Source organism: Peromyscus maniculatus, chromosome 1 (genome assembly GCF_049852395.1).
Source record: "Peromyscus maniculatus bairdii isolate BWxNUB_F1_BW_parent chromosome 1, HU_Pman_BW_mat_3.1, whole genome shotgun sequence".
In the NCBI taxonomy this organism is placed as follows: Eukaryota; Metazoa; Chordata; class Mammalia; order Rodentia; family Cricetidae; genus Peromyscus; species Peromyscus maniculatus.
In genome coordinates this window covers 12928157-13206504 of record NC_134852.1, presented here as the reverse complement: position 1 = coordinate 13206504, position 278348 = coordinate 12928157, and the positions used below count along the sequence as shown (strand labels likewise).

General features: G+C 50.9%; 17 protein-coding genes, 2 long non-coding RNA genes and 1 pseudogene across 62 annotated transcripts; 8 read left to right on the top strand and 12 right to left on the bottom strand.

Annotated features, from left to right (window-relative positions):
- Window positions 1-9353: 9353 nt before the first annotated feature.
- Window positions 9354-17443, bottom strand: LOC102914271 (leukocyte immunoglobulin-like receptor subfamily A member 6). The gene is made up of 9 exons (XM_015985567.3): window positions 17336-17443; window positions 17138-17173; window positions 16674-16958; window positions 16251-16556; window positions 15267-15563; window positions 14720-15022; window positions 14371-14421; window positions 11052-11184; window positions 9354-9863 (listed from the first exon to the last, which is right to left on the bottom strand). Exons 1-9 carry the CDS (start codon window positions 17367-17369, stop codon window positions 9767-9769), a joined length of 1542 nt encoding a protein of 513 aa, XP_015841053.3. The 5' UTR covers window positions 17370-17443; the 3' UTR covers window positions 9354-9766.
- A 4605-nt stretch (window positions 17444-22048) lies between these two features.
- Window positions 22049-23271, top strand: LOC102902850 (antizyme inhibitor 1 pseudogene; annotated as a pseudogene).
- A 44104-nt stretch (window positions 23272-67375) lies between these two features.
- On the top strand, window positions 67376-72749 carry LOC102903150 (ret finger protein-like 4A). Its single transcript, XM_006991918.2, has 2 exons — window positions 67376-67661; window positions 71969-72749. Exons 1-2 carry the CDS (start codon window positions 67376-67378, stop codon window positions 72538-72540), a joined length of 858 nt encoding a protein of 285 aa, XP_006991980.1. The 3' UTR covers window positions 72541-72749.
- An 11998-nt stretch (window positions 72750-84747) lies between these two features.
- Epn1 (epsin 1) lies at window positions 84748-102872 on the bottom strand. 12 transcript variants are annotated; one of them, XM_042270809.2, is made up of 12 exons: window positions 102607-102870; window positions 100986-101089; window positions 99215-99544; window positions 93444-93693; window positions 90625-90749; window positions 90216-90290; window positions 89603-89686; window positions 87640-87943; window positions 87173-87283; window positions 86979-87062; window positions 85512-85769; window positions 84748-85337 (listed from the first exon to the last, which is right to left on the bottom strand). In XM_042270809.2, the coding sequence occupies exons 3-12, from the start codon at window positions 99440-99442 to the stop codon at window positions 85129-85131; spliced, it is 1728 nt and encodes a 575-aa protein (XP_042126743.1). In that variant the 5' UTR covers window positions 99443-99544; window positions 100986-101089; window positions 102607-102870; the 3' UTR covers window positions 84748-85128. The 12 variants fall into 12 exon arrangements, with proteins under 12 accessions (XP_042126743.1, XP_015841030.1, XP_006991981.1 ...); XM_015985544.3 differs by having other exon boundaries at window positions 86979-87065; window positions 99215-99561; window positions 102607-102869; XM_006991919.4 differs by having other exon boundaries at window positions 86979-87065; window positions 102607-102869.
- A 283-nt stretch (window positions 102873-103155) lies between these two features.
- U2af2 (U2 small nuclear RNA auxiliary factor 2) lies at window positions 103156-121189 on the bottom strand. Of its 10 annotated transcripts, XM_076570164.1 has the most exons (13): window positions 120990-121154; window positions 116871-116990; window positions 116517-116652; window positions 115789-115833; window positions 115414-115517; window positions 114916-115067; window positions 113571-113687; window positions 112591-112729; window positions 108842-108921; window positions 108645-108767; window positions 108283-108381; window positions 107804-108052; window positions 103156-103908 (listed from the first exon to the last, which is right to left on the bottom strand). In XM_076570164.1, exons 5-13 carry the CDS (start codon window positions 115433-115435, stop codon window positions 103774-103776), a joined length of 1116 nt encoding a protein of 371 aa, XP_076426279.1. In that variant the 5' UTR covers window positions 115436-115517; window positions 115789-115833; window positions 116517-116652; window positions 116871-116990; window positions 120990-121154; the 3' UTR covers window positions 103156-103773. The 10 variants fall into 10 exon arrangements, with proteins under 10 accessions (XP_076426279.1, XP_076426249.1, XP_076426247.1 ...); XM_076570134.1 differs by lacking the exon at window positions 116871-116990 and having other exon boundaries at window positions 108295-108381; window positions 120990-121189; XM_076570132.1 differs by lacking the exon at window positions 116871-116990 and having other exon boundaries at window positions 120990-121179.
- Window positions 121190-122791: 1602 nt separating this feature from the next.
- Window positions 122792-125615, bottom strand: Ccdc106 (coiled-coil domain containing 106). Of its 2 annotated transcripts, XM_015985541.3 has the most exons (5): window positions 125475-125615; window positions 125235-125339; window positions 124976-125152; window positions 123654-123866; window positions 122792-123108 (listed from the first exon to the last, which is right to left on the bottom strand). In XM_015985541.3, the coding sequence occupies exons 1-5, from the start codon at window positions 125503-125505 to the stop codon at window positions 122792-122794; spliced, it is 843 nt and encodes a 280-aa protein (XP_015841027.1). In that variant the 5' UTR covers window positions 125506-125615. The 2 variants fall into 2 exon arrangements, with proteins under 2 accessions (XP_015841027.1, XP_042126765.1); XM_042270831.2 differs by lacking the exon at window positions 125235-125339 and having other exon boundaries at window positions 125475-125613.
- A 21-nt stretch (window positions 125616-125636) lies between these two features.
- Window positions 125637-151857, top strand: Znf784 (zinc finger protein 784). Of its 3 annotated transcripts, none has more exons than XM_076570188.1 (2): window positions 125637-126402; window positions 150054-151857. In XM_076570188.1, the coding sequence occupies exons 1-2, from the start codon at window positions 126028-126030 to the stop codon at window positions 150948-150950; spliced, it is 1272 nt and encodes a 423-aa protein (XP_076426303.1). In that variant the 5' UTR covers window positions 125637-126027; the 3' UTR covers window positions 150951-151857. The 3 variants fall into 3 exon arrangements, with proteins under 3 accessions (XP_076426303.1, XP_006991988.1, XP_076426311.1); XM_006991926.4 differs by lacking the exon at window positions 125637-126402 and adding an exon at window positions 148229-148383; XM_076570196.1 differs by lacking the exon at window positions 125637-126402 and adding an exon at window positions 148572-149193.
- Window positions 128122-129641, bottom strand: LOC107399357 (uncharacterized). The gene is given in 6 exon segments (XM_076549885.1): window positions 128122-128310; window positions 128313-128519; window positions 128522-128549; window positions 128925-128992; window positions 129131-129307; window positions 129599-129641. Coding segments are annotated over 6 exon segments (702 nt in total). The 3' UTR covers window positions 128122-128131.
- Window positions 129484-131761, bottom strand: LOC102905006 (zinc finger protein 580). Of its 2 annotated transcripts, none has more exons than XM_006991925.4 (2): window positions 131534-131761; window positions 129484-130425 (listed from the first exon to the last, which is right to left on the bottom strand). In XM_006991925.4, the coding sequence occupies exon 2, from the start codon at window positions 130411-130413 to the stop codon at window positions 129895-129897; it is 519 nt and encodes a 172-aa protein (XP_006991987.1). In that variant the 5' UTR covers window positions 130414-130425; window positions 131534-131761; the 3' UTR covers window positions 129484-129894. The 2 variants fall into 2 exon arrangements, with proteins under 2 accessions (XP_006991987.1, XP_042126776.1); XM_042270842.2 differs by lacking the exon at window positions 131534-131761 and adding an exon at window positions 131250-131521.
- Window positions 151858-153544: 1687 nt separating the features above from the next.
- Window positions 153545-164915, bottom strand: Znf865 (zinc finger protein 865). 2 transcript variants are annotated; one of them, XR_013050592.1, is made up of 2 exons: window positions 153879-164787; window positions 153545-153787 (listed from the first exon to the last, which is right to left on the bottom strand). XR_013050592.1 is itself a non-coding variant. In XM_006991927.4 (2 exons), the coding sequence occupies exon 2, from the start codon at window positions 157674-157676 to the stop codon at window positions 154503-154505; it is 3174 nt and encodes a 1057-aa protein (XP_006991989.1). In that variant the 5' UTR covers window positions 157677-157703; window positions 164796-164915; the 3' UTR covers window positions 153545-154502. The 2 variants fall into 2 exon arrangements, 1 of the variants encoding a protein (XP_006991989.1); XM_006991927.4 differs by adding an exon at window positions 164796-164915 and having other exon boundaries at window positions 153545-157703.
- A 1725-nt stretch (window positions 164916-166640) lies between these two features.
- Znf524 (zinc finger protein 524) lies at window positions 166641-171226 on the bottom strand. Of its 4 annotated transcripts, none has more exons than XM_006991928.4 (2): window positions 170944-171226; window positions 166641-167691 (listed from the first exon to the last, which is right to left on the bottom strand). In XM_006991928.4, the coding sequence occupies exon 2, from the start codon at window positions 167651-167653 to the stop codon at window positions 166688-166690; it is 966 nt and encodes a 321-aa protein (XP_006991990.1). In that variant the 5' UTR covers window positions 167654-167691; window positions 170944-171226; the 3' UTR covers window positions 166641-166687. The 4 variants fall into 4 exon arrangements, with proteins under 4 accessions (XP_006991990.1, XP_076426158.1, XP_042126818.1 ...); XM_076570043.1 differs by lacking the exon at window positions 170944-171226 and adding an exon at window positions 170534-170679; XM_042270884.2 differs by lacking the exon at window positions 170944-171226 and adding an exon at window positions 170016-170151.
- On the top strand, window positions 169367-178730 carry Fiz1 (FLT3 interacting zinc finger 1). Of its 3 annotated transcripts, none has more exons than XM_042270877.2 (3): window positions 169367-169463; window positions 173085-173429; window positions 176570-178730. In XM_042270877.2, the coding sequence occupies exons 2-3, from the start codon at window positions 173118-173120 to the stop codon at window positions 177767-177769; spliced, it is 1512 nt and encodes a 503-aa protein (XP_042126811.1). In that variant the 5' UTR covers window positions 169367-169463; window positions 173085-173117; the 3' UTR covers window positions 177770-178730. The 3 variants fall into 3 exon arrangements, with proteins under 3 accessions (XP_042126811.1, XP_015841022.1, XP_006991991.1); XM_015985536.3 differs by lacking the exon at window positions 169367-169463 and adding an exon at window positions 170747-170939; XM_006991929.4 differs by lacking the exon at window positions 169367-169463 and adding an exon at window positions 171392-171531.
- A 9667-nt stretch (window positions 178731-188397) lies between these two features.
- Window positions 188398-191637, top strand: Znf579 (zinc finger protein 579). Its single transcript, XM_006991930.4, has 2 exons — window positions 188398-188554; window positions 189586-191637. The coding sequence occupies exon 2, from the start codon at window positions 189588-189590 to the stop codon at window positions 191259-191261; it is 1674 nt and encodes a 557-aa protein (XP_006991992.3). The 5' UTR covers window positions 188398-188554; window positions 189586-189587; the 3' UTR covers window positions 191262-191637.
- A 15282-nt stretch (window positions 191638-206919) lies between these two features.
- Window positions 206920-208397, top strand: LOC143272927 (uncharacterized). The gene is made up of 3 exons (XR_013050589.1): window positions 206920-207615; window positions 207962-207991; window positions 208026-208397. It is a non-coding gene; the product is annotated as an uncharacterized LOC143272927 (long non-coding RNA).
- Window positions 208398-209303: 906 nt separating this feature from the next.
- LOC121827175 (uncharacterized) lies at window positions 209304-218106 on the bottom strand. 3 transcript variants are annotated; one of them, XR_013050588.1, is made up of 5 exons: window positions 217942-218106; window positions 217466-217681; window positions 216910-217084; window positions 215314-215442; window positions 209304-214995 (listed from the first exon to the last, which is right to left on the bottom strand). It is a non-coding gene; the product is annotated as an uncharacterized LOC121827175 (long non-coding RNA). The 3 variants fall into 3 exon arrangements; XR_013050586.1 differs by having other exon boundaries at window positions 217466-218106; XR_013050587.1 differs by lacking the exon at window positions 216910-217084 and having other exon boundaries at window positions 217466-218106.
- Window positions 212022-216927, top strand: Sbk3 (SH3 domain binding kinase family member 3). The gene is made up of 4 exons (XM_006991957.4): window positions 212022-212141; window positions 212630-212780; window positions 213226-213428; window positions 214871-216927. The coding sequence occupies exons 1-4, from the start codon at window positions 212097-212099 to the stop codon at window positions 215555-215557; spliced, it is 1086 nt and encodes a 361-aa protein (XP_006992019.1). The 5' UTR covers window positions 212022-212096; the 3' UTR covers window positions 215558-216927.
- Window positions 218107-218231: 125 nt separating the features above from the next.
- On the top strand, window positions 218232-228373 carry Sbk2 (SH3 domain binding kinase family member 2). Of its 7 annotated transcripts, none has more exons than XM_042270915.2 (5): window positions 218249-218392; window positions 218480-218546; window positions 219440-219694; window positions 226135-226337; window positions 227235-228373. In XM_042270915.2, exons 3-5 carry the CDS (start codon window positions 219442-219444, stop codon window positions 227820-227822), a joined length of 1044 nt encoding a protein of 347 aa, XP_042126849.1. In that variant the 5' UTR covers window positions 218249-218392; window positions 218480-218546; window positions 219440-219441; the 3' UTR covers window positions 227823-228373. The 7 variants fall into 7 exon arrangements, with proteins under 7 accessions (XP_015841063.1, XP_042126849.1, XP_076426077.1 ...); XM_076569962.1 differs by having other exon boundaries at window positions 218480-218583; XM_015985577.3 differs by having other exon boundaries at window positions 218232-218546.
- Window positions 228374-239602: 11229 nt separating this feature from the next.
- Window positions 239603-260057, bottom strand: Ssc5d (scavenger receptor cysteine rich family member with 5 domains). Of its 2 annotated transcripts, XM_076569872.1 has the most exons (14): window positions 259977-260057; window positions 259450-259476; window positions 258886-259194; window positions 258256-258369; window positions 257919-258032; window positions 257329-257637; window positions 256541-256858; window positions 255946-256107; window positions 253569-253886; window positions 249733-250296; window positions 249327-249641; window positions 248986-249153; window positions 242898-243071; window positions 239603-241263 (listed from the first exon to the last, which is right to left on the bottom strand). In XM_076569872.1, exons 1-14 carry the CDS (start codon window positions 259999-260001, stop codon window positions 239672-239674), a joined length of 4509 nt encoding a protein of 1502 aa, XP_076425987.1. In that variant the 5' UTR covers window positions 260002-260057; the 3' UTR covers window positions 239603-239671. The 2 variants fall into 2 exon arrangements, with proteins under 2 accessions (XP_076425987.1, XP_076425976.1); XM_076569861.1 differs by having other exon boundaries at window positions 258886-259476; window positions 259977-260016.
- Window positions 260058-261001: 944 nt separating this feature from the next.
- Nat14 (N-acetyltransferase 14 (putative)) lies at window positions 261002-270370 on the bottom strand. 4 transcript variants are annotated; one of them, XM_076569932.1, is made up of 3 exons: window positions 270237-270370; window positions 262659-262782; window positions 261002-262081 (listed from the first exon to the last, which is right to left on the bottom strand). In XM_076569932.1, the coding sequence occupies exons 2-3, from the start codon at window positions 262728-262730 to the stop codon at window positions 261533-261535; spliced, it is 621 nt and encodes a 206-aa protein (XP_076426047.1). In that variant the 5' UTR covers window positions 262731-262782; window positions 270237-270370; the 3' UTR covers window positions 261002-261532. The 4 variants fall into 4 exon arrangements, with proteins under 4 accessions (XP_076426047.1, XP_076426028.1, XP_076426037.1 ...); XM_076569913.1 differs by lacking the exon at window positions 270237-270370 and adding an exon at window positions 263337-263477; XM_076569922.1 differs by lacking the exon at window positions 270237-270370 and adding an exon at window positions 263077-263281 and having other exon boundaries at window positions 262659-262779.
- Window positions 263990-270368, bottom strand: Znf628 (zinc finger protein 628). 2 transcript variants are annotated; one of them, XM_042270940.2, is made up of 2 exons: window positions 270237-270368; window positions 263990-267253 (listed from the first exon to the last, which is right to left on the bottom strand). In XM_042270940.2, the coding sequence occupies exon 2, from the start codon at window positions 267246-267248 to the stop codon at window positions 264132-264134; it is 3117 nt and encodes a 1038-aa protein (XP_042126874.1). In that variant the 5' UTR covers window positions 267249-267253; window positions 270237-270368; the 3' UTR covers window positions 263990-264131. The 2 variants fall into 2 exon arrangements, with proteins under 2 accessions (XP_042126874.1, XP_042126877.1); XM_042270943.2 differs by lacking the exon at window positions 270237-270368 and adding an exon at window positions 269054-270200.
- Window positions 270371-278348: the final 7978 nt, after the last annotated feature.

Genomic DNA, 278348 nt, shown 5'->3' with positions numbered 1-278348 from the left:
TCTCTTATAGAACATTGCTGGTTGACTCTCCTAGAGAAAATAAGGATAAAAACCAAAGGGATCTTTGGCTTTTCTCTTTTGTTTTGGGAGTTGATAAATCCCTCCCCACTCAATTGGCTATGACTAAAGAGAGACTTCCCCAAGGGGTTCCTGATTGCTTACCCCAGGGCAAATACAATCATTCATGGAAGTCTGTTGGTCTTGTTACAGGGTATCCAAGTTGCCTTATGTTTTTTCTAATAAAATTATTGTTTATTTCCCTAAGGATGTCCAAAATAAAATTTATGAATGGTCTGTTTCTAGTCCTACTCATGATTATACACAATATCTGACTACCAATAAACAAAGATTTCCTCAATGGGACAAACAATTTTTAGTAGCAGGGCAACCTGTTCCTCATTGGTTTTCACCTGTTTTGGGTCAAACTTTCGCCTCATTTATACAATTTATTTGCAGCCACTAATTATACTTACATTAAAAGACCTCTGCAGTCCTTCACAATCATGAGTAGCCTTTGGGTCTACCTTGCTGCTCCTTTTGCTGTACTGACAGGTGGAGATTTGGGGTCTTTACATATTACAAAATCAAATTCTACTTAAAACAATATTTCCTGTACTGTGTTATCGCTAACTGTATTATTGATCATACTTTTCCTCCACATAATTCCTGATTGTTAGACAATCTCCTTTTGTTTTGCTGCCTGTAAACTTACCTTTGCCTTGGTTTGATGATCCTGGTATTTATGCCTTGGAGACTGTTTCCCAAGCTCTTCTCATCCAAGTGATTTGTTGCAGCTTTGATGTTTGGGTATTACTGTCCTGATGTCTATTGTAGCTTCTGTGGTGGCATCTACCACAGTTCTGGTACAGCATGTACATACATCAGGCTAAAAATGTATCCAAAAATGTTTATCTGGCACTTATTACACAAGAAAACATAAAGGGTTAGTGGATTGGGTTGATGTTTTAGAAGAGGCTATATTATATATGGGCACTCAAATTCAGAATATGAAAGTCAAACTCATGGTGTCTTCTCATGCACCTTATAAACGTATATGTGATGTGTTACCCCTTTGCCTTATAATAATGACTCTGGTTTTACTTGGAAGCAGATTCAGATACAGGTTAAAAAACTAAAATGTAGCTAGAGTTTTCCTGGTCCTGCCTGGTCCACGGTCAGGACAAATCTCTCTCACCCACCAGTCCCAGACCCCATTCGCTCAGACCCAACCGAGTAAACACACAGAGACTTATGTTGATTACAAACTGTATGGCCACAGCAGGCTTCTTGTTGTCTAGTTCTTATATCTTAAATTAACCCATTTCTATTAATCTATAAGTTGCCACGTGGCTCGTGACTTACCAGTATCTTAACATCTGCTTCTCATCCTGGCAGCTGGCAGTCTCTCTCTGCCTCAGACTTCCACTTCCCAGAATTCTCCTCTCTCTGTCCCGCCTATACTTCCTGCCTGGCTACTGGCCAATCAGCATTTTATTTATCAATCAATCATAGCAACATATATTCACAGTATACAGGACATCCCACAGCAGAGCAGGATGTGTCTGTCTCAATATTTAGTTAAGGCTGCAAAAATGCTGAACTCTATGTCTAGAATAAGGTCATGCAGGGGGTAGAAAAGTGTACTTGGGGAACCATAAAGGGGAACTGCTGTGGGATGTCACATTGCTCTGATTGGTCAATAAATAAAACACTGATTGGCCAGTGGCCAGGCAGGAAGTAGGTGGCACAAGGAGAGAGGAGAATTCTGGGAAGCAGAAGGCTGAGGCAGAGAAACACTGCCAGCCACCACCATGACAAGCTGCATGTGAAGACACCGGTAAGCCACAAGCCACATGGCAAGGTATAGATTTATGGAAATGGATTAATTTAAGCTATAAGAACAGTTAGCAAGAAGCCTGCCATGGCCATACAGTTTGTAACCAATATAAGTCTCTGTGTTTACTTGGTTGGGTCTGAGTGGCTGTAGGACTGGAGGGTGACAAAGATTTGTCCTGACTGTGGGCACAGCAGGAAAACTCTAGCTACAGGGAACAATGGGGACTTTCATGATGATTGTGATGTATTTCTTAAAATGTGATGTATTTCTTAAAAGCCAAAAATAGGAGCCAATAATAAAGCTGTTCATACAACTCTGGTAAGAGAAACTCTATTTAAGCATAAATAAAGACAGCCTGAGCTATTTGGGGCCACGTGAGAGTAGTCCACTTGGTGATCAGAAGTTTTCCCTGTGCAGATGCCCCTTCCCTGTCTCAGGACCTGTACCCAAGCCGAGGCTAGACCCCAGCAGGTATCAGTGTATAGGGATAATAGAAAGGTTCTAGGGTCAGCACTCTGAGGAATTACACCCAGGACTTCACCACAGTCCCTGTTTTCTGTCCTTACCTTGTGCTTCATTGAAAGAAATATAGTCTGAGGACAGTGTGGGAGCTTGATAATTGAGTGAGGTGCTGTAGAATGTCTTTTTGTATGTTGTGAATGTGTGTTGCTCTGATTGGTTGATAAATAAAGCTGTTTGGCCAATGGTGAGGCAGAATAAAGTTAGGCAGGATATTCCAACTAGAGAGAGAGGAAGGAGAAGGGCAGAGCAGAGGAGACGCTGCTAGCCGCCGCCAGGAGAAGCAAGATGTAAAGATACTGGTAAGCCACAAGCCACGTGGCAAGGTATAGACTTATAGAAATGGGTTGATTGCTGATATAAGAGCTAGCTAGCAAGAAGCCTGCTATGGCCATAGTTTAAAAATAATATAAGCCTCTGTGTGTTTATTTGGGTCTGAGCAGCTGTGGGACTGGGCAGGACACAGTGAAACTTCCAGCTACAGTGAGGTCCCTGCCCCCATCATCAGTGCTAAGAACCAGGGCCCCTATTTAGTCCAGAGGGCCTTCTTTGTTCTACCTCTCTAGACCCTCAGGAAGATCCACAGCTGACCCCTCCCTTCTGCAAATACCTGCCTCCTGTGTGCTCTGGTCTCATTCTACCCTGGTTTTCTTGGACTCACATGTCTCCTCCCTCCTCTTCCTGTTCTGGCTCCTTGGCATCTGTCTGGTTGTTAACATGCTCCTAGGATTTCAGATCATGTGACTAAATGAGCCCTGATGCTCCCAATAACTCCACCCATTCACCAACTTGTCACAAGAGACACCTTCTTGACCAGGCTCCCAGCAGTGGTTAAATTTAGAGCAGAGGGCAAACTCCTTAGCCCAGCTGAGACAATATGCTAATAAATGCAGTATGTGTGTGGTGCAAAATGTTTGGAAAAAACAGAGTGGAGTAAGGGCATTGAGTGTGTGGGCCAGAGAGGGCCAGTGTGGATTACAAGGGTGGACACTGAAAGGTGTCTTCCTAGGGGAAGCCTGGATAGAGAGGTCCACAGAGATATCTAGGAGACCAGCAGCTGTAGGCAGAAGACACAGCAGAGGCAAAGAATTGGAGCAGGAAGGCAGGTTGTGTGATTGGAGACAAGACAACAAGGATCAGAATGTCAGGATAGCAGGTCATATGGTGGGGATCCCCAATAGCCAATGAGAAAAGCAGGGAATAGCCATGTAAGCGGGTCAGGGTCCTCGACTGTAGATGCCACCCCACCCCTTCCCTTCTGCAGCCATGTTTACTTCCCCCCTCTCCCCATTCCAGTTTTTTAGCATTCTACAGTAAAGTACCCAATTAGAACATAAGTTACCCTATATGAAGGACCAAGAAGCCAGAGAGGTGTAAAAGGTTTTGTTCTAGATATTCTGCTGTCTGACTTTGAGGGGAAAAAACCCACATAGTGTGCTAGCACACGATACAGACCACTTCATGCAAAAGAGCCTCATGGCTAGGGAATTGACTTCCTCAAAGTGCAGACAAGAAACTGAGAAGGCCTAATTAACAACAAGAAGAAGGACCTATAATGTTGCTAGAAAGGCTGAAGGGTCATATGAAAAAGTGGTTGGGATTAGACATTAGTAAAGAGATGCCAGAATTACACTGTGTAACTATCAGTGGCCAGACATAGTAAAAATGTTTCAAAGAACTGAGTGACAAAAGGGTAAGGACTTAAAAAATCTATGGAGAGAGGTGCAACATGTCTATTTAGGAAGAAACTATGAAAAACAGAAGCCAAAGGCTGACTGTGAACTATGGCAATCCACACTAATAACGGTGGACATGGACACGTGTCTGGGAAATCAAGGTCCAAATATAAGGAAAACAAATGTTATCAATATAAGGAAAAGGAAGTTTTCTCTCTTAAAACTGAAGCAGAAATGATAGTCCTCATGACTTTCAGTGAGGATGAAGGGTCACTGAACGGTGTCTTTTGTCTCTCCTTGGTGGATCACAGTCCTTTTGACAATGTGCCACACATCTTGTTAGGAGGTAAACTTTTTTCTAACCATATGGAGAGAGAAAGAACAGAGATGTGACATTCCAAGTGGAAAAAAAAGATTTACTACAAAAAAAAAGAAAAAATCTTGTGTTGGGAGGGAAGCTAGAGAGTTCAGAGGACATTTATCCTTACAGAGGTCTCAGGTTTCAATTCCCAGACCATAAATCTTGATGCATAAACATCCATACTTCCAGTTCCAGGAGATATGGTGCTGTCTTCTGCACATATGAACAAGCAGGTAAAACACTCACACATAAAATAAAATGAATAAATCTAATTATGTGTGTATATTATGGCTTCGAGTTTATTGTTTAAGATTTATTTATTTATTATGCAGTGTTCTGCCTGCATGTATGTCTGCACACCAGAAGAGGGCGCCAGATCTCATTACAGATGGTTGTGAACGACCACGTGGTTGCTGGGAATTGAACTCAGGATCTCTGGAAGAGCAGCCAGTGCTCTTAACCTCTGAGCCATCTCTCCAGCCCCGAGTTATTGTTTTTGTGGGATTCCTGAGTGTTCAAATGAGTGAGTCTCTTATTCTTGTGCCTTCTTTGAGGCTCTTTTCCTTCTGTTTCTTAGTCCACCCGACTTTGATGTGATCTTTTTCTTTTAATCTCATTATATTTCATTTTGTTATATTTTGATAATGTCTCTTAGAATTCCATCCTTTTTTAATGAGATAGAGAAGGGAGTGGATCCAGATGGAAGGGGAAGGAGACAGGTTCTCTGAGGAAGTGAGAAGAGGAAACCATAACCAGGATATACTATGTGGGAAAACAATATTTTTCAATAAAAGGCCTCTGTGTTGGATTTCTAGTCTAGCTCTCTTTCACAGACTATCCTCATATTTGCCATTAGTTTAGATCAGAGTCTTCTTCCATGTTATTCCAGACACCTTCTTCATCATGCATGAGGTCTGAGCTGTACTTGATAAATGCAAGATGAGGATCTGGTCGCCTTGGCAACATGCTCCACCCATGATAGTCTAAAAACCTGGATGCTCCCAGGGAATATGGGACCAGTGAGTGGACAGAGCTGTCATCAGAGGACTATGAGCTGGACTATTTCACAGGTAACATGGACCATATCCCCGTGAATTCCCTGCTAAAAGACACAACTTAGAAAAAATGTATGCAGAGTGGACACAGATGAAGAAAACCACATCAAGAGTTGAGTGTTTATTCATTATGGGACATGCTCAGTGAGTGCCTGTAAAGTGTCCTTTTCTAACGAATCTGACTTGTGCTGATGTGTGAAGTGGAAATAAAGTGTTCTAAGGAAAGGAACTCAGTGCTGAGTCACTCTGACTTGTTCTGAAGCAGGTTGAGGCAAAAGCAAGTCCAGATGCTTCCACACTCAGAACCTCCTCTGACCCAAGCGTCCCCTTCCCTGATCTGATGGGGACTCAATATCCCCAGGGTAGGAGAGGTAGTTGCTCCTTCTCTCTCAGAATCTCTGCATGTCTGTCCTTAATTTCTTCAACCTGTCCATTTAGGCGGCACTTGGCTTCATGCTCTTATGACAACTAGTCATCCTCTTGGCCTTGACGATGCTTTTGTAAAGATACAGGCTGATGCTTTCCCGGGGCTTGTAAAGCCATGGGGACACACTGAGCACATGCCTACAGTTCATGTGAAGACAAACCCTTCCTTCAAAACCTCTATGAAGTGAAAAAATTGCTCCTTCCTTCTGACACACATGCCATTATTAACCACTGAGAACACGTCACATCCACTTAGTCCCAGGCCAGAGAGTGCCTGGTGTCACCAACTGGTTCCTTCCTGAGACTGAGAAGACATATTTGCCAAGGTGCCAGTGATGGGTAAATTAGTGGCTGCTTTCTACACACGAAGGAGCTCCATAGAAGGAGAGTGAGGTCTCCCTAACAGTGGGAGTCAAGTGAGTCAAGGGTTGAGGCTACATTGAAGATGGGTGGGGTCCAGCCCTGACGAGAGTGTAAGACCCACTTAGGAGTGCTTAGCCATCAAGGAGGACCATCAGCTATTCTGAAATGTGAAACTCTGACAGAGTGCTGTGACTCCATCTCTTGTGCAATGGATACTATCTGTGCTTTCCTCTTTCAATAATGGAAACGTTTAAGCAAAGGAAAATGACTTGCTGTTCTAGGGAGTCAACTGTTATGAAAAGCTGAAGGAACCTACTTGCACTAAATTGTGATAAATCTCCACTAGTAATCTGAACCCAGACAATGTGTCCATCATTGTAGTAAGTTGTATGTGAGTTTCCAGTGTGCCCCTAACAAGGACCTGAGCTCATTAATATATGTCCATTCAATGGGTCAACATAAGCACATTTCTTTGCCAGTATCAGTGTTCAGAGGCTTCAGTGGTATTTCCTAGTTTCTGATTGTCCAAAGAAAGCAAGTGTGAGAGGTACAGGAATTTTAGTGCAAGAAGGGTCTATTGCGCTCTATCTATCTGTCTATCTATCTATCTATCTATCTATCTATCTATCTATCTATCTTTCTCTCTCTCTTTTGTGTGTGCATGCATGCACGCACTCACTTGCTCTGTGTGTGTGTGTGTGTGTGTGTGTGTGTGTGTGTGTGTGTGTGTGTGTGTGTGTGTAAGATGCATCTTATGTCCTCAGTTGAATTTGCCTTGTGGGAAGAATGTGTTTGCTGGGGAGAAATTAGTTCTGCTGACTGTGAACATCAAGATGGGCTTCTGAGATATTTGCAGGAAGGCGATGCCTTAGGAAGGATTTGGCATGGAGGAGGGTGAGGACCAGAGTAGAATGATTGAAGATGAGCAGAACTGTTTAAAGGATTAGATGAAGTGGGGTCAGGAGCCTGGAATGCTGCTGAAGGTGGATGGATCAAGAAGACGATATACAGATGTCTTGAGTCTTCACTGCACTTGAGGTGTGCTGATGTCCCAGGGACAGTGACAGAAACAGCTGAGATTGGGACTGAGGTTAGAATCAGAATGAGAAGGGAAGGATGTAGAAACTGAATAAGGCTCTTCAGTCCTGAGACTGATTGCATCATTAACCAAGGTCATCACAGATTAGTGACAGAGCAGGTTTAGAAAGAGTTATGCAAGCCCCAAGCTTCCCTCCTTGCCTGGGCTTGTGGTTTGTAACTGGCAATTTCATTCCTCGGGCTTTTTCATTTCTGCCACAGGAAGCCCCTCCTACTCCCCTCTCGGCTTCCAAACCTCCTCACTGTGTTTTTTCACTGTGTTCCTTTTCTGTCAGGACCCCAGTTCCTGGTATCACACTGCAGACCCTGTCTCAATTCCCTCAGCACTAATGCTCAAGGATCACACAATCTGGCTGCTATAAAGGTACGAGAATATAATTTGCCAAATTTCAAATAGATGCTAGTAATAATCTCCCCCTGCCCTTCCTTTGGGTACAATGAGGGCAATGACCTCTCTTTCAAGGTTACTGTGAGAATCAACTAGTTCAAATGACATGGGAGGGTTCAAATGTGGCTTCTTATTCCTGAGAATATGAATTGGGGTGGGAGAGTGTATTGGTTAGTTTTGTCATCTTGACGTAGACTAAAGTCACTTGGGAAATAGGGAACCTTAACAAAGGAGGTGGTTTGATTACATTAGACTGTAGTTGTGTCTGTAGGGCACTTTCTTGAATTATGGTGCTAAGGGACATCAGAACCAGCTGCTACCCCTCACAGAGGACAATACAGGGAGCAAAGTTTGGGACTCCTGATGCGGCACTTTCATTCCCTGATGCCAGCATGTAGTTTGCTGACTTAGGTATAGGAGGAGGAGGGTCTGTAACTTCACAGATACTGGGCATCTTTGCAGGATCCATCCAGCCCTTTCTCTTCTGGTTCACATTGGTGTTACTCATTCCTTTTCCCACAGCTTCATGCAGAAGTGTCTGAAGTGTTACTAAGTATTGGTAATGGCTGAAGTTCAATAAACCATTTGTCCCCTGAGGCAGGGGCAATAGTTTCTGCTCATGCTCCTGTTCCCTACACCATGTTGCATGACTTCCTGTGAACTAGTGTTGTACACAGAGTGGAAAGGACCTTAGAGCATCTGGGCTGGGTGGTGTCATGTGGCATCCTGTACCCCTTCCAGTGACCTTCAATGTAGTAACTATCAGAGTATCAGTTTCTAGATTTCCCTCTAGGCATCATGGGTCAGGACCAAGACATATCTCCTCCCTCCATGGGCCTACCAGAATCAGACAAAAGTATGACAGGACTAGGTAATGTTTCCTATGAGGACAGAGTGAGGTGGTGGTGTACTGATGGTGCGGACAACTGTAGTCTCAGGCCTGCTCAGCTGCTACCTGTGGAGACACATTCCTTTAAATCCAACACTTCAGAAGCAGGGGGAGGTGGATATCTGTGAGTTCAAGACTAGGCAGGTCTATCTACTTAATGAGTTCCAGGAGTGCCAGAGCTCTGTAGAGAGACCTTGTCTCAAAGAAAACAAAGCAATACAAAACAAAAAGATCTGCTCAGGTAGAGGGAGAAATTGAGTACAGGCTACCCAAATAACTGGACACTCGGGTCTAGAGAATGGGACATGTAACCTAAGCCATACTATAAGACCAGCATCACCAAACTGAGAATCAAGACAAAGAAATTAGATGAAACAAATTATAGACTACAACCTCCCATGAACACAGCTGCAAAATGTTTTTAAAAAATATCATTCATGCATCATGTAAAAACAGTCTTGAAGAGCAAGTCATCTATGATATCATATTCATGAGACTCTACTAGGTATTTTATGATGTTAACACCATGAAAAACATTTATTAAATGTGAATTCTTCAGAACATATCCAATTTTTAGCCATGAGAATGTATTATAAAATAAAAGAACACCTCATGAAAAAACATAGAATTTACCCAGTCATATAATTCCCAATCAAGATTCAAAACCATTTGTTATTGATGATAGTAACAAGGTTAAAATTTAAAACATACATAATGGAGACATTTTTTTCATTTTTCTTTATTAAGAAATTTTCTACTCACTCCACATACTATCCACAGATCCCCCCTTCTCCCTCCTCCCACTCCCCAGCCATCTTTCCAAGCCACCCCACATCCCCACATCCCCCAAATCGAGGTCTCCCATGGGGAGTCAGCAGAGCCCAGCACACTGAGCCTAGGCAGGTCCAAGCCCCTTCCCACTGCACCAAGGCTGTGCAAGGTGTCACACCACAAGCACCAGGTTCCAGAAGCCTGCCCATGCACCAGGGACAAATCCCAATCCCCCTGCCTGGGTGCTCCCCAAACAGTTCGAGCCAAACAACTGTCTTCTGTATCCAGAGGGCCTAGTCCAGTCCCATGGGGGCTCCACAGCCACCAGTCCACAGTTCATGGGCTTCCACTAGTGTGGCCAGTCATCTCTGCGTGTCCTCCCATCATGATCTCGACGTCCCCCACATGCAGAATCCCTCCTCTCTCTCATCAATTGGATTCCTGGAGCTCAGCCTGGTGCCTGGCCATGGATCTCTGCATCTGCCAATGGAGACAGTTTTTGATGAAGAGTTAGCATTTAGCAGTGTCCTACAGTCATTAATCATGAATACTCCCTGGAAACTAGGAACAGAGAACCTCCACAGTCAGAATAAATTCACGTACCAAAAGAACAAAATTAGCATCACACTGAATGGAGAAAAAGCAGAAATTTTGCATTAAATTCTGAAGAAGTCAACAGACTCTCCTCTCTTCACATGGTTTTCAGCTTTGTACTTGAAGACTTAGCTAATACAGAAACAGAATTAAATAAAAGAGCATTCCAGGTGTTGGTAAAAAGAGAGAGAGAAGATAACATGACTGTCTATGTAGAAATTACAAGTCATTGTAAGTCATCCTAGCAATGTGATTCTGGGATGACTGATTTGCAAGCCAATTGCTTTTGCATATATGAGAAATAGCGAAAATGTAATGAAAGGTCACATCAGTTTCATGCAACAGTCCCCATCCTCACACCTGTGATGTTACATGGCTGTTGTGATGGTGTCTTTGGTGGGGATGTTTACAGTGATCATCAGCAAATGCTCCAAATCAGGACTTTGTGTTAAGAAAACACTGTCAAAGTCCTGCCCACACTGTCTTGCCAGATGGTCCTTATTCCACCAGTGTGGTAACACTGGCTTTATATTTCAAGAGAAACCCCATGAAGAACATGTGTTGAAGACTGAAAGGATGGAGGGTCACAAGGAGAGATTTGAGACATCATAGGCAGAGTGACTTTGAATTCTGGGCTCTGACTTCACTCATCCTTTTTGTTATTGAGGTACCTTCTTTGTTTCTAGGGCAACAGACAGCCTCCTGCTGTGGAGAATGTGTCAATTTTTGAAAATGGAAAATGACACATGAGAGGAAGGGGGAAAATGTACAGAAATGAGCACCCAAGCCAGATTGATGGGACAGCATTTCCCCCCAATTTATAGATTCAGAAGTGTTGGTCCAGTCAGCAGATGCCCACAGTAGGTGGAAGGATGTAAATTCATTTGCTGAGGAAGCATCTCATCACACCACTCACACCTCCCTCTGCACCCAGTGAACATTTACTCCCTGGACGTTCTCTGACAATGGTTCCTCGGCATAAGAAATGGATTTTCTTACAGAAATCTTGGATCATCCCATTTATTTCCCAGACTCTGGAACCTTGAAAGGTTTACTTCTTTCTCTTCTGATTACCTCTCAGCTGCATGGTGGATCTGTCTCTGGCTGCCCCAAGCCTCAAAGACCAGAATCCCAAGGACTATGAGGATCATGACAGCCATCCCCATCCTGATGATGTTCTCCACTGTGTGATCCTGGTTCTCTGAGGCTGTGGTTGTGGACAAAGAAGTTACAGAGGTTAGTGATGTTCAAAATTCCCTCAAGATAACTAAATGTCTACCCAGGGCCCTCTATCAAGTTCCCTGGATAGAACTTGACCCCTCTATTTTTAGTGCTATGACTTTGTCCAACTGTCTTGAGTTTGGGTGTATTCTAGGATGGACTGAAAGTCTCAAATGATCCTGAGAATGGAAGGAGAGAAATTGGATGTGTGCCTGTGTAAGAGAGCTGGGTGTTTCTTCTGAGTTCTACATTCTCATTTACTGTAAACACCCATCATTCTCATCCTATAACCTCATGAAGTTCTGGGATGGATCTTTCCACTGGCATAGCTGGGTTCCCTCTCTTATTCTTTTTTAAAATACATTCATTCATTCATTCATTCACTTGCTTGCTTACTTACTTACTTACTTATTTAGTTTTCATCCCAGCCACAGGTTCCCCTCCCTCGTCTCCTCCCAGTAACCCCTCCCCACCTCCCTCTGTTCCCACTCATGAATCCACTCCTTCTCCATTTCTGTTTAGCAAAGGGCAGGTCTCCCATGAGTATCAGCAAAACATGGTATACAAAGTTGCAGTAAGACTAAGCACCTCCCCATGTATTAAGGCTGGACAAGGAGACCCAATATGGGGAGTAGGGTCCCGAAAGCCAGTAAAAGAGTGGGAGACAGCCCCTGTTCCCACTAGGAGTTCTTATTAGACACTTGAGCACCAACCACTCTGGAAACAGTAGAATAAATTGGAAAGACATTCTAGGAATGGATCCCTGAGTCACTGCACTGAGCAGCCACAGCGCCATTCTGAGTGTGGCATCTCTGGTGTTCAGACTTAGGTTCTCAGTTTGGGGTGATTTCCTAAAGGAGTTTTTGCTGCGTGTTTGTTCTCTTGTCCCACTTAGACCTCCCTTCTCTCCTGTGATCTGTTCTGAGTAACCAGGGACCACCTAGTGGTGGTCAAGGAGAAACTAACTTATAGTCTCTCAGAAATGAGATATGGTTTCTGCTAAGACTGAGAACCTGTGTCTTGTTGATAAACTTTCCCTGATGTTCCTCCCCACATCAGACCAAGAAACTTCTCCATGTCCAGTTCAGGTAGGAGCACATCCTTCTGATGTAGATTTCCTACATCTCTTTTCTTTCATATATCATGTGGGAAATGCAGGACCAAGGTGTGGGGCAGAGTGTTTGCAGTCCTGGCCCTCAAAATAAGATGTGAGGTGAGAGAGAGAGAGAGAGAGAGAGAGAGAGAGAGAGAGAGAGAGAGAGAGAGAGAGAGAAACAGAGAGAGAGAAACAGAGAGAGAGAAACAGAGAGAGAGAAACAGAGAGAGAGAAACAGAGAGAGAAACAGAGAGAGAAACAGAGAGAGAGAGAGGGGGTACCAGGAAAGAGAGTAGATGGTAAGTCACTGAGCTTTCACCTAATAGTTCCCCCAAAGGCATGTCCAGCTCACACTAAGCATAGATCAAGAGGGACATATCTAACTCTTAATTGTGTCCTCTTTACAAATACTAGTTATCGAGACAAACAGAACAGCTATATTGTGAGAAGAGAGTGGTTTAGGTCTCTCATCACTTTAGGAGTCTCAGGGGCCAATGGCGGATTGTCCCTGGAGGTCCTGTCCCTAAACCTTCTCTTTCAGATGAGCACATCAAAGGCAGGCAGAAGTCATTCTTAGCTGTCACCCCTCAAAAGAGGCTGAACCCATTCATTCTCAGTTCCTCAATTTCACCCTAAAGTGAAATGTTGCAAACTTCACAAAGCAATAGATTTTGATTGGGACTGCTGGATTTTATTTTGCTTAACATGATCATTGTTATGTTCAGATTCTCATGACAAATTCTGTCTGGTAGGAATGAGCTATGGATGTGGGTCTGTTCTGAACAGAGGGAGAGCATAGTAGGCTTTGTAATTATTACAGCAAGGCCGCCTCCTCCCATGGATTCACTGAGAGCAAAGGTCTGAGAATACTGATAAGTGGAGAGTGACAAGCAGAGGTTGTCACTGGGGACCGGTTTCTGCTTAGTATCCTATATCTGTCTGTGGTCTCCCCAGTATGCTCTTTTGAACTACATGAAACCCTTCTCAGTTCCCTTAGAAGGGACTGTAGTGAGCATTCCTAGAAATATCCATGTTGGCCTCCACCATCATGAGGGTGAATATTCATCTGATTGAACTTCAGCAGCATTTGTAACCCCATCCTAGACAATAATTGCTGTAAATGGAGAGTGCTAAGAAACCACTTCAGCTCAAAGAGATCTGGATCATCTCACCTGGGACCACGATGTCCACAAGGCCACTGGCACATGACAACAGATAAAGAGATGAGTTGATGTCTCCATAGCACCTATAGATGCCTCTGAGAGTGGAGGTCACAGAACTCAAAGAGAATACTCGAACTATGCTCCATGATCTAGACAGAAGAAACCTGAATTCCCTGCCATGGCCCTGTGCCTCATCCTTGCACATGGAACTACCACTGTGAGGCAGATCCACTTCAGAATCAGGTTCTGGAGGATTCTTCTGCCAGAAGAAGTCACAGCCAAGGCCAACATTGAAAGAAACTTAAAGGTGTGGGCCACACTTCTCCCTTTTATATGAAGATTATCGGCAGTCCAGAAACAGAAGGATTCGTCCAAGTCAGCATCTCCAGAAGCAGCTGTATGAAGTCCATAATTAGCTGTTGTCCACCCGAACACCACATTCCAATAGGGACTTTACATAGACCTCTAGGGCCTGAATCATGCAGCTGAGAAGTGTGTTCTCAGGACCTTAGTGGCCGGATGGGGAAGTGAGTGTCTGGGTTTCCCTCTAGGGCCTGAATCACGCAGCTGAGAAGTGTGTTCTCAGGACGTTAGCGGCAGGATAGAGAAGTGAGTGTCTGGGTTTCCTGTTCTCCACCTCACTCACTTGGCCCATCCTCCAGGCTAAGCCTAAACATCTCTCTCTCTCTCTCTCTCTCTCTCTCTCTCTCTCTCTCTCTCTCTCTCTCTCTCTCTGCCACCTTCTGTAGCACAAACTAAACCCTGGGCTTCTTGGGTCTCTGTTTGGAATCTCTGTTTGCCTCCAACACTCACAAGCTGAAGTGACTGAGATATGAGGACTTTTCTGGCCTAAGAGCTGTGAGACAGCCTGGGGATGGAGCATACTCCCTGCACTGAGGTGCCTGATACTCACCAGCTGTTGGCATAGGTCTTGAGGGAGGTGTGCTTGAGGCTCTAATGGATCCTAGGAAAAGGAAGAGTAGGAGGGTGAGGATTAGATGCTAACTCAATGCCCTGCCTCTGCATGCTCTTCTACATATTCCTTGAAACCTCCCCAAGATGCTCATGCTATCTGACTCAATCCTAGACTGCAATAGAGGATGGAGTGCACATTACTGGAAGGACCGCTGCTGACATCCACTTCCCTGTCAGGGAAATCGCCTTCTGACTAACCTTCCTATGGTCCCCTTAATCCCACCCAAGTCAAGGGCTCTCCTAGGGTTTGGACTGTAAGTCGCCCTGAGAATTCAGGGTCACCTTACCTGAGACCGTGAGCTCCACGGGGCCACTGCCATGTGACAAGAGGTAGGGAGATGAGTCCCAAGAACCATAGCACCTGTAGATGCCTGAGAGGTCAGAGGTCACAGCACTCATGGAGAATTCTGCCTGGAAATCCCAGACATGGAACTTTGCTTTTAGTCGCTGGGGTTGGTGAGCTGCTCCCTCCTTGGACAGAATGAAAGTGTCCACTTTGTATGGCGACTGACACAGCAGGGTCACGATGTCCACAGAGTGTACTGTGGAGTTAGGCTTCACTGAGAGGGAAGGACTGAAGGAACGCTGTCCTAAAGAGAAGAGGGATGGTGAGAGGCTGCCTTCATTGTTCTGAGCTGATATCTCATCCGGGTCTGCCCTGAGCACCTGGGACTCTGTCTCTTTTCTCTGACTTAGCCCCTCTCCTGTTCTCCTGTCTCTGCATCTCTTCCCGAATAAGATCCCTGTCCCTCATCCCAGCCATCACCTCCTTAACTCCCCCATGAGAACCCATGAAGAGGTTAAGTACCTGGGGGAATCTATTTAGTTCCTCACCTGTGATCAGGATGTCCAGGGGGTCACTGGAGGCTGACCACACAGAGGAGAGGTTGTGTGCACCATAGCATCTGTATTGACCTCCAGTAGAGCTGCTCACAGGGCCCAGTGTGAAGTTGGCCAAGGAGAGGCCACTCTGGGTCCATTGGCCATCATTCTGGGTGAAGACAGCTCCCCCTAACTTGTACAGAGCAAATCTGTCATAGTTGATGTCAGAGCAACACTGCAGGGTGAGGCTCTTCCCAGGGTCCAGGATCTGGCCTTGGTGAGTCAGCAAGGAGGGCTTCTTGGACAGGCCTAGAGGGAAGGTGACAGGCTAGTGATTGAGGAGCTGGTTTTTACCAAATACCCATACCCTCCCTTCCTGCCCTCTTTATGCAGAACACATATTTCTGCATCCAGGGTCCCCTGACACCAGATGGTCACAGCACTTCTGGAAGCACCCACAGAGCCTGGCTCAGCCTTGATGATGGCTTTGTGGAGGTTACCTGCAAGGAAGTAGGAGAGAAGGAGGTGGGTCTGTCTGAGAGTGTCCCAGAGAAGGTCACTGTAGTGAAAATTCTAATTGGTCTTAATAATAAAAACCTAGAGTCAGATATTGGGGTAAATGCTGAAAGATGAGAGAGACAAAGGAGCCAGCCATAGCCACCCCTCACCTCACCAACTCCTCAGCCTGAAAGGGGCCAAACTCCTGTCTCCGCCCATCTTATATTCCTCTCTCTGCGGAGCTGTATCACTTCCTATCTCCACCTCCGTAGTGCTGCGATCAAAGGCATGAGATCCCAAGTGCTGGGATTAAAAGTGTGTGCCACCACTGCCTGGCCTGTGTGGTTAACTAGTGGCTAGCTCCGCACTCTGATCTCCAGGCAAGCTTTACTTGTTAGAGCACAAACAAATAACCCAGTGTATGGTAGAGAGTGGGACACACCAACGACTCCCTGGCATCTGTATCATTTCAGCATCATTATAGGGAACGTTCCTCACCTGAGACCAGGAGCTCCAGGGGGTCACTAGGTTCTGACCACACCAGTGGTCTGTTCCTGTTAAAGCTGTAACATCTGAATGTCCACCTTTGGCTGGAGGTCACAGGGTCCACAAAGAGCAGGTCCTGGAACTGTCCAGTATAGGGGTTATACTGTGTGTCCAGTGTCCAGTAGAGCTTCTGAGGTCCTTCCTTCATCATAACAAAACTGTGATATCCCTGCCCTGAGACACACTGGAGGATGACATTCCCTCCTTCAGTCACCACAGGGCTGGGATGGGCTGAAAGAATGGGTTTACTGTAGACTCCTAGAAGAGAAGGGGGAATCAGTTAAATGTATCAGGCCTCCTTATCCTCTATGGCTGTGAACAGACCCACCTCTTGACAGTCAAGCCTGAGGCTGGGGAGCCTGTGTGTCCTCTCACCTGTCACCACCAGCTCCAGGGAGTCACTGTACTCTGACCATCCATCACGGGTCCGATATTGACAGCGATATTGTCCTGCATGGTAACGGTCTATTTTTGAGATTGAGAATTCTGCCTTGTTCTTAGGATTTTGTAGAAACTCTATGCGCTTTAGTTTTTGGTTTTCCTCTTTATAGAGTCTGTATGCTTTGGCTTCTGTGGTCCCCTCACACACAAAGGTCACTGTAGTCTGCTTGTAGACCACAGAGTCTGGCTGTACCCTGAGGACAGGCTTAGGGAGGGCCCCTGCAAGGAAAAGAGCATCTAGGACCCAGGGCAGCCAGCCTCAGGTTGCAGCTCCAACCCCAAACCTCCAGGCATCCCCAGGTTCAGCACACATGTGTTGTTCTCCATCCTCACTGCCCAGGCATGGCTGCAGGAATGATGAGAAGTGATGGTCAGGACATCTGCAGACACTCACTCACCTGCCAGCACTGGGGTCCTGAGGCCCAGAGTCAGTCCTGGAAGAGAGTTCCCTGTAAGAGGTTTGTCCCAGAAGTTAAGCAGGTCCTCCCCTCTGCAGAACCTCCTGAGACCCTGGGGTTTCCTGATGGACCAGTGCTGGGCTGTGGGGCAGCATCAGCCCTAGACCACAGTATCCCCTCCCCATCTCCACATCTCACCCAGACAGAGCAGAGCTATGAAGGTGAAGGTCATGGCATCTCCTCCTGGAGGCTGCAACTGTGCTCATGGGCAGAGCTACAGAGACTGTCTGGAGGGACAGGAGACACAGGGTGTGGTCTCTGGAGGCTGGGCATTCCCTGTGACATGGTTATACTTCAGCAGCCCCACAGGAAGGGGAAGTGCCCTCCTCAGGCATCAGGCTCTGACTTCTCCAAGGCTGTGGCAACGTCAGGTCATAGACTCTGCAATCAATTCTTTGATGGGTGACATTTCCATAACCCCATCAATGTCTGTCTCATCTATCCTCATCATTGCCAGGACCAAGTGATATCAGACATGTCTGAATATTACACATAAGAAATACAAACTCATGCCGGGCGGTGGTGGCGCACGCCTTTAATCCCAGCACTCGGGAGGCAGAGCCAGGTGGATCTCTGTGAGTTCGAGGCCAGCCTGGGCTATCAAGTGAATTCCAAAAAAGGCACAAATCAGGAAAGGCGCAAAGCTACACAGAGAAACCCTGTCTCGAAAAAACCAAAAAAAAAAAAAAAAAAAAAAAAAAAAAGGCACAAATCTACACAGAGAAACCCTGTCTCGAAAAAAACCAAAAAAAAAAAAAAAAAAGAAAGAAAGAAATACAAACTCACATGTGGGTTTGCTTGATTCCTTTTCGCAATTTTTATGTGAAATATTTCTTTATATCCAAAATGTTTGCAGATTTCTGTGAAGGGTTCACTGTGTACACCTGCATGGAATAAAATCTATAATCCTCTTCCTCATAGTCTCAAGTGCTGGGTTATAAATGTGCACCACTATTTCTGGTTGTTTGTTCTTTTTTGATGTGTGTACTTTCCATTACAACTTTAAATTACACTTGTTTATTTATACTTATTCCTTTAAATCACACTTATTTAATAATAATAAATTACCCTTATTTTTTTCTTTATGTATGTACATTCACATGTGCCACAGTGAAAGGACCAAGCAGACGCCATAACAGGCTGCTCAGTCTTCTCTCAGAGATCAGGCCTCAATTTCAGTTTCCTGAGACTTGAGCAGCAGTTTCTGGGAGGGCCATGAACAAAAGACATAGTCCTTGCAGTAGCTCCCTTCCTGCACGTACTCTGACTGATCAAGGTTTAGCCAATTGTTTACTGTCTGGGACACTTGACCAACTTAGAGCTGTGTGCATGAGTCAAGAACAGAGCCTGGGCCACTGAGTCAGCCCCTACAGTAAGTACATGCTAGGCCAGCCAGCCTCCATGGCAGTTCAAGGACAAAGCCTGTAACTTGTCCAGGGCTGCCCCAAAATGAATAACTGTAACCCCAACTAACCCTAGCCAGTTAAAAATTACTAATATGATTGCCACTTGCACAAACCAATCCTGAGTCTGTTCCTATGTAGTCTGAAGACCCCACCCACCCCCCACCCACCCCCACCTTGCTTTACCTCCTATAAAAACCCTGCCTCATTGCTACTGGGGTCTCTCCTGCTCTGCTGCTGCATCAGATGGACAAAGAGTCCCGAGCTAACTAGTAACAATACAAAGACTCTGTTTTTGCTTCAGATTCGGTCTCTTGGTGGTCTTTGAGATACTCTGGGTACAACATTTGGAGGTTCCACTGAGATCCCCAATCCCACCACAACCACCCTCTGTTGAGTCTTACGGCACCTATTATCATAGGTAACTTTTGGATTTGCCTGGCAAGCTTTTTTGGTTTCTGGTTTCTGTTTCTGGCCATTTGTGGCAATGGGAACTCTGTCTATGAAGCCCCCATAAGATCTGTGGGTGGATGCACTGGTGGATGGTGGGTTAGGGTCTTGGGAGATGTCCCAGGGCTCTTCTGGGGTGGGGGTCAGGAGACCCTTCTGTTGGGGATTGGATTCCTCTGGTTCCTCTGAAGAGGTAGAGTGGGTCACTGAGTGGGTCATGCCAGCAAACTGATGTCTTTGTCTTTGTCTTGGTCTCTGTTCTGACTGTTATTTTGTTACTGTTCTGCTCCATGTGTTTCAGGGGACTGGGTCCCCCTGACTGAACCCAGATAATCAGGTAGCTCCTGCCAGGTGGGGCTTATATACTGCAAGAGAGGCCATCCGCTAGCCAGGGCTGGCTAATCGCAAGGGAGGCCATCATCTCAATGCTGATGTACCAGTACTTGGATTGTCTGTGTAAATGTTATTTGTTTCTGTCTACTAACCTCCCTCATTTTCCTGGAAGAATGGAGAGAGAGGCCCAGCAAGGGCCACCTCCCTCCCTCCGTAGCTCCCTTGATATCAGGCCTGCAGCATGAGAGGGGCTGGTCTCAGTCTGCAGGAGAGGTCTGCAGCCAGCCAGCCAGTGGCTCTCACAGAGGGTGGGGGTGCACGCTCTCTGTACAGGCAGACAGAGACCCAGAGACCGGAGCTCTGGGCAGGGGATGGGGCCTGCCTGCAATTGACAAACACTGTGTGAACGCTGAACAGAGAATCTGACTTTAGTCAGAGGAGTTAACAAAACTTTTTTTTTTTTTTTCAGGAACACTGACATCCAAGAACACACCCTGGGCCCACATCCCCCTTCCTTCCTTCCTAAGCCAAGTTCTTCTTCACTGTGGTAACCTCAAGGTCTCTTCTTCCAGGTAGCAACTCTCCGTCCTTAATCCTTCTCTGTCCTGATACTGCTTGAAAAGAAGTGTTGAATTGCCAGATAAAGATACATTAGATTTGGGTAAAATTATACTTTTGTTTCCACAAGTAAAGAAAAATACATGGATTTTGGCCATTTGAGTTCAATGGGTTACAAATTCTTGCCACCATTTAAGAGAATTGGTTACAAATTATTATTGTTTAAAATAAGAAAAAAAACTGTATCAAATTCCAAGTAGAGGATAGCTCGATGAATTAAATAGAAAAAAAAGATGTTTCAGGATGTGATGTTTTTATAAGAATATAAGGGCTTGAGACATGAGGATGAAAGTCTGAATAAATGATTTTTTTGGTTTGAGGAAGCAGTTTAAGATATAAAAATGTAAAGGCTTAAGTATGCCATGAGGGTTTGAGTACGCGCTGTCTTGGGTCTGAGGAAGTAGTTTGGGGTACAAAAATGTGGAACTTTAACAAGTCGTGAGTAAAGTACAGTTTATGTGGGATCGAAGATGTAAAGGCTTTAGGTGTGGGAATATAAAAAGATTGTTTTGGGAAGAAGGAAAGTAGCTTAAGACGTGAAATGCAGGTTATCGGGATGTGTAAAAGCAGGTTATGAAGGGCTGAGGATGAAAAGGCTTAAATAGTAATAAAAGAAAATGATTTAAGATGTATAAAAAAAGAAACATGTTCCCGATTTCTTTCTCTTGCTATTCTGCTGTTACATTGAGACTCCAAAGGTTCATAGCTTTTAAAAATGTCTGTCTACTCTGTAGGTGTGGATGAAAATGTGGCCACATGCATGTTTGGTTTTGAATGTCTGAGTTTGCATGTCCTCTGTGTTAGGGAATACAAGCTAATACTAGTCGCTGGCTATCCAGATACTAGTTTAAAGCATAAACTGTTAACTCTTGTTTAATTATAAGCTATTTAAAGAAGAAAAAAACAGAACCTGAGAGATCCATTTGACTAATATATCTACAGGATAACAAATTAGCCCGGTTATTGTTACCAGACTTAAAGATGTTTTCAAGATTAGGCCTAGATTTGTTTAGCCCAGATATAGTAATTAATAGATAATGGTCCTCAAACCCGCCAAAGATCTGATGAATATGGCGTTTACATTAGTCGATAAAGCCCGCACTCTGGCTCAAGTCTCGGCGCCTGCTCTGCGATCCTCCTCTTCCTCACTCTGCTGCTCTGCGGTGTGAGGAGGCTGAATCCTCTCTGCACTCAGTTGGTGCCTTTCCTCTCTCTCCAGCCGCTCCATTTCTCTGGTTTGGCTGCTGCTGCTCAGCTCCTGTGGGTGCCTCGCCTTTCCCCCACGGCATCCCCCCAGCCTATGGTATTTCTGCTCAAGGTAACAACATTCCTCTTTTTTTTCATTTTTTTAAGAAAATTTCTATTCACTTTACATACCAACCACAGACCCCACCTCTTCCCTCTTCCCACCCCCCAGCCTTCCCTCCCAAGCCACCCCCGACCCCAAAATTTTCCAAATCAAGGTCTCCCGTGGGGAGTCAGCAGAGCCATGCACACTCAGCTGAGGCAGGTCCAAGCCCCTCCCCGCTGCACCAAGGCTGTGCAAGGTGTCACACCGTAGGCCCTGGGCTCCAAAAAGTCCGCCCATGCACCAGGGACGGATCCCGATCCTTCTGCCTGGGTGTCCCCCAAACAGTTCGAGCTAAACACCTGTCTCCCGTATCCAGAGGGCCTAGTCTAGTCCTATGGGGGCTCCACAGCCACTAGTCTACAGTTCATGGGTTTCCACTAGTGTGGCTGGTCATCTCTGCACGTTTTCCCATCATGATCTTGACTTCCCCTGCCCACAGAATCCCTCCTCTCTCTCATTGATTGGATTCCGGAGCTCAGCCTGGCACCTGGCCGAACCACATCCCTCTTTAAAAATGCGGCTGAAAAAGAGAAAAGTCTTTGCCTGACTCTTGGGGCCGTTAACTCACCACGAACTTTCTGACTGAGTATACAAGTACCCAGAAGGCCTGGGAGAAGAGCTGTATAGAGAGCAGCTTGACTTCATCACTGAGCCACCTTGGGAACCCAGCTGATGAGGGATAGGGGCGTCCCGTCTCCTAACTTGTCCATTTTGTTGCATATTCTAAGGCCCCAGACATAGGCTTGGTGGCCCGTCTCTTGTTTTTCCTGGTTTATGACTTTCGGCTTTGTGGAGTACGGCTGAGATGAAAGGATTTATTGGCGATGCAAACTATTCTGTGGGCCTGTTGGATGAAGGAACAAACCTTGGAAATGTTATTGATACCTGACAGGAGAAAACGCTTTCTTTGTGGGGGATCTTGGGAAGATCGCGAAGAGGCACAGCCAGCGGCAGACCGTGGCGGCTCAGATAAAGCCCTTTTCCCCAGGGAAGTGCAACTCCACCCCAACTGTGCTTGGGATCCTGGAAGCTCTCAGAACTGGATTTGCTTGTTCCAGCAAAAATGAAATGGCTCTAGTGTAAAAATTGGGTGTGTCTCCAGAAAACATCATTTGCGCCAGTCCTTGTACACAGGTGTCTCAGATAAAGTATGCAGCAAAAGTTGGAAGAAATATCTTGACATGTGACACTGAAAATGGAGAAAATTGCAAGGAATCACCCAAATGCCAAGGTCTTACTACACATTGCAACCGAGGATAACATTGGATGTGAAATGGTAACATGGAGTTCGGCACTACACTGAAGAACTGTAGGCATCGTTTGGAATGTGCCGAGGAACCTGATGTCCAGATAACTGGGGTTACATTCCATGTTGCAAGTGCTTGCAAAGGATATCAAGTATATGTGCATGCTCTGTCTGATGACTGGTGTGTGCTTGACATGGCAGGAGAGTCTGGCTTTACAATGAACATGTTAGACATTGATGGAGGCTTCATAGGAACTGAAAGTCAGTTGGAAGAGGTTCATCATGTTATCAGTCCTCTGTTGAACATTTCCTTCCCTGAAGGATCTGGCATTCAGACAATTTCAGAACCTGGAAGCTACTATGTATCTTCTACTTTTACACTTGCGGTTAATATTATTGTTAAGAGCGTTGTTGAAAATGATAAATTGTCCTCTGGAGTAGAAAAAACAATGGGAGTGGTGAACCAGCCTTTGTGTGTTACATGAGTGATAGTGTTTTTATGGTTCCTTTGCTTGTAAACTTTGAGGACTTAAATACCATTCCAGGGGTTCACAAGAAATACAAGGAAGATGAGCCTCTGTTTACAAGCAGCCTTTGGGGTCCATCCTGTGATGAGCTTGATCAAATTATGGAAAGTGCCTTTTTCCCAAGCTGAATGTGGGAGATTGGCTTATCTTTGATAACAGGGGAACAGAGTCTTTCCACAAACCATCTGCTTTTGATGATTTTCAGAGGCCAGCTATTTATTACACGATGTCATTCAGTGATTGGTATGAGATACAAGATGCTGGAATTACTTCAGACGCAACAGTGAAAAACTTCTTTGCATTCTCTTGTATTCAGCTGAGCCAAGAAGACAGCCTTTCCACTGAAGCTTAAATGGGCATTAATGCGTCTTTAGGTCTGAATTTGCAGGTTAAGCTTGTCTGGTCTACATTTCAGTGTGGGGAAAAAATTCAATCAATCTTTACTCTGTTAACTACCTTGGAAACAAATTCATAGTAATATCTATTTGGAGAACAAACAAAAATCAGCTTTCATCTATAATTCATTGGGGATAATGGATTTAGATAATGTATCCAGATTTAAACAAACCAGTTTGACCCACCCCTTAAGCATTTAAAATAAAATATGCAACAAAATGGATGACTTAGTGGAGATGGAAGCCCATTAAGTGGGTTCCCCATCAAATCATTTACATACAAGTACACAGTTTTTATAATAAGGGTTCCTGTTAAAAGTCTTGTAAAGTTGATGTCTTTCATCCAGATATATCACATGTGAGTGGAAGATCAGTGTGACTTTATTAGATACATTTAGTGTATTTAGAATGTGTAAATTTGTGCTTTGAACTGTAGTTTAATAAATGTAAAATTGCATCATAGTATTTGTCGTATTTGACCTAATGTAACCCTTATATGATTGCAATAAAACTTTGTGTAGATTTCATTGTTTTTTCAGGCTAAAACTTTGGGAAGAGGGATAGCTAGCAAAGGGAGTTTTGAAGTAGTTGTGTGTATGGTCTCTCTTGAGGGTTAGTTTTCTTTATAGCCCATTTAAGTTTGGTTTGGCTCAAAACACTTTTAGTTATTTAATTAGTAATTTCAATAAAAGTGTTTGGTAAGCCATTGTGAAGTTGAGATTTATTATGGAGAGTTGATGTGCAGTAAGCATGATGTTTAACAATTTTAACACCAAAAATGTTAATCCTGCATAAAGCAATTGTAATAATGGTAGGTGTTTCTGTATAGATAGGATGTGTAGAGTACTTTAGTAGACCTTTGAGTCACAAATCTTTTGGCTGATAGAGATTTTATTAAACACTGAAAACTTGGTGGGGAGGGGAATGAGACTGCAGAGGACTACAGAACCCCGACCTTAAAGAAGGGCTATGTCTACTTCCAGAGTCCCGAGGCCCAGGCCCCTCGCACAGACAGTGACATGCAGAGGCTTTGGGGAGGTGAGGCACACTCTCTTCAGTTGCCCCTGTAATGGCATCCAATCAGAGGGGTTTTGTTGTTGCTTTGAACCTGTTATTATTTCCCTTTTGTTCAGCTTAGTAGTTCTTTCCGTACTGAAGCATGTGGTGGGGAGGGGGTCAGTGTCACTAACCTGACACCCTGGCCAGGAATTTGCTTTGTTCACTACTAGTGTGTTAATCCTAGGTCTCAGAATCACAGTAGGAATGAGACAACTCACAGGGGTCATGTTTCCTCACTCTGTGTTCACAAGTGGAATTTCTGTCCCCAAGAGGAAATATGACTTCACTTTGGTGCCGACGGACAGAAAACTCTACCTGTGCTACATGGGAGCAGTTTGGGATGCACTTAAAAAGCTGGTTTTACACCTTGATTCAAGGTGGAAAGAAATTGATCATGAATCTCTAATTTCTTTTCTTTTTATTAAGAAATTTTTTTCATTCATTTTACACACCAAAGATCACCCTCTTCCCTCCTCCTGCTCCCCCAGCCTCCCCCTCCAAACCTTCCCCCTACTCCCCTTCCCCACAAGAAGGCAAGGGCCTCTCATGGGCATATCCAGTAGAGGCAGGTCCTAGCCCTTCCCCCTGCCTCAAGGCTGCACAAAGTGTCCCATCATAGGTAGTGGGCTCCAAAACGCCCGCTCATGCACCAGGGATGGAATGAATCTCTAATTTCAATCTCAAACCAGTAGGTGCTTAATATTTTTGATTTGACTGTTGCCCACTTGAATATCATGGGTTATATTAATTAGAAAAAGAACTGAGAGCCCCAGTCCATTGTCATCTAGCTGCCCTTGGACTTGTTTCCAAGGTGTGGTAAGGGGTTTTAGTCAAAATTCCAAGCTACCGTGTAACTTTGAACTAACGAGGGGGAGGAATTGTTCCTTACCTCCTTCGTATTATGCATTGTTGTGGTCCAGAAACACCAAAACTTTAAAAGGATGGTACAACTTGAGTCCTTGGCTTGACTGTGCAGGTTTGAGCTTTGTGGCATATCAATTTTGCCATCTGCATGGGAGAGTGGTTATATGAAAAACAGCCCAAAGCTGCAAATCTCACCTGTGAATGATAGGTAAACTTAAGAGTGTCTGTATTGTATTTGAAGACTGTTTGCCATAAATCTAAGTTAAATCTACGCATTTCAATCTGGAATGCTTAAGAATAATTAATGTAAAATATTTTTATATAATATTGTAATCTCAGTTCAAAATTTAATTGAAATTATAAAACCCAAATTATTTCTATATATAGTAAATTGAACTGTAAAGGTTAAAAAAAATATTTGATAAAAAAGCTTTCTATAACAAACAGAGACTTCCAACTCCTAGTAATGACTCCCAAGGTCTCCAAAGAAGATATGGAATGACATGAGGATGCCACCTGAATTGTTGACAACACTGACCACTGGGCAAGATGCCCCAAGTCAATACCTGCTGCCAGGGATCCGGCCCAAAATAGACAATGTTATGGGCCCAGCAGCCAAGACTGATGCTGTCCTGACATCTGTCCTGCCAACGCTGTGAAGACTATAGGAGCCTGGAATGATGGCGGTCTGGGTAATGGATAGTCTCTGTTGTTTTTTAAATAATTTGAAAGTCTGCACTCAGATAAAATTTATCCTTCTGAGATCTCTGATGGCACTGATGACTGGGCTAGCTATGGCTTTGTCATCTTAGTAACATCAGTCAACCAGAGACTTCCACAAGGTTGCAGTCACCTTGTTAATTAATTCATCAATGAATTAATTAATTAAAGCTATGGGCCAAAGACATTTCAGTCCAATCTACACCTGGCTCTCTAGATGAAAGGAATGTACATGGTTTTAACCCAAATTTGTAACTTTTGCTAGGACTCAAAAATATGAGTCTACTCCTGTTGTTTTACAGATACCCGTTACTTGCTTTTTCTACAGTATGGATTTCAATGCAAATTGATAGTACTACAATTACTGAGACTATGGGTCTGAAAGCTCCAAATAAATTCATAAATTTTAGTTCCTAGTTTATATCTGTCTTAACAGGTTTCCACTTGGCTGACAGACACATCCAAGCATCATTTGCTGGTGACAATCTACCCCAAATGACTGTGAGCCCCGAACGTGCTAAAGCTGATATGGACCAATCCAGCCAATATACATATCATCTCTTCAGCTGGTCAATAAAATGTTCCCTCCTTGCCTTTGACTAACATTCTGGCTCTCCAGGGCCATGACAACAATGCCCCAACATCTACAGGAAGTAATTACAGAAGAGAAAAAAATCGCCCTTGTTTCCCTCCCTGGAATGTTAGATCAAAAGGGAATTTCTTATCATACAGAACCTGAGATAAAGTAATAACTGGTCCCCATTCTCATTTCCAAGTTCCTTCACGATAAGGAACTCTGTCAGCCATCACAGGGCTTTTGGCCCTTCTGCTTCTGCTAATTACTGTTGGCTGTTATGTCATCCATGCCTTAACTAAATGATAACTCCTGTCTGGGTACCACTAAACTGAGGATGCTAGAATCCCAAAGTCAGCTCCTGAACCAAACCCATGACACACTTATAGACGGCAACAACTGAATAAGGGGAGGCTCACTTTGCTGTTGATGATGGAAACCTCTTACATCCTGGTCTGATTAGTCTTTAAAATAATCTACTACCCTGATGATAAAGTCTTTTACCAAAAAGAAACAGCTCCAAGATGGGAGATGATATACAACTCAAGGGAGAAATGAACGGACCAAGCAGATGCCATAACAGGTTGTCAGTCTTCTCTCAGAGATCAGGCCTCAACTTCAGTTTCCTGAGACTTGAGCAAGCAGTTTCTGGGAGGGGCATGAACAACAACAAAAAGAAAACAAAAAACATAAGTCCTTGCAGTAGCTCCCTTTCTGCACATACTATGACCACTCCAGGATCAGCCAATTGTTTACTGTCTGGGACGCCTCACCAACTTAGAGCTACGTGCATGGGTAATGTGAATGTGCGAGGCCAGCCAGCCTCCATGGCAGCTCAAGGACAAAGCCTGGACAAGTTCAAAAATGGATAACTGTAACCCCCAACTAACCCTAGCCAATTAAAAATTACCAGTGTGATTGCCATTCACATAAACCAATCCTGAGTCTGTTCCTATGTAGTCAATAGACCCCAAACTCCCCTTGCTTCACCCCCTTCCTCTGCTCCCTACACCTGCCCCATTGCTACTGGGGTCTCTCCTGCTCTGCTGCTGCATCAGATGGACGGAGAGTCCCGAGTTAACTCGTAACAATACAAAGACTCTTGGCTTTTGCATCGGATTTGGTCTCTTGGTGGTCTTTGGGGGACTCTGGGTACAACGACAGCACATGCATGGCAGTCAGAGGACACCTACAGAAGGCAGATTTCTCTTTGCATAATGTGGGTCAGAGTCAGGGCTGAAGGTTGGCAGCAGCACTCATACACTGGTCCATGTCACTAATCCAATCTTAGCATCATCACTTTCCTTAGTCCTTCTGCTTCATGCAAAAAAGAAATGCATTGATTACCGCGGGTCCTGGGCCAAACAAGGTCCCAGCATTATTTGACTATCTTAGGGCACAGGTTGTTGGTGTGGCCATCCTTTTTCTTGAGGCAATTGACCACACAGGGTTGCAGATGTGGGCAGCACTTGTGGGCAGCAGTGCATGGACTTGTCAGAGTTGTGTTTCTGAAGAGACTAGCAAAGGGATGGCTTTTTAGGCCACCACACAGGCACAGCACCAGGTGAAGTGTGGGACTCTTTTTGGACCTTGCTGTTGGCAAGGGTGCAGCTACCCTCCATCTGCTGGCAGCAAATACCGGCTACTGCTGGTCAGGTGGGATCCCTTCCTTGTCTTTGATCTTGGTCTTGACATCCTCCGTGGAGTTGCTGGGCTATACCTTGCGGGTGAAGGTCTTGCCCTTCAGGACATTGCCAAATCTGTATATGTTGGTGTCTGCATGGCCACCTAGTTGAAGAGACAGAGAGCTCAGTAAAAGTGTTTTGTTTCCTTTCATTTTGGGTGCTAGGGATTGATGGCAGGGCCTCCAGTGTTCTACTGCCCTTGAGCCATACTCCACCCCGAGCCACACCCACATTATCCTGTAATTGTAAATTTCTTATGCTTATGGGTTTCGTTATTTTTGTTGTTGACTTGAGACAGGCTCTCTGTGGAGCCCTGGCTGTCCTGGAGCTGGTTATGTAGGCCAGGCTGAGCTGGAACTCACAGAAATCCTCCTGTCTTTGCCTCACAAGTATTTGGATTAAAGGTGTGGGCCACCTCACCCAGCCATGGGTTTAATTGTTTAATTGTTTGAAAATATCATATCAGTATGTATTGTGTTTTGATTGGATACATCCTCCCACCCCTCCCTTTCTCCCTCACCCTCTCTTGCTGGTTCCTTATTCACTGACCTGATTTTCTTTTTGATTCCTTCTGTGACATGCTAGTTGTAGAAAATCCACTGCCCTTTCCTACACACCTGACTTTCTATTCTCTTCCTCTCATGGAGCTCAATTTGTGTTTCCCATATTCTTGGGCATATTACCAAGGGTCACACCATTACAGAAAACTGACTCTCCCTCTCCCAGTAGGTATCAGATGCCAATAGCTCTTCATCAGTGAGCGGGACTTTATGCCCATCTCCCATCCCTGTACTGAATTTGTTCTGCAGGAGCTGACATGGGGCTTGTAGATGTCATCACAACCACTCACTGTGAGCTCAGATGTTCGACTGTTTGCAGTGTCCAGAAAAGAGATAATTGTCATCATCCACCATGTCTGAGTCTTAAAATTTTTCAGCCTCCTCTTCAGTAATGTCCCCATGCTAGGAATGTGTCACATGAGGAAAATTCTCTGACTCAGCATCTCCTCAAGGGATGGCCCAGGACTCACATCTCCTGTTTGTCACATGGAGAATGAGACAGAGGTCATTGTGTATTTCCCCCTTTTGTTGCTGAACCCAAAAGACATTCTTAATTTCCTCTTTGTATCAATGTCAGTATGAATAATTACCATCTTGTAAGTCTGTCTGTGTATGCCCTTTACTAAATCAGAAAAAATACTCAGGAGAGTACCTGTGTAATATCCTTAAACGTCTGGGTTTGATCCCCAATACTACATAAATCTGATGTTGTGGCTCAAATCTTTGACTTCAGCATTCACAAGGTAAAGAGTATGAGAAGTGATGCATAAGTCTAATTAATCTTAACAATAAAAACCAGGAGTCAGATATCAGGGTAAAAACCTAAAAGATCAGAGAAGCAGGGGAGCAGCCACCAGTGACTTCCTACCTCTTCCATTCCTCTGACCAAAAGGGCTGAAATCATTTCTCAGCCCCACCTTACCACTTCCTGTATCCTCTCTCTATAGTCCTCCAAACCTCTATGGTTGACTAGTGGCTAGCTCTGCCCTCTGACTCCAAACTAGCTTTGTCAAAACACAGACAAAAAATTATACAACATTTCCCTCTTTGTCTAAATAAAAAGCAAAGGTTTTTAAATAACATAGAAAAACTAAGTACATTAACTATATACAAATATACACAGGCAATAATTACATTAACAATGTCTAGTCCATAGCATTTGACATATTCAGAGAAAATACTCCATTATCTATACTATCTTGGTGAGTCCAAAGTGATGTACCTAAATCACTTTCTATCCTAACTTGCATTACCAACCCAAAACTACCTTTTTATGTCTTTCAATCATTTACACTTTACACTGCTGTAGTGAGGTTCTTTTCTGAATTTGTTAACAAGGAAAATTATAACTATAACTATCTAGTCTTCAACTCCATCAGAGATCTGAGAAGGATATAATATTATTTGAGTAAACAGGAAGTGTAGAGCAAACAACTTCCAAAACTAAGAAATGACAGAAAAAGCTGGCTGCCTGGACAGTCACCCAAGGTTCCTCTGTAATGCTGGTTCATCCATCTCCATCCTGCAGGCCTAGAATATCTGACAGACTCATCTGTGAAGCAGGATTTTTGTAAGACTGTCCCACTTTGTCTTGGCAAAGTTTGGCAGTCACTTTCTTTTGTGTCCTGCTTGTCCAATTTGGACAGCATACTGTCAGCAGTCAAGGCAAGGTCACTTTCTTACCCAGTAGCTAACTTTTGCCACAAAGAAAGTAAACTCCATATGGGGTTTCTTCAATGCCCATCATCTTCTCTGAAGTAGATCAGTGCTGCTAGGAGCTGACCTCCTTTTGGAGACTTCAAAGGTCACTGTTAGGCATAGTCATGGTTCAATGCAGAAAACTTAAACATTTTAAATGTCATATGCAGCAGATCTCAAAGAGGTTAAAGGACTAATTTGGTATGCACATGCAGAGTACAAAAACTTAATTCCTATTTACCTGATAGAGACTCAAATCTGAATTCATGTACAAGAAGCTAGATAAAGCCTTTTTTAGAATTAGTACTCTATATGACCATTAATATCACGACAAAAAGTTTAAAATATATATATTAATTTTATAAATTTTGAGATAATATTTATACATTAAGAAAATTTTTTAAAGAGTCAAAATAAAACCAATGGATTTTGAGACTAGTGGCAATAGAATAGTCCCTTAATTTTGGCTTTTCTTCTGTCCCATATTAGGTGACTCTTCTGCCATAATACAGAGATTTTGGGTTTTCCTTTTAACAAGCATGTTTGGGTTTAGAGAAGGAGAGAGCCATGTTCCAACTCCAAAATCACCTTTAATTTTTAATTGAATTGGGACTACAAAAAAAGTTGCATTATGTGTCTATAGAGAACAGCAGAAACAAACATTTGGGAATATTTATGAAAATTTATCCTTTTGGAAATGTGATATACCAATAGGCCAATTTACTCTTTTTCTTGGGACATTTTCTCTGGATGATTCATCCTTTTTCTTCAGATGCCTCATTTGTCCAGTGGTCTTCAGATTTCTTAGCTGGATAACTTCATTCTCCTGGAAAGACAAAAACATAACTCTGCCCCAACCCTAACTTTAGGGAGTTTTCCCTTTGGCAAGTTATATCTGATCAAATGAGAAGCATTTATTAGTCTTATAAGTTAGTTTAGATTGAATGGTCATGCTAGTTGATGAACTATCACCTCTTCTAATTAAGAGGTCTCTCCTGTTCAAATAAAACATATAAAAATTATCAATTTTGGTGGTATCCATAGCTTTTTTTTCTCCTGTGAAAACAAAAGCAAAACCTCTTCCCCAACATAACACATATCCTGGTTTCCATTCTGAGTTCAGCACATCTTTAAAGTACACAGGCTGGTTTAATTCTGTAGTTTTTTTCTACTATCCAATGTCTCTCTGCATTATTCTATTATCCAATCTCTCTCATTAGCATTGAGAAAATTCAAAGTTAGTAAAATATTATATAATCTATTTCTGGGGGGTTTTCTTACCCCTTTCTGTTTATTTAGCATATCCTTTAAGAGTTCTATTTGATCTTTCCATAATTGTTTGACCTGTAGGATTGTGTGGTTTACCTGTAATGTGCTTTATGTTGTAATAAGCAAAAACCGTTTCATTTTACTAGAGACATATGCTGGAGCACTGTCAGTATTAATTTGTACAGGTATCCTCATGATGGCCCTAACTTCTAACAAATGTGTGATTACAGAATCAGTCTCTTCAGAACTCAAAGCAATTGCCCATTGAAATCCTGAATATGTATCTATGGTATAGTGTACATATTTTAGTTTTCCAAACTCTGAAAAATGAAACATGTCTATTTGCCAAATTTCATTTCTTTGAGTACCCTTGGGTTACTTCATGCAGGTAGTGAAGTTTGGTTATAAAAGGAACAAGTAGGACATTTTCTTGTAATTTCCTTGGCTTGTGGCCAAGTGATGAAAAAAATCCTTTTTCAAACCCTTGCTATTGACATGGTAGGGTTTTTTTTATGAAATTCTGCAGCTTCTAGCACATTTCCTACCAATAGTTGATCAATTTCTTCATTACCATGTACTAGAGGACCTGATAGACCCATATGGGAGCTAATGTGTGTTATATATAAGGGATGATTTCTATTTCTGATTATTTATTGAAATGTAATAAATAACAAAGTCAATTTCAATATGTAAAACAACTCTATCTGCATACTGAGAGTCAGTGACTATATTAAGAGGTCCTGGGAAATCTAATAATACTATGAGAATAGCATGTAATTCTGACTTTTTAACGGAATCATAAGGGTTTTGAGCCACTTTATTCAAATTTCCTGATTTATAACCTGCCTTTTCTGATTTCTTTGCATCAGTATAGAATGTAGGGGCTCCAGAAATTGGTGTTCCCCTTACAATGAGAGGAAGGATCCAGTTAGTTCTCTTTATAAACTGAATTTTCTTGCTTTGAGGATATTTCTTGCTAATCTCTCCAAAAAATATTACTGCAAGCACTTTGCCAATGTTCATTTTTCTGCCCATAAAAAGGAAATTTCAGCATTAGTAAAAGGTACTACAATTTCTACTGGGTATGTTCCTGCTAATTGACAATCTTAATTTTCCTTTTAGAATCAACTCAGAAATCTTTTCTACATAGGTCTCTATTTTTTTTACTCTGTGTGGTAAAATATCCATTCTAAGATATTATTTTCTCTCTGAATTAAAATTCCTATAGTGTAATGCATAGAAAGTAAAATAACCAGAATGCAATCAAGCTATGGATCCAAAAGATCCATATGTGCATCCTGCAATTTCTTTTTTACCAAAGCCAATTCTCTCTCAGCTTCATCTGATAATTTTCTTGGACAATTTAAGTCGTTGTTACATTTTAAGGTTTGAATCAAGTTACTCAGTTCTTGAGTTGTTACTTCAATAGTGAGCAATAGATAGATAATGTCTCCCAGCAATTTTTGAAAGTCATTAAGAGTTCTCAATTGATCTCTCCTGATTTGTACCATTTGGGGCTGAATATTTTGTAAACCTATTTTGTATCCTAGATAATTAATAGAATCTCCTCTTTATATTTTTTCAGGAGCAATTTGTAATCCCCAACAAGGAAAATTTTTATTTACTTCCTCAAACACTTTCTCTAAAGTATCTCCATTTGAATCAGCTAATAAGTTATCATCCATATAATGGTAAATTATAGATTGAGGAAACTGTACATGAATCATTTCCAAAGGCTATCATACAAGATATTGACACAGGGTGGGGATGTTAATAAAAATATCAATTCTTCAATTGATATCTCTTAAAAGGCTGAAAATTATTATAAGTAGGCACTGTGAAGGCAAATTTTTCTCTATCCTTTTCTTGTAAAGGTATAGTGAAGAAACAGTCTCTTAAATCAATACGTATAATAAACCATCCTTTAGGTAATAGAGAAGGCAGGGGAATTCCAGACTGTAAAGACCCCATTGGCTGAGTCACCTTATTAATAGCTCTTATATCTGCTACCATTACCCATTTTGCAGATTTCTTTTTAATAACAAATACAGGAGAATTCCAAGGACTGGGCAATTCTTAAATGTGTTGAGCATTTAGATGTTCCTGTACCAGCTGTTCTAAGGCCTGTAGTTTTTCTGATGTCAAAGGCCATTGTTCCACCCAGACAGATTCGTCAGTGAGCCATTTTAAAAGTAGGGCTGTTGGTACCTTTGAAAGATCAGCAGTTGTTGTGCCCTGTTTTTGTATAAACTGAATGGTCAGTAACAGTTCTTTTACTATTTCTCCCAGAACCATATATTAGTTTATAGTTTGTTTCTGAGATTAGAGGAATGTTAATCTTTGTATTCCATTGCTGTAACAAATCCTGTCCCCATAAATTCATTGCTATATTAGCCACATATGGCTTTAATTTTCCTCTCTGTCCTCTGGCCCTATACATTTGACCCATCTTGTGTTTTGTTTTACCTAAGATAAAGTTCCAACCCCTAAAAGCTGAGCATTTATGTCCTGAAGAGGCCAATTTGGATGCCAGGATTCTGGTGTAATTATTGTTGTATCTGCCCCTGTGTCTACAAGACCCTCAATTACAATGTCATTTATTTGTATTTTTAGCTTAGGTCTTTGACCATTTATAGAAGTTTGCCAAAATATTTGCATTATGGTTTATCCTGAAATTTTTGTTTTATCTGTCCTATCATCCAGGGCAGTATGATTTTTTACAATAGGCATTAGGTTCTTTAATTGCTCTAGGCATGAGTTTCCTCCATGTGACAGGGAACAACTGAACCAAATTTGAGCACTTTGCATATCACCTTCCAAGACTGTGAAATCTGGATGTGCCACATGACTTTTTTTAATTTTTATTTATTTTTTAAATTACACTCATGATTTTCATTACTTACACTCATGATATTAATTACATTTGTGGTATTCATAGATTACATTCACAGTATTCATTCAAATATATATATATTTTTTTAAATGTCGAATGTCATTTCTTGAAGAGGGTAGGAGGTCTTAATTACAGGCTTACAGCACAATGGGAGGACCCCGGAGGGCAGAAGTTCGCTACTAATGTTTTACAGTCTTGCATCTAAGCTGTTAACGCCCATTATTCAGGATACACAGACAAGGAACTTCACTTAAGCATTCAGGAGGGTGGAATCTGGCAGGGAATTAGCATTGGGAGGATATCAAGGTCAAGGTCTGCAAGCAAGGCAACAGTTACCCAAAATGGGGGCCAGGGCCCTGCAGGTCCCCCTTTTATTAAAAAATGAGCTTCTAACTTGGGTTGCGTGGGACATCAGCAGGTCACCTTACCCGTCATAGAGACGCCTGCCCAGGCCACACAGGTGATCTGTCTTAGGTGCCACATGACTTTTTTAGCCTCCTTTCTTATGCCACCTATGGATATATGAGTGGTATATAAATCTTCAAGGTAAGTGCCAGTTTGATTTCTCCATGTTCTGTGAGTCCAGTATGTGGTGTCTTCAGTCACTAAGTTTTAGAGAGATGCCAGCAATATTTATTGGTAATGGCTGGTGATACTTGAGGGCCTATGGTAGTTGATTAGAAAGCAACTGAAAAAGAAATAAACCTGTCCTGGAATTGGGACTTACATTATTAAGCATGAGAAGTCTACTTGGGCTACTGTCCACCTAGTATAGTGTAACTTCATTAAAACTCTTTTGAAATATGCATGTGTAAAGATTATAGGATGCTCCTATACTAGTATATATCTGTACTGTTTTTCAAAAGACACTTAGGGTTAGTTATCCCTTATATTCTCTCCTACACACACCTAAATTTAACTCTTCATGTCCCATTACTCTTCTTTAATCCTTTATATCACTGTATTCTATCTCCTATCCCTTCATAATCCCATGATCCTTATTAAATTCCTGACTTTAAAGGTTATTCCACATGAAAAACACATATCTAGCTTCCCCTCCCTCCCTGGAGTGTAAATTGCAATTGGGATGTAATATATGAGAGAAGATTTTAAAAACATCAAAAAAGGATATCACAAAAATATTTTAAAGCCAGGCAGCAGTAGCATACACCTTTAATCCCAGCACTCGGGAGGCAGAGCCAGACAGATCTCTGTGATTTCGAAGCCAGCCTGGTCTACAGAGTGAGATCCAGGACAGGAACCAAAACTACATGGAGAAACCCCAAGTCAAAAAACAAAAAAAAATTTAAAGCAGTAGTGCCTGGCACAGTAGACACTGGTGTAGCATTGAGGTGACACAGAATCTAGTCTCTGTCACTCCTTAGCCTTGTGAATGTGCTCAAGTGTCTTCATTTCATTCAACCTCAGTGCATTCATCTTCAAAATAACAATAACAATGGAATCATAGAATATTTTATTATGAATGCATATACTCAAATAAACAGGATTTCCCACAAGACAAGGAAAAATTCTATATTTGTTGGTATTCAAAAAATCTCCACCTATCTAAATATTCATTTGTGAGGCTAATATCCCATGTGTAATTGTCAATTGGCCAATGTAAATTTTATAGTTGAAAGCAGAAGTATATGTGCTTTTCCTAGACCAGCATAAGGTACCAGAGCAATAAAGGATATATTATTCTCCCTTTTGTGTCTTATTTCCACATATATTCATTCTAAATGCTGGCATGTTCACTAGGAACCATATTGTGCAGTGATAACTTTCTTCTTACACATCCAAATAAATGTTCCTTGACTGTGCCTAAGACAATCTTGCTGCAAGTCCAGATATTAATAAAGGTTTAGAAGAATCAATTATTGGATTTATCAGATGAGTTTTTACTTTTCATCATTGAAAAAGCAAAACTAAGTCTCTAGTTTTCTATTAAACCTAGAGCAGCAATGAATGTGGTTGGATCTATTTACTTCTTAGTGGTTGCTCAACTCATATCTTTGCCTGTATGTCCAGGACTGCTGCTTTCCACAGAAGATTCTCCAGATACTAGCACAGTCTATTAGGCCTCTGATCAGGATTCATGAGTGTCTCAGAAAACAAGTCATGATCTACCTGAAAACAAGTGGAGTAACCCCAGGACTCAGGAGGGAAACACTGGCTTCAGTTAATAGATTTGTCAGACTTAAATGTACTGGGACACATGGGAAAATATGTAATGAAATAACTTCCCGGAGAATAACAGACTCCAAATGAAATGCTGGTGATTTTCTGGAAGGACTTGTTGTCAGCATAATCTTGCAAGAGTAAAATAATATAAAGTACTCCCTGGAAATACACACAACAAATCCCTTGATCTACCCTTGAGTGCAGCAATTCACATCTGACTACAAGACCAATTCAGAACTTAAATTCTCCCAAAGGAAACATGGAAAACTTTTTCTAATTTCTGCTCATCTACTCATTAAGATCTAACAAACTCCTAGACATCATCTTTTATCACCAGAAGGTAAAAAAGGAGATTTGCTCTGGGGGAAATGAGTTTTCCTTCATTGGAGATATCCCAAAGTTTCCATGCAGACAATCTCACAGACACCACAGATGACACAGTAATGAGCTCTCTGCGAGATGTCACATCCAGGTATGCTGTTATTTTATAATCACTGGAAACTTGGACTCTTCTGGGTCCCCTTCACAGCATTGCCTGGAAAATAAGGAACAGTTAAGTTCCTTGTGTTCTTTCTCAGGCCAAGACCTACACAGAGAAGGTCTTCAATGGGCAAGGCACTCTGAGATATACTACAACAGGAATTATGCTCGGGAGCTGGCCTGTTGTTGTTGGGGTTTTTTTCTCTCTTTTGGGGAGCCTGCCACCCTGCTCCCAAATAAAGCACACACAGAGGCTTATTCTTAGTTATGAATACCAGTCTTAGCTTTGCTTATTTCTAGCCAGCTTTTCTTAGCTTTAAATTATCCCATCTACCTTTTGCCTCTGGGATTTTCCTGTTCTCTTCTCTGTAGATATTTTTTTTCTGGTTTTTCGAGACAGGGTTTCTCTGTGTAGCTTTGCACCTTTCCTGGAACTCGCTTTGGAGACTAGGCTGGCCTCGAACTCACAAAGATCCGCCTGGCTCTGCCTCCCAAGTGCTGGGATTAAAGGCGTGTGCCACCACCGCCCAGCTCAGCCATAGACTTCTTAAAATTCTCTTTTCCCTTCTTCACTGAACATTCTCTTCTGAAGCCAACATGACTCATTGTATCCTCTGGAAGTCTGCAGTCTAATTCAAATGGGTCTAAGTTTTGTTTTAATCACAAAGAAATATTTGTTTCACAGATTAGTATTCAGCTGAAAACAGCACTCAGTGACCTCTTGGGCTTTTAACTCTTTATTTGGCTCTGTGTTTCTTATTTAATAAGACTGTTTAAAATTACATCTACACAGTGTGACATCTGTATGTAGAATGGTAGGTTTTAGCTGATGCATGGAGGTTTTCCTATGGAAAACATACAACCAAGTAAGATGCAGACCAAGCATTGGCTTCCAAAGGGTATAATTGTGATTGTGTAGTGATTTTAAATGTGACTGAGGGGAGCTGGAAATGGTGCAGTTTCTGGGACCTGACTGCTTAGAATGACAATTAAGATAGTTAAAATTGTGAATACATGGGGCTCATTAGCAAATGGGTTTTTTTTCTCATATAGAGGATACACAGATAAACCTAGATTCACCTGTGTGATCAGAACACTAGTGGCTTTGTCAGAAACAGTTGGTATTCTGTTATGTAGATGAGTAGTATAAAATTTTCTCAAAAGCCAACAAGTTGATTTCCCACTACTTAATTCAGTTACACAACTTTATTGGTAGCATATAAGCATTTATATTTAACACATTACTATAACATAAGGAAGTCGTAGTGAATAATGATGAGGAATTGTGTGCTCACGCCAGCCACTTTCCTGTATTCCAAAGCACGTAGTGTGTTAAAATGTGTATCTTTGTGGTTTTGATCAATAATGATAGAAATGCAGGATCCATACAACTTTCATCTCAAGAGATCATTTTTTTCATACAATCTGCTGACGGATGGTACTTCTATGTCTTTCAGACATCAACTAAAACATTAAAGTAAATATTTAAAATCCATGTATCACTAATAAAGCCTACACATGAGAGTACTATATTCAAATAGATACCAAGTGGGAAAAAGCTGAAAGTTTTTCTCTAAAGTTGGGAATGAGGTAAGTTTGCCCAATCTCTTACCTCTTACTTAATATAATATACTTGATTGTGTGGCTATGATAATAATGAAAGAGGGGAAAAAATGAACAGAAACAAATAAAAAAGGAAGAAGGTAAAGTATCCATAATAAATATAATGTGGTCCTATATATCAAAGACTCGAACGATTACTAGGAAATCCTTAGATCTGACCAGAACTTTAAGCAAACAAACAGCATCATGTGACATGAACAAGGACTACTCTGCAGATAAGGCACCAATGAGAGGCTAAAGGAATTGTTGTGCCAAGTTTTTAGATTTTTAAGTCAATGCACTTCCTGGATTTGCTTCCTGGAGCATGGGTGATTGACAGACAGTCAAATCACCAAAGGCTTCAACCACAGCATGGAGATGACTCATGAAAGTGGCATCTCTGGAGCTCCCTGTACACCTTCCAAGCAGGTCACCTGAGAAACTCTTCCCCTGCAAATGGTCACTGTGTCTATAACCCTGGGATGAGGCCTTGTAGAACTTGTCACTTTTTTGAATTTCCAGGGATTAAAAGTTTCATGAGCTTCCAGAGCCTTAATTCTTGTTACTTTCCTGAGTCTTAGGAGCCTGCCTTCCCCCTCCAGGAAAATGCGTTACAATCTGAAGGAAATAATTACATAAGTTATATACAAACTCAAATGACAAAAGCAAATATATTTCTACATACTTGTAGTGAGTATGTTGAGGAGGAAGCTAAGAAAAAATCCCTTTCAAAATAGCTTCCCAAATGCCTGGAGGAGCTGGAGCAATGGCTCGGTGGTTAAGATTGCTTGCTGCTCTATCAGAGGACTTGTGTTCAGATCCCAAGACCCACATCAGGCCGCTTACAAACACCTGTTGCTCCAGCTCCAAGGGATCCAATGACTCCTGACCTCCATAGGCTCCTATGTACATAATGGTACAGGCATATACATGAACACACACACAAATAAAATATTTTTCAATGCCTATAAATACTTAAGAAGATAAATCTACAACAAAAACCTTAAGAACATTGGCAAAATAAATTGAAGACCACAGACTATGCAAAGATGCCCAATGGGTAGAATTATGTGAAAATCATTATAATTTCAAAGTAGTCTCCCTTAAACTCCATTGACTTTTTTCACATAAAAATAATCCTAAAATTTCATCTTCCTTCCACTCAGAAGTACAAAAGATCCACCAAAGTCAATGTAAGCCAGAAGAAAAAGAAGCAGTATTAGAAATTCCACAATATCTGATTTCAAATTATACGACAGAGTCGTAATAACAAACAGCGTGGTACTGTCACCAAAAATTCAGACATGGAGGTTGATGGAAGAGAACACAAGACCTGGAAATACACCTCCCTAAGACCATTGACCTTTTTCTTTTCTAGATGCACTTATTTTATTTTTGTGTTTATGAGTGTTTTGCCCGTATGTGTGTATATGTGACACATGGATACCTGGTGCCTACAGAGATCAGAAGAAGGCATTAGAGCCACTGGAACTGGAGTTACAGATGGTTAGGAACACTGTGTAGGGAGTGGGAGTTAAACCTGGGTCCTCTCTGAGGGCAATAAGCACTCTTAATCACTGAGCCATCCCTCCAAGCCCTAGCTGTCTGCCTTTTGACAATCATTCCAAAAACGTGTTAGAGAAGAGGTAGCATCTTCAGCAAAGAGTTCTGGGAAAACTGGAAATCCACAAAATGAATGAAACTGCATCCCCACTTCCCATTCTGTGTGAAAATTAGATCAATACAGAACTCATCCCTTAATGTAAGGTCTAAATTGTATAAATGTCCAGCCAAAAACTAAGTGGCCATGAGGAGGACCATAGGGCACCTGCACACCCAGCAGGTCAGAGGTCAGTATCCCTATCCATCCAGGACCCCAGCGCCCTGCAGCCATGAAACCACAGAGCGTACATCCATTAAAGAAGGCAGAGGCACAATCCTGTGATACCACACCCAACCTTAGCACTACCACATATGCCAAAGACGCTGCTTTCCCAGTACCCCAATCCCTGATAGACACAAAACTTCAAGGAGCCTACCTCCAACTGAAGTCAAAGATTGACATCTTTGCTGACCCTGACACCCACCCCCGGCCTCTGCAGAACCACTCAGATAGCCCAAACACTAGTCAGGTCAGGAGCTAGCCCCTCTGCTGACCCCAGTACATACCACCACCAACCACACATAACGTTTCCCTGGACCTAAGGCCAGAGACAATGCTAAAGCCAACCTTAGAAGCGCACTACCCGAAAGCTGCAGAGCCATGGAGAGTGACTGCCTGCAGCTGAGGTAAGAGGCTGGCACCCCTCTGAACCACGCAAACTTTCAAGTGCCTGCACAGCACTGCATGGAGCAGCTGCCCACTCCCGAGATCAGAGTGTTGTGTTCCTAATAAATGAGACACCCCTTTTCCGTCACAGGACTACACAAAGCACCCACTCATTCCTGAAATCAGAGGGTTAGCACCTAGAAGATATAAACAGCTCAAAAAAACTGGATGTCGAGAAAACAAATAACCCAATTTAAAAACGGGACATGTATTTAAACAGAGAGTCCTCAAAAGATGAACTGTGAATGTATGAGAAATGCTTTTTAAAACGTACAACATCCTTAGTTATCAAAAAAGACAAATTAAAATCACTTGGAGATTCCATCTTCCTGAAGCAAGAATTGCCAAGGCTAATAAAACAGATGACAGAAGACGCTGATGAGAATTCAGAAAAGGGGGACGTTTATCCATTGCTGGAGGAAGGGCAAACTGGTAGAGCCACTATGTAAGTCTGTGTGGAGGCTTCTCAAAACTCTGAAAGTAGATCTACCCCAAGATCCAGCTAACTGCTGGAAGATTCCACATCTTATTACAGAGACACTTGCTCACCCATCGCTGATCTATTCACAATAGCCAGAAATTTGAAACAGCCTAGGTATCTATTTACTGATGCGTGGATAATGAAGATGGGGTACATTTATACAATGGAATCTTATTCATCTGTCGAGAAAAATGAAATTTGCAGGTAAATGGATAGATTGAGAAAAACTTATCCTCAATGAGGTAGCCCAGTTCCAGGAAGACAAACACTGCATGTTTTCTCTCATATATGGATGCTTTTATGCTTTATATATGTTTGATTTAGAATACCCATGGAGTACAGGTCAAAGGAACCATGAAGAAAAGGGGATCATCCAGGAAAGGAAAAATAGGAAATGATGTTATAAAGGGATAAACTAGAACAGGAGGACTAAGTGGGAAGAGTGAGGGGAGGGCAGGATAAAGGAGGAAATGTGGGGAGGGACAAGGGACACTGAAAGCCTTTAGAAAAGCCATGTGGAAATTGTGGAAACCTACTTCAGAAGCATCCTACAATATATACAGGCATAAAAGGAATTTAAGTGAAATTGCCATGTAATGGGGGTTTGCAAAATCCTAACTATACATCATATGCTACCAAATAAAATCCCAGTACCAAGAATGTGTTACATCTTTTTTAATTGTTTGCCAATGGTGTCTCATACACACACTCCCAAACATTACAGTCAATGCTATTGGTTATTCTCCACAACTTGACAGCAAGATCCTATTGCTGTATATACCCGTGGTGGTGTGAATGAAGATGGCCCTCATATGCTTAAATATTTAAATGCTTAGAGAGTGGCACTATTTTGAAAGGGTTAGGAAGTGTGGTTTTGTTGGAATCGGTGTAGCCTTGTTGGAGGAAATGTTCACTGTGGGAACAGGCATTAGGGTTTCAAAAGCCAATCCCATCTCTTCCTGCTGCCTGTGAATCCAGACGTAGAGCTCTCAGCTACTGCTCCAGCACCATGTCTGCCTGTGTGCCACCATGCTTCCTGCCATGATGACAATAGATTACACTTCTGAAATTGGAAGCAAGCCCCAATTAAATGCTTTCCTTTATAAGAGTTGCCATGGTCAAGCCTAGCAGTGGTGGCACATGCCTTTAATCCCAGCACTCTGGGAGGCAGAGCCAGGTGGATCTCTGTGAGCTCGAGGCCAGCCTGAGCTACAGAGTGAGTTCCAGGAAAGGCACAAAGCTACACAGAGAAACCCTGTCTTGAAAAACCAAAAACACCAAGAGTTGCCATGGTCATGGTGTCTTTTCATATCAATAGAACAGTTACTAAGACAACACTACATAATTATATTATAGAACATGGAGATGTATAGTTGTTTCTCAACCAGAAGCTTCGCCTTACTGGATAGCATTCTTAGGGCTGAAAGGCCCTATATATACTAGCAAAGGAGAAAAGTAGTCATCAGTCTCACCCAGGTACAAACCTTGTGAGCTATAGTTAAATGTACCCACTGGTGCAGCAGTGGTACAAACGTTATGGGAGTAACAAAGCGCCTTTATTATTAGATTTAGGTCCTGCTCCACAAATGGATACCTAACACTGATAATGAAACCTAAGAACCCGATGCTAGATAGGTCATGGCCCTAGAGGAAACACTGCTAGTACTCTTCTGCTAAATGAACATAGCACTAAAATGAATCTAATGACATGTTGCTATACCCACAGATCAGAGCATCACTCCACCCTCATCAGAGAAGCCTCATCTCATAGCAAATGTCAGTGAACCCCCAACTGGACAGTGTGCATTAAAAATTCTGAATTTAGACTCCTAGACCTTAAATGGAATGTCTGTATCACTCCTGTCCACTCAAGGCTCTGGGGTCTATGCAGATGGGGGATGGAAGGATTGTAAGAAACAAAAGTAATGGATAACTTCAAGGAAATGGCATTTTTCAGACACAACAGGGTAGATGCTCATGTGAACTCAAAGAGACTATGACAGCATGCATGGGACCTCTACACATTCAAATCAGACAAAAATCCCAGCATGGAGGAGGGGAAGTGGGCATGAAGTCCCACCCCTAAACAGGAAGCTACTTACAATTGATAGCTGCTGTGAGGGGAAATCAGTTTTCTTCAATGAGGTGACACTAGATATACCAACCACACTTCCAGGGCTGACTCCATTATCAGGTGTAGTCAACCAACACAAATTGGTCTCTATAGTTTTGGGGTTTTATTAAGAGAAAGATGAAGTTGGGTGGGTAAGGAGGTGTGGAAGATCTGAGAGGAGTTTGGAGAAGGAAAAAAAGATGATCAAACTATACTGTATGAAATTCTCAAAGAATAAATAAAAACATTATCCAAGAAAAGAGTGAATGCAAACGTTAATAAAATTCAAAGACAGCATTAATAAAAATGGAATCACTTTAGAAAGGATGGAAACCAGCAGCTCACATTTCAAGAGAACACGCACAAAGAAAGAGGTGAATAAAGTGAGGATATCAACTTTTATTATGAAGAGAGAGTTCAATAATGAGATAGAAAATCCAAACTGAAATGAAGCAGAAAATGAAAAAAATGTCACTGGTGAAAGCAAATGCTCAGCGGAAGGCCTCACCAACAGAATGGGCCATGTAAAGATAGAATGGTGGGCCTTGAAGACAAAATAAAGGTATTGGATTACCTACTCAAAAAAAGAGTTTAAACAAACTCATGAATGAAACATGAAAGACCTTTAGGAGACCTTAAAAGAGCAAATCTATGGGGAGAGAGAGAGAGAGAGAGAGAGAGAGAGAGAGAGAGAGAGAGAGAGAGAGAGAGAGAGAGAGAGAGAGAATTTCAAGTCAAATGCACAGGAAATATTTTCAATAAAATCATAGAAGAAAAATCCCCAGGTCCTGAGAAAGAGGTGTCCAATAGGTACAAAAGGCACATAGATCACACAAATAGTTGGAAATTCTCAAAGAATAAATAAAAACATTATCCAAATATGGCATTTCTCGTCCTCTTTTCTTCCTGATTGTGTAGGCAGTGTGACCAGGTGTTCAAGCTCCTGTTCCCTTAAGTTCCCACCTTGAACTATGAGCCAAAAGCAAAACTACCCTTCCTTCCTCCCTCCCTCCCTTCCTTCCTTCTTCCCTTCCTTCCATTGACATGTTGGTCTCCAACCATCCATAATTCTAGTTCCCCCCGAGATCTGATGTCCTCTTCTGACCTCTATGGGCACCAAGCATTCATGTGGTCCACTCTTCTTTGGAAGTCCTGGTAGAATTCTTCACTAAAATCATCTGGCCCTTTGGGAGACTCTTAATAACTGCTTCTATTTCATTAGTGGTTATAGGTCTAATTTACGTTTTTTGTCTTGGTAAGTGGTCACTGTTGAGAAAATTATCCATTTCTTTTAGATTTTCTAATTTGATGGAATACAGGATTTTAAAGTATGTCCTTAGGATCCTCTGGATTTCCTCGGTGTCTGTTGTTATGTCCTCCTTTATGTTTCTAATTTTATTAATTTGGATGTTCTTTCTCTCCACCTTTTCATTATTTTGAATAAGGGCTTGTCTATCTTGTTGATTTTCTCAAAGAACCAATTCTGTGTTTCATTGATTCTTTGTATTGTTCTCTTTGTTTCTATTTTATTGATTTCAGCTCTGAGTTTGATCATTTCTTGCTGTCCACTCCTGTTAGATGTGCTTACTAATTTTCTTAAATTTTTCATTTCCAAAATTCTCTGTTTGTGTTTTCTTTATGGCTTCTGTTTCCATTTGCAGGTCCTAAACAGTTTTCTTCATTCTATTCAACTATTTCTTGTATTTTCTTAACTTTCTTCAAGGAATTTATTCATTTCCTCCCATTGTTTGTGTTTTCCTGGATTTCTTTAAAGGACTTATTCATTTTTAAGGACCTCTATCATCTCCATATAGTTGGTTTTAAGGTCTTTTTCTCAGGCTTCAGCTATGTTGCAATATTCAGGGCCTGCTGTGGTAGGATAGCTGGGATCCGGTGGAGACATATTACCCTGGCTATTATTGACTATGTTCTTATACTGGTATCTATGCATCTGGGTTTGGGGTGATTATAGGTCTAGGTGTTGATTTCTAGGTTTCTATTTGTTGGTTGGGTGATTTGTTCCTTGGTTTCTGTTTCCTCTCTGGACTTCCAGAGCATGTTGCCTCTTTCACTGGCATGGTTTGGTGTGTTCATAGGGACTACTTGCTGGTGTTGGACGCTGGGAGAAGGGGAGGCCAGGGGGGAGATGTCTCTTTTAGCACTAAGGGTGACCCTGAGAATTGGGTCTGGGGAACAGAGAGAGTGGAGAAGGTCTGGTGGCAGACTGCCTGATCATTTGGCAGGTGTGGCCTGTGGTTAAGCAGGGGGTGTCCACCTGAGTTGGGGGGTAGGGCACAGCAATGAGTCAGGGATGGAAGCCCAGGGAGGGATGGCCTGTGGGATCCACAGGAGGCATGGACAGAGGAGAGGAGAGGGGATGCTGTACCTGTTGCAGCACTAGGGATGACCCTGAGAATTGGGATAAATATCATTTAATTTTTTTTTTTTTTTTTTGGTTTTTCGAGACAGGGTTTCTCTGTGTAGCTTTGTGCTTTTCCTGGAACTCACTTGGTAGCCCAGGCTGGCCTCGAACTCACAGAGATCTGCCTGCCTCTGCCTCCCAAGTGCTGGGATTAAAGGCTTGCGCCGCCGCCGCCGCCGCCGCCGCCGCCGCCGCCGCCACCTGGCTTAATTTTTATACATAGAATTAAGATAGGATTATGAAGATTGAAATGTTTTAACTAGATTTATATAAAGAACTCATGTCTCAATGTTTCATGAAAGGCATATGGTATCTACCCAGGAAGCATTCTCTTACCTAGTATTGTAAAACAAAACCCCTGGAATAAAATCCTCTGTTGAGGGACTGGAGGGGGGCCTCCATGATTAAGAGTTCTTGCTGCTTTTACAGAGGACCTGAGTTCAGTTCCCAGCACCTATGTTAGCTGGCTCACAGACACCTGTAACTCCAATTTCAGGAAATCTGGTGCCCTCTTCTGGCTTCCATGGGTGCTGCACTCTTGTGCACAAACCCAAAGACATAAAAATAAACATAATTAAAAAGTAAATTTTGTGCTCTTCTAAGGCCTGAGGTACGGCTCACACCCTGTCACGTCTATCCTCGATGTGCCCTTCCAGTCACCAACATGAGTGACACAGTGACACCGTGGAAGAAGTCCCAACACGCTCCTGGTGCAAAGGAAAGGGAGGGAACTCTCGGTGTACTCCAGGGCAGGAAGAGGAGACTCTAAAGGAAGAATCAATGAAAACATGGTGGAAATGAGACGAAAGATGTTCTCTATACCCGGGAAGCCTGCACAGCCTCACCAGCCCCAAGTTCCATGGGTTGTAAGCATCACAGAAACAAGTTCGATTCTTCTCTTCACTCTATAAAATGTCCAAAGTAGGGCGGGAGCCATGATGCAGCAGTCAAGAGCAAGTGCTGCTCATGCAGGGAACCTGAGTTTGGTTCCCAGAACCACGATGATGGGCTGCTTATCTGTAACGTCACTGTAACTTCAACTCCAGGGGCTCCATGCTCCCTTCCAGCCTCTTTGGGCATTGCGCTCACAGGCACAAGCCCACACACATCTAACATAATGAAAAATTAAAATTAAAAATCGTTTCTAAGATAAAAAAAAAGTAAATTTTGTTTCGTTACTTCTACAAGCTTTATGTTACCATTGCCCTAGCATGTTTGAAGATTGTAGACCAAAGGGGTTTTTTTGGCTGGGTTGGTATTTACATTTCTCTTTTAATAGCCTGCAGAGTACCTTCCCTCATCAAAGAGACTAGAAAGTAGAGGTGGAGATTCTACATAGGCACTAGCTCACCCTCTTCATGTTCTATGAGTTGTGTGGGTGTTTTCTTCAGCAAGAAGGTCTTTCTGTCAGTTTGCAGAGAGCAACCTATTGTCTGGGCAACAACTTAGGTTGTTTAGGGATTCCCATAGGACCCATTTGTCCAACAACTCAATTGGATGCAAACCAGTCCTGGTACTGGAAGTGTCTTCATTGGGTGACAAGAGATGGACAGTTGGGACTCTGTCTCCCTCATTATTTGAAAATATCATTAGGGTCACCTTCACGTATTTTAGGAAGTTTCCACTGCACTAGGTTTCCATACCACTCCTAAGGCCCACTCCATAAGATGGAACCCATACTCAACACTACTTAGGCAACCAAGAACCAGAGACTGAATAACGCAGAGACCTAGGGCAAAACCTAAAGTATTAGTGGTCTAAAAAATATGAAGCAGCAATAAAATGGGTCATAGTAACATCCTGCTACACTCGTAGATCAGTGCCTGACTCAGCCATCAGCAGTAAGCTGACTCTGCAGCAGATGGGAACAGATGCAAAGACCCACAGCCAGACATTAGGCAGAGAGTGAGCCCTGGGAACACAACTCTAGATGGAATGCCTCCTTCCAATTCCTCCCCTCCGAGCTCAAGGAACCCTGTGGAAGGGGAGGCAGGACAGGTGTATGAGCCAGAGGGGGTGGAGGATACGAGGACAACAAGGCCTTCTAAACATGATCGAGGCTCGTGCGACCTACGAGACTGAAGCAGCATGGGCAGGGCCTGCACGGGTCTCCACCGGGCCCCTACATATATATTATAGCTTCCAGTTTAGTACTTAGATGTGACTCCTGAGTGTGTGAGCAAGTGGGTCTCTGATTCTTGTTGCTTCTGTTGGGGATTTTTGGTTTGGTTTGGTTTGGTGTTTTGTTTTGTTTTGGTTTGGTTTTTGGTTTTTCGAGACAGGGTTTCTCTGTGTAGCTTTGCGCCTTTCCTGGAACTCACTTGGTAGCCCAGGCTGGCCTCGAACTCACAAAGATCCGCCTGCCTCTGCCTTCCGAGTGCTGGGCAGGTAGTTTGGTTTTTTAAGACAAGGTTTCTCTGTGTATCCGACTGTCCTGGAACTCGCTCTGTAGAACTTGAGGCTGGCCTTGAACACACAGAGATCTGCCTTCCCTGCCTCCCAAATGCTGGGATTAAAGGCGTGCGCCGCCCAAAAGGTCTCTGATTCTTATGACTTTTCTTGGGGCTCTTTACTACCCATTGATTTGCCTTGTCCAATTTCCCCGTTGTGATGGTTTTTGTTTTATCTTATTGTATCTTATTTTGCTGGGTTTGTTCTTCCCTAATGAGAGACAGAAACAGAGGGAATCAAGACGAGAGATGAGGTGGGGAGGAACTGGCAGGAGTAGAGGACTCGGAAACTGTCATCAGGTTATGTTTACCAAATTGCTTTTAAGTTCTGTGCTGACTAGAGTTAAGAGAGTGAAAACCGGTAAAGGTCACCATTAGAAAACACTTCACATGAAATGCCTCTTTCTCTCTCACCTGATCACACTTCAGGCATGCACAAGGAAAATGTCCCTCATAGAATCTAACAAAACAGAAGCAATTTAAGTAATGTGCTGTATATTTCAAAAGATACAAGAAAGAAATTTTAACACCTTTCCTATAGGTGAATAGGGTTATAAGAAGCAAAATCTGATTTAAACATTGTATGTCTATGTGCATATGATATTATGTGGTACACCTACTTACATGTGCTACCTTTATTTTTGTGTATTCATTAAACTAAATTTAAACTTATTTTTCCTAAAAACAAAAAATGGAGCCTGGAAAGATGGCCAGCAGGTTAAGAGCACTGGCTGTTCTTCCAGAGGAACCAGGTTCAATTCCTACCACCATAGTATGACTCACAACCTCAACATTTCTATTCATCTATTTTGTACATTTCTATGTATTTATTATTGTGTGTGTGCGTGCACCTGTGTGCTGTGTGCACATGTGTGTGATGAGGCCAGAGGTCAGCTTTCAGGAATTTGTCTTTTCCTTCCACCATGCATATTCTAGGAACCAACTCAGCTCATCCTGCATGCACGAGTGAGCACTTTGGCCATCTCCCTGACTCCTAGTCCCCTGATTTGGTAATGTTCACAGGGCCAGATCTACACCAACAAAAATCTGTAAGTACACAGGGTGGCTCCGAGATCTTAGGTCTACACTTCTATAAGGCTAAGGGGGATATAGCTGTTCTTTGTTCCATCTGGCAAAAATGTGGTTAACAGTGAATCAAGCCAATGTTTCTTGAAAGCAGAAGGAGCCCCCCAAATTATGTAACTCTCCATAAACATCACTGATATTAACGGATGTGAACTGATAGGGAAAGATCAGGAAGACTCAAAATGCACTCCATCTGATCTTCTGCTGTCTCCTCACATGGACACCACTTGCACAAGTGTGAATACTAAGAATCACTCCCAGCTGCTGACCATCAGTTATCATGGTACTCCCAACCACTCGGAGAAAGACTAGACAGTATTAATTTGGGTCAGAAGCTATACTGAATCTACAGACTAACTGTGGATTCATTGTAACCTCGATGTGAGAAAAGCATATCTGCCAGTTTCAGAATAAGTTTGATTATGCCTAGGCCAGTGGAGAAGAGGAGCATTAGACAATTCCAAGAAAGGTCCTGTCTTATCCGTGGTGACAGCTTGTATACCTCACACATTATCATGCAGTTCTAGGAGAAGCTCAGACCCCAGAGTATGCTCTGGCAGAGGTTTATTTGTAATCTTTATTGTGCAATCTCCCAATTTTATTCAGCTATTGAATAAAATTTCCTCCATAGTCCTTGCCTTGTTATTTGTCAACAGTACTGAACGGGTACGTTTGTACTGTTGGCAAAGCGTTTCAGTAACTCCTACAGGCAAGATAAACAAAGTGGCTAAAACAAATGTCTTATCAAAGGCAGCCAAGTTCATATCTTAGAAGATAGAAGGATTATAACTGAAAACAATAAATGACATTAATAAAAGATCCATGGATTGTAGGAAATCCAACACTATATAGAATATGCATGCATGCAATGAAATATCATTCAACCTCTTAAAAATGAGAAAAATCTTCCTGACTCCTTCAACATGATGAACAAAGGATACAAAAACAAGTGAAAAAAACCCAGTCATACATTGAGGATGCTGTGCTTTTCCACTTATATAACACTACATAAATAGGCAAATTCATAGAATTAAACAGTAGAAAGGGTAGGCAAGGGATAGAGAAACAGAGGCACTGCCCATTTGGTACAGTGTTCCAGATACGAAAGGTTAAAAAATATCTAGGAGTACACTGGGCAACAAATAGATACTACAGTGATTTAAGCTTAAATTTTTATTATTAAGGCAGATTTCATGTAATGTAGATTTCTCCACAAGGAAATTCATCAGAAGGAACCTTTCCACTGTCTTCTTGTCCATAGATAAAGGCATGCTCTATGAAGGCTCACTATTAATAACTGTACCTCAATAGCACACGTGTACTGGCATGCATATAGTGGTATATATCCTTACTTATGCATGTTTATGTGTGCTTACCTGATCTGAGGTAGATCCGTAGAATCATATCATTTCTCACCAAAAATTCATCCCGAGCAAAAGACAAAGATCGCAAAAACATCTTCATCCCCTCAAATGAGAAGCCTTCAATCATCTTGACACAGTCACTTGCTTCAAGGAAATTTCCAGATTGACCAAGTTCAGGTCCCTTAACTTGAATGTAATGGTTCCTGAAGATGGACAGAATAGAATACCAAATATCCCAATTAACGAAAAAGAGCGAAGTATAGAAGGAGGAGGACTAACTCAAACATAGAAGATACGGTGGGTAGAACTTGGGAGCAATTCATGACTTTGACCTACACACTTTGACATCCAGACCAGTAAAATGATAGGTCACAAAAAAGAGCAACTGAGTGAGCAGGTTCTGTGTTTCTGAGTGCAAGAATGAGATGTAGTGGGTAGCCATTCCAGCTTTGATCTGGAAGTTCCAATCCCCACTGAGGCTTCGGTAACTGTCACGACTACAAGGCAGGGGGGGCCAAGGGAGGACTCTGAAGACCTGAGATCTGGATGCATGCCTCTCTTGGTTCCTGGACCCTGGATGCTAGAGGTAGACTGAGCAGAGTTTTCCAGAGAACACCGCTGGACTGTGCTACGTCTTTCCCAGACCCTGCAACCTACCTATCCCTTCATTTGTAAGTTACGCCACTAAATAAACCTCCCTTTTAACTACGTGGAGTGGCCTTAATAATTTCACCAGTAATGAGAGGATAAACGCTCTGAGATAAACCACGGGGTACCTACACGGGTCAATGCCACTGTCAGAGTCACTGCCTCCTTTTCTCTCATGTCACTGCATCCTTGCCTTCTTTCTTATTAATACATTTTGTTATTTGACAATCTCATATATTTATATAACATATGCCAGCTAGTCTCCCTTCTTACCCCATCCTCTTTCTCATCTTTCTTTTTGTATATTCATGTATACTTTTGTATATTCATGTCTTCCTTGAGTTGTCTAAACATGGCTTACAATCATTCTTTGGAATTCTTTGGAAGTTCTTTGAGGGTGGTGGTGGTTGTTGTTGTTGTTTCTTTGGTTGGTTGGTTTGGTCTGGTTTTTTGAGACAGGGTTTCTCTGTGTAGTCCTAGCTGTCCTGGAACTCGCTCTGTAGACCAGGTTGGCCTTGAACTCACAGAGATCCATCTCCCTCTGCATCCCAACTACTGGGATTAAAGATGTGTACCACCCACAGCCTGGCTCTTTGAGGTCATTTTTATCTTTGGCCATTATTATGAGATTATTTAACTGTGAACTGTCGTGGATGGTGGTCAATAAACGCTTCATCATGACATTCTCTATACTAGGTAATGCAATGGATTGACACTTTTGAGGTGGTAAGAACTCTGTGAAGGGAGTAAGCACTCTTCTAGTCCAGAGCAGCCTGAGACTCCGGATATAGTGCAAATGAAGGAAAGTTCTCCATTTATCAAGGCGTCAGGCAAAAATCATAAATCCAGAGAGACTTCTTATGGAACATGAATATTGCCCTAGCTTGTTCTGTATCATTGTAAAAAATAAAAAATAAAAACACCATGACTGTAAGCAACTTGGGAGGAAAGGGTTTTGTACCAGGCTTTTTCTTTGGGGCCACCAACCAGCTCCCAAATTATGACACAGAGACTTACTAATTTTGAATGCTCAGCCTAGCTTAAGCTCTTTTAACTTAAATTAACCTGTTTCTCTTTACCTACCTTTTGCCTTGGGGCTTATTATCTTTCTTACTTCTGTATACCTTCCTTTCACTGCTTCTCATGTCTGTTGGCTGGCGTCTGCCTGGCTTCTGGCTCTGGGTGTCTCCCCTGTTCTCTCGTCTCCTCCTCCTCCTCCTTCCCCCTCCCCCTTCCTCTTCCCTCCCCCTCTTCTTCTTTTATTCCTTTTTTTGAGCCTAGATTTCTCCTGTTTATTCTCTCTGCCCACCAGCCCCACCTATCCTTTCTCCTGCCTACCTATTGGCCATTTAGCTCTTTATTAGACCAATTATGTGTCTTATGCAGGCAAGGTGAAACAAATGCAACACATCTTTACATAATTAAATGCAGCATAAACAAAGGTAACATATCTTTGCCCAGTTAAAATAATATTCCACAACAGGGCTTCTTTGGCATATACATCCCAAATCATAGCCCATTACTCAGGGAAGCCAGGGCAGGAAGCTGAAGGCAGGAAGTGATGCAGAGGCCATGGAGGAATGCTGCTGTGTGGCTTGCTCCCTGTGGCTTGCTCAGCCTGCTTTATTATACCACCTGCTCAGTGGTTACACTGCCCCCAAGTGGGCTGGGTACCCCCACATCAATCATGAATCAAGAAAATGCCCCACACTTGCCTTCAGGCTAATCTGATGGAGGCATTTGCTTAATCAAGATTCCCTCTTCCCAAATGACTCCAGCTTGTGTCAGGTTGACAAAACAAAACAAAACAAAAAAACCTAATCAACACAAACCAGACATTTGTCCGTTCTTTGCATATTTGTCCATTTTTTGTTACAAACAACACAATACCACAAATAAGCTGAATTATAAAGAGCAGGATTTATTTGCAAACTGAGATCTGGGTGGAAATATCACTGCAGGGAATACTGTAGTCGCCCACACAGCACTGAAGCATTTAGTACTCCAGTTGCTAAAAGTTTTCATTCCCGATGGATCCTTATAAAATTACACTTCATGAATTCCCCTTGATTACAGGGAAGCTTTCTCCACTTTGACACACCTTCCCTGTATATGCCACTGATCCCAGGGTTATTTGGAGCACCCTCTCCTTACAATGGACAGTCATGGATGGAGAGACCCATAACTGCCCAAGATACATAGAAGAAGCAACAGTTGTGGGCCCAGTCATAAACAAGACATACAACGAGCACCACTAAGGCTCAGGGAACATTGCAGAAGAGGAGGCAGGATGTGTGTAAGAGCTGGAAGCTAGGGTGAGAGGCTACAAAATGCCACTCTCTGGACTCAGCACAACTACTGCAATCATTAACTCAGAGCAACTGTATTTACCCGTACCGGGTCCACACAAGAGGAACCCATATTCACTGCTGGTAGGAGTTTAAATTGGTGCAATTTGAAAAAGAGTGTGGAAGTTTCTGAAACTAGATCTTCCATACGGCCTTGCTATAGAACTCATTGGTCTATACCAAGTCCTACTACAGGACTGCCTCCACATCCCTGTTTATTACTGCTGTTCTCACACGATCTAGGAACTGGAATTGGAACAGGTATCCACTAAGAGATAAATAGAGGGGCTGGAGAGATGGCTCAGCAGTTAAGAGCACTGGCTGCTCTCTCGGAGGACCTGAGTTCAATGCCCAGCACCCACGTGATGGCTCACAACCATCTCTAGTGGGATCTGCTGCCCTCTTCTGGCATAAAATCATACATGCAGATAGAGCACTCATATACATAAAATAAATAAATCTTTCTTAAAATAAGAGAGATAAAGAAAACATGTTACATATACACAGTAGATTTGAGGGGGGTTGAGTTTGAGACAGGGTTTCTCTGTGTAGCTTTGGAGCCTTTCCTGGAACTCACTGTGTAGACTTGGCTGGTCTCAAATTCACAGAGATCCGCCTGGCTCTGCCTCCCAAGTGCTGGGATTACCATCACTGCCCAGCTTCACGGTAGAATTTTATTCAGCCATAAGAAATATTAAATCACTTGCAGTGGGCAGCTGTGTTGATAGCAGTTTCACCTGAGATTGAAACCTTGCATCTAGGGACTGGAAAGATGGTTCAGTGTCACCAGTTCCCTGTCTGGGGTGAAGTCCATGTTTGTATACATGTCCTCAGGAATAGCATCACACAGCAAACTATTGCTGCAGAGACTCATCAGGAGCAAAGTGTTTGAGCATAAGGGGTTACTGAATGCTCACCCCTAAACGGCACATCAGTGGCCTCCCTCCCCTCCAGGGCTCAGAGAACGTCGCCTCACAGGGGCAGGGAGATTGCAGGAGCTGGAGGACGGAGGAGTTCTGCAGAACGCTGTCTTCCGGGTGAGGACGTGGCAACTGTCTGCTTGAGTTCTCAGCAGCTGCGATTGCCTTCACTTCACCTGCACGAGGCTGAGCCCCTCGACATCTCCCCGGGGAAGAGTCAGGGGCTCACAAGCCTCCACCTCTCCCTTAGAGTTTAGAGGCAGGGAAGGAACTGTGAGGATCTGGAGCTTGCTGGGGGCAGACAGACATTTTCTTCAGTGGAATAGCCACAGGTAAATTGCCCCATGGTCCTATGAATGCCATAAATAACACCTCACCCATGTTCCTGTAACACTAACTGAACTCACTGACACACACACACACACACACACACACACACACACACACACACATACACATATATATACACACATACACACATACAGATACACACACATACATATACACACATACACATATATATACACATACACACATACAGACACACACATACACACACAGACACACACATATAGACACATGCACACACATTCATATACACATGCATACACATGCATACACACACCAATATACACACATATACATACATGCACACACACATACACACATATATATACTCACACACATGCACACATACACACATATATATACTCACACACATGCACACAAACACACAAACATACACAAGCACACACACATACACAGACACACATATACACATATATACACACACCGACACACACACACACAATGAAAGCAGGATGTAAACTAGCTGGGAAGAGACAGATGATGAGCAGAAGTGGGAGGGGGATCAAAAAGGGTAATGGGTAGTGAATGTGATCAAAACGTGTTACATACGTGGTATCAAGCTTTCTCGTCAGAATTTCTTTGGACCACCAGCACCCTAACAATGACATGGAGACTTATTATTATTGATTATGAAAGCCCAGCCTTAGCTCAGGCTTGTTCCCAGTTACTTAAATAATAAATTAACGCGTTTCTTTCATCTACCTTCTGTTCATGGCTCGTCAGCTCTCCTCCACACTGTATGCTCGACCCCCTCCTCCTCAGATTCTCCCCAGAGTTCCTCTCTCTCCCCGGAAGTCCCGCCACTCCTCCCCCAGCTATTGACCATTCAGCTCTTTATTAAACCATTCAGAAGGCGCCTTAGGCAGAGACCCATCTTCACAGTACGGAAAGGTTATCCCACAGCAACACAGATGTGAAACTCAGGACGATGGAGGTGCCGCCTCTCCGCTTTTACATACCTTCCCTGCGTGTGACCTATGTGCAGGGACCCTTAACGGTAGAGCTACGAATGCCAAGTCTAGCAAGACCGTGCTGAGATTCCTTCTCGGTTCCATTGTTATTCTAAACTGATCACTCATTACACCTGCTGTAAGAGAGAAGATGAGGGTGTCCTTCAGGCTCGCCTCGTGTGGAGCGCCACCTGGTGTTCCCAAGGAGGCATTGCTCTCAGGGTAATGAAGTCCGGTTCCCGTCTCACACAGGATTTCTGGGCACGCGCGCTACCTAAACACGGGCTGAACACGAACACGGACAACAGACAAGCTAATATGAACGGGGGAAAGCCCACAAGCCCTCAGCCCTGTACAAAGAACGACCAGCAGCTAAGGAATGCTGAGAGGAGGAAAAACAGTCTTTCCCAGGGAAGAGCACGCCAAACGGTCAGCCCAGAGAACATACATGCAAGTTCCATTATACAGACTGAGCAGGTTATACTTAGGAATGCATATGTATACATATACATATAGACATGTAACAACTGTTAATGAAAAAAGAGGCCATGAATTTGAAAAGGGTAAGGAACCGCATATGGGAGGGTTTGGAGGGAGCGAAGGGAAATTACGTCATTATAATCTCAAAAAATAAGAGACTAACAAAAAATAACCAAAAAAGACTAACAGATAAAAAGGAGGAGGGAGAGGAGGAGGACAATAACGATGATGGCAAACTGAGATCAGTGAGATGTCTCAGCTGATAAAAGTGTCTACTGCCAAAAAAAAAAAAAAGTGCCTGCTGCCAAGCCTAGCAACCAGAGACCCACATGTGGAAGGAAACTGTCCTCTGACCTCTACACACACACAACTTCAAAATGCATCTGGAAATAAATAAATATATCTTAACTTAAAAATAAAATAATAAAACCGTCTTCAGGACACCCACCATTTATAAAATGAATACATGTTAGTAAGAGTTTTTCACATAAAAAGAAGATTATAGACAAATGGTCATGAGGAAGACAGATGCAGCTATCCACAGTGAGCACAACAATCCAAGAAAAACCCACTGGACTTTGAGGGATCAACCACTATCAACAGATAATCATCCCAGGAACCTGAGATCCGACAAACACAAACCAACAGACAGAATCACGTTAAGAGAATAAAGGATAAAAACTATATGAGATTTCAGTAGGTCCCACAAAGAAAAAAAAATGGGCAATGCGCTAGGGAGACGGCTCAGTGGGTAAAGCATGCATGCATGTGGACTGGCATTCCAGTCCCCAGAACCCATAAAAGCACAGGCAGGTAACACACATCTGCAATCCCAGCGTCTATGGAAAGAAGGGAGGTGGATGCAGGTGGATCTCTGGTGGGCTAGCCTGGTACACACAGTGCTGAACGAAGAGACTCTGACCAAGAAAGATGAAAGGTGAGGCCACACCTGCCAGAGGACCAGGTTGGTTGCCAACAGACCTTCCCCACTCTCTCTGTTCCCCAGACCCAATTCTCAGGGTGCTGCAAGAGACCATCCCCCCCCACCTCCCCTTCCCCCAGTGTCCAACACCAGCAAGTAGTCCCTATGAACACACCAACCAAGCATGCCAGTGAAAGAGGCAACACACTCTGAAAGTCCAGAGAGGAAACAGAAACCAAGGAACAAATCACCCAACCAACAAAGAGAAACCTAGAAATCAGCACCTAGACCTATAATCACCCCAAACCCAGATGCATAGATACCAGCATAAGAACATAGTCAATAATAGCCAAGGCAATATGTCTCCACCAGAGCTCAGCTATCCTACCACAGCAGGCCCTGATGAAGCCTAAGAAAAAGACCTTAAAACCAACTATATGGAGATGATAGAGGTCCTTAAAAATTAATAAATCCTTTAAAGAAATCCAGGAAAACACAAACAATTGGAGGAAATTAATAAACCTGAAAATGGAAATAGAAGCAATAAAGAAAACATGAATAGAGGGAATTCTGGAAATGAAAATATTAGGAATTTCAAACATGAACTGCAGAAGCAAACTTCAGCAATAGACTACAAGAAATGGAAGAGAGAGTCTCAAGTGTTATAGATATAATAGAAGAAAATGTTAAATCTAAAAACTTCCTAACACAAAACATCCAGGAAATCTTGGACACTAGAAAAAGACCAAACCTATGTGTAATCGTAATAAAGAAAGGAGAAGATAATCCATCTCAAAGGCCCAGAAAATATTTTCAACAAGATCATAGAAGAAAAAATTTCCTAACCTAAGGAAGGAGATGTCTAGAAACACACAAGAAGCATAGAGAACACCAAATAGATTGTTCCAGAAAAGGAAGTCCACTTGACACATGATCATCAAAACACTAAACATACAGAAAAGTAAAGAGTATTAAAAGTTGCAAAGGGAAAAGACCAAGCAACATATAAAGTCTCAATGGAGACTCTAGAAGCCAGAAGGGCTTGGACAGACATTATGCAGACACTAAGAGACCACAGATGCCAGCCCAGATTATTATACCCAGCAAGGCTTTCATCACCCTAGATGGAGAAAATAAGACAGTCCACGATGAAGTCAAATTTAAACGATATCTATCTACAAACCCAGCCCTACAGAAGGTGCTAGAAGGAAAACTCCACACCAATGTGTTTAACTACACATAGGAAATAATGATCTCATACCAGGAGAACAAAAACGGAATCTCAATCTCTCTCTCTCTCTCTCTCTCTCTCTCTCTCTCTCTCTCTCTCTCTCTCTCTCCTCTCCTCTCTCCCTCTCTCTCCCTCTCTCTCCTTCTCTCTCCCTCTCTCTCCCTCCCTCTCTCTCTCTCTCTCTCTCTCTCTCTCTCTCTCTCTCTCTCTCTCTCTCTCTCTCACACACACACACACACACATATCAGCAACAACAACAAAAATTAACAATCTTTGGTCATTGATATCTCTGAATATCAATGACCTCAATTACCCAATAGAATGGATATGAAAACAGGATACATCCTTCTGCTGCATCCAAGAAACATACCTCAACATGAAAGGCAAACATTACCTCAGAGTAAAGAATTGGAAAGATATTCCAAGCAAATGGACCTAAGAAGCAAACTGGTATAGCCATTTTAATATCTAACAAAAGAGATGTCAAATCAAAATTAATCAGAAGATATGAGGAATTCCACCAAGAATATTCCCCAAAAGAAAAATCCACCAAGATGACATTTTAATTCTTAACATCTATGCCTCAAACACAAGGGCACCTAAGTTTGTAAAAGAAACATTACTACGGCTTAAACCACATACTGACCCGCACACACTGATAGTGGGAGACTTCAATATCCAACACTCACCAATAGACAGGTCATCCAGACAGAAATAAAACAGAAAAATGCTGGAGCTAACTGACATTATAAACCAAATAAACCTAACAGACATCTATAGAACATTTCACCCAAACACAAAAGAATATACCTTCTTCTCAGCACCTCAAGGAACTTTCTCCAAAATTGACCACATACTTGACCACAGAGTAGGTCTCAACAGATATAAAAAAAATAGAAATAATTCCCTGCATCTGGTAAGACCACCATGAATTAAAACTGAATATCAACAGCAGCAGAAGCATTAGAAAGCTTATAAACTCATGGAAACTGAACAACTCTCTATAGCACAAAAAAAAAAAATCAAGGCAGAAATAAAGAAAGAAATAAAGACTTCCTAGAATCCATTGAAAATGAATGCACAACATACCCAAACTTGTGGGACACAATGAAAGCAGTCCTAAGAGGAAAGTTTATAGCACTAAGTGCCTACATTAGACATCCACAGCTAGGCCCTGGGTGGAGCGCCGGGAGTCTAATTAGTGAGAAAGAGGAGGGTTTATATGAGCGAGAATTGATGAACCAAGGTTGGATAAAGCACAGGGACAAATAGCCAAATGAATAGAAACACAAGAACTATGAACCAAAGGCTGAGGGGCCCCCAACTGGATCAGGCCCACTAAATAGGTGAGACAGTCGATTGGCTTGATCTGTTTGGGAAGCATCTAGGCAGTGGTACCAGGTCCTGTGCTCATTGCATGAGTTAGCTGTTTGAAACCTGGGACTTATGCAGGAACGCTTAGTTCAATCTGGGAGGAGGGGACTGGACCTGCCTGGACTGAAATTACCAGGTCGATCCTAGTCCTTGGGGGAGGCCTTGCTCTGGAGGAAGTGGGAATGGGGGGTGGCCTGGGGGGGAGGGGAGGGGGGCAGGAAGGGGGAGAACAAGGGAATCTGTGGCTGTTATGTAGAACTGAATAGTATTGTAAAAAATAAAATAATAATAATAATAATAATAATAAAAATGGAGAGATCTCATACTGGCAACTTAACAGCACACTTGAATGCTCTAAATCTAGAGCAAAAAGAAGTAAGCACATAGAAGAGAAGTCAACAGCAAGAAATAATCAAACTGAGGGCTGAAATCAATAAAATAGAAGTAAATAAAACAATACAAAGAATTAACGAAATGAAGACTGGGTTATTTGGGAAAATCAAAAAGATAGACAAACCCTTATCTAAATTAACTAAAAGAGGGAGAGAAAACATCCAAATTAATAAAATCAGAAATGAAAATGGAGTACATAACAACAGACACTGAGAAAATCCAGAAATCATACTTCAAAATCCTGTAAAATCTAAAAGAGAAGGATAATTTTCTCAATAGATAGCACTTACCAAAATTAAGTCAGATGAGATAAACAATTTAAATAGACCTATAATCACTAGTGAAGTAAAATCAGTCATTAAAATTCTCCCAACCAAAAAAAGCCCAGGGTGAGATAGTTTTAGCATAGAATTCTACCAGACTTTCAAAGAAGAGTTAATGCCAAAACTCCTCAAAATATTCCACAAAATAGAAACAAAAGGAACATTGCCCAATTTATTTTATTTGGCCACAGTTATCCTGATACCTAAACTCAACAAAAAAAGAGAATTAGAAGAAACCAGTTGCCCTGATGAACATAGATGCAACAATGCTGACCAAAATACTTGCAAACTGAATCCAAGAATACATCAAAAAGATCATCCACCATGATCAAGTAGGCTTCATCCCAGAGATGCAGGGATGACAGCTCAATGTCTGAAAGTCAGCCAATATAATCAAACAAACAAACAAACAAACAGAAAGAAAAAAACACACACACGGTCATCTCATTAGATACAGAAAGGGCCTTTGACAAAATCCAACACCACTTCATAATAAAAGTCCTCTAGAGATTAGGGATACAAATGACACACCTAAACATAATAAAAATATTTTACAGCAAGCTTATAGCCAACATCAAATTAACTGGAGAAAAACTTAAAGCAATTTTACTAATCAGGAACAAGCAAGGTTACCCATTCTCCATCTCTATTCAATATAATACATGAAGTTCTAACTAGAGCAGTAGGAGAGCTGAAGGAAATCAAGGGGATACAACTTGGAAAGGAGAAGTCAAATTATTGATATTTGAAGATGACATAATAATATACATAAGTGACCTTAAAATTCCACTAGGGAAGGCATATAGCTGATAAACACTTTCAGCAAAGTGGTTGGATACAAGATTAACTCAAAAAAAACTCAGTTTCCCTCCTATATACAAATGACAAACAAGCTGAGAAACCCTTCACAATCTCCTCAAATAATATAAAATATCTTGGTATGTCTCTAACCAAGAAAATGGAAGACTTGTACGATAAAAACTTCAAGTTTTTGAGGGAAAAAAAAACTGAAGAAAATATCAGAAGATAGGAAAGATTTCTCAAGTTCCATGGATCAGTAGGATTACATAGTAAAAATAGCCATCCTGCCAGATGCAATCTACAGATTCAACACAGTCCCCATCAAAATCCCAACACAATTCTTTACAGATCTTGAAAGGACAATTGTCAACTTCATATGAAAAAACAAAAGACCAAGGATAGCTAAAACAATCCTGAGCAATAAAAGAACTACTGGAGGTCTTACCATCCCTGATTTCCAGTTAACTACAGAGCTATAGTAATAAAAACTGCTTGGTATTGGCATATAAACAGACAGGTTGTTCTATGGAATAAAACTGAAAAACCAGACATAAATCCACACATCTATGGACACCTAATTTTTGACAAAGAATCCAAAAATATGGATGGAAAAAAGAAAGCATCTGCAACAAATGGTGCTGGTCTAACTGGATGTTGGCATGTAGAAGATTGCAAATAAACCATCCTTATCACCCTGCACAAAACCCAAGTCCAAGTGGATCAAAGACCTCAACATAAACCCAGACACACTGAACATGATAGAAGAGAAAGTGGCAAACAGCCTTGAACGCATTGGCACAGGAGACAACTTTGTGAGCAGAACACCCATAGCACAGGCACTAAGATCGACAATTAATAAATGGGACCACATGAAACTGAAAAGCTTCTGTAAGGCAAAGGACACCGTCAGTAAGACAAAACATCAGCCTACAGAATGGGAAAAGATCTTCATCAACTCCACATCTGACAGAGGACTAATATCCAAAATATATAAAGAACTCAAGAAACTAGACATCAACAAACCAAAAAATGGGGTACAGATCTAAACAGAGAATTCTCAACAGAGGAATCTCAAATGGCTGAGAAACACTTAAAGAAATGTTCAACATCCTTAACCATCAGGGAAATATAAACCAAAAATACTTTGAGATTTCATCTCACACCTGTCAGAATGGCTAAGACCAATAACACAAGTGACAGTTCATGCTGGTGAGGATGTAGAGCAAGGGAACACTCCTCCACTGCTGGTGGGAGTGCAAACTTGCACAGCCACTGTGGAAGTCAATATGGTGTTCCTCAGAAAGTTGAGACTCGATCTACCTCAAGACCCAGCTATACTACTCTTGGGCATAACCCAAAGGACTCTTCATCCTACCACAAGGACACTTGCTCAACTATATTCATTTTGACTTTATGTATAATAGCCAGAAACTGGAAACAACCTAGATATTCCCCAGTTGAAGACTGGATAACAAAAATGTAGTACATTTACACAATGGAATATTACTCAGCTGTAATGACATCATGAAATTTGCAGACAAATGGTTCGGCTGAATAGCTCCAGGCTAGACCTGCAGTGATTGTAGGTAGGTGGACCTCTCCACACCAAGAGTTGAGGAAGAAAGAAATCACCTAGGGGGGAATCATTTTGTCTCCCTTTCCCATGGGACACAGCTGCTCTGGAGCAAGGAGTCAGCCCCTAAGAATCGAGGGTGACCTTGAACACATCCTCCTTGCCTCCACCTCCCTGTCCCCACTGCAAATGCCCATCTCAAGCCACAAGTTATTTCAGCTAGGCTAAAAATCAAGGATCCCACCATCTCCTTCTATGGTTGAAAAAAAACTTTGCTCAGGTGGTGTATAACTTTGGAAGATAATCACACTCACTGATTGGCCTTTATTACTGAGGATGCAAAGGGAGATTCAGATAAAGAGATGTATAGAGCAATCTGTAGAAGAGCAGGGGCGCATCCATGCTGTCTTCAGGCAGCCTACTCCCCAGTAACATCCATTTCCTCACTATCCAGAAAGTCACTGACCCCCCATCATTTGTTTTGTTTGTTTCTTTGGCTAGTTGATTGGTTAGTGAGCCGGTTGGTTTTGTTTTTCTGAAGGAGGGTCTCATGTAGTCCAGGATGACCTCAAACTCCCTACCCAGGCCTTCGCCTCCCAAGTGCCGAGATCTCAGACACACATCACCACACCTGTTCCCGGTGGAACTCTTTCAATTTGGCTTTGCCTGTGACTTACTGACTCAGGAATTAGGAAGTAAAGCAGACATTGGTGACCAGTCCCCCCTCCCCCTCCCCATGCCCAGAAATTGAATCGTGGACCTGGAAAGTGCCAATCTGCTGATCCTGCACTGTTTGGTCAAAGTTGGGTATAGCCCAGCAATAGAACACTGGCATGACATGCACAAGATCTGGGGATTTCCCCCAGCACTGAGAGCAGTATTATTACTTCAGAGATGCCAAGGGTTTTTAGAAATTGTACTTGAGGCTGGGCTGGGTGGCAAATACCTGAAATCCCAACCCTGGGGAGCCTGGTGCAGGAGGATCTTCAGCTGGGAGCCAACCAGAGCTATACGGACAAGACTGTCATAAAGCCTCACAGGCTGGGGCCCATCCCAGGACCCACAGGGCAAGAAAGAGAGAGCCACTGCCCAAAAGTGGTCCCCCAGCCTCTACATCCATGAAAATAATACTTTTATATTTATTGATCGATTTACTCCATACACAGTAAATCTATCAATAAATGTAAAATCATTATTTCAAATAGATGTGTGGTGGTATTGTGTTCCCTGAAATATTGTGCACCCTAAAAAACTTATCTGGGGTCAGAGACAGAGCAACCACAATATTAAACATAGAGGATAGGCAGTGGTAGCACACGCCTTTAATCCTAGCATTCCAGAGGCAGAAATCCATGTATTCAAGGATACAGCCAAACTTGGTGACTCATGCCTTTAATCCCAGGGAGTGATGACAGATAGCAGAAAGGTATATAAGGCGTGAAGACCAGGAACTAGAGGCATTTTTGGCTGGTTAAGCTTTCGGGCTTCTAGCAGCACAGTTCAGCTGAGATTCATTCTGGATGAGGACTCAGAGGCTTCCAGTCTGAGGAAACAGGATCAGCTGAGGAACTGGTGAGGTGAGGTAGCTGTGACTTGTTCTGCTTCTCTGATCTTCCAGAATTCCCCCCCCCCAATAACTGGAGTTCAGGTTTGATTTTATTAATAAGAACTTTTAAGATCCGTGCTACATAGATGTAATTGTATTTGATGGGGCTTGGGGGGAGGGGCTTGTTGTTTTGGGGTTTGGGTTGGTTGGTTTTTCAAGACAAGGTTTCTCTGTGTAGCCCTGGCTATCCTGGAGCTCGTTCTGTAGAATAGGCTGACCTCGAACTCAGAGATCCGCCTGCCTCTGCCAACCAGAGACTGGGATTAAAGGCATGCACCACCACCGCCAGCTGTATTTGTTTTTTTGTTTTGTTTTGGTTTGGTTTTTTGGGTTTTTTTTTAAGTACTCAGCACACACCAGCAAGTGATTATTGTGGAAATGATTAAATGAACAACTAAATGTAATCTAAGCCTCTTCTGCCCCTCTCTCTAGCTCCCTCTGCCTCCCGGTTCTATATTCTCATCCTTGAATCTCAATCCACCCATCAGTCATCTAAAGGTGAGCGAACATGACCGAACATTAGTTTTAAGTAAAGTGTATTTCATTCTCTAAAAATCTCACTTGAGCCAAATTTTAAATCCGAATCTGATTGGATTAAGAAGAGACAGGTGGAGAGTGAGAGAGGAGGAAGCATCACCCATAAAAAGCCCTTGGAGGTGGGTACCACTCGAGAATTCAGCTGGGAGCCAGAGAGAGAGGAGCAGAGAAGAGGTGAGTCCAGTCAGGCCATTTCTTCTTCAGTTCTCAGCTCCCTGCCAGGGGCAGAGGAAAAAGTTCTCAGTGAGGTGATTTAGGACCCTGCATGTGCTGTCTGAGGCTAGCCCATGCCAGACAGTTCATGTAGGGTCACAGAGCTCCCTACTCAAGCAGCAGAGAGTGGGACAGAGCCTTTCAACACCCAGCCTGGAGAAGCAAAGAAGTCTTCATTCTCTTGAGTCCAACCAGGGCTTGACCAACTGTACAAGGTGGGAGATGTGTCGTTCCCATTGGCTCATCCAATATCCAGGTGGGACAGGGGAGTTGGAAAGTTCCTGGATCAAGGCCAGCACCATCTGATAGAAACAGAACATGACCCACCTACGTAATGACACACTTTCTAATTATTAAGGTAGAGAAAGTAAAATAACTGATCTCAATTTATTTCAATATCAAAAAATTAAGGAACTGGAGAGCTAGCTCAGAGGTTAAGAGCACTGGCTGCTCTTACAGAGGAACTAGATTCCATTCGCAGCACCCACATGGCAGCTCACAACTATCTGTAACTCCAGCTCCAGGGGATCTGACACCTCTGGCCTCCATGGGCACCAGTACTCATGTGCACATGCCCACATGTAGATACATACAGCTATACATAAGTAAAAATAATAAAAGTAAATCTCAATGTACACACACACACACACACACACACACACTACAATGTGTCATTAGTTTAACAATGTTAATGAAGTAGCTTGTGTTCTTTTTCTCATATCTTTCAAACTGAGTGTGTATTTTTTACTCACAGCACATTGCAGTTCAGATAAGCCCCCACAGGACCAGTGAGATGGCTCAGTGGGTGAAGGGGCTTGCCACCAAGCCTAACAACAGGAGTTCGGAGTTCGGTCCCCAGGCCCCACAGGGTGGAGGGAGAACGCTGACTCTGCATGTTGTCATTTGTCTTTCTCACACACACACACACACACACACACACACACACACACACACACACACACACACCACGGCGTACACACCTCCCCACACACATCCACACACAAATCAACATTAAAATACTAAAGACAGATACACCCCTTTTCAGGTACTCCATGACTGCCGCACTGGGCAATCTAGATACAGATCCTTTCAACTGAAAGCTCAGAGAGGAATCCTGTCTTTCTTTCCGGCTGCCATTTCAATGATTAGAAGTTCAAAGGTATAAGTCAGTTATATCTGTGTTTGGGGGTTTTTTGTCTTTAGAACCCATTAGCAATGACTGTGACAGTCCTGTCATCCCTGTGTGTGCAGAGATGGCAGTCTCTCAAGATCTAGCAGTCACTCGACTCATGAAAATGCCCATACGTGTATGTTTTTCCCTTCAGGCGCCGACCATGGCTCATTTCTTCAAAGAGAGGAGTGCTTGTCCCTTCTGCCAACGTTATCTGGAAAGACCGATGTATTTGAAATGCGGATACGTCTGCTGCCTCCGGTGCATCGACTCACTAGAGAAGATTCCCAAGACGGGGGGCACACTGTGTCCCAATTGCTCCGTTGTCTCTTTGAAGGAAGACATCCTACCTGCTTTCGTGCTGGGTCGCCTGACGGCCAAGATAAAAGAGCTAGAGGAACATCTCAATCATGTTCTAAAAATGAACCCCAGGATGAAGATATTTCAAGGTAAGAACTCTTACAAACATCTCCAGATCCATAAGGCACTCTGGGGAAAATCAACTTTCCAACATCTCCCTGTTAAGTTTTGAACATTAGCTAATGCCCAAAACACAGCACTTCCCACTTCTCTGAGTATAGATTAAACTAAGTGGGAAATTTTTCTGCCTCTGCCTCCCAAGTGTTGAGAATAAATAGTGTGCACTATCACACCCCACCCACCTACAAGTTTTTTATATGTATTTATGGGTGTTTTCCTGCATGTATGTATATCTGGTCACCACATGCATACCTGGGTGTGCATGGGGCCAGAGAGGGCATTGGATCCCCTGAAGCTGGAGTTACAGGTGGTTGTGAGATGCCAAAACTAAATCTGGGTCCTCCAAAAGAACAACAGTTCTGTCTATCTTGGAACTCACTCTGTAGACCAGGCTGGCCCCGAACTCACAGAGATCCACCTGCCTCTGGCTCCAGAGTACTGGGATTAAAGGTGTGCGCCACCACCTCCCGGCCCCTCCTGGAAAATTTTAAGGACATACAATATTTAGATCATGCCCTAGCCCTCTACTATCCAGCATGGTAGCTACTGGTAGTTGTTGATCATTTGAAATGAGGCCTGTATAATAATAACACTTTGAATAATCTTATTAAGTAAAATATATTGTCACAATACTAATTGATCGTATTGCTTTTTAGTTTATTTTCAATTAAATTTGTCGTGTGTGTATGTGGGTGCATGGATGCCGCAGATTGTGCCTGTGGAGGTCAGAGGACAACTTGAGAGAGAGCAAAGTTTCTCCTTCCACCATGAGGGCCCCTGGGCTTGAACTCAGAATATCCAGCTTACAGGGCAAGCAAGTTTTTACTTGCCAAGCCATATTGGTTGCCAGCCCTCAGTATTTTTAATGTATTTACGAAAAAAATCTAAAATGTGTGCGCACCTTGAGTCCATTTTGACAACACCAGCCCAGAAGTTAGCTTTTCATATTCGATCACGTGTAAGTTACCTGACAGTCCAGTTCAAGGCAAATTTGTGATTCCGTAGCACCAGGTTTTCCTGAGATTGTTGATTCAGACTCAATCTGAGCAGTGCTGATACTGCTGACTCACAATCCACATGTGGATTAGCAGAAGCCCAAGGCAGGAAATACAGCCCCTGTCTGACAGCGAGACCCGGGATCTGAAGTGTTCAGAAGTCCCCAGGTGATGGTGATGGACAGAGAGAGAGCTTAGTCGACCATTGCAATGGATGAAATCATCCTGGCACTCAGGGCCCCCACATGAGTGGGGAAAGCCGGCTGATGGTTGTTTGAGGAGATTTAGGTGTAGTTACACAAGGACTCCAGACCTGATGTCTGTACCAGGTGCTCTCTACTCCAGGGCTGCAGAAAACAATGCCTGGGCCCACTTCACAAGTTAACTCGGCATTATTGGTGTGCTCAGTTTTATATCACGCTTAAATATTTTATCCAGTGTGTGTGTGTGTAGGCCAGAGGACTCCAAGAATCACTTGGTGGCCTCTTTTCTCTCCTCTCCTCTTTATGTGTGTTTATACGTTCCGGGAATCAAACCCGGGTCGCCAGGCTTCCAAGGCAAGGGCCTTTACCCGCTAAGCCTTCTCCTATTATCACATGTATTCTGCATTGCTGTTATGATATGTCTTAGAGACAGGTATGCAGCGAAAGTGGATTATCATAGCCCAGTGGTAACGTAGAGTGAGCTGAAGTCAGGAGGCCAGTCTGGACTTAGACTGGATTCCTGAACCCTAGGCTTACTGAAACGTACACAGTCCTTTCTCATTCTCTTTGTTCCCAGTGCCGGTGCTTTTGTGCATCACTCCGTCTACATATCAACTGTTTACTTCCCAGTTACTTAATTTGTTTTGGATTGCTGTTGAGGCTGGGTCTCACCATGTCACCTTTGCTGCCCTGGAATTCACAGAGATGCACCTGCTTCTGCCTCTGAGTGCCGGAATTCAGGCCGTGCGCCACCACACCCAGCCCCAACCGGTTAGTTCTTGCTCCCATATGAACTTGTATTGAAGATGGTCAAATGCAAGCCAGCGGGTGGTGGCCCACGCCTTTAATCCCAGAGCTTCGGAGGCAAGAGCAGACAGATCTCTGTGAGTTCAAGGCCATCCTGGTCCACAAGGTGAGTTCCAGAACAGCCAGAGCTGTTACACACACACACACACACACACACACACACACACACACACACACACACACAAAGATGCTAAAATATGTTCCAGAATATTCTTTGTCCTTAATAACTCCCTAATGACTTACAATTAGTAAGCTTTTTTCCACTGAGCCAAGTAATTAGGAGGCTGTCTTATTTTTATATTTATTTTTATTTTATTTATTTATTTATTTATTGGTTTTTCGAGACAGCATTTCTCTGTGTAGCTTTGCGCCTTTCCTGGAACTCACTTGGGGCTGGACGGATAGCTCAGCCATTAAAGGCTAGGCTCACAACCAAAAATAGGAGGCTGTCTTAGTAACAGCCTGTTGCTATAACAAAATACTTGACCAAAAGCAACTTGGGGAAGGAAAGGTTTATTTGACTTACACTTCCAGGTCACAGTCCATTACTGAGGAAAGTCAAGGCCGGAACTCAAGAAAGCATTTGGACAGAAATCATGGAGGAAGACGGCTTGCTAACTTGCCTCTGGCAGGATGGTCTTTCGAATGCTTACCTAACTCCCTTAAATACCCCAGGACTACCTGCCCACATATGGGCCCTTCTACATCAGTTAACAATTAGGAAGCCCCCCTCCCACAGACACACCCACTGGCTTCTCTGGCCTGGACAGCTCCTCCACAGAGACTCACTTTTCAGGCAATTGTAGGCTATGCCAAGCTGACAGCGAAAGCAAACTGGGAGAAGAGCCAGGTGAAACACCTGGGTTGTAGTCAAGGGCTCGGAGGTTTATATTGGCTTCAATCTCACATCACTGGGATAACATATCCTAGGTCCTGACATGTAGGGGCTACTGGGAAGGCCAGCAAGCCACTCTTTTCCAAGATTCCCTGACCCTCTGAACCCATGTATTTCCCTTAGGGGACACACTCAGGACTTAAGCCATGGCACCATACAACTTCTGGTCTGAACTGTTGCCGGGACCCCAACCTATATACCAAGTGCTTGTCCTTAATCCCAGCACTTAGGAGGCAGAGTGGGGTGGACCTCTGTGTGTCCAAGGCTAGCCTGGTCTATAGTATGAGTTCCTCTACCATGCACATTCATGACCTTGGAAGTTCCTTCCTGTATCTTGGGGGGGGGGGTTGTTGTTGTTGTTGTTATTAAGAAAATTTTTTTCAAAAAAAAAATTTTTTTCATTCATTTTATAATACCTTCCTGTATCTTGACTTCTCCAAAATTAACTTGCCCCTCCCCTACTCAGGACTTGAAGCAATAACTCTTTGTTTTCTGTGTGTTTGTATGTATGTGTGTATTCATGGGCATGTGGAAGCCAGAGGACAGCCTTGAATGCCATTCCTTAGCTGCCATGCACTTTTTTGGTGGGACAGAGTCCCTCACTGACTAGCTTAGGCCAGCAAGCCCAGAGATCTGCCTGTCTCCCCGCATCTAGCACTTGGATTATAAGGATGCACCAACCACCACCCCTGGCATTTTTTCTGTGAGTTCTGGAACTTGAATTCAAGTCCTCCCTCAGGCTTACAAGGCAAGCACTTTTTCAGCAGACCTATCTCCCCAGACATCTTTCTTTTTTTATAACTCTAAGAAAAAACCTGTCTAGAATGCAACTCCCAGGGCTGGTGAGGTGGCTCAGCAGATAAAAGCTCTTGTGCCAAGCCTGACAGCCTGAGTTTGATTCCCCAGGACCCACCTGGTAGAAGGAGAAAGCCTGCTCCTTCAAGTTGTCCTCTGACCTCCACATACATAACTCGGGTGCCCATGCACATACATAAATAATGTAAAACCATAATTTTTAAAGAATCCAATCAAATAGATGACTGCAAAGAAAAAGATTAGTGTTTTCCTACTCTACGGTAAGTGTTGTATCTGCTACCCTTCAAATGTTAATTAAACAAATTAAATATTACATAAGTCAAATACTCAACGCTGTAGACCTTTCCAAGTGTGATTTAGAGAAACATTTTGTGGTAACTGCTTTCATGCTACACATAAAACGTCACCTAACTAGGAAGATCTTGAAATTTTCTACAAAATGTGATTTAAAAATAGAATGGAATTAAATAAAAGTGATATACATGGGCCTCAACAATAAATAGGAAGGACAGAGTCCGTGTTGCTTATCTTTGCTGAACTACCGGATTTTCTCTACACAGAAAACATGACCTTTGATGTGGACACAGCCCACAACAAACTCATCATCTCTGATGACCTCAGGAGTGTCTACTTTGGATCTAAGAAGCAGGACCGGAAAGAATGTGCAGAGAGATTCCAGATCACCACCTGCGTCCTGGGCTCCTCACGGTTCACTGCCGGCCGCCATTACTGGGAGGTAGTGGTGGGAACCAGCAAAGAATGGGATATCGGCGTTTGCAAAGAGTCAGTTGATCGACAAGTTCCTGTTGCCCTGTCGGACAAAGAGGGATTCTGGACTGTGGGGGTGAGAGAGGGAGCCATCTATGCCGCCAGCACTGAACCCTTGACTCAGCTCTCCGTGAACCCCCGGTTGCACAGAGTGGGGATTTTCCTTGACCTACAAGAAAAGCAAGTTTCCTTTTGGGACCTTAGTGATGGTTCCCACATCTTTACATTCTTTGAAATTTCTGAATCGGATGCATATCGCCCACTCTTTATTCCAGCAAATTCGTGTCCAGATGATCAAGAAGAAACCCTCACTATCTGTCCTGTGACGCATCCAGGCATTTTTGGGCCTCCAGTTAACCCCTAACAAGGAAAACAATCCTTGAATACAAAATCTTCTATGGGAAATTGCTGTGTACTCCTAACTATGGCTAAGAATTTTTGTGTTTGGTATACACAGGGCACAAAAGCATTGCAGAAATATATGGAAGGCATCATGAATCTTAATTAGTTAGGGAAAATTGCATTTTTAATATAAAATATTACTATTATTGTTTTGCTTGGAATTTGTTTAAATTTCTGTTCCCATTCATATATTGTGAACTTTTAGATAAACTTGGAATGTCTTCCTTTTTACTTGCTATAATAATGTACTGCTTTGTGGAATAAATAAACTAAATTAAAATTTCAGATTTGACCAAGCAGGCTGATTGATTTTCTAAAGGACAAGAAAATAAGACCTATATATCAACAGTAAAAAAAAAAGAGAAATGTTTAGATATGCTATTGTACCCAATAACTTGTAACATCACAAATTCACCTCACATACAAATTTAATATCCACTGGGGTAGAGATATGTTGTTATTAAAAATGCTAATTTTTAAATTTATATGATGCACTCTAGGGGCTGGAGGGAGAGATACCTCAATGGATGATATGCTTGCCGGGCATGAGGACTTGAGCTAAATCCCCACAGCCCACCTAAAAGAGATGGGGTGGTGGGGGAGACAGAGGGACGACGGCTCAGTGGTTAAGAGCACTTGCTGCTCTTCCAGAGGACTCAAGTTCAGTTTCCAGTACTCACATCAGGCGGCTCACAACTGCCTGTAGCTCCTGCTCTAGGGGATCCAGTGCCCTCTTCTGGCCTCCACACACACTTGCACACATGTGCACACACTTACACAAACATACCACACATAGACATAAACAAAAATGACATCGATCTTGCCAGGCAGTGGTGGCGCACACCCTTAAACCCAGCACTCGGGAGGCAGAGGCAGATGGATCTCTGTCAGTTCTAGTCCAGCCTGGTCTACAAAGCGAGTTTCAGGACAGCCAGGGCTGCACAGAGAAACCCTTCCTCGAAAAACCAAACAATAAGAAATATCAATCTTAAACATAGTAATTCAGCCTAAATAAATAACAGAGAGCTAGCATGCGTATGATGAGAGCAAAACACAGAATGGCCAAAAACAGGGACTCATGTCTATTACTCTAACTCTTGGAAAGATTAGCCAGGAGGATTACAAGTTCAAGAACAGCCTGGGTTCTAGAGTGAGTTCGAGGCCAGTGTGGGCAACTTAGTGAGACCCTGTCTCAAAAGAAAAAGAGGGTTAGAAACGTAGTTAAGTGAAAGAGCACTTGCCTAGTGTGGTGGCTGAGTAAGCATGGCCTCCATAGACTCTTGTTTGAACGCTTGGCCCACAGGGAATGGCATTATTGGGAGGTGTGGCCCCGATGGAGGAAGTGTGTCACTGTGGCGGCGGGATCTGAGGTCTCATCTATGTTCAAGCTCCACCCAGTATACAGCCTCCACCTGCTGCCTGGGGATCAAAATGTAGAACTCTCAGCTCCTTCTCCAGCACCATGTCTGCCTATCTGCTACCATGCTTCCCACCATGATAATGGACTAAACCTCTGAAACTGTTAGCCAGCCCCAACTAAATGTTTTCCTTCATAAGAGTTTGTTGTGGTCATGGTGTCTCCTCACAGCAACAGAAACCCTAACTAAATGACCTAGTAAGCATGAGACCCTATGTTCAATCCTCAGTCCCAAACAAAAAGGGAGGGCAGGGCTGGGTATACAGTTCTGTGGTGCAGCATTTGCCTAGCACTTGGCAGGTCCTCAGTTCAAATCCCAGCACTACAAAAATAAGGGGAGAGAGAGGGGGGCAGGAAAGAAAGGAAGGAAGGAAGGGAGGGAGGGAGGGAGGGAGGGAGGGAGGGAGGGAGGAAGGAAGGAAGGAAGGAAGGAAGGAAGGAAGGAAGGAAGGAAGGAAGGAAGGAAAAGAAATTCGCCAAACATAGTAGTACACACCTATAATCACAGAACTTGGGAGGTGGAGGCGGAAGAATCAGAATTTCAAAGTCATCTTTGGCAACAGAGAGAGACCAGCCTAGGCTACCCTAAGGGGTCAATCTTGTGGATTATGCTTTTTATCCCAGCACTCAGGAGGCAGAGGCAAGTGGATCTCTGTGAGTTTGAGGCCAGCCTGGTCTACAGAGTGAGTTCCTGGACAGTCAGGACTACATAGAGAGACCTTGTCTTAACAAAATTTAGAGGGCCGGCGGGATGGCTCAGCAGGTAAAGGTGTTTGTTTCCAAGCCTGGTTACCAGAGTTTGATCCCTGGGTTCCACATGGTGGAAAAAAACCAATCCCCTCAAAGTGCCTTGGAATTACACACACACACACACACACACACACACACACACACACACACACACACGATGGAATTTTTCATTTCATGACATCTAATTTCAAGCCCCATAATTTCCACTTGACTTTGACTTTGTCTTTTGTTTTTCAATGAGAGGGGGAACCTGTCACGGTACGCATGTGGAGGTCAGAGAACACCTGTGGGAGTCAGTTTTCTCCTTCTACCATGTGGAGCCCAAATTGAACTTAGGTTGCCAGGTGTGACAAGTGCTTTTACCCACTGACAGGCCGCCAAAAAAGCAGGATAAGGTTGATGATACCCCAAGACTCGGGAGAGGGGCAAGTCTGAGGTGAGTGATGGAGGGTGAGGTATGTGAGTGTGTAAATGCACACACAACTATGGACAATGAGGGTAACAGTATCCATTTGCTGTAACGAAGTCCCACTGATCAGGTGGCTTAAACAGCACAGATGTATTTCCTCACTGTTGTGGAGGCTGAAAGTTCAGTCACATGTCAAGTCAAGCTGGTTTCTCCTGAGGCCTTTCTTTAGTTGGTTTGTGGCTGGCCATCTTGTGCCCTATGGTCTTCCCTCTGTTGGCCTGTGTCCTGATCTCTCTTTTCCCTTTTCTTCTTCATCCTCTCCTCTCCTCCTCTTCCTCCTCTCTATATATGTATATTACTTTATATAGATATTTATATATTAGTTTAATTAGCATACAAAGTAATGAGTTTCATTATGACTTTTTCTTTTTGGCTTTTCGAGACAGGGTTTCTCTGTGTAGTCCTGGCTGTCCTGGAACTTGCTCTATGGACCAGGCTGGCCTTGAACTCACAGAGATCTGCCTGCCTGTGCCTCCCAAGTGCTGGGATTAAGGTAGACCACTACCACCACCCATCTCATTATGGCTTTTTAAAAAGATTTTTCATTTTTATTTGTGTCTGTGCAAGAGCCCACAGAGACCAGAAAAGAACATCAGATCCCCTGGAATTAGAGTTACAAATGAGCCCGGGGATGGTAGCTCGCCTTTAATCCCATCCCTTGGGAGACAGAGGCAGGCAGATCTCTTCAAGTTGGAGGTCAGTCTGGTCTACACCTCGAGTTCCAGGACAGCCAGGACTGTTAGACAGTGAGCCACCTGACATGGTGCTGGGGAGTGAACTCCAGTCTTCTACAAAGGCCCCTGAACTGCTGAGCCAAGTCTCTTACCCCCACATTTTGTTTTTAGCTTTTTAGTTTGTTTTCTTTTTTTACGTGGGTGTGCTTACACACTGCACACATGTGTGCGCCACAATGGACATTTGGAGGTCTGCAGACAAACTGTAAGTTCTCTCCTTCCACCATGTGGGTTCTGGGGACCAAGCTCGGGTCATCAGGCTTACAGCAAGTACTTTAGCCTGCCATACCGTGGATCTGGCCCTCATTAAGACATTTCCACATATACTTTTTGTTGATTCCCCTTCTTCAATCCATTACCCCAACTCCCTGTCTCTGCTCCTATTGGCTCCCCTCATCCCCCAATAGTGTCCTGATGTCTTCCCCCCCACCCCAGCTGGCACTCTACCACTGAGCTAAATCTCCAAACCCCCCCCCCCATGTCTTTTAACGAGGATACGTCACCTAAAGGATTAGAACACACTGTAACAGCCTGGTGTCCCCTTAATCATCCTGTCTCCAAATACATCCATGCCCTGCGGCACTGAGGATTCGGACTTCAATACCGGGTTCAATATTGGCTTTGGGGGAAGACTAGATTCAGTCTGCTACGGTGAGTGCTCCTATATGTGTTGAGAGAATGCTCTGCCTCATCTGTCTATCAGGAGAGGGGATGGAAGAGTAAGACTAGGTAGGGTAAGGACCAGCATGTACGTGTCCGGCTTGGAGCAGAGCGGACAAGACTGTAGGATGCAGTGACCTCTGTGACTACAGGAGGCAGAGGAAAGGCGCGTCAGCAAAGTGAGTTCCTGTCTGAGTGTGTGACTCAGAAGGCGCTTATCCTGGGTCCCTGCGGTTTCCCAACATCCCTTGCCTGTGCCAGCCCCTGAACCGGCATGATCTCTGGCGCCCCCTGCTGCACAAAAAAAAAGCCAAAATTCAATCCAACCCCTTAACTGCTCACTCTGGAGGTACTGAGGTTTAAATTTCCTGAGATTCAGTAGGAATGATCCCGGTACCCTGGGGGACTATACCCAGGACAAATGGTGCCACTTCCTCTCAGGTGTGGGTCTGAAGCTTTAGATGTAAGAATACAACGAGGAGCAAATGCAGAAACCAGCAAATGAAAGGAGACCACGCGAGAGCGGGGCTCTACGAAGGCCGCAGGTGACCCACGTGATGAGTGCCAGGAGAGTCGAGAGATGGCGGCTCCCAAAATATAGCTATGGCTCCTGCCCTTGGTGCCTCCCAGGGTCGAATAGCAACTCTAGCTAGAGTTTAGCTCCTGTAAAGAATTAGTGTTTTGTTTTGTGTTGGTTTGGGTTTGGTAGTCCTCCCTGGCCCAGAAATACCTTCATAAGGACCCCCGTGTTGATTTTTCCCGAGACTTCTGGACTCACCAATTCGTTATAGGAGCCAGGTGTGGTGGCGCACGCCTTTAATCCCAGCACTCGGGAGGCAGAGGCAGGCGGATCGCTGTGAGTTCGAGGCCAGCTTAACCTACAGAGTGAGTTCCAGGACAGTCAGGACTACACAGAGAAACCTTGTCTCGAAAAACCACAACCTATACCAAAACCCCCCAAAAGACTTTTCTTAGATATGAAGAAAAAAAGGGGTGGGGACTACAGTGCAGAATAAATAGTACCCCAAGCTTTTTCATGAAGCCAATGTGGCAGCCTGTGACCTAACCTGAATCTTCAGGTGACTCGGGGTATTTTATCACCTTCTTCTTCTTCTAAAGGAAATGGAACCAGAGACATGTAGGGAAAGAGTTCAGGGCCAGGGAGATGGCCCGACAACCTGAGTTTGATAGTCAGGACCCATGGAAAAAAGCTTGATCTGGTGGGGCACACATGTAATTCCAGCAATCCTCCTGAGCTGTAGAGACCGGAGAATCACTCAGAGGCCTGGGGCCAGCTAGTCTGGAGTGCACAGCGGCAGCAAGAGACTCTGATTCAACAAGGAGGAAGGCCAGAAGCAGCTCCAGGAATGGCCCTCTGGTCACCAATGTACACCAGAGCACACACACACTGACTCACACACATACAAAAAGTAAAGTTAAAGCACTTTTCCATAACTGTCATCTTAGAGTCTTCATCCAGTAACGGATGGAAGGAGAGGCAGAGACCCACAGCCCAGCGCCAGGCTGAGCTCCAGGAGTCCAGTCCAAGAGAAAGAAGAGGGATTCTCTGAGCAAGGAGTCAGAGCATGATGGGGAAACCTGCAGAGACAACCGAACCAAGCTTGTAGGAACTCACGAACTTCAGACCAACAGCTGTGGAGCCGGCCTGGGACCAGACTGGACACTGCATACAGGAGACAGTTGTGTAGCTGGGTCTGTTGGAGGGGCCCCTGGCAGTGGGAACAGGATCTATCCCTGGTGCATGAGCTGGCTTTCTGGAGCCCACTACCTATGGCGGGATGCCTTGCTCCACCTTGATGGGGGTGGGAGGCCTTACCCTTTTGGAGAGGATGGGGGGGTCGGGGGCAAGGAGGCTGGGGGAAGGGAGAGCGGGGGTGAGAGAGGGGTCTGTGGTTGGTATGTAAAATGAATTTAAATTTTAAATTAAAAAAATGAAATGGTTATGCCAGTGAAGACAGGAGAGCCTGGCTGAGAGATAAATGTCTAAAAACAAAACAAAACACCTTTATACTCTGAATAAGACCCTGATGTCCCTGGTGGTCCTAGTATCTATCACACCTCCATTGTAAACCTACACAGTGGCCATTGGCGTAGGCCACACCCACCTATGACATCAGCTCTTCGGGTCATGGTGAGGCTAGTCCTGGATAACTGACTGGGTTAGTCAGAACAGTCCCAAGTCACTCCACCAGCTTCCTCCCTGCTGACCTCTTCCTTTGAAATTCTTTCGTCAGCACTGGAGATTAAATCAGGGCCTCAGACATGCTAGACTCTATTGCTGAACTATGACCCCATTCTTGGTTTTTCGGTTTTTTGCTTTCCTTTTGGAAGTCTCACTAAGTTACCTGGGCTGGCCTTGAATTCCTGCCTCTCTAGACAGCGTTTACAGTAGTGTACCATCTAGCCTGGCAACACCGGGTTAACTGTGGCTAACTCATGGATACACTGTTATTGCAGCTTTTTTTTAAAGTTGTATGTTTATGGTGCTTTGTCTGCATGTGTACCTCGGTACCTCCTGCATGCTGGTGCCAAGGAAGCCAGGAAAGGACTGGAATTGGAACCCCAGTCCTCTGGAAGAGCAGCAGGTGCTCTTTTAACAACTGAGCCTTCTCTCTAACCCCATAGTTACAGCTCTTAATAGTAACACCCAACTGGTCACTAGGGAACATAATTACCAGTCTAAAAAAAAAAAAAAAAATACTCCAGGGGAGGGCTGATGGAACTACAAGAGTAACAAGGTTGGTCCATATAAATCTGGGAGGAACCAGGCATGGCCAATACCCAGGTTATTCCGGGTCTGACACTGTCTCTTGTTCTGCCCGTTCAATGTGTCACTCTCTGGTACTGGAGACTGAACCCAGGACCTTGTGCATGCTAAACAAGTACTCTACCAAACTCCTAGTTCACTGCGCTTGAAAACATTCCCTAGTAGTTCATGGTAGTGCACTTGCCCGGCACACAAAGGGGCCTGCATTGGACCTCTGAGTCAGATGCACCGCCGCCGCCACCGGAAGTGTCCTTCAGTTCGTGCTTTTCAGTAGAATTAGCCAGTGGTTACTAGGCAAGATGTGCCCACTGGTGTAGAACAGGGGCATGAAGGGTGTAACCGCCCTGACTAGAAGCTGGTCAGAAGCCCACTGCTGTGGAATATTACTCTATGTAAAGGCGTGTTGCTTTCTTTATGCTGCAGTTGTTTAATGATGTAAAGATGTGCTGCTGTTTCCCCTGGCCTGCCTAAGGCACCTGATTGATCTGATAAAAAGCTGACAGGCCAGTGGCTAGGAACAGAGGGATAGGCATGGCTGGCGATAGAGAGAATAAGGAGGAGGAGGAATCTAGGCTACAGAGGAAGAAAAGAGAGAACAAGGAAGGAAGAGAGGGAGATTCCTGGGGCCAGACAGAGAGGAGGACTTACAGAAACAAAGGTAAAAAGGCCCGAGGCAAAACGTACAGAGAAACAGGTTTAAATAAGTTATAAGAGCTAGTGGGACAAGAATAAGATAAAGGGAGGGCTTGAGAGATGGCTCAGTGGCTAAGAGCACTGGCTGTTCTTCCAGAAGACCTGAGTTTGGTTCCCAGCACCCACATGGCAGCTCACAACTGTCCAGCACCTTCACACAGACATACATGCACGCAAAACATCAATGCACATAAAGTAAAAATAAACTGTTTTTAAAAAAGTTAAAAAAAAAAAAAAAAAGCCAAGCATTCCTAACTAATAAGTCTGTGTCATGATTTGGGAGCTGGTTGGTGGTCCCAAAGCAAGCCCGTTACAGCCCATGCCTCTGGAGATCATAAAAACTAGAGGGGAGCACACCACTGTTGTTCCAATAAACAAACATGATAAACTACTTTTTGAGTACTTATGTGTATACCCATAGATTAGGGCTGCTTTCAACCTTAGCCAGAAAAGCCTTTCTGCAGACTGGTCAAAGTGTTGAGAATAAGTGACTATTGATTGCTCGGCCCTAGACGGGACATCTCTAACTTCCCCGCCCCCACCAAGGACATGGGGAATCATGTACAGGGAGTTAGAATGGAAAAAAATGTAAGATCTAGAAAGCTGGGGAGGAGTGCCATGAAATGCCGTCCTCTGGACACTGCATTAATGAACTCACCGTAGCCATGGTCACCTGCACAGCATCAAGCCATAAGCAGTCAGCATCCCAGCAGGCAGTCCTACCTGAGCTTAGTAGGTTACCAAAAAACAAAAACAAGAAAAGGAGATGGAGGGGGAAGAGGGACATGTTGGGGAGTACCTATTGTGTGGAAGAGAAGGGGTGGACTGATCAAGATACATTTTGGGGGGGTTTGCTTGTTTGTTTTCAAGACAGGGTTTCTCTGTGTAGCCCTGGCTGGCCTCAAACTCAGAGATCTGCCTGCCTCTGCCTCCCTAGTGCTGGGATTAAAGGCGTGCACCACCACGTCCAGCCAATCAAGATACATTTTTAAAGTCTGCTTTTAAGCAGCAATTTTAAAATTGCTCTTTACAATTTGCCAATTAAAACACTGTGGCTAAGACACAGATCTACCTAAAATAAAAACAGAAATCTGAAGACATCCCCAACCAGAACCAAAAGAAAACATAACAATTTCTAAGCGGAAAGTATGTCAGAAACCTACAGGAAATGAGGACTCCCAAGGGGATGGAGGCCCTTGCAGGGCTGGGGGTGGCTGCCTAGAACCTCCGCAAAATACCAGAAGCTACAGGACTCTACAGACTCTCAGAGCCAGGTGGTGAGTTCTGCAGCCAGCTGGCCTGCCAGATCCCTCACTGCGGTGCAACGTCACCAGAGCCTGGGCCAGCAAATCTGTCTACAAGAACCTGTGGTCAAAAAAAGCAGCAGCGCCCCATTGCAGGAAATGTGGGTTCCTGTTTTGTGCACAGTGAGACGGGGGAGGGCCGAGGGAGGGTCTGTGTCTCAGAAATGAAGTTCCCGAGAAGCTGCTTCAGCAGAGCCGGAGAGGCCCCAGCCCCATCCATGGTACACCGCAAGATGGCAGGGAGCCGTGTGGTGGCGGAGTCCCTGGGAGCCACCTAGAGCTTAGATGTGAGGCGGCTGAGAAACCAAGCCCATCCATCTCCCATGCCAACCACAGTGCCGGGGAGGATCCTGCTAGGCAAACATCTGCAGACCCTGCCACCCAGGCGTACACCTCTATGGGTCAAAACTGAGGAGTCCCTCTCCCCCACTGTTACTCAGGAGAGTTCTGCCATGGGATCTGTTCACTCCAACCCCACTGCACAGATACCCAGGTCAGAGAGATACCCACACACCCCTTCCCAACATGTAGGTCAACCCTGAACATGAGTTTTAGTTTAGCAAGAACCCCTCACCCTTTATGACTGGGCTCTTTATGCCAACCACCCCACACCCTACCCCAAGTGACATCTAGTCCCCATTCAACAAGGCAATAATCAACCCCATGGGGCTGCAGAGATTGCTTATCGGTTAAGAGCACTGGCTGCTGTTACCAAAAAAAAAAAAAAAAAAAAGCCAGGCGGTGGTGGCGCACGCCTTTAATCCCAGCACTTGGGAGGCAGAGGCAGGCGGATCTCTGAGTTCGAGGCCAGCCTGGGCTACCAAGTGAGTTCCAGGGAAGGCGCAAAGCTACACAGAGAAACCCTGTCTCGAAAAACCAAAAAAAAAAAAAAAAAAAAAAAAAAAAAAAAAAAAAGCACTGGCTGCTCTTCCAGAGGACCAGGGTTCAATTCCCAGCACCCACATGGCAGCTCACAACTGTCTGTAACTCCCGTTCCAAGGGATCCAACACCCTTACCCAGATATATACAGATATATATGCAGGCAAAACACCAATGTACATAAAATACAAATAATTTTTTTAAATCAACCCCAAACCCAGTTCCCTCTTAGTCATCTTCCACTTAGAGACTCACCTGATTTGTCTCCACAACTTGCCCACTCTGCATTCAGAGTTGAGCTCAATCTCTTGGTCCCAGTGTAAGACCCAATCACAGGGTCCCCTGAATGTGCAACCGCTCAGTCTTACTAAATAACCTGTGTGCCTCCATAATACACAGATATGGGTATTATGTGTATCCACATGCCTGGGCATGCAGGGACTGGCAGTAAACACCAGATGTCCTCATCTTTTCATGTATGTATACACAGGTGTGTGCAAGGGCACAGGTGGAGCTCAGAACACCACCTTGGATGCTGGTCCTCACCTTCTACCTTGAGAGATGAGCTGGCCTAAGCCTAAGACGTTCTAGGGATGCATTCTCCTGCCTGGCCCCATCTCTCGGTAGCACACTACAGACGCACACTTCCATGTCTCTCCGAGCTCTAGGCATCTCAACACAGGTCTTCACACTCCCATGACAGTGTGTCTTACCTACTGAGCCACCTCGCCAGCCTCCACCACCGTTTTTGAGAGGATCTCTCTCTGAACCTGGGACTTACGAAGTGGTGGTTAGCCCAGAGTCTCCAGGATACCATCCATGCCCACCCATCTGCTTCCCCTTGCTAGCCAGATGGGATGCAAGGCTGCATCTTGCTTTCAGGTGGGTGCTAGAGGCCTGAACTCACGCTTGCACGGCACTCTCCTGAGCCGGACCTCCGGCCCCTGAGCATGCTGCCTAGACACGATGTAACTGCAGAGCCCTCTCACTGCTACGAGGTGATGTGTGGGCTGACTCATCCCGCATCTAGTCATGGGGGTCACCTCCACGCCCAGGTGCCGAGCCTCAGAGAGGCATCTTTTAATGGCAGCACCTGATAAAAGTCTGGCGGCTAGAATATTCTGGAAAGGGGCATAAATGAGACACAATCTCTTTGGTGTTGCTTTGTACTTCAGACTACAAGGGATGAAAGGAAGATGCGAAGGGGACATGCAAAGGTTGAGTCCCGGCTCCCAGGCCATGCTGCTTTCGGTTTTCTTCTTAAAAGAGATGGTGGACAGGGCATCAAGCCTTACCCTCCACCAGGCTGGGCAGTGAATGGATCAGAACCATCTTCCTCCTGTGCTTGATTAACTGAAACTGGTGTCAAGCTCAAAGGCACGGAATCACCAAATGCACTTCCTCCGGGGCACAGGGTCTGCCCTGAGTGGTCGCCCAACCGTGAGGTCATTCTTCACTCAGCCCACAAGATAAAGGACCCTCCAGAGCAGCACCTGCCAGAGCCCCTGGGGACAGCCTCCTCGTCTATGGAGTGGCGGCCACTTCCACGTCCCACTTCACCCTTCCCAGCAGCCCTGGCCCCGAAGAGGGGACAGCCGGGGACCAGTGTGCCCCTGCTGTCGGTGTCAGGAGCCACTCCACAGTCAGCAACGGCCCCTAACCAAATAAATACCTCGGGTCAGGACACTTTTGCCCCACAGCTTATACATAGGGTACCGCCCGAGTCATCTCTAAAGCCCTCGCGATGTCCTGACTACAGCCTCCCAGGTACATCCTCTCTAGGTACTTCTGTGGAGTACTCTAACTGGCCTAGGTGCTGCTCTAGGCTCCAGCATGGTAACAAGAGCCATGGTGATGTGGCTATCCGTCTCACCGTGAGCCTCCACAAGGGAAGCAAGAGCATGGATGACTCTGCTGGCAAATGCCCATCTGAATATGCAAGTTGGCAGGGCACCCACCTACTGACACAGTTCTCACATGAGGTCCGGGAATGACAAGAACACATACCAATGGCCAAGAGATGCCATCTGGTGGACCACTGGGTTCAGCCAGCAGAGATTAACAAGGCTCCCCAAGAGTGCTGGGGTGAATCCCTGTGCAGGACTCAGTGACAGGTGTTCAGGATTACGACTTCTGGGTAAAAATTCTTAATACCCTCAGACCTCCACATGTGACCCCAGACACAGCATCTCTCTGAAGCCTGGCATTCAAGGACTCCATTAGCTCCCAAGTGGGGCCGCTCTGTGACACTCACCAGAGGCTGAGTGCTCCTGGCAAGGGCCACAGCCCAGGCCCTGCCCGCCCTCACCCAGCTCACCCCAGCTCCAGGAACTGAGTCAGGGAATCCATGCTTCAGAAAGGTTAGTTCCCAGATGATGTCAAGAGGTGACTCAGTCCCAACCCTGAGTCTGCCCTGGAAGAGGAGCTTCTCAGGGACACACGAGTAGTGGATGGGAATTTGGGGGAGCCACACCCATGAGAATTGCCATTTATTCCCGGAGTTGCCAAAATCATCACCAAGGATTCACCAAGGGGTGCCAAGGGAACGAGGAGGCTCAAACACTGATTGGGGGTGTCAGGAGTTTGGAGGAGGGTGGGGTGGGTGGGGGACCCCAGCTGTCCCTCCCCATCTAATGCCACAGAAAAGGTCCTCCTCTGGCCGGCTCCCTCCCCATCCCCCATGTCCAGTTTTTCTCAGGAGGAGGCGGGTTGGGGACTTGGGAAGAGGGTGTAGTGTGAGTGGGCCCCAGGAGGGGGAAGGGCACTGGGGGAGGGTCCCCCGATTCACATGCACTCACAACACTGATCTCCCAGGGAACGGAAACCGGGGAGGCAGGCCTCCCTCCCACCCTGGATTATAGGAGGAAGGGATTAGTGTTGGGGGCCGGGGGACCCGGGGGCATCATAGGAGGCAGGCCAGGGCCCCCACCAAGAGGAGAAATGTAGGTAGGTGGCGCTCCAGGAACTGGGGGCACAGGACTGAGCCGGAGCTGGTTCAGGGTGAGCGTTGCAGGGGGTGCTGGCTGGAAAGGATTGGTGACAGAGGGGCCGGTGGCCGGAGCGCCTGCAAAGAGAAGAAATGATGGACACGGGAAGCAGTCAGCAAGTGCTGTCTGCCCGGTGTCTGTGTGTCTGGGACATGACCCAGGGGGAGAGAAACATGCCTGCTCCACGAGGCTTCTGCTCTGGAGGACCAGAGGGAGGATCAAGGATGCAGAGCCCCACGTCCCACACTTACCGCTTGGCAGGAATGGGTTGGAAGCCTTGGCTCCTGGCGGTGTGGGGCCTGGCCGGCTCACCAGCGAGTCCAGGTCCACGAGGGCTGCATTAGGGCCTAGGAATGACTCCGGAGTCTTCCGTGTGGGGGGGGTGGGAGTTGGGGTCGCGGCAGGTGGGGGACTCCCCACAGTCTCAGTCAGAGACTCTCCAACCCCACTCATGTCAAATGCACCAGGGCTGCGGGCGGGCACCTCTCCTGCGAGCAATTCCAGTTCCCCTGGAAGAAGCCAGAACAGTGCTCGGAGGGCCTGGCAGGTCCACTCGGAGTGGGGAGCAGAGGGTGGAGACTCGGGAAGGGACAGAGTCGCACCGTGGCAGACACCAGAGCTGCGCCGGGACTCACAACTATGAGGCTCTTACTGTCGTGAACAGGCAGAAGGAATGACGGAATCAATGTCAGGACAAGTCACAGGGACAGTCTCAGGAAGTGCAGTCTCTGGAGGCTGCTGGGGACACCAGCAGTCTCAAAGGAGCAACCCCCCCAGGGGAGTCCTCCAGCTACAAAACCCATACGACATTTTACTGTGCAAAAGAAACCTGGCAGACACCCATGACCCTGGGACAGTTGGTGACATCGACAGGATGCAGGGCAGACTTTTCCTCTGCGAATTAACAGATGGAAACGCATGTCCACAGCACAACCAGCATCTCAAAGGCAGGCGGCTTAAATAAAGGAAACACAGCCAAGCCCGGTACAAGCCTGTCACCCCCGCACTTGGGAGGTTTAGGTGGAAGGATCCCATGTTCAAGGCCAGCCTGAGCTATAGAACATAGCACGATCCCGGCGGAAAAAGAGTAACTGCACAGAGAGCTGGGGTGTAGCTCAGCGGTAAGGCACCTCCGCGCCTAGCATCAACAACTGGGATTCAATCCAGTGTCACAAGAAAAGAAAAGGCAGAGTGTGGGGAATCCACCTGTAACTCCAGACACCAGGCTGAGGCAGAAGGATCACAAGTTGAAGGGCAGCCTCGGTAACCTAGCAACGTGTTACCTCAAAAGAAAAGTGACCAGCGATAACCAGCGCCCCCTAGAGTGGCTTCGGTAAGACACTCGAGGCAGCTCAGGCTCACACTTGGGGTATCTGCTGTCAAGACCTGACTCAGCCTACAGCTGTCAGTCAAGGTGGGTGTGCTCGCTCGTCTGCTCCTCAGAGACTCGTGGTTAAGCAGAAGACGCCAGGGAGAAAGAAGTGAGCAGCACAAGGCAGGGCCAACATACTGATGCCATTTCTCCAGCTCCTGTCCCTCAGGGGATGACCCAGAGGCAGACACAGGCCACACATCTCTGTGAAGAGGGTGGCTGGCTCTGACTCACTCTAGCGCATGCCTCCTACACCCTCAAGTACAGCAGCAGGCACCCGGTGCCACGCAGGGAGAGGGAAGAACCAGGCGTGGGGGCTCCCGGGAGTCAGGAGGGGGTGACTCACCCGTGCTGCTCCCAGAGGTCGGCAGGGTAGTGCGAAGTCGGTCGAAGTCTGAGAACTCATCAGGCTCTGTGTCAAAGCCCCCGACTGCTGTGGGGGCCAAGATGTTCGGCTCAGCACCTGCCTGGGGGCGCGACCCCAAGCCCTCCACCCTCGGGGTCCAGATGGCTAGGCACTCATCCCCCGACCGCCAGTACCTGCAGTGCCGTTGCTGCTGGGCTTGGCGGGGGAGCCTCCCCAGGGGTCAGAGAAGGCCGGGGCAGGTGCCCAGGGGTCAGAAGAAGGGGGTCCGCTGACGGGCGCCCCACCTAGATGAGGAAGGAGGCATATCAATGAGTAGCAGCCCCTCCTGCTCGGGCAGCTGCTGCTTCTCAATCTGCGGTGGTCCAAAACCACCCAGGTACCCAGCCCCGCTTCCAGGCCTTCTGCCTACACACACGTGCTTTAGCCAGTCAGGGTCAGGCCCCCCATACTGTTCTCAGCCTCAGCACCCTCAGCCTCCCCACCCCGTCCCTTGACGGCCCTCCTCACTCAACATCACACAGACAGATGCCCACGCCCGCTCTCTGCCCTAGCCATCTCATGGCCCTCCTGTGCCCAGGGCACCCGTCCTGAAGGGGTAGCTGGCCCAAGGGGATGCAGAAAAGCAGATGGTGGTGCTCACCATCAGAGCTTCCCCACGGGTCAGGTGTGGGCCCCTCTCCAGCTGCAGGAGCTGGGGTCCCACCCCAGGGGTCAACAGAGGGCCCTGTAGGGGCTGCAGGCCTCCAGGGATCCCCAGAGGCTGGTGTGGAGGCTGGGCCACCCCAAGGATCAGCAGCTGGAGGGACACCAGGTCCCCCCCAAGGGTCTGAAGCAGAAGCAGCTGGAGGGACGCCAGTAGCCACAGGTGCTGGGGCCCCCCAGGGGTCGGAGGCCTGTGGAGGGGCTGGGGCCGTGAAGACGTCAGCAAGATCCATGAGAGAGGACTGTGGGAAGAGAAGGAAAGGGACATGAGGGGAGAACCAGAGACAGTCGGAGGAGGCCACCGCTTACACCTGCTCTCCCGAACCCCAGGCCTGCCTGCCGTCTATCCTCCCCTCCCCCACCCGGCCACTCCCCAAAGGGCTTCCTCCAAAGGGCCTAGCCTGTTCCCTGCACAACTGCCACAGGTCCCGAGTGAGGACAGAGGTGAAGCCTCCTCCCTGCGACCAGCAGAGCTGCAAGCCTCCCTCACCCCGGGTGCCCTGGCTTGGTCTGGTGTTTGGTTTCTCTGTGACACAGCCCTGGCTGTGCTGGAACTCACTCTGTAGCCCAGGCTGACCTCCTGCCTCTGCCTCCCAAAGAGTGCTGAGATTAGAGGTGTGCGCCACCACTGCCCGGCTCTCCCCACAGCACGCCTTCCTGAGCCCCCACCGGTCAGTCACCCTGACCATTATTCCTCCTGATGCCACGTCACTGTCCTGCAGTGACTCCCACGCAGTGCCACCTGCCTGTGGCTGCCTGTCCACGTGCAGACACTTCAGCAATGCCTGGGGATCTGTGGGCAGGCAAGTAAGAGCTGCCAACCACACAGCCCTCCCGACAGTGGAGATATAGCCTACATATGCTCGCTCGCGCTCGCTCTCTCTCTCTCTCTCTCTCTCTCTCTCTCTCACACACACACACACACACACACACACACACACACACACTCTCCCATCAGTACCAGGAGGCAAACAGCCTCAGCGGGAGGACAGCCAGGCCTTCCCCAAGTGGCCACACTTACACTCAGAGTGTAAAGGGCAGAGGCAGAAACAAGTGAGTCTCCCACAGCCAGATGCAGGACCTCCCAGGCCTAAGGCCAGCTTGAGCAGACACTGCTGCCTATCAAGAAAGCCACATCGGCAAGAGTCACATTGGAACTGGGGCTGGAGCTCTCGAAGTACTTGTCTAGGATGCACAAAGCCCTGGGTTCAATCCCCAGCCACGCATAAAATCATGCAATGGCAGCACATGCATATGCATCTCAGCACTCGGGGGCGGGGGTGGAGAAGCAAGGATCAGAAATCCAGGGTCATCCCAGCTACAGAGTTGAAGGCCAGCCTGGGCTACATGAGACAGTGACTCAAAAAGAAAAGTCCCATTGGCTAATCACATGGAAACAAGCCTGTTCTTTATGACCCCGGCCTGGAAGCAGGTTAGGCTCAGGGTATCAGAGTCATAAAGACACTCAGGACAGAACACTGACTAGGGGGTAGCTATGATGCTGCTGCTGCTGCTGCTACAATCTCAGCCCCAAGTGCAGCCAGTCCTGACAGAAAGATCGGAAAGCCTGCCTGGCCTAACCCTGTCTACACGCAGAACCATGAGAAAACAAGTGCGTGTGACCAGACGTGAGCAGGGTCTAGAGTCTGCCACATGGCTGAGCGCACAGGCGTGGCAGACCAACTCTCCTGCACCTTGGTCTGGGGAGGCTCGGGCAGGGTCTTTGGATGGCATCTGGCCAAACAGTATGCACGGACAGATGAGCCCCACGGCCTGCCTCCTCAGCTGGTCAGGCTGTGGTTATGGTTCTAGGCCCTCTTTCCTTCAGCCGCCCGGGCCTGGGGGGGGGGGCGCCCCTCTGAGCACAGGTGAGCCAGAGGACACAGCACAGCAGCACTCACCTCCTCCTTGCCCCCAGTCTCCCTCTTGCTCTCCTCTATTGCCATCTGCAGCCTCAGGTCATCCCCACGGCGGATCCGTTCTTCCTACGGGAGGCAGAAGCGGCCAGACAAGGTAGGGCTCAGAACGTAAGCCGCGAGAGGGCAGCTGGCCCAGCCTGGAGGTCCCCATCCCAACCACCCCCTCTCCCACTCTGAAAACAAAAATGGAAAAATTAAGATGGGATGTGGACAATGTATGGGATGTGGATGGGACACCTGGGACGAAGGTAGGGCAGGAGGCAGGGGGGCTGGTGGGACCTGGAGAGGGACGGGGTTGTATGCAGTGCTACGAAAGGGGCAGCCAGACCTGGTTTGTGAAAACAGCTTAGGTGACCCTGACATCCCGGCCTGCTGCTGAGGTGCAGGACTGCTCAGGGATGCTTGCACCCCCAGATAGCTGCAGCAGATCTACCCAGTGTCCTGGGTGCCCACCCTGGCTTGTTTGGACCAAGGTTTCTACAGCTAACGTTGCTGAACTGAGGGCTGGCAGTGAATACACCTGTGTCCAGGGAGCCCTTCAGGAGAGGACAAGGAGCAAGGGAAGCCCTGGGAGGGGCGGGGAGGCCACTCTGACCTTATCGTGCTCCTCTCGGCTCAAACTAAGGGCCAGCTGGAGCTGGACGTCATCCTCGGGGCCGCAGGACGGGGGCTGGCGGAGAGAAAGTATGAGGGGCAGGGCAGGGGAAGCCAGAGCCAGAGCACCAGTCAGAGAGGCAGGCCGACCAAGGGACAGCAGGCCAGGGCTGAGCGAGGTCAAGAAAGACAGGGACAGGCCTTCTCCCGAGTCGGTGACGGAGGGCAGAGAAAGCAGCTGTGCACCTGACCGCCAAAGGGCAGGACAGCCTCCCTCCCGGGAGCAAGGAGCTAGAGGTGGAGGGGGGAGAAGCACCAGAAGGGAGGGAGAGCAGGGGGAGAGGGAGGCGGGCGAGGCATGAGGACAAGATGGCAGAACAGAAGGCGGCCCCTCCCTCTGCAGCCCGTACCTGGTCAGCCTCCTCCTTGCTCATGGCCAGGGCCAGCTGGAGCTGCAGCTCCTCCTCACCGCTGCTCTGCGGCCAGGCCTGCTCTGCCTCAGGGGGGGGTCCAGAGCCCACGGCTGCTGAGGAGGCTGGAGACGGGAGACATTAAGACACAGATGGACCAGAGACCAAGCGCTGGGAACCCACACACGGACATGGGGCTGCGGCCCAGGCCCCAGCACAGTGCCCCCTCCCCAGGCCTTTAGGGGCCAAACCGGGAGGGAAATGAATGGAGCCAGAGTCCAGGGAGGGCCAAAGGGTAGCCCCACCCTCAGAACAGCCACCGGCTGATAAGGAAAAGGAAGCCCGGGGCCACTGCAGGACGGCGGGGCCCAGGCCTCCAGAGGGATCCTCCCTAGTTTCCCAGGCTAGGAGAACTCCCAAGAAAGCAGACAAGAGCCTCATTGCCAGGCAGAACTGCAGCCCTGGCAGGAACAGCTGGAACTTAAGAGGGAAGGCAACATCTGTCCAGACTCCGGAACCCAAGGAAGGGAACAAGAACCCTTGGTATCGGGAGGAGAACAAGACGACAGGAGGGACAGGCCACGTGAAGTTCAAGAGAGGCTCCAGGGCCAGCAGAAGGCGGGAGGTCAATAACGTGCTCCCGAGAGGAGGCCCGAGACCCCAGGCCCTACAGTCAGCATCTGTCCTCAGTCCTCAGTCCTGCCACCACGCGACCATCGGCCGGCCGGCCGGCACTGTCCACAGGCTCCACGGTGGTTCCTGACTCCCTGCCAAGAGGGCAGGCTCTCTAACTGCGCCCACAGTGCTTCAGAGCAGATCCACACACCACAGGAAGCTGTCTGCTCCTGTCCCCAAGCGCTTCCACCCTAGGACAGGTCCCAGGGGCTATCCTCAAGAGGTGGGTGCTGGCAATCCCTACCCCGTCCCAAACCTCTGCTGTGCAAACACCTTAAGGCTCCCGCCCAGGTTGAATGTGCTGATCCTGAAGGCCCCACTTCAGGCTTCATGAGGAAATAAACATCAACCAGCAGCCCGAGAGCGTCCCACAGCAACCCCCCAGCTCCCTTAGCAGCCCTCTCCAAGCAGCTTGCTCTGGGACACGGGTCAGCAGACTCTGGCCCATGGCCAAAGCCGGCTCTTTAAATGGTTGAGAAAGAAAATGAAAGAGCATGTCAAGACATACAAAAATCATTAAGAAATTCCAACTTAAGCCAGGTGGTGGCGGCGCACACCTTTAATCCCAGCACTCGGGAGGCAGAGGCAGGCGGATCTCTGAGTCTGAGGCCAGCCTAGTAGCCTACAGAGCAAGTTCTAGGACAGCCAGGGCTACACAGAGAAACTGTCTCGAAAAACAAACAAACAAACAAACAAAAAGGCCCATCCCAGTTTCAGAGTCCATGGCGGAGTGGAGAGAGCATGTGACCCGGCTCCGACCCTCACTTGTGTGTGGACTGGGAGAAGTATGTGCCTGAGGCTCCTTTGTCCGCAGAGCTCAGGGCACTCAGGTGTCTGGCCCCTCAGGAGCGTGGCCATGACTAACAGCTGAGAAACCCTCCTCGTAGAAACTAGGAAGATAGCTTAGTGGTTAAAAGCACTTGCTGCACAAGCGTGAGAACCAGAGTTCCGACCCCCAGAACCCACCTGAATGCCAGGTAGACTTGACACTAGTCAGTCCAGCCTAGGGACAGACAGGGGCTCTCCAGAGCAAGCTGGCTCACAAGGCCAGCTGGCATACCGGTGAGCTCTGGGTGTGACTGAGACCATGCATCAAACAGAGCAAGGTGCAGAGGATCAACACCGGGCCCCACACACGTGGGTGTGAGTGCACGGCCATCCGCCCACACGTGCAACCACACACACACACACACACACATGCATGCACACCACACACCTGCCTTGAAGCCAGCCAGGCGTGCTCCTTGCTGCAGACAAGCCTCCTCGGCCCAGCCCAGTCCTACCTTTGCCTGCCCTCCTCCCCACCCTCCATTCTCCTCCCCTCCACTGCACTCCGTTTAAACTCTGCCTGAGCACATCCCACGCTGTCAGTGTCCCAACACTGCCGCCAAAGCTGACGCACCAGACAGAAGGCAGGCTCCAGCTCACCCCCAGGGCAGCACTGCCTCACCAGCCCCACAACCGCATGCAAACTGAGGGTTCACAGCAGCCCCCGACTCTTTGTCTCGCTCTCCCGGACCATGATAAAATGAACCCCACACCTGCCACCGAACATGTCACTAGACAGACCACAGCCGTATGGCATGGGACGCACTTTCGCTTTACGCCGCTTGCATTCCTCCTCAAATATTCGTCACCACCCACCAAACTGGAGCTCACCACCTACAAACAACATTCTGAAATCTCTAAAAGCAGACTCCCAGACCTCGCCGTGACCCTGGCCAAGCCCTCGCCCATGGTGCCGACCTCCTTCCTGCGCCCTTCAGGCCTGTGCACTGCCTGCCCTTCAGCCAGAAGGACAAGCTACAGAAGACCAGAATGGCAGCTCCATCAGAGGCTGACCTAACCCTGTACCTCGGGAGTCCCGAGCCCCATGCACCCTGACAAGATGTGGGCGCACCTGCTTGGACACTCCAGGGACCAGGGCAGGCAGGGGTCAGGGACTCTGCTGGCTGCCCTCAGGGTCTGGACACCTGGGCCCAAAGGAGGCAGTCAGCCAAACTGCAGGCAAGCTGAATGAAACTTCTAGAGCCTGAGGCCATCACACGAGGCAGGAAAAGGGTGGATCAGCTGGAACGGGCCCACAGGAACAGAGGACAGATCCGAGCTGTCAGGGACTTCCAGGAGTGGGAGAGAAACCTCACCCGTGGCAGTCTGTGCCAGCTTCTCCTTGGTCTTGAGCGCGTGGGCGCGCTCCTCCCGAAGCCGATCCTCATCACGCAGCAAAGCCACCAGCTGCTTGGCCTTCTCCCGCACATTCACACCCTGGTCCTTGCCATCACGGTCCACATACTGGAAGTCCTTCAGCGTCTGCACAGCATACATGTTCTCTTTGCACTGTTGTGATACACGCTCAGAGCCAGTCTTGATGAGGTACTCCATCAACGTCATGGCCTGCAAGGTGCAGGTACACCAGTCACTGACACTGAACTCCGCTAGCAAGGGACTAAAGACTGTGGAAGCATTTGGGCCCTGGGGCAGCTGCCCACATTCAAGTCTCACAACCCACAGTAGAGTGTGGAACAGACCTAAAAAGGAGAGAAGTGGGGACATGGGCTACCATGAGCAACAACACACTGCGCTCCATGAGAAGCTGGGCACAATGGCCACACAATGTGTGGTCCCATGGGCATGAAACGTCCAGAAAAGACTAATTCAGACAGACAGAGGAGATCGTGGGTGCCAGGAGACAAGTATGAGTGGGGGATATTCACTGGGGGTCAAAGAAAACGTGCATCTGGCAGCCAGAGGTGTGGCTATCAGCACTGAATGCACCAGATGCCTCTGAACTGATCACTCACCACAAAGCTGACTGCTGTGTGTGGGTTCTATGCAGTTCAGTTAACAGTAACACAGAGGACAGGATGGCAACCACCAATGCAGCCAACCTGGGCATCACTTAGGACCACAAAACACACCCCACATCCTGAAGGCAAAATCTGAAGCAGCAGAGCCAAAGCAAACTCAAAAGTGCAGGAAGTTTTAAGGATGAAGAGATGGCCTGCTCCTAGAGGGATGAGATGGTTCAGGAGGCTGCTAAGTCCTAGGCTTTCTCAGAAAGGATAAGCGCCCAAGCCAAGCCAGACACAACACCAGGAATGACAGATCGGAGCAGAAGCACTACCGCTCAGTTGTATCCTCTGGTATCTTTCCTATTTTGTAATATGCAAACAAATTCCCTTTTCAGAAAAATGAAATTAAGTACTTAAGGAAAAATAGAAATAATAACCCAGGGGCTGGAGACGGCCCAATGGTTAAGAGTACTTGCTGCTCTTGCAAAGGACCCCAGTTCCATTCCCAGCACCCACATGGTGACTCACAACCATATCTATTCCAGTGCCTGCCAGGAGTCTAACGCCCTCTCCTGACCTCTGCAGGCACTAGGCACATAAGCGCTCCACACACAGAGATACAGGCAAACACTCATACACATGAAGTAAAATTAAATAAATCCTAAACCTCGGAAATAAATAACCAACCCAAGGAAAGACCAGACTCGAGGCCTGTTTCCAGAGCAACGTCATGGTCATGGTCCCTATAAGCCTCTGAAAAAGGCTTACTTAGCCACTGACCAAGGAGAAAAGCACACTTTAGGTTTTACAGGTGACTGCAGAGACTTCATGGAGCCCCCAACACTCAGATGTAGAATGGAAAGGGAAGAAATGGGACATAGGAGGCAGCCACAGGAGCTAAGCACTATCTAAATGGTGAAAATTGCCATAAAACAATGCTACACCTCATTAAAGCTTTGTAACGTGGGGGGAGGAGGAGAGTGCAAGAGACAGACAGACAGGTTTGCTATGTAGACCACACTGGCCTCAGAACTCACAGTAGGGCCTCCACTTCCTGGGAACTAGGATTACAGGTACATGCCACCGCCCAGCTTTGGAAAGGCTCTCTGGTATTTACATCTGATTAGTCCACAACTGGCCCTGGCGGTAGGCAGTGTTTACTCTCGGAGGAGAAAGATTTCTATGCATGGTTACACCCCAAGAGGAAAGGCAGAGAGGCAGGCCTGGGGCCCTAGTGCTTTGGAATCCAGAATCTTCCCGATTGGGACCAGAAAGTCACTGCACCGGGGCACACCTGTACATGTCGTCAGAGCCAACAGCCACGCAAAACAGGACAGGAGCTTGGGACAAGAGCAAAGTATATCAACGGCTTCACTTCAGAGAGCATCGCCCTTTGTGCCATGTGGTTATGAGAAGCCTTCAAACTTGCAACTCTCTGGACTTTGGAGTTGCAGCTACAGACTCCGAAGCAGGAAATCGCCCAAATGCCCAGGCACGGTGCCACTCGTACAAAAACCGCTGCAAACGCACTAGGGCCACCCAACAACACAGAACATCAGTGAATCAGTGACACAATGGCTACACAACAGCACACACAGGCAGAGACCACCACCCCAGCCCTGGCGAGCACAGGAGGAGACCCCAGAGGCCACACGTCACTGGTCCCACACCTAAGAAGTTCCAGGAGAGACCTCACAGACATCCACAGTGCCCCTGGGGAGGGATGTCACGAGGAAGCCTCCTAGGGAACAGAACAGGTCCTCTAGCCCCCTGGGAGGAGGCTCCGGAGCTGTGCACCTCCGCACAAGCTCATCAGGTTATGCACTCATGATTTAGCTGATCTGCTACTCCTCAATGAAAAGCTTGGATTTTTTTTTTTTTTTTGAATGTGGGCAACTGAACTGGATGATCCCAAATAGAGAACCCATGGAGCTTGTTAAGTCATAAATCAGTTCCACCAAGGCTGTCCTTCTATATTAAAAGGAACATTTGAAACAGGGTCAGCTCCATTCCCTATAAAGGTCCCGGTGATAACTATTTCCATTTCCACACCACACAGTCTCTGTCCGACCACCCCACAGTGGTGACTGCAGGGCCTGGCTGTGCTCCGACACAACCTGACTCACAAAGCAGGCGGTGCACAGCACTGGCCCGCAGCCTGCACTCTGCGGACTTCTGGTTAGTGTAAGACAAAGACTGGGGAGACCGAGTCCGTGTTCCTCCGAGAACATCGGACAAAGGGGTGGATTACAGTTCCTCACTCCCAAAGCACAGATTCTTTCTCCACAAGGGGTCCTAGACCCACACAGTGTTCGCCAGGAAGGGCTGTACAAGCAGGAGCCCCAGCACAGCATAAGGAACCAGAAATTCAAAGCAAGCAGGACACCAGCACAGCCACATGGGAGAGACAATTGCAAGCACTCAAAGCCACGCCCAGCTCCCCAGGAGCCCTGCCACGGGGGACCACACAGTTAGAGTTCAGGGGCAAACCTGCTGTCTGGACCACAGACTAGCTAGAACAAGTACATCTGTCAGAACCCAGGAGTGTGCCTAGAAAGGGGAGATTTTTCTGTACACGAGTCATATTTTGGTAAATCTATCTTTAAAGAACCCTTGACAGCCAGGTATGGTGTCTCACGCCTATAATCCTGGCACTCGAGAGGCAGAGGCAGGTGGATCTCTGTGAGTTTGAGGCCAGCCTGATCTACACTGGCCAGGACGGCCAGGACTACATTTAAAAAAATTATCACCATCAATCATCATCATCATCATCATCATCATCATCATCATCATCATCATCGGGACCTGTGAGCAGCCTGGCAGTCTCTCTCAGGAAGTCTGACTGCTGGAGGCTACAGGATCCTCCACCGGTCCCTCCAACTACAACAGGCCACCCTCTACTTGCCTGAGAGCTGCCTAAGGGATGGAGCCACGGGAAGGTCAGAAACAGAAGCAAACATGGGAATCCAGACTCAGCCCCTCCTGGATTTGCACCACCTCTGGAAGCAGCCATAGCTCAACCTGACTTCCGGACCCCACGCACAGCCCCTGCACCTCCCTGCCATAGACCACCTCCGGGCCCTAGAACAGCACGCTCTAGAACTCCCGGGCCCTAGCTAAGGCACCTCACCGTTCCGGGCTCCTAGCAGCACAGTCTCAGCCATTAAACAGGAAGGGTCTGCACTCCAGGGCCGCTCCATCCCCACTAAAGCCCTGCAGCCCTCCCCCTCCTCCCCTCCCCCCAGCAAAGGCTGACTTGTGACAATGGGCTTTTCCCCAGTTCCCAGCAGAGTAAATGCCACCCAGGTTTTCACTCTAAGTCCAATAAGGAACTGCATCAATGATTAAATGCAAGCGATGGCCAATCTTGGTGTGTCGTGATGGGCGTGAAGCAGGCCTCAGGTCTCCACTTCAGTATGTAGATGGTACTATGTCTCCCCACCTTGAAGCAGAGAAAACCATCCTACCTTGACAGGAAGTCTCTCAGATAGTCCAGGACATGTAGACTTTAAACCAGGGCCATGAGAGCTGGTGCCTCCGTCTGTCCCCTGGGATGGGGAGTGGGCCCTCCAAAGTAGGGAGATTTCAGGTACTAACCTGGGGGGCCGAGTCAGAAGAGCAGTGACTCCTCGCCATGGAAGGCAGTCCAGGACCTGGCCTGAGGTCCCATGATCCTCACTGTAATTCAGGCAGCCGGCCCCAGCCCATTCCTTTACCTCTGAACAGTGACCAAGGTGTGGGGGGCAGTAGCGGGTCCCCCACTCCCTAAGAGCAATGGTCCAACCTGAAACCCATTTGCTCAGTACCGCCCCGATGTTTCCTTTTCTAAAGAAAGCCTGAGACTAGGGTACCTAACTCCTCACGCATGAAACCAGACCACATTTACCAAACTTACATACCCATGTGCCCTCTAACCCAGCAACTCCAGCACCAGAAAAAAGCAAGCGCATCAGGATATTAACAGCAATTTTGCTTAAAAAAGCCCAACACCACCACAGCCTGGAAGCGTAGGCCTGTAATTCCAGCTACTTGGGAGACTGAGGAAGTTCACAAGTTCAAGGCCTACTTGGACTACAGAGCGAGTCGGAGGCCAGCCAAGGCAATTCAGCAAAACTTTTATCTCAGAAAAACAAGTAAAAACTGGTTGAGAATGTAAATAAATGATAAAGCGTTTGCCTAATGTATGTGAAGCCCTAGATTTAAAACCCAGTATGGCAAGCAACAAAAGACACAACACGTCTCCATCGCCCCAAAGTTCCCCTGTGCTCCACTTTATCTCCCTACTGCACACACCGCTGGACACGCCTGTTTTCTGCTCCCGAGTCTCTGCCTTTCGCAGCGGGTCAATAAGTGCCAGCCAACCTGACATCCACACAACCTTACAGGAAAGGCAGCCGAGATCACATGTGCTGTGCCAACGTGCCCATAGTTCAGGGCCATCTGTGCCGTGGAAGCACCCATCTCAGAGTGTGGACAAAGATGGCTTTCAGAAGCTGGGAACTGCTCAAAAACAAACAAATCAAACAAAGACTGAAGGATCAGGAGCTCACACTCAGCTACAGAGTTCAGAGGCAGCGTGGGCTCTGTAAGGCCCAATCTCAAAAAACCCTCACTAAATGAGTAAACGTGTATGTCTGTGTAGTGACACAGGCCTGCGATCTCAGAACTCATCAGAAGGCAGAAGGATCACTGCAAATTCTAGGCCAGCCTGAGCTACACAGAAAGACCAAAAGAAAGTAAGTAAGTTTAGAGAAAAACCTGTCTGTAAAGAATGCCTCCTCCTTCGTCATCCCCTTAATGACACCGTGTAACAGCATATCACACACCGTCTGCGTTGTACTAGGTGTCGTAAGCAATCTAGAGAAACTTGAAAGACGTCACCTGGCCGTTCACAAGGACTGCACCATTTTATAGAAGATACTTGACCATCATCAGACTCTGGTCAAGTGAGGAGCTAGGAACCAATGCCCCGGGGATACTGAGGAGGACTCTGTTACCAAGAGATTTAACATAAGAGAACAGTCTTTAGCCGGCCCCCATCCTGAGAAGGGGAAGGGGGGGCTGGGCAAGGCACCCCTGCTGTGCTCTTGTTCCCGCCCCACGGAACCACACCCGGGGCTGACCTTGTAGACGTGCCTCCAGTTCTTGCCGTGGTCATTGAGCCGCTTCCAGATCATGCTCATGATCTCGGAGAAGGCCACAACATTGTAGGTGAGGTCAGCGATCTCTGACATGAGGGAGCTGGATGGGCCCCAGGGATCATTGCTTGTGGCTTCCCGGACCTTGATCTCAGCCTCTGAGTAGTTGTGGACGATATTCTTCATCTGACGCCGAAGCGACGAGGTCGACATTTTGCCCAGTGGTGGTGTCAAGGGGCACCAGCCCCCTGGGGCATGGAGAGATGAGGCGACTCACAGAGGGAGACCGCAATGGATGCCGGTAGATCACCACATCTGAAGGGGGAGAGAGTCTTTGGAAACACAAAGGAGACATGGGCTAACCAGCACCCAAGCTGCCCTGAGCCTCCCACTCTGGAGGTTCCCCAGCACTCTTGAGAGGAAGGCAAGATGCTGTGTGGCTGAGACTCCCTCCCCTGCTACCCTCTGTCTTAAAGCTAGCCCGTCCTTCTTTCAGTTCCTCAAACAAGCCTAGCTTCTTCCTGCCTGGGGCCCCAGACCAGCTGAGGCAGAACATGCAGTGGTAGGTCAGACACCCGAGTCCAGACCCCAGTTCGGCTTAACAGTGCAGGCCTCAAACTTTGGACCCTAGTTTTCTCCAGTACAAAATGAAGTTCTGTGAGACAAGGGTCCTACTAAGCAGAAGGTTTCAGTAAAAGCTGGCCAGCTCTCAGGGAGCCCCGCTGTCCTGCTAACCAATTCTCCTTCCTCGGCAGAGACTGCCACACATGCCCAGGGCTCTGCTTAAACTTCCCAGACCCGAGCTCAAATATCTTTATCGCTGATGATAAAGGGATTCTTTTGAGTGGGTCCCTGTGATTTACAGCCTATTCGTCTGGTTCTGAAGCTATGGGGACCCATAGTGGACCCATAGTGGTGGAAATGATATTTGTTTGTACATGGTTTTTCCCTACAAGGAAGCTGGTGCCGGAAAACATTCAATAAACAGTGAGGGAAGGAAATGGAGAAGGACGGAAGCAAAGACCTCTAGGACAGGAGTCATGATGGAAGAGGCCCGTGATGGCATTAAAGACACCAGAGGTGGTGTCCCCGGGGCAGTGGGAGGCTGGGGCATGTCCCAAGGGCAGGGAGGGAAGCTCAAGGCTCAAGGGAGGAGAGATAAGGAATGTAGGAGGAGTCCCCAGTCATGGGTACCAGCTGAGCCACATTATCACATTTAATACTGAATGCAGACAACGGCCTCATGGGAGTTAAAAAACTCAGCCAAGGTTAGATAATAAATGCCAAAGAATACCCAACTATGAAACAAACCTATTTTACTTCTATAAATTCATACTTGGAGGGAGGGGTTGACACAGCATTTCTCTACACAGTGCAGGCTGTCCTGGAACTCAACATGTTGACCAGGCTGTCCTGGAACTCAACATGTAGACCAGGCTGGCCTGGAACTCAAGAGATCTCCCTGCCCCTCCCTCCCAAGTGCTGGCATTAAAGGTGTGTGCCACTAAACCCATGCTTTTAAATTAACCTAAATAAATTAAACCTGTGCTGTGGACAGCTGATGAGAAAAAGTATCAAGGGCAGGAACCAGGCAAATGAGGGTAATACTAACGAGCACTTCCACAACCCTTACATCCTTCTAGGCACCCATTAAGTGCTTTACACTCTCAACTCAAGCCTCACAAATCCGTGACTCACAGCCACTTTACACAGGAGGGAACATGGACACATTAACGCCTCGCCCAGGGACACACACCTCACAAGTGGAGCAGCCTGGGTCCAGAGGAGGCTCCGATCACCAGTCTATGTCTCTCCAACAAGCCATGGAGGGAGATTTAGTGAGCCCTACCATGATCCAACCTGAAGGAAGACATAGGTGAATGGGAGAGGCTGCCCTCTGCCTTGAACTCGGGTCAGAGAACGGAGCACCTGCAGGCAGGCGTAACCAGGCAAAAAAAAAAAAGAAAGAAAAAAAGGTGGCCGGGTCCTAAGACAGGACCAGACAGACACGGTAAGACAAACGAGAGAGAGAGAGAGAGAGAGAGAGAGAGAGAGAGAGAGAGAGAGAGAGAGAGAGAAACTCAGACAAAAAGAAAGCAACAGCAAGGCAGGAGGGCAGAAAGACAGGGACCCCGAAACAAAACACACACACAACACACAGGGTTCCAGACTAAGACAAAATCATACATACATACATACCCAAGACATAATTAAAAATAACACAAAATGTACACACAAATCCCAGCCACAGAAGCAACCAGCAAAACCAACCGTGTGCCTCAGTTCACTGAACTGTGTAACAAACGGAGGGATGCTACCTGGCAGGCTTCCTGACTAAATAAGATGTGTACATATAAAGGGTTTGGTTCTATGCCCCACAGATAGTAGGCGCTCGGTACCCCTGCCTGCTATTATTATCAGAGAAAACCATTTCCAAAGGGGTGGCATCTAAAGATGCGCTATCCTAACACCAACCTACTTCAAGCATGTTTGAAAAAAAAAAAATACCAGATTTCACAGATACTGCTGAGAATGAGGCAGTTTTCCACATTTAATTAATTTAGAAATGTTTATTAAACAGTGCCAACAATACAGCGAAATTCTCCCCACGGGGAATTCAAATAACTGGTATTAAACACTAAGCGAAACAAAAATCTCTAATAATAATTACCAGAGCTCAAACACTTAACTCCCGGCCAGACACTGTTAAGCACTTCACAAGCACCACCTCAATTAATGTGCAGAGACCCTGTGGTGCAGGAACTATGTACGAACGCTTCCATTTAGAAGGCTAGGAAACTGAGGTCTGGAGACCGAGGCAAGCAGCAGGGCGTCTGGATCCCAGTCAGAGCTCCTACCCATAGCACCAGAAACTCAGAACCCTGGGGGAAGGGGGCGCATCCTCAACCAAAGCGAAAGGTTCCGGGGAAGGAACTTAGGGCCGGGGGGACGACAGCGATGGTGACAAAAACGAGACGTGAAGACCGGGAGAGAAACATGCACCAGAGGGAGGCAGGTCCGGGGAAATGAAGACACAAACCCACAAGGGGCAAGAACGGTATCCTGACAGGAACCCGGAGCGATCGAGGACACGAACACACGGCACTCGGATCTCCCGAGCCCTTTTGTACGAACACCGAATCACAGAGGCAGGGCAACACAAGCAGCAGGACCGCGCGCGACGGGGACACTGACAAGCCCAGCAGAGACACACACCGGCAGGCAAACCCGACCCGGGCACGGTGGTAAAAAAGCAGCCACAAGCCATCAGCGGCTGGAACGCCGGCTCCGAGGCTGGCCGGACCCGCGCGTGCCACGGCCCGGGCCAGGACACCGGACTCGCCGCGACGGAGGCCAGCATTGCGCCCCTCTCTCACCTCGGCCCACTCACACCGGGCTCCCGGGGGTCATGACGGTCAGCCCCCTGCCCCCGCTCGGCCTCGGTGTCGCGGAGCGCGCGCCGGGCTGCGGGAAGCAGAGGTGCGCACGGGCGCACGCACAGACGCACGGACGCACGGAGGGCCGCACGGCGACGGCCCCGCCGCCCCGGCGCCCGGGAGGGGCGCGGAGAGCCGGGCGGGGGGGAGGGGAGCCGCCGAGCGGACGGGAAGCAACCGAAGGTGGCGACGGACCGGAAGCGGAAGTGACCCCACGCGCCCCGCCCTCTGCACCTCGCCCGGCAGCCTCTACTTCCGCGACCAAACCCTCCCTGGCATCACTTCCGGCGCACGGGACTGCGTCTGTGTACCCTTGCGTCACTTCCGCATCAACACATTCAGCGGTGAAGAGGCGGGAACCATCGGAGCCGGCACCTGAGCCCTCCAGGATGGCGCCCATGAGGTGCTCAGGCCCGCCTCCCTCCCTGGCACCACCGCCCACACCCACGACCGCAAGAGAAGGGCGCACACACTGGACACAGAAGGGGCTCCAGAAAGTAAAATACAACAAAATGTTTAATGAGCAAATTCGTATTAGCAAATATGAAACTGCCACAGAGAGGAGGAGCGGGACGGAGACCACGGGTTGAGGGTCAGGGTAAGACTAAAGAGAAGAACCAACTACTTAAGAAACCAGGGTGGAGAACAGGGAGGACCAGAAGCCAGAGGACGGGAGCTGTGGTCCTGCAAAGGGAGGGCAGGGCACTGAGGGCCAGACAACAAAATTCAAAAGAGTTTGGCCATAAAATATAAACACGCTATGTTCCTACCATGGGGAGGGGAGGAGAGGGTGTAGGGATAGAGGAGCCGCCTGGGACGGGGCTGTGGGGTCCTACCCGCCCTGCTGTGCACACAGCCCCGCCCCAGCCCCTTCCCTCTGTGTCTGTGGGTGCATGTGTCTGTGTGGGCCTGTGTGCACTTGCCCAGGCCCCTTCCTGCCCTAGCCCCCCGCCCCCCGCCCCCCTTAATTGCTGCCATTCCAGTTGCTGCCGGCTGTCATTCGGCTGTCACTCCTCTGCCCATCATCTTCAGCGAGGGGAGAAAGGAGGGGGGGACAGGTGGGGAAAGCCCCCAGCCAGCCCTGCCCCCACCCTCCCCCAGCCACCTCTACCAGAAGTCCCGGCGGTGGTAAGAGTCAGGGTCACAGTATTTTGTGACCACCACTCTGTTGGCGAACTTGCGGCCGGTTAGGCCCTGCATGGCTTTCTGGCAGTCAAACACAGAGGTGAACTCCACAAAGATCTGTAGGAACAAGAGGCAGAGCTGTGAACAAGGCTGGCCCCAAGCAACCAGTCACATTGAAGTCCAGAATCAGCGCAGGAAACGAGAGAACACCTCAACACAGACCATGAAAAGACCTTCAGTTCAGTTTGAGGATGCTCACCCAAACATTCTCCGAACCCAAGACAGCAAAGAACAGCGACATCACAGGAATGGAGAAAAACAGGCAGGCCTGAGTCACCTGGGTACACTGGGCAGGTGGCCAGAGGCAAGATCCCAGAGGAGAAGGGTCACTTCTCTATCAGGCTTCCACAGGGTGCTCCCCGAGCCCGGTAACAGCCACGCCGTCCCCCACAGTGGATAAGGAAAGCTCAGAAATGAGGTTCCAAGTCCAAACGGAATTAAAGCACTTGAACCTTCATCTATTCATGCCACTAATCTTGTCCTCCCTGCTTACAGGACATGAATACAGGAAGCTACTCTAACATGGAAGACCCAACAACTACCGCCCTACTTCAACAACCAGCTTGACTTTGAAGGGAGATGGGGTGGGGATGACGAGATAAAACTGATAGGACAAACTGTGGGGCCAAAAGCTTGCTATACAACTCTGACACCCTGAGTTCAAGCCCCTCAACCACTTTCGGAAAGACCTGACTTCTCTCCTGAAAGCTGTCCCATGTTTGCACAAATACAAAAGTGTGTGCGTTAAAAACCTGTTTAAAAGAAGCCGGGCAGTGGTGGCGTACGCCTTTAATCCCAGGACTCAGGAGGCAGAGGCAGGCGGATCTCTGTGAGTTCGAGGCCAGCCTCGTCTACAGAGTGAGTTCCAGGAAAGGCTCCAAAGCTACACAGAGAAACCCTGGCGGGGGGCGGGGGGTGGGGGGGGATCTATTTAAAAGAAACGAACAAACAGCAACCAAATTTGGGGTTTGGACCTTACTGAAACAAGACATTCCAGAGACAGAACAAAACTTAGGTAGATTAGACACCAAGAAATTAATGAAGGCTGTTTTGCTGTAGTAACAGTATTCTTTGGGGTTTTTTAAACTAAGGTTACAACACTGGATCTCAACTAGGGACAGAGCATGTCCCCAGGAGATAATGAGCAATGTCTGTTGTCACAAAGAGGACGTAGCACCTACCTATAAATGGCCAAACCCCAAAACACTTATCTATTCCAAAATGTCAACAATTGAGAAATATAGCTAGATTTCTAACATGAACTCTGAGACATGCTTTAAGCACTGTATAAGCCAGGTGTGAGGATACACACCTGCTATCCCCAGCACCAGGGAGTCTAAGGCAGGATCACAGGCCCAAGGCCAGCCGGGGCTACCCAAGACCCGATCTCAGAGCAGAAACAAAGCCACTCCCAGAAATATTGATAACTTGAGAGCTGGGTGATAAATACTGAAAATAGCCACATCAGCCTCTTACTTTCTTTCTTTCTTTCCTTTTGAGACAGGGTTTCTCTGTGTAGCTAGGGCTGTCCTGGAACTCACTCTGTAGACCAGGCTAGCCTCGAACTCAGAGATCCACCTGCCTCTGCCTCATGTGCCATCACCACCTAGCTCCTCTCTTAGGTATTTTTAAAAGACCCATAAACAACAAAAATAAGGTGAATAGTAGTGTATGCTTCCAGTGCCAAAGCCTGAGAGTTCGATGCCAGCCAGCCTAGGCAACATAGCAAAACCCTGTCTCAAATATGAAAAATCCATTTAAAAAAATAAATAAATAAAAAGGCCAGCTGCTCAGCCGGGCGGTGGTGGCGCACGCCTTTAATCCCAGCACTCGGGAGGCAGAGCCAGGCGGATCTCTGTGAGTTCGAGGCCAGCCTGGGCTACCAAGTGAGTTCCAGGAAAGGCGCAAAGCTACACAGAGAAACCCTGTCTCGAAAAAAAAAGAAAAAGAAAAAAAAAAGGCCAGCTGCTCAAGAAGGCAACCTCTCCATTCACCCTTCCCCTGTACTTACTCAGTCCCACTCAAGCCAGGCTTCCCTAGGATACAAATGGTGTCACAGGAAGCAGGGAGGAGGTCGTCTTCCTCCTGACTCCTGCACCCCCAGCCCACCCTGCACACCTCGGCTGCATTCCCACAGTACGTTTGGAACCTGCCCAGCCTCCCCTTAGGAACTGGCACACTTGTTTCTACCAACCCCCAGCCCCTGGAGTTCCCATCTGTCCAGCTGACTGCTTCCTAGCAGTAGCTATTAGGGTCTCCAGGTAAGTGACCTCAAAGGTGGCAGGCGGGCCAAGTCTGTTGTTGCCCTCCACCTCACCTGACACTCTTAGTCTCTTGGGCCTTTCTCCCTCTCCATCTCCACAAACCCATACCAATCACCAAGATATGGACAGTTGAAGGCTCAAGCCTCCCAAACTCATCCATTTCTTTCATCCCCTACTACAGCCAACACCACACCACTCATGGACACCAATGGTTTCTGAATGTCACTGGGCAATTTCACAATATCACCACTTCAAATTTTATGGGAGATACAAACTGTATATCACCAGATGATAACACTTTACAGGACTGTATGCAGTACGTCCTTGACTATAAAACACATCAATCCTCCAGCACTGGAACATACTTTAAAGCAGATCAGCATCTCTCAGGTTAACACGAGATATTTCACAGATCACCTGACTCACGCCTGGGCCCTCTCCATACACTCACCAAACTAGCTGGCCTCACCTCAGCCTCTCTCTCTCCTCTAGGGAAAAGCCCTAGGCTTCCTCCTCAACTTCCTAAGGCCCTCTCCCTAGTCCTTCCTGCAAAGCGGGCCTTCTCTCACAAACCCTACTCATGCTCCTTTCCACCACCCAAGGCTGCACATCCTGTCCTCTCAACTCATTCACACCTGCCTGCCATACAGCCATCAGCTCCACAGGGACACAGCAAGCCCCTACTTTTGGTCTGGCGGTGGTGACACACACCTTTAATCCCAGCACTCAGGAGGCAGAGGCAGGCAGATTTCTGAGTTTGGGGCCAGCTTGGTCTACAGAGAGAGTTCCAGAACAGCCAAGGCTACAGAGAAACCCTGTCTTGGGGGTGGGGGATGGGGGTGGTGTCCCTACCCTGAATATACCCACCATGAACCACACACACAGCAATACTACCTGAAGTCTCTGCTTTCTGTTCATCCGCTGAGGACAGACTTGCCTAGCAAGATAACCTCACCTCACTGAAACTTACTTCCACCTTTCAACTACTACCTATCTAGAACCAGAACCTGGGTCTGTGGATGTGACTCAGTAGTAAAGCACTTGCCTAGCTAGTATATGAGAGGTCCTGGACCCCATCTCCAGTACCAGAAAGAAAATTAAGGAATCAGACAACTTTGATTCCCAGCCTTCCTGGTACTGCCCAACAAAACTGTGTCCCCAGCTGTTTGTGGTCAAGAGCTCTGTTCACAACCAAATATAGCAGAGTAAGAATACCACCAACCCTCAGCAGCACCTTCCAAGGTGGACATGCAAAGCTTATCTAAACCTAGCACAGTGCAGAGGTGTTAACTCCGTGGCCTCTGAAATCAAGACCACAGACATGTGATGCCTAGCTGTGTGTGTGGCTTGTCACATTTGTGCCACATCCTATGAAGAGGTTCGGGAGCCACTGACAAGAACAGACATAGCTTTCAAGGCGTACTTGGCACCTGAGACACGTAAGTAATGACTGTATATGGCACCTTTCTCTTCATCTCACAAGGAAGGCAAAGCCACTTGCAAACATATCCCACAAGGAACAGAAAAAACAGATAGGTTGAGACCAAATTCTTGCTATAGGCCCCAAGCTCCCACAAGGCCTTGGTCCTCTCTGGAGCCCCTGCATCACTCTTGGCCAGAACTGGAGGGCTATGGAGAGATGCAGAGGGTGGGAAGGGTGGCACACAAAACAAAGACAGCACCCTGACCTTTCCACAGCCAGGCACCTCGACGCCGTCCACGGGCCGGGGAATCTCAATGGACTTGACCAGCCCATACTTGCTGCACTCATCTCGTACATCCTCTACAATCTCCTCATACTCCTCATCGTCCAACAGCTCCTCGGGCAGCACCATGTTCATGAGGCACAGGACCTCAGTCGGGTGACCGCCCATTTGCACCTGAGAGCTCATCAGGCCGGGCACTTGAAGGGTCACAGGTGTCTGATTGATAGTACTCTGTGGGGTCAGGGAGAACAGCAATGTCACCAAATGGCTCAGACTAGCCTCCCTCCATTCAAGCCTGTGCCTCTCACACCCAACCAGGGGGACCATTCCTCTACTTAAACACTTTTATGAACCCACTGCCCAAATCCCCTCCCATGAAAACTGGGGCCGAACTTAAGAAAACCTTCCCATCCAACCCTTCCCACCCCCAGGGTCCCTCTAGCCAATGGAAGATGACGTGCCGGGAGGCTCACCAGCGTGGCATTCTTGGCTCCTACACTCGCCCTCTGGACAAGCAGCTTCTTGTCCCCTAGCTGCATCCCATTCAGCCCCGCAATGGCCTATGGTCAGAGGACGAAGGGTGGGAGGGGTGCGGGGGAGGCACAGGTCAGGAACCGGGGCCCAGCACTTCCCCCAAAGCACCAAGCATCGATGGGGAAAGAGCGGAAGGCCAAGGGCATTTAGTTTGGAAAGAGGCAAAACCACGGGAAAGGATGAGTCCCCTCAAGCCCTTGCTTCAGACCAACCACCTCCCACCCTAGCCTGAGGAGAGGAGACCTAGGCTTAGAAACACAGCAAAGTTAAGAAGGCGCTCAGGGCTCACCTGATCTGTCACGTTGATGTCCACGTACTCACAGAAGGCATAGCCCTTGGAGAGCCCTGTGGCACTATCCTTGACCAGGTTGAAGGCCTTCAGAGGCCCGAAGGATGTCAGCAGTTCCTTCACCTGCAGGAGGCCAACAATCCATCAGGGTTTGGTCAGGCTGAGAGGGGTGGCTAGCAAGGGGGCAGAGGACTTACCTGGTCATCATTCAGGTAGTTGGGCAAGCCCCCGATGAACAGTTTGTGGGCCGAGTCTGGGACTACAGTGGACACAACTCCTAAAGACAGAATGTATAAAGACTTCAACTCCAGTATACAGTCATTTAGTTCCCAACATCCAAGGAGAAGCAGGGAGTGGTAATATACACGCTTGTCTTTCTCTCTTAGGAGCTGAGGACTGAAGAACCCAGGGCCTTGTGCTCTACCACTGAGCTAAATCCCCAACCTGCCCCCGACCACGCTTGTCTTTCAACACTTAGAAGGCTAAGGCAGGAGGCTCAGTCTCAAAAAAAAGTCTACAGTAAGCCCCTTCACAAGTCCTATCCTACCTAAGACACCTCATCAATAAAGGTGGGAGGGAGGAACCCACACTATACACACTTCCTACACCACACCCCCCACATTCTGACAAGTACACGTAGAACACCAACAACTGAACGTCAAAGATGTCCTAAGATCTGCCAACCCCTCGGAACTCTCACTCAGATGCTCAGTCCTTTGCCTTCAGGGTCCTGCAGGGGTGGCCTGTTTCCAGGGCAGAGTGACAAGGAGCGGAGAGGCTGCTGAGAACCACAGAGCAGGCCTCAGTGCTAGCCACTACTGCAATGGTGACTCGTGGCCGGCTCTGGGAAGCTGTGTTCAGGATCCATTCAAGAGCCAATGTAGCTACACGGTGCTATCAGCTGAGGAAGTCTGACCTGCCTGCTCAGCTCAACTCTGGACCCATATGGATAAGTAAGTGCTGGCCAGACAGTTCGCTGTGGCACCATGCAAGCCTCACCAGTACTACCATCACTTAATTCTCAGAGCCGTCATCGGGCCCCAGCATCAATCCAGCCTGACTCCTCAGTTCAAAAGTCCCGCTATGTAGCCTCCCCGTTTTCTGCCCTCCCCCTACTAAGTTCAGCAGTCCATCCTAATCTATGAGAGGGTAAGATATTAATGGGCATACCCTAAAACCTCAGCCACTGTGCCCCATCCATCTTCCAGGCTATCATCTGCCCCATTATAACACTTTAGCCCCAGAGAACTGCAGGCATCAACCCAGAGACTTCTAACCCAGTAGTAGACTCATACAGACCACTACAGGCCCAGTTCAAGAGCCACCATGACAAGCAGAAGCACTGAGAACCAGGGCATATCCAGCGCTGCCATTGGTCAGGAACAACTACTTTAAACACCTGCCATCTGGAGCTGGAGAGATGGCTGAACAGTTAAGAACTTGTTCTTGCAATGGACGCAGGTTCAGTTTACCAGCACCCGCATGATGGCTCACAACCATCCATAACTCCAGTTCTAGAGATCCGACTCACTCTTCTGACCTCCTTGGGCACCAGGCATGCATACGGTACACAGACATATGTAGTAGAAACACTCACACACATAAAATGAAACTTAAAAAAAAAAAATTAAATCTATCTCATCAAAACCCCCAGGTCTAATTCAAAAGGAGTAAAGCCCTAAGGGTAGGCAAAGGTGACTTCTAGAGCCCAACTCAACAGTGTCCTGTCTCTCAAAGGCAGCTCAGCAGCTTGGCTCTTCGTCACTCTGACAAGTAAGCAGTAAGGCAGGTCATGGCAGCAGCTGGACCCCAAGAGCAATCTGGTAATCATTGTGCCGTATCTCAAAGGCAGCCCACGGCAGGACCCAAGCTAGGTGCCCTGAGTTCAATTCTTTGCTGTCTACACCCACAGAACCAGGGAGAACACCACACTACACAAGGGGACATACACAAGCACACTGAACCACTTAATTCCAGGGACACAAGGTGCCAACACTGGTGACTAAGAAGAGGTTCACTTCTGTGGAAATGCAGCTCCGGCTTCCACTCCAGGTGACAGCAATCTCAAGTTACCAGCACACACTCTCACCAGGGAGGATGTCAGCCTTCCAATTTACAAATTGTTTTTTAACCCAATGATCAAGATATTAGATTTCATCACGTTTTTCTTCTTTGGTCTATGTAGTGACATTTGTTTTCCTCCTTTGGAAATTCAGAAGATAGGGCATAAAGGCAGAATTCCACTTGCTGCTGCGTTCTCTAAAGTGGTAAGGAGGTGCCAAATCAGAGGCAGAGCTGGAAAGCCAACCCTCTTCAGGTAGGCACCTCCCAAAGACTATGGTTTAATGGCAGCAGACTCCCTGTGGAAGAGGCTTGCCACTCAGCAGCATGACCCAAAGCACCTGTGCCTGCACTTACTGTTACAGCAGAAAGGTTAACACCAGAGGACAGAGAAAAGCTGAGCAGAGGCTCCAGAGCCAACCTGTGCAGCCCAGGATACCTATGAATTTAATGACCATGAACAAAAAAATTCACCACCATTCCCGGCTTTCCTCCTCTGTGAAAGGACAATTCCACCTTCTACAGAGGATGTCCTATCAAACTGTGATTAACACTTAACAGAGGCAGGTGTCGTGTGGCACATGCTTGTGATCCCAACACTGGAGGCGAGGAGTCGAATTGGGAGACCAGTCTGGGGTACAGTTATACCATATACAAAAAAACTCTACAGCCAGGCCTCCTGGTACAAGACTATAATCCCAAATATGCAAGAGGCTGATGCAGAAAGACCAAAAGTTCAAGGCCTCCCTCAAGACTCTGCCTCAAAACACTACCAGTCATCGAGCAAGCTGGACCTAGGCACAGGCCTAGTAATAACCCCAATCACTCAAGCAGTGAGGGGCAGGAAGCTCCAGCTCCAGCCCTGTAGTGAGAGACCCTCTCTCAAGAACTCAAAGGGGCCTGGGATTCACGGCAGAGACCCTGGGTTCAATCCTCAGTACCAGTGAATCTTCTTCAAGCAGTACACTGAGGAGCATGTTAGTTTCAGACCTAAACGTGTAAAGAGTGGAAAGAGGCACTGGCCTCACCAGACCTTACTGTGAAAATGTATGTGGTAGTCAGGGCCCTGACCCCAAGACCTCCACTACCAGGAGTTTTTCCCTGCTCTAAAGTGAAGGGGGGACTTGGCCCCAGTGGGCATCCTCCAATGCTGAGCATCAGCAAGCAAGCAGGACCCCCAATTCTGAAAGTCCCAATCAACCTCAGACCTGGCCCTCATTCCCACTTAGCTAGAGCCCCAACACCATGGCTTCCTACAGCCCAGCAGGACAAACAAGTTACACATCTCCACTTACACCCCACCTCATCTGCCAAATGCTAGCTCAGCAAACTACGGCCTGCAGGTTGACACACATGCAGAGCCTTTTAAATTCTGAAAGATTAATGCAGAACATTCAAAATCTATTTTTCTCAATGACCCTGTCTGTAGGTTTCACACTGTGACCTACCAATCAGAGGTGATAGTAAATACAACTAGAAGAAATAGCCCAGAACACATGCCAGACAGACATGGAATCAGTGAGCACTGACACACCAGGACCAGGCAGAGGTCTGTTGATATGCACCTGTAGGTACATACATACACACCAAGCCCTGAAATTCCAGGACCAAGGGGCCAAGGCAGAAACAATGCCCAGACTGCAAGTGCCACACTTCCCAACACCTCTGGTCTGGACCTGGCTGACATTTACAGGCTGTGTATTCCCAGATCACAGCTCACCACCTCAGATGCCCAGGACACATGCTAAGCTAGAAGAGTATCCACAGGGTCCAAATCACACACACTATCTCCAAGCAACTCTAGCTGGGCTAAGTACAGGAATCTGGGTGGAAGGAATAGTGAATCCAATCCCCCCACCTCCCTCCCCAACAAATTCCCACTCACCAGGCACATAAACAGAAGGGTTCTCTGACATGCCAGGCAGCGGCTGGTAGTCATGAGGCCTTCGAATCTTCAATGACTGGCCCTGGAAGATGATGCCATCAAAGGCCATGGCCTGGGTCGTCTCATCCACTGAACGGAACTGAAGGAAAAAGAAAAACAGTAGAATTAACAGGTAGGCAGGGACTAGATTAGACTAGCCCCCAGACCCCAGGACTGTAACTTTCCTCCCACTTGTATAAACAAATATCATACACCAAACCCTGGACTGGCCAATGGACTAACAGTCACGAGATTGCTTCTAGAAGTTCACATTCTAGAAAGCAAATATCCTGGCACCCCACAGATATGAAAGCAAGCACAGAGTCCTAAGCTCTGACAGACAGTGCTGGAAAGGGACCAACTGCTGAGAGAAGCCAGCATGGGAAGTCAGGTCAACTGAGTTTAGTGGCAATGACAGCCCAGGCTTTCTGATGAAGCGACATTTAAGCTGATGAAGTCTCCAACAGTACAAATCAAAGTAGACTCCGATGGGCAAGTGCAGACTGAGAAGGAACACTCAAGAACCTCAGCAGCCTAGATCACTCCAGCACCTCCACTGTGTTTGATGAGTATGGCCCCAGAGTTGAAAGCTAGGTCTGCATAGATCATAGAGAGTAACTGCCTTGAAAGGTGACTTAGAAACAAACATCTGGAGTGAACTGCTTCAGCCTAAGCCCCAAACAGAAAAAAGCACATTGTGTCCTCTGCAAGACCAGTGTAGCCTAAGCAGAGTGGACTGGGCCAGAACAGTCCGCAGAAACCCACAAAGCAAGCAGGGCCCAAACAGGCCTCCCAGGGGAGAGAGAACACAGAAGGCATAAGAAGGAGGGGACTGCAGAGCTCCTACAGCAGCCAAATGGAAAACGGGTGGCAGAGAAAGCCGCCAGAGAGGGCAGCACAGACCAGCCCCTTACCCCTTACCCCGTCACTGGAAAGCTCACCTCCAAAAAGGCAAAATTCTTGTCTTGATTTATCTGCACAGCCAAGACTGGGTTGCCGGGGGCCTGCGTCAATCCGCCCAAGCGCATCTGGGCGTTGAAGAAGTCCATCATAGCCTCCTGCAGAGGGAATAGGAGACAGGGGAGGGCGGGGAGGGAGGTGGAGAGAGGAGGGGAAGGGTGAGAGAGGGAGACACAGAGGGGTTTGGGGGTAAGGGGAGAGGAATGAGGGGAGGGAGAAGGGGAAGGGACAGTGGAATACGGGTCAGGGTACAGAGGTCAATGGTAGGAACAAATGCAGGAGGAGGAGGAGGAGACAGGAGACAGGAGCAAACGGCCAGACAGGACAGGCGTGAGGGAGCCATGGAGTCCAAACACGAGGAGGAAGAGGAGGAGGAGGAAACGTTATTCAAGAAAGGATGGAAGAACAGGACAGCAGGAGAAAGAAAAGCACGAGGATGACGACACAGAAGAAACACCCGGTGCAGACAAGGCAGGGAAGGCAGAAGAGCAACAGGCAAGAAGAGAAGACAAGCCAAGGGACAGGAAGGGAGCCCAGAGAGAGGCGGAGCACGGAGGAGAGTGCAGGGCAGGAGGGATGGAGGAGCAGGGGAGGAGGGGCAGGGCGGGAGGGGGGAGAAAAGAGTGATGTGGAGGGACCTGGCCCTGGAGTCCGGGGGCTGGTTTATCAAATGTAGCAAAGTGCAGGTTGAGAAAGTCAGAATGGACCTTACTTGCCTTCGACGATGGTAGCAAACTTTTTGTTGCTACGAGGGATCTCAGCCCCACAATATTTCACTTTAAAGAGAAATGGAAACAACTCTTTGATCTCGGGATTCTCAGGGGGTGCCACGGGAAGGGGTGGGGAGAGGGATGGGGGAGAGGAGCGGTAGGGGAAGGTGGGGGAGGTCAGGGCTATCAAAAATAAAAGAACAGCGACCATGGGAGGGATGTGTGGGAAAAGGATGTGGATAGACGGCAGAAGAGGAGAGCATGTCAGAAAACTGCAGGGACGTGCGTCTGTGTGTATGTGTGTCGAGTCTCCCTCTCTGTCTCTCTCCAACACGTAGGTACAATATGTAGGTAGGTACGTTATGTGTGTGTTTGATCCCTGGGTTGCTGGAGGAGGTTGGGGAAAGGGAGACGGGAGAGGGGAAGAGGAGGGAGGGAGGGGCCACCCCCAGCCCGGCCCCTGGCTGGCTCAACTCCATCCGTCCGTCTGGGAGGGGGCCGGGGGGTCTTGCAGGAACAGAGTCTGACCCGTGCAGGTTGGGGAAAGGGAATGGAGGGAGGGGAGGAACAAGGTGGGGGGACAGGGGAGAGGGCAGGGGTAGGAGGAGGGCAGTACCTCAGTGATGCCAAAAGGGATGTTGCCCACGTAGAGGCGCCTGGCCTGTCTGGTCATCTGGCTCCCAACCACAGGCACCGGCGTTGGGGTCACAGCCAGACCATCAGGAGTCATGGTGGGGAGAAGGGCAGTGGCTGGAATCTGACCCGCAGCTTCAAGATGGGTACAAACAGAGTAAAACCCCATTAGAGCAACCCTAAAACCAGGACCACTCAGCATACACTGACCTCACCCACCCACCCTCTAGCCCACTTCATTTAGAAGCTCTTCAATCAGCCAAGTCAACTCAGCAGCAGGGCCCCAAGCTAAGAAGCCTGGTTTCCTAAGGGCCCGGTGGGGAAGACTTAATTCCCTCCTCCAGCAGGGCTACTCTGAGCAGGTGCCAGAGCCCTTGGGGTGAGATCCTTCAGTCTCACCAAGGACACACGCACAACTCATGGAAGAGATGTCCCAATGTTAACCTCCACAACAGCCTGTGAGCAAGTGGGGGAGGCCTACCTTGCATGGCCTTGTACTGCATTGGGGTGATGTGCTCAAAGCCAGGTGGTGGTACGTCCCAGTATTTACGCACCTTCTTCTTCTTCTCATGGCGGGGGGAACGACTGGGGAAGGGGAAGGGAAAGTGTGGCAGGGTAACCTCAGTCTGACCAACACCGGGCCTGCAAGACCCACCAGGGGCCCCTCCCAGCCCTCCACACCTCCCACACATAGGCTCCACTCTCTCCAGGAGGGAGAGCTGGGCCTGGGCGGGACACAGGCAGATGACACTCTTCCCCAGGGCTCAGGCCAGGGTGGGGACACAAAGCAGGCAAGATGCACAGGTGAGGAAGGAGGGAGTGGACGTGGGGCAGAAGGGGCAGGAGAGAAGCTCACATCAATCCACCGTGCTCCTCTTTAGCGCCTCTGGTCAAAGGTTTGCTGGGGGAGGGAGGGAAAGGTATGGGAGGAGTGACTGGGGACCTTGTCTTCCCAATGCAACATACCCCACCCAAGGTCACTGAACCCCGGGACTGAGGCAGGACCGAGGAGAACAGGGAGCATGCAGGTCCCCTCGGCCCCGCCAACCACCCCCAACCCTACTACTCCCAGGAAAGAGGAAGTAAGGAGAAGGAGCAGGAAGAAGCTATGTCATTCTATGGAGAAAGTGAGATGAGGAAGGAGACTTCAGAGATCCCACACTTCCTTACCTAGGAGCAACAGAGAGGAGGAGGGAAACCCAGAGGAGAAGATGACTGAATAACTAGACCAACAGCCCTGAGCTGGAAACTAAAGCCCAAGCTTCAACTATTACCCTACTCCAGAACGCCTAGGAAGCAGGGAAAACAACCCCAAACAGAATGAGAGCAAGGAAAAACAACTGGGCCCTCAAAGACAGGGACAGAGTTACCCTTAGAAAGGGAAATAGAAAAAGCCTCATTCCCTATCCCCAGGAACTATTGCCCCCAGCAACCCACTGGTACTGCCGAAAGAGAAACTCAAACCCCAGAAACAGGGAAACCCGAGTTCAAGGCAGAACAAGGGGCACCCATACAGAGAACAGCCACACAGACCCAGGTTCTGACAGAGGGCCCAGCCAGAGGTCCGTCCCAGAGTTCTAGTACCTTCTCCTTCGCCTGTCCCGAGAGGCACTGCGCTGGTCCCGGTTACGCCGATCTCGGCTCCGGCTCCTGCGCTTACGGTCCCGGCTTCGAGAGCGGCTGTGGCTACGCTTCCGATGCCGGTTCTCCTTGTCCCGTTCTGGACAAGTGTGAGAAGAGATGGGATGAGTGGAGAGAAAGTGCAGGCCCAGCCCACCCTGCGTGGTGGCTATGCCAAGACCCGGGGAGGCCACCCCCCCCAGGGGAGGGCTTTAATGGAGGGAGACAACAGGCTTCCTGGGTCCACACCCGAGTCCCCAAGGACTCTGAAGGGACCAAAGGGACAGGGCCTGGAAATGCCCCCGGGGTGTAAGATACCTGAAGATGCTCAAGAGGAGCTGAGGAGCCAGAGAAGACAGAGGAGGCTGGCTCCTGGTCCCCCTCGAGGGCTGAGGGGCCTGACCCCAGGGTCGTCCCTGAGAGGGGCAGGGCTAGAGGCTGGGGAATCAAGAGACCCAATGATGTTTTCCTGAAGAAACTCAGCAACCCCTCAGGAAAAACCTCTGCAACCAGCTGGCACCCACAGTCCCACCATAAGGCCCCAAGGGTCAGGTGCCAGGCAGGATCTAGTAACCCTAAGAAATGAGGAAACTCAACTCCATCCCTTCCCAACCAGGTGAATAATGTAAGAGCAAGCACCCTCTGAAAAAGAGGACTTCTTTCTGAATGTACAGAAAGTAAGGAAAAGATGCCTCTCCAGTACTTCAACTGGTGGTCCAGAGCAGCCTCATCCAAAACCACCAGACCCTCCCTGCCTGACTCTCTCAAAGCCAAAGGCAGGATGGGCTAGACAGAATAAGGACTTGTGTCTTCACTAATATCTATTCTGCTTCTTAGCCTCTTTGCCTCAGAGACTATGGCTACTAACAGAGAACAGCCTTGCAAGAAAAACTACAGAACCTTAAGAGGGCAAAGGCAGGCAGATGGATCTCTTCGACTTCGAGGCCAGCCTAGTCTACACAGAGTTCCAGGCCTGCTGGACCTACAAAAACACAACTATATAACCTCAATTCTGGAGACTGGCCCTTCAAGGTAGACGCTAAACCAGGATCACTTCAATGTATTTCCTTAATTCCAAGGTACCACTGATTTCTCAACCGTCAAGTCTACACAAACACATATACACAAAGTCAGGAGTAAGGAGGCACATTAATGTTCCCAGCATGTGGAAGGCTGAGACAGGAACTGGAGGCTAGTAAGTTAAAGGAGACCCTGTGACAGACAAAAACAAACTTGAAAATTGTTAACAGGTGTATCCTAAAAGTACTGACTTCTAAGACTAGCAGTAGGAAAAAGCAATGAAAAAGATCTCAAAGTAGATTTTAAACTCACCACACATTTGTATTATATATTTTTCTGATGCAAGAAGTAGCAAAATTTGATGGCCGGGGCGGTGGTGGCGCACACCTTTAATCCCAGCACTCGGGAGGCAGAGCCAGGCGGATCTCTGAGTTCAAGGCCAACCTGGTCTCCAAAGCGAGTTCCAGGAAAGGCGCAAAGCTACACAGAGAAACCCTGTCTCGAAAAAACCAAAAAAAAAAAAAAAAAAAAAGAAGAAGTAGCAAAATTTGAAATCTATTTTAACTCCATTAGCTACTAATACTGAGAAAAGCACCCAGGAAAGAAAACACAATCTCAAGATGCTTCTATCAGAAACTACAGACAATACTTTCACTTGCATGTAATTATCACTATTGCTTTGGAAAAACTAGAAGCTCATATAGCAGATAAAAGGAAACTGAGGCATGAGGAGACCATGACTTGCTCAAAGCCCAACGGCTAAGAAACAATGAAGCCCCAACTCAAATTGCAATGCCAGTAAGTTAGACACCAGGCTGCATTGTTGAGGATCAGGCAGAACATTCACTTCAGTCTGGGCACAACTACTAACGACAAAGGATTGATTTTATTATTTGCATTCACACACCCAAAAAATAAAAAACCTACCAATCAAGAGTTAGACAGAGGCAATCAATGGAATATTGGGACAGGCACAGCACCAGGCAGCTCCGACTCCACGCCTGAAGTGGCACCACTTATAAATAAATCTCAAATGTCTTTCCTGCTGCTAAGCCTCAAAGACCGGCGAAGAACTCCAGAGAGGAAGCAATGACAACACCGGGTGCCTAGAGCAAGCAGGGAAGACTTAGGGGGCTGAAAAGGGCTGAAGCTGAGAAATACAGGGAGGCTGGGTCAGAGACAGATACCCACAGGCAGGGTGACAAGTTGGCAGAATTTTCTTCCAGCAAGGCAAGCGCCTTCCACATGACGACGCTGGCCAGTTGAGAAAATGGAATTTTCATTTGCTCAAAATGCTATACTACAGTTGTCTTCTGTACAAAGCTCCACCAACCAACCCTTGGGTGCCAGGTCTCAGGCCCTGTTTCCAACATCAGCAGGGACACTCTGGAACTACAACTCATCTACCACAGCCTCAAAGGCCAGCTAAATCAGCTCCACTTGCAGCACAGTGCAACTGGCTTTGCAGTCAGAGCTCTAAATAAAAGCAGGATCTTAGCTTTAACATCCAGTTTTCTCTTCCTTGAATGAAGGTCACATCTACACCACTCAGGTCTCGAGGTCTTACAGGAGTAACACTGGGCATCCACTTTCCCCACCATTCTATAACTAGAACACCAGGTCTACCTGAGCAACGATCACCTGTCTACACAGTAACAAATATGGCTAATCAAGCATTTACTGTAATCCAAGCCACATACTATATGTGCGCATTGCTCCACTTAATCTCAGCTCCAGCTTTCGACTAAGTAATGCCTGGAGCTTTTTTCTTTTTTAAAGGAAAAATAAAAACTTTATGAGTCTCAGTTTTTTGCCCGATCAACAAGAAATTATTTTGTCCTCAGAAGCCTGTTACAAATGATTCACTTAAACCTATTTAGCCGGGCGGTGGTGGCGCACGCCATTAATCCCAGCACTTGGGAGGCTAAGGCAGGTGGATCTCTCTCAGCCTGATCTACTCAGAGTTCAAAGACAGCCAGGACTGTCTTCCCCCTGCCTTGGGGGAGAAAATTAGTTATTAACAAATTGCCATGCCTTGACACATGGTAAGCCCTGAGTTTAATTACAACTATAATCAATGTATACCACTGTTACTAATCTCAAAAACCCAGTAACTATACAGTGATAGTCAGCATACAGGAGACAGATACAAAGGTATTAGAGCATCATATCTACCAACAGCAAATGCAGGTATTTGAACTCAGGTATTCAATTCCTACGCAGTAGACTACTCAAAGAAAACACCAATGGCACTCAGAAAAATTACTTTTTCCACGTACACTGTTTCAGGTACTCTCTTCTCAACTCTAGCTTCAATTCAAAGAATTCTGATTGCCTCATCCAGTCCTGCAAACACCAACCAGGAACAAAAGGCTTGAGCATCAATCCTCAAGAAACTTAAGCCCTTCTTCAGTCTCAAACCAAAACAGAGAAGGTTGTAGGCATGTCTTACAAGAACCCTTTCTTCTGGATCCCTAAACTCATCAGCACCGACACAGCCTGTCTTTCTGATCCAAATTCACAATACAAGATCCTACCTTGGAGTACCTGCATCCACTAATCCATTAATGTCAATTAGGCCAGCTCCCTCTCTTTCTCATTTTGTTGACTATTTTACCTCCACGGTGAGACTGCGTCTAAGTACCCGAGTTGGAAATGATACAAGGACTTGGGGTTTGCCTAAAATCAGGGATGTGGAAGACACTCTCAGAAACTGTCAGCCGCCAAAAACCCCAAGGCATACAAGATTTGTGTGTGATGGGCACAAAGAATGCAGTGGCTTCCCCGACTTTGGCGGGCAAACAGGTGTCGGACACATTTACATATAAGGCGCCGGGTGGCGGCTGGGACAGAAATATTCTGGCGGGAAAGCTCCAGAGAAATCGAGGAAATATATAACAGGCTCGAAATCTGCAAGCACGGGGAGATTGCAGCGCCAGTCCACGTGAAGGAAAGGGGGGGGAGGGAATGCCTCGCCACCGCCATTTTGGAAACAAAGGGGGCGTGGAGAAAGGAAAAGTACGCCCGACCGGAAGCGGAAGTGCCAAGGCAGCAAAAGAAAAAAGGCTGGATTAAGGGACCTAAATTCATCTCTTGCTCAAATAAAAGAGAAAAACCTAAAAACCAAAAAAAAAAAAAACCTCACGTAGAAGAATGCGGCGCGCTCTCAACGCGCCGACGCAACGCGCCGCCTCCGCCGGGACCACGTGGGCGCGGGAGAGCGCTGCGCGCACGCGCCCTGCGCCCGGCCCGCGGCCCCTTCCCTCGGCGGGGAGAAGGGGCGGTCACGTGGACGGGGCGCGCGGACGGGGGGGGGGGTTAAATCATGCGGCCCCGGGGAGGGGGACCCAGAGGGAGAAACGGCGGAGGGGGCACGGAGCGAAGCAAGAGGCCGCCCCACAGCCCCGGCGCCCTCACCTTGTTTATTCTCGTTGAGCTGCCGCTCGAACTCGTCGAAGTCCGACATGCTTAGGCGGCCGCGTAGGGCCCTGTGCAGCTCTCGCCTCGCCTTGCCGCCCGCCCGCTCCGGCTACTTCCGCCGCTGGCTCCGGCTACTTCCGGCCCCCGCCGGCGCTCCGTCGCCTACCTAATCAAGGCCCCCCCAAGCCCCGCCCCGCCCCGACTCCGCCCCCTCGCCCCGCCCCCCGCCGAGCCGCCCCGAGCCCGGTTCCGAAGCCAGTCGGCTATTCTCGGCCGCAGACCGAGGAGTCTGCGGGCGGCGGCGGCGGCGGCCCTCGGAATCACCCAAGGCGAGGATTTTGCAGGCTGCCCAAGTTTCGGCAACTTTTCGGAGACTAGTGTCTCAACGTTCGGAGGATTCCGTGGGTCCTCGCGTTCCCTCCGCCAGCCCCTTCTAAAGGTTCGGGTTTTTCCTACAGCTCAAGCCGCCCCAGGCTCTGGCTTGCTCTGAAGATCCGCCCCACCCCTCGCTGGCCCCGTCCAAGCAGTCGGTCTCTTCCAACAATCCCAACCGTCCAGACCTTCGGCTCTTTCCGAAGGTTTCCAGCGCTCGCTCACGGCCCCTCAAGAGACTAAGCCCGATTCTAATCTTCGGCTCTTTCCGGAGGTTCCACTGGGTCACTCCGCCCCTTCCGGAGACTTCCGTTCCCTTCCGCCACGGCTTCGGGAAGGCCTCAGGCACCGGGGGAAACTTCGGCTTTTTCCGCCGTCGCTTCGGCTCCTTTCGGCTCCAAGACCCAGAAAGGGAGGGAGTGCAGAGGAGAGGTGGGTCGGGGAGCTACGGGAGAGGGGGCGGGGTCTCACTCCGGGCGCCTGGCTCTCTCGGCGAGGCGATCGGGAAGAAAGGCCGACCTCGCGGAAGGCCAGGGAAGGTGTGCGGGACAATCGCAGCCAGTGGGGGCCACGGGGGCTGGAGGCCTCTGCGGAGGTTTTTTGGTTTTTTTTTTAGCGCGGCTCGGGGCGCCTGCGCAAGATGATTAAGGAGGCGGCGGGAGGCGTTTCTGCGCCTGCGTAGCGGCCAGTCGGTCTCAGTCCACCTTGCGCGTGCGCGGGGACTCCCCCACGCCCACCCCTCCCGTGGGTGCCAACCCCGGGACCGTTAAGCCAGACTGCGCTCTCCCGGTTGCCTTGGCGATCGCGTTCACGTTCCCACCCCCGCTCCTGCCCAGCGCGCAAGCGCAGGACGTGCCCGCTCCGGGCCTGCCGCCTCCCGGCCCCTGGCGGGCGGGCAGGACGGGCAGGCGAGCAGGACGGGGTCCACACGGCGCCTCCCCCCGGCAGGCAGGCTCAGCTGCAGGTCACTGGACCGGTGCCCCAGCCACGGCCGCGCCTGGTTCCCCGGGGAAGAGGCGGCTGCTCCCCTTCCCCGCCCCTGCCTCCTGGGGATAATGACACCCTGTCCTCCCCAGCCTCTCCGGAGGCTCCAGCCCGAGCGCGGTCTCCGTGGCGACGGACCCCCCCTCCCGGCCCGGCCCCTTTCTAGGAAGACCTGGGCCCCAGTTTATTGAAAATGTTCGTGTCTCTTTAATTTAAATTCTCTGAATAATGCTCTGTCTTCGTGTAAGATGCAGATGGGCCGCTCCTGGCCGAGCTGGCCGCCCTTGCTGGGTGGGATGGAGATGGTGGCATGCCCAGCGTGGGCGGCCGAGGGGCAGGGCCCAGTGCTCGGGGAGGGCGGCAGGGGGCCCCGGGGGTGCGGGGGGGACCCCGGCCTTGGCAGCGATCTGCGGGGCGGGGAGGCCTGTGGGCCGCCGCCGGCATCACCGCTTGAAGCGGTAGGTGATGGGCAAGAGGAGCTTGCTCTTTTTGAGAGCCTGCACCTTCTTGAGAGTCTCGTCGTCCAGCGCCAGGAAGCAGCGGCGCGAGTACTCCAGCAGGCGCTCCTTGGAAGGGTCGAACTCTCCGACCTCTGCCAGCTTCTCGGGAGCCACAATGAGCAGCTCCGCGATGGGCGTGGTCAGCGCCACCGTGTTCCGGTCCACGCGGTGGTGCTCAAAGGCTCGAGACATGCTCTTGAGCTTCTGGAAGGTGCCCAGGATCTTCTTGTAGCGGCAGAGGACCCCATCGGCGTCCTTCACTGCAGGGCCAGACGGACAGAAAGGAGAACGGGGAAAGACGGCCATGTGGGGACCCAGGGAGAAACAGCAGGGCAGGCGTGAGGAGGAGAGGTGGGGTGAAAGGTACACACACACACACACACACACACACACACACACACACACACACACACACACACACACACACGCCCGCGCGCGCGCGCGCGTTAGAAAGGAAGCAAGCGGGGAGAAAATCGAGGAAGGGAAGGGAGAGTAAAACGGGAACAGGAGAGACCAGAGTAAGAAGTGGAGGTGGACCAGGGGGAGATTGAAGAAGGCAGGCCAGGACACCAGAGGAAAGGAGAGGCTGCGCATGCTGGGGAAGGCTAACACCTGTGAGATGGGCCCAGGGGCCTCCTTTCTGAGGAGGAAACAGGACTGGTGTAAACGGAAATTTGAAATTAACTCAGGAGATGGGGCCGAGACTGGTGGTTTTGTATATGGGTAAGTTGGGGCATCGCGGCAGACCTCACACCTCAATAGCAGGTGGACACCCCCCAACAGGCCATCACATGTCCCCACTCACCCCGCTGCCTCTCTCGAGCCTTGGGCTTCCCAAATCGCCGCCGGCCAGTACTTCCCTTGGGCTTCTGCCTCTTCCTTTCCCCGGCACTGCCCTCTTCGGACGCCCCGCTGAAGGAGGAGGCTGCGGACTCCGGGTCTGAAGCTTCTCCCCCAGCCCCAGCCCGGCTGTCCCCATCAACCCTCCGTGGCCCAGGCTTCATCCGGCAGTGGTCCTCTGAGGAGAGACAAAAAATGAACTGTGACACAATGTCCTATCGCTGCCCCGAAGGGAGGGGAAAATGGACCTGGAGGCTAGGTCTTTGGGATGGGGACAGGGTGAAGGCCCAGGGATGAATGACTTAGAGCTAGCTGGGATTCAAGGAGCTCACTGGGCTCTGTGATGATGTGGGGTTTCTGCAGGGGAAACTATCCGGGGGCCTCCAGAGGCAGGCAAGGCTCTGGGTGAGAGGGCTGGATATCAGAGTTCAGTTTGGGTGCTGGAGAAGGCTAACTACCTTTCCCTGAACAGGGAGCCAGCTGAGGCTCAGACTCAGCTTCTTCCAAAGGAGGGACTCCTGAGGAGGACTGAAGTCAGTACCTGGGGAGTCACCCAGGATAGAGCTCTCAGTGTAGGGAGAGGGGACATACATGATGCCATCCCAAAGCTGGGTCCCCAGGAACTGAGACCCCTTCGTCCCTTTGCTGGGGCTTTGACATCATCACCAGCTGGAAAGCCTGCCAGCAGCTCAGCTGGATACAGAGGTTCGGTTCTGGCCTGGTTAAGTTCTCCAAGACCTGAGCTGAAGTCTAAGGAAGGGCAGTATCGAATGAGGAGTGTGGCAGGAAGAGCAGACACTGCCATGACCCTGTGGCAGAGTTTAGGGGACAGCTGAGACACCCCACATACACACACTCTCTCTGAGGAATAAAAACCGTTAGCCAAGCCATACGGAACAGGGTGGTGGGAAACAGACCACTGATTTGTTATTCCAGGGCACCTCTGATGGTTGGAATATAGGATTCAGAAGTCCTGGGGTGTGGGCAGGGCCCCTCCGAGGAATCCGGTGGCCTACTGGCAAGGGGACAAGGGACATTTCCCCTAAGATGAGGAACCTGGGCTGGAAATCCAGACTCGGTTACACCAAGTGCTTGAGGCTAGTGGGTTAGGGACAGTCTATGACAGGGTAGGACATGAGTCTCTGACACCACGAAGGGAATGGCTGGGTGGGGAGACCCTAAAATATCAGGTTCTTAGTGGAAGGATGGCAAGTCCCCATGGTGTCGGCCCAACAGTGGGCTTTGAATCCCCGGGTCCTGGGGGGAACGGTGTGCCCCCGCCCCCACCTGCATCCATCCGGGCTGAGGAAATGAATTTGTCCAGCTGACACCGCAGAAAGTCCCTCTCCTCCTCCAGGTCCTCAATGCGCTTCTGCAACCACGAGTTCCTCTCCAGGGCCATGTGCAGCTGGGCCTTGACGCTGTTCATCAGGGCCAGGGTCGGGGAGGTGGCCTCTGGAGGCTCTAGGGACAACAGCAGGGGTCATGCCCCAGGATGAGGCAGTGCCCCACCTGAGTCCAGTCCCTCCGCGCCCTTTCAGCTCACCCTCACAATTTCTCTGAGAGGGACTCAGACTGTAGAAGATCTGTGAGTCTAAGTGGGGTGCCTCTTCGAAGGGGATGGAGATCTCAAAGGTCTCTTCGTCCTTCACTGGAGAGAGGCCAGTGCAGGTCACCCCAGAAGCGGCCTGGCCCTTTCAGACCACCCCCAACCATAACTGCCCCGTGGAGAGAGGGAACCAGAATGTCGGCCCGAGGATGAGCAAAGGGCCCCCAAGTGCCTCACTTGTCCGCCTACGGTTGCTTCGGTCATTCATAGCGAGGCTTCCAGCAGACCCAGCAGCCGAGCCCTCGGGCACTGGACAGAAACAGGTCACCGAATGTAGTCAGCTCCTGGAGAGGTGGGGTACCTGTTCCTCTGGAGTTGGGAGGGATCACCGGCCTGGAGCCATGGTCTGAGGGAGGAAAGAACCCATACTCCTGGACAGAGACACTGAGGTTTCCAAATCGTGTACCCAGAGCGAGGGGGCTCGGCGAGAGGACTCTTGGTTGTGAAGGAGCTGACCCTTAGATTCTTTGGCTCTTCATGGGGTCAACACCACAGAGACACTTTGGCCTGAGTAGGAAGGACCCTCATCGTGGGCCATCTCCGGACCCAAAGCCATAAATGGAAGGGAGAAACCACCCCTAACTTCCACGCGTGGGGTGGGGGGGTCCATCCTGCAGGCGTCCCCCTGTCCCAGCCGCCCATTCCTCCTGCACTCGTGCGGGCTAGCGGAGCCCCTCCCCCGGAGTGGGGGCTGGGCGCGTGCGCAGTGCGGGGGAGGTCACGCGTGGGGATGCGCCCCCGCCCTTTGTCCCACGGGTGGGAGGGGGTGACCGTGGCAAAAGGTCCCAGAAAGGGCAACCAGCATGGGAGTGGCGACCGTGGGCACCATTCCCCGCCCTTGGGTGCTCAGGGTACAAGGGGCCCGGGGCCCCGCTCTCACCCACCCGCGCAAGGGCTCCAGCCCTGGGACCGACGGTGGCGGCGGCGCCCATGCCCGGCGTTGGGGAGCGTCTGCAAAGTGTCGCGGAGAAGCGCCCACCCACCAGCAAGCGGGCGCAGCGGCAGCGGAGGGGGAGTCTCGGGAGTGAAGGACGGAGCGTGCCGGGACGCAGGCACTGGCGGGATCCGGCCGGCCCGGCCTGGCGCGCCTCTCCTCGGAGCCCAGGTGAGGCCCACCGTTTGCGCGGAGGTCGGGGCCGCACTTGCGCGATAGCCCCTTGCAACCCACCCACCCCCACTCCCCCTCCCTTCCCAGAGCCCAGGCAGGGATCCTCACGAAATTCTCATCCTGCACAGCTGACAACAGGGGTCCTCCGGGTGAGTGGCTGTGTGCCCGGTGGGCCAAGAAAAGTCAGAAGGTATGAGGCAGCAAGGAAAACTGAGGCGAAGCCTGAGTCCCCTTTTAATGATCCCCGGGGAGCTGGCGCACACACACCTCTGGTCCTATATGCCTCAGCCAGCCATAACCCCCAACCCCATCCACGAAAAGGTTTAAAGGAATACGAGAGCCAGATGTGAGAATGGGCTGTGCGGTGGCTGTATCTCCGCAGAGTGTGGGTCAGGAATAGCCGCCTGTGGAACAGTTACACTCCAGTCCCTGCTGCCTCATTCCTCCCTAGCCTCAGTTTACTCACCTGTTAAGTGGGAAGTTGCTCTCTGGGGCCTTTACGCGGATGCAGTGGTGTCACACACCAAAGGCTCAGCCCAGAGAGGGAGCACCTTGGGGCTTAAGACCCAAGCGCGCTCGGTGTTATTTGAAGTCAGGCGGTGGAGAACCCCCGGCTTAAGACACTCCTACTCGCCCCTCCGCCGCGAAAGGAGTCATGTAAGAGGCTAACTGCATCTGGCACAAAACCGGCGTCAAAGGGGAAGGGGAAGACATGTTTATTAGGCCTGCAGCAAGGTTCCACCTGCCTCTCCGCTTCACAAGCAACAGCCTGTCTTATGGTTATGAAGCCTTCCTCATGGAGGCATGGCGTTAACCTTGCAGAGGGAGGCTGAACGTGTCACCAAGAGACAAGCAGCTCCCTCTGCGCTTCACTTTACGAATCAGCTGCAGCCTGGGTCAGCAAGTCCAGGGGGAGCCACCTGCCCTAGATCAGGCTTTCAAACCGCAGAGAACTGTATTTAGGAAGGTGAACTCTAGATTTAAAATATAAGTGTGTCCTGTGCACACTAAAGGTAACTACCGTAAAAATTGTTCCACATACCTTTGGTGTGCTTATGTTCTGGGCTGCTTTTTTTTTTTTTTTTAAGTCTATTAATGTGGGTTGTAATTTAAGTGGGGGAGGGGTGGTGTTTCATATTTCCAAAGGTGCTGGGAATGTACCCTGTCTGTAGGGTGCCTAGCATGCAAAAAGCCCTGAGTTCCAGTACCCAGGATGTGGAGGCAAGGTCATAAGTCTACTGGTACCCTGAGCTACATTACCACCTTGTATCAATAAATAAGTAGATGGCAGGTTTGGAGGAACTGAAGTAGGCCTAACTCCAGAGGAGAAAGGCAAACTTTCCCATTCCCCAGCCAAGGTCTTTGTACCAGGTGGCGAGTGTAAACTAAGATAGCAGTGATTGAGAATGGGGTGTTTATTGGGTGTCTAGTCTAGGGCCCTACCTCCAGTGTCAAAATAGAGGAGACTTTTGACAGCCCACCAAAACTTCTGAGGTAAGAGTTTTCCCAAACAGCATTGTCCTCTATCCCTCCGGTCAGGACTCCAGAACAATATCCCAAGTGTTCAAGATGCAGGGCTGGCCCCTTTGAGGGCTCATTCCCATCATAGCTCCACAGCACCATGATGCACTAACAGCTCAGAGACTCTTCCAGGCAAGGCTGGCGTCAAAGAGGGTTTGTGTCCAGGACCCTGAAAGCCAGCCTGCAACTCAGGCCAGTGTCTGATTCAGGAGACCCAGGATCCCTGGGGTCCCCAGGAACAGTTCATGGATGCTTCCTTCCACCGAGTGTACTTCTGTGGTGTGTTCTGCTCGGTAAAGCAGCACGGGCAATGCAGGCACTGGAATGGGCGTCCACAGATGTGCCGGGCCAACTCACCCTCATCCCGGAAGCGGGGAGGGCACCTGCCCTATGAGTGGTGTGGTGCCGCTCAAGGTGACTGGCCCGCTTGAATGCCTTCCCGCAGGTGTCGCATTTGAAGGGCGTCACCTCGGAGCAGGTGATGCTGTGTCCCTGAAGGTAAGACATGTACTGGAAGACCCTAACGCACACCGGACAGCTGTAGCACTTTTTCTGAACCGAAGTCCCATTGGCCCCGGCCTCCCTCTGTGCCCCTTGTCCACCAGCACTAGGTAGGGGACACCCTGGTGTCAATGAGAAGATATCGCTGAGCCTTGGAGGGAACGAAGCCTGGGGACCCACCTGTCCGAGAGAGGGGCCCCCTCCATGGCCTCAATAGAGGGAAGTGCCTGGGTCTGGGAGCAGCGAGGAAACAGCACCAGCATCCCTAGATGTCAATGAGGTCTGATGGATGGGAGCGAGTATGAGAAGATCTACCGGGGAAGGAAACAAGGACTCCGTTCTTGCTATGTGCTCTGCCCAAGGTCCTCTGCGTTGTCCCTATAAGGCCCCTGGAGTCTCTCTTCTGGGCTCCGCTACCCACTATATTCACGCAGTCGCTTTCCCTCTATAAGTCAAGACCTCAGTCCCCTCCCCCCCGTGCGCCCTCCTGCGGTCACTCTGCAGCCATCCTGCACGACATTTCGTGGCCCTCCGGGACTATCCCGCGCTCTGACCACCACCCGGTCTAAAAGTGGGTCCATCCACTGTGTCTAGGTTCTTCCACTACAGGCCCCACCCGTAGTTCTTTCTAGGTCCGCAGCCCCCGCCTTTGGAGATTTCCCAGCAAGTTTCCGAAAAGCTGCCCTTTGGGACGCGGTCCTACCGGGCTCCGCCCCCTCTGCTGCCGCTCGGGTCTCCATCCCTCCTCCCATGCCTGGTACCCAGTGCAGCAGCGTCTCGGGTCCGGGCGGCCCGCGACAGCCCCGGATTGCGCCCACAGCTGTAGGCGGCAGAGGGACCAGAAACCCTTGGCTACAGTCAGTACCTGGCAGTACCGGGTCTGGGAAATAGGGACTCAGAGAGACAAGGGTCCAGGAGAGGGCGGGTCGTCTGAGCATCAGAAAATAGCCTCCGCTAGGAAACGCACTTAGAGCACAAGGTTCCTAGGTGTTAGCGGTCCGGACCCAATCTCCCTTCTCCCAACATTCAACCCACACGCAAGCAAGAGCCTGAGAGTGAAGTGCGGAATGTTTATTGGGGCAAGAATGAGGGGTCGTGGGCATTAGAGGGAAGTACAGAGATGATCCAGACCGTGCTGGTGCTTTTGCCATGTCTTCCACGAGGACCTCACCTCTTGGCAAGAGTAGAAAACCAAGACTCAGGAGAGGCCGCATCACTTGCAAAGGCGTACACCCAGCACAGCCAGACCGAAGCCCAGTTCCAACTGACACCCAGGCCCAGAGGGGCAACAACTTTGGTCTACATCACACAGCTAGACGGGAGAAAAGACAAAATGATGTTTCTCTTTGGGGGACAGGTGGGGAAACTGAGGCCTAGGGTAAGGCAGTAACCTCAGCAGAACTGGGACTGTGTGGGTGTGACGCTGTGTGGGTCAGACGTGGTGGCCCAGACAGGGCAGGGCGGAGCTCAGTGCAGGCGCACGTGCTGCGCCAGCTCCGAGGCGTCCTGGAAGCGGCGTGGACAGAGCGGGCAGGTGTGCGGTGGGCCAGCGCGCGCGCGGTGGGTGGCGCGGTGCCGCGACAGGTGGCTGGAGCGCTTGAAGGCTTTGCCGCAAGCACCACATGTAAAGGGCTTGAGGTCCGAGTGCGACACGCGGTGGCTCTGCAGCCGTAGAGGGCTGGCAAAGACACGGGCGCACTCTGGGCAGCTGTAGCCCTTGCGAGCACCCGGCTCTCCCGGGGTCGCCTCGCGCTGTGGCGGGCCCCGAGGTTCCTCCTCCAGCTGCACCGTGTACGTGTAGGGGACCCCGTTGGCGTCGATGAGCAGGTGGCGGCCCAGCCGCGGTTGTCGCGGCCCCGCCACCGAGGAAGAAGTGGAGGAGGGGCCTTCCGCCTTGGGAAAAGGGGGAGTCTTGGGGGGCGGTGGGTCCATGACCTCCGGGGAGGAGGACCGAGGGTGGGGTGGCCGCGGCGGCAGCAGCAGCATCTGGAGCGGCAGCTGGGAGCGGCGGAGGGAAGAGAAGTTAAGATCGTCTCTTCCTTTCAGGAAAAAAATTCCTAAAAAGGAAGGTGTTCCTATTCTCTGCCAGACTCTGTGCTACTGACCTACCTCCCTACAAAGTGAAAACTGACTCCAGTCCTCCTCTCTGGGACTCCTCCACCAGGGCTGGGCAACACCCCGCTCCACCCGACTCAGGTCAGAACCTCAGACATCCTCCGGATTCCCTCCGCCCATCCCCACCCACCGCAATCCGTCTCCAAGTCCATTCTCTCCCTTTAGCTTAGGTCCTCTCTAACCTCACATTCCAGGCCCTTGCGGCCTCCGGGATTTTTCTCCCATCTACCGTCCCTCTTTGCTGGAGCTCTACTCAAGCTCTGGCTTAATCCTCTCCCTCGGGTCCCACAACACCCTGGGGGTGGGGGACCTCCACCCCACTCGATGCCCTTCGGGGCCTCCCAAGTCTCCACAGTTGTCGTGGCCTCAAGTTCCCTCCCTAGATACTTGCCCGGAGTCCCACTAACCCAATTCCCCACTTTCCACTCGGGGCTCTTTTATGTTATCCCCACACTCCGCACTTAGAGGTCTCGCCATTCTCTTCCCACATCGTCTCTACTTCATCCTCAACTGCCTTCCTCATATATGCGCCCCCATCTTGTTGCATTTCTTCCTTCACCACCATTCCCAGCCCCCTCCCCTCCCCGGGAAAGTATCCTGACATCTTCTTTCTCCATCCACCGCCGCCACCACCGTGGAGCCTCCTCCCATTTGCAGCCAGACACGGGACCTTCTGGTTTCCCGTTCCCACGCCAGCTCTCCCTAACCTTGGTCCCTCCTCTCCAGATGCAGCTGGCATCTCTTGTCTCTCTTCACCTCCCCGGTCATAAGATGCACGGTCCCGCGCCTGGGGCGCTCTAGCGCCTTGGTCCTCTGAACCACCCGATCCCGTTATATCCCCGGGGCCTCCCTACTCCACCGGCTTCCATAAGGAGCCCTGCCTTCCCGACGCCCCTGTCTCCCAGCCTCACGGCCCCGACCCACACCCAGAGCCCTGCCGGCCTCGCGCCCAGCCCGAGCCAGGCTCCTCCCTCCATCCCGGCCCCCGTACCCGGTGCAGCAGCCTCTCGGGTCCGGGGGAGAGCGGGGCCGAGGTCCCGGACGGACCCGGGCTTGCCCTGACGAGCGCCGCGGCAGGAGCGAGCTTCCGGGTAGCTCCGGGCCGGCGGCGCCGGGGACGCGGGTCGGGGGGCGCAGGGGCGCGAGGGGCGACGGCGTCCCTGGGAAAGAGCGCCGATCAGAAACGCACGCTCCACACACGAAGGTTCCGACGCCGGAGTCGGCCCCTCTAGTGGGAGCGCGCGGTGGGGGGCGGGGGGGAGGTTGGCGCGTGGCCAGCGAGGGGGACCTGCAGAAGAACAGTTCCCCGTTGCGTGCCCCCGTCCTCAGCAAGAGCCGTTCCTTGGCTGTGAATGGCCAGTAAACTGAAGCTTGGCCCCGTGGAGTCTCGCAAACCACCCTTAAAGAATTGGAATGTGCAGTTTGCCATCTTTCCACCCTGCCTCCCTCCCCTTTCCGCTCAGGCAAAGCCACTTAAGGTAGAGGGGTAGAGAAAGGGTGTTCCTGTTGGTTGAGCAAATGGAGAGGCTGAGGTCCAGAGGCCAGATGTTTGCCCTGGCGGGGCACCGGGAAGCCAATGCCCAAAGAAGACGTTGCCAGATTAGGTGAGGTATACGTGCTCCACTGAACATACGGGGAAATAGGCTGGAGAAGAACAGATGTAAGGTAAAAAGGGGCTAGGCTTACAGTGACTCTGTGATAGTCCTTGGCTCTCGGTCGCTAAAATACCTTTCCATACGAGCTGCAACGCTTACACCAGATACTGACATAGAAAGGGAAATGCTCTTGCCGAGCATATGGGAAAACTGAAACCTGGAGCTTTAGGTGTCGAAGTGGGAGCAGAGTTTGAGGTATAGCTCAGTCGGTAGAGTGCTTTACCGTGCCCTCTGGGTTCGATCCTCGGGGTGTAGTAGTATCTCACTCAAGCCTTTAATCCCAGCTCTCCAGAAATGAAAACTGGCCAATCAGAAGTTCAAGGTCATCTTCAGCAACATAGCGAGTTGAAAGCCAGCCTGGGAGACATGACACTCACATGTCTCAAAACAAAGGTCGGGGGGGGGGGGCTGTGATTCTTGCCAGTGACCAGGTGGGGAAAGTAAAGCCCAGAGGATGCCAGACACTCTAGGCACAGGCATGGGACGGTGTATACTTCCCATTGAATACATGGGGAAGCTGAGACTCAGAGAACCAGACTTTCTACGTATTATGCAGTCAAGGAAGCGAGTTTTCCGGAATGGAGAAGAGTGCAGGCAAGGGCACTGGAGCCCTTTGCCCAGTGTAGCCGGCGCTCTGGGCCCTTCGCGGAGGGTCTGAGCATTCACGGTTATGCAGCCTGGACCAGCAAGGACGCGAGAAGCCATTAGGGGTGCGTCGAGCGCATCTAGGACTAAGTGCAGGAACCATGTACTAGAAGTTGAGAGGGAGCAACAGCTGGAAATAGCAGAGCTGTGGTGGTGCACGCCTTTAATCCCAGCACTCGGGAGGCAGAGGCAGGCAGATCTCTGAGAGTTCGAGGACAGCATGGTCTAAAAAGCGTCTTCCAGGACAGGCTCCAAAGCTACACAGAAAAACCCTGTCTCAAAAAACAAAAACAAAAAAAAATGTTAGCTAGTAACAAGCCTGAGCTATTGGCCAAAAATTTATAATTAATATAAGCCTCTGTGTGGTAATTTGGGAAGTGGCTGCTAGGTATTCCAGAACTGGCAGGTGGGAGAGAACCATCTGTTTACACCCATAGACATAAAATTATTTTTTAAAAAAAACAAAGACACTACTGGATGGTATAGCATTTGCTTAGTGTGCCCCAAACCCTGGATTTGGTTCCCCCACCCCCTCAAACCACAGGGGGCAGCCCTGCCTCCTACCTTGGATATGATCATGATAAAGTCTCTATCAAGCTGCACTGTGTAGCATGGGTCAGTTGAAGAAAGAAGGCACTTCAAGATGAAAGGTCCAGCCTCTCTGATGGACTGAACCCCAAACAGCCATACAAAGTCATATTTATTGATTGTTATTCAAAGTATTTCCTCATACCAAGATCCCTAATCTAATTTACATGTCTGACTGAAGGAGAGCATCACATGCCCCCATGACTCTAGTCCTTTATTATTATATATCATTTGCAATACACAATAGACAAAAGCCTCAGGGGTGCCTGAGGCATCTTGTGACCAAAATCATAGAGTGGCTGCAATGCCCTTTCAGCAAATCACTGTTATCTGAAAGGATTCTTCAAGGTCAAAGTACTTCTAGAAAACAGCTGTTCGTTCTTATGTCTACCCCAAATATAGTGACTCTGCTAAATTCCTACAACAATCTCACCAGAAATCAGCATAAATCTAAACCCTTCATGATAAGTAAAAATCCCCCAGTAGTGAGTGTGCAAAAAGTCAGATCAGGCCAAATTAATGAGTCCAGGTTTAATAAACAGAGCAAAGCGACTCCTGGGTGACTCTGGGGGAGGCAGGAGAGAGAGCAGAGGGCAGGTCTGGCAACTGGGTCTCAAATACCCTGTAGGTGTGGTCCTGAGCAGCCCTGGGGGAGGGTCTGGCCCTCAGCGGGCTTTCTTTGGGTGGGGTCTGGATAGGGCAGCTTCAGGGGAGATCCCCAACACTTTAGTATCTCATTTCCCCCCACCCCCAAAAGCCAGACAAATAGGCTTCATCTTCCATCAGATCCATGCCCTGATAGGTTCCACTGTTTGTTTGTTTGGGGATGGGGCGGGGTTGGTGGTAGTAGTGGATTTGGTTGGGTTTGATTTAGTTTTTAGTTTTTTGTTTTGTTTTGTTTTAAGACAGAATCTGGCCGTCCTGGAACTCACAATGTGGACCAGGCTGGCCTCAACTCTCAGAGATCCGCCTGCCTCTGCCTCCCGAGTGCCGGGGCTTAAAGGCGTGCGCCACGCGGCCCAGTCCTCCACTCTGTTTTTGAAGCCGCGGTCCTGGCAGCTTCTCCCCTGGACACCAGTGTCCACTTTCTTCCTAGTGCTGCAGCCTCCAGTGGCCTGATAGGATTCTTTAGACAACTGAATTGAATGTTAAACTTGCACATCCAGAACCTTGTCAGGGGCGGAGAGATGGCTCGGCAGTTCAGAGCACACCATGCTCTTCCAGAGGTCCTGAGTTCGGTACCCAGAACCCACATGAGGTGGCTCACTGACACTAGTTCCCTCCAGGGGAACTGGCCTCTGAGGGCACATGAACACAGGTCACACACACACACACACACACACACACACACACACACACACACACCACACACACACAGTCTGTGCCTCCAGTCGTCTGAGCCTGAGGCCATCTGTACTGCTTTAACAGTAGGTAGTGCTCAGGACCCAGGCTCACAGTTAGTTCCCTGGTAGGCTTTGAGCCATATAAAATACAAAAGCAGAGTAGACTGCTTCTGGTAATGACAGCCATTTCCACAGTACTAATTCTGTCAGAACAGGAACATGGAATGTCTGTCTGTCCATCATCTAATCACTACTGTCTTCTTTTGCTTCTCTTTTCAATGTCTTAAAGGTTTTCATTGTGGAGGTCTTTCACCTCCTTGGTTAGGTTAACTCGGAGTCTGAGATACGTTTCTATGTTAAGCTATTGTGAATGGACTATTTTTCCTAATTTCTTACTGGTAAGGCCCATAGGGTCTTTTGAGTGTAGAATCACGTTGCCTGCAAGAAGGGACAATTGGCTTCTTTCCTGTTTGTATCCTCTTTCTGTCTTTCCTTTTGCCACAAGGCACTTGTAAGAAAGCGTCTTATGTAGCTGAGGCTAGCCTTGCCTCCGGATCCTCCTGTCTCCGCTTCCCAAGTGCTGGGGAATACAGGTGGGAGCCAGCACATGTGGCTGCCATCCCCAGGCCCAGAAAGGGAGTCACTTTGCTTTATAGAAAATGTGTTATTGTCTGGGCTGGAGAGATGGCTCCGCTTTAAGAGCACTGACTGCTCTCCCAGAGGACTCAGCTTAATTCCCAGAACTCACGCGGTGGCTCAGAGCTCCGGTGTGGAAGGTCTGACACGTTCCTCTTGCTTCCAAGGGCACTGCACACACGCAATGCCCACACATACATGCAAGCAAGGCAACAAACGTCCATCAAATAAAAATACGACTTGAAGAAAGTCTTTGAATTTGTATTGCCAGCCTGTGTGTGTGTGCACAGGTGAGTGTGTGCACGCCATCGCACACGTGCGGAAGTCAGAGGACAACTTGCGGGCGTTGCTTTTCTCCTTCCATAGTCTGTTCCAAGGATCAAATGCAGGACAGCAGGCAGTGAGCACTTCTACCTGGTGAGCCTTCTCGCTGGCCTGAGTTGCTTGGCTTTGCGCCACCCAGCAGGAACGCAGTTTTCCTGTCTATTATCCGGCCCTGTTGGCCTGAACGTGGGACGCCAACTGTGGAGCTTCCAATAATCACCAGGACCGTAAAGACCAAGTGTGAGCCAGGGCTGATGCCGGAAGCTGTGTGGGAAGCAATGCCCTTCTGGAACGCTGGCACCCTTGAGGGGCTCCCCACTGACTGCGGCGCTGATGTTGCCTTGGGCTCCAGTGTCCCAGGCACAGGCAACTCTCGAGGGCCTTCATATTCCACGGACAATAGAATCTCTCGCCAGCTCAGACCTAGGGATCCAGGGACAAGGGGCTCCTCGACTATACACAGCAGGAGATACCACTCCCACCAATGACACTGTTTTCAAGGCGGGGGGGGGGGATAGAGAAGACAGAAACCACGGAGAACAGAAGAGGTGAAAGAGAGGAGGCCTCTGGCACCATCAGGAACAGGGTGGGCAGAAGTTTGGAATCTGGAGCTTGAAAGGAGAAAGGGATTAATTAAAATTCCCTCTGCCAGGCGTCCCACGCCGCTGCCTCCCCTGGCACCTGTGGGTTTCCAGCGTACCCCACAGTTGGGGTCAACCATTCGATCTGGCAACCATGCTGCCGTGGCTGTGCAGCCTCCCAGGCTGACTCGGGACACCCTGGGGAGGATCCGGGAACAGTGACTACTAATCCAGCCCCATACCAACGGCCACACAGTCACTCTTCCCGGAAGCACTAGAACATGCCACTAAGTCAGCTTTGTGGGGCCTCTGAACCATGTGACTCTTGGGGGACCAGCATAGGAAGCCTGTGCTGGGTTGTGTAGCCCTGGCTGTCCTGAAACTCACTCTGAAGACCAGGCTGACCTTGAACTCACAGATCTGCCAGCCTCTGCCTTCCCAGGGCTGGGATTAATGGCATGCGCCACCACCTCCCAGCTACTTTTTGTTTGTTTTTGTTTTCTTTGTCAACTTGACACAAGCTAGAGTACACTGGGAAAGGGAATCACAGTAGAAAAGATGTCTCCAGTAGACTGGTGAATAGAGATCCTAATCAGTCTAAACAATAGCAACCAGAGTCAGGAGTGGAGGGTGAAAGCTGAAAGACCAGAGAGCAGAGCAGCCCTCCACTAAAGACGTCTTACCTCTACGAAATCTGTCTCCACCCGCCTTATATTCCTGTCTCCACCTCCCTAGTGCTGGGATCAAAGGCATGAGCCACCACCACCTGGCTCTGTTTCTCTTTTAGACTGGTTTAATCTCCTGTAACCAGAGTGGCCTTGAACTCCTGATCTTCCTGCTTCCTCCTTCCCAAGTGCTGGGATTAAAGGTGCGATTAAAGGTGCGTGTCACTGCCGCCTGGCCTCAATGGTTAACTAGTGACTTGCTCCGTCCTCTGATCTCCAGGCAGGCTTTATTTGTCAGAACACAAACAAAATATACAAGAGATTGGCCAGGAGGCAAGTTTGTGGGACTTTTTTTTTTTTTTGATTGATGACTGATGGGGGGGGGGGCTCTCAGGCCACTGTGCGTGGTGTCACCCCTGAGCAAAAAGTCCTGGGATGTATAAAAAAGCAAATGAAGAAGCAAGGGAATCAAGCCAGTAAGCAGCCTCCTCCGTGGCCTCTGCTTCAGGTCCTGCCGTGAGTCCTGCCGTGACTTCCCTCCATGACGGACTGTAAGGTGAAATAAGCCCTTACTTCCCTAACTTGCCTTGGTCACGGTCTCTGCACTGGGAAGCACACTGGACAAAACCCAAGCTGATTGTCATGAAACTTCCCCATAAAGGAACTCTCTCCCAGGCCTTATGGGGGTGACAAAGTTCAGACTATTAAAACGTTCCCTCCATTTTCACAGATTGTGAGATTCAAATTCAAAGACTTAAGGATCAGGCTGGTGAGATGGCTCGTGGACAAATAGACGGTCTTGCTGCCAACCCCAGAGCCTGTTTGACACCCGGCCTGAGTTTGACAATAGACTCACATGATGGAAGAAGAGAACTGACTTCCACAAGCACACCATGGCACGCATAAACACGCAATTGCACACACACACACACACACACACACACACACACGCATGCACGAATGGATTTTTTAAATGTTTTAGTTTAGAAACAAGACCGCTTCCTCAGTGAACGGTTACCGGCATGTGAAAAAGGACCCACAGGTGGAGAGTCCCTGGCCCTCGGGGTTCACAAGGTTGAAGAGCCGCGTTTAGATGAAGGACAAGGTGAAACTACAAACTACGTGGGCCTTTCATTCCCTACTTGTGCAGAGCACTACACATCCATGAGGAAACTATCTCCTCACTCCCACAATATACATAACTGCTCCCTTGTAGCCCAGTCCGGGCTCAAACCTGCAATCTTCTGCCTCATTATCATAGACACCACCTAACATAGCTACTGAATTTTTTTTAGCCTTACTTGGGTTTGTTTTGTTTTGGGCTTTTTAATTTTATTATTTTATGTATGTTGGTGTTTTGCCATGGATATTGGGTCCTCTGGAACTGGAATTACAGACAGTTGTGAGCTGCCATGTGGGTGCTGGGAATTGAACTCAGGTCCTTTGGAAGAGCAGTCAGTGCTCTTAACCACTGAGCCATCTCTCCAGGCCCTGTTTTTGGCTTTTTTGAGACAGGGTTTCTCTGTGCAGCTTTTGGAGCCTGTCCTGGAACTCACTTTGTAGACCAGGCTGGCCTCAAACTCACAGAGATTTATCTGCCTCTGCCTCCCGAGTGCTGGAAATTAAAGGCATGCACCACCGTGCTCTGCTTTATTTTTTAATTGGGGATATATGCTGCTGCTGCTGCTGCTGCTGCTGCTGCTGCTGCTGCTGCTGCTGCCGCCGTCACGTGAGTGCCCTGCCGGGAGCACTAGCAGGAGACATGTTGCTAAACGACATTTATTGGTAGGCAGGGCAGAGTGTGTGCCATGGCACTTGTGTGGAGGTCAGAGGACAACCTGGGAAAGTCAGTCCTTCACCTTCTACCATGTGGGTCCCAGGGATTGGACCAAGTCATCAAGCATGGCAGCAACGACCCTTACCCACCGAGCCATCTCCCCAGCTCTGGAAACCTTGCTTCTGATAGCGGCTGTATGGATTCAGCTTGACCTGACCGTATCCATCTTGGTAACAACCATAGCTGCCCCAGAGCAAGCCTTGGTTTTCCTTGCAGGCTCTCAGTGAACTACAGACGCACCAGTAGAGTAGCGTGTGGAGTTTCCTCGTCAGGGAGAGACCTGGCCCTTTGATATTAGCTGAAGCTAAATCAGACACAATCCACGCTAGATGGGGTCCTGTTCCTGCTGATGCAGATGCTGCTCACTCTTCTCTCGGCATGTCCCCCCAATATATCCCACTCCATGGAATCCTGGATCCATCTGCAGTCTCATCACAGCCCTTGGAGCTGGCTCTCATATACTAGTGTGTATTTCACTGCCAAGTCAGTCACAGCTGTATTGGACAGACAAATACACAGAAGACAGATAAACAGACAACTACAATGCAAGATGGAGAAACAGCGCCACTCGGGTGGCAGAGGCAGGTGGAGCTCTGTGAGCTCCAGGACAGCCTAGTCTACTTATCGAATTCCTGGCCACCCAGGGCTACACAGGGAGATCCTTCAAGTGGTCCTGGGAGATGGTGCTACAGGTAAAGGTGAGAGCCAACAAACCCGATGACCTGAGTTTGACCCCAGGACCAACGTCGTGCAAGGAGAGGATTGACCTCTGGACGTTATCCTCTGACCACCACACATACCCCTTAGGACATGTGCACTCACACAAACACACACAAACTAAATGAATAAAAACATGATTTAAAATATTTAAAGTCACCAGGCTGTGGCGGCGCATGCCTTTAATCCCAGCACTCGGGAGGCAGAGCCAGGAGGATCTCTGTGAGTTTGAGGATGTGTATGGGTGTTTTCCCTGCATGTATGTCTGTGTGCCACTTGCATATCTGGTGCTCAAAAAGCCTAGAAGAGTTATCAGATGTCATAGAACTAGAGTTCAAGATGGCTGTGAGCCACTGTGGGAGTGTCGGGACTCAAAACTAGGTCTAGAAGAACGGCCACTGCCACCCCCAACCCCCACCCCATACAGGGCTTCTCTGCATAGCCTTGGCTGTCCTGGAACTCACTCTGTAGACCAGGCTGGCCTCGAACTCCCAGATGTGCCTGTCTCTCTGCCCCCTGAGTTCTGGGATTAAAGGCACATGCCACCACAGCCAGGCACAGCCAGTGTTCTTAACTGCTAAGCCATCTCTCCAGCCTCTGAGATATTCCTTTTTAATATAAAAATTTGTTGTTTGTTTTTGTATTTTGAGACAGGGTCTCATAATCCAGGCTAGCCTTGAACATACCTGTGTAGCTGTTATGGAGTTCAAGACCCCTGGGAAAAGACCAGAGGCTCAAGCTGGATTATAATTGGTTAAATTTCTTGAAGCTCAAAGCAAGACAGCCATCTCTGAATCAAACTAGAGACTGCCACTCGAAGTAGTGCGAGGGAAGGATTTTTAAAGGCAGAAACCACAAGAAGACTTTGAGTATCTGCACAAGCAAGCCAAGAGCTGTTCTGCTCTGCCAAGATTCAAGGTGACCTCAAAATAGTCCTTGACTGTCTGCCTAGGCAGGTTACAGAAGCCAAACAAACAGTTGTACAAGAAGATGGTCGCGGCTGTACACTGCTGGGGGGGGGGGGCACTGGGTACCAAGATGGATGCCTAGCATGAATGGAGTATGATTTTTGTTGGTTTTGTTGTTGTTGTTGTTGTTGTTGTTTTCCCCTGGGTAGCCCTGGCTGTCCTGGAACTCACTCTGTGGTCCAAGCTGGCCTTGAACTCACAGAGATCCACCTGCCTCTGCCTCCTGAGTGCTGGAATTAAAGGCGTGTGCCGCCACCCAGCAAAAATGAATCTTTTAATAAATTAACATAAAATGTTAAGATCACTATAATCCTATGCTGTTAAATAATTCTATATTGTTAAAGACAATAAAGGGCAGGGTTCTGTTGAGAAGCCCCTGCCCACGCGTGAGTATGTTTTCTCTTTTTTGTGTGCCTATTTCTCCTAATTCTTGTGCTTAAATTCTATTATCAGCAGGGCATGGTGGCATGTGTCGCTCTTGTAGAGGACCGGGATTCTGTTCCTGTCATCCACAAGGTGGCTCTCAACCAGGCATAACTCCAGTTCCTGGGGATATGACGCCCTCTCCTGCCCTTCTCTGGCACCAGGCACACACCTGGAGCACACACCTACATCCAGGCAAAACACTCATACACCCCTTTAATCCCAGCATTGGGAGGCAGAGGCAGGGGGATCGCTGAGTTCCAGGACACACGGAGAAAGCCTGTCTGGGGAAAAAAAAAAAAAACACAAAGCAAAACAAACCAAAAAAAAACCCATATATACAAAGTAAGATCAATAAATCTTTCTTAAAATTGGGGGGGGGTGGTGGAAATGAACAGTCTTTTAACATTGAGACTCTGGAAAAGGCTGATGTTGTAACCCACAGAGAAAGACAAATTCTGAGCTGAGGAAGGGGTGTTGGAGACTGAGGACGTAAGTTATTACTGTGTGGATCACGGTGTCTCTCTCCTTTCTCTCTCTCTCTCTCTCTCTCTCTCTCTCTCTCTCTCTCTCTCTCTCTCTCTCTCTCCCCCTCTCTCCCTTGAACACACCTTTTTGTTGTTGTTATTTTGAGTTCAGCAAAAGCTCCTGATTTTTTATTGTCTTCATACCAAAATCAGCTTAGAACTGGATCTCGTGGCCCTTTCTCTCCTTATCTCCTCCCAGTTCAAACCGTTTGCATCTCTTAACAGCCAGCATTCTCTTGAATGCCGTGAATTTCAGAGAGGATTTCAAAATACGAAAATAACACCAGCACTAGTTCTCACGTGCTGCATGCTGTTACAAAGGGTATCTTGCTCTGTACGTGGTTTCATTTCATTGCTCTGAGTGGTAACAGAGAATCTGTCCTGCTCAGAAACATTATCCCCCCCCTTTTTTTTTCTTTGTAGCCCAGGCTGGCCTCAAACTCAGAGATCTGCCTGCCTCTGCCTCCCCAGTGCTGGGATTAAAGGCGCTTCCGCCACCAGCGCTGCCACCACAACCACCACCAGAAAACCTTATCTAAAAGCTGGGCTTGGGGATGGCCCAGGGTATGGGAGCATTGGCTGTTCTTCCAGAGAACTCCAATTTGAGCCCCAGCTCCTACATGGTGGCTCACAACACCCTGAAATTGCAGCTCTAGGGAATCTGACCCCCTCTTCTGGTCTCTACAGGCACCTACACACACACACACACACACACACACACACACACACACACACACACATACACACACAGACATGCACACACATACACAGACACACACACACACCTAGACACACACACACACACACACACACACACACACACACACACACACACAATTAAAAAATAAAATAAGATTTAAAACCTGAAACAAAACTGGGAAGTGCCGGCCCAGTTAGTAAGGGTGCTTGTCACCAAGGCTCAAGGCCTGAAATTCATCCCTGGGCCTCCCACGGCATCAGGAAGAACTGCACCTGTGACCTCCGAATGTGCCTCTTGACACATGGGTGCCCCCTGCAGTAAGCAAACAAATGCATACATAAATACATTAAAAACGAGCCTGATTAAGCTGTAGATGCCTTTTAAAATAGGAAAATGCATGTATCAATATTCACTACATGAGTATTGCAACTTTTGTTTGACATTATTTTTTAATCTTTAAAATATTTACTTCTTTCATTTTATGCATATGAATGTTTTGCCTGCATGTGTGCCTGTGAGCCACATGCATGCCTTGTGCCTGAGGAGGTCAGAAGAGGATGTTACAGTTACAGGCAGTTCTGAGCGACCACATGGGTGCTGGGAAGTGAACCCAGGTCTTCTGGATGAGTGGCCAGTGCTCTTAAATGGCTGATCCATCGCCTAAGTCCCCTTAGTTCAATTTTTTTTAAATAAAATATTGGTGTCAGGGAGCCTGTAGACAATTTTTTAAATCTGACATACATACAGGCATACATGCAAGCAAAACACTCATACACACAAAATAAAAATAGTACAATTAAAAATAACATTAAGGCCAGGAAGTGGTGGTGCACGCCTTTAATCCCAGCACTTGGGAGCCAGGTGGATCTCTGTGAGTTCGAGGCCAGCCTGGTCTACAGAGCGAGCTCCAGGACAGGTACCAAAACTACACAGAGAAACACTGTCTCAAAAACCAAAAAAATAAATAAATAAATAAAAATAAAAATAAATAAATAAATAATTGGACATGATAATCATATTTTTATTCCCAGAACTCAGGAGTCAGAGGCAGTAAGATCTGTCTAAGTTTGAGGCCAATGTGGCCTACATAGTAAGTTTCAAGAGAACCAGGATCATGTAGTAAGACCATTGCTCAAAAATAAAAGATTTACTGTTGAAGGTATTGTTAGGATACCTTTTTTTTTTTTTTTTTTTTTGCTTACATTTTCTTATCTACTATTTGTCCTGGTTTGTTCTGTCTCTCTGTCTGTCTGTGTTTTTCTGTGTCTCTGTCTCTCTCTGTCTCCTCTCTGTCTCTCTCTCTCTGTCTCTCTCTCTCTCTCTCTCTCTCTCTCTCTCTCTCTCTCTCTCTCTCACCTTCTCCATCTGTGCCGGGGAGAGAACCTAGCACCTTGCCCATACCAGGCAAGCACTCTGCCACACAGCTGCATTCCCGGCCTGATACACTGTTTCTACAGAAAACAGCTAGTGCTCATAACCTCTGAGCTATCTCTTCAGTTTATTTAAAAACAGAAAAACACCATAGTTCTAAGAACCGGGGGTCAAGTGCCCATGCAGTACCTGGCTCACCTGAGTACTATTTGGCTGCTGGATGACTAGTTTTGAGATGCAAGCATTTTGGCCGGGTGGTGGTGGCCCACATCTTTAAACCCAGCACTTGGGAGGCAGAGCCAGGAGGATCTCTGTGAGTTCTTGAAAAAAAAAAAAATAGACGAAAGCATTTTGAACTGGGAGGAGATAAGAAGAGAAAAAGCCAAGTGACCCAGTTCTAACTAAGCTGATTTTGTTATGAAGATGATAAAATCATGAGCGTTTGCTTCTGGCCTCTGTGAGTACTGGCATGTATCTAAAGTCGTGTGTCAGCACACCTGCTCAAACTCAGGTCCTGTGGAAGAGCAGGAAGATTCTGGCCAAGCAGAGTGTAGTGGCACACGACTTTAGTCCAAGCACTTGGCGGGCAAAGGCAGGTGGATCTCTGAATTTGAGGCCAGCCTGGTCCACAGCCAGGGCTGCACAGACAGAGAAACGTTGTCTTGAAAAAAAAAAAAAAAAAAAGACCTGAATTTTATTCTCAGCACCCATATTACATGGCTCAATAATTCATGGAACTCCAGCTCCAGAGAATACATCTCCATCTTCTGGCCTCTGCTGGCGCCCATACACATATATGCTTAAATTAAATAAAATAAAAATTGGTGGTGATATTTTATTTGTGCACCCCAATAAAGCTTATCTGAGGATCAGAGGAAAAAGCTAGCCATGATATTAAACATAGAGGTCAGGCAGTGGTAGCACAAGCCCTAATCCTAGCATTCAGGAGGCAGAGAGCTGATCTCTGTGAGTTCAAGGCCACACTGAGAACGGAGCCAGGCGTCGTAACACACGGCTTTAATCCCAGCAGTAGTTAACCATTGAGGTTAACTGGTCTGGAGGTCTGTACAGACAGACAGGAAGTGATAGAGCTGGGCAGGAAGAGGAGGTGAGTAGCTGGGCAGAGAGGAAGTGAGATGGCAGGGCACAGAAAGGTATATAGGCGTGAGTATACAGGAAGTAGCTCTCTCTGGAGGCTGAGGAGTTGGTAAGGTGAAGTCGGTTGTGGCTTGTCCTATCTCTCTGACCTTTCAGCTTTCACCCCAATACCTGTCTCTGGATTTTTTTTTTTATTAATAAGAACTTTCAAGATGTGTGTTACAAAAATTAAAGATAGTTTTATTTTTAATTATATGTTTTTGTGTGTGCCTGCACATATATATGTGCATCATGTGCACGCTAGCACTCATAGAGACCAGAAGATAGTATCAGATACCCTGGAATTGGAATTACAGGCAGTTGTGAGCTAACTGATGTCGATGCTGGGAATCAAACCCTGGTCCTGTGAAAGAATAGCCAGTGGTCTGTCCACACCACCTACCCCCATGACCTGGTTCTTACATTCGTTTCATCCCCTTGTGGTGGTTTGAATAGGAATGGCCCCATAGATTAATGTGTTTGAATGGTTGGTCCATAGGGAGGGGCACTATTAAGAGGTGTGGCCTTGTTGGACTGGGTGTGGCCTTGGAGGAGGTGTGTCACTGTGGACGCAGGTTTTAGGTCTCAGACACGCTCATGCTATGCCCAGTGTGGAATATGCCCAGTATGCCCTTCTGTTGCCTGTGGATCGAGGTGTAGGACTCTCAGCTCCTTCTCCAGCACCATGTCTGCCTGCATGCCACCATGCTTCTCGACATGACAACAGTGGACTAAACCTCTGAACTGTAAGCCAGCCCCAGTTAAATGTTTTCCTTTATAAGAGTTGCCGTGGTCATGGTGTCTCCTCACAGCAACAGAAGCCCTGACTAAGACACCAGCCAGGGGCTTTTGACAGGTTGCTGGTTATTTGTTGGGTTTGGGTGGTGGTGGTGGTCACCTTGATGCAAGCTAGGGTCATCTGGGAAGAGGGAACCTCAACTGAGGAAATGCCCCCATCAGACTGGCCTGTAGGCAAGCCCACGGGGCACTTCCTTGACTACTGACTTGATCAATGAACTGTGATCAGAACACGCAGGCCCAATGAACTCTTTCCTCAGCAATGTGATTTTGGTTAGAACGTTTTACCACTGCATTAATCCCCTAACTGAAAGTGATTTGGCGTCTCCTCCACCTAACTACACCCAGCGGGTTTACCAGCGTGGGTTTAACTAACCTCCTGGACAGTGGGCCTCAACTCTGATCAGAACGTGGTTTCTTACCCCGTTACAGAACTACCCCTATTGTCCTGCACATCATGTCTGCTACATCAGCACTGTTGCACACAAGTCCAGAAGGTTTATTTTAAAGGCTACATACATATCCAGGGCTGGAATAATCTGGTCTAAGTGCACATGCTCAGCATTCTTTTTTAATTAATTATTTATATTTTATGTATGAGTGCTCTGCATATATCCCTGCACACCAGAAGAGGGCATCAGATCCTATAATAGATGGTTGTGAGCCACCATGTGGTTGCTGGGAATTGAACTCAGGACCTCTGGAAGAGCAGCCAGTGCTTGCTCTTAACTGCTGAGCCATCTCTTCAGCCCTGCTTAGTGTTCTTTTAAAAATGATTTTTTTTTTTTTGAGACAGGGTTTCTCTGTGTAGCTTTGGAGCCTTTCCTGGAACTCACTCTGTAGCCCAGGCTGGCCTCGAACTCACAGAGATCCGCCTGGCTCTGCCTCCCGAGTGCTGGGATTAAAGGTGTGCGCCACCACCACCCAGCTTAAAAATGGCTTTGAAAGTATACTTTATTTCTCTGTGCCAGATCACATGTGCCAAGACAGGCGCGTGGAGGCCAGAGGACAAGTTGCAAGAGTCAGTTCTGTCCTTCCACCACATGGGTCACAGGTACGGAACTCAAGTAGTCGGACTTGATGGCGGGCACCTGGACCCTCTCACCCGCCCCCCTCCCCACAAGCGGGAAGCTGGCCTGCTGGAGCAATCACAGAGCTCAGTGGCTAGTACAGCAGATGTTTCCTTGAAATGTGACGTATCCAAGGTTTCAGCACCACGTTTGTGCTGACTACCATCACTCTGAATTCAGCCGAAGGAAATTTCACTTCCATCAACCATTCCCTACCAAAGAACAGGAGGGAGAGAAGGCTGTGTGGGTGTCTCTGAGGCTTGTCATGTCTGCCAAGTGGGGCAAAAGACTATTATTTATATGTCATTACCCAAAGAAAATCACGAGGCCACATGTAACTTCAGGAAGAAATGCCACCATACCCCCTAGAAGAACAGCAATATTAGCTGTGGTGATAAATGTTCAGGGTCTCCTGCTCTACCCAAGTAAACTGTTTCAAAGCTCCTCCCCCATCTCTGTCTTGTTTTGTTGGTTTTTTCGAGACAGGGTTTCTCTGTGTAGCCCTGGCTGTTCTGGAACTCACAGAGATCCACCTGCCTCTGCCTCCCAAGAGGTGGGATGAAAAGGCATGCGCCGCCGCCGCCGCCACCGCCACACTTTTCTGGCTGTTTCCACTTGTACAGGTCTGTACAGAAGAGAGAAGGATGGTGTTGGACATGGGGATGAATGCCTGTAATCACGGTACCAGAAAGATCAAGAGTTCAAGGCGAGGGCTGGAGAGGTAACTCAGCAGTTAGAGCATCTGTTGCTCTTGCAGAGGACCCCCAGTTTGGTTCCCAGCACCCACAGCAACAACCATCTGTAACTTCCAGAGGCTATGACAACCTCTCTGGCCTCCGTGGGCACTGCAGACATGTGGTGCGCAGACATACATGCAAGCAGATCACCCATACCCATTAAAAAAAAAAAAAAAGTGAATCTTAAAAAATCAAAACAGAGTTCAAGGCCAGCCTCGACTATATGGTAAGTTTGAGGCTAGCTCTCACGGTATGCGGTCTTGTCAGTAGGAGGGAACAAGGATGAGCGGGAAGAAAAGGAGGAGGAGGAGGAGTTGGCCACAAAAATGTCGTGACTTATCCAAAGTCACAAAGTCAGGCCCGGGACTGAGTGCTGTCCTTGGTGCTGCTGAAAACCATTTGACCTCTTTTCTCCTAAACATCACAGCACCTAGCAGGGATTTGCTTCCTCCTGGAGGCTGCTGCACTGCCGCTCACCGAGCCTCTTTCTTGACACAGACTTTTGCAAAACCTTCCATTCATAAACTGCGCCGCTCTGTCTCCTGAACCATAAATTGATAGTAACCTCAGAAACGTTTTCTGTAACATACAACAAAGCTTCTTCCGTGCCTTGAGGTTCAGATAAGCAAACTTCGGGCTCGGCCAGTTAGGGTTTTAAAAAAAGGGACTCGTAGGGCCGAGCATAATGGCTCAGAGGCGAGCGGCTCTCTGTGAGTTCGAGGCCAGCTCGGTCTACAAAGAGAGTTCGAGGCCTGCTCGGTCTACACAGTGAGAACCTGCCTAGACAATAATTTTTAAAAAGGGAAGGGGAACGACGTCGGAATCGGTCTCCAGGACCTGGCCGACCTCGCAGCTAGGAGCTCTGTCTGTCCTGGTGGAGGACTGACAGGCTTTCTGCCCCGCCCCGCCGCGGCCCCACCCATCTACCCACTACGGCCCCGCCTCCGCGCCGCCCTGCCGCGCGCTTGCGCAGCACCGCCAGCCGGGGCCCCGCCCCTCGCGGAGCGATCCCCGGCCTCAGGGACGGGGTTTAGCTACAAGATGGCCGCCGCGCGCCCGGACCCCCCGATTCCGAGCTCACCGACCCGGGAGTCGCCATCCCCGGAGCCGTCGGACCTGGTGCGGGCGACGAAGGGGTCTGGGCCGGGTGTTCACGGCGAAGGAGGTCGCAGGACAGGGGGCGGGGCCTAGCGGGACTGGGCGGGGGCATGGGCACACTCCGGGGGCGGGGCTTTAGGGAGGGGCCTATGGTGAGCGAGGGGCGGGGCCTGGTGGAGGCGGGGCCTGGAGAGGCAGGTTGCGTTGAGGACAGGGTTAGGTCCAGCGGAGGACCAGGGAGCTGATTTGCATAGAGAGGGGTGGAGTCTTAGGAGGAGCGGGCCGTCTGGGAAATTCTAGGGCCAGGGGATGGTGGGGAAGGTGACCCCCAAAGGGGAGTTCTAATCCGGTCACCATGTTGGGGTGGCATGTGACAATACAAGGACTGCCTTGTGAATGCCCAAGGGAGGATTCTGGCGGAGAAATGGATGTGCCAGGTGGCTTTGGAACCTCCAACCCGTGACTGGAGAGTAACTCGGAATGTTCAACAAACACGTACTGAGTTTCAGGGGACCAAAGCAGACAGAGGTTGCGTCCTCTTGCAGCTTGCTGTCTTGTGAGGAGGAGTGATACTAAACATAATTCACTGTAATATCTTCTATAAGGGAAATAAAAAGTAAACTGACAGAGCGGGGGTGGGGCGAGCTAAATTTAGACGGCAGAAGTCAGCTGGGTGACGGCTTATATTTCCATGGCTGTCAGTGAGATAAGCGGGATCCAGATCCTGGTGGATATTATAGGGACGACACAGGGTTTCAAGTGCAGCGTGGAGCAGCAAAATGCATGACCTCGTTTACATTTTGCAAAGTCCATTCGGGGTGCTCTAGAGAGGTGGGTAATGAGGGGCAGAAGCAGGAACAGGGATTCCCTCGGAGTGGTGGTTTCCAGTTGTAAGGGCAAGAAACGATGAGGCTTTTAACTAGCATAGAGGAGAGGCACGTCTGTGTCTGTGGTATATTTGGGGCAGGAAAAGGAAATGCCAACTGGATACAGCAAGAATTCTGGATCGTGGATAATAGGGTCAAGAAACCAGTGGCCGGGTCTGGGGAGATGGCTTAGCAGTTAAGAGCACTAGCTGCTCTTTTAGAAGTTCAGTTCCCAGCATCCACATGGAGGCTCACAACCAACTTCACTTCTAGAGGATCTGGCCCTCACTCCTGCACGCCATAGGCATTGTACACCTGTGGTGAACGCAGGCACTCACACATACACATAAAAACTCAGGCCTGATGGTACATGCCCTTAGTCTCAGTACTTGGGAGGCAGAGGCAGGCGGATCTCTGTGAGTTCTAGACCAGCCTGGTCTACACAGCAAGTACCAGGCCAGTTAAGGCTATATAGTGAAACTCTTGTCTCAACATAAGTAAATAATAAATCATTAAAAAACAAGGATCCAGTGGACTTCAGAGGATCAAATATTTTATTTAAAATTTTATTCATGTATTTGAGGAAAGAGTGTGCATGTGTGCCATAGCACAGACATGTGGAGGTCAGAGGGCAACTTGGGGGAGTCAGTTCTGTCTTTCTACCCTGCGGGTCGCAGGGATCCTACTCAGTTCATTAGCTTTGGCCAGTGTCTACCCAGTGAGCCGTCTCCCCAGCCCGGGCAAGTGTTTTAACAAGTGGAGGCATTTTGAAGATGCTCTCCCAGCAGGACCTCCACACAGCCTCCCGTTTCTTCTGCTCTCCAGGTCCTGGTGCCTGATGGTGGTTACTCTGCCACTCCCCCAAGTGACCTCATCGAGATCCAGGTGGTAAAAGTTACAGATACGACATCGGTACCTGAACCCCCAGAGCCGGGATCTTTCCACTGTGCCCTGTGTCCCGCGGCCTTCCACCTGGTCTCAGAGCTGCTGTTTCACGAACATGGCCACCTGGCAGCCGTGGAGGGGCTTGGGCAGGGAGGGGACGCAAGCCGTTGTCACGTGTGTGGCCACAGCTGTCCGGGTCCTGCTAGCCTGCGTGCCCACTACAGCTTGCACACGGGAGAGCGGCCTTACCGCTGCCCACTCTGCCCACGCGCGTTTAAGGCCTTGGCACCCCTGCTCCGGCACCAGCACCGACACGGGGTGGAGCCGGGCAACCCTCGGAGGCTTCCACCCACAGCATCAACTGGACAGCCAAACCCCAGGGTGGCCCAGGAGAGGTCGGAGGTGGTGATGGCCGCGGCAGCTGCGGGGGCCGCGGTAGGCAAGCCTTTCGCCTGCAGGTTCTGTACCAAGCCCTTCCGGCGCTCCTCAGACATGCGAGACCACGAGCGTGTGCACACCGGGGAGCGGCCCTACCACTGCGGCATCTGCGGCAAGGGCTTCACACAGTCCTCTGTGCTGAGCGGTCACGCCCGTATCCACACTGGCGAGCGCCCCTTCCGCTGCACGCTCTGCGACCGCACTTTCAATAACTCCTCGAACTTTCGCAAACACCAGCGCACCCACTTCCACGGGCCAGGGCCTGGGGTGGGAGAGTCTGGAGGCCAACTGAGACCAACTTCGGTGGCCCAGGAATCGGGGCGCAAGCGTGGGACAGAGAACACTACCGAAGAAGGGCTCGGAGAGACTGTGAAGGTGAATGTGGAGGTTGACCAGTAGGCTGGGGAGTAGGAAGCATGCCATAGAGGAAGTGGATGGACTAATAGAGGCAAAAGCCAAGGAGAAATAATGAGCAGCTGGGATTGGAGAGGTGAGAAGCCAGCAGGTTCTGGTCTCCAAGAAGCCCGCACTACACTTGAGACTCAGGAAAGAGGTACCTGCAATTCTATAGATGTCCAGCTACATGTGAAAATACAGAGACAGCTGAGCATGGCCCGTTCCTGTAAGACCAGTATTCTGGATGCTGAGGCAGGAGGATTGTGAGGTCCAGACCAGCCCAGGCTGCAAAGCAAGACTTTATCCACCACCACCACCACCTCTGGACTACCTCTGGACCATGTAGGGGCTGCCCTAAGGTGAACTAGTATGAAATATTTTGCCTACCTCAACTGGATTGCACTGGTCCTGGGATGTCTACCCTCCCTGGGCAGAAGATGCCCACCAGGCCATCTCTAAAGAAATACTGGGATGCCTTCTCCCTCAAAACCAGAGTATCTAATCCATGAATCTCTAGGATGTGAGCCTGCCCATGGAGATTAATGCTAAGCTCTGTTCACCTCTCCATCCTACCCCATAGTGGTCTCTCCTTAGCCTACCAGACCCTTCTGGAAGCAACTGAGAGCACACACTGCAGGCAAGCAATCACCTGGTACACCTTTAAGCTTTAGGCACAGAGCCTGTGGTTTCCCATGGCTACAAAGAAGTTTCCGTTTCTCTGTTTTCCTCCACGGTGAGGTAGATAGCTTCCTGCTTACCCCGGGCAATTCAGAGGAAGGGCTGGCTGATGATAACCTTGGTGTAGAGTAAGAGAAGACACTGATGTAAGGGGCTAAAAGGACTCCGGAGCTGGAGTTTGGGGTGGGATAGGGGCTTCCAGTCTGTTCCTATTAAAAGACTTTCTGAAGTGCTTCTCTGTCCGTCTTGTATTCCAGTTCTCTGGGTACCTTGCTCTGCCTCGGTTTTCCTCTATCTGGAATGGGGAGGGACTAGGCTTTGGCTGTGCGGCTGTGTTGTAAGAAGTTTTGTGCCATGAAAGAATGTTGGAGGTTGGTGCACTTACTCAGATGAGTCCTTGATTTTCTCATGGAGAAAATGTGTTGCTAGTTCAGTCCTTGTTCATCCAGCATCCCCAAGAGATGACCCTGAGATGATGCATAATAAAACTCACCATTTCCTCTAAAGAAAGGAACCTGCTTCCTGTCTCACTGGCGCCTAGCTGAAGCTAGAAACATACACGGGTTCCTTAAGCCCCCTTCTTCCCTAGCCTTATTTCTGATCAGTCTCCCATCATGAGCAGTTAAGCACTTCTTTTCATCGTCTGTTCTTGTAGACCCTGCCAACAGTGGCCTCATGTCTGGATGCCCACAGCAGTGCGTGTCAGGTCCTGTCTTCTTCCCTGTCTCACATGGAGTCTTGCCACTGAACAGAAACTCCCTGTTGCTTTCACAAGGGACCACCGGGCTGGAGAGATGGCTCAGTGGTTAAGAGCACTGAATGCCCTTACAGTAGGACCCGAGTTCAATTCCCAGCACCCACATGGCAGCTCATGACTATCTGTAACTCCAGTTCTATGGCAAAACACCAATGCACATAAAGAATTTTAAAAATTAAAATTAAAAAACAACAGAAGGGACCACCAACACATTGGCAGTGTGGATAAGTGGCCAGTCAGGAAAAGGGGAAATACAGCAACTGATACTCAGGCTTGGTGTTCTGATTCAACAAGATGGGGGGGGGGGGCTGGGCGCTAATGAAGTCTGTATGCTCCATCAAAAGAGGGCAGTGGAGCTGGGGTGCAGTTTTGCTGCTAAAGTGCTTGCCTAGCATGCAGGATACCTGGGTTCAATCTCCAGCACCACAGAAACCAGGCATAACAGCACATGTCCATCTTCCCAGCACTCTGGAAGTGGAAGCAGGCAGATCAGAAGTTTGTAGTCTCAGGGAAGAGTCTCCTGAAGCCCTATTCTTCTCTGAGGAGCTATAGACAGTTAATGGTTGCCTAGGGAAGGGGGGTCATATTCCTCAAAGGTGTAGCTATTGGTAAGCCCGCCCTTGCTTGGGTAAATAAGCCATCCAACCTATGTTTATGCAAGCAACTGTGACTAAACACAATAGGTCACCAAGAGAATAAAAGATAGGCAAGCAGAGGAGCCTGTTGGAAAGAAAGGGTTCATCGGGAGGTTGAGGGGGTAAGAGCACAGTGGCGGCTTTATAGGTACAACCAAAGGGATGTGTGTGTGTGTGCGCGCACACATAGATGTATAAAATTGAGAATAAAATAAAGTTTGGGCCAAAGGGATGGTTCAGCAGTTAAGCGGACTAACTGCTCTTTCCAAGGATCAGGGTTTGAATCCCAGGACCCACATGGCTGCTCACAACCACCTGTGACTCTAGGGCCAGAGGATCCCAAGGCCTCTGTTGCCCTCCATGGGCGCCAGGCGCCAAGCGGTACACAAACATACTTTCGGGCAGAATAACCATACACATACTTTTTAAAATAAAAATAAAAGGCTAAATACAGAAAGTTCAAGATTTAGCCAGCTGTAGTGGTATACACTTTTAATGTCAGTCCCAGGGAGGTAGAGGCAGGGAGATTTCTGTGAGTTCAAGGCCAGCCTTGGGTTACATAGACAGACCGTCTCAAAAAAAGAGAGAGAAAAAAAATCAAGGCTAGTCTTACCTCAGCAGCAAGTCCATAGCCAGCCTAGACTACATGAGATCCTGTCTCCAGAAAGTCTGCAGAATGTGCTAAGTTCCACAGGTGTGCTCTCTCAGCCTACTGGAGTGTGAAGGTCATGTCCAATCAATTCGTGTTTCCCTAGTACCCAGGTCAGGACCTAGCAGACAGGAGGCTTCAGGTCACAGTGGTTGAGAGCATGGTGAGGGGAGCCTTGAAATCTCAAATCCGTTCCTGAGAGATCGACTTACCTGTCTCACGGCTCTCCACTTGCCCAGTTCAGAGGCCAATGCCGGGGACATGGCAAATCCTCACTCAACCCAGGTGAAGAGACTGTGAGGTGCTGTGTGTCCATCCAGTCATCAGAATCCCCCAGGAACAGCAAGGACAGACCCCAGCGGCCCTGTTGATACGATTTATTGTTCTCTGCTCTGTACAAGCCGCGTCTTCCCCCCACCCCCCCAATCCAAGAGCACCCAGACCCCCACCTGTGCCCTCCCAACTCTGTTCATAGTCCACTGTCCAGCCAGATCCCAAAGGAAGTGGAGGCGGTGAGTAGTTCGGACCCGTCTCCACCAGAGTTCACTGGAGCCAAAATGCTGCTAGGTAGCCGATGAGGTTTACAAAAGAAGGCTGGACGGAGGATCAAGTTCAGTGTGTGACGGACGAGGAAGGAAGGGCCAGAATGGCCTGGGATTGGAGCAATGTAATCTTCAGTTTAGAGGGCACGGGATAGGGAGGAAGCTAGACCATCTGTAGTTTTTTAGAATGGGTAACAGTGAGGAGGGTGGGGAGAGTCTGACCAGCAGTCCCAGAAGGGGAGAGTCCAGAAGGTTCGGAACGTCTGATTGTAGTGGCCCACTGAAACCTCCGGGTCAGGGATCCTTCCCGGCCAAGGCGTTTCCCCCTGTTCCGGGTCCCCCAAGACCCTCAGCCTTGTGCACCAGGCGGTGTTTTTTCAGACCGTAGGTGTTGGCGAAGCCCTCACCGCAGGAGGAGCAGCGGAAGGGCCTGCCGCCCTGATGGGCGGCCAAGTGCTTCCGGAAGTAGCCAGGATCCTTGAAGGCCTTGAGACAGGCGGGGCAGCGCAGCTCGGGCCGCGGGGGCTCGTGGGCGCGCTGGTGGCGCAGCACGGAGCTCAGGTAGAAGAAGCCCTTGCCGCAGTGCTCGCAACGGTAGGCGCGCTCGCCCAGGTGCAGCCGCTGATGCTCCAGCAGGTTGGAGCGGTAGCGGAAGGTCTTGCCGCAGGCGCCGCAGCGCTGCGGCCGGGCCACGGCGTGCAGACGCCGGTGCTCGGCCAGGCTGGAGGACTGCGCAAAGCGCTTGGCGCACACCCCGCACTTGAAAGCGCGCTCGCCGGTGTGCACCACCCGGTGCTGCCGCAGGTACCAGGAACGCAGGAAGCCTCTGCCGCACACGCCGCACCGGTAGGGCCGCTGCTCCGTGTGACAGCGCTGGTGGCGCATCAGCAGGGCCGCCTCCCAGAAGCGCTTCCCGCACACCGGGCAGCGGAAGCCCCGCTTCTGCCGGTGGCTTCGGCGGTGCAGGAGCAGGTCGTACGCGCCCGCAAAGCTCTGGCCGCAGAGGCCGCAACCCAGGGTCCGGCGCACCAGGTGCACATACTTGTGAGTCACCAGGCCCAGGAAATGCTTGAAGCTTTGGCCGCACGTGGCACAGCTGAAGCGCTCGGCGCCTGAAGTGGTCCCGCCACCCCCTCCGGTCACCGTCGTCCCACCCGAATCCTCGCTGCCCCCAGACACGCCGGCCAGCGCTGCCACAGCCGCCCCCACCTCCCCGGCCAGTCCGTTGTCCAGCACGCTGGATGCGTCGGTGCCGCCGCCGCTGGAGCCGTCGGCGGCCTGGGGGCCACTGGGCGTTGGCGGGAGAAGACGCTCCGGGGCGGCCTGGTGGACCAGCTTGTGCCACATGAGGTTCTCGATGAAGCCGAAGGTCTTGCCGCAGGCGTCACAGCCGTATGGCTTCTCGGACATGTGGGCTTCCTTGTGGCTCATGACATGAAAGAGATCCGGGAAGTGCTCCCCACAGTCCGAGCAGGCGTAGCTCAGGCCGTCGGCGGGCCCACCTGAAGTGCCCGCAGCCCCGGGGCCACAGGCCCCCGCGGCCCCCTGGCCCGTGGCGAGACCCGTGGCTCCGGCCAGGGCGCAGGGCAGCTGGAGCCGGTGCACTTGGCGATGGCGCGTGAGGCTCTGCGGATAGCCGAAGACCTTGCCGCACAGCTCGCACTTGTAGGGCCGCTCCCGGGTGTGCACCACGTGGTGCTTGCTCAAGTGGAAGGATTCACGGAAGCGCTTCCCGCACACTGGGCACTGGTGGGGCTTCTCCCCGGTGTGGATGCGCTCGTGGCGCTTCAGGGTCTCCCGGCGCCCGAACGCCCGCCCACAGATGCCGCAGCAGAAGGTCTTGCCTGGGACGCCGGTGCCCGCGCCGCCGGGGCCGCCGTTCCCGGCCCCACCGAGCAGCAGCGGGTGCGCGCTGAGAAGGGGGACAGGCACCGCACCGTACACCACAGCCGCTGCGGCAGCCGTGGCCTTCTCGTCGGGGGTGGTCGGGTCCGCGGGCAGGAGGTAGGGGCCCGGGGGGAAGGTGGGAGGCGGCTGCGGAACCGAGGCCGCCCCGTCCTTGGCCGGCTCGGCGGCCACGGGTGGCGCGTGGGCAGCCTTGTGCCGCAGCAGGCTCTGCGGGGCCGAGTAGGTCTTCCCGCACAGGTCGCACGGGTACACCGGGCGCGGGGCCCCCGCCCCTGCGTGGGCCGCCTGGTGCTTGAGGAGGTAGGAGGCGTCGCGGAAGGCCTTGCCGCAGATGCCGCAGGGCAGGCGCAGCAGGTCGGCCGAGTGCGTTTTCACGTGCCGCTTGAGGCTCTCCCTGCGGTTGAAGCTTTTGCTGCACACGGAGCAGGAGAAGGGCTTCTCACCCGTGTGGATGATCTGGTGCTGGTGGAGGTGGCTGGGCTTCTTGAAGACCTTCCAGCAGAGGGGGCAGGCAAACGGGCCCTCCCCGCCAGCAGTGGTGGGGGGAGGCATGGCCACCCCGGGTGGGGCGGCCGGGGTGGCATTCCCATCCGCGGAGGCGGCAGGCGCTGCAGGTGTGGCTGGGGGGCCCGAGGACACCGCGGCAGGGGCAGAGGTGGCTGTGGCACTGGCTGTGGGTCCCGGGAGGCCCAGGGAAGGAAGCGGGGGCCCAGGCTGCGGCGGCCCCCCAGCAGTTGGTGGCACGTCCTTGTGGCAGCGCCGGTGGCGTATGAGACTGGAGACGTGGTTGTAGGTTCGGCCACAGACACCGCACTCGTACGGCCGCTCCCCGGAGTGCACCAGCATGTGCTGGACCAGATGCGAGGACTGTTTGAAGGACTTCTGGCACACGCCGCACGGGAAGCGGCGCTCCATCAGGTACTTGAGCCTTCGGAAGTAACCCTTGTCGTCCTTGGTTGGGTCGCAGGCTGCCCCCACGGTGGGCCCAGGTGGGGTCTGCGTGGGCGTGGGCAGTGGCCCAGGGGTCCCGGTGGGAGTGCCCAGACCTGATGCCACCCCCGGCCCAGGCGTGGGCCCTCCTCGTTTCAGGTTTCCGAACAGGTGCTGGTGCCCAGAGAGGTCGACAATTCCCCATTGCGGGGCAGGGAAGGCAGCATCAAAGAGCGGAGGGGGTGGCGCCCCGAAGGTGGGCGGCAATGGCGGATCCAGCTTCTTGGCTTGGGAAGAGGATGAAGAAGATGAAGATGAGGAAGATGAGGAGGAAGATGATGACGAGGATGAGGAAGGAGCCTCCGCCTTGGGTTTGAAACTGGACTGGGGTGGGTAGTCATACTGGGGCGGAGGAGGCTGGGGCGGGGGCTGGGGCGGGGGCCCCGGGGTGCAGGGCAGGGCGGCCACTGCCTTGGCATGCTCCCCGTACAGCTCCATGGGCTCAAAGCGCTGGTGGTTGAGGAATTCCAGGAAGTCAAAGGGGTAACTCTGGAAGTGGACCCCGTCCTCGCCCCCGATGCCGCTGCTCCCGCCACCCCCGGCACCGCTGCCTGCCTGGTTTGCCTCCATCTCTGGCCGGTGGAGAGAAGGGAGACCCTGTGAAGAAGAGGATGGGGACTGAGCAAGGGGAGCCGGCGAGGAGCAGGCCAAGGGAACTACATCCACGCTCCTGCACCAGCGCCCTTCTCTTGGCTCACCTGACATTCGGTCCGTACATGAGTTTCCCTCTTACCTGTGTGGACCCGGGGTCATTCCTAGCCTCCTCCCAACCATATCTCCATCTTTTCCTGGATCTTCACACACCTCCCTCTCCATCCTCAGACTGTCTTCTCCACGCGCCTGTAAGGCACCTGCTTTCTCCCCCGGAACCTTGATGGTGGCGGTGGCGTGTGTGTGTGTGTGGGGGGGGGGGTTCAAACCCTCTCCTGCTCTCGCCTGAGCCTCCCCGCACTCCGTCTGCATACGTTCCTCTGGTCTCGGTCCTCTCAGGTTTTGCCACTATAACGTGAGGATAAGGACAGCACCCAGCTGAGTGGTTAAAGCAGTGCCTTTGGGAACCAAAATGGCAGCTTCAGACCTAAGCCCTTTCTTTCTTTTTCTTTTTGGCTTTTTTGAGACAGGGTTTCTCTGTGTAGCTCTGGCTGTCCTGGAAGTCACTCTGTAGACCAGGCTGGCCTCAAACTCAGAGATCCGCCTGGCTCTGCCTCCGGAGTGCTGGGATTAAAGGCGTGCGCCACCACTGCCTCCCCCCGCCCCCTCTAGCTGTGTGACCATGGGCAAATGACTGACCCTCTGCCTCCACGACCACCGTGACTAAGGGCAATCCAAGCTCTCAGGAGGCTGAGTGCTCCAAGTTTGAGGTAACCCTGTGGTGAGGAAGGAAGGGAAGGGGGAGGGTAGGCGAGGGCTAAGGCAAGCTGGATTTTCAAGCACAGGACTGTTGTCAAGATTCAACGTTTTAATATTAGCATGGGGAAGGCTCCTCCAGGCACCTGGTAAGCCCTCAGTATATGGGACTGCCTTCTATGAATCGATAGCATCTAGTCCAGTAGCCGAAATGGGAAGTCAAGAACACTGGGGGAGAGCTCACCACTGGGAGAGAGGGGATAGTCTTTGACTGCAACGTAGGAAGGAAAACCCACTAGCCTAGGACAAGTCAGTTCCGACAGAGTGCCCGCATTCCTGGAGGCAGCTAGCTCAAAGCCGTGGGACACACGCACAGACCTGGGTTCTGATCGGATCTCTGCTAAGATCCATGCTTTCTCCCCATTAAAATGGGCCGGACCTCTACACGGGAATCTGAGAGTGAAATGCAACATCCATCAGCAGTGTGCGTTCCAGCCCTGTGCTGTGTGCGCCAATGATGATGACATCCCACACCTGGGCAGACCTAGACCCTGTCCTTGACTAGGGTTTCTCTCAGCCCCTCCTGGCCGCCAGGCAGGCAGGCAGGCAGGCAGGCACTCTCTTGCACCACCTTTGCAGTGTTTCCCATTCCTGCTGTTGATCTGCCCTCTCTGCTCACTGGAACCTCAACCTCCCGAGTTCACTTCTGTGTTCAGACACAGCAGCCCCACTGAGCTCTTGAAGAGAGGTGGGAGAAAGGCAGGTTTCTGCCCACCATCCCGCGCCCCTATAGTTCTGGCTCTGCGCCCATCCTCACCTTCCTCACCATACTGTAGTAAGAAGCCAAGGAGCCGTGGAGGAGAGGACGTCCACCCAAGGCCCAGGACCTTTATTCAGTCTGCCTGGTTGGCTCTCGGCACCCACAGGTGAAAGGTGAGTATCTCCACCCCACCCCACCGCTACACAGAATTAGATATTTTTAGTATCCGGCTCTGAGTGTTCTTGGACATGATTCAACATCCCATGCCCTTTACACCCCCTCCATTTCATCTAAGCTCCAGAAGGACCAAAGGCATAGCAACCAGAAGAGCGCATGCAGAACCCAAGTGAGGGACTCGGCCACCAAGGAGGAGGGCACGGAGCAGAAGGATGCAGGAAGGAGATTGAGAGGGAGGGGGCAGGGACGTGTGCTGGGAAAACAGACACCGGCTTTGCTTGCCTCCATGAGGACCTTAGTGACAGCCGCTGCGGCGTCTCACACAGGCTGGTCTAGCCTAGGCACTTCCACCTCTTAGCTCATCAGGCCCTTGGTACAGCCTTAGGTGGAGACACCTTTTCTCTCTCCACTGGACAGATGAGAACACTGAAGCACAGAGATCTAGAAACCCCTCAAGAACAAGTCTGCAGGAGAGCAATTGGTGTGACAGCCAGGAGAAAATTCCAACCCCCGTGAGAGAGGTCTTCCCAGGAGTTGTACCCTGAACATGGAGGAAGAAGCAGGGTAGAATCATGGAGACAGGAGTCTTCTTTAGGGATGCTCTCTGGGACCTAGCAGGTGGTGGAGGGGTTACTAGTCAATAGATTCTGCCAGGCATGGTGGTGCACCTCTACACTCCCAGCACTTAGGAAACTGAAGCAGGAGTCAAGGCTAGCCTCGCCTACATAGTGAGTTTGAGGCCAGCCTGAGATACAGGAGACTGTCTCAAAGAGCAACAACCCCCATGGATTCTCCGTCTGCCTTGGGACATCCTTCCCCATCCCATTCAGGTTCCTATACTCATACTGTCGCCCCCCCACCCCCGGCCCATCCCCCGGCTGTATTCTCCTCACCACAGGTAGTGCCACCATATGCCGTCACTTTTACTGTCTGACCTCTCAGCGAAGGGACAGGGACCAAACAGCCCGTTCCCTTTGCCACTGTGCCCTAGCACCTAGCGCGGTGTGTATGTGGACAAGCTGTGGGTACTTAACAAATACTTGCTGAGGATGAGATGAAGCAACACCTAGAGCTCTCTCCTCCTCCTCTGGGAGATCCATGAAGAGACCGCGAGGGAAACTAGAGAATGTGTTGCAATGAATGAAAATGAAAACACAGCCAGGTGCTGTGGTACATGCTTGCAATCTCAGCACTTAGGAGGTAAGAGGTAGGGAGACCAGGGGTTCAAGACTAGCCTCAGCTGCACAGCATGTTCAAGGCCAGCCTGGGCTATATAGCACTCTGTCTCAGAAAATGAAAATAAAAAGAGAAAATGAGAATACAACATACCAACGCTAGAGAGGGGCAGCTGAGGTGGTGCTCAAAGGGAAATGCAGTGCAGTAGGTGTCTACATCGATAAACACTGGCCAGATAGTAAATGAGGGCAAGAAAGAGGCTTCAGCGGGTGTCTGCAGAGGAAGCCGGACTGAAGTCTTCAACCACTCCCTCTTTTAGAGATATTTAGTGTGTGTGTGTGTGTGTGTGTGTGTGTGTGTGTGTGTGTGTGTGCGCTCCCTGCACGTCTGTCTGCGCACAGCCTACACACCTGAGTGGAAGCCAGAAAAGGGTGTCAGATCCCCTGGATTTGGGTTACAGGTGTTCTGAGCCACCAAGTGGGGGTTGGGTTCTCTGCAAGAGCAGCAAGGACTCCTAACTGCGGGCCACCTCTGCGGCCCCAAACTGCCTCTTTCCTGAGGTGGCACATGTCAAGTTTATGAGATTATAATGGGAGAGCCCCCCCCCACACACACACATACCAAACAGAGTTCCACATAAACACAGCCAGTTTTAACAGGGGTAAGGAGATGGTCCAGTGGATAGAGCACTTGCCATGTAAGACTCAAGACCAGAGTTCGGATCCCCATAACCCATGTAAAAGTAAAAGTTAGGTGGGCAAAACAACTCCCTGCAATCCAGCACTCAAGAAGGCAGAGAGGGGGATCCCCATGGCAAGATGCTTACTTACACTAGCCCAACTTGTGTGCTTCAGATCCAGTGAGAGCCCTTGCTGCGATAGAGAAAGTGGAGCGGAACCAGGGAAGACACTCGCCGTCAACCTCTGGCCCCTACACAAGTATGGACATGTGCACATGCCACACACACACGGGGAACAGCTTTTATCAGGTCACATCTAGTATTTGACTCTTCTAGTCCTCCTCCAAACAATGAGAAAGGATGGGTAGAATTACTGAGTCAGAAACACTGAGGCCCAGCCAGGCGTGGTAGCACATGCCTTTAATCCCAGCACTCTGGAGGCAGACGCAGGCTGACCTGAGTTCGAGGCCAGCCTGATTTACAGAGTGAGTTTCAGGACAGCCAGGGTTACACAGAGAACCCTGTCTCAGAAACAAACAGACTCCACACTCTCTTCCCTTTCAGTATTTCACTTTCCAAAATGGAAGTAGGGCCCCTCCACCACTGTACACTGAAGACAGGACCTGTCCCATCCTCTCCCTTCCTCCTGCCTCCTAGTCACATCTCTGGTTGGCCAGCCACTGTTATTCACTGGATTCTAGAGTACGGCGCTTGGTGCTTTATACAGTATGTCCCATTCACTATTCCCAACACTCAGAAGGATTGCTCTCCCACTTAGCCGGGAGGATGAAGGCCAAACCATGACCCTCCTGTTGAAGACTAGTGACCCCGTCTCACTCAGGAAAACCCAAAGTCCTTCCCGTGACCCCCACAGGCCCCCACAAGCTTGCAGCTGTTCCTCCAACATGCTGGCTCCACTTCTGCTCCAGGGTCTGTGTTTCAGGACTGTTGCTTTCGCAGGCAAAGTCAACTCCCCCACACTCTCCTTCCTGTCTCTGTCCAATTCCTGTCTTCTCAGTGGGGCTCTGCGTGGCCAGTGCCACCTGTCCCCAACACCTACACTCCCCAGCTAGCTCCATTTCCCTCTAGATCATTCACCAGCACTGAATGCACCGTATGGTCTGCTTTCCCGTGTTTTCCCTGGTCTCCCTCTCTGATGCCATGTGCATGGAGAGAGTTGATGCTAGGAATCATCCTCCATCTCTCTTCCACATTATTCACTGAGCAGGGTGTCTCAATCGAATGCAGAGCTCACAGATATGGCTAGTCTCATTAGCCAGGCTGCTCTGGGGCTCCTATGTCTGCCTTCAGAGACTGAGATGACAGGTGGACCTCCCAGCACACTGGCATTCAGATGGGTTCTGGGAATCTGAACTCTGATCCTCATGCTTTCATGGCGGGTCCTTTAACCACGAAGCCGTCTCCACAGCCCCAGAAACAAGCCTTTAAACGTTTCGTTCTTAACTCTGTCCTCAGGACCTAGGACAGTACCTAGCTTGCTAGTCACTTTAAACAAACTTTTGGTTCCATTGATTGATTGTCTGTGTACCCATGTAGAGGTCAGAGGACAACTTCTGGGAGTCAGTTCTCTCCTTCCACCACATGGATCTTGGAGACAACACTCAGGTCATCAGGCTTGGGAGTGAGAGATTTGACCTGCTGAGCCATCTCAAGGGCCACTTGATAAACATTCCCGAATAAGCGAAGGGACGAGGGCAGGCAAACAGGGTGAGGGAAAAAAAAATACACCACAAGTCTAGCAAAATCCACAGCTCACACTCTTATCACTCCACCTGCAAGGTGAGGAAGCTGTCAGAGCAGCCCCATGGTGGGTCACGGCAGTCTAGGACCAACCTTTCTGTTCCTTGGCTTACCTGAGGAGCAAAATGGCATGGAATAGCCCGTATGTGGTTTTAGTAATATCCCAGCCCCTGCAACTCTGTCCTCTTCTGTATTTTTATTTTGTGTGTGCTGTATGTTTGCATGTGAGGGTGAGGGTGTGGAGGTGGGGGCCAATGTGTGTGGCCTCCTCAACTACTCCCTTTCTTTCTTTCTTTGAGAGTCTTGCGTTAAATCCGGAGCTAGCCAGTGAGCTCCAGGAATCCTCCTGTCTCCATCTCCCCAGTGCCAGGATTACAGGCATAGTGCCACTATGCCCAGCTTTTTTTTTTAGTGCTGGGATTCTGAATTCAGGACCAAACACTTTACCGGTTGAACTATGTCCCCCAACCCCATGTAGCTTGATTTCTAATGTTCCCCTTCTCAACTAGCATAGCTCCTCTATGTGGACAGGAACTTTTGCCCATTTTATTCTGTATGAAGTAGATGCTCATTAAACAGGTGTTCAAAGTGTTTATGAGTGAATAAGGAATGAGTGGATGCAGAAAGACTCTTAGGAGCTTGGTAGGGCTGACAAAAGCCAGGCAACTTATCCCAAGGCTCTTTGGGATCAAGCCTTCTCTTTCGATTCTGCTCCAAACTCACGGCTGCTCTTCCACACACCACTGTTACCTCTGGAATTTTGCACCAGCTATTCCCCAGATCTTTGAATGGCACGATTAAATCTTGTGTTTCAGCATTCACCTCTGGGAATAGCTCACCAGACTCTCTCAGAAAACTCACAGAGCAGCACTGTTTCTGGTCTGCCTCTCAACTAGGCTGCAAACCCCTGTAAAATGAGGGTTAGTGGGGGTCTCTCCCATTCACCACCTATGGGAAAGGATGTAAGCAGCGCCAGGGTCTTTCCTAAGAAATTTGGGACAATGTCATGAGACCTGGCTAAAGATGGGGGGGGGACAAGTGCTACTGATGTTCCATAAAGAAACATTCTCTGCTAACTTGCATTGTTCTGGGACAGCAGAGGCCGGGATGAGGGGGGGGGGGCGGGAGTGTTTCATGATAACCTGATGCTAAGCGGGCAGATGTTTCTCCCCGAATGGGGGAAAGGACTCTGGAGGAAGCTGTTCCACGGCGGGGTGGATCTGAAGAGGTCTTTTTGAGGGGGCTGCTCGAAGGAGTTTTAAAAAGCGCTCTTGGCATAGGCGAGAACAGAAAATATTTTTTTGCACCCGCAAGGAAGGCACTGGGGATGGGCTGTGTGTGGTCCGGCATGGTGGGGGGGCAACTCTTGTCACAAAGTACAAATGCAACACCCCCTGGAGGCGATCCTACAGGAGATCGGGGCGGAGGGCTCGGGAGCAGCTGCCCCGTGAGCAGCGCGATGCTGCTGGCAGGGGCAGGCTCTCCTGGAGGAAGCCGCCGAGGCGGTGGGGAGGGGATCCGTGGGGGGCCCTGGCACTGGAGAGGGCCGTTCCGAATGAAAACGCGTCGGTGCCCCCCTCCCGGTGCCGGGGGACGTCCACGGGGGGAGCTCTCTGGAGTGATCCTGTAGGGGACTAGTGATCGGGGATCCCCCTGCCTCGGGCCCGGCAGTGAAGCACTGACGTTCTGGGGGGGAGGGGGGTGCGTCCTGGGGACTGCGGCAGGCCAGGGCGAGACCCCCCGCCCCTGGGGAACCCGGGGCCCCCGGGCCGCACCCCCAGTCACTCACCGGCGCTGGGGTCTCCGCCGGGAGGAGGCTGAGGAGGCGGAGGAGGTACCGCCGCTCCGGGGAGACCCGAGGGCCCAACCGGAAGTGCCGCCCCTTTGCCGCCCCCCCCCACGCTCCCCACCAGCCCCGCGCCTCCTGCCCGGAAGCGGAAGTCGCGCCCCGTTCCCCCGAAGCGCCGGCGTGGAGGGTGGCGGCGAGGGAACGGGGAAGGGAAATTACGCCGGCACAGTGTCTCTACGACACGGGAGGGGGGCCGGCCCAGGCCGCTTCCGGTGGGCGAGCGGAGCCTGGTGCGCCTGCGCCCCCCGCGCCCGCTTCTTCCCAGGGCACCACCCACAGCTGCGGACATCCGGTTCGGACACACCCTGGGGGCGCGGGTCCCACGCTTGAGCCCCGCCCCCGGGCCGGGCCCCGCCCATCCCCGACCGTCCCGTTAGAGGCTGGTTCGATTCCTGTGGCTGCTCCTCCGCTTGGGTTGTTCTTCCCTCCCTCCAAACCCCTACTTTTGGAATTCCACCCTCCCGCCCAGGCCACACCCACAGACCACGCCCCCTCTTAAATCCTGTCTATCACACAAAAAGCTGTGCACCACCGCCTCTTGCCTTTCAGAGACATCACTTTTTTTTAACTTTTTAATTTCTTCTTTTGAGACTTGGTCTCACACGGTGGCTCAGGGTGGCCTTGAACTCCAGTGTAGGCCATACTGGCCTCAGATTGCAGCAATCCTCCTGTCAGCTTTCGGGAACTAACTCTGGGATTATGGGGATAGCTCTCTAATAATGTGTAGGTCCTTTGCACCTTGAAAGCACGCCTTTAAGTCGGTCATTACCAGCCATTGGCATCAATCAGCATGATGCTCCTTAACCCAGACTGACTGAACAGAAAGCTTTGGGTGGATTTTAGAAACCCGAGTTGAACCATTTTTGATGCACGCCTCTCTTAACTCAGCCCCATTACGGACAGCCAAGCCTAATTCTATTCAGCCAACCTCTTCCTTTCTGGTAACCTCTTCCCTCTCCATGGCCTGAATGGCAATCATGTCCATCCCTAAGCATCTTCTCCTAACGGTTAAGTCCTAATGCCCCACTTTGGAAAGTACTTCCACGTAACTGTTTTTGAGATTCCCCTACCAATGCTCGCAGGTGTCCTTATCTTCTTGTAAGCCTATCTTAAAAGATCTTTAACAACAGCAATCTTGAACTCTGCTTCACTCTAAAAAGTACTTCTTTTAGCCCCACCCTTCAGCTAAATGCCGTCCATTCTGCCAGTCAAGCCTAAAGTTCTTTGATCCTCAGCCCAGCTTTTAGCCTCCTTTCCCAAGATGCGACCTAGTTTGTACTGCCCAAGTACTGCGCCTCATCTTAGTCCCGCCCTCCCCTCGAGCTCACATTCTTCTCTCTAAATCCTACCGAAATGGTCAGTTCTGCTCACCCCCCTCACTCCACTCCCCGGAGCTGGCCATCACTAAACCCAGGGCCTTGTGCATTCAAGGTACATTACCGCTGAGTTATACTTCAAGCCCTCAACTTAGTTTTCTCTTCCTAACATCAAGTCCTCTGGAAAAGAAATCGGAGCCAGAAACTGTCCTATGCAGAATGCCTGGGGATCCAGCTGGGGGGGGGGGCGGGGCCAGGTCACGTTTGCATGGCCGGGCAAATGCTTCACAGCACTTGTCTGCTGGCGGCCAGACCGGGCAAGGCTTCTCGCACGCCATTGGTTCTTTGGCACCATGCTAACTAAGGAGATGTGTGCCATGGGCTTCTCTCCCATCACACACACCACAGTCAGGCAGGGTAGCAGAGGAACCCTGAAAGGGACAGGCACCATGACTGAACACACTGGAAGTCAGTAGGCAGGGATTTATTTCCACAGCCCATACCTCCCAGGGCCTGTCAGTCCGAAGGAGGGTGCTCGGTGGTATCAGGACCCAGGGGTTTAGGTCCCTGCTTTTGACCCCCTTCCGTAACGGGAGTACCACCGGAAACAAGGGTGTCTTGACCTCCTTGCCCCTGCCCAGCCCCATCTGGACTGCCCTCTGTAAACCCAGACAGGGGAGAAGCGGTGGAGGATGGAGGCCAAGCAGGCTCCTTGCCTTCAGGACTCTCCTCCTGCACCCTTTCTGGAACAGGGACGCCCTCGTCGGCATCCCACAGCGGTTGGGGTCTCGGGTTTGCGGGGCACAGGCGCACGGGCATGCCCACGAGCTCTGGGTGCTTGCGTTTGTAATGGCGCCGGAGAGTGTTGGCCTCGGTGAAGCGCACCCTGCAGGAGGGGCACTGGTAGGGGCGCTCGCCCGAGTGGATGCGGTGGTGATGGGCCAGCTCCCCCGCCTCGCGGAAGCGGCGAGGGCAGAGCACACAGCGGAAGGGCCGGTGGCCAGCATGGATGTTGCAATGCCGCCGCAAGTGGCTGGACCGTTTGAAGGTCTTGCCGCAATCCTTGCACACGTGTGGCTTTAACTCCGAGTGGGAGATGCTGTGGCGTTCCAGGTCGGAGAGGTAGGGGAAGGCTCTCAGGCACACGGGACAGAAGTGTGGAGCCCGCTTGGGGCCAGAGCCCTGGGGCCCATCTGCTGCTGATCCTTCGGGGACTGTGTAAGGGACGCCCTGATCATCGATCAGCAGAAGATCGTGGCTGCCTCCACTGTCCACTGGTGCTGTCAACGGGGCCTCCTGCAGGGATTTGGGGGGGCGGCCCCGCTTTCGAGGGAGGGAGGACTTGAGAGTCCGATGGGAGGTGGCGGCTCCCCCTGGTGGCCGGCCTCGGCGGCCCCGGGGAACAGGAGGAAGTAAGGCCAGAGGTTTTTCTTCCTCCCCAGACAAAGCTGAAGGCAACGGGTCTGAGCTGGGGTTGTCCATTGAGCGGTGGGGAGCTGGAGTCTGGGTGCCGGAGCCGGCTGAGAGAAGAGAGGGGGTGGCGTCAGTGCGGTGAGGGTCTAAGCCCCCGAGTGCCCCAATAATTCATCTATCTATCCCTTCTAAGTCTTTTGAGACCCATATAACAAGACAATTCTCTACAAGGTGATAAGACATACTTACTGCCCTCCTCCGAAGTGTATCCTGCGACCCCCTAACCCACCCTTTGAATCTAGGCTTTCTGTCATGGCAGTTTGAATGAGAATGACCACACTCCCCACCCCACCCCATAGGCGCCTATGTTTGAATGTCTGCTTCCATTAGTGGAATTGTTTGGGAAGGATTAGGAGGTGTGGTGTTGCAGGATATTTGTACACAGTGTGAAGATGCGTCATTGTGATTGGCTTAATAGAACGCTGAACAGCCAATAACTAGGCAGGAGAGGTTAAGGCGGGACTTCTAGGCAGAGAGGAACTCAGGGTTAGAAGCTGGCCAGCGAGATGCTAAAGAAGTTGGGAAGGAGCAGGTGGGCGGGCGGTGGCGCCTGCCTTTAATCCCAGCACTAGGGAGGCAGAGACAGGCGGATCTCTGTGAGTTCGAGGCCAGCCTGGTCTACAAAGCAAGTTCCACAGCGCAAAGCTACACAGAGAAACAAAACAAAAAGAAAAAGAAAAAAGAAGTTGGGAATGCAGTACAGAGGAGAGGTAACAGAGCCACATAGCAGAATGTAGATTAATAGAAACAGTTTAAGTTATAAGAGCTAGTTGGGGCCGGGCGGTGGTGGCGCACGCCTTTAATCCCAGCACTTGGGAGGCAGAGGCAGGCGGATCTCTGTGAGTTCGAGGCCAGCCTGGGCTACCAAGTGAGTTCCAGGACAGGCTCCAAAGCTACACAGAAAAACCCTGTCTCGAAACACCCCCCCCCAAAAAAAAGAGCTAGTTGGGGAAAAGCCTATGCTAAGGGCAAGCTTTCCTAATTAATAGTAAGTCTCTGTGTCGTTATTTGTAAGCTGGCAGCCCAAAATAAAGTCGGAATACAGTGTGGCCCTGATGGAGTAGGTGTGGCCTTGTTAGAGGAGGTGTTTGGAGATTTGAGATTACGCCAGGCCAGTCTCCCTCTACCTGAAACTTCTGGATCAGATGTGAGCTCTTGGCCACTGTTTGGCACCATATCAGCCTGTTGGCCACCATGCTCCTGACCAAGATAATCATGGACTCGCCCTCTGAAAATGTAGGCAAGCCCCCAATTAAATGCTTTCTTCATAAGTTGCTGTGGTTATGGTTTTTCATCATATCAGTAACTACTATAGCCTTTAAGGTCAAAACGAGCCAGAAAGGGAAAAAAAAAAAATCCAGCTAAGAGTGTGGGCCTTGAAACAGTCCAGAGTGGGCCACAAAGGCCTCAGAAAGCCCTCACCCCCGCAGAGATGGGGAGGTCTGAAAAGGGGCGGGTCCTATGCAAAACCCGTTGAAATGTGAAGGACATATATCCAAGTTGCTGAGAGTCTGGGCTTTGGAGTCAGATAAACCAGAAATCAAATGCAGAATCTGTCCCTTCCTCTCTGTGTGGCATTAGCCAAGGTCCTTACTTCTCTGGGCTCATTTATGTCCTTTGCAAGATGGCACTCGGGGTTTGTCTGTTTGCTTTTCTTCCTTATTTATTTTGTTGTTGTTAACCTATTAACCCAGACACGCTGTGAACGTAATGTACAAAAGCCAGCAGAGCAGCATGGGTAGCTAAGCTTCACGCCAGCCCTTTGAGGCAACACATTCTCTGTTTTGCAAACAGGGAAACCAAGGCACAGGAAAACCAAGTGAGTTCCTTAAGTTCTCTCTGCCAGTCTAACTGATCTCAGTGGCCCGGGAAATTAGGAAGACGTGTGTGTGTGTGTGTGTGTGTGTGTGTGTGTGTGTGTGTGTGTGTGTGTGTAGGGGGACATCTCGCGGTCTCCCAGTCCTGGGTTTGGATCCCGTTCTGCACATGACTGCAAGTGGCTTTGCCTCTGAGTCAGTTTCCTTCTCTGTAAAATCAATATACCGAGGTAGTGGGGAGAATGGACAGGAATAAGGAAGTTTCAGAAATGTCCTCAGTACACTACCTGAAATACAGAAAGCCTCCAAAACAATATGGCCCTCACTTCTCAGTGCCCAGAAGGTCTCGGGACTGTGGGGAGAGACTGCACTTGGGGGACAAGGGAGCTACAGGTGCGGCTGTATGCCAGGGGACCCCTCTTTCGACTGTTTTGTGGCTTGGTTGGTGTCTAGGTTTTCTTTGTGTGTGCTGCTGGTTCACCGACTCAGGGGCCTCACTCACACTAGGCCTGCGCTACAACCCCACGCCTTGCACCCCCTTCTAATAGGCACACCGCATGAGGTCCACGCGGGGAGCAACTTTTTTTCCAGGATCACGTGGTTTTTGCACCATGCGGTAGCCTGGGCAAAGCAGCTGAATTTCTGGAACATACCTAGGAAGTGAGAGAGGGATCCCTCCCCCCCTCGACCCTCTCCCACCCACGGTCCGGGTGGGGGGGGAGGGGGCGACGACACTTGTGCCTATCGGCCCCGAGTGGCCCAGCCCGCAAGCGGGGCGGGCCCTCAGGGTGCGGTGGCCAATAAGCGGCGCGGGGACACTGGCGGCCGGGGGCTGCCAGGAGGGGGGTCTGCGCGCACACGCGCACACGCGCGCGAGCCCGGAGCGCTCGGCGGGGCGCGGGGTCGGCGCGCGCGGGCGTGCGCGCAGGCAGGGAACAGGTGCCGGGGAGGGGTGGGCGCGCGCTCGGGCGGGCGCGCGCACCCGGGACCACCCCCTCCCCCCCACGCCTTCCCCCCCTACCCCACCCCGGGGGACTCCCGGGGGACACCCCCCCTCCCCGCCTCTGGGTACCTCATTTGCATGCTGCCCGGGCTCGCGTTTGCGTGTGTGCGCGCGCGCGCCGGGGGGCGCCGGGGCCGAAGGCGTGGGAAGGGGCGGGGGAGAGGGGGGCCCTGCCCCTGGGCGGCGGCGGCGGCGGCGGGCGGCGGCGGGGCGGGGGCGGCGGAGCGCGGGCCCCGCCCCTGGCCGCGGACGCCGGTGGCCCCTCCCTCCCTCCCTCCCTCCCCGCCGCCCGCGCGTCCGCCCGCGGGGAACAAAGGGGACGCTCGCTCTGGGTCCCCAGGCCCCGGCGCGCCTGCAGCCCGGGGCGCCCCCGTTTGTCCCCGGGAGAAGTAGCGCACAAGCTCATCCCCCGGCCTCCTCCAAATGCCTTTCCCTCCCGCAAAGCACTCCGACCCGGTGACCCAATCACACACAGGTACCGGGTAGATGAGACGCGGGACATGGCCGCTAAGTGCCCCTAATTAACATGGCGCCCGGGAGCTTCAAAGAAAGCCCCATGGAGTTAAAAAAAGCATGAACAATGGTGCTTGGTGTTTCCCAACTCCGGATGAGTTGGATCACTCGGGTCGCTTTCGCCTCCTTCCGGGTGCAGCTCGACAACCTCCCCGGCAGGCGCCCGAGTTTGGGGGAAAGGAGCCCTAGCTGCGCCCATCGGCGCCAACTTCTAAGTGAAAACCACCGCGGGCTTCGGGGAGCCGCGCGCGCGGCCGCCCGCGGTCCATAGGGCGCCGGGGCAGCCCAAGCCCCGCCCCTCCCGCCGCCCTCAACCAAGATGGCGCCAGCCTGGCTTCTTTAACCTCCTGGGCCGGGAAAAGGAAGGGAATGTGGAAAGGCCGGGTGGGGGGAGGGAAAGGGGAGCCAAGGGGGAAGGAGAAAGGGGGGCTGCGGGGACGGGGCGGGGGGGCCGCTGGCTGGGGAGAAAGGGAGCCGGGGCGGAAGTCGAGGGGCCCCTCAGGTGGAAGTGACGCTGACCCCGCTGCCCAAAATGTCGGCGCCCAGAGGGAGGTGTAAGTAATTAGAGAGGGGAGCCGGCCGACTCCCCCGGCCCCCCGAGGTCCCGCCGGGTCTCGGGGACCCCCGCCACCAAGAGCAAGGCGGCCCCGCCGGGCCCCCGGGCCGCCGGGCGCCGCCCCCGCCCCCGCCGCGCCTCCCGGGGCCGGGAGAGGGGTACAAAGGGCCGGTTTCCCGGGCCTGGCTCTAAAGATGGAGCAGGATCGGGGGCCTCCCCCCCCACCGCAGCTCCGCGCGCAGCGGGGTGCAGGAGGGGCGGGGCTTGCGGCGGTTGGGGCGGGGCCGCACGGGGGGCGGAGCCTGCTGGGGCGGGGCCTCCAGCGGGAGGGGCGGGGTCTTCGTGGAAGGGCGGAGACTGGGAGAGAGGCGCGGGTCCTCAGCAAGGGGTGAGGGGGCCTAGGTTGGAAAATATGGAAGGAGCTTGTCGGCCGGGCGGTGGTGGCGCACGCCTTCAATCCCAGCACTCGGGAGGCAGAGGCAGGCGGATCTCTGTGAGTTGGAGGCCAGCCTGGGCTACAGAGTGAGTTCCAGGAAAGGCGCAAAACTACACAGAGAAACCCTGTCTCGAAAAAACAAAAAAAAACAAAAACAAAAAAAAAAAAATGGAAGGAACTTGTTATGGTTCGTGGGAAAGTGGGGTCCAGGGAGACAAGAGAGGCCCAGAGTGCGGTGCGGAGTTTGACTAAGGTGTGGCTTAGAGAAAAGTCCGCCATGGCAACCCCCACCCCACCATGTAGGTTTGTAGTTTTGGGAGTTTTAGTGGAACTATCAGGTCTTTAACATGAGAAAATGATAGGGAAAGGAGATGATCGAAGAAAAATGGGGCTTCTTTGGAGAAAAAGTTGGGTGGGATCTGGAGGCAGGTCTCAGTGAAGATCTAACTTCGAAAAGTCAAATTAGCTTGGAAGTGCATGGGAATAAAGGAACTGAGAGGAACTTACATATCCAAGCTGCTCGGTTAATTCTTTGCAGTGCCTCGGCCCTCCCTAAGTACGTTGGCCGTGTTGCTACAGTTTTACTTAACTGCAACCCTCGCTGTGTGAGGTGGGCACTAGTGTACCCATTTCATAGGTGAAGCTGCAGAACCAGTGTGAGCTCCCTACAAGAATGAGACGAACGTGCTCAGCCCCAAATCCTTGTGTTTCAGTGACTTGTCTTTGAAGAAGAGTTAGAAGAAGAAGAAGTCTGTCGAGGAATACCGAATGCTTAGGGAGCAGAGGGAGGGCCTGGGGAGGAGGCAGCCCAGACCCGAGCAAGAGTAGGAAGGCCTTAATTTGTAGTGGGCCGGGCTTGGAGAGCATTGAGAGAGAGCCTTCAAAAAGCCTTGCTTTTGAGGAAGAAGCGGATGGAAGTGGCCGGGGAGATAGAGGAGGAGGGGGTTTTGTAGAGAGCGGGAGGGATGTAAAGCGCAGTGCTCGTGGTTAGGTGTGTCTTAGCATCGGGAGGGTCTCCGGAGGACAGGCGTGTTTCTGAGCCCAGAGAGCTAAGGGAGAGAACGGCCAGTGCGGAGGTGACCCTGACCTGCTTCTGTGCCTCCTCTGTACTCCAGAGAACGCCCCCAGCCACCCCTGGACCCGCCACCATGGACGAGTCCGCGCTGCCTGGGGTTCCTGCCCCTCTTGCTGCCCCAGGGCCAGCCCCGTCGGCCACGGCTCCCCGGGTGCCCTTTCACTGCAGCGAATGTGGCAAGAGCTTCCGGTACCGCTCGGACCTGCGGCGCCACTTCGCTCGGCACACCGCGCTCAAGCCCCACGCGTGTCCTCGCTGTGGCAAGGGCTTTAAGCACAGCTTCAACCTGGCTAACCACCTCCGCTCACACACGGGCGAGCGGCCCTACCGATGCTCCGCCTGCCCCAAGGGATTCCGAGACTCCACTGGCCTGCTGCACCACCAGGTGAGTCCTGGGAGCCGCCCGGGGCGGGGCCGAGACGGTGGGGCTCCGATCCACTCGGGAAGGCAGCAGGAGATGGGAGCAACTCCTTCTCCAGCTTCCCTCCCTTCTACCAAAGCCTGAGCTCCAGGGGAGGCCTGCGGAGTACGTCTGCCCCACATAATTGTTTCTCCACCCCTGCAGCCTTGTGCTGACCATTCTCTTCCTGACCATCTTGAAAATAGGTTTATCCATGCACACCCAACTCCTTTATTCTAAAGTGACCACAGGACTTTCCCCCACAGGACACGGGCCTTCAGGGGAACTCAACAGGCCCTTCAGGAAACTTACTATTCCTTCCAATGATCAGGAACCAGGTAGCGGGTAAAGAAAGCAGTTTCTGAGAAAAGAGTTCTCTAAGGGAGAAGTTGGGAATCAAATTTAAAAAAAAAATCAGGGCACGGTCATGCATTCTTACAATCCCAGTGCATGGGAGGTGGAGGCAGGAGGATCAGGAGTTCAAGGTCAGCCTCGGCTACACAGAGTTTGGAGCCAGCTCAGGCTATATGGGACCCTGTCACAAACATCAAAGCCAAAAGTAATGTGTAGGAGTAAATCGGGGGAGCCGCGGGCCACTGTACACAAGAGGGCGCAGTGACGTCTGATTGAGACTTGAAGCAGGAGAAGTCCCCGTGGGAAAAGCATTTGCAGATGGGAACGGCCGCAAGTGCAAAGGCCCCGAGGTGGGAAGGGCCTTGGTGAGTTCACGGGTGTTGCTTTAACTTCTCCTGGGGGGAAACAACTAACACATTCACCCAGGCAGGACACTAAAGGAAGACCAAAGTCCAGTTTGGCAAGTCGGAGTTTAATTGGGGTTACTCAGAGAGCACATGGGCTGGAGAGATGGCTCAGCGGTTCAGAGCACTGGCTGCTCTTGCAGAGGTCCTGAGTTCAATTCCCAGCAACCACATGGCGGCTCACAACCATCTGTAGTGAGATCTGGCGCCCTCTTCTGGCCTGCAGGGATACACGCAGACAGAACACTGTACACATAATAAATAATTAAATCTTAAACAAACAAACAGCATCTCAGAGAGCACAGGCGAGGTTTTGCAGTGTGTGACCCACGAGGGTCATTACCACAAGGCCCGTGCCACCAGGGGTGATGGTCTGGTGGAGGCTGCACAGTGGAGACCCACGTTCAGTTACCTTCCACTTCCTAAAACCTCACAAGGCCCCTGGCAGCCGGGGAGAGAAATAGCCGGAGTCCCAGGAGCAGCCTCGGCTTCCTGGCTCAGGTGTTCTCCTATCGATAGACAACAAACAAAAACAACCAGCATCTTAACACACATGCTGTTGGGGAAGCACCTGGTTGGGACACTGTCCAGCGCACTGTGGTCCATTTGGCAAAGGGAAAAAGCGGAGTTCACAGAGAAGAGAGAGAGGTGGGATTTGAACTCAGGCCTGTGGATGCCTGGAGCTCTGGCCATAGCTATGTTCTGTGGGAATCAGTTCCTAGATGAGCGGGTTGGAAGGGAACAGTGACAGAGGTGGCCGGTGTAAGGGACTAGGTCCTCACGGAGAGAATGCCAGCTGGCCTACAGCCGGGCTGGGACTGGGGAGTTGGGGTCCCCTTGTGAGGCTCCCACTCTCTTGGACAAAAGAATTTAAAAGCAGTTAGAAGCTTAGGAATCATTTTATTAGAATTTATTAGAATTTGAAAGAAAAATAGGAAAGGGCAGCTATAAATCTTGGCAGCTCTGGGGCGTGGCTGGGGGCTGGAGAGGCAGAAGGGGGGCGAGAAAGACATCCCTTCCTAGTTAGTCCAGGAGAGAAGGCAGCAGGTTCACCACTGAAGGTCTGCAAGCAGCCACGTGGGGGTGCCTCTTCAGACAGAGTGGAGTAGTCCAGAGTGTCAGGACAGGCGTGCTGAGGATCTGGGCTGGTATCCGGAGAAGAGACAGAAAGTAGAAAAGGAGCCGGCGGTGGTGGCGCAGGCCTTTAATCCCAGCACTCAGGAGGCAGAGGCAGGCGGATCTCTGAGTTCAAGGCCAGCCTGGGCTACCAAGTGAGTTCCAGGACAGCCAGGCCTGTTACCCAGAGAAATCCTGTCTCAAAAAACCAAGAAAATCACACAACCCAGGGAGGGCTTCTGAAGAGGGTGAGTATGTTACCTCATTAAGGAGATAATTATTCCTCCCATCTCCTTAGCTGTTTCTTGGCCGGGTATTTGACAGGCCCAGTTGGTTGAACTCTTAGGGAGAAGACAGTAGTACGTAGTGTAGAGGGAATGTAGAATGTAGTGTCTCCACCCAGGCCCAAAGTAGAATTTAGAAATTTAGATCCTATTCTTTTTTTTAGATTTATGTATTTATTGTGCGTATGGGTGTTTTGCTGGCATGTATGTCTGTGGGCTACACTCACTCCTGGTGCTCCAGTGGGTCAGAAGAGAGCATCAGATCCCCCAGAACTGGAGCTACAGACAGCTATGAGCTGCCATGTGGGTGCTGGGGATCGAACCCAGGTCCTCTGCAGGAGCAGCAAGTGCTCTTAACTGCTAAACCATCTCTCTAGCATCTCTGTTGTTTCTTTAAAATATTTTTATTTCATTATTTGTTGTTTGATTGATTATTTTGTGACTGGGTTTCATGATGTAGTCCCGACGGGCTTCCAACTCACAGGATTGGCCTGCCTCTGCCTCCTGCCTCTCAAGTGCGGGAAGGAAAGGCTTGTACCAACGTGCCCCGCTCCGTTATTTTTATACAGGGTAGGATGTGCCACATCTCACCTTACAGGAGTTGGTCCTCTCTCTTTCCACCACATGGATCCCAGGGACCAAACTCAGGTCACCAGGCTTCCATGCAAGTATCTTTACCCGCTGGACCATGTTGCTAACCCAGATTCAATCCTTTTGGCTAGGAGGGGGTAGCTTTCATGTAAACGACCTCGGTGAAGCCCTCCTGCTGCTTCTTCATGGTGTTTTAACTTTTCATGAGGGGTGAAGCTTTCCTTAACAAGGAGGTGGGGTCCCTTCCCGGTGGCCTCCACGCCTGCTGATGCCTGTCTGGTGACCTAACGGAGGACAGCGGGCGAAAGCCAGCCCATCCTGGGAACCTGCTGCCCGGCCTGGGCGCTCAGCCCTACCTCTCTGCTCTTGCTCCCAGGTCGTCCACACCGGTGAGAAGCCCTACTGCTGTTTGGTCTGCGAGCTCCGCTTCTCCTCCCGCTCCAGCCTGGGCCGCCACCTCAAGCGGCAGCACCGGGGCGTGCTTCCCTCCCCCCTGCAGCCGAGCCCCGGCCTGCCTCCCCTGAACTCCCCCTGCTCAGTATGTTGCAACGTGGGTCCCTGTTCGGTTTGTGGAGGCGGAGGGGCCGGCGGAGGAGAGGGCCTGGAGGGAGCAGGAGCGACCAGCTGGGGACTGGCCGAGGCGGCAGCCGCCGCGGCGGCCTCGCTGCCCCCGTTTGCATGCGGCGCCTGTGCCCGGCGCTTCGACCACGGCCGGGAGCTGGCTGCCCACTGGGCCGCGCACACCGACGTGAAGCCGTTCAAGTGCCCGCGCTGCGAGCGCGACTTCAACGCGCCGGCGCTGCTGGAACGCCACAAGCTGACGCACGACCTGCAGGGGAGCAGTGCACCCCCAGCGCAGGTCTGGGCCTCGGGTGGGGGTCCGGAGGAGGTGGCAGGAGATGTCGAGGCAGTGGAGGTGGGGGATGCCCCGCCGACCTGGGACGCCGGGCTGCTCCTGAGCCCCACTGGCGCAAGCATGCCTAAGCTGGAGACACTGCTCCCCGAGGGCGAGGGCGAGGGCGCGGAGAATGCCCGGGCTCCGGCCGCAGCAGCCGAGGCGTCCTCGGAAGACACGCTGTACCAGTGCGACTGCGGGACCTTCTTCGCGTCTGCCCCGGCCTTGGCCAGCCACCTAGAAGCGCACTCGGGCCCAGCCACCTATGGCTGCGGCCACTGCGGGGCGTTGTACGCCGCGCTGGCCGCCCTGGAGGAGCATCGGCGCGCCAGCCACGGGGAGGGCAGTGGGGAGGCGGCCCCTGATGGCGAAGGCGAGCAGGCGGCTGGAGGGCCGGGGCCCGGCTCCTCCAGCCGTGGCAAGAAAATCTTTGGCTGTTCGGAGTGCGAGAAGCTGTTCCGTTCCCCTCGCGACCTGGAGCGGCATGTGCTGGTGCACACAGGGGAGAAGCCCTTCCCGTGCCTGGAGTGTGGCAAGTTCTTCCGCCACGAGTGCTACCTCAAGCGCCACCGGCTGCTGCATGGCACAGAGCGGCCCTTCCCCTGCCACATCTGCGGCAAGGGCTTCATCACGCTCAGCAATCTCTCCAGGCACCTGAAGCTGCACAGGGGCATGGACTGAATAGCCAGGCCACTCCGGCCCTCCAAGTCCAGAGCTAGACCATAAGGTGAGGCCCTTGCCTGGAAAAATGGTGCCACCCAGAACCCACACAGGACCACAGTGAGGCATCCTTCGGCAAAGGGGTCCAAGGACATAATTGTTGGGGACTGAAATCTACAGAGAGACTCTTGACTTTGAGAACCCTGGAATGGGGGCATGCTCAGATCAACTGGCCTCCGAGACTGGGAACCTAGGAATAAAAAACGGGTCTCCACTAACACCTCCCAGCAGATAATATGTGGGCACCCCCATGGTCCTACCACCCACTCCCCGAGAGCCATCATTCCCAACGACGTTCATCTGGGGGATGTCGGGGACAATATCTTGGAATCCTCAGGATCCCCTCCAGATGCCACCTGTCAGCCACTGGTGGCCCCAGAAAATGAGTATAGCCAGAATCTGCCTTTCCCCCATTTTACTTCCTATGCTGAAAGAGGACCAGGGTAGATGCCCCCACCTTCCATTAACTACTCTCAGATTAGGTCTCCCTTACCGCAGAATGGTCTGACCCTACTGATCTCCCCTCATCTTGAACACTAGTTTAGACTGGCCCAAAGCCGCTGCCCTGTAGGTTGGATTGACCCAGATACACGTATTCCTGTGCACTTGGAATGGGCTGGTGCAGGCTGTGGCCTGGCTCCACTCTCCTTAGAGTAATAGGGCAGACATTCCCTTAGGCTGTAGAGCGCAGTCCTCTGTCCACGGTTGTCCCAATCCTGTGACCTGGTGGAGGTGGTAGACATTGGGGTCTCCCTCCACTCATCTGTAGTACCTGTTGGTCTTTCCATCACCACCAACTGTCTCTGTGTTCCAACCCCAAGAGGAAAGGGGGACTTGGCTAGGGGTTTTTCTCCCATGAGCTTTGACCTCACCCCCTGGTCTCTCCAATGTCTCTGGGACTCCAATAAACCTCATTCTGTCAGTCTCTACTGTCTTGTTTGCTGATCCTGGGTTTCAGGGAGGTGGGACTCTCTCCCTCTTGGACTTAGAATATGTCCCCTAGGATATAAAGAGACGGCTCAACAGTTAAAAATGCATACTGTCGGGATCAGAGTCCAGTTCCTGGCACCCACATCAGGCTGCTCATAACCACCTGTAACCAAGCTCCAGCAGATCCAGTATTCTCTTGTGGCCGCCATGAGCATTGCGCTGACATGCACAAACCCACACACATATACACATCATCCTCCATGAGCATTGCTCACAGGCACAAACCCGCATACACATCATTTCTTTTTAATCTTTAATAGGTTCACTAGATATCGGTCTTTGAGGGAGAGTCAAGAGTCCCTGCCCCTTTCTGTGGATTTATAAGCAGTTAATGGTTGGTGGGGGGGTGGGAGGTGGGGTGATGACTCACAAGGTCCCGCCACTCCCTGAGCATAGGCAGTTAGTTAATGACTGGTGGGGAAGGGAGAGACTCTCCTCAGTGTAGTTACTCCTAAGTTGCCCACACTCCTGTAAGTTCCCAGATCCTCACACCCTCTCAGTCCTTCGGATCAGAGACAGTTTACATCTCACCTAAGTGGCACCATCTAGAAGTCGAGAGACACCCCCACAGGACATGTCCATTGGAAACCAAGCAGTCCCTGGAAGAGGCTCCAGGCCTTAGGGTCTGTTTTCTGATGATGAATGTGTACTGCCTGGGACAGGACCAGCCCATCAGAGAAGAGGGCCGCTCACGCATGCTCCATGCACTCCTGTGCCTTGCCTCCATACTGAGCCTTCTGAACTCCGGATGGCAGAGCCCGCACTGAACAAAGCAGAGAATACTATTCCATCGTGCGGGCAGTGCTCGGGGAGAGGGAGGGAGGGAGAAGTCGGGCGAAGATGCTAATGGTGACGAACACCTTCGCAGCAATGAGGGAGAGCCTTGAGAAAGTGGCCGCAGCTGCTTCAGGTGCAGGCCTGTTACTCAAGAGATCGAGGCAGGAAGCGCAGAAGTCCAACGCCAGCCCGGATGGCTTGGAACCCGACTCAGTAGTAAAAGGTTGTGCTGGGGAGAGAGCGCAGTCGGGAAAGGCTTAATTGAAAAGCATGAGGGCCTGAGTTCAGTCTCCAGAGCTCACACAAAAATTCCAGGTGTGGGGAAGCTGGAGAAACAGAAACAGGATCCCTGGGGTTCACTGCTCAGTCAGTCTAGCTTTATTTGTGAGGTCCAGGCCAGCAAGAAAGCCTGTCTCAAAGGACATGAACACATTGTCATCAATGGCTCCTGAGGTTGTCTTCTGGCTTCTTTCCACACTCATGTGACACTCCTATACATAACTGTACACACACACACACACACACACACACACACACACACACACACACTGAATAGCCAGAGCACACCATCTTAGATAGGATGGCCCAGACAGAGGGCTTCTCCATTAGCCTGGTCCTTGAAGGGGGACTTGTTGGAGATACCTAGATAGGTACAGGAGGAGAATGAGTTCAAGAAAGGAGGGGAGGAGGAGTTGGCATCCACATTCTGCATCACATCTCTGTGCTAAGCGACCCTTCTGTGCTAGTCATTATAAAACCTGTGAGAACTCTTCAGTGAACAAAATAGACAACCCCAGTCGTCCTATACTTTATTCATTCACTTTGTTTATTTTTGAGACAGGGTCTAAGCCTTGGTTGGCCTGGAACTCACCATGTAGACCAGGTTGGTTTTGAATTCATAGGGACACACCTGCCTCTGCCATCCTAATGCTGGGACTGAACATACATAGCACACGGAGAAGCCACCAGCGTGCAGAACCCGTGTGAGCTCTCCTTACTCCGTCCCTTCACCACTCAACAGGCAGAGGGCAGGAAAACGGCGTACGTCGTCCGAACTTAAAGCCTTGCTTTGCGTCTCTGCATTGTCTACGATCACAGCCAAACGCCCCACTTGAACTACCTAGCGCTGTAGTACTTGTTTCTGCTTCCCGACTCCCTCCTGCTGCCCCACACTAGATTAGAAAGCCTACGATGGCTGGGCATAATGGCACACGCCATCTGTCTAGTCAGGGTTTCTATTGCTGTGAGGAGACACCATGACCACGGCAACTCTTACAAAGGAAAACGTTTAACTGGGTGGCTTACGTTTTCACAGGGTGAGCCCATTCTCATCATGGTGTGCAGGCAGACAGGGTGCTGGAGAAGGCGCTGAGAGTCCTACATTTTGACTCACAGGCAACAGGAAGTGGTCTGACTCACTGTGTGTGGCTTTAGCATAGATGAGACCTCAAAGCCCGCCTCCACAGGGACACACTTCCTCCAACAAGGCCACACCTCCTAATAGTGGCGCTCCCCCTGGGGGCCATCCTTTTTTAAACCACCACACCAACTCACAGGCCCCCAAACATCTTATAAGCCTTTTGTGTATGTGTGTGGTGCTGGAGTGATGGATCAAAGGTTAAGAATACATAAGGACACAAGTTCAGTTCCCAGCACCCACATCAGGCAGCTCACAATCTCCTGTAATTCCAGCTCCAGGGATCCTACCCCTCTGGCCACTGAGGGCACCAGCACTCTAGGGCACATACAAAATTAAAAAGGAATTTTTGTGTGACAGGGTACCGTGGACCCCATGCCAGCCTCAAACTGGCTACACAGTAGAGGACAATCCCGAGCTTTCTAGTCTCCTGCTTCCACCTCCCAAATGTCGAGCTAACAGGCGTAAGCCACAGGCTGGTGGAGAACAATTTTCTACAAAACTACTACTTTGGAAGGTTAAGTGTAGGAGGAGCCATCGAGGAAGTTTCTGTGACTGCTGGTAGCTAGCAACAACCTATATCTTAATCTGGGGGTCATCCACTCATTCCTTCACTAATGTGGGTGTGGTGAGTGTACTTGTTTGTGTATGCATATATTCATGCGAATGTGTGAACCCCTGTGTGCAACCTGTGGAGACCAGAAGTTAACTTCAGGCATCTTCCTCAATAACTCTTCACCTTACTTCATTTTTTATTACAGTGTGTGTGTGTGTGTGTATGTGTGTGTGTGTGTGTGTGTGTGTGTGTGTGTGTGTGTGTGCTTGTGTGTGCTTATGTGTGCTTATGTGTGCTTATGTGTGCTCTTGTGTGTGTTATGTGCTTGTATATGCATGTTTGTGCTCTCGTGTGTGTTTGTGTGCTTGTTGTGTGTGTGTGTTATGTGGTGTATGTGCATGTTTGTGCTCTCGTGTGTGTCTGTGTGTGTGCTTGTGTGTGTGTTATGTGCTTGTATATGCATGTTTGTGCTTTTGGGTGTGTCTGTGTGTGTGCATCTGTGCACATGCCATGGCCTGAGTGTGAAGGGCAGAGGGCAACTTTCAGAAGTTCTTTCTCTCCTACCATGTGGGTCTCAGGGACCAAACTTGGGCCCGCGGGCCAGCAGCTGGCCCCTCTACCCACTGAGGCGTCTCACCAGCACCCCACCTCATTATTGGAGGCAGTCTCTCCCTGAATCCGAAGCTTCAGTTTGGCTAGGCTAGCTGGCTGACTAACGGGCTTCAGGTATCTGCCTGTCTCCACTCCCTACAGAATCTTGCTGCACCATCCTGCGTTCATGGGTGTGAGGATCTGAACTCAGATGCTTATTCTTGCGAAGCAGGGGCTTTACCTAATGAACCATTTCCCAAGCATTTCCCTGGTTTTGTTTGCTTGTTTGTTGTTGTTGTTGTTGTTGTTGTTTTGTTTCTATTTTACAGGGATGGAGCCAGGGCCCTACGAAAGGCAAGGGTTCTGCCATCCTGCTGGGGGTCCTTTTAAAACAATTCCCCTCAATCATTCATTCACATCCTGGGCTTTTTATCTGAGTCTTAGGCACCACAAAGAAGAAAAGCTGAGAGAGATATTCAGGGGGAAAAATAAGACTTTTCCAGCCAACACCCACAATTGCCAATTTGGAAAAGTTTCATCCCTTGGGAAGAAAGTCATTCCCCAGAGAAGCTAGCCCTTAGAGGTATTCTCAGTGTTGGGGCCAGAGAGGTGGCTCAGTGGGTGAAGGCACTTGCTGCCCAGGCTGACAACCCAAGTTCAATCCCTGGGACCCACACGGTGAAAAGAAAGAGAGGAGTCTTGCAAGTTGTCCTCTGATCTCCACGGGTGCACCGTGGTATGTGCATGCCACCCCAATAATAAGTGAAAATGCAAAGTCAAGAGGCATTGTCTAGGGGCTGGAGAGAAAGCTTAGTGGTTAGGAACACTTGCTGCTTTTGAAGAGGGCCAGCACCACATGGAAGCTCACAACCATCTGTGAGTTCAGTTCCAGAGGATCTGATGCCCTCTTCTGGCCCCCATGGGAAACAGGCACACAGGTAGTGCACAGGCATCTATGCAGGCAAAATACCTATATGCATAAAATAAATCAGTTATATATTTTATTAATATATATAACACATATGTACACATACATACATACAATATTCTCCACTCAGCAATGAAGGTACAGAAGCAAGACTTACTCTTTCTGAGTAAAATAAAATAAATTTGGGGGTACATGCCATCCCAGTCTATAGTACCAGTGCTTGGGAGGCGGAGGCAAGAGTATTCAGAGTTCAAGGATGGCCCGGGCTAAATGAGGCTCTGTGTCAAAAATACAAAAAAAGAACCAAAAACTCTGAGTTGGAGAAACAGGGCCTGTCCCTCTGGATCCAAACACTGCCCCCTGAAGACAAGACAGGTCTTGAGAGAAGGAGGCTGAGCACAGTGAGCCCATGAAAAGGCACCAGGGTTGTCACAGAGACAGAAACCACCTGTGGCTGGTTTGAATGGGGGGGTCACTAAGGAAACCATGGCTTCCACCCACCTCACCTCCACCACGGTCTTTGCAATCCAGGGAAGGCAGTGATGAAAGAGATTGATCCATTTCCTGAGGGGCAGCACAGGCTCGTAATGCCAGCCAGCACTGGAGAAGCTGAGGCAGGAGGATCCTTGTGAGTTCCAGGCAAGCCTGGGATACATAGCAAGACTCTATTTCAAAGCAAAACAAAGCTTGGCAGTGGTGGCACACGCCTTTAATCCCAGCGCTAGGGAGGCTGAGTCAGGTAGATCTCTGTGAGTTCGAGGCCAGCCTGGTCTACAGAGCGAGTTCCAGGACAGCCAGGGCTACACAGAGAAATCCTATCTTGAAAAAAAAAATCATGCTATTCCCAAGCACACCCATGCCCGGAGCTGGCCACCAAACCTGCCTCACCGAGTCCCAAGTTTTACCGTTGTGATAGAGGAGGGAGACATGGGGCCTCTGCCTCTCCAAAGCCTTCCTCTCCCCATCTGACTCCTTCTAGCGCCCTAGACCTCACCATTCTGGGGCCCAGGCCACAGCCCTCATTCTTCTGAAAGGCTCTCAGGTTGGACTATTTCTGATCCACCTGCCTCCACCTCCCAAGTGCTGGGTTTGGGACACCAAGACTGGTTTGTGCTGGGACCACCCTGCAAGCTAGGCTGGCACTCTATCAACAGAGCTCCATCACCAACGCCCTTCATCCCTTCTGATTTACCCACAAGTGGATGGTACTAAGAGAGGTGCAGTATCCGGAAGGAGCTGGCCATCCTGAGTGATTCACAAATAGTCTAAGGTTTGTTTGTGGTAAGTACAATATTGAAAAACAAGGGGCAGGTTGGCCAGATGGCTCTTGCTGCTGTGACTGATGACCTGAGTTCAATCCTTGGGACCAACACGGCGGAAAGGGAACTGATTCCTGCAAACAGTCCTCTGGCTTCCATATTAGCACACAATCAATACATAAATGTAACAAAATCATCATCATCATCATCATCATCATCATCATCATCATCATCATCAACATCAACATCATCATTGGTTTTTAGAGACAGGGTTTCTCTGTATAGCCCTGGCTGTCCTGGAACTCACTTTGTAGACCAGTCTGGCCTCTAACAGAGATCCATCTGCCTCTGCCTCCTGAGTGCTGGCATTAAAAGCACGCACCACCACAACCAGCCCAATAATTTTTTTTTTTCTGAGATGGGGTTTCTCTGTGTAGTTTTGGAGTGGGTCCTGGAACTCTCTCTGTAGACCAGGCTGGCTTTGAGCTCACAGAAATCTGCCTGCCTTTGCCTCCCCAGTGCTGGGATTAAAGGCGTGCGCCACCACCGCCACCTGACCCAACAAAATTATTTTTAAAGAAAATTGGGCTGGAGAGATGGCTTGGAGGTCAAGAGCTTTTACTGATCTTCCAGAAGCCTCAGGTTCAATTTCCAAGCACCAACATTTCCAGGAAGATCTGACGCCCTCTTCTGGCCTCCGTGTGCACTGCACAAATGTCCACGCACTCCAATTCACACATAAATAAAAATAAAATATACTTAAATAGTAATAATAATAATTTTTTTTAAAGAAAGAAAATAGAGCATCGTTTTAGATAGCATACACCAGTCATACATCTCAGGCAATGTCTGCGGCAAGGAAAACCTCACAGAAACAAGTCCAAAGGAAGGGCATCACAGGCCAAGAGTAAAGAGGGTGGGTGGTGTGGCAAAGAAGCAGGAAGCCGGAAATTAAGTGAGGGAATGTTGGGCCTGGTTGTGCTTGCCTTTGCAACCCTAGCATTCTGGACACTGAGGCAGGAGGATCATAAGTTTTGAGGCCAACCTGAGCTGAGTAGCTAGACTCTGCTCCTCACCTGATCCCTCCCATCACCAGAAATTAGGCGAGGGGCCAACAGAACCTTACAGGGGCACATGGAGTTTGAGGGCTAAAGGGGGGCGGGCTGGTTTTTATTTCTGAGCATGAAGAGAAACGTCAGGAGATGTTCGGCTCAGAAAATGAAGCGTGGCTGAGCCAGGGAGACCTCTCAGCATGTAAAGGCGCTTGCTTCCAAGCAGATCGACCCCGGCTCCGTCTCTGGAGCCCACAGGGGTGGAAGAAGAGAACGGACCCCTGCAGGTTGTCCTCTGATCTTGCCAGCACGCACGCACTTTTTTTGTTTGTTTGTTTGTTTGTTTGTTTGTTTGTTTGTTTAAGTGAGGAGTTGTAATCTGTGGGGCTGGAGTCGAGGCTGTGAGCCGAGGAGCCAGTGAGAAAGCTATTGCGGTAGGAATGGAGTGTGTCCCTCCATCAGCGCCTCCCGAGTAGGGGGTACCTTCCCAGGCAGGGTTCCAGTGGCCCAGCCACCCCCGGGCCTCTGTCTCCTCCCGCATCTGGCCCGCCTCCGCGCGGATCCCCCGGGAATGTCTCTAAAACGCTAATCTGATCATCTGACTCTCCTGCTTAAAACTTTCTCAATGGCTCCTCAGAGCTCCCAAGCCCAGCCCCGACTAGGAGCCGGCCACAGTCCTGGCACCGGGTTCAGGTTTCTCTCTGACAGCTCTGGCCACCGCGGAAGGCCACTCCAGGTCCCACCCCCAAGTAGCAAGCCCCCTTGCTCTCTTCTGTGTGAAATTCTTCCTGTTTGCCCGTTTCTAAAACTGTTACTTGTCTGTCTTTCCCCACCCACCCACCCTGTTGTTGTGTGCTCATTTGTTTGTTTCAGAGGAGGGCTCAGGCAGTCAAATCCGACCTCCAACTCCTTTTATCATTCGCTAAGTGTTGGGACTGCAGGTATGAACAACCATGCCTTTTCCTCTCTCTCTCTCTCTCCTCCTCCTCTTCCTTCTTCCTCTCTCCCTCCCCCCTAAAAACAGATTTATTTTTGTTTTATGTGTTTTGCCTGCCTGTGTGTCTGTGCCCCCACCCTCACCCCATGCAGGCTTGGGGCTCTGGAAGCCAGAAGAGGGTGCTAGGGCCCCTTGGAACTGGAGTGTTTTAGAGGAATTGTGAGCTGCTATGTGGGTGCTGAGAACCCAATCCGGGTCCTCAGCGAGAGCAGTCGGTGGTTTGGACCACTGAGCCATCTTGCCAGTCCCCAAGCCACTGAGACGAGCACACACAGGGACTTAGTACAGACAGCTCTTGAGTTGTTCGTTGTTCTCCTCATGCTTCTCCCCACCCCCCCTTTTTTTTTTCCAGAACATACAAGATTCCACTGGACCATGGTTTTGTTCCTCGGATATCTCGCTGAGATCTTCAGCCATTCACAGTGATGTTCATGACTGCGGTAGCGGTCTAGTGAGTGGTTCAGTCAGTACAGGTGCTTGTACCTGAGCCTGATGACCTGAGTCCAATCCCAGGACCCGCATCATAGGAGAGAACTGACCCCTGAAAGTCACCTCTGACCTCCACACATACACCACGGTATGTGTGCACCCCACACACATAAATAATAAATGTAATAAAAACAGGCTACATTTTATTGTATTTATTTGTAAGTGTGTATGTGTACCTGTGTGCATGCTCTGAGAAGACAGAAGGGGGTGTTGAAGATGAAATTACAGGGGACTGTACAGCCCTTGACTTGGGTGCTGGGAGGCAAACTCTGGTCCTCTGGAGCAGCGGCAAACACTCTTAACCACTGAGCCATCTCTTCAGCCCCACACATTTGTATTTGTGTGTGTGTGTGTGTGAGTGTGTGTGTACAGGTGCACAAGTGTGGAAGGCAGAGGCCAACCCACAGCAATCAGCTCTCTTTCCACTTAGAGGGTCCTCGGCATCCAACTCAGGTCGACAGCCGCAAGGCAGATGCCTTTACACTGAGCCATCTTGCCAGCCTCAAATGCCTCCATAGCAAAAACAAAGCCAGAAATGTAGCAAGGAACCTGGCACCAAAATAATATTGCATGTTTCTGGTCTCTGAAGGGTAAATTCCTGGAATTGCTAGGTTGCTAAAGCTCTCCAAACTTCTACTCACCTCAGACATGTACAGAAGGAACTGTTTACCCACACCCTTGCCAACAATGTTTGGCATGAATTTAACACACACACACACACCAAAAGCAATGTAACTTTTTCTCTATCACATAAACTTTGAGAGATGTAGCTACGTTGGTCCCATCTACCAGGCTGAAGCATTGAACCTTCAGGTTCAATGAAACATGATTGCCAAGAAAGACTAAAGGAATGACATTCACTCCCGTGGAGGAACAGCTCACGGTCTTCTCCGTCCCCTGCATCCCCTTAGCACTCTCCCGAATCAGAGCGCTTCCCTCATCACACACTCGCTGACTGATTCCGACCTGTCCCCTTGCATCAGACTATGAATTTTGACTCCATCGATCCAGCACCAAGGACAGAGCCAGCCCACAGTAGGTGTTCTGATGAAACTGGCCGGGTTGCGCTCCAGGGGCTTACCATAAAGGGGGAAACTGAGGCTCCGAGCAGAGAGAATTGGTTGCCCAGGCAACCAAGGGAAAGCGGGAGTCAGGCTCTATCAGGGAGTGCGGGAACACTCTCAAGCTTGTATCACTCGCTGTTCCGTTCATCTCCATCTTTGCCTCCTCCAACCCTCCTTCAGACCTGGCAGCCCAGCACAGTGCCTGGCACCGGCAGGGCTTGATAAATGCCTGTTTGTTGAAAGGATGAATGAATACGTGTTATCTTGTTGGGAAATGGAGGAGGAGTGGTGAGCTGGACCCAGAGTCCCAGGCTTGCAGCCCCCTCTTCCCTCCGAGGGTCCAAAAGACAGGCCATCAGCCCATTCCCCTCCCAGGATTCAGAAGCCGAACCGCCCTCCTTCTCGGCCCCCCAAGGTCCCTGGCCCTCCGCTTCCGGCTTCTCAGCCAGTCTTTCCTCTTCTAGCCTCCGACCAAACACCGGGTTTCCGGGGGGAAGGCTTAGGCTGTAACACCGAGCCCAGCCTCCTCCTCCACCCCCCACCACGCTCAGCCCCCTCCCTCCCCGCCACCACTGTCCGCGATCGCCCGGCAGCAGGGAAGGAAGAAAGGAGCGCAGGAGGCGGAGGTAAGACCGGCGCCCCGAGACTGGGGCGAGCCCCGGGCCCTGCGCGGAGCAATCCGCGAGGCCTCGACCCGCCGGCCCAGTTCTGCAGATCATACCTACCCGGAACAGATAGCCCCCTCTTGGACCTAGGGCCCCCGACAGCCTGCAGGTTCCACGCCCTCCCCCGACACCACGCCCGGCCAGGGGTCTGGCCACAGCCATCTCCTCCCTGGGGATTTTCTGCAGCCCAGCTCCCAGCCCCCTCCTCCCCCTTGTCTTGTGAGTCAGGGCCCCCTACCCAGCTTCTCCCTTCACCCAGACTCGCCTACCTGCAAGAGTCTAGTTCGTCTATCCTGTTCTGTCTGAGACCCAGGAATCCTAGCCTTCAGTCTTCCTGCCCGAGACCCAGGGATCCAGGACTCAGCGCTCCTTCAAGCCCACGAGTCCAGCCCCAGTCCTCCTCCCTCAGACCCAGGAGTCAGCCTCAGCCTCCTCCCTCAGACCAGGAGTCCAGACTCCAACCTTCCCCCCGCAGACCCAGGAGCTTAAGCTCTGCTACGCCTCGGTCCCTGCCAGCCCCTGACTTTTGGGTACCTACGTTCCTATTCCAGGGCCTCTTGACTGAATCCCACCCCACTTAGGCCTCCAGGGTGGACTGGTTCCCAACCCCCACTGAGAATGTTCAGTCCCCTTGGGCCCTAGAGCAAAATCAGTTGGCTGACTGTGTCTCCCTGTGTCTCCTGTGTATTGTTCTGTCTTCCTGTCCGTCCGCCTCTCGTCTCTATGTTCTCTCTCCATCTCTCTCCCTTCCGTTTCTCCCGGACCTTGTCGCCCTTTCCCACTTGTCCACAACTCTCTCCTCTCCTTTACCGTCTCTGCCCCCTTCTGCCTCTGCTCTGTCTCTGCCTCCTCACCCCCTGCCTCCCCTGCCTCTCCCCTGTCTCCTCTTCTGGACTGAGGATCTGCCCTCCTCTCTCTCTCCTCTTCTCTCCACCACACCCACATCCTTCATCTCTTCTCCCCACCCCTGCCTCCCCGCCTTTTCCCCACAGGCATGGATCCACAGCCCCCTCCACCTGCCCAGGGCAGCCCACCTCACCGTGGCCGAGGCCGAGGCCGTGGCCGTGGCCGTGGTCGAGGCCGTGGTCGTGGCAGAGGGGGTGCTGGAGCCCCTAGGGCACCCCTGCCCTGCCCCACCTGTGGTCGCCTCTTCCGCTTCCCTTACTACCTGTCTCGACACCGGCTGAGCCACTCGGGCCTCCGGCCCCACGCCTGCCCCCTGTGCCCCAAAGCTTTCCGGAGGCCTGCCCACCTCTCCCGCCACCTCCGTGGCCACGGGCCCCAGCCCCCGCTGCGCTGCGCTGCCTGTCCACGCACCTTCCCGGAGCCGGCCCAGCTCAGGCGCCACCTGGCCCAGGAGCACGCAGGTGGCGAGGTGGATCTGTCCACGCAGAGGGCCGTGAAGGAGGAGCCACAGGACGAGGGCGTGGAGCAGCCCTCCGCGGCGGTGGCGGCCGGGGTTGCAGAGGAGGCGGCAGCAGTGTGGCCCGAGACGTGGCCCGTCGGGGACCCGGCCCCTGTGGCTAACCCCACGAGTACCGATCCTCGGGAGTCGGAGGCCGAGGAGGCCGAGGCCGGGGCAGCGGAGCTAAGGGCAGAGTTGGCACTGGCCGCGGGGCGACAGGAGGAGAAACAGGTCCTCCTCCAGGCCGACTGGACGCTGCTGTGTCTCCGCTGTCGCGAAGCCTTCGCCACCAAGGGGGAGCTCAAAGCGCACCCGTGTCTGCGCCCCGAGGGCGAACAGGAGGGCGAAGGGGGACCCCCGCCCCGCCCCAAGCGACACCAGTGTTCCATTTGCCTCAAGGCTTTCGCCAGGCCCTGGTCCCTGTCGCGTCACCGGCTAGTCCACTCCACCGATCGGCCTTTTGTGTGTCCAGACTGCGGCCTGGCCTTCCGCCTGGCCTCCTACCTCCGCCAGCATCGCCGCGTCCACGGCCCTCTCAGCCTGCTGGCCCCCCTGCCCGGGGCCGGCAAGAAGGACGACAGGTCCTCAGGGGGACGGAACTCAGGGAAAGGGCCTGAGGGGGGCGAAGGGGCAGAATGTGGGGGCGCCTCGGAAGGGGCTGAAGGCGGGCAGAATGGAGGAGATGCCACCCCAGCCCGGCCCCCGGCGGGGGAGCCACGCTTCTGGTGTCCCGAGTGTGGCAAAGGTTTCCGACGCCGGGCACACCTGCGCCAACACGGGGTCACCCACTCTGGGGCACGCCCTTTCCAGTGCGTGCGCTGCCAGCGGGAGTTCAAGCGGCTGGCGGACCTGGCCCGCCACGCGCAAGTCCACGCTGGGGGTCCCGCGCCGCACCCGTGCCCTCGATGCCCACGCCGCTTCTCCCGCGCCTACAGCCTCCTTCGCCACCAGCGCTGCCACCGCGCCGAGCTGGAGCGGGCGGAGCTGGAGAGGGCCGCCACGCTGCAGGCTCTCCAGTCCCAGGCCGCACAGTCGCCCCAAACTCAGCCGCTTAAGCAGGAGGCCGAAGGGCTCCCTCTGTCCATCGCACACATCAAGGAAGAGCCGCCCTCACCTGGCACCCCACCTCAGTCCCCGCCGGCTCCCCCTGTCTTTCTCAGCGCCTCCTGTTTTGACAGCCAAGACCACTCAGCCTTCGAGATGGAGGATGAGGATGTGGACAACAAGGCCCACCTACGCGGGCTGGGGGGCTTGGCCTCCTGACCCCCACATCCACCCTCCGCCCCTCCAGTTGAGCTCCCGGTTTGCATTAAGGAAGAGGGAAGCTGAAAGAGAGATACCTCCTCTGCCTACCCCTGAGCCCCGGGTCACTCACCTTCCCCTTTACCTACCCCTAGACCCCTGATGCTGGTTAGGAAACACTCACCCCAACACGTGTCTTAAGTAAAGGCAGGACAAGGCGGAGGGCGCTTGGCCAGAGGGATGGGAACTGGTGGGTTGGCCCCAGCCTGCCCGTCCCCCATGGCAAACACTGGACGCCATCACCTCTTTGGAACTGCCAGACCCTGGGAGTTCCCGGTGAGAAAGGTCTGCCCCCGTTCCTGTGTCTCTGTGAATAAATGTGAGTTCGTGCAACCCATGAGTGAGGCTGTCTGTGGAGGTGGGGTTTGGGTGAGTCAGGATTTGCCCACGCTTGGGTTCAGAACAAGGATGCTCATACACCAGATCCCAGGAGGATGTTCTATCAAAGAAGCAAGAAGTCCATGAACCCTGGATTGAGAAGAAAAGTGTGCTGAGACAGAATGCCTGATGACCGCCCTCAGGAACCCCTGCGTGCAGTTTAGCAGACCAGCACGGTATGCACTGTTTTCATTTCTCTAGGGCAGATTTCTAGGCACAGAATTACTGCTCCACGTGGGAAGTCTACAACTCCCTTTCTGAGAAAGCACCAGGTGTTTCCCCCAAATTCCTGTTAACAGTTGTGAAGGTGCCAGTCATCTCCATTTTCCTGAGGAACCCCGAGAACCAGATATGATCTGAGGTGGGTGTGGTGGTACATAGCTGCAATCCCAGCATTTAGGGGGTGGAGGTGTTCGAAGCACGCATGTGACCTAGCCAAGGCCACATGGCAACAAGTGGCAAAGCCAGATATGGCCCCAGGCACGGTGACTCCATAGCCCATGTTCTTAGCCCTTCTTCGGGATTCATTCTTACCGTCTTCCTTCATGCTGGACTGTCTCATGGAGCCCTACACTGTGCAGAGCCTGGTCCTGGCTGCTCTTCATTCTTCGGTTGATGAAACACAATCCTTTCTCAATGTGTGGCTTCCATTCTAGTGGGAGGACACGGACAGGAAGATGAAACAGTTGAGTGATCGGAAAGCATCTTAGGGGCCAGGGAGGAGGCTCAGTAAAGGCATTTGCAGCTGAGCCTGAGGACCTGAGTTCAACCCCTGAGACCCAAATGATGGGAGGAGGAAACTGACTCCTGCAAGTTGTCCTCCTACAAGTTGTCCTCTGACCTCTACACACTAACCATGATGTGTGAGCATGCACACACACACACACACACACACACACACACACACACACACACGCAATAAATGAATGTAAAAACCATCTTATTAGGCCAGAGATGGAGAAAGATGGTACAGGACATGGAGAATATGAAGCACAGACCCATAGAAGCAGGCTTGAAGGACGGAGTCACAGCAATCACTGGCATGTGTCTCAGAGGGAAAGCACAGCTGTACAAAGGTTCAGAGGTACAGATGTGGATGGCATGGTCAAGGAGCAAAGAGACCAACTTGGCTACAGAGGAACCCGTGCAGAAGAACAGGGTGAGGGATGAAGAGATGGATCAGTGGTTAAGAGCACTTGATTTTGCAACAGACCCGAGTTGGGTTCCCAGTACCCACATGGCAACTCACAACCACCTATCACTGCAGTTCCAGGGGATTCAAATGCCTTCTTCTGACCTCCACAGGCACCAGGCACACATGTAGTGTACATACGTACATGCAAACAAAACACTCATACATATGAATAAATCTAAAAAAAAAAAAAAGAGTGGAAGGAAGGAAAGGTAGAAGGTGAGCTCCGGGAGGTGATGGAAGGATTAATATGGACACCCTTATGTCTTCTAGTCGAAGTGAAACAGGGAATGGTGGAATGCCTCGTGCAGAAGCCAGGATTCGGCTTTCTCTTTTCTGTTTTCCACGGTTCTGTGAAAATCTTTAAACAAATAGAAAACTAAAAGGATGGATGCTGGTATCCTAGAGCCCAAAATCAGTATTTTTTCCATGATTTCATCTGTCCATCATTATCTATCCATAACCTATCCATCTACCATCATCCAGTTATTCTTCTACCCAATGTTCATTATCCATCTATCACCATCTATCATTCACATATCTCTTTGTCACCCACTGACACCTATACATCACCCATCCATCAATCCATCCATCATGTGTTATCCATTCATCCATCTGTCTGTCATCTATCTGTTACCTATCCATTTGTGATGGCTATTCTTGCATTCACCATCCATCCGTCCATCCTTCTTCATTCATCCCTCTGTCAACTACTGACATCATCCATTCATCATTCATTTACCCATTCACCCATCCCTCTTATCATCTATTGACATCCATCCATTATCCATTCATTCATTATCCACCCATCCATCTGTTATCCATCGATCCATCATTCACATGTCCATTTGTGATGGCTATTCTTGCATTCATCATCCATCCGTCCATCCTTCTTCATTCATCCCTCTGTCATCTATTGACATCCATCTATTATCCATCCGTCTACCCTAAACCCATCATCTAGTCATTATTTACCCATCTGTTATCCATTTATTCATCCATCCCATTATCATCCATTTATATGTATCCATCCATCATCCATTCATCTATTTACCATCCACCATATTTTTTTTTTACCTTAAAACCTTATTTTAGACCAATTTGAAATTGTGGTGGTCTGAATCAGAATGGACTCCATACTCTTATATATTTGAATATTTGGTCCTCAGTTGGTGGGACTGTTTGGGAAGGATCAGGAGATGTGACCTTGTTGAAGGAGGTATGTCACTGGGAGTGGGCTTCAAAGTCTCAAAAGCCTGCACCATTCCCAGTATGAATCAGGATGTAATCTCTCAGCTAGTGCTCCAGCACCATGCCTGCCTGCTGCCATGCTCCCCTCTGTGATGGCCATGGACTCCAACTCTCTGAAACCGTAAGCCCCAAGTAAATGCTTTCTTCCATAAGTTGCTTTGATTACGGTGTCTTATTAGAGCAATAGAAAAGTGACTAAGTCAGCAATTCACAGAGAAATTAGGTTAAAAGTATAGCTTTCTCGTGCATCTTTTTAAAAAGGCTTCATTTCAAAGCGACTTACAAATATCATTTCACTACAAACACTTAGGCATGTACATCATAGCAAGTGCCTAAGCTTCTTGTCCTCAGCAAAATTTAAGCACATGTTTGACATACATATATGCTTGACAGATTTTGACAAAGACACATAACTAAGCAGAGCAAAGCCCTCTCTGATGTAGAGATTCTCCCTGGCTTTTGTGAGAATACTTGGTGAGGAGTGAAGCAAAAGTGTGTGTAAGTCCAACTGGTGCTCCCCCTCCTAAGTAGCCCAGGCGATATTCCAACCAGTGATCCTCCTGCCTCACTCTCCTCAGTCTCCCAAGCGCTAGGACTACAGGTGTGTACCACTGTTTTCTTTACTTACTTTTCTTTCATTCTTTTTCAATTTTTTTAGATTTATGTATGTATGTATAGTGTGTGTGTGTGTGTGTGTGTGTGTGTGTGTGTGTGTATGCCAGTGTGCTCAACTATATGGGCACGTGTGCCCCAGCATGGTGTGGAGGTAAGAGGACAACTTACACTAGTCATTTTCTCTTTCATCAGTGGGAGTCTCTGAGGTTGACCTCCGATCATCAGGCTTGGCTGCAAGTGCCTATCCATTGAGCCATCTCATTGCCCCAAACTCCTCTCTTTTAAACCTCGAGCCCAGACCAGAACCCCGCTGCTGGGGCACATCTCCAGTCCTTTGCTGGTGGATTTTGAGCTAAAACTCCACCATTGAGCTGTATCTCTCACTTTAAAACAGTATTTACTTTTTTTTTGTGTATACGTGGCTCTCTGTGTATGAGCATGTGGGTGTGGTTGCCCAAGGGGGCCAGGAGAGGGCGCCGGATCCCCTGAGATTGGAGTGACAGGTGATTGTGCTCTATTCTTTCTCTGTCTCTTTGTCTCTGCTTCCAGTTTGTCTATCTGTGTTTCTCTCCTTACCACCCAATTTTTTTGTGTCTCTGTTTCCCCTTCCCTTCCTCTTCTCTGTCTCTCTCTTTCCTGTCTTTTTATCTCTATTTAACTCCCATCTTCTGCAGGAGCAGCAAGGGTTCTTAACCACTAAGCCATCTCTGCAGACTCTTTTCATTTTGAGACAGAATCTCTAATTTGCCCAGACTGGCCTTGAATTTTGAACCACGTCTTCCCCACGAGGCCCAGCCCGTACTCTTTGTTTGGTTTTGTTTGATGGCAAAGTGTCATGAAATCGAGGCTCTCCTTGAATTCCTCATCCTCAGCATCTACCTCCCGAACTGAGATTACAGGCACATGCCATCTCGCCTGAATTTTGTTTTGGTTTTGTTCTGTTTTGCATTTCAGACAAGGTTTTCCCAGGTAGCCCAGGTTGGTCTCCAATTCCATCCTCCTACTTCAACCACCTGAACACTGGGTTCGTACACAGCCCCAACCATGGCGGCCTAGCTTCTATTCTTCTTAAACAAGTCACTAAATAAGTACTCGGGGAGGAAAGGAGTGGATCAAGCTCCTTGCAGAGATGGAAGTTTCTAGAGCAATCCTTGGTCCCTTAGTAGAAGGAAGTGTTGTCCCTCCTTCCCATGTCCTGGTTTAGTTACTCATTAGATCGTTTCTATGCATCAAGTTGCCTTGAGGGCATTGTTGTATAGGTTGGGTGATGTGTGTTATAGGTAGGGTGATGTGTTATAGGTTGAGTGACGTGGGTCTGGCTCCATGTTATTTATTTCGTTGGAGCTTACCTGTTGTGATGTGGGTGCAAACAGGAAAACAGAGACCATGATGATCCAGACCTGGGCACACTCTGGGCACACTCCTACTCCTCTCTGGTGAAGCAAAGGCTGCAAGAAGAGTAACTTGCCAAGCCCCCAATGAGAGAGCTGTGCCTCTTCCCGGCTGGCTCTGGAATGCGACTGGGCAGCGCCCCCAGCCTCCCCGAGCCTTATCTGCTACCGCCCACACGGTGCCAGGCAGGGAACCGGCTGGGCAAATACTCAGCAGCCACCCTGGGCTCCCACCCCTCACTGTGTGGAAGAGAAGTGAAATCAGGGAGAAAAGAGGAGGAGACGTGGGGAGGAGAAGCGGGCAGAGATGGGGAGAGAGAGGGGAGAGGTGAGGGGATGCAGAGACACAAAGATTCGGAGACAAGGAGAGGGACAGATATGGAAAGAGAGAGAGGCAGACAGAGACACAGAGAGATGGAGAGATAAAGAGAAAGCTGGGAAGAAACAGAGGTGGAGAGAGGGAGGGAGGGAGGGAGGGAGGGAGGGAGAGAGAGAGAGAGAGAGAGAGAGAGAGAGAGAGAGAGAGAGACCCAGGAAGATGGGGAAATATGGAAAGAGACAGATCAGGAGGAGATAGAAGAGACAGAGAGAGGGAGAGAGACCGACTCTCTGTCCAGGTTGCTAGCTCCAGTCCCACAGACCCAGCTGCTCTCCTGGGTCACTGTCATGTAAGCTTCCAGGGACAGGCACCTCACATTGGCTGTCTCCCCTGACTCTGTCCATTCCTAGTACAGCCCAGCTCTCCCCTCCCGTCGGTTTGATGGGCAGTTCTCTGCCTGGAGCAGCCCTACCTTCCCTCCAGGCCTCCCTGTGAATGCTAAATGCTCTCACCCCCACCTACAACCCACCCCTGTCCTCTGCTGTTCCCCTGCAGGACATAACCATAAGCTGAGCGACACACACACACACACACACACACACACACACACACACGGATCTTTAAATTCATTTATTCCATCTGATGATTTCCCAGGTGCAGTGGTAGGGGGACCTGGCAGGTGACACTAACCAGCTTCCCTGAAGCCCAGGGAGTCAGTAGGCCTGGCCCCATCAGATGAAGTCCCAAAAGGAACTAGGCTCCCCTGAGGCCGGAGGGTGATGCCACCCATGGGAGCCTCTTTGCTGTTGACCTTGGAGGTGCACATACCGTACCACATAGCAAGGAACACAGATGGTCTCTAAAACTGAGAACAGTCCCATCCCATAGCCAGCAAGGTACCAGGAAACAAAACCTCAGGCCTAGGGCCACACAGAATTGGGTACCGCCCCAATCTGAATGAGCTTGGAGCAGGACCCAAGGCAGCCCACATCCGAGCGAACTCTTGGGAAGCTCGCATCTGTCCCGCCCGGATTCTTGACCCACAGAAAGAGGAAGCTCCCTTGTGGGTGCCGCTTCAGGGTACGATGCAGAAAATGAACAGTCTCCCGGGCAAACACGTTGGCCCCTCCCTTTCTGGGCATCTAGTCTCCCTGTTGCAGTCTCGCCTGCCACTGTTTGTTCTTTGTCTCTCTCTCACCTCTCTCTCTCTCTCTCTCTCTCTCTCTCTCTCTGTCTCTCCCTCTGTCTCCCTCTGTCTCTCTCTCTGTCTCTCTCTGTCTCTGTCTCTGTCTGTCTGTCTGTCTCTCTCTCTCTCTCCCTGTCTCTCTTTGCATCTTTCTATCAGTCTCTATGTCTCTGTTTCTCCCTGTGTCTCTCTGCTCCCTCTCTTTATGTCTCTCACTGATTTGTCTATCACTATCTCTGTCTCTGCGCTGATCTTTTTCTCTCCCTCTCTCCATGCCTCTGTCTCCGTCTCTGTTTTCCCCCCTGTCTCTCTGTTTCTACATCACTTACCGTCATGCCCTCCTGAGGGGGTTAGATATGTCATTCAGGTAACTTTATTGCCAGCAATATTAACTGTGTCCCTGGCCGAGGTGTAGGCAGGAACTCTTTCCCTTCGATTCCAGTCTACCCACCTGTTCCATTTCTAAAGCCGTTGTGACAAGGCACAAGCAGGGCCTAAAATGACAAAGATGAAACATTGCGCTGTCCTGGACGGCACATAGGTCTGAGCTCACAACTCAGACAGCTGAACCCACACAAGGTCTCTTCCATTGCCTTTGCCTGGAAGCCTTTGGGGTCCCCTGGCTTACAGCCACATCCCCTCAGCCTCTGCCTTCATGGACACACAGCATCTCCCTATACCTCTTTGTCTACACACGACCATCTTCCTATAAGGACAGCTGTCATTTTGATGAAGTTTTAGCTCTGTTTCCTGTTGCTGTGGGAAATTACCCTGACAAAGGCAACTTCATGGAGAAAAGGTGTATTTGGCTCACAATGCCTGGTTACAGTCCATCATTGCAGGGAGGTCTAAGGCGCATAAGCTTGAAGCAGCTAATCACAGCATTTCCACAGTCAAGAGCTGAGAGCGGTGAATTGTGGGAGCCCACAGAGGTTTCCTAGTGAGAACTTACTCAGGGTCAGAGGATCTGAGCTTGCTTTACCCAGCAGGGCTGCGTCACCAGATGATTTGATCATGTGCACGGTTACCAGGTGTTTGGAAGGGTCCGCACTTGGCTGTGCGGTGTGCTTTGATCTAGCAAGGGTGAGGTCTTTACTTCTCCCTTTGGCATATTATAAAAAGCCCTTTTGAATAAAGGACGAGGCTGTTGGGTATGGATCCAAGCCCTCCCAAAGCTACCCTATGTTTCTTTCTTCACGTCTCCATCTCTCTTTCTATCTGTCATTTCTTAATTCCTCTTTCCTCCACCTAAGAATCCTTCAAAAAGTGGGAGCTGGACTCCAATAGTGAATTAATGCTTGTATTCACTTCACTCTCTCTGTTCTTAAACAGTCTGGTATCCCCTGCCCAGGGGATGGTACCACCCACAATGGGCAGGTCTTCCCACCTCAATGAATGCAATCAAGATAATCTTTCACAGAAATGCCCATAGGTCCAACCTAATTTTCCCAGAAGATTCTAGACTGTGTCAAATTGACAGAATGAAACAGGATTCCACCCTGCTGGCACAGGTGTACACTGTGCTGGTAAAAGTGAAGGATACTGCAGTGATCCTATTTGTAAATAACGTCACTTTCTGAGATGCCAAGAATTAGAACTTTGATACTTATTTTTCTTCTTTTCTCTTGGTGTGTGCCTGTTTGCACATGTGCATGCATGTATGTGTGTTTGTGTTGCACATGCATATGTGTTCATGTGTGTTTGGAAACTGGAGGACAACCTCCAGTGTTATTTCTCAGGTGTCAACCACCTTTTTTTTTTTTTTTTTTTTTGAGACAAGGTCTCTTGCTGGCTGGCCTTGAGCTCATCTGTAGAATTCTCCTGCCTCCATCTTCCAAGAGCTGGGATTATAGTCATGCATCACTACGCCTACAATATGCTGTGCAGATCCAGGCTGGCCTTCAGCTCCTGGTCCTCCCTGGGATGTCATGTGGGTGTCACCATACCCAGCTGCACATGTGTCTTTCCAGGAAACGATTGGTGCCACTGTGTCCCTCCATCCACGTGGACTGCCTGCTAGCATGCCAGCCTCAGCCAGCTTTAATCATTGACCCCCACCCATGTCTGGAAGGCCCGTGAGAGGGCTCTGAGGGTAAAGGCACTTGTCACCAATCCTGATGCTGATCCCCAGGACCCAGATGGTGGAAGGAGAGAACAAACTCCTGCAAGCTGTCCTCTGATCTCTACTGTAGGCTGTGTGGCAGCTACAAATAATAATTTTAAAATAATGTATCTGGAATAGAGTGGGTACAGAATGACCTAAACAACCAGTTCTCTGGGCTTCGTTCCTCCTTCTGTTGGATGGAATTACAGCCACTCTCCCTCCTGGATGCTCCTCATTGGCTCATTGATCATCCACCCCTTCTCACTGGGACCTAGGGACCATGTGTGTGGTTCACCACGTCCTCAGCATCAGAGGCACAGAAAACACACAGCAAACAAGCAAGGTGAGGATTGTATACCAGCCGACTCCCCACTTTGTAGAGGAGGTAAGTGAGGCTCAAACAGACCAGGGGACAGCTGGACATGGTGCAAACAAAACCTGTAAGTCTCAGTGTTGGGGAGACAGAAGCAAGAGGATTGTGAGTTCAAGGACGTTGATGGCTGTATAGTGAGAACCTGTCTTAAAAGAGCAAAACCAAGAATAGAGCTTGGGGTGTGGCTCAGTGGTAAAGCCCCTGCCTAGAATCCCCCAGTGAGGGGCTGGGGGTGTGGCTCAGTGGTAGAGCCCCTGCCTAGAATCCCCCAGTGAGGGGCTGGGGTGTGGTCTAGTGGTAGAGCCCCTGCCTAGAATCCCCCAGTGAGGGGCTGGGGGTGTGGCTCAGTGGTAGAGCCCCTGCCTAGAATCCCCCAGTGAGGGGCTGGGGTGTGGTCTAGTGGTAGAGCCCCTGCCTAGAATCCCCCAGTGAGGGGCTGGGGTGTGGCTCAGTGGTAGAGCCCCTGCCTAGAATCCCCCAGTGAGGGGCTGGGGTGTGGTCTAGTGGTAGAGCCCCTGCCTAGAATCCCCCAGTGAGGGGCTGGGGTGTGGCTCAGTGGTAGAGGCCCTGCCTAGAATCCCCCATGGAGGGGCTGGGGTGTGGTCTAGTGGTAGAGCCCCTGCCTAGAATCCCCCAGGGAGGGGTTGGGGTGTGGCTCAGTGGTAGAGCCCCTGCCTAGAATCCCCCAGTGAGAGGCTGGGGTGTGGCTCAGTGGTAGAGCCCCTGCCTAGAATCCCCCAGTGAGGGGCTGGGGTGTGGCTCAGTGGTAGAGCCCCTGCCTAGAATCCCCCAGGGAGGGGCTGGGAGTGTGGCTCAGTGGTAGAGCCCCTGCCTAGAATCCCCCAGTGAGGGGCTGGGGGTGTTGCTTAGTGGTTAGAGTACTTACCTAGTGTGTGGAAGTCCCTGGCTTCTATCTTCAATATTGCAAAAATACATACATACATATGGATGCACACACAGTCATTAATTTTTTTTAAAAAAAGAAAACCACAGGTCAAAAAAAGATGAAATTGCTCATCACTGAAAATAGTTTTCACCAACATTTTTATTTATTGTATGTAGGCGCATATGTCATGGTACATGTGGAGATCAGAGGACAACTTGCAAGAGTCGTTTCTCTTCTTCCATCACCTGGGACCTGGGGGTTGAACTCAGGTCATTAGGACCTGATGGCAAGTACCTTTACCATTGACCCATGTTGTCAGTCCTGAAGATAATACCTTTACATACAGAAGGGGGCTTAAAACTTTGAAATGAGGCTGGAAAGTGTAGCTCAGTTGGTAGAGTATTAGTGTGCCATACATGAAGCTCTAGGTTGAATCGCCTACCCTGAGAAAACTAGATTCGATCCCAGCACTCAGGAGGTGGTGGTGGGAGGTGTGGGGGATCCAAAGTTCAAGCTTGTCTTTGGCTACATAGTGTTTTAGAGACCAGTCTGGCCTACATGAGACTGTGTTTCAAAAATAAGTAAGGCTGGCTGGGTGGCTGTCCTGGTTAGATTTTTGCCAACTTGATACAAGCTGGAGTCCATAAGGCTTTTTCTTGGTTAATGGTGGATGCAGGAGAATCCAACTCACCGTGGGGGGTGCCACCCCTGGGCAAGTGGTCCTGGGCTGTATAAGAAAGCAGGCTGAGCCGGGCGGCGGCGGCACACGCCTTTAATCCCATCACTCAGGAAGCAGAACCAGGTGGATCTCAGTGAGTTAGAGGCCAGCCTGAGAGTTCCAGGGCAGCTGGACCTGTTACACAGAGAAACCTTGTCTTGAAAAGACAAACAAAAGAAGGAGAAGGAGATGGAGAAGGAGGAGATGAAGAAGAAGAGGGAAGAGGAGGAGAAGAACAAGAACAAAAAGAAGAACGAAAACAAGAAAACAAGAAGAAGGCTGAGCAAGCTGGTAGGCAGCATTCTTCCATGGCCTCTGCTTCAGGTCCTTCCTGAAGCTCCTGCCCTGAGTTCCTATCTTGGCTTCCTTCAGCAAACTGTGACTCAGCATACATAAACCAAATAAATGCTTTCCTCCCCAAGCTGGTTTTGGCCATAGTTTTCATCACAGAAATAGAAAATAAACCAAGAAAATGGTTGAGCTGGTAAAGGTGCTCGCCGAGCAGGCCTGGAGATCGGAGTTCAAGTTCTGGGACTCACATGGTGGAAGGCAAGAACTGACTCCCTCAGACTTACACATATTGCCCCACCTCATGCATGCACACCGTAAATAAAATGTATCAAAATCAATTAATTAAAGAATAAACGTTTAATATGATCTGTCACTACAGTGTGAGCTCAACCAACAACCATTGCTACAGTTACTTTTAGAATATTTTCATTACCCACAAAAGAAAACACTAAACCTCTTAGCTATCACACACACACACACACACACACACACACACACAGCAACCAGGGATTTGCTTCCTGTCTATGTTTTATTATTGTTGGCTGGCTTTGAACTTGTTGTGTGGCTGAGGATGACCTTGAACTCCTGATTCTCCTCCTTCACCTCCCAAGTGCTGGGATTACAAGTGAGCATCACTGTGCCTAGTTGGGTTAATTTATTTTATGTGTGTGACTGCTTTGCCTGCATGTATGACATGTATGTGGCCCCACAGACATGCTTGGTGTCTACAGAGGTCAGAAGAGGGCGTCAGCTTCCTTGGAACTAGAGTTATGATGGTAGTGAGTCACCATGTGGAGACCAAACCCAGGTCCTCTGCAAGAGCAGCGCGTGTTCTGAATTCCTGGGCCATCTCTCCAGCCCCTACCCCCATGCCTCATCTTTTCTATGCTGGGATTGAACCCACGGCTTCACACACGCTAGACAAGCGCTCTACCAACTGAGCTACATCCCCAGCCCTGTCTCTGGAGTCCTGTTACTGTTTATGGTTTGTTTGTTTTCAGGTATGGTCTTGCCCGGTAGCCCAGGTTGGCCTTAGCCTACTGTATACCCCAGGCTGCCCTTGAGCTGCGGCTCTTCCTGTCCCAGCCTCCTGAATGCTGAGGTAACAGATGAGCAGCACCCGGTCTGTTTCTAATCTCTGTAGAGCTCTGTGAGAGCTGCTTGCCGCGTTTGTCTCTGCCGGACCCCAGAATTCCCCGCACCACTTGGTACATAGCGGCAGGGTGGGTGCTCCACAGCTGCTTAATCTCCTTGTTCTGATAAGAACCCAGTCCCCGCCGCAACGACCTCACTTCCCACCCTTGTTTGTCACACGGGCTCTGCTCAGACACCTCTTCCTCCCTCACTCCCGGCCCCTCAGACCGTTGAGAGCTACTCTGGGGCTTGACTTTGCCACCTCCCTTAGATCAGGTGCGCCCGGTTTCGCAATCCCTGGCAAGCCCGTCTGCATACTTTGCAAACACCCATAGGGCAAGGATGGAAGCCATCTGCTGTCGCCCGAGGCCGGCCCCCTCCTCCTGGCTCAGCTGAGGCAAAGTCCAAGGAAGTTTGTATTGAGGTGGAATGGAAGTGAGAGACAGAGAGAAAACGGTAACCTTGATCGACATTTATCTGCCCAGAGCCCTTGGGTCACAAACTCATGCCGAGGGTGTGAGATGCGGTGGGTTTTGCATGGGAGATCCCAACTCTGCCACTGACCCCCAGCAGGACGAGGAGCAGGAGACTTAATCTCTGCAAGTCTGTCTTTCCTCAACTATGAAACCCAGCTAAGAATAGGACCAACCTCCCTGGAGCTCCTGTGAGGATTAACACGGGGGCTGGTAATACGCAGAGTTCAGTAAATACCAGCTAGAATTATTGCTAATCGCACAGGATTTATGCGACCATTAGACCCACTGTATTTGGCCACCAGACTGTCTTTTCATTCCACACACATTTCCCGAGACAGGGAGAGAGAACCCAGCGTGCCTTGGGCACTCTGAGACCTTCCGTGTGACCGGGGTGTTGGGTGAGATGGGGTGAGACTCGAGATAAGACCCAGCAGGTGCCAGCCCCTGAGAGATCTGGGGCCAGGATGGGGAGCTTTGGACTTTTCCAAGAGCAATAGGGAGCCCGGGGAGGCTATGGAGAAGAGGAGGGGCCGAGTCAGAGCTGAACATCAGAAAAATAACCAGCCCCTTCGGGGTTACGGTGGGCCATTCCAGGAAACAGGCTGGGGATGGGAAAGGCTGAGGTGACCGTTCATTTAGGAGAGGATGGGTTCTGGAGAGAAGCCCCCTGGGGTTGAAGACAGCACCAGTTCTTAGCCTGTGGTTTCCGAGTTCTAGAAAGATCCTGAGTAGATACAGTGGGGTCTCTGGTCCCTGGATATTCCCTGCCAAGATGTAGATGTTATATATAAACTAAAAATAGCACGACGTAGCTCAGCTGGTAGAATGCTTGCCTAGCATACACAAAGCCTGGATTCGATCCCTAGTACCACATTAAGACAAAGTATACAGGGCTAGAGAGGCGGCTCGGTGCTTAAGAGACTTGCTGCTCTGATGGGGGATCAGGGTTTTGTTCCCATCACCCACAGGGCAACTCACAACTGTCCCTAACTCCTGTGGGATCCAACGCCCTCTTCTGGCCTTCGAGAGCACCAGGCACTCACGTGTGTACAGACATACATACATTCAGGCAAAATGGCCATACAGATATAATAAAAATGAATAAATCTTTTTAAAAAAGAAACCAAGTAGGTGCAGTGGCAAACATCTATCATCCCAGCACTCAGCAGGAGAATCAGAAGCTCAGGATCATTCTTGGAGGCCAACCTGGGCTACATGAGACCTTGTCTCAAAAAAAAAAAAAAAAACAAACAAACAAACAAAAAAAAACAAACGTGTGTGTTGGGGAATCTCTTCCAATACTAAGTATTAAAGGTAGGGCCTTACATATGCTGGAGCAGGTGCTCTTCCACTGAGCTACATCCCTAGCACATCCTCCCGTGTGTGTGTGTGTGTGTGTGTGTGTGTGTGTGTGTGTGTGTGTGTGTGTGTGTGCGCGCGCGCGCGCGCGCACACACACACTTGGGGCCTTGCTCAGATGCTCTGCCGTTGAGGTACATTCTGACCCCTGTGTCTATTACTACTGTTTGTTTTTACATTGCACTTTGAGACACTCTCACCAAGCGGCCTTGAGCTTTGTGATCCTCCTGCCTTCCCCTCCCGAGGGCTTTGGATTACAGACCTGCACCATCACCCCTGTGGCAGGTGTGGTCTATAAAGTTGCCCAGAATACAGAATGAGCCATTACTGAACCGTTGCCCTGAGGGAAGGCAAGAGTCAGGTTCCCAAGGGTGGCGGGCCACATCTTCATCAGCCAGTCAACACACAGCTTTGTTTATTTATGGGTCTTTGTTCAAATGTCTATGGTTAGAAGAAGCCAGCAAGACCGCACATCCAGTAATGCTGCTTGCCACCAGGGTGACAACCTCCGTTTGATCCCCAGGACCCACCTAGTAGGAAAGAACCGACTCTCCATATGCTTGCTGAGGCATGTCCAGGCTTGTGTACACACACACACACACACACACACACACACACACACACACACACACACATAAACGTAAATACGCATTTGTTCTTTCTTCAGTGTTATTACATTTACTTGTTTATTTATTGTGTGTGCATGTATAAGCGTGTGGGCACTGGTGTGCCGCGGTGCATTGGGGGAGGTCAGAGGACACCTCTTGGGAGTCAGGTCTCTTCTCTAAACACATACGTCCCAGATATTGAACCAGGCCATCAGATTTGCTGGCCAGTAAACTGGTTGAGCCGTCTCACTGGCCCCATAAATACGGACTGTTGCTTCATTGACATTGAACTCAAGACCAACAGCAACATCCGGCTCATGTCTGGCTGGAGCTTGCCTAGCATAGATTTGTCGTGTGTGTGTGTGTGTGTGTGTGTGTGTGTGTGTGTGTGTGTGTGTGTGTGTGTTTATACAGGTGGATCACCTGAGGTTAGCCTAGGTTACAGAGTAACACTCTGTCTCAAATAAACAAACTGTAATAGGTTATTTTGTTATCTTTTCTTTCTTTTTTTTTGTCTTATTATTGGTGCTGGGAATGCAACACTTGCCAAACAAATGCTCTCCTGTTGAGCTATTTCCTTGCTTGGTTTCGAGACAAGGTTTCTCTGTGTAACAGTCCTGGCGATCTGTCCTAGAACTCGCTTTGTAGACCAGTAACTCATAGAGATCTGGCCTCGAACTCACAGAGATCCGCCTGCCTGTGCCTCCCACATGCTGGGATTAGAGACATGCACCACCACCATTCGGCCCTCAGCCCACTTTTATTAGTCAATTATTATCATTATGATTTTGTAAAGATTTGTGTGTGTGTGTGTGTGTGTGTGTGAGAGAGAGAGAGAGAGAGAGAGAGAGAGAGAGAGAGAGAGAGAGAGAGAGAGAGAGTTCAGTCCCTGCAGAGGCCAGAAGAGGGCGTTGGATCCCCAGAGCTGGAGTTACAGGCAGAAGTGAGTTACCCAATACAGGTGCTGAGAACCAAACATAGATCCTCTACACCAACAGCAAGAGTCCTTAACCACTGAACCACCTTTCCAACTCCTCCAAGTTGGATCTTCAGTCTTGGAAAATAGATCAAACGTCTATTTTCCAGGGTCCTCAAGTTGGATCAGTCATGCGCCAAGTCCTGACGGGCTTATCAGGCCTTTGTCAGAGATTGCAACAACATTTAGTTTTCCTCAGATTGTCAAGCCGGCCTGTGACCTCAAAAAGTAATAATACAAAGCCTAAAGTCAGACGAGAGGGCTGTGTGGCCAAGAAAGTCTTCCTCCTCTGACTGGGGAATTCTCCTTCAAGGCCAAGGCTGGTGAAAATGTGTCACTTCTTGCAGATGGGGGAAGATATTAGCAAGCAGCAACATGTTCAGGCAGCCCTTGCCACCCCTGCTGATGAGAGCATGGGATTGACTGGGAGCTTCGTGTCCCATCCTCAGCATCAGAGTGCATCAGAGACCGTGTGTCACATGCCAGACTCGGAGACTCTCTTGGAAGGGAAGAAACGCAACTCATGAATGTTTTGTTGAGCTGCTGGGGGTCAAAGCCAGTCACGGAAGGTCAAAACAGGATGCTATTTATACAAAATTGAAAAACAGGCAACATGACACCCTATGGCAGTGACAGATTTATTCACATGGAGCAAAATGGAGCAAAATCGTTTCCATTGTAAAGCCAAGAGTTGCCGACACCTCCTTGAAGCTAGTGGCTGCTCCTGGGGAGAAAGGGTAAGATTCGAAGAGGAAAAGGTACCCGAAGGGCCTCCGTTATTTGAGAAATCGGGTTGCTGGTCACATTTATTTATTTAGGGGGAGGTGTGCCTGTGTGACATGGCAAACGAGAGGAAAGCTTGCTGGAGTTGGTGCCCTCTTTCCACCGTGGTGCGGGTCCTCTGGATCGAACTCCGGCTGTCAGGCCTGGAAGCAAACACCTTCACTGACTGAACCATCTTGGCGACCCTTAAAGCGTCTCTCTACATCACACGGAAGGAAACTGAGGCACGGAGGCACATTCATCAGAGACCCCAAGACCAGCCAGGAAACAGCAAGGTCAGGAAAGGGTCACGGGAGGAGCCCTGGGGGCTGGCAGTGAGCGGGACCGGAGGAGGAAGGCTTGGTTCCCAGGGTTCAGCTTTAAAGAGGGGAGTGGTGTGTGTATGTGTGTACACCCTAGCGCCAGGCCTGGACTGTCCCCTGCCACACCTGTGTGTTGAGGTCACTCTGGGTGACCCCGTGAAGCAGTCGTTGCTAAATGGAGAGGTGCAAAGCTCCCCGGATCATCAGTGAGCTTGGGGGGAGGGCTGTGACAGGCTGGAGGCCTGAGGGGCCCCCTCTCCGGCTCCTCCCCGCAGGCCCAGGTGGCCACCTCCCCAGCCTGACCTTTCTGTTCTAACAGGCTGCTCTAACTACCATCCCTGCCGCCCAGGTTCCCACCACTGACCCTAAATCCCCTGAGCCAGAGAGCATGGGCAAGCCTGGAGATATGCCCACGGAAGGCCTCTGGATGGGAGACAAAGAGTGGGCTGGCATCGGCAGACCAGATGGGAATACTGGTACTTCGTGTCCGTGACCAATGACTGATTCTCCATGCCTCAGTTTCCCTGCCAGTAATCTGAGAAGTATCATTCTGATCACTAGTACGTGTTGGACTTCACAAACTCTTGGATAAATAAATTAAGAAAAAGAGAGTACAGTGCCCAGTGCCCAGGACCTGTCATCAAGTGCATAATATTATCATCGTATCATCTCCTGTTATTTTGGATTTTTTTTTTTTGCATACTCACAAGGGGAAAAAAATCAGTGCAAAAGACACAGCTATTTAGAAGACATGTATGGACATTTTTCTATTTACGAAGGTGTGTGTGTGTGTGTGTGTGTGTGTGTGTGTGTGTGTGTGTGTGTTTGCTACATGCTTCAGAATGCCTTCCGAAGGCAGAAGAGGTTGTTGGGTTCCCTGTAACTGGAGGATGTGGATGTGGATACTGGGAACTGAACCCAGGTCCTTTGCAATAGCAGCAAATGCTCTTAACTGCTGAGCCATCTCTCCAGCACTAAAAGGATTTAAATTTTCTTTAAAAAAAATTTCCGATCTTTTTTTGGAGACGGAGTCTCACTGTGTACCCCTGGCTGGCCTTAAATTCGTAGAGATCTGCCCAACTCTGCCTCCTGAATTCTGGGTATGAAAATGTGAGCCACCTGCACACGGGCTCCATCTGGAGGTCAGAGGATAAGTATGGGAGTCAGTTCCCTCCTTCCACGGGTGGGATGAAACTCAAGTTGTGAGGCTGGGCAGCGAGTATCGTTATCTGCTGAGCCATCTCTCCAGCCCCACCATGTACCGGTTTCTGCCTTAACCAGAGTATTTAAAGGACTTGTTGGGCGGGGGATTGAACCCACATAGGTTCTTGGTGGGTTTTAAAGGATAACAATGTGGTTAAATGATAGTGGACCTACCTAGATGGTGCAGAGAGGCACCCATGCAGGCAAAACACCAACCGTATTTAAAAATTAATATGTAGATGATAGTAAAATTGTAGTTGACATGTACTTTATTATTATCCTATGAAGAAAAGCATGAATGAGTTCCTATTAGGGACATTTGTCCTTTCAGGGAGTCCCAAAACCCCTTTGGCATACATATAGACTTTCATTTGAATTTTTCAAGGGTTTTATTTTGTTTGCTTTTTGCTTTTTTGGAGGGGTTGTTTTTTGTTTGGTTTTTTTTTTTTTAATTTCTGGGGGGTTTCTTTTGTTGTTTGTTTGCTTTGGTCTTGTTTTGTTTGTTTTCGTGTGTGTGTATGTGTGTGTGTGTGTGTGTGTGTGTGTGTGTGTGTGTTTTGTTTTGTTTTGTTTTGTTTTGTTTTTGAGACAGGGTTTCTCTGTGTAGCTCTGGTTGTCCTGGAACTCACTTGGTAGCCCAGGCTGGCCTCAAACTCACAGAGATCCACCTGCCTCTGCCTCCCGAGTGCTGGGATTAAAGGTGTGCACCACCACCAGGCTGTTTTTTTTTTTTTTTTCTTTTCTTTTGAGATGGTCTTGCTAAATTGTCTGGGTTGCCCTCAAACTCTCTGTGTCAACCAAGCTACCCTCAAACTCATTATCCTCCTGCCTCAGCCTCTTAAGTGCTGTGGGTACAGGCATGCACCACTCTACCTGGCTTTCTGGAATATTTAATTTAATTAGTTAGTCAATTAAATTCTAAGACAGTGTTTCAGTTTGTGCAGGCTGGCTTTCAACTCTCCATGTAGCTCAGGCATGTCTTAAACGTATGACCTTCCTGATTCAACCTCCCAAGTGACTGAGATGAAAGGTCTACACCACCATACCTGGCCAGATTTGTCTATTTGATTGTGTTGGGTCTTACTATGTATCCCAAGCTCCAGCTCACAATCCTCCTGCCTCAGCCTCCCACGTGCTGGGAGTACAGGCATGCACCACAATGTCTGGCTTTGTTGGAGTGTTTTGTTTTTATTAACGTTATGGCATTGGTTTTGTTTGGTGTGTGTGTGTGTGTGTGTGTGTGTGTGTGTGTGTGTGTGTGTGTGTTAAGGTCAGAGGCCCACATGTGGGAGTCAGTTCTCTCCTTTCACCAGATGGGTTCCAGGGATCGAACTCAGATTGTCCGGTTTGATCTCAGGCCCCTTTACCTGCTGAGCCACCTCGCCAGCCCCATCAATCATTCTATGCCTTTGCTTACTTCCCCTAGTGGAACACGAAAAAGACAAGGAGCAAAGGAAATTCTACTTCAGCCCAGTCAGGCTCCTCAGTGACAGCCGCCACAGCCAGTTTCCTGGGGATCCTTCCAGAGCCTCGGAGAACTGTGTTGTGTCTTTATTAATAGCCGGCTGTAGTAGTAGTGGAAACATGAGTGGTACCAACGTCAGGGCTGTGAGTCACCCAGGCCTGGCACGGACCTGGCTCCCTCTGACCTGGTGTAAGGCGACGCTGCTCTCGGAACCCCGGTTTCCTGCTCCACGGGCTGGGGACAAAGCCTGGCACTATGGGCAGCTGGAAGGGGGCAGTGTAAAGCCCCCTGCTCCGCCGGCGGGGGTCAGGGCAGGTTGTAGAGCACAGAGAGATGTTGTGACCTGCTGTGTCCCCAGCAACCTCTGCTCCCAAGTCCCAAGGGTGGCATGAGTCTGGACCGCTGGGTCCAGGAAGGAGGGCTGGAGTACGAGGGAGAAGGCTAGGGTGTCAGCCTTTGGGTCTGAGGCAGGAGGAAAGGAGCTTGGACCCTCGAGTCTGAGGGAAGAGAGGCTGGGGTCTGGATTCCGGGGTTTGTGGAAGTAGGTCTGGAGTCTAGACCCCTGGGTCCAAGCAAGGAGAGGCTGGGACGAGGGCTGAAGTCAGGGTTGGCCCGGTTTGAGAGAGGAGGGTTGAGGGGCTGGATCCCCGGGTCTGGAGGAGGAGGGCTGGGGACGTGGACTCCTGGGTATAGGGAAAGAGGGTTAAGGCCTGGACTCGTATGTTTAAGGCCGGCTGGGGCTTAGGCTTGGTGTTAAGGAGCAGGGCTGAGGGAGCAGTCCTGGCCTCCAGCCTTCAACACTCCCAGCCCCTAAAGGAAGCTCCGAACCCTAGACCAGTCATCCCCCCTGGCTTTGAACGAGTCTCCTCTTTCTTCTGCTCTCAGCCTGGCCCTTGGGGGTTCACGATATGTTTCGTCCCCTCTGTCCTGGGACCAGAGCCCGGAGTCCAAGCTGGTCTAAGTTTGGAAGGGGGAGGGAGGGGACAGCGGGTCAGGGGGGTGAGGGAGGCGTGTAGGGGGGGACAGGATGTCTCTGTCTCTGAGCTGTCACACACACCTCTGCCCAGAGAAAGGGAGGGACAAAAGGCACGGAGAGACAGAACAAAGAGAGACAGACACAGAGACGGCCCAAGAGAGCCAGAGAGGAAGGGAGGCAGAGGAGAGTGTAGGGACGTCCCATGGGCAGACTCGGTTGATAAACAGGGGACAGTGTGTAAGGGAGTCAGGGGCCCCAGCAAACAGAGGCAGGGGAGAGAGAGGGAGAGCACCCTGGGGAGAAACAAAGGGAGGAAGAGAGTAGAGGGAAAGGGGACAGACAGGTGAAAAGAAAAAGAGTCAAAGTTATACTCGGAGAGTAAAGAAAGGGATTGAGAGAAATAGAAAAGAGGGAGGAACAGAGACACAAAAGGCAGACAGGGAGGAGAGAGAGAGAGAGAGAGAGAGAGAGAGAGAGAGAGAGAGAGAGAGAGAGAGAGATTCAGAAGGAAAGAAAGACTGCCAGAGGTTGTAGAGAAGGGATCGAAGGCTGAGAAGACTGAAAAGAAATAAGTAAGGCAACAGAGGACGACACACCCCCAGGAGGGAAGAAGGAACTGGAGTCTGAGAAATAATCTCGGGGGCCAGAAAGATTGTTTCAGAGTGACGCCAAGGCCTCCCTCCAGCAGCTTCACCGCACCCGGCCAGGGAAAGACCCGTGGGGGTGCAGAGGGTCCCTCGGGCTGGTTCCTCTTCGGGGAGTCTAGATAAGGGGTGCATACAAGGGCCAGCTGACACCAGACAACCTGAGATGGAGCTCAGGGCCCTCGAGACCCCCGAGGATGGGGATACAGAGGTGAGAGGAGGGGCCAGAAGGGAGGCAGAGAGAGAGAGAGAGAGAGAGAGAGAGAGAGAGAGAGAGAGAGAGAGAGAGAGAGAGAGAGAGATGGGGGAGCTGGAGGCCCAGATTCAGGAAAGAACAACAGTGCAGACCCAAAGGGTCGATCTCTGGGACCAGAACATAAAGATCAGAACACATGGGAGAGAGGATGAAGGGGTCCCGTGGGCTAAACACAAAGCCATAGTTGGGGGCTGAGAACTTCTGGCTGCCCCCTCAGGTGGGGGCAGACAAAGCCTTTGAGACTGAGACCCCCTAACTTTGCTAGGATACAAAAACAGGTGTGCCCAGGCTGGGTGACTCACGGTGACTCATCCTTCTCTCTGGGGACAGTGACCCCTGTCCCTTGCATCCACAGCTTGGTTCTGGGCTTGGACTCGATCTCTCCTGTTGTTCAGGGAGGCCCCAGACTCACCCCTCAACCACCCCATTCCTTCTCCCCACAGGAGGACACAGCCATGGCCCTCCAGCGGCTGGTGGAGCTGACAGGAAGCAGGGTGATGTCGGTCAGAAGTCTGCGTGTCCAGTACCGTCTCCTCCGAAAGCTGGGTTCCGGTTCCTACGGCCGAGTGCTCCTAGCCCAGCCTCGCCAAGGGGGTGAGTCCAGCCACCCCAGGGGTAGACTTCAAATTCTCCCATCATGAGGCATCTCAGAGATAAGCTAGACCCGGTGGGAACTCAAGAAGTGCAGAGCTCCATGATCTTCTGAGAGACACAGGCCACCCAGAGAGAGCAAGTGGCTGACTCCAGGTCACACATCACACAGCAAGGCAGGCGAGCCATATGAACTGGCATTCATACCACCGCCATGCCCCTTAATTATAGGGAATGGAGGACCAGGGAGGGTAAGGCAACATGGCAGTCCAAGGCAGAGCAGGAAAGGACATAAGGGAAGGACTAGTGCCAACCCACACTTCACAGATGAAGACACTTGATTCTCACATGAGAATTCTCAGGCTCAGAGAGGTCAAGCGGCTTGCCTAAGGTCCCACAGCAGGACCAGGGTGTCCCGGGTGCTCATCTGACCCCATCTTTCTGACAGGTCAAACCGTGGCCCTTAAGCTCCTCCGGCGGGACTCGGTCCTGAGGACAACTTTCCTGAGAGAATTCTGTGTGGGCCGCTGCGTCTCTTCACATCCAGGCCTGCTGCAGACCCTGGGAAGGCCCCTGCAGACACCCCGACATTTTGCCTTTGCCCAGGAGTATGCACCCTGTGGGGATCTCAGCGGAATGCTCCAGGAGAAGGCAAGGCTGGATAGAACTGCTCAGGTCCCCCTCAGTCCCTAACCCCAAATCAGCGCTCCATCGAGATCACCCTGAGACCCCCAAATGACCTCCCTGTTTCTAAGTCTCAACACGGTTGCCTGCCTGACCCCAGCACTGATCCATATGACCATCTAAACATAAGCTTAGAAGGGAGAAGCTGGGTTGGCTTTAGGGTTGGGGATGGATTGTGGCTACTTGGGGATGGCGTATAGACTGATTTGAGGCTCCAGCTGGCATGGAGATTGGGAAGTGGGAATGGATGGATGGGATGGAAGGGTTTATGGTTGGTCATAGGTGGGCCGTGGTTGTAGAGGGAAAGCAGAAGCAGGGGTACTACTGTCAACAAGGGCAGGTTGGCACAGGCTGTCTCTGCAGGCTGACTTGCGGAGGCTTGAAGTGGACTTTCCTCTAGAAAGGATACTAGGTCAGGACTGAACCCAGGAGAGTCTAGCCCCTCTTATATTTGGAGATCGGGTGCATGGAGATATTGAGGAGTTGGCACTTTGGATTTGAGATAGAGTTAGGGGTAAGCAAAAAGAAGGATGAGAGGGAGGGAGAGGGGAGATGGGTGGATATTTGGGTGGAAGGATGATGAGTGGGTAGATGGATGGATGGGTGGTTAGGTGGATGGGTGGATGGATGAGTGCATACATGCATGGATGGACAGCTGGATGCTTAGTTTGATGTGTAGATGGATGGATTCATGGATGGATGGATGACTGTATGGATGCATGGATAGATGGATGGATTCATGGATGGATGGATGACTATGGATGCATGGACGACTGTGTGGATGCATGGATGGTGGATGGATGGATGACTGTGTGGATGCATGGATGGATGGATGACTGTGTGGATGCATGGATGGATGGACAACTGTGTGGATGCATGGGTGGATGCATGGATGGATAAATAGCTGCGTGGATGGCCACATGGATAGCTGTATAAACGCATAACTGCATGGTTAGTTAGGTATATGGACAGACAGATGAATGCATGCATGTTGTATGGATGGGTAGATGGCTGCATGGTTGGCTGCATGACTAACTGGATGGATGGATAGGTGAATTTGAGGCCAGTCTGGTCTACCTGAGACCCTGTTTCAGAGAGAGACAGAGTCAGAGACACACACAGAGAGAGAGACAGAGACGGAGATGGAGACACAGAGAGGGGCACAGAGACAGAAACCGAGAGGAATAAGTTCCGATGAGAAGTGGGGTTCTGTTGGGAGTCAGTGGAGGGACCTTAAGGGTGGCTGATCTGCAGGACTTTTCGTGTTTGTGGAGATATTGGATGGCTCTGGGGGCTCTGGGTTCTGGACCTTCAAACCTCAAGCGTCAGAATCCTTGGGAATCAAGAGCTATGTCCAGGATGGTGAAGCGAGAAGACAGCATGTCCCTTTTCCTTTCTCCCAACCTCAGGGCCTCCCAGAGCTGATGGTGAAGCGGGTAGCGGCCCAGCTGGCTGGAGCCCTGGACTTCCTCCACGGCCGGGGGCTAGTGCATGCAGATGTCAAGCCGGACAATGTGCTGGTCTTCGACCCTGACTGCAACAGAGTAGCCCTGGGTGACTTGGGTTTGACCCGACCTGAGGGCAGCCCAACCCCTGCCCCGCCAGTACCTCTGCCCACGGCACCGCCCGAACTCTGCCTCCTGCTACCGCCGAGCACCCTGCCCTTGAGGCCGGCCGTGGACTCCTGGGCCCTGGGCGTGCTTCTCTTCTGTACTGCCACAGCCTGCTTCCCCTGGGACATAGCGTTGGCCCCTGATCCTGAGTTCGAGGCGTTTGCCGGCTGGATGACCACTAAGCCCCAGCCCCCTCGGCCACCGGCACCCTGGGACCAGTTTGCACCCCCAGCTCTGACCTTGCTCCAGGGACTTCTGGACCTGGATCCCGAGACTAGGAGCCCTCCACTGGCTGTGCTGGATGTTCTAGGGGATGATTGGGGCCTCCAGGGGAGTGGAGAGGAGTCTGGGAGCTTGGGCGTTGTGTCCTATGAAGATGAGGAGGAAGAAGAGGGAGGATCGAGTTTGGAGGAGTGGACAGAGGAGGAGGAAGATGAAATTAAAGACGGTGGGAGGGTGGGGACAGGCAATAGGGGTTCCTGACCAGGTGACTGAGGGAGGTGGTCAGAACCTTGGCTAGAGTGTCCTAAGCCAGCCCTCGAGGCCACCTGGGAAAGGCGACAATCATTACCAGAAGACAGGGAACACTTCACTTTTGCCTGATGAAGGCTGGACTTGGAAGTGTAATCCCCCATCTGCAGGGCACACACACACACACACACACAACTGAGGACTCAGGGTCCGGATTGTGTACCGCTGTTACAGCCTCCCACTCCCCCCCCCCATCTCACTTTTCGTCCTTCTTCCTTCATTCTGTCCCATCTTGCTCCCTCTCCTCCTCCCCTTCCTCCTCTCTTCTCTCCTCATCATCTTTCCTTCTCCCCACTCCTCCGTCTCATGCTGATTTTCCTTCCAAAACAGTCTCGTGTATCCCAAACTGGCCTCAAACCCACTATGCAGATAGACGACCTTGAACTTCCGATCCTCCTGCCTCTGCCTCCCCAGTGCTGGGATTACAGGCGTGCATCTCCACACTGTCTTTGGGGTTCTGGGTAGAGATGGAACCCCGGGCTTCCTGCACGCTAGGGCAGGCCCCCTATTATTCCCAGACCCTGAGCACCGTCCCGATGAAAGTTTCTGTTCCTCCCACAGCTGTATTTCTGTATCTCTGAACCACTGACTGCTTATCATGAATTCTGATGGGACCACTCTTCTCCTCTAAGACCCTGGGTGGCCCCCACCAGCTGAGGCACAAAACCTGAACATGTAGGATCCGATGTTATGTTGATCTAGTGTTTCCTGGGCTCCGTGTCCGTTCCATTGTGGGAATCATATATGTATTCTGAAGTTAACCACACACACACACATCGCTGCCGAAAGGCGCTCGCACACCTTATTTGCTCCACCTGGCACACTTTGCTCCCTTCTTGGCCTACAGAACCTGGTCCCCATCCCTGAAGTCCTCCCAGCCATCTGTGTCTGTTCTTCCTTTCCTTATCACCAACTGCTGCGACGTGCTTGTGTTTTTTGTTTTTCTCATTTCTAAACCCTTCTGTTTTCTGTTTCCACAAAGCCCCAAGTAATCTATCTGGCTCAAAATATCCCAGCTCCATCTTTCTTCAAGGACCCATCAATCACGAGAGCCAGGGCTGGTTCCATGGGTCTTCCTCTCTCTCAAACAGCACACAGACCCCAGCTCAGTGTGCTTCACGTCCCCAGCACCCAGCGGAGGGGTAGGAACTACAAACATCACAGGAACTTATACTTTAAAAAACACCAAGTTCTCGTGTATCCCAGGATGTCATCTCACTATGGAATGGAGGATGGATAACCTTGATTATCCTCCTTGAACTTTTGATCCCCTGCCCCCACGCCCAAGTGCTGAAATTACAGACCTGTGCCACCATGGCGATTTACACAGCGCTGGAGATTTGAGCCACCCGAGTTTTGTGCAGGTCGAGCAAACAGAGCGACATGCCCCAAGCCAGAGTTTACACTTTCTAGATTTAGAAGTGAGTTCCCTAAATGCACCATGGTGCCCCGGATTGGACTTGGGAACAGGAAAAGGACCTTGAAGGCAACAAGGGTAGACAGGACGACTGTTATTAGGAGCGTTGCTAACTCAGTGTTAAATGTTGGGTGAGATGCTGACCTGGGGGGGGAGCGGGGGAGGGGTCCAAAGGACCTTTTGCAACTGTTTTTGTAAAACTCAAAATACTTAGAAAATAAAAAGTGTATTTGGACCATGAAATGAACCCGCATCCTCAATGCCTGAAGCCCACCAGACAGTGCAGCTGTCCCAGAGAAAGGGGGAAGTCACTCCTGAGCCCCAGCTGCCTCACCACCTGTTTCTGGCCCCTGGTCTGAGGTCATTTCTCATGACATCATTTTAGAATCCTGTCTCATTTTGTCCCTAAACAGGACCCTAGTGTCTGGGGCTCCTGGACATACCTCCGGGAAGATCTGTGTCCGCCAACAGGGCAGGGCAGCAGAGGCTGGGGAGCAGGTCAAATGGGGCCAGGATAAAGGAGAGATGAGACCGTCTGAGGGAGGAGGCTGCCATCTGCATCCCTAGATCTGAAGGAAGAGGGCTGGGATCCGTCCCGGGATCAGAGAGAAGAGGTCTCGGACCTAGTCTCTTGGATCGGAGAACGGAGGGCTGGATCCCTGGGTCTGAGGAAGGCAGTTTAGTCCTGGGCTTCTGGGCCTGAAGGAGGATGGCCGGGGTCCTGGACCTTGGGTCTGAGGGTTAATGGATGGGGCCTGGACTCCTGAGTCTGAGGAAGGAGGGTTGGGGTCTGAACCCTCAATCTGAGGGAAGAGGGCTGGGGTCTAGAGTCCTGAGCCTGAGAGAGGAAGGTTGTCCCGACCCTTGGATCTGAGGGATGAGGGCTAAGGGCTTGGATATGAGAGAGAAAGGGTGGTACCTGGACCTCGGTGTCTGATAGGTGGGCTGATTTCTAGAATCTTCCACTGAGGAAGGCTAGAGCGTGGACTGTGAACGTGAAGGAGGAGGGGAGTCTGGACTTCTGCTTCTGAGGGAGGAAGGCTACCAGGACTCTTGGGTAGTCCCAGGGAGGAGAGCTGAACACCCACACACCCACCCACCCACCCACCCCACCCCCGCCCCAAATCTGGGCCCTTTGTTGAACCACAGTCAGTACTAAGATTCAACACACGGTGTCGCTCTGCCCCCAGTGGGGGCAGAAGGGGCGGGGCAGAGGGTGGGGCTTCACGACCCCCCAAGGTGGGGGGCGGGACTTGCTCCTGGGCAAGCCGATGCTGGCAGGAGCCCCGAAGTGCAGGGCACTAACCGCAGTAGGCAGAAAGGGGTCAGACGAGCCTTGAAGAAGGTGAGGTCTGGAGCTCTCAGCCCAGGTCAGAAGTAGGGCAAGGTTAACCGGCTTGAGGTAGGCTGCAGTTGAACTAGGAAAACACGTGGTAAGAGTCCTGGACCCTCAACAGGACAAGGAAGATCTTGAAGCCATCGGGTGCTTGAGTGTTGGGGCCAGGGTCCAAGCCCCCAAGTTGTGTGAGTCATAGAAGTTCCCCGGCAGTAATAAGTTATGGTTTGGACCTCTAGGTATGGGGGAGGAGGGCTGAGGGCTGGACCCCTGGGTCTGAGGGAGGGGGGCTGGGGTCAGGGACCCTGCATCTGAGGGTAGATGGACGGGGTCTGAACTCCTGAGTCTGAGGAAGGAGGCCTGACCCTTAATGTGAAGGAGGAAGGCTGGGGTCTATATTTCTAGATGTTGGGAGGGGAGCTGGGGTCTGGAGCCCTGAGTCTAGGGAGGAGCCGCTGAGCTGTGAGACTTGGACCACAAAATGATTGAGGACTGAAGGACTGGGGACCGGTCCAAGCGCCAGCTTCCGGCAGGACCCTGATGTCTCAAGCTGCGTAGAGCCCCACCCTTCCCTGGAGGCAGAGAGCACCTGTTGCTCTTTGGAGGGAACTGCTCCTCCACTCTGGGGCCCAAGTCTGTTTGCTTTGGAAACAAGATGGGGGGGTTGTCTCAATGGCTTGGTTCATCTTACACTCTCAGGCCATCAGGTGGCAGTGGGAATGGGGGGGGGCATCTGACCTCTCAGTTGACCTCACCTCACACCACTGACTGTTTCCCACTCCTGGGGGTCCTCTGACAGAATGGAAGTAAGTCACACTGAGAACTGGCGATCAGTGCAGGTTCCGGACGGCTCCTTCACACCCCAGCCCTCCTCCCTCAGATCTAGGAGTCCAGACCCCAGCTTCCTCCCTTCCTGAGACCCAGGAGTCCAGACCCCAGCTTCCTCCCTTGCTGAGACCCAGGAGGCCAGACCTCAGCCCTCCTCCCTCAGACCCAGGGGTCTGGTTACCTTGCTCTCCCTCCACTGGGCACAGGCTAGCGACCTCTGGGTCCTGGGTCACTTTCCTCGTCTGTCTTGCAGAAATGCCGGGCAAGCAGTCAGAGGACGGGGTGATGGAAGGAGCAGCCGTGGAAGACGGGGGTGACGAAGGCCTGGGGGGCCTCACCGTAGAGGAGCTGGAGCAGGGCCAGGAGACTGCGCTGGCCTTGGAGGACATGATGGCTCTGAGCGCCCAGACCCTGGTCCGCACTGAGGTGGGGCAGTTGTACCAGGAAGTCCGTCCCTTGGGCCAGGGCCGGTTCGGTCGCGTCCTGCTGGTTACTCACCGGCAGAAAGGTACTGGATCCTGGGCCCGGGAATGCCAGAGGGTAGATCTGAGCAAGATTTCAGACGAGCTAGCCAAGGCTAGGGAGTCTTATAACCGTGAGTCAGGTCTTCCCTCCTCACTTTATTTCTAAGCTGTGTGTTTTAGGAGGTTCCTTTAACCCACCTCTCTCCTTTGAAGAGATGAGAAGCCCGGCATTATGGTGTGTGCCTGCATAATCCCATCACTCAGGCTGAGGAGGGGAGGTTGCTATGAATCTGAAGCTGGCCTAAGATTTACATAGTGAGTTCCAGGTTAGCCATGGCTACGTAGCAAGATAACCGTCTCAGGCAAACAAAGCCGGACATGGTGGCTGATACTTGTAATCCCGGTATCCCTGAGATTGAATCCCTGGAGGTAGAGGCGGGAGGATCGGGAGTTTGAGGTCATCCTACGATAGATCCAGAGTTTCAGGCCAGCCTGGGCTACATTAGAGGCTGTTTCAACAATAGAAAGCCAGGCAGGATGGCTCAGCAGCTAAAGGCGCTTGCCACAAAGTTCAGTTCCCCAGATCCTACCTTCGCGGTGCAAGGAAAGAACCGATTGCCCCAGGGTGTCCTCCGGCCTCCACAGCCCTCCTCCCAACAAACACACAATCAGCCAGTGTGAAATTAAAAAGAAGGGAGAAAAGAGAAACCTGTTCGTACTTAAAACACACACACACACACACACACACACACACACACACACACACACCAAAAAAACCTAATGATGTTCCATCGTACAGCCATGTCCTCCCCTCTGCACTTCCTGGGATGTCAGAAACTGCATGATTTGTGTCTGCTGTGACAGCTGTCTTTCCCTTCCTCTTTCTTCTTAAACTTTTATTGACAATTTTTTCAGTGATGTGCATACGGCAATGGGGGGGGGGCTGCGGGGGCAACTGTGCACATGAGTGCAGTGTCCAGAGAGCCGGGGACGAGAAAGGTCCCCGAAGCTGGAGTTACAGGTGGTTGGTTGTGAGCTGCTGGGATTTGAACTCTGGTCCTCTGCAAGAGTAACAGTTATCGTTTGTTTGTTTCTTTGTTTGTTTTCTAACCTTTTCTCTCTCTCTCTCTCTCTCTCTCTCTCTCTCTCTCTCTCTCTCTCTCTCTCTCTCTCTCTCTCTCTCTCTCTCTCTCTCTCTCTCTCTCTCTCTCTCCTCCCCCTCTTTGTTTTTTGAGATAAGCTTTCTCTGTGTAGCCCTGGCTGTCCTGGAACTCACTCTGTAGACCAGGCTGGCCTCAAACTCACAGAGATCCACGTGCCTCTGCCTCCTGAGTGCTGGGATTAAAAGCATGCACCACCGCCACCACCGCCCGTCTAATTTTTTATTTTTAATTGTAATTTTACGTGTATGGGTGTTTTGTCTGTATGCATGTCTATGCACCAATTGCATGCAGTACCCCCAGAGGCCAGAAGAGGGCATCCGATTCCCTAAAACTGGAGTTACAGAGCATTGTTTAGCAGCCATGTTGGGTGCGGGGAATCAAACCTGAGTCCTCTGGAACACCCAGTGTTCTCCACACCTGAACCATCGCTCCAACTCTCCTTTTTCCTTCCTTCCTTCCTTCCTCTCTTCCTTCCTTCCTCTCTTCCTCTCTTCCTCCCTCCCTCCCTCCCTTCCTTTCTTCCTTTCTCTCTTTCAGACAGGGTCCTGTGCTGCCCACAATGGCCTCAGACTTGCCATGTATCTGAGGCTAGCTTTGAACTCCTGATCCTCCTGCCTCTCTACCTCCACTGAGTGTTGGGATTACGGGAGTGTACCTCCAGGCCCAGTTTATGTCGTTTGAGGGATGGAACCAGAGGTTTCATGTATTCAGGGCATGCCATCTGCCAAGTGGATGATGTCTTTAGATCATGAGTTCTCAACCTGTGGGCCGCGACCCCTCTAGAGACAATCTTTTCAAGGGGTCACCTAAAGGATCATCAAAAAGCACAGATATTGCCGGGCGGTGGTGGTGCACGTCTTTAATCTCAGCACTGGGGAAGCAGAGGCAGGAGGATCTCTGTGAGTTTGAGGCCAGCCTGGGCTACAGAGTGAATTCCAGGACAGGCACCAAAACTACACAGAGAAACCCTGTCTCTAAAAAAAACAACAAAACAAAACCACAGATATTTACATTACAATTCATAACAGTAGCAAAATTAGTTACAAAGTAGCAATGAAAATAATTTTATATGGGGCTGGAGAGATGGCTCAGTGGTTAAGAGCACTGGCTGCTCTTCCAGAGGTCCTGAGTTCAATTCCCAGCAACCACATGGTGGCTCACAACCATCTGTAGTGAGATCTGGTGCCCTCTTCTGGCCTGCAGGCATATATGCAGGCAGAACACTGTATACATAATAAATAAATAAATCTTTTTTTAAAAAAAGAAAGAAAATAATTTTATGGTAGGGTTGTCGCAGCATTAGGAAGGTTGAGAACCACTGATTTAAAGAAATAAAATGAGGCTATTTGTGTGGACACCAACACAATCTGCCTGGTATCCTTCAAAGAAGAGAGTAGGAGTCAGGACTGTGTGAGGACTCGGCTTGAAGACAGCCATCTGCAAGCCAAGACACCCTGTCTCAGAAAGGAGAGAGAGAGCGGGTGGGCAGGGCTGAGGATGTAGCTCAGCGGTATGAGTGCTTGCCTGGTGTCTGCGAGGCCCTAGGTTCAATACCCGGTTCCGGACAAAACCAAAACATCTCATCAAATTTCGACATCCTGCTGGGCAAACACCTGTGAGTCCAGCACTCAGGGAGCAGAGGCAAGAGTGCTCAGTGGCCTCACCCACAGGCCGCTGAGATGCCTGGGAGGGTGAAGGCATTGCCTCGGAGGTGGTACCACCTGAGTTGGATCCCTGGAACCCACATCAAGGTGTAAGACCAAACTGACTCCACAGAGTTGTCCTGTGACCCTACATGTTCACCATGTCAATATTCATTGATGGTATCTAACCATCTGTGTATCTCTCTCTCTCTCTCTCTCTCTCTCTCTCTCTCTCTCTCTCTCTCTGAAGGCTAGGGGCTAAAGAGATGGCTCCATAGTTAAAAAGCATTTTTTCCTTTTTCAGGGAAAAAAAAGCCATGTGAATCCAATTCCATAGGCTCTGATGCCTTCTGACATCTGTGGACACCAGGCATGCACATCCATACACGTAGACAGACACTTCATACACATAAAATAAAATCGGAAAACAAAGGAGAAGGTGGAGAGATGTCTCTGAGACGGTTCTGCAGTTAAGAGTGCTTCTTGTGCTGGGTGTGTGTGTGTGTGTGTGTGTGTGTGTGTGCACGCCTTTAATCCCAGCACTCGAAGACAGATCTCTGAGTTCGAGGCCAGCCTGGGCTACAGAGCAAGTTCCAGGACAGGCTCCCAAGCTACACAGAGAAACCCTCTCTCTCTCTCTCTCTCTCTCTCTCTCTCTCTCTCTCTCTCTCTCTCTCTCTCTCTCTCAAGATTTATTTATTTATTTATTATGTATACAGTGTTCTGCCAGCATGTATGGCTGCAGGCCAGAAGAGGGCGCCAGATCCCATTACGGATGGGTGTGAGCCACTATGTGGTTGCTAGGAATTGAACTCAGGACCTCAGGAACAGCAGCCAGTGCTCTTAACCTCTGAGCCATCTCTCCAGCCTGAGAAGCCCTTTCTTGAAAAAAGGAAAAAAAATACTTCTTGCCCTTGCAGAGGACTTGAGTTCAGTTCCTAGTATCAGGCAATTCACAACCACCTGTGACTCCAGTTTCAGGGAATCTAACACCTTCTTCTTTAGGCATCCACACACACACACACAGCATATGCTCACACACCACACACACACACACACAAGCACACACACACACACACACACACACACACACACACACACACACATAATGCATGAATAAATACAAAAGACCACTCATATTTGAGGCCAGTGTGGTCAATGGAGTTCCAGGGTAGGTGGGATTACCCAGAGAGATCTTGTCTCAAAAACTAAAAAGGAAGGAAGGAGGGAACCTTATCTTTGAACACAGCCTCATTTGCCGGGGTGGGATGGGGGTGGGGGTGGGATCCTAGGGATTTGTCTTCCGTTGTTTGAATTTGAGGGAATGCGATTTGGCCCATAACAGAGAGAGAGGGAAACAGAATGAGAGAACAACAGCAGGGGGATGGAGGAGGCACTGTTGGTGAGTGAGAACCAACCTCAGCTGCTTGGTTCCACTGGACATATGAGTTACACCCCTGAGTGCCCAGCCTCATGCTAGATCAGTGGTTCTCAACCTGTGGGTCGCGACCCTTGGGGGGGGCAAACGACCTTTTCACGGGGTAACCTAAGACCTGTCGGAAAACACAGATATTTACACGACGATTCGTAACAGCGTCAAGATTACAGTTATGAAGTAACACAAAAATAATTTTGTGTTTGGGGGGGTCAGCACACCTGAGGAACTGTGTTAGAGGGTCGCGGCATCGGGAAGGGTGAGAACCGCTGTGCTAGACGATGCCCCGGGTGTAAAGATGGAGGCGGCGCTGAGATGTTCATAATGCAGTGGGAAGTGAGCAGAGACCTTCAGAACACTAGGTGATGGGGTCTGTGGCTCAGGGAGAGGGCACTGCTCACCTCGCATGCCTGAGGCCCGGTTCAGTACACACACACACACACACACACACACACACACACACACACACACACACGAAAACCAGGGGGTGGTGGGAAGCCAAGAAGGCTGGGGTGGTGGAGCACTTGCCCAGCATGCCGGAGGCCTTAGGATCAATCCTCAGAGAAAAAAAAGAGAAAGTTGGCAGCCTGCCTGAATCATACAACAACACAACCCCGTGGTTGCGTTAGTTCTTAAGATAAGCGTAAGAAATAATCGCTGACGGCTAGAAGCTTGACACTAAAAGTTTCTACCTTGGAGGGAGAATCTAGGAAGTGGTTTCTCCGTGGACTCGGATCATGACTCCTTGATTGGACCTGTTGCCCTGGACTCTGCAGTTTCCCCAGGTGCCTCAAACAGGTCTTTGTGCCAGCCGTGGTGGGCCATACCTACAATCACACCTGTGAGACGGGTCATCCCCAGCCAAGAGGGAGCCAGAAGCCAGGCTGGAATACGTGAGACCCTACCTCAGAAAAAGAAAAAAAAAATCCTCCCACGGTCTGCACGGGACCAACCTAGGCCATCCACCTATGAGTGACAGTTGTGTAGCTTGGTCTGTTTGTGGGATTCCTAGCAGTGGGATCAGGACTGTCCCTAATGCTTGAGCTGGCTTTCAGGGACCTATTTCTTTCTTTTCTGTTTGCTTGTTTGTTTGTTGTTGTTGTTTTGAGACAGGGTTTCTCTGTGTAGCTCTGGCTGTCCTGGAACTCGCTCTGTAGACCAGGCTGGCCTTGAACTCACTGAGATCCACCTCCCTCTGCCTCCCAAGTGCGAAGATTAAAGATGTGCACCACCTCTGGCCGGCTTTCAGGAACCCATTCCTCATACTGGGTTGCCTCGCCCAGCCTTAATACAAGGGGAGGAGCTTAGCCCTACCTCCAATTGATACACCATGTTTTACTGACATCCATGGGAGGCCTGCCCCTTTCTGAGCAGAAACAGAGAAGGGGTGGATGTGGGAAGTGGGGGTGCAGAGAGGAGGCCAGGAGAGGGAACAGGAAGAGAGGAGGGAGGGAAACTCCCTTCGGGGTGTAAAATAAATGAATGAAATTTAATTAATTAAAAAAATCCTCCTACATGGGATTGTCATCAGGGGGAGTTAAACAGACTCACTGAGGTTCCAGGTTCAGTTTTTATTCACCCTGAGAACAGAAATGCAGAGTGGACATGGGTGGACATGGGTGGATGTGGGTGGACATGGGTAGACATGGGTGGACATGGGTGGACATGGGTGGACGTGGGTGGACATGGGTGGACGTGGGTGGACGTGGGTGGACATGGGTGGACATGGGTGAACGTGGGTGGACGTGGGTGCCCATGGGTGGACGTGGGTGGACGTGGGTGGACGTGGGTTGACATGGGTGGACATGGGTGGACGTGGGTGGACATGGGTGAACGTGGGTGGACGTGGGTGCCCATGGGTGGACGTGGGTGGACGTGGGTGGACATGGGTGCCCATGGGTGGCCATGGGTAGACATGGGTGAACGTGGGTGGACGTGGGTGGACGTGGGTAGACATGGGTGGACATGGGTGAACGTGGGTGAACATGGGTGGACATGGGTGGACATGGGTGGACGTGGGTGGACGTGGGTGGACATGGGTGCCGCATGCTACCGTTAGTAGCAGCAGAGCCTGGTGTTGTTAGAGTAGTTGGTAGGGAGGCAGGGATTGGGGGACAGGAGGCGTTTGGGAAACAGATTCCCTCCTGAAGCCTACGAAGAGGATCAAGAGAGCTGGTCCAGTGACCCCAAACTCTTACCCACCTCTGACATCCATCCCTGTTCCATCTGCCCCCCACCTCCAGGAACACCCCTGGCACTGAAGCAGCTCCCCAAGACCTCGACCTCCCTCCGGAGCTTCCTGTATGAGTTCTGCGTGGGCCTCTCACTTGGCACGCACCCGGCCATCGTGGCAGCCTACGGCATTGGCATTGAGTCAGCCAATTCCTACAGCTTCCTGACGGAGCCTGTTCTCCACGGGGACCTCATCACCTTCATCCAGCCCAAGGTGAGTAGGTCGGCCCCTGGGTATGCCTTCGTGAGCCTCACCAGGGTCTGTGGGAAGTCAAGGAACCCCAAGATCACGTTCACTGTGTCAGGCCACCCTGGTCCCCATCTAACCCCAATTTCTAGAATTGTTGGGTCACTTTAGCGTTCCTTGACTGTGTCCTATTGGGATTAACCAACCTTCACAAGCTCATAGTCTGCCCTGCTGGAGTTAACAGGCTTCATGGGCTCATTGGGTCCCATCTGGGGGTCCATCAGTTCACGCTAGGCCTCACAGACCTCTCCAGGTCACACCAGAGGCTCATGCTAGGCCTCAGCATACTTGCAAACTCATGGGACTTGTAGGCTCCTACTAGGCCTCGGAGGCCTCACAGGCTCGGACTCATGCAGGTCCCCCACCACCACCCCCACCACCACCACCACCACCCCCCGCCAATCGGCCCCACAACCTCACAGAACTCACAGGCTCAACGAGGCCTTGGAGCTCATTTTAGGACTCATAGCTCACACTAGGTCTCACAGGACTCCCAAGACCCACAGGTTCAGGGAGGCCTTACCAGCTCACACTAGACCTGACAGCCTTGCACTGGGCCTCAGAGACCTCACAGGTTCACAGGTCTGATAGGCTCCGCTGGGCCTCCTAGGCCTTACAGGCTCACCCTGGACCTCACGGGTATCACAGGTTCACACCCCTTAGAGACACATGCCGCGCTTCACACTAACAAGTTCACACCGGGCCTCACAGGTTTCTCAAAGCTCACAGGCCTCACTGGCATGACCTATGAGCCTTCCCAGCTTTTCCAGGAGCTGTGCCTGGCGTTGGAAAGAATGCCTACCTCTTCCGTTTCCCTCAGCAGCTAGGGGAGCAGGGGACCTTCATTATCTCCGACCCCTGCAGGTGGGTCTCCCCCAGCCAGCAGTCCAGCGCTGTGCAGCCCAGCTGGCCTCAGCTTTGGAGCACATCCACTCCCATGGCCTGGTGTACCGGGACTTGAAGCCAGAGAATGTGCTGGTGTGTGACCCAGACTGCCATCGCGTCAAGCTGACGGACTTCGGCCACACCCGGCCCAGAGGGACCCTGCTCCGACTCACTGGGCCACCCATCCCCTACACGGCCCCTGAGCTGTGTGCCCCCCCACCCTTCCCCGAGGGACTACCCATCCAACCTGCCCTGGATGCCTGGGCTCTGGGAGTCCTGGTCTTCTGCCTGCTTACCGGCTACTTCCCCTGGGACCAGCCCCTGGTGGAGGCTGACCCTTTCTTCGAGGACTTCCTGATCTGGCAGGCCTCTGGCCAGCCCCAAGACCGGCCCCAGCCCTGGTACGGCCTATCGCCCGCGGCAGACACTCTCCTGTGGGGGCTGCTAGACCCTCACCCCAGGAAGAGGAACCCTGTGAGCTCCATCAAGGGCTACCTCGGCCAACCCTGGAAGCAGAGGGAGGGGGAGGCTGAGGAACTGGCAAAGGATCTGGGGGAGGATGGGTAGTTGGGAGACCACGGGGCTGCAAAGGGGGAGCAGCCTGCATGCCGAGACCTGCTTAGCCCGCGCTGCCTGGCTGCGGCCTCCCCTCCGTTTCCAATCTCTCCCCTGCCTGTCCTGTGTGTAGTCTGTATCCCTCCTTTATGCTCTGTGCGTGCGTGCGTGCATGCGTGCGTGCGTGCGTGCGTGCGTACACACGTGTGTGTTGTGTGAAAGTCAGAGGACTTTCGGGAGCCAGGTCTCTCCTTCCTCCGCCTTGGGGCCCAGCGATGGAACTGAATTCTTTATCAGTCTTCAAGCACCTTTACCTTCGGGAGCCATCTGGCTGTCTCTGGTCTTGAACTCTGGATCCTCCTGCCCCAGAATCCTGAGTCCTGGGGATAACAGGCATGCACCGCGCTCAGTTCTCCCGCATAGCTGTGCACCGTCCGGCCCACCTCAGGTAGCGCCCCCCCACCCCAAGCCCCAGGTAAGACAGCCACCTGCCCTGGACTTCACAATCCTCGGCCCCTCCTCTGCTGTGTGTTCCTTTTATTTTTTTATTTTATTTTTTTTATTTTTTATTTATTTTATTTTATTTTATTTTATTTTATTTTATTTTATTTTATTTTATTTTATTTTATTTTGGTTTTTCGAGATAGGGTTTCTCTGTTTAGCTTTGCGCCTTTCCTGGAACTCGCTTTGGAGACCAGGCTGGCCTCGAACTCACAGAGATCCACCTGCCTCTGCCTCCCAAGTGCTGGGATTAAAGGCGTGCGCCACCACCACCTGGCTGTGTTCCTTTTATTTACTTATTTGGTGTGTGCTGGACCTCTTTTAACTGTGTGCCCTCCCAGAGGGTGGGGTCCTGGCTCCCGGAGGACTGACCCTGCATCCCCTGAGCAGCGCCCGGCCTACAGCAAGCAGTCAAATCAGTAGACACTTCTGATCACCAGGGCTCCCCACTGGGGGCCTCCCCCACTCTTCACCACTGTCTTCCTGGCTTCGTCACCCCGTCTTCTCTCACGGGGCTTCACGGCACTCCGATCTGCTCCAGCTTTTTCTCCCACCCACCTGCATGCCGGGACAACCCCCGCTACCCCCGCGGCCTCCGCCGCAGCCGCCGCCCCCGCCGCCATCTGAGATACTTTATGTACTCTTGCCTCGGCTGCCCTCTGCAAATAAAGTCCCCCTGGCAACTGGATCTTGTGCTGTGCCTCTGTCCATTTAGGGAAGAGATGAGTGTTCTTGGGCAATGGGTGAGACAGAGACAGAGGTCGTAGAGCCAAGTGGTGCTTGGGTAAGAATGTTCCGCTGGGTCATTCTTCCATGGAGCCTGTGACGGCAGGTGTCCAAATAGTGTCCGGGTGGCTATTTAGTTTTTAATTTTAAGAAAGAATTCATCCTTACATGCTCACACCACAGCATGCCTGTGGAGATCTGGGGACACTTTGCAGAAGTGGGTTCTGTCATGGTGGCAGGCGTTAGTGGCGGGACCCTTCACCTCCTGAGCCATATCACCTGCCCAGTTTTCAAATGCTTGCTTTGTTTTAGTTTCTATAACGCAGTTTCCCTATGTAGCCCTGGTAGTCCTGGAGCTCACTCTGTAGACCAGGCTGGCCTCGAACTCACAGAGATCCGCCTGCCTCTGCCTCCCAAGTGCTGGGATTAAAGGCGTGCGCCGCCGCCGCCGCCGCCGCCGCCGCCGCCGCCGCCGCCGCCGCCGCCGCCGCCGCCGCCGCCGCCGCCACCACCACCACCACTGAGCTTTTTTTTTTTTTTTTTTTTTTTTTTTTAAACATGGTCGCACATAGGCCAAGCTGCCCTAGACTCACCATGCAGCTGAGGATGACCTTGAACTCCTGATCCTCTTGTCCCTACCTCCTGAGAGATGGAATTACAGGCTTGCATCACTGTGCTTGGTGTATACAGTGCTAGGATTCCAACCCGGGGCTTCATGTGTGCTAAACACACGCTCCACCAGCTGAGCCGCATCCCCAGTCCCGGGAGCCATTTGTTTCTAAGAATCCTCTCCATTCTACCCAAAGTCAGTGCGATAACAATGTCATGAAAAACACGGTCCTGCTGGGGAGGTGACGCAGGTGGTGAAGCGCTGGCTATGAAAGCGTGGGGACCTGAGTTCACACCGTTTCTAAGAGCATCGTTTAAAAAAAAAAAAATCGCTGCCCTGAGGAGGGAGAGACGGCAGACGTCTGTGGTCCGCTGGCCATCCAACTTTGCGTGTGCATGCTTGTGTAAGACAGCCGGGGAAGGTAGGTCAGACAGGAGCCCTCGCCAGTCCCCAGCCCTCGTCCGTCAGGTCCCCCCACTCCTTCTCGCCCCCCCCCCACACACACACACCCTAGCCCCTTGCTGGCAGCCACCCCTGTTTGCAAACACGCTCTCTTCCTGTCTGCGCCCTGCCTGGCTGCAGGCCCAGGGCAAGGCTACAACCCAGGGACGGATCGAGTGTCCCTGGCTCCCTAGACCCCTGCACACACCCGAGTGCCCCTGCTGTGGCTACGAGGTGCCGCCTGGTGGGGGGCGGGCACAGCGTGTGTGCCTGAGTGTGGCATGACCCCAAGGAGCCTTGGGCTCTGGGTTCCAGCCAAAGCAGTAGGGACGGCAGCGGCGGCCATCCTGGGCACCAGTGGGGCGCCTCGGAGCAAAGGATCTTTAGAAAGAATCGATGGGGACGCAGAGGGGGTGAGCGGCGGCGAGACCTCCTGCCACCTCCTCGGTGGGTCTAAAATAGCGCGAGCAATTAGGCCAAGAATGTGTCCCATAAAAGCGGGAGGCGCCTGGGACGAGGGTGTCGAGGGTAACAGGGGACTGGAGAAGGTGGGGGGCCCCCGGGGGTGCCTGTGGGCGTGTTAATTGGTGGTGGCAGCTGAGGATTAGCTGGAAGGTGATAATGACAAGCGTGGACCTCAGCCACAGGGGATGACAGGAAGGGTCCAAGGGTCAGGACAACACTAACAATGCTAACTGCACCGTTTCACACCAAGGACACAGGCTCGCACGCTCGCTCTCCCTGCTCTCTGCTCCTCCCTCCCAATGTGCCGAAGGGGTCCCTGGGACCCTCCCGACTTCACTTGGGGGCTGTGGTGCCGGACGGCAACCACACACCCGTCAGAGTTCACACACACCTCTTGAGCTGCAGGGGTGTGAGAGGAGGGCGTGGATAAGTGTGAGAGTGTGTGTGCAACCACAGCTCTGTGTGTGTGTGTTTGGTGTGTGCAGCCACAGCCACAAGAGTGCGGATGAAAGTGAGAATGTGTGTGTGTGTGAATGAGCTCACAAGAATGTCATGAGTGTGGGGGGAGGTGTGACACAGTGAGTGCAAGAGCAAGAGTGATCGCAGGAGCGTGGATGCATGAGTGTGCAAGGTAGATGTGAACATGGGAGTGTGCCTGTATGCAGAAGTTAACGTGTGTGAGTGTGAAGGCTAAGTCCGGGGATGTGAATGTGGGTGTGACTATGAGCTTGTGCTTGTGTGTGCAGGAGTCAGCACCATGAAAGTGGGTGAGTGTGATACGAGACGCATGCATGAGATGTGAACAAGTGTGGATATGGGTGCTTGTGAGCATGAGCGTGTGGACATGAGTGAGTGTAGAAGTGCTAGGGCTAGTGTGTCACAAATGTGGCTATGTGAGTGTGCAAGGGTGCAGGCAAACGCACGAGTGTGAAGTGAATGAGCATGTGGGTGACTGGGATTATGAAGTGTGGGGTGTAAGATTGAGTGTTCATGTGGACATGATAGTGTTTGTGCATGTGGAAGTGAACATGAGTGTGTGGAAGTGAGTGTGAACACAAACCATGTGGGCAGGAGTGAATGTGAGTACGTGGAAGGGAAGCGGGAGGCTGTTGAAGTGTGAGTGGACATGTGTGGGTGTGGAAGTGATTGCTAGGGCTCATGTGATCATCAGTGTGATTGTGTGTAAAGGTGGGTGTGAGCATGAGTGTACATATGCACAAGAGTGAATTGGGTGGTGTGAAAATAAATGCAAATATGAAGTGTGGGTGGGAGTGAAAAGACTGTTTATGTGTGCTGGAGTGTGGACCTGAGTGTGAGAGTGCACAAGAGTGTGTTTGTGTAAAAATGTTCACTGTGCAGGAGCATGAATATGTGTGAACATGAAGTATGTGTGTGAGGGTAAGGGCAGGTGTGAACATGAGGATGACTGTGTGTGCAAGAGTGAACATGGGTGTGTAAAACTGAATATGATCTATCCAGGTGAGTGTGAATAAAAGGATAGATTGTGTGGGTGTGAGCATGGGCATATAACGTATGTGTGTGGGTGTGGAGGTGAGTGCTAGGGTTAGTGTGATCATGAGTGTGATCTTGTGCTCAAAGAAGGGTGTGAACATGAGTGTGCACACAAGCAGGTGTGTGAATGTGAAATGTGGGGTAGACGTGAAGATGTGTGTTTGTATGTGTGTGAGTGTAAATGAGCATGGACATGAGTATGTTGCATAAATGTGTTCATGGAAGAGTGCATGCTGTGTGTGCAGGATCACGAGTGTGTGTGTGAACATGAGGTGTGAGGGTGTGGGGTTAGTTATGAATGCGAGTGTGCAGGTGTGTCCACAGGTGTCGACACGAGTGCAGGTACACGGGAGTGAGCGTGAGCTTGAGTGTGTGAGAGCTTATGAGTGTGGGCACAAATGTGTGGGTACGCACAGCGTGCTGGTGTGGTATGATCAGAGTTACGAACGTGAGGAGCAGCTGAGCGAGCCAAGGTGTGGACAGGAGCGTGGGTGTGCAGGGGTGTGTGAAGATGGGGGTGAGTGGCCGTGAGTGGGCTCAGGGTGGGGGGAGGAGTGCGAGGTGCAGATGAATACGGTTGTGTCTCTGAGTTGTGGCACCTGATCGGTAAAGGCCGAAAGCCAAGCAAGGAACACTGCGGACCTGTGAGCACAGCCCCTCCGTTAGGGACAGACAGGCGAGGGCGTGGCAAGCGGCCCCTCACACGCGTGAGCAGCTTTTCACCGACATCGGGGCCAGTGAGAGGGACCAGTGAGGAAAGGCGCTTGCCGCCAAGCCCGATGGCTGAGTTCCCTCCCCGGGTCCCACGTGGTGGAAGGAGAGAACAGATTCCTGCAAGCTGTGCTCTGACCTCTACACTCGCGTGGTGGCGCGTGTGCCCCCCCCCCAACATGCACACACATCATGTATGTAACTTCCACCGATGACCTCCACCAGGCCCAGCAATTCCAGACCTAGATTCACACCCAGGACAGGACACAGGGCCACACAGAGAGATGGCTCAGCCAGCGTGAGTCCTGAGTTCAGGGACCCAGTACTCACACGAACAGCGTGTGCAGCCCGAGAGTGCCCGCAATTCCAGGGCTAGGCAGGTGTGGACAGGGAGACCCCCTAGCCGGGGACGAGGCCTGAGCGTTCAGCCCTCAGCTGGACTCTAAACCACCCAACACCCAGGCAGCGTGAAGAAGAAAGAAAGTAAGAGCCGGAGGGTGGGAAGTAGTGCTGTGAACCGCTGCCCTCCAGATGTGCCGTGGCCGCTGCACACCACAGCTGTGGTTATCTGCACAAGGCTGGGCCCAGCGACACTCGGCGAGGACGGATGGGGGAGAGGCTCAAGGGCCCCGTCCCACGCCTCTCTGAGTGACTAGTGGTAGTTAATTGTGGAGGTTACACACTGTTGCCAGTAACCGTAATTAAACTCAGTGGGGAAACAAAATATAAACAAGGAAGTAAGAAAATTACCTGGGAAGAAAGGGTCCAACAGGAGGAGAGGGGCATGAGAGAGGGACGGGATGCAAATGACCAAATTCATTATGAATGACATGAATGAAATTGTCAGGGCTTTGTTTTCTCTGTGTATCCCTGGGTGTCCTGGAACTCCATCTATATAGACCAGGCTGGACTTGAACTCACAGAGATCCGCCTGCCTCTGCCTCTCAAGTGCTGGGATTAAAGGCGTGCACCACCACTGCCGGCAATGCCTTTATTTATTTTTTATTTTTTGATATGGAGTGTTTTGTCTGCACATATGCCTGTATGCCAGAAGAGGGCATCAGATCATATTATATGATGGCTGTGAGCCACCATGTGGCTGCTGGGAATTGAACTCAGGACCTCTGGAAGAGCAGCCAGTGCTCTTAACCACTGAGATATCTCTCCAACTCAGGTGTTTGTTTGTTTTTTTAAAGATACTTGCTGACAAGCCTGAGAACTTTATAATTTATTTTTATTTTTATGTACATTGATGTTTTGCCTGCATGTGTTTCTGTATGTGGGTATTGGATCCCCTGGAACAGGGGTTATAGACAGTGGTGAGCTGCCGTGTGGTTGGGTGCTGGGAATCGAACCCAAGTCCTCTGGAAGAGCAACCAGAGCTCTTAACCACTGATCATCGTGCCAGCCCTGTTTTGTTTTGTTTTAAAGTGGAAAACAATTGCAGAAGACATCTGACGTGGACGCCTGGCTTCCGCACATACACACATGTGCTCACACACATGCTCACACATACAAAGGCTGCACACACGTATACACAGCAACGTCACCCAGAGAGTGGAGACAATGCAGACATCAGACCAACCAATGCATGAACACAATGTGACTCACCTGTGTGTGAGATACTATCAGGTCACGATAAAAGAACGAGTCGGGCACCCGTCCTGGGTGTCACAGAGGCACCGTGAACCGTCGATGCCAAGTCAAAGAAGTCGTCACAGAGGGCCACAGACGGCAGCTGCACTCATAGGAAATATGTAGACCAGACCACCCACAGTCGTGACGGAGCTGGCGGGGCAGGAACTGAGGTACAGGGGTGGCAGGGACTGCTGAGGGCCATGGATTTCCATCTCAAGGGCAGGGCATGTTCTTAGGTGAGATTTCGAGGAGCACTGCTCACAGCCAGGGAGCTGGAGAGGTGGCTCAGCAGTTAAGAGCACTCGCTGATCCTGCAGAGAGAGGACCAGGGCTCACTTCCCCGTGCGCGTGCGCACACACACACACACACACACACACACACACACACACACACACACACGCACATGGCAGCTCGCAACCACCCATCACTCCTGTTCCAGGGGATGGGATGTCTCATGGCCTCTGTGGGCATCAGACACACCCACAGAGTACAGACATACATGCAGGCAAATACTAGGCGGGCATGCAGATCTCTGTGAGTTCGAGGCCAGGTTTCTCTCTTTTTCTTTCTTTTTCTTTTCTTCCTTCCTTTTTTCCCTTCCTTCCTTCCTTCCTTCCTTCCTTCCTTCCTTCCTTCCTTCCTTCCTTCCTTTCTTTCTTCCTTTTTTTTTTTTAAGACAAAGTCTCACTCTGTAGCCCTAGCTGGCCTCAAACTCACAGAGATCCACCTGCCTCTGCCTCCTAAGTACTGAGATTAAAGGTGTGTGTCACCACCACCACCCCCCACCCCCAACTTTCTTTTTAATAGCAACTGCCCACTACCCATGCCTCTTGCAGGAAAGAAGGTCAAAATTCACAGCCTAGTGCCTGTGCGGAGAGACAAAAGGCCCAGCGTTCTTCTCATAGGTAAGCTTTTGTTGTTTTGTCTGTCTGTCTGTCTGAGTCAGTCTTGTGTAAGCCAGGCCGACTTCAGACTTCCTGTGTAGCCAAGGGATGACCTTCAACTCTTAATCCTCCTGCCTTCATCTCCTTAGAGCCGAGCTTACAGGCACACACCACTACACCCACTTTAGGCAGTGCCAGGGATTGAACCCAGGGCCTTGTGCATGCCAGGCAAGTACTCTACCACCTGAGCTGCAGCCCCAGCCTTGAGTAACAAATTATAACTAGATGTGCTAAGACACAGGCTGTGATTTGACAGGTCTTGGAGGTTTGTTCCTGAGCAACTTCCAGAGAGCCAGATGTTGGGTGCTCCTTGCCACGCTTCAGGGTGTAAGCGATGTGAGGATGTGGTGTTATAGTGTGGGTCTAAGTTTTCTCTACCGGTCGTCACAGCCCAGGTGGGTAATGACAGATCCTCATTTGCTTGATGTGTGTGTGTGTATACACGGTGTGTGTATGGTGTGTATGTGTGTGTGTGTGTGTGTGTGTGTGTGTATGGTGTGTGTGTGTGTGTATGGTGTGTGTGTGTGTGTATGGTGTGTGTATGGTGTGTGTGTGTATGGTGTGTGTGTGTGTGTATGGTGTGTGGGTATGTGTGTGTGTATACGGTGTGTGTGTGTGTGTGTGTATATGGTGTGTGGGTGTGTGTGGGTGTGTGGGTGTGGGTGTGTGTGTGTGTGGTATGGCGGTGTGTGTGTGGGGTAGGTCTAATGGAGTTCGAGTTTGGAGTTTATCTGCACCCGCCGAGCTTGCTCATCCTATGCGGCTACTGTTCTGGGTTGCCGCACGCTGGCAAGCGGACCCGGAGCTCAGCTGTCCCCACGGAGGTGTCGAGGGTCAGGGCCAGCAGCGGGTGGAGTTGGCTCCCCCTCCTGGCTGTGGGCCCTGGGGCCAGATGTTTGGGCTTAGCTGCCGGGCCAAGCAGGGATAGAATGGCTGAGTAATTAGGTACCCGCTTGTTTGGGGCTGGCCGAAGGTAACGGAGGGTGGAGAGACCTCGGGCTAGAACACCCATCACACACCCACACACCTCTGCTTCTCGGAGGAGCCAAAGGCCGCGCCTCAGGCTGGGCCCTCCAGCACTTTTGGAGAGATGACTCCCAGTTAGGGCCCACCTGATCCCACCCAAGGATAGAGACCACGGTTTCTTCCAAGCTGGGGTACTGCTCTGTGACACCCCAATGAGCCAGGACAGGAAGGAGAAGGCAGCAGAAGCCCTACCCTCCCGAGGTTAGCTGTCAGTAGTTATTTAAGTCTCTGGCTTAATGAGATCTGGGGACCAGAGAGTTCCCTGCATGTGCCTTTGCCTGTTGGCGGGATCAGAGTGTCCATCTATCAAGACCCCCGGACATATCCTCTTCCCTGCCCAAACCAGTAACTGGACCCTGCTGGCCTTTGTAGGAGAGCAGGGGCGCCAAGCTCCATCACCTTCTGTGACCTCTGAGCCGTGATCTGGGAAGAGGAGGAGGGACCATTTTTCCTGGCCAGGATTGCAGGGGTCAGAAACTGGAGTGCGGGGGTGGATGGGGCGGGGTGAGGTGGTGTCTTCCAAGCCAGCCCTCGGTTTACAGACCAGTAAGGGTAGGTTTAGACATAGGAAGGGACCTGCTCGGGTCACTAAGACAGGGGAAGTCATGAACGTCCTCATCTGGAGCCCAGGACAAGGTCAAAGCAGGGGCATGTCCATCGTTCTTCCGGGGTTGGGTCCCAGCTCTACCGTGTGCATCTGGTGATGAGCTAGACTGCTCTGAGTCCTTTCTGTGACGCAGATCAAGGTTCCTCCCTTGCAGGACTATAGCGTGGATGGCAGGGCATTTATCTAGAGTCCAGGCTCCGAGAGGTGGTACAAGCCTGTAATCCCAGGACTCGGGAGACAGAGGGAGAGGCGATCAGGAGTTCAAAATTCAGCTATAGACGCCAGTCTGGACTACATGACTCTCTGTCTCTCTCTGTCTCTCTGTTTCTCTGTCTCTCTCTCTGTCTCTCTCTGTCTCTCTCTCTCTCTCTCTCTCTCTCTCACACACACACACACACACACACACACACACACACACACACACGGTTAGGCACAGAGAGGCATAGTTAGATATGTCTGGGATCACTTTTCCATTAACTCATTCACCTTACGGGGGACATATGGGGAGGTTAGAGGACAACTTATGGTAATTGGTTCTCTCCTTCCGTTATTTAGGTTCCAGGGATCAAACTCAGATCATCGAGGCTTACATAGCAAGTGTCATCTCACTAGCCCTGGGCTCGCTCTTGGTAAGAAGGCATCTATCACATACCATCTCTGCCCATAGATGAACTGAGGCATTGGTAACCCTCACCCCTTGACGTGATTAATACTCCCATTTTACAGATGAGAAAGCTGAGGCTGTGAGAAAGGAACAAAAACCCCAGAGGTGTACGGGCTGCCCGCAGCCAAGCCTGGACTCAAGTCCGGGTGATCTGATGCAGCCACGTAATACTATCTTAAGAGCAAGGTCCCCGAGCTGGGAATGAAGTTCAGTTGGTAGAATGCTTGCCCAGCATGCATGAAACCCTAGGCTCAGTAATGCACAGAACCAGGTGTGGTATTGCACATCTGTAATCCCAGCATCCCGGAGGTACATGCAAGAGGGTCAGGAGCTCAATGGCATCCGCGACACGCTGAACCAAAGGTCAGATTGGGCTACCCGATGAACCCTTCTCTCAGGAGGGTCTGGAGTAGACAGGCTTGGGTTGCCATGGACCGGGGCACAAAATGGGGACAGCAGGCCAGTCACTCATCTCTTGTGCACTGAGCCTAAGCACCCTCAGAAACACAATGTCACCATCCAGTCATCTCCACATGCCCATGAGGCATGCACTATTATTATCCCCATTTATGGGTGGGAAACGGAGACTAAGAGGCCCGGGAGCTGGCTCGGGACAACCCCTAGCAAGGGCTCCTCCCCGGCGTCCAGGCTGCATCTCCTCATCTGCTGAGCTGTGGTAACAGTACCCTCCCCAGCCAGCGTTAACGGAGATGGAATGACAGCCGGCTGCGGAAACCGGCAGTTCTCAAGCCCATCGGGTTGCCTTTCCCAGGGGTTGCCTGAGACCGTCCCGCACACCAGGTATTTGCATTTACCGTTCACAACCGGAGCAAATTACAGTTACAAGGTAAAAAGGAAAATACTGTTATGGTTGGGGGTCACCACAACATGAGGAACTGTATGCAGGGGTTGCAGCAGCGTTGGGGAGGCCGAAAACCAGGGCAAACAGTGTGACACAGATGCACCGGTAAGTGCCAGCCCCTGTGATGGCAACGCTATCCTGTCCCTTGGGACTTACGGGCCATGTGCTCTGTTCTTAAAGCTGGACTCACCGCGGCTTCCTGCCTGCACGGATTCATCACTGTCAGGATTCACCATGATCACCACGAGCACGATCAAGGTCATCACCAGCATGGCTAGTGTATCAGTGCCATCGCCATGTCTGCATTATTAACGTCATCCACTCATCGTCACCTCCCATCACCTCCATCCTCCATCACCCATCACTACCATCCTCACGCTCACAGCCATCATCATCAGCCCCTTCACCGTCACCGCCGCCGATATCATCAATACCGTCATCATATTATCACCACCATCCCCACAGTCATATGATTGATTACCTTCACCATCATCACCATCATGGTGACCTTCACAATCCCCCCAGTCATATGATTGATTACCTTCACCATCATCACCGTCATGGTGACCTCCACAATCCCCAGAGTCATATGATTGATTACCTTCCCCATCATCACCGTCATGGTGACCTTCACAACCCCCACAGTCATGTGATTGATTACCTTCCCCATCATCACCGTCATGGTGACCTTCACAACCCCCACAGTCATATGATTGATTACCTTCCCCATCATCACCGTCATGGTGACCTCCACAATTAACACCATCGTCACCACCAACACGCTCACGGCCACTAACATCGCACCATGACCATCGCCATCACCTTTATTACCAACACCATCACCACCACGACCATCATCATAAGCACCACGGTGTCACCCCCCCGCCCACCATTATCACTGTCAACGCCACCATCACCCCATCATCACCGTCGCCAACACCGTCGCTACAATTATTGCCTTCACGTTCAGCATCATCACCGTCACCATTACCGTAGCATGTGTGGCGTTGACAAGTTAGGGTCAACATTGTGACTCTGTCCCTCCAGGGTCCCTCGCTTCCCAAGTAACAACACCCACGCTCTGTTGGTAGAATACTTTGGTTTTCTCGTGTTTGTTTGAGAGGATCTCTAGCACCCCGAGTTTCAGAGTGGGTCACACGTCTCCCCTCAGAGGCCTCTCCTCCTCCGTGGTGGTGGGGGTGGTGGGCACAGGCGTGCTGGGGGGCCAGGCCACCTCTGCTAGTCTCTTCACAGTCTCACTCAGCTGCCCCAGGCCCTGAGCGGCCTCCACCAACTGGACGAGGCCCAGCCCCAGGACTCGCCGGTCCCGCCGGTCTTGTTCCAGGACCTGCGTCAGCCTCTGCAGCCGGTCACCCACCTCCCTCACCGCGGCCACCAGCTCCACCAAGGCAGGTGGCTCGCAGGCCATGACCCTTACCGGTGGTTCTGGGGACACACATGGCCCAAGGGGACCTGGGTTGGGATTAGGGCTTGGCCCTTGAGTGAGGTGGTCAGGGGGAGGTTGGTCCCACGGGTGGGCCATGGAGGAGAGGTGAAGGTCGGGGGTCACGGTGGGGTCTGAAGTTGAGTGTGAGGTCTGGAGAGGTGGAGAGGTTAATCTGGGGCTCTGGTTCCTGGGGGGTTTGGAGACCTCGGTGGACAGTGGGTCCGTGCTTGGGGCTGGAGAGGGCCTGGAGGGGTCAGACTCGGGGGCTGGAGAGGGCTCCGGGTTCTGCATCAGGGATGTGGCCGTGGGACGGGCTCCCCCCAAGGTCAGCTCTGGGGGGAGGCTAGGCTTGGGTTCTGGAGGGCGAGAGGGAAATTCTGTCTCCAGGGAGGGTGGGAGGGAGTTTGTGGGGGTGGCAGGGGCTGAGGAAATATGGGGGTTGGTGGGAAGTTGGGGCGGGGCAGTGGGGTGAGGGGTCCTGGGAAGCTGAGGGGCTGCGGTATGTTGAGGGGTCATGGTGGGTTCAGGGGTGGTGGCGGGTTCAGGGGTGGTGGTGGGTTCAGGGGTGGTGGGTTCAGGGGTGGTGGCGGGTTCAGGGGTGGTGGGTTCAGGGGTGGTGGGAGGTTCAGGGGCTGTGGTGGGTTCAGGGGTCATGGTGGGTTCAGGGATGGTGGTGGGGTGAGGGGTGGTGGTGGGGTGAGGGGCGGTGGTGGTGAGGTGAGGGGTGGGGGTGGGTTCAGGGGTCATGGTGGGTTCAGGGGTGGTGGGGGGTTCAGGGGTCATGGTGGGTTCAGGGGTGGGGGGTTCAGGGGCGGTGGTAGGGTGAGGGGTTGTGAATGTCTTTGTGGGGGTCCTGGGGCTCACGGGGAGGTCTGAGGAGTCAGAACCCTCCGGGTCTACTTTGGGTGTTGTGCCCAAGTCTGGGGTTGCGTCGGATTCTGGAGACAGCTCTGAGGTAGGGGGGAGGCTGGTCACTTCTGAGAGCGCAGAGGAGTCCGAGGTTAGCCCTGTAGGGGAGGCGGGTGCGGGGCTGCGGGAGTGCTCTGGGATGAGAGCTGGAGGCAAACTGGCCCCAGACCTGGTGGAGTCGGAGCCGGTCAGAGAGGGCACCGGGGTGGGTGGGGGTGTCTGGGGAGGGTCTGTGGGCCTCCCCGGCTTGGAGGCCGAGTCGGGGGTGAGCTGGGGCCAGGAGCCAGAGGTCGGCCGTGAGCCAGGAGCTGGGGACGAGGTGGCGGGCGCTGTCCTGGCCGAGGTGGGCCGCGGCAGCCGGCGCTCAGGCTTTGGCTTCCTTGGGGAACCTGGAGGAGAAGGAAAGCGGGGCGCCGATCGGTCTGAGGTCAGCTTGCCCCACCCACCGCGTCCCGGGACGCCCCTTGAGGAGCTGGCCAATGGGAAGGCAGAGATCTTCGTGACATCATGGGTCACCGGCAGACTTCACCAGGCCCTAGTGCCCCCCTTGTCTCCGCCTGTGGGGTTCCTGCCGCCACCTGGTGGCCTCTGAGGGGAAGGAACGTGGATGCAAGTAGGGGAGAATCCCGGAAGATAGTGGAGGGCATGAGGAAAAAAGTCCCGGGGACCAGAACGATGGACAGCCTTTGGGGTGCAGAAATACGGTGAGATCGCTAGTGAACACCCACGGTGAGACTATGCAGTAATTAACTTCACGGTCGGTTGGCTGCGTTTGGATTCACCTAGGGAACGCAGCTCTGGACGTGTCTGTGTGGGCATTTCCAGAGAGATTTTACCGAACAGGCAAGAACCACCCTGATTATCCCATGGGCTGGGGTCCTAGACTAAATAAAAAGAAGTGACCTTCGTTAAGTGTGGTGGCGCACGCCTTTAACCCCAGCTCTCGGGAGGCAGAGGCAGGCGAACTCTCTCTGAGTTCGAGGCCAGCCTGGTCCACATAGTGAGTTCCAAGACAGCCTACAGTTACATAGTGAGAGCCTGCCTTGAAATAAACCAACCCAAAGGATGTGAGTGAAGTACCCAAATTTATCTCTCTGCTCTGTGGCTGCAGGTGCAGCGTGACCAGCTGCCCCATGCACCCGCTGCCATGACGTTGGCGGACTATACCTTCACACTGTGAGCTGAAATAAAGCCTCCTGTAAGAGCTTTTTTTTTTTCTTTCTTTTTTTTTTTTAGGGGGCGGGGAATCAGGCAACGAAAAATGTAACAACTACACCCTGTCTCAAAAACAAAATGGTGACCCCCTTTTTCTATCATTTTCTGATTTGCCGCAGTGATTTGCACAGTCTAGGTCCGTTGACGTCCTGGTCCGTGTGACTTTGCTGCGGGAATAGCTCAAGAAACTGGGGGTGTTCAGCGCCATCCCTGGCCCCTGCCCACTAAGCGCCAATGGAATACTAGGGATGCGGCGAATGGCAGGGCACTTACCCAGGATGCGCAGAGCCCTGGGTTTGGTACTAGGACCACGACGAAAAATATCAGATGCCGGAGTCGGCAGACTCAGGAGGCAAGAGTGGCTGGCACAAAGCCTGGCAGTTTGGCTTTGGTCCCCAGGCCGTGCCTCCCAATAATCAAATAAATGTAAATAAGGAAATAAAAGTGGGGGGGTGCACGCCTTTAATCCCAGCACTGGGGAGGCAGAGGCAGGCAGATCTCTGTGAGTTCCAGGTCAGCCTGGTCTACAGAGTGAGATCCAGAACAGGCACCAAAGCTACACAGAGAAACCTTGTCTCAAAAAAGAAATACAAATTATCATTGGGTAGATGCCTTGCCCCGGTCATGGCGACCCCAAATGCCTTTAGAATCACTGTGTGCTGCCTAGAATAATCCCCTCAGGTAAGCTCCAAATAATGGCTGCTTGTTGAAGGCTGTCCCACTGTTGGGTCTGAGGTAAGGACTGGGTTACCCCTGGGAACCCAGAGCCCATCTCTGTACCCCACATCACAAGGTCCGCAGGCCTCACCTGTGTCTGCACGGGCTCTCGGAGCCGGAAAGGGGTGGCCTGGGCTCTTGCTGGTGCCTCTGGTGACAGCAGGTCTGGGTTGACTTGTGGTGGGGGTCCCTTTGTGGAGGTGCGACAGACCCCTTCGCGCAGGCGTGTCCCACGTCCAGGAGAGCTCATAACGACCCTGGTCATCTGCAGATGTGTGAGGAAGAGGGCTGAGTCCTTCCCGCCACCTTCAGCCCCCTGGCAATTTACCACAGCAGGGGCTAACCCGTCACTCAGCCCCCTCAACAACCTGCGTCACCTCGGCCACCAGTCAGGATGCTCATGGCTACTAAAAGCAGAAGCTGATGAAATGACCTCATAAAGGAAATATAGGTATTACTTCCATTCCCCCGAGGCCCCCAACCTTGGGTACAAACCATCATAACTGAACTATCATACTGTCCCAAACAGTTTCTTGTTTTTTCTTCTGACCCATAGCATGCACATACACACATACACACAGACACAAGCACAAACATAAATAAACGTAAATAAACAAATAAGTGGATGAATAGAAATAATCAAAAGAAAAAAAAAAGCAGATTCCCCAGTTTTATAAATCCTTGGACTACAGAAACACTTCCAGGCTGAGGTGAACAAGGAAAAATAAAGACATAGTTAAGGCCAGAGAGAGACGGCGCTGCTATCTTTGAAGAAGGAAGGGGCCGTGTCTGGAAAAGTCAAGAGGGCGGATTCTCCCTCGGGGACCTGCCCTGCCAATACTGATCTTGGCTCAGTGAGACCCATGCATTCTCACCTACAGAAGATCAAGAAATCGTGTGTTTAAGGCACTGGATCTGTGATGTCATAACGGCCAGAGAGATAAATGTAGGTGCTTCTTGGAGCTTAAAGTCTATCCTTGTTTGGGCAAGAGAAACCACTCAGTGGCTAAGAGCATCCATTTCTATGCAAAGGACCCGAGTTAGGTTCCCAGCACACAATTCAGACTGTTCACAACTGCCTGTAACTCCAGCTTCAGATCCGGCACTGTGTGTGTGTGTGTGTGTGTGTGTGTGTGTGTGTGTGTGTGTGTGTGTGTGTATACAAATAAACTAATTTTTTTTGAGACAGGGTCTCTGTACATATCTCTGGCTATTCTGGAACTTGTTACATAGACCAGGTTAGCTTCAAACTCACAGAGATCCACCTACCTCTGCCTCTGGAATGCTGGGATTAAAGGTGTGCCATCACCATCTGGTCATAAAAATAAAGCTTTTTTGTTGTTGTTGCTGTTGTTTCTTTGTTTGTTTTTCAAGACAAAGTTTCTCTGTGTAGCTCTGGCTGTCCTGGAACTCACTGTGTAGACCAGGCTAGCCTCACACTCAGAGATCCACCTGCCTCTGCCTCATGAGTGCTGGAATCAAAGGTGTGTGCCACCACCATCTGGACATAAAATAAATCTTAAAAATAAAAAATCCTGGCCCTGTGACTCTGCAAGTTATTTTCCCAAATAAAGGCCTTCGGTCCTCTTCCTGGGGCCAGTGAGGAGATGGCCCAGTGGGTAAAGGTACTTGCTGTGTACCTGACAAACTGAGTTGGATCCCCAGAACTCCTATGGTGGAAGTAGAAAAACAGCTCATGCAAGTTGTCCTCTGCTCTCCACATGTGACATGGCACACACACATGAATGAATTAAAAACCGATACCCTTCCTGCTGGCCTCTGCTGGAGGATAATATCACATTTCTAAAAGGTTTCTCTTGATTTCTCTACTACAACCAATCATTCCAACCTGCACCTATGGGTCGTTGTAATATAACGCTCTACCAACAGTGTTTTCCATTCTAGGTGAGTTCATGGGCATCCTGCACATCGGAATGGGACATGTAGTCACACAACTCGCTCCAGTCCCTGTGGCGTCTAGACTGGAGCCCGCCGAGTGAGTCAGGTGCCAGACTTGTGCTTTGAGTGACCGCACACATCACCCCAACCCAACGTGGTGCCTGCCTGCATCCTACCACTGGGAGGGAGTTCAAGGCTTGCCTGGACAATGTAGTTGACATCCAAGCCAGCTGGGGCTGTGGAATAAGACGGTCTCAAAAGCAAGCCAAGAGCTGGGAGGTAGAATCTCCGTTTGTAAAGCGCTTACTTTGCAAACACAAGGAACTGAGTGTGAGCCTCAGAGCACACGTTTAAAGAAAATAAAAAGCTGAGCATGCTGGCGCCTCTTATAATCCCAGTGCTGGAGAAACAGAGACAGAGGATCTCCCAGGCGTATCAGCCACCAGGCTGGCCTCACTGACCAACTCCAGGCCACCGAGAGACCCTGTCTCACAAAAAAACAGGTTTAGACAGTGCCTGTGGAATGGTACCAGAAGCTGTCCTCTGGCCTACACACACACACACACACACACACACACACACACACACACACACACACGGCCCATACATTGCAGGGACATACACAAGCATGTCACACACTTACAAGCATACACAAGACACATGTAAACTGGTTCAAACAGAGCCCCATCTTGGCCAAACACCCCATGCCTTCTCCTAAGTCTTGCTACACGGAACTGTCCCGAGAGTTCCCTTGCACCGTTTGTAATTCTGCATTTGTTTCCCCGTGGAAAAGATCCCCCTGCCTCAGGGATTAGCTGCCTCCACAGTGGCGGGTGCCTCGCATGTGATCAATTCCACCACGAGAGGGCGCTGAAGGGCAGGGAAACGGCCCTGATTGTGCAGAACAAAGGTTCTGGAACTCCGGCCACACCTGATGGAGGATCAGGGTCTCTAGGAGATCACTTCCGGCTCCAGCATCCCAATGACCAACCCTAACACCAGCATGAGACACTGCCGGGTCCAAGTCACAAGTCCCTGAGCCCGCTCCCTGGCTAGACTCTACAGGTGGCCAAGCTGGATCCCGGCGACCAGTCAAAACGCGCCGCACCCCTGAGATGTAATGAGGTGCGAGGCAGAGGAGCGGGTCCTGCCCAGCCAGGCCTGACTGCACACACACCGGGCTGGAGAAAGGATGCAGGCTGATCCTCCCAGCAGCGACGGGCAGAGAGATACACGGCAGAGGCCGTGATCGCTCCCAGTCAAAGTGGAGAGAGTGAAGACCGAGGAAAACAGCCGGGGTGCGGAAAGGAGCGGGTGGGGCAGAAATAGTGTCGCACAGGGAGAGACAGAGAAAGAAAGGATGGAGGCCAGTGGAAGGGAAAATCAGGAGCGGGCCGGAAAGAAGATGGGGTACATGCAGTGCCCCGTGCCTGTAATCCAGCATTTGGAGGGGAAGGGTGCAGACAGGGAATCACGGCCAGCCTCAGCTACATAGTGAATCCCAGCCTGGGCTATCAAAGAGCTTATCAAGAAAGAGTCGGGGAGAAGAGTGAGGGAGGAAGTGGAGGAAGGAAGGGAAGGAGAGAAATGTGGGCGGGGACATGCATCACATACATACACAATGTAGTGAGATTTTTTTAAAAGAAAAAGTGAGGGACTGGAGAGATGGCTCAGCGGTTAAGAGCATTGACTGCTCTTCCAGAGGACCTGAGTTCAATTCCCAGCACCCACATGGTAGCTCACAGCCATCTGTAATGAGATCTGGCGCCTTCTTCTGGCCTGCAGGCAGACACGTGAGGCAGAACACTGTACACACAATCTTAAAAAATAAAAAATAAAATAAAATAAAAAGAAAGAAAGAAAAAGTGAAGAGGATGAGACCTGAAAGGAAAAGGAGGAAGCCACGGAAGAGGTCAAGGTAGAGGGTGTGGAACGGACAGTGAAGACGAAACCCAGGAAGGCAAGGAGAGAGGAAGCGGTATGAAACACAACCCGGGATCCCAGGGCTGGGGAGGTGGAGGCAGGGAGGACAGGAGTTCTGGGCCAGCTGAGACAACCCAAGAAAAGAAGAAGGAAAAACCAAACTAGTGAGAAAAGGGATGAGGCAGTGAATTGAAAGGAAGACGGTGCTGGGCGGCAGTGGTGGCACACCTTTAATCCCAACACTCGGAAGTCAGAGGCAGGCAGATCTCTGTGAGTTCGAGGTCAGCCTGGTCTACAGAGTGATTTCCAGGACAGCCAGGGCTACACAGAGAAACCCTGTCTCAGGGGGAAAAAAAAGGAGAAAAGGAAGAGGAAGAAGTAGAGGAGGAGGAGGGAGGAAGGAAGGAAGAAAGGAAGGAAGGAAGGAAGGAAGGAAGACACAGGGCCTGAAGAGATGGCTCAGTGGTTAAGAGCACTGGCTGTTATCTCAGAGACCTGGGTTCAATTCCCAGCACCCACATGGCAGCTCACAACTGTCTGTAACTCCAGCTCCAGGGGATCTGGCACCCTCACACAGACATACATGCACCAATGCAAATGAAAATAAATAAATCTTTTTTTAAAGATTTATTTATTTATTATGTATACAACATTCTGCCTCCATGTATCCTTGCAGGCCAGAAGAGGGCACCAGATCTCATTACAGATGGCTGTGAGCCACCATGTGGGTGTTGGGAATTGAACTCAGGACCTCTGGAAGAGCATTCAATGCTCTTGACCTCTGAGCCATCTCTCCAGCCCTCATAAATAAATCTTTTTAAGGAAGGAAGACACAAAAGGAAAGAAAGTAGGAGGAGAGGCTGGAGAGATGGTTCAGCGGTTACGAGCACTGGCTGCTCTTCCAGAGGACACGGGTTTGATTCTCCCCACTCACACAGTGGCTCACAACCATCTCTAACTCCCGTTCCAGGAGCTCTGGTGCCTTCTTCTGGCTCTGTGGGGATTGTATGCACATGGTGCACAGATACGGATTTGGGCAAAAACACCCAGACCCATACAATAATAAATAAAACAAAAAATTTAAAGAGTGGAAGGAATGCAGAATTTTAAAGGAAAACTGAGAAAGAAAATACAAGATACTGCATGGGGGGTGGGGGTGGAGAACAGCTCTAGAGATGAGGAAGGGGAGAAGGTGGAAATGGAATCAATCGGGGAGAAAGACACCAGGAGAGGAAAAGAAAACGGAGTCGAAAGTGCAGATAATAAAGTCAAGGAGTTAGCCGGGCGTTGGTGGCGCACGCCTTTAATCCCAGCACTCGGGAGGCAGAGGCAGGCGGATCTCTGTGAGTTCGAGGCCAGCCTGGGCTACCAAGTGAGCTCCAGGAAAGGCGCAAAGCTACACAGAGAAACCCTGTCTCGAAAAACCAAAAAAAAAAAAAAAAAAAAAAAAAAAAATAAAGTCAAGGAGTTGATAAGGGAAGGGATGTGAGCAATGGCGTGTGCAGGAGAGAGAGAAGCGTCCGTGGGGCCGCAGGAAGTGCCCTCGAGGAAGACAGCTGGGTAGGAGGTGTCCAGAGAACACCCTGGGTGGGCAGCCGAGAGGGAAGGACACAGGCTATAGCGAGACAGAAGCCATGGTGCAGTAGAGGGACAGATAGCTGCAAAGTGAGACGTTGACCTGCTGGGCGGGTTGGGAAGGGCGGGAGGCAGAACCCGGGCCCCAGGGATCCCTGCCCGGGTCTGAGATCAGCTGACAAGGACCGAGTGTGGCCTGCCAGCTCACTTTCCCAGTAGCTGGGGTAGGAAGCATGTGCTGACCGGGTAACCCTGAGCTGGGGGTTCTGGGTCATTCCCAGAGATGCTCCAGTCTGAGGGGGTCAGGCTGGTGTGTCACGGGCACTTCCTGGTCGCTCAGGACTTGCTGGTACCCTCTGATCTCTCAGACCCCCAAGCTGTCTCTCTGTGCTCTGGAGGAGATGAATACTGTCCAATCCAAGGACGGAACACATTCAGGATGTCTGGGTGGATCCAGGGAAAGCCTGCAGGGCCGCGGGGCCCTGGGCCAGCTCAGTTAGAAGGATCTGGATGGCTGACCATGGTGGCACGCATTTGTAATGCCAACACTTGGGAGGGGGAGACAAGAGGACCAGGAGCTCAGGGCAAACCTCGGCTACATAGCAAGTTCAAGGCCAGTCTGGGAATACATGATATATCATCTCAAAAAACAACCCGGGTAGGCCATCTGGTAAAAGTACCTGCTGCCAAGCTTATCAACCTGAGTTTGATTGCTGGGACCCCCCTCCTGGAGGGAGAGCTCGGCAAATGCACCCACACAAGTTCCCGGTCAAGCCCCTCACCTGTGTCCGTAAGCCTCTGTGTAGCCGAAGAGGGGACTTCCGGGTTCCTAGTGGAAGCCCAGGAGAGAGTCTGTCCAGGCCATGCTGCCACAGTGGTCCCTTTGCTCAGGTCCTCTCCTGAAGTGGGGTCCCAAGTCCAGGAGGGGTAATCATCGTCATCTGGGTAGCCTGGGGAGAGCATGTGTCCCTTTCTATTATCCGAGGTTCTTACCACTGTGCTTCCCTTCCGGAGTCTCCTTCGGGAGCCCTGCCGGGCGCCCCCACCCTGACCCCCCTCCGGCCAGGTCACCCCGGGCCACTCTGACCCCCTTCCCTCAGCCTCCCTCACTGCTCCCCAGTACCGGTGCAGGTGAGCACCACGTCTTCCTCGTGGTCACAATTGTGCTTCCCCCACGCGCCCGAGGGGCAGTCGCTCAGGGAGGTCTCGCTCCCCTTACAGCCCATGTCGTCCAACCAGATGGGCCCGGTCCCAGGGCCGTAGTGGGTTTTGCCTACTCGGGGCCGGACCTTTCCACAGCCCAGCTCCCAGCAGGCGACTGTGGCGTCCCGGAGGTCCCAGCTGTCGTCACAGACCGTCCCCCACCGTCCAGCATGCCACACCTCCAGCCGGCCAGCACACCTGTTGGGCCCATCGGCCAGACGGACCCGGAAGGGACCTGGGGGGTGGGGTGGGAGGCCCTCGCGTTAGGAGGTAAGGGGAACGGCCTCGCTGCGGTTTCCCGACCCCTTTGAGCCTCCGCCACTCACCCGATGGCACAGGGTCTCCAGCAGATGGGGAGGGGGCAGGATCCTGGGATGACTCCAGAGAACCTTCTGGGCTCTCACCAGACGGCTCCAAGGAGGCCTGAGGGATTTGTGTGATGGTGGCCTCAGAGGTCACTTCTTGGGGGCCTTGAGTAGACAGTGATGCCACAGCCTCTGAGGTCCACTCCCAGGGGACCCTGGGAGTCGCCTTTATAGTGGTGTGTGACGTCTGTCTGTGGGGAGCCTCCGTGGTCAGTCTTTTGGGTGACTCAGAGGTACGTGGGGTTAGATTTAGCTTGCTTGGGGTGCCTGGGACCCTGGAGCGTTTAGTAGGTGGTATCCCAGGGGGTTGGGTGGTTGGTCTTTTTGCATTTTTAGGCACCCACTTCTTAGTACTCTTGGGTGCTTTCCCTGGAGCCTTTGTGGTTTTCTCTAGCACACTGGAGGTGAGGCTGGCAGAGGCCTTGGTGGCCAGCTCTCCTGGAAGCCAGGCATCCTGATCTCTACCCAGCCCAGGGAGCCAGCTCCAACTGAAGGGGTCTGAGATGGTATCCAGGCCAGGGGTCCCTAGGAGGCCGGGAGGGAGGAAAGAGAAGACATAGAAACCATGATGGTGGACTCAGGGAACTCTCCCACCACCACTAACCCATATCCTCAGCCCACTTTTCACTTTAAAAAAAAAAAAAAGGAGGGAGGGGGTGCTGGACTGGAGAGAGGACTCAGTGGTTAAGCGCACTTACTGCTCTTCCAGAAGATCTGGGTTTGAGTCTTAGCACCCACACAGTGGCTCACAACTGTCTGTAACTCCAGTCTCAGAGAATCTGATGCCCTCTTCAGGCCTCTGAGGGTTCCAGGCACACCCGCGTTGCACAGATGTACTTGTAGGCAAAATACCGGTGTGTGTGTGTGTGCGTGTGTGTGTGTGTGTGTGTGTGTGTGTGTGTGTGTGTGTGTGTGTGTGTGTGTGTGTGTGTTTCAAGACAGGGTTTCTCTGTGTAGCCCTGGCTGTCCTGGAACTCACAGAGATCCGCCTGCCTCTGCCTCCCGAGTGCTGGGATTAAAGGCGTGCGCCACTGCCCAGCTAGCAATCTGTATTAACTGTATTTGTTCCCTGACAGCTGCAAGCATGTCTGTAATGAACGACTCTCTCCATCCACTCTCATCCCTAACAACACCCCTTCTCCCTGCCCACCTCCCTCCCCCGTACACAGCTTTGGGTTGTGTTGTGTGACCCATTCGGTTCCATCAAAGGCCATCTGTGTTACCACTGGACTGGGACTGTCATGAGAGCCTGGTGTGCAGATTAAAACTACCTGGAGATGCTACCTCACCCCAGTCCGAATGACCATAACCAAGAAAAACAGTGACAGCAGATGCTGGTGAGGATGCGGGGAAACGGAAGCCTTATTCACTACTGGTGGGAGTGCAGAGAGGTGCAGGCGCTGTGGAAAATTAGCGCAGAGAGCCCACAAAAAGCTGGAAATGGAGGCTGGAGGGATAGCTCGGCAGGGAAGAGCATGTGCTGCTCCTGCCAAAGATCCGAGTTCCATCCCCAGCACCCACGTCAGCAGGCTGACAGCCACCAGCAGGTCTGTGGCGCCTCCGGCCTTTGAGAGCATGGCACTTGTGTGTGCAAACCTACACATAAACACATACGCATGATTAAAAGTAATGAAATCAATACCTTTTCAAGGCAAGGAATGGAGCTACTTATGACAGCTATTCCCGTCCCAGGCATGAACCCTAAGGCAGTGGTTCTCAGCCTTCCTGGTGCTGGGATGCTTTAATACAGTTTCTCATGTTGTGGTGACGCCCAACCATAAAATTGTTTTCGTTGCTACTTTATAACTGTGATTTTGCTGCTGTTATGAGTCATAACGTCAATATCTGATATTTCCAATGGTCTTAGGTGACCCTGTGCATGGGTCATTAGACCCCCAACAGGGTCTGAACCCACAGATTGAGAACCATTGCCCTAAGGACTTCATATCTTACTCTTCGAGACAGGGGTCCACTAAGTTGCCCAGGCTGGCCTTGAACTCACTCTGTAGCCCAGGCAGACCCTGAACTAGAGATCCTCCTATCTCAGACTCTCCAGTAGCTGGGATTATAGTCTTCCCCTTCAAGCCTGGCTTTTTCCCCCTGAAGGTTTATTTTTATTTGATGTGAGTGGTTTGCCTGCATGTATATCTGTACACCGTGTGTGCTCAGTGCCTGTGGAGGCCAGAATAGGGCATCAGACTCCTCTAGAACTGGAGTTAGAGGGCTGTCACCTGGAATCAACCCTGGGTCCTTCCTCTACAAAAGCAGCCTGTGCCATTTATCTGTTTTTGTTGTTGTTGTTGTTTTTTATAACAGTGTTTCTATAGCCCAGGCTAGCCTTAAACTCTTAAGAATCCTCTTGCCTTAGCCTTTCAAATGCAGATACTACAGGCATGGCCTACTACCCCTGGCTTTTCTTCCATATTCGTCAGCCTCAAGAGAGGCTCAATGGGGCTGGAGAGATGGCTCAGAGGTTCAGAGCACTTCCTGAGGTCCTGAGTTCAATTCCCAGCATGGTGGCTCACAACCATCTGTAATGAGATCTGGTGCCCTCTTCTGGCCTGCAGGCGTACATATATAATAAATAAATAAATAAATCTTTTAAAAAAAAAAAAGAGAGAGAGAGAAAAGCTTGAAGTCTACCAGGCCATGTCCCTGGTCGCGATCCTTCTGTGGCTCTCCCAGAAGAGAGAGGGACAGATCTGATGACTCTGTTCTTTGAGTCACCATTATCTATGACCTATCTTTCTGGTTAGGCCCCACAGGCAATCTAAGATGAGCCATGCCCAACACAAGCTTGGGTACTTTGCCCCTGGCTCCAGGAAGATGACTTCTAAGCCCTTGGAATGTTCTTGCCTGTAAGAAATTCCTTGTGTGTATGTGTTGAGGGGTGGGGTGGGCTGGAGAGATGGCTCAGGGGTTAAGAGCACTGGCTGCTCCTCCAGAGGACCCAGGCTCAATTCCCAGCACCCCATGGTAGCTCACACCTGGCTGTAACTCCAGTTCTAGTGGACCTGACACCCTCACACAGACACACATGCCGGCAAAACACCAGTGCACATAAAAATAATAATCTTCTTTACAAAAACTAAGAAATTCTTTGCGTGTTTGGGGGACTTGCGCCATGTTAGTCTACAATGACAATGTGACTTCTGAACAGCCATGTACACCTTCAGCCACATCTATGGGGTCAAGCCCCTCCAGACAACGCTAGACATCGAGCTCAGACAACCCGTCTGGCTGGCCATTCTTGCAGGTTGTCACACCCATTGCTGGGAGAATTCAGTACTGTCCACCCCACCCCACTGGGAACTCATGCCTGCAGTCCGCTCCATGTACCCTTTCCCTCGGCTGAACTTACCCTGCACCTTCACTATGGTGAAGCCTGGCCCTGAGCTAACTGCCTCAGTGTGGTCTCACAGACCCCCCAAACTCCACCTTGTCACACTGGTTTGCAACAGCTCGTTTGTGTTCCTCTTTCCCTCCACGGGGCACGAGCTTCTCAAAGACCCATAACACGTTCATTCCATTCTGTGCACCCAGCTCCTAGCTCAGGGTCTCACACTGGAGTTGGAGACTAGGCGCCCAAAAATGGGGAAAATGCACGGCCCACGTTGATTTTTAACTAGCTCTTATTTTGGCCAGACTCAGGCGATTTGAATGAGCTTATATGAGCCAATTACCCACTACAGGGCTCGGGCTTAGTAAGCACTCAGTCAAGTTACCGACACCCCTGGTCCCCGTTCCTTCCTCTAGAAAACCCTTCTAGAGCCAGACGGCGGCGAGTGTGTCCTCACCAGTGCAGGTAACCCCGACATCCTCATTGTGGGCGCAGTTGTGCTTCCCCCAGGCGGCAGCAGGGCATTCTGAGAGCGAAGCCTCGGTCCCCACACAACCCACGTCATCCAGCCAGATGGGGCCGGCGCCCCAGCCGAAGCGGCCTGCTGCAGGGTCTGGTTGCCGAGGCCCCCCGCAGCCCAGCTCCCGGCAGACCACCGCCGCGTCTCTCATGTCCCAGCTGTCGTCACAAACCGTCCCCCAGCGTCCGTCATGCCATACCTCCAGCCGGCCAGAGCACCTGCTGGGTCCAGCCACCAGGCGCAACTGGGGGGACCCTAGAATAGGGGGAGAGGGGAAAAAAAGCCAAGAGTTTAGAGTCAGAAAGCTCATCTGGCGCCAGGCGGTGGTGGCGCACGTCTTTAATCCCAGCACTCGGGAGGCAGAGCCAGGCGGATCTCTGTGAGTTCGAGGCCAGCCTGGGCTACCAAGTGAGCTCCAGGAAAGGCGCAAAGCTACGCAGAGAAACCCTGTCTCGGAAAGAAAAAGAAAAAGAAAAAAGAAAGCCCGTCTGGCACTCTTCATCTGCCTGCATTCCGCCTTCCTTCCCAAATGTCCATCTATCCACTGTCTAGGCTTTTCCTCATGAATCCCTCCATCCAGAGAGCAGATGTTGACCAAGGTCTCCTCTGCACTGGCCACAAAGCCAGGCCTAGCTGGCTGGCTCCTCAGAAAGCTAAATATAGAACTGCCGTATGATATAGAAATTTCACTGTTAGGAATGGACCCAAAAAATGTTGGAAGGGGACTGGCAAGATGGCTCAGTGGGCAAGGGTACCTGCCACAAGCCTGACAACCCTGAGAGTTTGCTCTCTGGGACCCCCACATGGCAGAAAAAGAGTTCTCTGACCCCCATGTGTGTATCACGACACCTGTGCATGCACACAAGAGATGAACGTAACTTTAAAAAATGGAAAGACTGTGCTAACATACACTTGGTGTACATGGCTGTCTACACTGGTCACAGTAACTCAAAGGTGTCTCTTAGTGTATGGACAAGTTAAACAGAAGAAGGTAATGATCTTTGCGATGCGCTTTGGAATGCACATTGCAGCCCAGGCTGGCCTCAAACTCAATCCTCCTGCCTCAGCCTCTCAAGTGCTGGAATTGCAGGAGTACACCACCATGCCCATTGAACCAAGGGAATTACTTTACTTTCTTAGGGTTTTTAATATTACATCCATTTGTTCACTTATTGGTGTGTGTGTGTGTGTGTGTGTGTGTGTGTGTGTGTGTGAGCGTGTGTAGCAGGGTGTGCATATGCGACCATGTGCACGTGAGGGTCAGAAGAAAGTTTGTGAGAATCAGTGCTCTCTCTCCCCACAACGAGTCCTGGGCTGAAATTCAAGTTGTCGGGCTTGGGAGCCAGCATCTCCACCCACTGAACCATCTTTCTGGTCCCAAGGGATGTTTGTGTGTTTGTGTGGATGGATGAATGTGTGTGTCCATGGGGAGTGTGTGTACATTCATGCAGAAGCCAGTGGTTGACATCATTCTCCAAGTTGGTTTTTTTTTTTTTTTTTTTGAGGCAGGGTCTCTCACTGAATCCGAGGCTCACTGATTTGGATCAACTGACTGGGCAGCAAGCCCCAGCCTCCCCGCCCCCCCCCCCCCCCCCCCCCCCCCGTCAAAATAATTCTCAAGCTGTGCAGTCACTTGGAGCAAGCCAGAGGATGTTGTGATGGTCCCGCCACAGGGCACGAGAACCCAAAAGCTTTAGATGGCGGACTCTCGTCCTCATCCTTCTGCCCTGCTCAAGACCCAGCTACAGAAGGTGGAACTCTTGCGCAAACACAACTCTGGATTTTAGGATATCAGCAGAACATTAAAACAAGTACTTGGCCTAGGCCGTGGTGGTGCACAAACCTTTAATCCCAGCACTCAGGAGGCAGAGGCAAGGGGATCTCTTGAGTTTGAGGCCAGCCTGGTCTACAGAGCAAGTTCCAGGACAGGCTCCAAGGCTGCACAGAGAAACCCTGTCTCGAAAAAACCAAAACCAAAAACAACCCCCCCCCCAAAAAAAAAAAAAAAAAAAAAAAAAACCCCAAGTACTTGGGGCTGGTTAAGAGCACTGACTGCTCTTCCAGATGTCCTGAGTTCAATTCCCAGCAACCACATGGTGGCTCACAACCATCTGTAATGAAATCTGGTGCCCTCTTCTGGCTTGCAGGCAAACATGTAGACAGAACACTGTATACATAATAAGTATAAAAATCTTTTTTTAAAAAACAAACAAAAAGCAAGCACTTGTCCTGCTGAGCAGGGCCATAGGCTACCTTTCTTTCTGTGAGCCAGTTCTGTGGGACAATCTCACAGCCAGGGCAGAGAGGGACTCACCAGCTTCGGGCCCAGGCTCTGGGGGGGCAGTGGGAGAAGCAGGGGGGGCCCAGCTGCCTGCCGGGCCTGGGGTCAGGCCCACGGAGGTAGACAGAAGCCTGGGTGCTGAGGTGTTGCTGTCCACTGCGGGTGCTGTGGGCTGCCCAGCACCGAGAGGCATGCCTAGGAGGGAAAAGACCTTGGTACCACCTCCAAGGCTGCCTCCTACCCAGGAGGCCCAGGGCTTCCACGTCCCTGACCTGCAGCAAGAAGTGGGTGGGAATAGGAGGGTAGAGAGAGCGGGAAATGGAGGGAGATTGGAGGTGAGGGAGAAGGGGGAGGCACTCCTAAGCAGGTAAGATTGGCTTGGGCTAGGAGCGAGGGAGTAGGCTTCACCCCCTCAAACACCGACAATATCCAGTGTCCCTTAGGGAGACCAAGTCACCTCTAGTTACCTTGGACCAAGGTTTCACATAGGAATATAAGATGGGGAAAGAGGGAAATCCGTCACAGGAAGGGAAGCATGAGCAGGGACCACTTCTTTCCCGCCCACTTCAGGTGACCACACAACCCACTGCCTCATCCTTCCCCACTGATGTCCCTCATAGGCCCTCACCATCACACACGGCCCCGGCATCCTCCCGATGGTGACAGTCATGTTGGCCCCAGGGCCTCGCAGGGCAGAATCGCAAGGCTGTCTCGTTCCCCCGACATCTGAGATCATCCAGGACGATGGGTCCAGCCCCCTCCCCAAAGAAGGCGCCCCCTGGGGCGGCCAGCGCGCCCCCACAGCCCAGCTCCCTGCAGGCCACAGCAGCATCCCGAAGGTCCCAAGCGTCGTCACACACGGATCCCCAGCGCCCACCGTGCCAAACCTCCAGGCGGCCAGCGCAGCCGTGGGGACCATCAGCGAGGCGCAGCCTGGGTGCAGGACCTGGGTGTAGGAGGTCAGGGGACAGGGTGACAAGAAGTTAGGGCGGATGAGGAGCTGCCGAGTTATATAGACCAAGAAGAGAAACTAGACCGGGTTTGCAAGGACTGGGTTAACACTGTGAGAGTCTGGGATGGGTGAGCAGGTACCGAGTTAGACCAGTGAGGAATCAGGATGTTCCCTGTGCCAACAGAGAACAAGAATGTGGGGGGGGGGGCGGGAGAGGAAAGGGAGCGGGCAGCAGAAGGAGGACAGTGAATGGAGGAGGGAGCCCCCAAGTGCCCTTCCATGGCCCCCAGCTGAGGCTTGGCAGGCTAAGCCCAAGCTTCGATCCTGCCTCTCCCATTTCTCCAGAGAATGTGTAGAGAGATAGACTTGCGGCCTTTTACCCCTTCCTAGGGGAGGGAGGAGCTAGGATCTGAGAACCGAAGAGAGGAGGGGGTAGTCAGCTCCCCGCCCCCGCCCCCGCATACCAGTGCAGACCAGCCCGGCATCCTCAGTATGGTCACAGTTACTCCGGCCCCAGGGGCTTCTGGGGCAGTCCCGGAGAGCCTGCTCTCCTCCTCCACACCCTACGTCATCCATCCACACGGGTCCTGAACCAGGTCCGAACCTGGCACCGCCAGGGGCGGCCAGCGCCCCCCCACAGCCCAGCTCCCGACAAGCCACAGCTGCATCTCGGAGGTCCCATCCATCATCACACACAGTGCCCCAGCGTCCACCGTGCCAGACTTCCAGGCGGCCGGCGCATCCGTGGGGACCTGAGACCAGGCGCAGCCGCTCTGGGGGACAGAGAAGGGAGACGTAAGAGGCTATGCCTAACGTCAACGTCTGGGGAGAGTGGAGGCCCGGAAAGGGCCGGGGACTGAGGTTTGTCTGCCGACTGGCTCATTCAGAAAAGAGAACTGTCACTGGCCGGACCCCTGGGTCTCACAGATCAGTTAGAGGAGGGTGGCCAGCCCCGACTGAGGCAGAACGGAGGTCTGGGATCCTCACTTTGGCTGGGCCTAGGGTCTCGCGGCACCCAGATCAAGGAGACAAGGAAGATTTGGAGGAGACTCACCTTGTCGGGGAGCTCCATTTGTCAGTACAGGGGCCCGGGTGGACTTGGCCGGCTTGGGTGGCCTGGGATTCTTCTTGCGAGGGCCATTCTGGGAGCTTGTTGCTGGTTGGGGAGCTGGGAAAGTGGCACGTGACCAGGAAGTCAGGCTCTGAGCTGTTCACCCTTCCTGACTCCTAGGCATCTGTCTAGGGATCCCTTGCTGAGAGTCTGAAGGGCTGGAGGATTCCCGGTAATGAAGGACACTCGCTGGCAGGAAAACATCTGTAGCAAGATGACCTCCCCCCATAGCTGAGACAGACTGGGGTGCAGGGTGGGAAGCCTAGTCTTTTGTGCTCACCATGAGTCACAGGGGGCTCCTCTGAGCTAGGGCTCAGCTCCCCGGACAGTGGCAGCCACGGATCCCCATCCAGTAGGGATGTCGAATCTTCTCTAGAGTTAGCTGCACGCTGACCTGCGCGGGAGAGGACCAGAGTTATGAGAACAGTGGTGGCATCAGAATAGAGAGGCTAGCAGGGAGGTGGTGGCGGAGGCGGCCCACGCCTTTAATCCCAGCACTCAGAAGGCAGAGCCAGGCGGGTCTCTGTGAGTTCAAGGCTAGCCTGAGCTACAGAGCGAGATCAGGACCGGCACCAAAACTAATCAGAGAAACCTTGTCTCGGGGGAAAAAAAAAAAAAAAACGAAGAAGAGAAGGAGGAGGAGGAGGAGGAGGAGGAGGAGGAGGAGGAGGAGAAGGAGAGAGGTCACTTGTCACTTGATCCCTGGGACAGAACAACCTGGATGCTTGAATTCTCTGGGACTCAGAAATAAGTGATTGTAAGCTGGGGGTTCTAGGAGGTGGGGAGGAACCTGGTCTTATGGGGATAGGGAATTAGGCATTTCTCTGCTTCTAGACGGCTCAAATCTACAAGAACCATGGACTTGGGGTTTCTGGGGCCATCACCGAAGGAGGAATTTGAGTCTCTTTACCTACACAGACGACGCCTGCGTCCTCCTCATGAGAGCAGATATGGGCCTTCCAGCCCCGGTGGGGACAGGTACCCAGCTGTCCCTCACTGCCCCGGCAGGCCAGCTCACTGAGCCACACGGGCCCGGTGCCCTCCCCGAAGAAGGCACCCCCGGGGGCAGCCAGCGCCCCTCCGCAGCCCAGCACGCGGCAGGCCACTGCAGCATCCCGGAGGTCCCATCCGTCGTCACACACGGTGCCCCAGCGCCCGCTGTACCAGACTTCCAGGCGTCCCGCACAGCTGTGGGGACCATCGGCCAGGCGCAGGCGCTCTGAAGGGCGAAGGAAACACCGTGACCCCAGACAGAAGCCCTGTGGCCTGGGGGCCAGGGAGCTGCCTTGCAAGGTGCCATCTACCCTGGAGGCAGGACCCTGGACCCAGACTCCTGGGTACAATGAGAGGAGCGTCTCGGAGATATTGGGGGCTGTGTGGAAGGTCGGAGTGGAATCAGGGGAGCAGGGGCCAGCGGGAGAGTGGCGGGAGGCTTGGAGCTGGGTGAGGCCAAGTGGAGAGTCGGGACACTTACCAACAGCCTGGGTCCCCAGCAGTAATGCTGCAGAGGGGGTCGGAGGGAACAGAGTGGAGGTGAATTAGGGGGAGGGGTCCTCTCCCCAGCGCACGCTCCCGGCTTAAGTTTCGGTGAGAAACATCCACTCACATACTGATTCCTCACACCTCTGAGTCAGAAACCCCACTGCTGGAATGGACTTTGGGTGGAGGCTGGGATAAGTTGCAGGTCCCTGGGGCGGGTGGGGCCCAGATGCCTGACCCCTGAAGACAGGGCTGGGGACCAGATTGAATGGTGGGAGTGATACCCCGCAGTGTGAATGCAGGGTAACAAAGGGTAGGTCACTTGGGTTGCTAGGCAGGACGCGCAAAAGGCTGGGTCCCTGAGGGATTAGAGGGGCCGGCCAGATGTCAGGATAGTCCAGAGCTCCAGAACCAGAAGAGGCTCCCTGAAGCCTGCGTCCCTAAAGTGGACAAGCTAAAGGGTCAGAGGTGAAAGTCCAGGTCCCTAAGGTACCCCCTCCCCAAAGGGAATGGGTCACTCACCAAGGAGGCAGGCCAAGCCCCTCATGTTGGCAGAGTCCAGGGCAGGGGTTGGGGGTGAAGGGGGAAGGAGGGGAGGAGAGAGAAGGAGGAGGCAGCCCGAGAGAATGGGAGGGAGGGAGGGAGGTGACCGCCCGGCCCGCCGCCGGAGGCGCCCTGGACAGCTCGGAGCAGGCTGGGCTGAAGGCTTTGCCAGGAGGGAGAGCTGCTGCTGCAGGGAGGCAGCAGGGGACAGGAGGGGGAGGGGGCTGGCCGCAGCTGAGGCTGCAGGGGGGGCGGGGGGGGCGGGGGGCAGGCAGGAGGGAGGTGTTCAAGTGCAAACACCCACACTGGAGGAAGGCGGCCAGCCAGGCTCCAGAGGGCCACGTGCTCGGAGATGCTTATGGGGATGGCAGCCCTGAGAAGGGACAGGCCTGGGTGTCTGGGGGACTGGGCACACCCTCCTGCCTCCTCTTGTTCTCCAAGCCAAGGGAGTGCAGCTGGGAGTGGACAGATTTGGGGGGGAATCCTGCAGTAGCAAGAAGGCCCGCAGCCAGACACCAGGAGGGACTTACTACTATATTAAGAAAAGAAACTGAAACAAAAAAAAGAACAAACAAACAAAAAACAAAAACCCTATCTCCATTGGACACCCACTCTGTTAAATCTGGATGGGAAGTTTCTAGTCCCCATCTGAGGAAGGAGTGTCTGAACTTACCAGTGCCCAGAACAAAGGTATGGAGGGCAGAGACCAAGGGATCAAGGCTTCTGTATGGAGGGGTTACACACACACACACACACACACACACACACACACACACACACACACACACACCAGGCAGCTGTGGGGGGAAAACTGTGGTAATGGGGAGCATGACTCAGAAGGCCTGGCAGGGACGGGGCCGCTGCTGTGAGCTCACTGCTTCTTCTCCCAGCGAAGTGCACCTCCCCTTCCCTAGCAATTAATGTCAACTTTGGAGAGGAGGAGCCAGACGGAAGGAGGGGGTCTGGGGGAGCAGCTGGGAAAGGCATCAGAAAGGAGACAGGCGCACAGAAGTCTCGGGCTTTATTAACAAACTGTAAAAAACAGATGGGCTTGGAGACTCTGCTCCCAGCCCCACCCACTCCCCAAAGATCTGCCCACTTTGGGGGTACACTGTCGCAGACTCTAACTCTGCCTCTCACTCTCCCCAAATATCCCTTCCAGACCTAAAACACACACAGTGGGGGCTTTGTAGATCCAGAACCAGAGAGGGTTTTTTTGTTTGTTTTCTTTTATTTTTTGTTTTCTTTTGGTTTTTTTTTTTTTTTTTGGGGGGGGGGTTGTTGTTGTTGTTGTTCTCAGTGCATACAGACTAGGGGGCAAGGAGTGGACAGGGTGACCTCTAGTGGTCCCAGAGTCCCCACTGCACCTGGCAGGTCCACCGCGGGCCTGAGTCCATCAACCTCAGCGCCTGCCTCACCGTCAGCCCAGCAGACTGGGTAGACACTGAGGGAGGGCACGCAAAGCGCCTGGCACACAGTGGGTGCTCTTTAGGTGCTGGTTCTGCATCCATCTCCCCAGTGGGCACGGTCTACCATCACAGATCTTTGCTGAATTCTCTCACCAGCATATAGCCCATGCAGCCCCAGCCTCCCTCTGCCTGGTAGCCACAGGCCTCCAGTAACCCTGCCACGCCCCAAGCGGCCACGGCCACTGGGACCACGAGCCGGGCCCGAGGTTCCCCCATACTCCCAGCCCAGGCTCGAGCTCGGGATTCAGCAAAGGCCAGCAGCCTCCTGCCCACGCCCCTGCGACGATGCCATCGAGAGACGGAGAGGCGGGTGACTCGGGCTCCGTCCCCCACGTTGGCACCAGGGGCCAGAGCCAGGACTCCACACACATCGCCTGAGCCCCGGACAGCCACCCAGGGGCCCCCCAGGCCGCCGGGCGGAGGCAGAGAACCCCACCGGGCTCGCAGGCCCAGCTTCACAGCAGCCACAGCCAGAAACACGGGCAGCAGGAGGGCCAGGGCGAAGGAGGCCAGGACGAAGCGCAAGCCGCTGCTGGCTGCGGCCAGGAGGAGAAGGGCTGGCGGGCGAGTCAGAGCGTGGAGGGCCACACGGTTTTCTGTGTCTTTTACACCAGCCTGTGGGTGGGAGCAGGGACCCAGCCATTCATCACATTGGAACTCCCGAGGAAGGGTTCCCACGTGGGAAGAGAAGCCAGCTGTTGGGGTAGTTCCAGTCTGACCCACTGGGTGTGAAGGGCTGAGTGAATGAATGAGGTCTAGATGGATGGATGGATGGATGGATGGATGGATGGATGGATGAATGTAGAGCCCGGGGGCCAGTGAGTCTGGAGGGCATGCAAGGGTAAAACACCAGATAGGGAAATTGAGGCCGTGAGCTCTTCGCAGGAGGGTCTGGAGGATGAGAGCACCTCTCGTTTGGGGGCTGGTAAGTGGGGCCGACTGGCGGTCAGGAGCCCTGAACATCCATCCCCCACACCCTTCCAGCGGCTTAAAAAAAATAATAATAACAGATGAGGGGTAAGTAGGGAGAAGGAACTAGAGAGGAGGGACCAATTAAAAACAGCCGAGGCCGAAAATATTCCCCCTTTGGAGGTCCCCGGGAGCGCAGGCAGGTGGGCGGGGCAGGTGGAACCCACTTTGATTGTCCCTAAGCAGCTGCGCATGCTCACTGGTGCCCCTGCCGGCCTCTCACCTTCAGCATCTCCAGCACCAGGGGCTTCTCATCTTCCCTCATCTCCCGCACTGACAGGTGGTTGGGGGCCATGGTAGCCCCCAGGCCGCCGCCCCCCAAGAAGGGAGCTGGCGTCGTGCACCTGCTGAAAACAATTAGGTGTGTGTTAGGTGGGCACCCGAGTCCTCAGAGCTCTGGGAGAAATGGGCTGCAACATTTCCCAGATCACCAAAGGACGCTGGAGCACCGCCAAGGAGGGTTGCCACAGTGTCAGGTCAGGAGCCCCCACACCCAGCGGGGCTCAAAGCCTCCCCGAGTCGTCCCCCACTCCGGGGAAGGCATTCAGCGATCTGTCTGTAAACTCGCTCCCTCCCCACACTGCAGGAGCCCTGCAGTGGGTCTCCATCCTGCATAGCAGGAACAAGGGCCCTGCAAGCACCTCCACAGGGTTGCTCAAATCCCTTGACAGCAAGGGGGAGCAGGGTCAGGAAGGGGTCACCAGCGGAAGTGACGTCCACACTCCCGACTGGAGGCGGACCCGGCGCCTTAGCAAATGTTGCCGAGCTTCTCCCACCAGCGGGCAAGGGTTGGCAGTCACGAGGGAACTGCGAGGGCGAGGGAAGAGCTGTGACCTGCTGGAGGCCGGTGGGAGATCCATGGGGAAAGAGGAGGGGGTGGGGGGCAGAGAGGGCTTCTTACCCGGCCTGCCTGTGGAGGGTTAGCACAGCGCCTTTCTTGCCGGTCCTTCGTTGCTAAGCGACCTGAGCATCAGGAGGAGGCGGCTTTGCTAGCAAACCTAGTCTCATTGGTGGCTGGGTCTTTGAGGGAAGGAGCGGGGGCAGTACTGAGCATCCCCATCCGCAGGGACCTGTGTCTCAACCCGGTGGCACCTGGGGTATCGTTTGGATCAATAATATCCTTCTACCTTTCAGGCGAGGCAAACTTACGGGGAAGAAGCATCTGGAATTTGATCCCTAATCCTCCCTGGTATAATGACTATAGTGACACGCGCGGGTGTGTACACACACACACACACACACACACACACACACACCTTTAAAAGATGGCAAAGGGCCAGAGAAATAGCTCAGAGAGTAAAAGAGCTTGCCAAACGAAAGTCCACACGGCAGACTCCCGCAAAGTCTGTGACCTCCACAGGTGTACCCCCCCCCCCCCCCCCGCAACACAAGAAAACTCTTTAACTACGAATTGCGAGGCCGGCAGAACCGATCCGCACCCTGGAGAAGCAGTTAGCCTCCGCACCGCAGAGCCCGAGGGAAGAATGAGAACCTCCAGGTCCTAGGCAGGAGCTGTGCCCACGACTATCCTTTCCCCCATGAAGACAAAACCAAGAAGAGACTCTGTCTTTATTAGCGAGCCCAGCCAGCAGCCCCCACCCCCCGACTCCCGAGCTGACCCCAGCCCAGCTGGGGAGAACAGTGATTGCGGGGGTGGGGAGGACGTCTGTGGCAGACGGAGGTACTAGTGGCTCTCTCAAAACGTGTGTACCAACTGGACTGCAGGCAGAGTCTGCACAATCTGGATAGAGGGCACACTCTGCGGGGCCAGGACCCCCGGGCCAGCCACTGCAGGGACCACTTGTACCATCTGGGAGGTGGGAGCTACGGGCACCCCCACGGGGGCCGAGACCGGGCCAGGTGCTGGCGGGGCCAGGAGCTGCAGTGTCGTGGTGGTGGCGCCTCCTGCGGCGCCGCTGCTTTCCAGAACATCGGTAGCTGGAGCGCTCCGAATGATGAGGAGTTTCTGTCCTGCTGGGCCAGTGGCAGCCGGCTCTGTCAGCCCAGGGGACAGGGTCTCCACCTCCTGCACACACAGCCTGGTCTGCTCGCCGTCGGCTCCACTCAGCACCAGCACACTCTGCAGTCCCTCCTCTGTCTGCAGCGTTTCAAACACGACATCCTGGACCACGCTGGCACTGGCCTCGCCGTCCCCCACCTCCCCAGGTCCAGGGCCGGTGAGCAGCTCGTCAGCAGTGCCACTCTGAACCACCAGCAGGTTTGGAGTGTCTGTAGCCACAGCTCCGCCACTGGAATTGGAGACTTGGCCTGTCAGGGGCTGGAGCTGGACTGTAGTCACCTCCTGTGCTGGTTGGAGCTGGACCGTGGTCACTTCCTGTGCAGGCTGGAGCTGGACCGTGGCCACTTCCTGCGCTGGCTGAAGCTGAACCCCACTCACTTCCTGTGGCCCTGTCTCCCCACTCCCCACATTCTGCAGAACAATGAGACTCTGCCCTCCCCCGCTAGCTCCTGCGTTGCCGCCTCCCTGCATCCCCAGACCACTTGGGCCTGGGAACCACACCACGCCTGCCCCCTGTCCCGCTTTCGCCACGGCCCTCGGGCCCTGCTTTGCAGCACCATTGCCCATACCCCCAGCATTGGCAGGAGGCAACAGAATGAGCTTGGGAGGTGGAGGCGGTGGAGGAGGGGTAGGGGGCTGGACACTGCTAGGGATCAGTTGGAGACCCTGGGCAGTCTGCACCAGGAGAAATGTCTGGGAGTTGGGGACCACCGGGCCCGGGGGCGTGGCCTGGGCTGTGGTCCCAGCCACTTCAAGGGAAAGTGTGGCCTGCAGGTGGGGGAGGACATGAACATCTTGGGCCGCCAGTGGAGTTGGAGCTGCGGCCAATGGGGCAGGGGGCTGTGGCGCCGCAGGGCCGGTGGTGCCCGGAGCTGCTGTGGCTGGGGTGTGCGTCCTCAGATGCCGCTGCAGATAGGCGGCCATGACAAAGCCCCGGCCACAAATGGGACAGGCAAAGGGACGCTCAGCCGAATGGGTGCGCTGGTGCAGCAGCAGGTTGGAGGAGTGCGTGAAGGTCTTGGGGCAAAGCGGGCAGCGGAAGGGTCGCTCGCCCGTGTGCACGCGCTGGTGCTGCCGCAGGTTGGACGTCTGTGCGAAGCTCTTGCCACACACGCTGCAGGCGTGGGGCCGCTCGCCGGTGTGCACGTGCCGGTGGCGCCGCAGGCACGAGGTGTTACGGAAGGCTTTGCCACACTCGTTGCAGGCGTAGGGCCGCTCGCCCGAGTGCAGTCGCAGGTGGTACTGGTAGTGGGAGGACCACTTGAAGGTGAGGCCACACTGGCCGCAGGTGAAGGCCCGCAGGCCCGTGTGCACGCGCTGGTGGATGGCCAGCAGGGAGGAGCGCTTGAAGGCTTTGCCGCACTCCCCGCACTGGTAGGGCCGCTCGCCTGTGTGGTCCCGCAAGTGGTAGCGCAGCCCGGAAGAACCCTTGAAGGCCTTGCCACACTCTGCACATTTGTAGGGCCGCTCTGCGGAAACGGGGGCGGGTGGGGGTGGAGGGGGAGCAGGGGTGGCCGGGGCTAGAGGCTCCTGGGGACAGGTGACCTCGGCGGCCTCAGCCTGAGGGGGCGGCCGTCCTGCCGCCGCCTCCTCCACGTGGCACTGCTGGTGAGCCAACAGGCTCGCCAGCTGCGGGAAGGCGCCATCACAGCTGCCACAGCGGAAGGCCTGTCCACTGGCCCCGCCGTGGCTGTGCTGGTGGCGGGACAGGCCGGCCACGGTCCGGAAGGACTTCCCGCAAGGGAGGCAAGCAAAGTTGGGGGGGCCCGCGGCGGCAGGCGAGGGCTGCGGCAGAGGGGGCTCGGCTTGGGGCAGCTCGGCCGGCGGCGTATCCTGGGGCTGGGCAGCCCCGGCGGGCCCCGGGCACGGCTGGTGCTCCAGGAGCAGCTCCTCGCTGCTGAAGCCCTGCTCGCAGCCGTCGCAGCGGTACACCAGCTCCACCGTGGTCTCGGCGGCAGCCAGGAAGAGCTCGGGCACCACGGGCGGGGGCGGCGGCGGGGGCGGCGGGGCCTGGGGTGCAGGCGGGCTGCGGGGCTGCAGGTAGGCGTCGGAGACCAGGACCTTGGTGCTGGCTCCGCTGGTCTCCCCTGCAGGGGTGGGGGCGGGGCCGGGGGCAGGGCCGTGGGTGCGATGGTGCAGCAGCAGGTTGGAGGAGTGGGTGAAGGTCTTGGGACAGAGCGGACAGCGGAAGGGTCGCTCCCCCGTGTGCACGCGCTGGTGCTGGCGCAGGTTGGTACTCTGCGTGAAGCTCTTGCCGCAAATGCCACAGGTGTAAGGGCGTTCCCCGGTGTGCACGTGCCGGTGGCGTCGCAAGCTGGACGAGTTCTTGAAAGCCTTGGGGCAGTCGGGGCACGGGTAGGGCCGCTCGCCCGTGTGCTGTCGCAGGTGGTACTGGTAGTGGGAGGACCACTTGAAAGCCAGGCCACACTGGCCGCAGGTGAAGGCCCGCAGGCCCGTGTGCACGCTGCGGTGGATCTGCAGCAGAGAGGAGCGCTTGAAGGCTTTGGGGCAGTCGGGGCACTGATAGGGCCGCTCGCCTGTGTGGCCCCGCTGGTGGTAGAGGAGAGCCGAGGATCCCTTGAAGGCTTTGGGGCAGTCCGGGCACTTGTAGGGCCGTTCTCCCGTGTGCGTGCGCTGATGGTGCAGGAGCCGAGATGACCACCGGAACGACTTGCCGCACTCCCCGCACTCATACTGGGCAGCAGGGGTGGGAGCTGGGGCAGTGGGGCCTGGCTTCTCCCCAGTTCCCTCCGTGGTGGATGCTGGCGCCATGTCCACGTGGGAGCCGGCCATCACACCTGGTGCAAGGATTCTGATCAGAGTGGGCTAGCACTGGCCTCCTCACCACTCACACGGGCTCTTCACGGAACAGGGCAGCCCCTCTATGTCACCCACCCTGTAGGGCTGCTTCCTTAGTGTTAGGGCTTCCACCAGCCTAGGGTTAACACACAGTATCACAGAAATGATGGGGTATCCAGGGTGTCAACTTCTCAGCAAACTGCAACTAGGTGGCCAGCTCCTCTGGGAAGCAGAGATCCAAGAAGGGGTGGTCTCTAGACCGAGCCCTGCCTTCAGGACCCTGGTCCCTGATGTCAGAGCCTTAGGAGGCTCCGGCTTGGCTTCCTGCTCTGGTGTGAAGACTTATCCTTAGCTTTCTCCACCTCCACACTTGTCCCCACCACCACACCTCGATCACCCCACTCCACCACCCACTGCCCCCCACTCCCTATCCCAGGGATGACTTCCTGTTCCCACAGGATCTACAACCTCCTCCCACCCCGCCATCACTGCCAAGGCTCCCTGGCACACCCACCCCGGACACAGCCGCCTGTCTCACTGGGCACACGTTCGTGTGCACACTTCTGAACACTCCCCGTGCGCCCCTCACTCGCACAGCACTTTCTCTGACCCCTCCACCCCTCGGTGGTAACCCCCTGACACGTTTCCTCCCCACTGAATCCCCCTGCTCCCCTGTTCTCAGCAGGTGACCTTGCTTCCGATCAGGCCCTGCAGTGACTGGAAAAAGAACAGCAATCAGAACAGAACACCTCATGCGCTGACCACTGGACCAGCGGTTCCCAACTGAGCCAACTGTCATCCGACTCGGGTCATCTTGTGATGCTGGAGACACTCCCTGTTGCTTGCCTGTCACGTGCGGGGACAGGGGTGCTTCTCAGCACCCTACAGTGCACAGGATGAACCCCCACAAAGACCCAGCTCAAAACAGCAGCAGCAGCACACGACTGAGAAACTGTAGGATCCCCACACACACGCTTCCCTGTGCCACGGCCTCCGACCTCCCGTGGCATCCTCGTTTGCTTCAGCTAGACCATTCCCAGCAGCGAACACAAAGACACAACACCCTTGCTCCGCTTCTCTCCAGCCCTCCACAGGTCCAGCGTCAACCTGCCCTTCCCTCTGGAACCGCCTCAGTCACCTGCAGTCCCCAGCACCCCAGCCCCGTGATGCTGAGTCCCCCCTTCAGGCATGCATCCTAACTTCCGATGGCTGTCTCCTTCCTGTCATCTCGGCCTTTGGGCCGGATCCTGCTAAACCTGGAGGCTGAGTCAGAGCCCAGTCAAGAATGGCTGGTCTTTCTGTTTGCCCCTCTCTCTGGAAGCCCTTACCCCTCCTAAGGCTCCACAATTTATAAAGAAAAGGACTCCAGAAGTATAACTCTGCTCAAGACTCTCCTTTGCGCCACATGCTTGGTGCACTGTGCCTAAGACACCTCCCACTTAACCAAATATTCAGAAGTAGGGCTGCTGAGGTGGCTCACGACGGAGCGCCTATCCAACCCACACAAAGCCGAGGTCTGACCCCAGCACGGCACACACCAGGGGTGGTAACCCAGAAGGCTGAGTCCAGCCTGGGCAGTGGTCACGCCTGTGTTACAGCAGCCTGCTGAGTGCTCATGGCCGGTGATCTCCCCACTTGGTAGCCTCCAGTCCCTCTGGCCTTTCAGGCATGCAGGGAGAGCTGGGGCTCCTGCCTGGTACCCCTTCTCTCCACCATCCACGGTCCACCCTGTCACCTGGAGACACCTCCTCAGACCACGCTACTTAAGTCCCTTCCCACTCACTGCTCTCTTCTCATACCTCGAGGTGGTGTTCCCTTCTTCGTGGGGCTGGGGCTCTCCACCTTTCCCTACACAGCCAGGGTTTTTCAACCTCAGCAGCACAGAGATTTGAGGATGGGTCACTCTTTGTCAGAGGGGCTGGCTCACACATTGTTGGGCGTTTGGCGGGGTTCCTGACCTGTCAACCCGGTGGATGCCATTGGCAGCCAAAGCAGGACCGAGTTTGACATTTCCTCAGCAGATCCTCAAGCCACTGCTCCAGGGTCCCCCCAAGCAGAGTCCCAGCCACATCTAGGCCTCTCGCTGCCTCTTTTAGCCTGTCTAATGTCTGCACCGTGTAAACAGGGGACCCCTGTGCATCCCAGCATCGACCAGCTGAGTGCATGCTCAGTGAATACAGTCTGAGCAAACAGGGACGAGGCTATGGAGGATTGCTGTTTTTAAAGGATGGGCAATGGGCTATGAAGGGTTTCTTTATTAAAGGATGGGCGTCTCTTTCACCATGCAAGGGGCTAATGAGCTTAAGAAACTGCATGTGCCTTTTGAGAGAGGTCAGGCCACATCTTTTAACACAAGATGCCCAAAGGAACTGGGGGACCCAGCTGAGCAGTGGGAGTCCCCTTTAAAAGGCTGGGCTTTGATGCTCTTGGGGTGTAGCTGGACTGTTAGTTAATGACTGGCATGCATGAAGCTCTGGATTCCCAGGACAGCAGAAAACCAGGCCTGGTAGCACTGGCCTCTAATCCCAGAACATACAGGGTAGAGGGAGGCAGGAGGATCATACATTCAAAGTCATCCATGGCTATACAGGGGCATCCTGAGCTACATGAGACTTTGGGGGGGAAAAAAAAAGGTTAAATACCTGTCTCTATCTTTGTACAGATTTTCTAGGGACCAGCACAGAAACTTTTCCTTCAATGTCTGGGAAACTGTCACCCGCCTTTAAGGAAATAACCCTCTTTCAAGAGAAAGGGGAGGAAAAAGAAAAGACATGAAGCTTTGCAAAAAAAAAAAAAAAAAAAATGCCTAGCAGAACACAGCACCCTTCCCCTTTAAGAGGGAGGAGCCGGCCTCGCCGACTACAGATCGGAGGGCGCGCCAGCGCCTTTCCCTTTAAGATCCCCCTTCCGGTTTCCCGCTCGCCGTCGCCCCCGCGGCCCCGCCCTCCGGCCCTTCCCCCACCCCGCCCTCCGGTCGCTCACCTGTGGCCCCGGCCTGGGAGCGGGGGGGACCAGGGAGAACCCCAGAGCCTGCCCGCGGGGGCCGACGGGAAGCGGGGCCCGGCGGCGCGCTGCGGGAGCCGCGGCCCGGGAGGGGGGCGGGGGCGCGCTCCCTCCCCGCGGCCCCCGGCGCGAGCCACTCAACCTTTATCGGCGGCCACTCGCGCACACAAACCCCGCCGCCGCCGCCGCCGTGCGTCATGACGCAACGCGCCGCCCCCCCCCCAGCCCGCAGCCCGGCCCCGCCCACCGCCGGCGCGCGCCGGGTGCCGAGCCCCTGTGCATTGGGGGGTCCTGGCGCGGGAAACTGAGGCCCTTTTGCAACCTGCCTGCCCGGCCCCGGGGCTCGCGGGCAGCCTGCGGTGCCCCTGCCAGCCTGCTTCCCACCTCCTGCCTGCTGGCATCTGGGGTGTGTGGGTCATGCTGGCTTTCCCAGCGTGGTGACATAGACACCGATCGTTTGTGTTGCTTTAATTCTTTGTTTGTTTGTTTCCTTTTTTTGAGGCCACCGGCTCATGTAGGTGGTTCAGTGTGCAGCCCAGGCTGGCCTTGAATTCGTAACGCCCATGCCTCCGCCTCCCCAGAGCTGGGATGACGAGCGTGTGCTCCCTGGAGAGGAGTCTGGGCTTTGCCTGGTTGCTGTCCGTGGGAGCTTCCTGTGCGTTGTAGTGTGGTCAGCCGGAGCTCCAGTCTGTGCCCACTAGTTAGGGTGGAACTGCCCTGTGTGCGCGCACAATGACAGCCCCAGTTCCTTGAGGCGCTCCAGCAATCCACTAGTTCAAAGGCAATACCGAGCCAGACACTCTGGGACTGTGGACCTCTCACACACACACACCACCAGCACCACGCTGGACTTGATTTCCTAATTCTCCTACCTCCCAAGTGCTGGGATTACAGGGGTGCACCACCACAATGGGCTTCTACAGGCTATTCTCTGTGCTTACTCAAAGACCCTTTATCTCTAACCCATCTCTGCCTAGCTCTTGCTGGAAAGATACAGGATAACCAGGGTCCTCCTGTCGGTTGCCTGGGGACAGACAGCTTCACACTGCCATAGTCAGCAGCATAAAAGGAGTCCCCCGCCGGGCGGTGGTGGCGCACGCCTTTAATCCCAGCACTCGGGAGGCAGAGGCAGGCGGATCTCTGTGAGTTCGAGGCCAGCCTGGACTACCAAGTGAGTTCCAGGAAAGGCGCAAAGCTACACAGAGAAACCCTGTCTCGAAAAACCAAAAAAAAAAAAAAAAAAAGGAGTTCCCCTAGACCAAGACCAGTGGTTCTCAACCTTCCTAATGCTGCGACCCTTTAATACCGTTCCTCACATTGTGGTTACCCCAACCAAAAAATATTTCATTGCTGCTTCATAACTGGATGTCAACAATGTAAAAGATTACAAATAGATCCATATTAGTCACCATGCACAAAACTCAAGTCCAAGTAGACCAAAGACCTCAACATAAATTCAGTCACACTGAATTTGATAGAAGAGAAAGTAGGAAGTAGTCTGGAACCCATGGGCACAGGAGATCACTTCCTAAATATAACACCAGTAGCACAGACACTGAGAGAAACAATTAATAAATGGGACCTCCTGAAACTGAGAAGCTTTTGTAGCAAAGGACATAGTCAATAAGACAAAAAGACAGCCTACAGAATGAGAAAAGACTTCACCAACTCCACATCTGACAGGCTGATCTCCAAAGTATATAAAGAACTCAAGAAACTAGACATCAAAATACTGAACAGTCCAACTAAAAAATGGGCTATAGAGGGCTGGAGAGATGGCTCAGTGGTTAAGAGCACTGGCTGCTCTTCCAGAGGTCCTGAGTTCCATTCCCAGAAACCACATGGTGGCTCACAACCATCTGCAATGAGAACTGGCGCCCTCTTCTGGCATGCAGGCAGAACACTGCATACAAAATAAATCTTAAAAAAAAAATGGGCTATAGAACTAAACAGAATTCTCAAAAGAAGAATCTCAAATGACTGAAAGACATTTAAGGAATTGATCAACATCCTTAGTCATCAGAGAAATGCAAATCAAAATGACTCTGAGATACCACCTTACACCTGTCATAATGGCTATGATCAAAAACACTAATGACTGTCTATGTTGGAGAGGATGTGGAGCAAGGGGAACACTCCTCCACTGTTGGTGGGAGTGCAACCACTGTGGAAATCAATATGGCAGTTTCGTAGAAAATTAGGAATTGATCTACCTCAAGACCCAGCCATACCACAAAGATACATGCTCAACTATGTTCATAGCAACATTATTTGTAATAGCCAGAACCTGGAAACAACCTAGATGCCTGTCAACTGAAGAATGGATAAAGAAAATATGGTACATGTACACAATGGAGTACTACTCAGCAGAGAAAAACAATGGCATCATGAAATTTGCAGGCAAATGAATGGAACTAGAAAATATCGTCCTGAGTGAGGTAACCCAGACTCAGAAGGACAAACATGGAATGTACTCACTCATAAGTGGATACTAGATATAAAGCAAAGAACAATCAGACTGCAACCCACAGATCCAGAGAGGCTACCTAACAGGGGGGACCCTAGGATGATTGTGGTTTATAGTAAGTTTTGGGTTTACCCAATCACTGGGCAAGCTTTAATGAAACATTTCACTATTAGGATAAGAATTTGCACTGTATCAAGCTGATGAAAGAAAACGCTGGCCGTACTTTCAGGAGGGGAGGCTAAAATCTTTTCAGATTATGGATTAGCCTATAGAAAAATATCTGCCATAAATCAAACAGTGAAGGGGAAGATGAATAGGAATCTCATTTCCACAACTTACGTAAAACAGCTCTCTGAACAGATGAAGATAGGTTTCTTCTGTATCCCAGAATCTAATCAATATTTATATGTATAATTCAGCTATTATTTGGCTTAAAAGGGCTTATTGGGAAATGTTATTATTTATATTATTTTGTACAGAGAAAATATTTTACTGTTTAAAATAGCCCTGAAGTTTTAAATTATAACCTGTTTTTATGTGCAGACTGAGTATTATTTCTCCTGGAGTTGTACATAAAATGTTTTTACATTTAAAAAAAGGACAAAAAAATTACATTGCTACTGCATGACTGTAATTTTGCTACTGTTATGAAATGCAATGTAAATATCTGACATTCAGGATATCTGGTATGTGACACCTCCCCCCTTGGGGGTTGCCGCCCATAAATTGAGAATCACTGCCCTAGACTTTTAGGGACTCGAATTAGGACAAACTGGGGATGTGCCTTGGAGTCTGTAAGGAATTTCACAACTATAGACAGTATAGGAAACAGGTTTGGTGACTTTTGTTTGTTTGTTTGTTTGTTTGTTTTTCAAGACAGGGTTTCTCTGTGAAACAGTCCTGGAATTCACTCTGTAGTGAAGGCTGGCCTTGAACTCAGAGCTCTTTCTTTCTGCCTCTGCCTCTGCCTCCCCGAGTGCTGGGATTAAAGGCATGTGCTGCCACTGTCTGGTGGATTTGGTGACTTTTTTTTTTTTTAATGCCGAATGCTTTTTCTTTTCTTTTTTTCTTTTTATTTTAATGCCGAAGGATTTGGTGACTTTTAAAAAGTTACTTTAATATAGGTTTAAGCACAGGGTTTAAGCCGGGTGGTGGTGGCACACGCCTTTAATCCCGGGGTCTCTATGAATTCAAGGCCAGCATGGTCTACAGAGCAAGTTCCAGGACAGCCAGGGCTATGCAGAGAAACCCTGTCTTGAAAAACAAAAGAAGGAATGAATCTCAGATGAAAGACACATCCAGCGTAGATATGAGCTTCCCAGGGGAGAGTGGAGGGAAATAAGAGGCCCTCAGTGTAGGTACAGGCTCGTAGGGGGAGCAATTGTCTTAGCATTAGCCACAAGGCCGTTTTGTTGACTCTCAGTTACATCTCCAGAGGCTGCTGAGAAATCACTCTCTCAGTCCCGGGGTAAGAGGAACGGATTCTTTAAGATTTGTCTGTTTGCTTGTTTTTTAAATCTATTTTTATGTTCTCTGTGTGAGAGAGTGCCTACATATATGTCTGGGTGCCACATGTGTGCCTGGTGTCTGAGGAAGCCAAAAGACAGTGCCAGATCCCCTGGAGCTGGAGTGACGGACAGCCGTGATCTCCTGGGTGTGGTCACAAGAAACTGAAGCCCCATCCTCAGGAAAACCAGCAATTGCTCTCCACTGCCAGGCAATCTCTCCGGCCCTGCGTTAGCAGTCTGAACTAAAAGAACATCATGCAGGGGGCGGTGAAGTGACTTGGCCTGTGCAGAGCTCGCCGCCCAGTCTGATGACTGAGTTCAAGTCACATCCATAACAGTGGGGGGGGGGAGAGACGGGACAGGACACGACACGACACGACTCCAACTGTCCTCTGACCTGTGTCCATGCCCGCGTGGCATACACACGCATGTGCACTTATACAAAATAAGTAGATAAGTGTAATTTCATTTTATTTACTTAGAGTGTGTGTGTGCACACATATGCCATGATATGGCAGTCAGAAAACCACTTTTATTAATCAGTTCTTGCCTTTTATTACCTCAGGGATTAAACTCAGGTTTTTGTTGTTGTGGTTGTTTGTTTTGTTTTGTTTGAGACAGGGTTTCTCCGTGTAGTTTGGGTGCTTGTCGTGGATTTCTCTCTGTAGACCAGGATGGCCTTGAACTCACAGAGATCCGCCTGGCTCTGCCTCCCGAGTGCTGAAATTAAAGGCGTGCGCCACCACCGCCCAGCCGAACTCAGGTTTTCAGACTTAATGACAAGCACCTTTACCCACTGAGCCATCTGGATGACTGCTAATTTAAAAAAAAAAAATTAAGAGGTCTGGAGAGGTGGCTCTGTGTTTAGAACACTGGCTGCTCCTGCAGAGAATCTGGCTTTGATTCCCAGCACCCACATGATGGCTCGCAACTGTCTATAATTCCAGTGCCAAGGGACCTCGAGAGACACCAGGCACGTGAACACAGACATAACTGCAGGCAAAACACCCATACCAAAAAAACGAGAATAAATAAATCTATTTTTAAGTTCAAAGTCTCTCCCAAGATTGGAGGCGGTCCCTTAGCTGTGGGACCCTGTAAAGTCAAAATGAAAGTTCCAGCATTCTGATCTACAAAGACACAGTAAACACCCCCATGCCAAAAATGAAGGCGTGGAAAGATTGAGGGAAAAAAAAAAAAAAAGGTTGGACCAAAGCAAAACCCAAGTCCAACAGGGCGAACCTTAGCTCCTGTATCTGCAGTGGCAGCATGGGGCACATGAGTCCACGTGGGCATTGGTGCAGCACACACGGCCTCAGTCTAGGTTTGTTCCTCTGCATGCCACTGCCTTTACCAAATGTTGTACATTCTTGGTGTCTTCAACCTCCTCAGGTTTCCAGCACAACTTAAACTTCACCTCATGCATTGTTCACTCAAGGTCTTCCTTGAGACACGTTGCCTAGTCTTCCAGGCGTTTCTCTCCCACCTTAGTGAAAGCCCCCATGGCCCAATAACTCCTGTGTTCTGCAGGCCTCTGAAACAAAGTTCTGCTACCCTGAGAGGGAGCTGGACCCCCTGTTACCACAGCTGCAGAGGCCTCTGACCACCCACATGACTAAACCTGGGAAAACATTTCCCAAAACAGCTTTTTCTGGAAGAGCAGTGCCCCAGGAGTCCAGAACAGAGCATGGGATCCCTTGGACCTGGAGTTACAGAGAGTTGTGAGCGGCTGTGTGGATGGTGGGAACTGAGCCCAGGTCCTCTGCAAGAACAGAAAATGCTCTGAATGGCTGAGCCATCTCTCCAGCCCCCAGGAAAACTTTCCAGGAGAGTGGTTGGCTGGGGAAGGCTGCCAGGAGGACCAGGGAGATGGGCAGTTCTTGACTTCTGACCAGACCTCCTCTGCCTGCAGATCCAGAAGATCATCAAGGAGCCAGTCCCAGACAGCGGGCTGCTGGGCCTCTTCCAAGGCCAGAACCCCCTCTTGCTGGACTCCAGACCCTGACTTAAGATGGGAGGAGCATCATTTCCCTCCTCTCTGAATCGCAAGAGTCCACCTGGAGGCCTGCCCTGTGGTGGGGGAGGGGTGCCCTGTGGTGGGGGAGGAGTGCCCTGTGGGGGGGAGGGGTGCCCTGTGGTGGGGGAGGGGTGCCCTGTGGGGGGGAGGGGTGCCCTGTGGTGGGGGAGGGGTGCTGTGCCTCCTGCTTAAAGAACTGGTCCTGGAAATGCTAATGAACTCTGAGTGCTGGAAGGGGTGTGGGCATGGGGTCGACTGAGGAGAGGCAGATGAGGGAGTCTGCTCAGGTTCCCCTCACGAGGTGGAAACCAAAGGGCAAAGAAGTGTCACAGACTGGGACCCAGACTCCGAATAAACGTTGATGTGGCTGTGGACCAAACCATTATTGGGTTTGTGGGGTGTCACAGGGGCTACTGGGGTGTGCAGGTGGGAGAAAAGGATGAGATGAGGTGAGGAGAATCGGGGTGCCTCTTCCCAGCCCCAAGCTGGGACTAGACACAGGCCACATCTGCACGGCAGGCCGCAGGTGCGTCTTGAAGTAGGAGTTTCTGACCGTCCCCATCTAGGTGGTACTCAGCCCACTCCGCTGGCTCGACTCCACAACTCCTGTGTTCTGCAGGTCTGTGAGATCAAGTTCTGCCACTCTGAGAGGGAGCTGGGCCCCTGTTACCACAGCTGCAGAGGCCTCTGACTGCCCACACGACTAAGCCTGGGGAAACATTCCCCTAAACAATGGAAAGAGCACTCGTTCAGCTTTACAGCATCATGCAGGCTTGCACCAGGTGCCAGAGAAGAGCCTGGAAGACCAGGCAGTGTGTGGCAGGGACAGATTTCCTCCATGGAGCCCTTGAATGGACAACCCATGAAGCTATGAAGGAGAACCCTAGGTTGTAGTGGAGACACCAGGGTGATGGAGATGTCCCTGAAGAGACAGATGTGCTGTTTTTTCAGAGGAAAGTCTCTCAGATGAGTTTGCCTTTTTATAGCCTGGCTCCACTCTCAGCAGGTGAAATAAGGGTTACAGGAACACCAGCACTCTGATACTGGGCTGTCCTGATAACTGAGATGGTTCCTAAGTGATTAACAGGGGGGTAGCATATACAGCATGGACACACTAGACAAAGAATTTGTCTTCGAACAATGAGGAGTGGATGCATAAGATTTTGTCAGACTACTCAGAACGGCACGTGGATTAAAATGAATGGTTTATTTCTGGAAATTTCTGTGTGATATTTGAAGAACAAGAGTGATTATGTGTAACTAAAGCTGGAAAGGAAGACCACACATTATGTGGTGGGTGAGGGAATGGATCCAAACCACTGGTTTTCCATTTCATTCCATGATCTCATGAACTAGTTCTTTTAAAATCTCTTCCTGGAGAAAGACAACTATGTTGAGATATCTATCTGTTCACGTCTTTCTAGAATGATTGATAGATCAGCGGAAGGATTACATACTTGATCCTATTGATCCTGTTTCTCTGGGGAACCTTGTTTTTCTTTTAAGAATTTGTTATTTATTTTATATCTATATATCTATATATATATAGATATAGATATCTATATATATATGAGAGCTCTATCTGCATCTACACCCTTATGCCAGAAGAGGGCATCAGATCCCACTGTAGATGGTTGGGAGCCACCATGTGGTTGCTGGGACCAGGTCGTCTAGAAGAGCAGCCAGTGCTTGTAACCACTGAGCCGTCTCTCCAGCCCTCTGAGGAACCTTAATGTAGGAAGGATGCCCTGTCTTGGATCATATGTCATCAGTCAAGGCCCCCTTAAGATTGGGTCTACAAGTCAGAGGCCCTGCTGACTGTGAAGACCAGGGGTCCCATAGATACAAGGAATTAACTCTCCCTTGTGACTCTGTAAGAGTACTAGAATCTCAGTGAGACCTCAGCCCTGTGCATCGCAGAGTGAGGGCCGGTCACACCCTCATGGAGGGCATCCTCACGGAAGCAGCACATGCACACATACACACACACACACACACACACACACACACACACACACACACCATTTTCTTGTCACTGTCTGGTTTGGAGGGGCCCTTGGGGCTCCACCTGAGCTGGCATTTTTTCATTTGCTTGTTTG

Bases quoted from the DNA above. Each gene is read 5' to 3' on its own strand.
- LOC102914271 (XM_015985567.3), bottom strand. From the start codon at position 17,369: ATGACCTTCACCTTCATAGCTCTGCTCTGTCTGG. The intron at 15,564-16,250 runs GTGAGGAACGTT...CCTTCCCTCTAG, and splicing joins CCTGGAGCTCCTGGTCTCAG to GCCTGTCCAAGAAGCCCTCC. The intron at 15,023-15,266 runs GTGAGGAACTAA...TCTTCTCTTTAG, and splicing joins CCTGGACATCCTGATCACAG to GACAGCGTTCCTTCAGTCCT.
- LOC102903150 (XM_006991918.2), top strand. From the start codon at position 67,376: ATGGCTCATTTCTTCAAAGAGAGGAGTGCTTGTCCCTTCTGCCAACGT. The intron at 67,662-71,968 runs GTAAGAACTCTT...TTCTCTACACAG, and splicing joins CAGGATGAAGATATTTCAAG to AAAACATGACCTTTGATGTG.
- Epn1 (XM_015985544.3), bottom strand. From the start codon at position 99,442: ATGTCGACCTCGTCGCTTCGGCGTCAGATGAAGAATATCGTCCACAAC. The intron at 93,694-99,214 runs GTCAGCCCCGGG...TGCACCTTGCAG, and splicing joins ACTGGAGGCACGTCTACAAG to GCCATGACGTTGATGGAGTA. The intron at 85,770-86,978 runs GTGAGTCACCCC...GGCTTCTTCCAG, and splicing joins GACCTCTGGGAGCAGCACGG to GGGAACTGGAATTGCTCGCA.
- U2af2 (XM_076570132.1), bottom strand. From the start codon at position 121,038: ATGTCGGACTTCGACGAGTTCGAGCGGCAGCTCAACGAGAATAAACAA. The intron at 115,518-115,788 runs GTGAGCTTCTCT...CCCCTTCCCCAG, and splicing joins GAGGAGCACGGTGGATTGAT to TCGTTCCCCCCGCCATGAGA. The intron at 108,768-108,841 runs GTAAGTCCTCTG...GGCCTCCTGCAG, and splicing joins ACTACCTGAATGATGACCAG to GTGAAGGAACTGCTGACATC.
- Ccdc106 (XM_015985541.3), bottom strand. From the start codon at position 125,505: ATGAATGACCGAAGCAACCGTAGGCGGACAA. The intron at 123,867-124,975 runs GTGGGGGCGGGG...GTCTCTCCTCAG, and splicing joins CTCAGCCCGGATGGATGCAG to AGGACCACTGCCGGATGAAG. The intron at 123,109-123,653 runs GTGAGTGGGGAC...CTGGCCCTGCAG, and splicing joins GGCTCGAGAGAGGCAGCGGG to TGAAGGACGCCGATGGGGTC.
- Znf784 (XM_076570188.1), top strand. From the start codon at position 126,028: ATGCGCCCCCGCCCTTTGTCCCACGGGTGGGAGGGGGTGACCGTGGCA. The intron at 126,403-150,053 runs GTGAGGCCCACC...TCTGCTCTCCAG, and splicing joins CGCCTCTCCTCGGAGCCCAG to GTCCTGGTGCCTGATGGTGG.
- LOC102905006 (XM_006991925.4), bottom strand. From the start codon at position 130,413: ATGCTGCTGCTGCCGCCGCGGCCACCCCACCCTCGGTCCTCCTCCCCG.
- Znf865 (XM_006991927.4), bottom strand. From the start codon at position 157,676: ATGGAGGCAAACCAGGCAGGCAGCGGTGCCGGGGGTGGCGGGAGCAGC.
- Znf524 (XM_076570036.1), bottom strand. From the start codon at position 168,913: ATGAAGAAAGCATTTAATTGGGGGCTTGCCTACATTTTCAGAGGGCGA. The intron at 167,692-168,771 runs GTAGAGGGAGAC...CTCTTCTCTCAG, and splicing joins ATCTGATCCAGAAGTTTCAG to CCGGCTCCGGCACCCAGACT.
- Fiz1 (XM_042270877.2), top strand. From the start codon at position 173,118: ATGGACGAGTCCGCGCTGCCTGGGGTTCCTGCCCCTCTTGCTGCCCCA. The intron at 173,430-176,569 runs GTGAGTCCTGGG...TCTTGCTCCCAG, and splicing joins CTGGCCTGCTGCACCACCAG to GTCGTCCACACCGGTGAGAA.
- Znf579 (XM_006991930.4), top strand. From the start codon at position 189,588: ATGGATCCACAGCCCCCTCCACCTGCCCAGGGCAGCCCACCTCACCGT.
- Sbk3 (XM_006991957.4), top strand. From the start codon at position 212,097: ATGGAGCTCAGGGCCCTCGAGACCCCCGAGGATGGGGATACAGAG. The intron at 212,142-212,629 runs GTGAGAGGAGGG...TTCTCCCCACAG, and splicing joins CCGAGGATGGGGATACAGAG to GAGGACACAGCCATGGCCCT. The intron at 212,781-213,225 runs GTGAGTCCAGCC...TCTTTCTGACAG, and splicing joins AGCCCAGCCTCGCCAAGGGG to GTCAAACCGTGGCCCTTAAG.
- Sbk2 (XM_015985577.3), top strand. From the start codon at position 219,442: ATGCCGGGCAAGCAGTCAGAGGACGGGGTGATGGAAGGAGCAGCCGTG. The intron at 219,695-226,134 runs GTACTGGATCCT...CCCCACCTCCAG, and splicing joins GGTTACTCACCGGCAGAAAG to GAACACCCCTGGCACTGAAG. The intron at 226,338-227,234 runs GTGAGTAGGTCG...CGACCCCTGCAG, and splicing joins TCACCTTCATCCAGCCCAAG to GTGGGTCTCCCCCAGCCAGC.
- Ssc5d (XM_076569861.1), bottom strand. From the start codon at position 260,001: ATGAGGGGCTTGGCCTGCCTCCTTG. The intron at 249,642-249,732 runs GTGAGTGGCGGA...CCCACCCCCCAG, and splicing joins TGGAGACCCTGTGCCATCGG to GTCCCTTCCGGGTCCGTCTG. The intron at 249,154-249,326 runs GTACTGGGGAGC...TGCTCTCCCCAG, and splicing joins CGTGGTGCTCACCTGCACCG to GCTACCCAGATGACGATGAT.
- Nat14 (XM_076569932.1), bottom strand. From the start codon at position 262,730: ATGGCCCCCAACCACCTGTCAGTGCGGGAGATGAGGGAAGATGAGAAG. The intron at 262,082-262,658 runs GTGAGAGGCCGG...TCCCACCCACAG, and splicing joins TGGTGCTGGAGATGCTGAAG to GCTGGTGTAAAAGACACAGA.
- Znf628 (XM_042270940.2), bottom strand. From the start codon at position 267,248: ATGGCCGGCTCCCACGTGGACATGGCGCCAGCATCCACCACGGAGGGA.